The sequence below is a fragment of the Anas acuta genome, chromosome 17, assembly GCF_963932015.1.
Source record: "Anas acuta chromosome 17, bAnaAcu1.1, whole genome shotgun sequence".
NCBI lineage: Eukaryota > Metazoa > Chordata > Aves > Anseriformes > Anatidae > Anas > Anas acuta.
In genome coordinates, this window is record NC_088995.1 from 935,210 (window position 1) to 1,199,133 (window position 263,924).

Consider the following 263,924-nt stretch of genomic DNA (forward strand, 5'->3'; position numbering starts at 1 on the left):
ATTTCCAGCTCCAGCTGGCCACCATTTTCCTGCTTGCCAAAGCAGGGGTTCAGCAGCAGCGGCTGGCAGGAGCAGCGGGGGGCTGCGCTGCTGGGGGACAGGGGGGTGTACGTGGGGGTGGGGTGCCTGGGGGTGTGCGCACGGCTGTGGGGGTGTGCGTGGGTGCAGGATGGGTGCACAGCGTGCTGCTGGGGCCTGCCAGACCCCGCGGACCTTCCTGCCCAGGCTCAGTGGTGGCCGCAGCATCTTCCTCCACCTTGGTGGGGCTGAGGGATGCTCACTGCACCCCACTGCTGCGGGAGCTGGGCAGGGGCCTCACCTGCGTGTGACAGGGACAGGCGGGTGGCTGTGCCACGGCAGGACAGACTGACAGACCCCCGTCCATCCCTGCCCCTGCAGCAGACCCCCGGGCACATGGCACCGCCGCAACCACACACCCGTGGTGACACATGGATGGAGCCACTTGCCACCGTGCTGCCCGCACGCATCCCCCAAGTGCGAGCGCGCTGCCTCGTACAACGGAGCTTTATTGAGCTTTGGTGCCGGCACCGTGCCGGGCAGGCAGCGCCCGAGGGATGGGGACAGGGCCGGGCGGTCACTGCTGGACCCTGCGGATGGACTGCACCTGGCCCGTCTGCGCATGGGAGCCCCACTCCCGCACGTGCTTGTACTCGCCGGCGCCGCTGTCGCTCTCCAGCAGGTACTGGAAGCCGCGGTACCCCGGGTACTGCGAGCAGACCCACCTGGAGCAGAAGGCAGCGCGTCTCAGGGCTGGGGGCACCGTGACGGGGCTGGAGACGCCCGGTGCCGCGGGTCCCGCTGCCCCCGCTACTCACGCGCCGGAGCAGACGAGGAAGGAGCCGACGGCGCTGCTGCCCCAGCCCAGGGCGGGCAGCGAGGGGCAGTCGTCGCTCAGCTCCCCCCTCCTGCCCTGGAAGTTCTCCTGCTCGAACAGCATCAGCCGGCTGCGCCGGTGGTCCTGCAGCGAGAGGGCACCGCGTGGGCACAGCCACCCCCTGCCCCCTGCCCCCTGCCCCCTGCCCCCTGCCCATCTCCCCATCCAGGGCCATCGGGGGTCCGGCACAGCCCCATGCCGGGCCCTACTCACGGCGCAGGCGATGGGGCGGAAGGAGCACATCCTGTCCACGCGGTAGGCGTTGCTGCCGCTCCACGCCTCCCAGCACGGGTACTCGCCGCGCTCCAGCACGAACTGCTGCCCCTGGAAGCCGCAGTGCTCGAAGCCTGCCCAGCTGCCGGGGAGGTGCGGTGAGCGCCCCCAGCACCCAGCGCCCCCAGCACCCAGCACCCCCGGCAGCCCCCTGCGCTCCCCACAGGAGGCAGCCCCATGGTTTGGGTGGCAGAGGGCACCCAGTGCCTCCGCCTGCCCCTGCAGCCCCCCGCCCCGCACTCACGCCCCGCTCTCGATCTTGAAGGAGCGGACGGTGCTGAAGCCGTGCTCCGGGGTGCTGTAGCAGTCGGTGGTGAACTCGTGCCTCTTGCCCTGGAAGAAGGGCTCGTCCCACACCACGATCTGGGGAGCACGGGCGGATCAGAGGCTCTGCAGGCGCAGAGGCCCCCAGCAGCCGCTGCGCCCCCGTGCCCGGGTATCCGCGGGGCTCAGCCCCTGCTCCTGCTCCTCCCCGGCCTCCCGCACCTTCCAGAGACCCGAGGCCGTCCTGCGGCGCTGGCTCATGGTGGTTCTGTGCAGGAGAAGAGGAGGCTGGTGCGGGGCTGCTGGCACACCACTGCCTGGCCCCGGGGCCACGCGCTGCCTCCTGCGCTTACCGGGGTGAGGAGCTGCGCACGGAGAGGTGGCGCGGCCGGCAGCCCTGGGGCAGGGTTTTTATAGCTCCAGACAGAGCCAGGCCGGGAGGGCATTATGGAAAGCCCTAACTCAGCACACGGCGGGAGGAGGGACCGGGCGGAACAAAGGCAGGGCTGCGGGGAGGCTGGAGAGTGGGGGCACCAGGGCTCCCAGTGACCCCAGACCTGTGGAGCTGGGGCATCACCCTGAAGCCTGCCCTGCTCCCCAGGGGAGCCCTTCCCCTGCTCCAGGCTCTGCTGGGACCACGACCAGAGGTGTCCCTGCCTGTCTACACCAGGGGTTTGGCACGTGCAGTGCAGGGAGGAAGGCCAAAACCTTTGTGTGTGGAGGAGCTCACTGTCCGTGCTGGGGCAGAGCAGCTCTCCCCAGGGGCCAGGGCAGCTCTTTGCAGGAAAAGCACGAAGCAAAGCCCCCGAGCATCACAACAAGCAGGGAGCGGGGGCGCAGCAAAGCAGAGGGCAGATCCTCGAGGGCAGGAAGGGGTCCAAAGGCACAGGTCAAGATTTCGGGGTCCCTGCAGCAGTCTGCTGCCTCTGTGCTCAGGGACCTGGGAAGAACCCCACAGCCAGAGCAGCGTGGGGAAGCCCCAGGAGCAGAGCTCAGCCCCTCCAGGCATCAAAATGCCCCATCCGAAGGCTGCTGGGGCTGGGAGGGAGAAGTGGAGGCAGCAGAACGGGGGCTGCAGGGCGGGCAGGAGCTGCCGGTCAGTGCTCAGGAGCCATGGGCAAGGCAGAGAGGTTAAAAGAAACCACCCTGGCTCTAAGAGGCAGCAAATGCAACTTAAAATAGAAATACGTCTAACAAACATGAAAATGAATGCAAATTGAAAGCCGAGAGCCACGAAAGCTGGCTGCTATGAGGAAAGGGAGCTGCCCCCGGGGGTGCCAGGAGGTACGGGAGCACCGCGTGCACCCAGCCGTGCTGCCACGGGAACGGCGGGCGGTCGATAAAACTGCAGGGAGAGGAGAGATCAATAAATGCTTGGTGTTTTGGGAAGCAGCCCTGATGGTGCAGCTGAGCCACGTGGCTGCAAGTTAACACTTCACCCCCGGGGGGAAGGAGGGGATGGCGGCTGGCAGCCCCTGTGCAGGGCTCTGCGCTCAGCGCGCTGCTCGGGGCATTACTGCTGCCCGTGCTGAGTGCTGGCACGGCAGCAGGAGCACCGGGAGCCTTGGAGGCTTTGACAGAACAGGGAGGAGACAAGTGCCGGGGGTTCAAACGGGAACCAGGACCACGGCTGGCAAGCTGCTCGGCCGGGCAGGGGGGCTCCCCAGGGTGCCTGGGGCTGGCAGGCAGGGATGGCACGGGACGGCCAGCTGGAGCATCCTCAGAGGAGAAGGCTGTTTTTAGGGACTGAGATATTCAGAAAGTGTCGGCTTTGATTGCACATCTCCAGGGAAAAACCCTCAGGAACAACTCTTGAAGCATTTTGTAGCAGTGAAGTCTGGCAACCTGGCATCCTCGGGGCAGAGCACTCGGGTGCTGAGCGGTACGGAGGGAAGTTTAAAGCGAGATCAGTGGAGGTCAGAGGGGCAGTGAGAAAGCAGCCGGGCTGACCCAGGGCAGGGTTAATGCAAAGCCAGGCTGGGGAACCTGCAGGCGCTGCCCCCAGGGCTGAGCTCTCCCTGTGCCAAAAGCTGGGGGTCCGGACAGGGGGGCTGGGAGCAATCCCCGGCTCTGCCCAGCTTGGTGCCAGCACCGGGCTGGGCTCCTGCTCCCGGCGGTGGGCACAGGGCAGCTGTAGGGCTGTTTTCGGGCCAGCTGTGGGGCACGGGGCTGGTGCACCATGCCCAGCCGTGGCGCTGCTGGAGCTGGGTGCTGGAGCCGGGTGCCGGTGCGGGTCCAGGCGCGGGGGCTATATATGCCCTGCATGGGCGCGCGGGTGCCAGCGCGCTGCAAAGTGGCACGGTCAGGCCTTCTGTTGTGCCGCGGGCACAAAGGAAAGTGCTGGGTTCAGCAGCTGGGCACGGGGCCGGGGAGAGGCTTCCAGCGCGGTGCGGGATGTGATGACGGGGCGGCCGCGCAGACACTGATGAGCTCGCACTTCCTTTGTGCGCCCGCCCGGGGCCTGCCCTTGCCAGGCTATAAAGTGGGGGCCCCGCTGCACCCCGAAACACAAGCCCGCTCACTCCAACAAGAAGCAGCAGCTGCCCAGGTAAGAGGACCAAGTGCCCGCGCTGCAGCACTGGCTCCAGCTGGTCCCGAGGGGGGGAGAGAGAAACACAGGGGCTCGTCCGTGCCCAGCACCGTGCCACTGCTTGGGGCACCCCAAGCCCATCACAGAGCTCCGGCACCCCACTGCCCTCTGTGGGGGCTGCTGGATAACCCTAAACCATGGTGCCACCATCGGGGTGCCCCCGAGAGGTCCACACACGAAGGGGGGTGTGCCCTGCCCGCCCCACGCACACCCGTGTGGGACAGCCCTGGTGCAGGATCAGGCCCTGGGGAGGGCAGGGAGTGGGAGCGGGGAGCTCAGGGCACCCCCGCACAGCAAGACCATGCTGGGGGCTCTCCTGGGCACAGAAGGGGAGCGTGGTGAGTGCCACCTCCTGCTGCCCAGGCAGGACCTGCTGCCTCTGCCCGGCCTGCCTGGGGAGCCCCCAGCTCCTCGCCCCATGCTGTGACCCTCCTCACCCCAATGCCACCCCAATGCCACCGTCCCTGGGGCCGGGTGGGGTGTCCCACGGCCGTGCCCCCACTAACCTGCGGCTGGCGTCTCTGCTCCCAGACCTGAGCTGACCACCACAATGTCTGAGACCACGAAAACCACCGCTGCGGAGGACAAGGAGAAGGCACAAGCTCCATCCTCCGACCCCACACCCGTCACCAACAGCAAGGGCGAGGAGCCCGCCGCAGAAGCTTTCCGGGTAAGCCCCGCACATCCCCGCGGGGAGGGACAGGGTCCCAGGGTGAGGGGCAGCCTGGGCGGCCAAGGGGAACGGACCCTCAGCCCCCGCCAGCAGCAGGGGGAACATGGCTGGTGCTGGCCCTGCCTGGCAGCAGCTCTCGGGGCAGAGGACTCAGGGAATTGCTGCAGCACCGGGTACGATGTGGGTTTGCCACGCGGGATGCTCCCGGTTCCCCTCGGCCAGGACATCTTGTTTGAGAGCACAGGTCTTGGAATTGCTCTCCCCACGCCCCAGTTTCGGGGCTGGGTGCTGCCACAAGGCCACCGTGGCCCCGAGGAGCCCTGTGAGGAGGGCAGGAGCTGAGCACAAGGAGCCCCGCGGTGCTGCCGGGGTGATGGGGACAGCACCGAAAGGCTGGGGTGCTGCTGGGGAGCTGCATCGGGGCTGGAGACGAGGGGTGAGCCGTGAGGGTGCCCCGTGACAGCTCCACGGTGCCAGGCACAGGGGGCACGGTGCAGGTACAGCCCCTGGCCCCACAGCTCCATCCCGACCCTGCTGTACCCACTGCGGGGGCACCAGCACGGGGACCCCCGGCGTGGCCACGGCACCCAGAGCAGGGAGCGGCTGTCGGGGGGGACCTCGGTGTGCCGGGACACGCGGCCCCATGCCCTGCCCGAGCCCTTCCCTCTGCCCCCAGATCATCGTCTTCGAGCAGGAGAACTTCCAGGGCAGGCAGATGGAGTTCACCGCCGAGTGCCTGAACCTGGCCGACTGCGGCTTCGAGCGGGTGCGCAGCGTCATTGTCAGCTCCGGACCGTGAGTGACCCTGCCCCGGAGGGACCCGTGCCCGTGGGGACACCGCGGCCTGGGGGTGCAGGGTGATGCGTGGGCATCTCCTGCAGCTGGGCACAGCGCCCGTCCCCCCCCAGTGACAAGGGTGGTGGGCGCGGGGTTGGCTGCTGGGGCCGAGCAGTGGTCTCTGTGCCCGGGGGTGTCTGAGCTCCTGCCCCCCCCATGGGCTGGGACAGGGCAGTGGGCTCGGTCCCGGCACCCACGGATATTTTGGGTGCTGGGAGCCCAGCTCGGCCGCCCCGCGGGCTGGTGGAGCAGGAGAGGAGCCTGACCCCTCGTGCCACCCTGCCCCTCTCCCCAGCTGGGTGGCCTACGAGCAAGCCAACATGCGCGGGGAGATGTTTGTCCTGGAGAAGGGTGAGTACCCTCGCTGGGACACCTGGTCCAGCAGCTACCGGAGCGACTGCTTCATGTCCATGCGTCCCATCAGGATGGTGAGTGGCCCGGGGAGGAGGTGGCTCTGGCCGGGGCTGGGGCTGTGTCCGTGCCGCACGGTGCCCGGTCGCTGCGAGTGCCATCCGCCCAGCCCAGCGCCTCCCCGCTGTCCTCCCCAGGAGGCTGAGGACCACAAAATCTCCCTGTACGAGTCTGCTGACTTCAAGGGCAACAAGATGGACATCCAGGAGGACGACGTGCCCAGCCTCTGGGCTTACGGCTTCTGCGACCGCGTGGGCAGCGTGAAGGTGCCCAGTGGAACGTAAGCCGGGCTGCAGCCCCCCCAGCTCCCTGCGCTGTGGGGGGCTCCGCGTGCTGCCTCCTGGGCGCAGGGGGTGTCCCGCAGGCAGCGGGGCACAGTCGGGCAGCGGGGACCCCGGGCAGGGTTCCGTGGTGGGGATGTTTTTGGGTGGGTTCACGGCTCGGCAGCTCACACCCGTGTGCTCTCCCCGCAGCTGGGTCGGGTACCAGTACCCGGGGTACCGGGGCTACCAGTACCTCTTTGAGACCGGGGACTTCAGGCACTGGAACGACTGGTGCGCCTTCCAGCCGCAGCTGCAGTCCATCCGGCGCGTCAGGGACATGCAGTGGGAGCAGAGGGGCGCCCACCCCGGCCCCAACGCCCCCTCCGACTGAGCGCCCCCACCACGGGCGGCCCCGGCCCCCCCGGCCCCCCCGCGCGGTGCTGAGCGGAGCCTGCCCCGGGGGGAAATAAAGAGTGAGACGGTGCCGGTGGTGCTGCCAGCTGCGGGGGGGCGCCGGGAGATGATGGGTGCTGGGTGCTGGGTGTTGGGTGCCGCCCCCGCGCCTTGGTGCACGCCGTTTGCACGCACACACGCGGGGCACAAGCGCCCCCCGGGGAGCACGGGCACGGCACGGGGAGGCGCGGGGGGGGCGGGCCAGCAGCCGGTGCCGGTGCCCATACCCGTACCCATACCCATACCCATGCCCGTTCCCGTTCCCGTTCCCGCACCCGGTGCCGGTGCCGGTGCCCGCCCCGTGCCCGTTCCCGCGCCCCCCCCGCCGCAGGACGCATGCGCAGCGGGGCGGCGCGGGGATCCCGGCCCCTCGTGCGCGTGACGTCGCCGCGTCCCCGCCGGCGGCACCGGCACCGGGCACGGGAACGGGAGCGGGAGCGGTGAGTGGGGGGGTGGGGGGGCGGCGGGCACCGAGCGGGCGGCGGCGGGGGCGGGGGCGGGGCGCGGCCGTGCGCGGTGCCCGGTGCCCGGTACCCGGTACCCGGTGCCCCCGGTGCCCCCGGCAGCCCGCACCGGGCCGGGCAGCGCCGAGCCCCGCAGCCCCGAGCAGCCCCGTCCCGGAGCCCCGCGCTGCCGGTAGCGCCCTGCCCGCAGCGCGTCCCCCTGCCGCCGGCACAGCCCCGGGGAACGGGACGGGACGGGGACGGGATGGGGACGGGATGGGGTCGGGATGGGGACAGGATGGGGACGGTGCGCACCGGGCGCGCACTGCCCCAAAGCCCCCCCCCAGCCCCAACCCCCCCGCACCGCGCACCGGGCCCGGCTGCCCCTCGGCCGTGCCCCCCCCCGGGGGCTGGGTGCGAGCCCCGGGCAGGCAGGGGCTGGGGAGGGGACCGGTGGGCGGCCACGGGTCCCTCCCGGAGCTCTGTGCCCGCTCCCCGTGGAGCTGTGGCCGGGTGCTGCCCGCAGCCCTCCCCGCGGCATCGCAGCACCTGCACGAGCAAACCTGCAGGCCTCGGGGCTTTATGGGGATTTATGGGGTTTTATGGGGTTTTATGGCTCATTGGTGGAGGTGTGGTGCCAGCACCATGCCCTGTGCCCGCCGTGCTGCCCAGGCATCGCTGCCCCCCGCACGGTGCTGGGTGTGTGCCCCTGCCCCATCCCCCCCTGCAGCTCCAGACAGGGTGGGAGCTGGGCAGCATCCAGAGCTGCTGAGCACCAGGGGCTTGTGGCAAGCCAGCGGTGCCCCAACATGCGCCCTGGGACGGCTCAGGGCTGAGCACGGCACTGGGAGCAGTGGGAGCACTGGGAGCTGCTGCAGGGTCCCTGGGTGCAGTCGCTGCGTGCCCCCCAGAAGGGCCGTGGGGCTGCTGCTCCCTGCAGGTCTCACACCGTGTTAGTGACTCCCGCTGCCGTGTGAAGCAGCCGATCCCCTGATCCCCAAGGCGATTTGAGCTGCAGATGTGCTGAGCCTGTAGGGATGTGTGGGACGCGGGAGCTCTGCGAAGCGCGGAGCCTGGCAGGAACATTTCTGGGGAAAGGAGGCAGCCCCCAGCAGGTGGTTTTGCGCTGATGCCTCCTGACGAATCTGTGATGCTCGCAGCAAGCCTCAGCCTCCTTCCTGCCTTGGCATGGTGAGGGCTGCTGCCCACCCAGCGCCTGGGTGCTTGCCCTGCAGCCACCACCAGCCCTTCGCTTTGGGCCTGGGGGCTGCAGCCCTGAGCTGTGCGGGGCAGGCGCTGGGTTTTGTCCTGCTCCTGCTGGGCAGCCATCCCAGAAGGGCCCTTTCCATTTTCATCCATCCACGGTGCCATGAGATGAGCCCCTCCTGGGCCGTGCCTTGGCAGAAAATATTTGCCCAGGCTCTGGGCACTGCACGAGCTGCTGGGCGGCACCGGGGCGCTGTGGCTGTGCGAGGGGGGCTGCGCACCCCCACGGGGCTGGGGTCGGGGCCAGGCTGCAGCCGGTGCCCCCTGCCCGCACCTTCCTCCTTCAGTGCCTTCGGGGCCGGGGATGGCTGGTGTTGCTTCATAGGGAAATAAAATATTTTGATTTTGTTTCTTAAGCAAATTTGAGGTTTTGGGGTTTCTCTTGTAGAAACAACCTTTACTTTGCAGATCCTGATCTTTGTGCGTGCAGGAATGGAGCTCGTTAAGACTGACGGCTTGGCACAGGGACTTGGAAAATATTTTTTTGAAGATGCTCGGTATTTTTTCTAGCAGCTCCTTTGATTTCTTTCTCTCCCTGCTGCATGGCAGGCTCTGACCACCCACACTTGTGGGGAATGTTTTGTTCAGCGCTGGGAGTGCGGAGCCAGGTTTGCAGCGAGGCTGGTGCCTGGACGTGCACACCCCTGCCCTCGGCAGCAGGACTCTCCCCTCGCCGGTCCCTCTGCAGCTCACTGCAGGAAAACCTGCGGTGCTTTTGGTTTCACTTGCACAGCCCGCCAGGACAGGCAGAGGAATAATATCTGCACGTGAACTGTGCTGCCCTGGGCCCTGCTCCTGCTCCTCCTGGTGTCAGCAGCCCCAGGGGCGACTGTGGGGGCGAAGCAGGAGCAGCGGAGGTGCCAGAGGTGCCGGTCCGTGAGCTCTCAGTGCCCATCCTCTGGGGTGCCTGTGGGGCTTTGGCTCTGCCCCCCGTGGGAATAACCACACTGTAATTACAGCCGTGGGCACGGAGGAGCTGTGAATGGGAGCTGTGGATTGATTAACCGTCAGGAAGGTCCCTCTGAGGCTCCCAGCTGCTGGCCTGGTTTCGTGCACCGCGGATGCTCCCCGGCGAGGGCTGGTGGCTGCGCTTTGCCCGGGGGCCACGTCCGTCACCGCACGGGGGTCTGCACGGGGCTCCTGCTCGCCAGCCCTGGTGCGTGGTGCTGAGCAGGAGAGCTTTCCTCCCTGCTGTCCCTGAAGCAGCGAGTGTTGTGAAATGAGATGTGGTAACAGCCACTTCCCCTGCGCTAGCCAGAAATCTGCTGTCTCCGGGACAGCCGAGGGCAGCGCCCGGCACGCCAAGGGGCGTAGGGCCGCTGGGCCAGGGGGGCTCCTGGCGGCGTGGGTCCCCCCCACGAGCCCTGCTCCTGGCCCTGCTGCCCTCCCCGTTTGGAGGAGAGCCCTGGGAGCAGCACATGGGGCTGGGCCTTGCTTCCCTGCTGCCTGCAGGCCCTGGCGGTGGGCAGGTGGCTCTCGGGTCCCCATCGCCACCGCAGCACGTTTGGGGCCGTTTTCCTTCCTTTTCCCCAAGCCCAGCTGCTGGGGGCGTCAGCGCCTGAGGCAAACGAGCTCCTCTCATCAGCGAGGTTGCAGGGCCGGGGTCCTCGCTGGGGGTTTGGCCGGCACATCGATGTTGGTGCTTTTAATTGAGGGAAAAGCTGGGCAGGACCCGCGGGGGCTGGCGCAGGTGGGGGAGCTGCAGGGGGTGCCTGCGCTCCGTCCCCGTGCTGCTCTCACCGCTGTGCCCAGGGTGGTGGTGCTGCAATGCAAGCCACAGCGCTCTTTGTTCTATTTGGGGATTTTCAAAGGGATCCATAACCCCAAAGTGGCCTAAAATCCGTGTATTTTTAGTGGGGTTGGCTTCTGGTTCCTGTAGATGCTCCTGGCTTTGTGGCCTTCAGCACATCCCCAGCCTTAGTAAGCAAAAACGCCCTGCTCTCGGCACTGCTGCTCTCGTCACGTGGTGCCTTGAAAGCAACTCTTTTTTTTTCTCTTTCTGTTTTTTTTCGATTTGAACGCTGTCGGTACCCTTCAGCAGCATAACCCCACGCACGTCTGAGCCCCTCTCCCACCGCCTGGCCCCGCTGTGCCGCGGGAGCTGGGCGCTGCCACGCTTCATCGGCTGGGCCCGGGGTGCGGCACCGAGGGTGTTCCTGCACTGCACACAGCCTGCGAATTAATTGAAGGCTATCAATTAAGCAATTAAGCTTTGCTGATTTGCAAAGATGCCGGTTAGATGCATTAGTGTGTTTTTGCTGACCACAGCTGCTGTTGCACCGCGAGGACGCTCGCAGTTCCTCATCCCTTATTAAGCACCAAGGATTTGAGCTAAATTTTTCCATGCCCCACCTCAGGCTTTTGGGGAGGCTGCAAAGACGAGCAACCATTTCTGGGAATGATTTAAAAGAAAAGGCATTTTTTGATCACATTACGCTTCTTGTAGAAACGGTGCTTGTTGTCTGTAACCCATCCCTGCTCTGCACAATGTCCCCATGACATCGCTTTGCTGCCGATCGCCTGCGCTTGGGATGCAGCCATCCCTGGGCGAGCTGCTGCTGGGGGGCTGCACGTCCTGCTCCAACACTGCTTGGTGCTGGGCTGCGTGAGCTCTGCACCGTGTGTGGGGAGTTCATCGGTGCAGAAGCACCCCCAGGCACAGCACAGCCCCGTGGTGCAGGGCCTGGTGATGGGCAGCGCGGTTGAGCTGTGCCATTTGTGTTGCACGGGGCTGCAGCGTGGTGCCTTCCCCACCAGCCGTGCCTTCGGCAGCACGAGTGGCTGCTATCGCACCCCACAGACAGCGTGTCCCCTGGGAGCTGAGTGTCCCCTGGGAGCTGAGTGTCCCCTGGGAGCTGTGTGCCCCCTGGGAGCTGTGTGCCCCTGCCTGCCACGGGACCCCTCCGGCGCTCGCCCCCTTCTCCGGAGGCTGCAGGGTGCCGTAGGGGCGCTGCGGGAGCCTGGGCGCGCTGAGCCTGCAGCGGGAGGTGCAGGAAGGAAGTCTGCAAGCGTGTGCGAGCGTGTGTGCGAGGGCAAGAGCCGGAGGGTTTCCGGAGCGGGGCGGCTGTTAAACCGCTGCCGCGTGCACCAGGCAGCTCGTGGGGCTGCACGGCTCGTGGGGCTGCAGGGCTGCACCCAGGGATGCAGCTGGTGCCACGCAGCCCTGCAGCCTCGTCCAGATCTGGAGTCCTGTGGGCGGTGGGGGGGACACTGTGGGGAAGGAGGGCGATGCATGTGCTGGGCTCTGCCCCGCTGCGACGTCCCTGCCGGGTGGAGTTTCCCTCTTGTTCCTAATTAGTGCTAAGGAACACTAATTCGAGAGGGGCCGGTGACGTTCGAAGGCGTCTGGGCAGGAGAGGAGGAGACTCTCGGGGAGCAGGAATAACAATCAGCGTCTGCGCTTCAGATGTGCTCACAGACATCCTCCAGGGCTGGGACAGCGTCGCACGGGGGGGAGCTGAGTGCAGGAGGGCTGCGGGGCTGCTCCGGGGCTCACAGGTGGGCACGGGCAGCACCGTGTCCTCGGGGGCACCCGGCGGGTTGGGTCCTGCAGCCACCAGGAGCTGGAGCTGCGTGGGGCGGCCGGGAGCACCACAGCAGGGCTGGGGCTGGCCCTCAGCCTTGAACCAGCACCGGGGGATCTCAGCTTCTCACAGCTCCGTGGCATTGCTCTGGTCCTGAGCTCTGCATCCCCGTGGCCTTGCTGGGAGCGTCGAGTTTCAGGGCCTGGGTGTGAGGTGTCCCCTGGGCTCCCTTGGCTCTTGCTGCTTGGGGAGCTCGGGCGCTGTTCTGGCTCCTGTCTGGTTCCAGCGTTTGTAACAAAGGCTGCGGTGAGCGAGTCTGAAGCTGCTTCCTCTGGGACGGGCCGTGCTGCTCCGGCCACTTGTGTGCAGTGGAACCGTGCCATGTCCGGGCGGCTGGGCCCTGCTTTTAGATCCTGCAGCTGCTTCTGCTCCTCTGCGGCTTCTCCCGGCCAGGGCACTGGGTTTCTGTGCGGAGCAGCCACCGTCCTGCTGCCCCTCTCCTCCCCGTGCTGGCCCAGCTCTGCCAGCACCAAAACGCAGCTGGGCAGGACAAGGGCTGCCAAGCTGCCCGCACCCCGGCCCTGCTGTGCGTGGCGGCCAGAGCTGTCCCCAGGGGTCAGGGCCACCTCTCCCGGGGCTTGGAGGGAGGTTTTGGGCAGGAGGCGTGCGTGCGGAGGGGACGGTGCCAAGGAGGAAGAGCAGTGCTTGTAACCACGCTCGTACCTATCTGTGACCAACAAACAAATCGGCCCTGTGTTTTTCTTCCCCATTAGGTATTTTTGCAGCCACCTGGGGGTGTATCGGCGTGACACTCGGCTAGCAGCAAGATGAGCACACGGGGAGAAGGTAAGCCCGCGTGGAGAGCTCTTGGCAGAGCGCTTGATTCCCCTGTGGTCCCAGCAGGGGAGTGCTGAATATTTCATGTGGCTGCCCACACCTTCGCTGATGCTCCGTTAATATTTTATTGCTTGCAGCAGCTCACGGGGAATGCTTTAAGCCTTACTGATGGCTCAGCAGCATGCAAAATATGGAAGGCGCTTTGCCTACAGGGCCTCTGGTGTCCTTGGTGGTCACCGCTTTGCTGTCACTTCCCCAGCAGCCCGCTGCTTCCCTCTCCCTCAGCTTTCTGCAGAGCCTTGAGCTGCCTGCAGCCGGGCACAGCCCTGTCCTGCTCCCCGCTGTCCCTGCTGTCCCCGCGTGCCCCCATGGGGAGCCAGGGGCAGGCAGGGGGAGCCCCCACGCAGGTTCCCTGGAGCTGAGGGTTGGTGCGGGCGGGCTCGCAGCCAGCCTGCCCCCTGCACAGCAAAATGAGGGAATTCCTTTGTGCCAGGGAGCAGGGCGGTGGGAAACGCTCCCTGTGAGCCTGCAAAGAACAGAGCACCTCTGTGCTCCCGGCCTCCTTGTGCACTGCTGATCTCTCCTGCTAATTAGCCTGTCTTGGTCTGCACAGTGCTAATTATTCCAGTTGGCCTTGAATCCCGAGTGCTCCAGCTGCAGTGCATGGCAATGGGTTCTGCGGCCTTCAGCAATTATTTTTAGGGTGAGCATTTGAATTCATTTACATGACTGAAGCAGCTCGAGGTAGCAGGGTGGAGCAGGCTGTGCCGTGGTGCTGACTGAACGCCAGGGAGCTGCTTGGTGCCCCCTGCGACTTGTGGCCTGAGGCAACGTGCCCGCGTTGGGCTTCCTGACACTCACATGGTGCAGCCGTGCGCCAAGCACTGCTGACCCTCGGTATGCTCACAGCAGGCAGCACAGGCAGCGGCACGGCCACAAGGATGGTCCCGGGGTGGGAAGGCTCCTACCTGGCTGGGCAGACGGGCGCTGCCTCGCTGGGTCTGGCCCTGGTGCTGTGCAAGGGCAGCCTGGGAGCTGGTGCTGCGAGGCCAGGCCTTGGAGAGGTGGGGTGGGAGCAGCGGGCAGGGGAGGGATGGGGATGGGGAGGGCACGGTGCCACCAGGAGCTGTGCCATGGGGACAGGCGCCGTGCCATGGGGACAGGCACCATGCCATGGGGACAGGCGCCGTGCCGGGCAGGCTCTGCTGGCTGCCCCTCTCCTAGCCGGGCGCTTGCAGGAGGGTTGCAGCAAGGAGGCCGCCTTCCCGAGGCCGTTCCAATGCTTGTTGGGGAGCTGCAGCGCGTGGACGCCCCTGGCCTCAGCTCCCGCCCAGGCCGTGTAAGCACAAAGGACTCGAAATCCCTGCGTGACCCCGGGAGGATTGCAAAACCTGCGCTGGCAGAGGGAGGGAGAAGGGGGCGGGCGGGGGACGGTGCCAGCTCTCCTGGGAGCCACCGTGGGGACAGGCAGCCTGCTGCCAGCACGTCCCGCGGAGCAGGCACCTGGCCTGGGACCACGGCACGGCTCTGGGGACGTTACTGAGGTCAGCCTGGGGTGCAGGTGTCCAACACAGACCGCGCGTTGCCGTTACTGGCGCGTTACCCTGAAATTGGTTTAATTTCTCAGCTGGTTTCGTTCTGTGGGTAATTGCTTCTTCTGAGTCAGGCGCTTCAGATTTGCATGAGATGCTTTTGGTTTTCTCTTTATTTCAGCCTTCTCCCTCCCCTATGGCAGCACGCGTACAGCTAAAGACTGTGGGAAGGAGGCAGGTGGCTGGCGGGAGGGAGAGCAAGGAGGTGTGCTGGGCGCAGGGAACCCGTGCTGGAAGGAAGGAGAAGGGCGGGAGCCTCGGGGTCTGTGTGGGATGGAGCAGGCTCTGTAATGGTGCCTTACCCTGTTGGTGGAAGTAAAGCCGGAGATTTTTCTCCTAACCTAATACACGCTCCATCCAAAGGAGTAACTGGATGAAGGCAAAGCCGGTCGGTGCCTCAAGGAAACAGTTCTGTGAGAGCTGGGCGAGGGGTGGCCTCCCCTCTCCAAAACATCCATGGAGCTTCACTCCAGCCACAAACCCGAGGTTCTGGGTACAGAAAACAGTCGAGTAATCTCTTTGGGCGTGCTCTCGGGCGCGCTTTAATTACGTGCTGGGTAGAAGACACCTACCCTGAGAGGTGGTGATAGGTAAGGGCTGATGAAAGCCAGGGGGTGGCGCGGGCGTCCCGAGGAGCCCAGCTCACCGGCGGCTCTGTCTTTCTCTTGCAGATGCCCGCGGGGCCGGACGCTCGCTAGCCGCAAGCTGAAGCCCGGTGGCCTGTCGGTCTGCAGCCCATGCGGAGTGCAGCAGGATGCGGGTGACCATGAGGCGGGTGCTGCTGGCCGTGGGCTCGGTGGTCGCCCTGGTGGTGACTCTGCACCTTGGCCAGCAGGTCCTGGAGTGCCAGCAGGTCCTGAACAAGAGGAGGCACCGGCTGATGAGGCCGGAGAACGAGGAGCTGGTCATGATGGACTCCAACCACGTGGAGTACCGCTACAGCAAGGAGATGCCCCTGATCTTCATCGGCGGCGTCCCCCGGAGCGGCACCACGCTGATGAGGGCCATGCTGGACGCCCACCCCGAGGTGCGCTGCGGGGAGGAGACCCGCATCATCCCCCGCGTGCTGGCGATGCGGCAGGCATGGTCCAAGTCGGGCCGCGAGAAGATGCGCCTGGACGAGGCGGGGGTGACGGACCAGGTGCTGGACGCGGCCATGCAGGCCTTCATCCTGGAGGTGATCGCCAAGCACGGCGAGCCGGCCAGGTATCTGTGCAACAAGGACCCCTTCACGCTCAAGTCCTCCGTCTACCTGTCCCGGCTCTTCCCCAATTCCAAGTTCCTCCTGATGGTGCGAGACGGCCGCGCCTCGGTGCACTCCATGATCACCCGGAAGGTGACGATCGCGGGCTTTGACCTGAACAGCTACCGGGACTGCCTGACCAAGTGGAACAAAGCCATCGAGGTGATGTACTCCCAGTGCCTGGAGATCGGGCGCTCCCGCTGCCTGCCCGTCTACTACGAGCAGCTGGTGCTGCACCCCGAGCAGTCCATGCACGCCATCATGAAGTTCCTGGACATCTCCTGGAGCGACGCCGTGCTGCACCACGAGGAGCTGATAGGGAAGCCCGGCGGAGTGTCCCTATCCAAGTGAGTGTCTGGGCCCTGGTCTCTGCTTCCTGAGGAGTATTTCGTTACACAGAGCTAAAACTGGGGGGCAAAGATCCATTCCCTGTGTCCGTGTGTGCTTTTTAGGGGTAGAAGCTGCAGCACGTCCAGTTTTATAGATTTGTGTTTCTGAGTAAAGGACTCGGTGGTGGCAGCCTGTTGTACCCCAAAGGGCAGCCTGCCAGGCGGGGATTTCAGGAGCAGGTGGCTCTTATTCAGCTTCCTTGGCAGTGCAGGAGTGACATCGATCTTTAATCCGAAAAGACCTGCTTGCTCAGAAACACGAGCTCTGTAACGTGGCTGTTCTCCACCCATCCTCAACCCTCCCTGCCGTGATTGCAGTTGTGCTGCTGTGACTCACGCCGTGCTGTGCCGTAATTCCGCCGGTGCTGGTGGTGCAGAACACCACGAATGCTCTCCTCCCGTGGAGACACACCCAGGCCCCTCCTCGCTGGCTCCCCATCTCTGTGCCTGCCTTCGCCCACCTTCTTCGGGTCTTTTAACGCTCTTCCTTTCCTCAGGGAAGCTGAAGCCTGCCTTAGCAAGATGTACTCACCGTTTATGGGAACCATCCAAGCGGGCTTTGTATAAATTCCTCTGGCCTGCAGCAGCCCGATGCACCCCGAGCAGTGCTGCGGGGAGCTGCAGCGGGGCACGGGGCCGCTCCTCTCCTCGGGGACAGCGTGGGGGTGGAAATGCTGCTGCCAGCAGGGCTGTGGCACTGCGTGTGCCTCGTGTGCCTCGTGTGCCTCGTGCCTCGCCGCCTGCCTGGCAGCCCCGAGGCTCAGGGCTGTGCAGGTTGACCCGTTCCAGCACACAGCACTGCCTCTGCGGGGCTGGGTGTGCCTTCCCTGGGCTGGGCTGGGGTGGGCTGGGCTGGGGTGGGTGTCCTGTCCTCCCCACGCAGGGCAGGGCGGGAGGGGAGCGGTGTCTGCAGCGCAGCAGGGCGCCGTGGCTGGATTTGCTTGTTGGAGCTGGTCCTGCCGGGTGCAGTGGCCAGGTTCGATTGTGGGATGAGCAGCTTGTGTGGGGCCACGGTGCCCGTGGAGGCTCTCCCTGCATTCACAGCAGGAGCAGAGCAGCATTTGAGCCGCACGCTTGTCCTGACAGCAAAATGTGCAGGTGGCAGCTGGCCCAGCTGAAGGCTCTTCCATCAGCCTGGTGTGTCTGTGAAACCCAGGGGACAGCAGCTTTAGTGCCTTGTTTTACCTTCTTCTTTATTTTCTTCCAGGATAGAAAGATCCACGGACCAGGTCATCAAGCCGGTGAACATGGAGGCGTTATCGAAATGGATCGGGCACATCCCGGGAGATGTGCTGCAGGACATGGCCCACATAGCTCCCATGCTCGCCAGGCTGGGCTACGACCCGTACGCCAACCCGCCCCACTACGGCCACCCGGACCCGCTGGTGGTCAACAACACGCACAGAGTGAGTGTCACCGCCGGGAGCACGGCCGGGCGCTGGCGGGGAAGGCTCGTGGCGGTGGCCCGCAGGGCTCTGCACCCACACAGCCTCCTGAAGGGAGTCAAAATAAGAGTGGAGACACGAAGCTCTGCTCCGTGTGGTCGCAGTGCAGTCACGCCGAGGAGGTTCGCAGTTACATGCGGCACACGGAGCCTGGCGTGGCTCGGGCCGGCTGCGCTCCCTGTGATTTTGTGGTGGGGTTTGTTCCTCTGTTGTGGCAGATACTGACCTGGCCCTCCCTGCTCCAGCCCCGGTCCTGACCCCAGCCGTGGGGGTTGGTGGTGTATGGCGACATTATTGGGATGGGGGGGTGGCACTAGGCACCCCGGTCTGGCCCCCCGAGAAGGCTCGGGCTGTGCTGTGTCTGCGGGGAGCTCGCCAGCCAGTCCCACGAGGAAAGTGACGGGAGGCTCACAGTGTCTTTGGGCAAAACCAGAAGAATTTTTTTTAGAATATTGACTCGTGTCTGGATCAGAACGGGGAGGAAGGAGCTGCCGAGAAGCAGACAGCAGTTACTGGAGAGGGAATTTCTCAGGCTGTGGGGTGACCAGTCCTACCCGGACACGCACACGTGCCCAGCCACACAGCAGCTTGCAGGGTGGACTTGATGCTCGTACAGTCGCTGTCCAAGAAGTGGTCAGTATTTTTTTTCTTTCCCATAGGTTTTAAAAGGGGAATATAAAACGCCAGCCAACTTGAAAGGTCACCTGCAGGTACGTCCTGTGTCACAGCTGAGCCCTTCGCCCTGGCTGCCTGGTCCCTTGCTCCCTCTGATGGGCGTTCGCAGGCTGGGCAGCCCAGCTGGGGTATCGCTCCTGGTGCTGCTCTGTTGTTCCTGCCCTTCCTGCTCCATCCTCCCAGCTTTATTTTGACATCCTGCCTCAGTCACAAATCCCTATGGTGTTCTGTGCTGCTCAGAGCCTGCTCCTTCACCCGTCAGCGCTTTCTGTTCTGCTCTTGCGTGTGGGTTATCGCTGTACAGCTCTGCGCTCACTCCTCAAACTCGAGTTCTTCATTCTCTTTGAGACACTTCCACCTTGCTTCTGTCCTGAAAACCATTTTTTTTTGTTGTCCTGGGTCTTGCCATGTTTAGGGAAGGATTGCTTATCTGATTTCAGCATAGAGATGGGTCTTCTGGTTCCTGTACCTGTGTGATTGTATTCTCGTGTCAAACGTACGCTGCATGGCTCCCTCCCTGTAGAGCGGTGTCTGAGGGCAGCTGATAACCATCTTTTACAATGCAGAGCTGTCCAACAGCCAGCACACACGGACTTAAAAATAAAATACCTGACTCTTGACTCTGCAGAAGGCACTGCCTGCCTGCACAGGAGGTGCGGTGTGTTGGTGTGGAGTCACACAGATGTTTTGATCGAAGGTGCCAGCTGGACCTGTTCAGCGTGGGGACCCCTTACGCAATCAGACTGATCTGCATTGCCACTGTGTGTGCAAACACACAGCCAAACCCCAAAGTGAGGAAACGGGGCTGCTGGGGGAGCAAGCACACGTGTATATTCACTGCAGGAGGTGTCACTTGCAGTTCCTGAGCAACCACCCCGTGTGTACACGTACAGGAGGGAAGCGAGAAGCTGCAGCCCCTGGCCCAATCTCGTGGCTCCTGGTTCTGTGCTGTGGCACCGTTTTGTCCTGGCCGCTTCCCTTTCCCGATACAGGGAGCGCATTGGGGATGCTTGGAAGTGCAGGTGGTGACTTAAAGCTGATCTTCTGTTTCTTGGTTGTTCTAGGTGATGCAGAACACGTCATCTTCTCACTAATAAAATTAACGATTTCCAGGTAAGACCTTGTAGTTTAACGTGGGACCATGCAAACTGCCCGCATTGTTCCAGGGCTGGCATTTTGCTGGTTTAATTTCTTGAGCCCGTGGATCAGCCAGGCTGCTCCAGGCACGCTCACCATGCCCAGGATCTCTTTCACAGTCGCTTTAAGTTTTCAGGGCAATACTGTTACGTGAGGTGATTTGTCAGGGCTTTATATTTTTCCCCTGAGCTGTGAAAGAGGCTCACGAGCAGATCTGAAATCATCCACCTGGGAGCATTATTACTGAGCACCCTGCGGGGAACACGGAGCGGGGCTGTGGGAAGGGGGTCTGTGGAAGGAAGGGGTGGGAGTGGGGAGCTGTGGGGGGCTACAGGGGGCTGTGGGGGTGCTGAGCTGCCATGGGGAGGAAGGTGAAGGCCGTCCCAGCTGCTGTCAGCTCGGCAGACCCGGGCTGCTCCCCCGGACTTCAAGAGCGGCTGTCAGTGGTCGGATGCCTTTGTCTCTTTGCAGGCAGCCTCTGTGCTAGGACACAAACAGCACTTTTTTTGCCGAAATTTACTCTTAGAACTTTGCAAATACACACTTAGAACTCTCCATTTCAAAGCAGTTTCTGGCCAAAAAAATACCAAATAAACACAGGAGGAGCCTGGGGTGGGAGCAGCCGCGTGCCCTGAGCCGGAGCTCGGTGCTCCTGAGGGGCTGCTGTGTGGGGACACCTCGGGGGGGTCCCGGTGCTGTGGGGGCCGTGCTGGGGGCACCTCGGGGCCGCTCCCCAACACCGGGGGGTGCCCCAGGGCCGCCCCCCGACCCCGCTGCCCTTCTCTCTTGCAGGTTGCTGCGGACAGCGCCGGGAGGCGGCCAGGAGGCTGGCAGGAGGCTGGCAGGAGGCCGGCCGGGTGCTGGCGGCGCTGCCCCGGCCCCGGGACCCCCTCGGAACCCCCCGGGACCCCCGGTGCCGGTGCCGGGCCTGTTCGGGGCAGGCCGTAAGGGCGGCTGCCGCGCCCCCGCCGTGTACAGACTGTATTTAAGAGTCAATTAATATATGCTGTGTTACTACACGCGGCCCTGTGCGGGCTGTGCTTGTGTTCATTAATCACTAATTGAGGCACGCGTTAATAAGGGGCGACCCCGCCCCGGGAGGACCCGCGGCTGGCCCCGCCCGCAGGGGGCGCGAGTGCGGCCGCTCCTTCCGGGCGGCGTCTCTATGGTGGGGGGGCGGTACCGGAAGAGGACGGCGCGGCTTCCGGCTTCCGGTTACCGGCGGCTGAGGCGGCAGCGGCGGGGGCGGCACCGGGAGCGGGCGGGGGGCGGCGGGGCCGGGCCTTGGGGGGGGGTCGCGGCGCCATGTCCATGTCGCACCTGTACGGCGCGGAGGATGGGGTGGAGCTGGAGCGCTTCGAGGTGTCGGAGTGGGACCTGCACAACGAGTTCAACCCGCACCGCGCGCGGCACCGGCCCAGCAAGGAGGAGGCCACGTACGGCGTGTGGGCAGAGCGCGACTCGGACGAGGAGAGGCCCAGCTTCGGCGGGAAGCGGTACGGGGGGGATGGGGGGCGATGGGGGGGGGGTCCCGGCCATGGGGGCCGGCCCCGGGCACCCCCCGGGCCCGGTGCCGTTCGCTGAGCGCCTCCCGCGCGGTCCCGGTGCAGCTCCAGGGATTACTCGGCCCCCGTGAACTTCATCAGCGCCGGGCTGAAGAAGGCGGCGGCGGAGGATGGGTCTGAGGAGGACTCCGAGGAGGACGAGAGGCCGGCCAAGCAGGAGGAGGTGCCCAAGGAGTTCGTGTCGAAGAAGCTCAAGACGGTGCGTGGCCCGCGGTGCTCGCAGCTCTGCGTGGTGTGGCTGGGGAGCTGAAGGGCTCGTGGAACAACGAGGGGGCACCAAGGAAAGAGAAATAACTAAAACCAGGGAGCCACACGGTTGGGTCTTCCTTTAAGGGAGAGGTTTTCTCTCTGCTCACAGTTATTCTGATGTAATGTTGTGTGCCCTTGGGAAGATCACTCCCTTGTGGGCTCTTTGTCTTCCTAAATAATTCTTTGGTTAGCTGAGGTTAAACTAAAAGAACACACATTTCCATATGATGCACATTTCCTTTCTTTGGACAACCACAATTCCAAATCTTTTTTAATCTCACTAAACAACATGACTAATCTGAGCGTCTCACAGATTAAAACAATAAAATTCTCATCTTCAACTCTCAAATTCAGTAAGGCTCAGGAAACAGCTCCAGCTAAAGCCAGTGACAGAGCCTGATAACTAGCAGCTCGTGTGGGTTCCTGCATGGCAGGCAGCTTCCGTGGGCACAGATGTGGCCCCCTGATGCAGTGAGCAGGGGAAGCAGCAGTGTGCTGTGCTGACAGCTAAATCGCTGCTGGGGAGTTCTGTCTCTCTAAGAGAAATTCAGCAGGGCTATTGCAGCTCCTCAAACATCTGTGTTCTGTTTGTGTGTTTTAATAGGGCGGTAATTTCAAGCCTAGTCAGAAAGGCTTCGTAGGGGGCACAAAACCTTTCATGGACTTTGGCAGCTGGGAGAGACACACCAAGGGCATTGGGCAGAAGCTCCTCCAGAAGATGGGCTACGTTCCGGGAAAAGGTCTCGGGAAGAATGCGCAAGGTACTGCCATTGTCTGGTTGTTTCTTGTAGAGTTGTGGTTTGGAGGAGGGATTGATCTCTATAAAGAACTCTCATCTTGAGGTGGCTTACAAATGAGCTCTTGTTTCTCTCGCAAGAGATTTGGGTCCACATTGCAAGGTTCAGTTGTACATAACTTATCAAAGCTAGTTTTGTGTTCTTGCTCTTCTGCAAGCAAGAGCAGGAAGAAAGAAGGGAGACAAAATGCTAAGGGTTGGCAGCTCACAGAACAGGGGGTGTTATTTTATGTGATAGAATAAAAAAGCAATAAAATGCAGATGTGAGTAACGCTGTGTGTGCGCACCTCTGCAAATCAGTGGTTTTGTAGTCGCTTAGAAATAAGTGAAGTGGAGAAGGATGCCACAGTAGTGGAGGGGGAGTGCGAGGCTGGGTGTTTGTGCTGATGGGGTAATTAAGGTGCTATAAGAAAAGTATTCTCCCTGTTAAGCTGTTCTTCCTCCTGATCTAACTCCTGTCTTGTTAGGTATCATCAATCCGATTGAGGCCAAGCAGAGAAAGGGCAAAGGAGCTGTGGGAGCATATGGCTCTGAACGAACCAGCCAGTCTTTGCAAGACTTCCCTGTTGTTGACTCAGAAGAAGAAGCCGAAGAGGTATTTGTGATTCCTGGTACACCTGCTTTCCCTCTTGTGCTGTTTGTACAAAATTCAGTTCTAGTATCAGCTTCTGTGTTAAAGAAAATTGTCTGAAGTCATTTTAGATAAGAAGTTAGAGATGTATCAAAGTGAAATTCATGTGGTATCTATTCCTGTCCTTGCAATGTTCTTTTTGTTGGTTCTGGCCCACTTTTTTCTGGTGGTCTTCCTAGAACCCCATCCTCAAACAGTCCCCTCCCAAATAAGTAGTTGGCTTAAGCTTAGAGGAAAAAAGGTAAGAAACATTCTGCTAGCATTGAGAGTAAGGTGGTTGGCTGAGCCAGCTGGCTGCTGTGCTTTACCTCTTCCCTTGTTATTCTGCTGCACAGCATTCTTCATTGATCTAGTGGTTATTATTTCCACAGAAAGTAGACAATTTTTGGGTGAGACAGAGCATCAACAATAACTTTTTCTTTTGTTTTTGTTTAGGAATTTCAAAAAGAGCTCAGTCAGTGGCGGAAGGATCCCAATGGAGGCAAGAAGAAGCCCAAATACAGCTATAAGACAGTAGAAGAACTGAAAGCTAAGGGCAGGATCAACAAACAGCTTTCAGCCCCTCAGAAGGAGCTGTCTCAGGTCAAGGTAAGGCTGATACCCAAGTGATGGTATCTCTGGAAGCCAGTTTGTCCATGAAATGTTATGAGGGGTTTTTTTAGCCATCAGTAACCTCAATAGAAGGCAGTTGTAAAAACTGACTGTATACAGCCTCATGCAAATCAAGGCCTCAGACTCATTATCAACTCCTTTAATAGACCACAACATCACCTGGGACGTTGGGGTTGTTTCCTTTTGGAAGTTGTCTCACATTTGTCATAGCTCACATAGCTTAATTAAGATACTCACCTAAAATTAACGTGTCTTTAAAAAAAAAAAGTATTAAATTACCGAAGACTTCTGTACAACAACAAACAAAATACTGCTTGCATCAACGCAGTTTGCAGATTAACTCAGCGAGGTGGTAAAATTGAGTTCAGAGGCAGAGTCCTCCATCCCTGACTGCAGAATGTTTTTTATTCATTGTAAATCTTCAGGCCAGCAGTGGGCCTTTTTAGAGGTAGCCTCCAGTTGCCTGTCAGAATACCAGATCTCGTTACTAGCCTGCAGGAGTAATGAAGGTAGCTGAAAGTCTCCAGTTTGGTAAGGAATTTCCTCCCGATTTAATATGAAATACGTTTTTTAAGACATACTTTTTCTTGTTTGTTGGAAGGTCATAGATATGACGGGCCGGGAGCAGAAGGTTTATTACAGCTACAGTCAGATCAGCCACAAGCACAACATCCCTGACGACAGCCCTCAGCAGCCACTGGGCAAAGACGCCAAGCCCCAGGGATTCGCCTTGCCTGAGCTGGAGCACAACCTGCAGCTCCTCATCGACATCACGGAGCAGGAGATCATCCAGAGCGACCGGCAGCTGCAGTACGAGAGGGACATGGTCGTCAACCTGACCCACGAGATTCAGAAGATGTCTGAAGTCCTCTCGCACGAGGAGACCGCGATCAGCAATCTCAGCAAGGTCCTGGACATGGTGGAAGAGTGCGAGAGGCGGATGCAGCCCAACTGTGAGAATCCCTTGACCCTGGATGAGTGTGCAAAGATTTTTGAGACGCTTCAAGACAAGTACTACGAAGAATACAGAATGTCTGATAGGGTGGACTTGGCGGTGGCAATAGTTTATCCTCTCATGAAAGATTACTTCAAGAACTGGGATCCCCTCAAGGTGCGTGTTAGTTTGATTTACCTGCAGTTTTTATTTGATGGCTTAAGCTTTTTTATTTTAACTTTCCCCTCCTTGCCCAGAATTCCTGTCCACTTTGGAGAGCAAATAAAATAAAAAAAAGAAAAAAAAGAGACAGAGCCCCTTGCTCTGCCCTGGCAGGAGAAAAGAAGGCTCCAGAGAATGCTCCCAGCATTCATGTCAGAGTGAGATAAATGTGCAGAAAGACGGATCCACCCTGCACACGTACACAGACACTTCCTAGGGCCCAAGGCCAGTGTTGTATAGAATGGCCAACAGCTTAGGGGCTTGTAGGATTAAAGTCAAGTCTTTTCATGGATGTTAGGAAGAAAAGGCAGATAAAAGCTAAATCTCTAGTCCTTATTTTTTGAAAAGCAGAGGGGTCTGTTTTTCAAGCAGTCAGGTATGCAGTGTTTGTTCCTAATGCCATTTAGGCTGTGCTCCATTAAGAGTCTGGATTCTCTGTGCACCCCTGAAAAAGTTCTGACAATCCTTCCTCCTCCTGGAGGTATGATAAATCCATAAAGGGGGGGTTTCCTCTTGTGGGACCTTAATAACTGCTGCAGGCTCCTAGCTTGTCGTCCGAGTCAGTGAGAAGCTGGCTGGCGGAGCACGCTGCCGGCCTGTTCTTTGTAGATATCAGCTGAAACGAGGGGAAAAGGATAAAGACCACTTACACCTTATCGCTTCCAGGACTGTACATATGGCACGGAGATCATAGCCAAGTGGAAGAGCCTTTTGGAAAACGACCAGCTGTTATCCCACGGTGGGCAGGACCTCTCAACAGATGCTTTTCACAGGTAAATAAGAAATTAATTGCACTTTGAGTACCTTCAAATGCTGCTTCCTCAGTGATGGAAGAGAGAGAAGCATGCTTTCCAGATGATTCTCTTGAGATGTCTGTTAAAATCCAGCTGTTTACTATATAAAAGGAAGTAGCTTTTAAATAAGTTATCCGTTTGGTTTATCTAGGCTTGGGGCTACAGCTTTGAACTTAACTTTGATTTTTTTTTTTCCAGACTGATGTGGGAAATCTGGATGCCATATGTCAGGAACATAGTGGCTCAGTGGCAGCCGAGGAACTGCGGGTCGATGGTGGATTTCTTGGACAGCTGGGTGCACGTTGTTCCCGTGTGGATCCTGGATAACATTCTGGATCAGCTCATCTTCCCCAAGCTACAGAAAGAGGTAAGGTGGGACAGCTGCGCTGGAATGCAGCCTTGCTCTGAGGCAGTGTTTCAATTTCAGCCAACTACAACCTCCAAAACACCGGCCTGTTGCCTCGTCAGTGTATTTAGGAACTGGGGGGTTACAGTATGGCTCTTCCTGTATCTGGCAAGACTTGCTGCCAACAGATGGACTTATAAATTCTCTTCTGTGTTTTGCCTTCAGGTTGAAAACTGGAATCCTTTGACAGACACAGTCCCAATCCATTCGTGGATCCACCCCTGGCTTCCCCTGATGCAGGCACGATTGGAGCCGCTGTACTCTCCCATCCGAAACAAGCTGGCGAACGCGCTGCAGAAATGGCATCCCAGCGACTCCTCAGCCAAGCTCATCCTGCAGCCCTGGAAGGACGTGTTCACACCTGGGTCCTGGGAGGCCTTCATGGTCAAAAACATTGTGCCTAAGCTAGGTGAGACAGGCCAAACAGTGCCAAATTCCTGAATCTGCTGGTTGCTGCCTTCCCCCTTAACCCCTGAAAAATCACATGGGCACGATTGTCAGTGTCACTTCAAAAATTATTAGTGAGTTTAGACAAAGTTTGCATCTTCTTTTGTGTTACCACTACCATGCTTTTTTTTTTTTTAAGGCAGACATTGTAGATATCATGGGGAAGTCCTGTGATTATTCTCAGTGTTCTGTCTTTATTTTTCTAAGTCATCTGATTCCTCAGCTGACAGTAATATCTGATGGCTGCCGGATAGCAATGGAGGGACATGTTATAGTGTGGTGCTCCTGTATTCTTAGGCCTGTGTTAATGCTTTCACCATGAGATTTCGCAATTCCTGTCAGCCATGCAACTTGACTAAAAAGCTCTGTGGTCAAAAAAAACAAACAAACAAACAAAAAAAAAAACAGTTGAATGTTTTAATAAGTTTCTCAGCTCTGGCAGCAAATTGTAATCGTGGGAAATGGAAGTGCACTGTTCCAGTGTCAGGGATCAGGCAAACAGTTTAAAGATCCCGAAAGTCTCATGGGGTAATGCGCAGTACCGTGGCTCCTCAAATCATGCATGCATCGTTGTGAAATAGCTCAGGGCACTTGTAAGTCGCCTTCTGCTGTAACTCTTCTTCCTGTTTCCTAGGGATGTGTTTGAACGAACTCATAATAAACCCGCACCAGCAGCACATGGATGCCTTCTACTGGGTGATTGACTGGGAGGGGATGATTTCTGTCTCCAGTCTTGTTGGGCTGCTGGAGAAACACTTCTTCCCCAAGTGGCTACAGGTGAGGAGCTTACCAAGGCTGAGTCAGGCATGGTTCAAAGTGAAGTGTTTTGGTGACTCTGATCTAGTAATTGCTGCCCTAGTGCCGAAATGATTCAACTGCTACATTGAGCTGTTTCCATCATAGCTCCGTACCCAGGAGACCAGACTTTTTCCTCAGACTGTCATTGTCTTTCTTTTACTGAAAGCTCAGTAATGAAGTAATGCGTTATATGGATGTTCTTTCATAATTGTGTCCAATCGAGTCTGACTGGTCCTGTTGTTTTGCAGGTGCTGTGCTCTTGGCTCAGCAACAGCCCCAATTATGAAGAGATCACGAAGTGGTACTTGGGCTGGAAGTCCATGTTCTCAGACCAAGTGTTGGCACATCCGTCGATCAAAGACAAATTTAATGAAGCTCTCGATATCATGAACCGGGCTGTCTCTTCCAGCGTTGGTAGGTGGCTTCCTGTGGTGGCAGCACAGCAGCACTTGGTTCTTGTCAGGCTGTGTTTAGGAATAGCCCTGCTAATCAGCACTGCAGCTGCTCCAGTGAGCATTAAGAACCAGAAGGATTTTTACTTCACTCTGCCCATAGTAATTATCTGTGCTTCAGTGAAGCACAAACTGTTTTTTATCTCTGGTGCCTGTGCCATTAGGGTACTGATTCTCTTTTCAGCATCGCCTGGATACATGGTATTTTATGTCAGGAGAGAGCAGCAGAGACCATTTCAAATTGTTGGCTTCTGAAGCTATAATTTAGTGTGGGTTTATTTTTTCCTTCTCCTTAGCATTAGAGCAGTGCCCTCCCTTCCACATGACCCTCTCTCTGATACAAAAGAATTGTTAGGAATTTGCTGGAAATTAAACTGGGTAAAAAGGGAAAGAAATGCCCAAGGGAGCAGTGCCTGAAATTTGTCCTGTCCTCAGACTGCTGACTGTTTACCTGTGCTCCTCCCAGCCACTTGCTTTATAGTGTGATGGAGAATTTGCATCAGAAACACGGATAATTCCTTAAGCTCTATTTTAAGTGTTCATTTCTGTGGTAAAACAGGCAGGCATTGCACTCAGAGGAATTCATCTATTGAGAAATTTCTGGCATGGTACTCGTGCAGCTACACAGGGAACTGGGGCTCACAGTGAAGTCCTGTGGTGCAACGCTGCTGCTTGCAGCGTGGTGCCTGCCGTCCTTAGCCACGTTTTGCAGTAGGCACTGTTTGTAACTCAGAGGGGGCAGGTGGGGACCACAGGCTGGGTTTGGGCCTTGAGGAGTACATTTTGTTGTTGCTGTTTGTTTTCCCTTGTTCAGTAGGAGTGCAGCATCCTTGTGCATGCTCAGATTCAGTTGGGGATTATCAAACCCTGTCTCTTTTGTTGCAGTTCTCTGATTCATCTTTCTAGTCTGTTGTATTAACACTAACACTAAAATTTAAGCAACAAAAGCTGTAAGGGATGATTCAGAACATTATGGCTCAACTTAAATAATATTTACTGTGTCCTGGACCGACTTTGCCCAGGGACCTTGTTCTCACGTTTTGTCTGCCCACCAGGTGGCTACATGCAGCCGGGTGCTCGGGAGAACATCGCGTACCTCACGCACACGGAGCGGAGGAAAGACTTCCAGTACGAGGCCATGCAGGAGCGGCGAGAGGCCGAGAACATGGCCCAGCGAGGCATCGGCATGGCTGCCAGCTCCGTGCCCATGAACTTCAAGGACCTGATTCAGACAAAGGCAGAGGAGCACAACATCGTGTTCATGCCGGTGATCGGCAAGCGGCACGAGGGGAAGCAGCTGTACACGTTTGGGCGGATTGTGATTTACATCGACAGGGGCGTTGTGTTTGTGCAGGGAGAGAAGACCTGGGTGCCAACCTCCCTCCAGAGTCTCATCGATATGGCGAAGTGAGGCTCCTGCTTTGAACTGTGAAGATGATCTTAATGATATTTTTAGGGTAACTGTTGTAAAATAAAGAAGTTACAGGTTTGTAAATAACGAAGCTTCGGCTGTACACCAGGATTGGTTTCTTAGCTGCTCCGACAGTGTCAAGAGGTGAGATTACTCATGGAAGGTGGTGCTGAGGAGGAGCCAGCAGTTCCAATGTTGTGTAATTGCCACTTGTGACACCACTTCAGTAATGGTTTGAAACCATTAGACCAGTGGGGATTAGAAGGGACCCGTGGTGGTCATTCTCTGCTCAAAGCAGGGCCATCAACAACAGCAGGTCACCCTGAAAGGCTCCCCTGATGGTTTCACAGCTCTCAGCTGCTGCGCTGCCCTGGCAGTGATAATTACAGTCCTGATGCTGTCCCTCACACCGGGCCCTTCTCTGCCAGCTGCAGCCAGGAGCTGGGCTGTCCCTCCAGGGGTGCCATGGGCTTGTTCAGCCCTGCCCCAGCCCTCAGCCCCTCATCATCTTCCAGTGCCCATCTCAAAGCAGAGCTGGAAGGGAGATTGCTGTTCTAGTATGTTCAGATGTGCTGTAGGAGCTCAGTAATTCTGGGCACTTCTTTCCCCAGAGGGAAATGCCGTGGATCTTCAAAGGGGAATGTCTGGAGAGCTGGTTGTAGCAGCTCTCTGCTACAACCAGCAAGTCCCCTGCCTGAAAAGAGCTTTTATAAGCCTGTGTTAGAACCAGCTGCTGCCACTTCCAGCTGCACATCCCTCAAATTAGTTGCCTTTCTGTGTACGTCAAAACGTGCATGGTGCAGGCGAAGGCTTTGAATCCCTTGTGACAGGGGAGATCAGAAGCGCAATCACCGTGCTCTGCGCCTGGTTTAAAAGGCAGTTCTCTGCAGTTACCTAAGTTTGCTCTAGTTGAGCATGAGTCAAAGCACAGCTTATTAAAAAACATTTTTATTAAAAAAAACACTTTTACAAATGTCCCACTGGGCTCAGCATCCAGGCACTGTGCTGCTGCAGGTAGGGGTGACGCTGTCTGTGCTTGGGCTTCTCTCGGCCGTGCTGGTGTCACCCTGGGAAGGACAGGGCCCCAGGGCACAGTCAGGACTGCACTGCCACGGGACTGTGCCCGTTACCTTCGTCCTCCTTCCTGATGATCTCCAAGTCCTCGCACTCCTGGTACGTCGGCTCCTCTAGGAACTCCCAAACCTCTGCGGAGAGCTGCTCCAGCTTGTGCAGGGGAAACCAGTGGATGGAGGTGTCGTTGAAGGTGTCCGTGTACCGAGGGTGTGCTGGGAGCGCCACCTCCTCTGTCCCTTTTAAGATCTGTGCACATTGGAAAAAATGCTATGTACTGTGTAAAAATTGTTCTGTGAGGATGGGAACAGTGCTAGCTGTACCCGTTACCCCTGTTCACAGTGTCTTCTGCAGACAACAAAAAAAAAAGAGGATTCATTTTTATGCTGTAGCTGACAAGACAGAAGGTTTTAAAACCAACCCCCTTCTTTACAGTTGCAATTAATTCCCTTTCTCATTAAAAGGTGCTTGTCAGCACAAACCAGTCACTTTAAAAAAAAAACACACAGTGCTTCCTACCTTTGCTATGTAGGAGTAATCTCTCTCCAGTATTCTTGACAGCACTCTGCAAAACAAAGCCGTGAGGGTGGCAGCAGGGCCGTGCCCTTCGGGGGGCTGAAGCTTCTCTGCAGCTGCGGGGGGCAGCAGGGGTAGGGGACAGGGATGGCCGAGGGCTGCTGTTGTGGCAGCAGCTCAACCTGAGCCAGGCCTTGGGCACCACGCAGACATCCCTGAGAGAAGCGTTGGAAAAAGGCAAACACGGAAGGGAGCAGGGCTGGGTGCGCACCTCTCCTGCATCCCCTTGAAGCTGTTGCCGATGATGACCATGTTGGACAGCGCGGCCGGGGCCCAGTTCCTCCAGAGCAGGTTGTTGTACAGCGCCTTCCCGCAGTGCACCATGTAGAACAGCGTGGGCGAATCCCACACCCGGTGCTTGCCCTCCTGCGGGGAGCAGGGCGCTGGGGCCGGGCTGGGGCTGCACCAGGGGCCGGGACCCGGCTGGGTCGGGGCTGCCCTCACCTCGTTCTCCGGCAGCAGCCGCAGCCCCAGCTCGCCCAGCGCCGCCACCTCCAGCTCCGAGAAGGCCGGGTCGAACACCAGGCAGCGGTCAGGGGGCACCTGCGGGGACACGGGTGGGGACAGGGCTGAGTGTGGGGTACGAACATATGTGTGGGACACATGGGGACAGGGCCCTGGGTGGGTTGGGGACATGCATAGGGATTGGGCTGGGGACACGGGTGGGGACAGGGCCCAGGGTGGGCTGGGGACACGCAGGGGGTTGGGGACATGCATGGGGATGGGGCTGAGTGTGGGGCTGGGGACAGGTCCGAATGTGGGGCAAGGACACATGGGGACAGGGCCCTGTGTGAAGACACAGGTGGAGGGGACACAGGTGGGGACAGGGCCCTGGGTGGGTTGGGGACATGCAGGAGGTCAGGGACGTGCATAGGGATTGGGATGGGGACACGGGTGGGGACAGGGCTGAGGGTGGGGCAGGAATATGTGTGGGGGGCACATGGGGACAGGGCTCTGTGTGGTGTGAGGACACGTGGGGGGGACACAGGTGGGGACAGGGTGCTGGGTGGGCTGGGGACACGGAGGGGGTTGGGGACATGCATGGGGATGGGGCTGAGCATGGGGCAGGGACACATGGGGACAGGGCCCTGTGTGAAGACACAGGTGGAGGGGACACGGGTGGGGACAGGGCCCTGGGTGGGCGGGGGTCAGGGACATGCAGGGGGACGGGGCTGGGGACACGGGTGGGGGCAGGATCACGCATGCTGGTGGGACCGGGCCCTGTGTAGGGCTGAGACACGCGTGGGGCCGGGGTCACGGGTGGGGTGGGGGCCGTGCCGTACCTCCATGCTCTGCAGCAGCAGCAGCAGGAAGGCCAGCTGGTGCCGGGCGTTGGGGCAGGTCCCGAAGCGGCCCAGCCCGTAGCAGACGCAGCGCCACGGCCGCCCCGCAACGCACCCCGGGGCCCGGACGGCTCCTGGGGGGGGGGGGCACGGGGGGGGGCGTCAGGCACCGGGACGGGGGGACACCGGGACACCCATACACCGGCACAGCAGTCCCCCTGGTGCCCCCCCAGCCCCCCCGGTGCCCCCCGCCCCGCCCTTACCGGCGCTGTCCTCCCAGAAGCCGGAGCCGAGCAGCTCGTCCCTGCGGGGGGGTTACCGGGGGTGAGCGTGGCCCGGGGGGGGGGGGCTGCCCGGTGTTTTTTTTTTGGGGGGGGGGGGTCCCGCACTCACCGCGCCTCCCGCAGCCTCCTCAGCACCGCGCCCCCCCCCTCGGCCTCCCCCCGTTCCCGTTCCCTCCTCCGCCGCCGCCGCCGCCCCCCCGGCGCTTCCCAGGCGCCCTCCGCCATCGGCCCCGCGCGGCCGCCGTCGGCGCCGCCGTCACGAGGGGGCGGGCACGGGACCGGCAGCGCCCCCCCCCCGCACCCCCCCCACGGCCCCATGGCCCGGCCCGGCCCGGCCCCGTGGTGAGCGGGGAGGGGGGGGGCGACGGGGATGGAGCCTGGGGGGGGGGTGGTGGTGGAGGGGGGGACACGGGGAGTCCCGGGGGGGTCTCGGGGGGGTCCCGGCGCCGCCTGACGCCCCCGGTGTGGCCGTGCCCGCAGGTGCAGCTGCTTCTTCCTCTACGACGGCTCCAAGGTGCGGGGCGAGGGGGACCCCACGAGCGCCGGGATCTGCTGCTTCCACCCCCGGCAGGTAGCGGGGGCAGGGGGGGGGCTGGAGAGGGGCTTGGGGGGCACTGGGGGGGGGGCTGGGGGGCACTGGGAGTTCTTGGGGACCCTAGGGGAGTCTGGGGGGGTGTCTGGGGAGCCCTGGGGGGCACTAGGGGGAGTTTGGGGGGGGTCTGGGGGGCACTGGGAGACACTGGGGGGGGCACCAGGGGAACTAGGGAGGCTTAGAGGGGCCTGGGAGGCCCTGGGGATACTGGGGGGGGGTTGGGGGAGGCTTGGGGGGCCCAGTGGGGGGTATTGGGGGGCACTAGGGGGTTTGGGGGGAGCTTGGGAGGGCTGGGGAGTCTTGGGGGGCACTATGGGGTGCTGGGGGGCACTGGGGGGCTGCGGGCACCGCGGTGACCCAGGCCTGGCGCTGCCTGGAAACACAGCTCAATCCCATTCCCCCCCCCCAATTTCCTTGTCCCACTGCACCCATTCAACTCAGTTGTATTTATAATCAATTATCTCTGAGCGTGGTGTTGTCGCCGTCCCCCCGAGCCCCACTAAAGGCCTAAAGCTGCTCTCGCCCCCCCCAGACGCCCCCCGAGCAGCAGGAGCTGCTGTGCGGGCAGCTGGCGGGCGCCGTGCGCTGCGTGGCCGACATCTCGGGGGCTGCCCCCGGCCTCATCCGCCTGAGGAAGCTCAAGTTTGCTGTCAGAGCCGACGGGGACCACCTGTGGGTGAGTGCGGGGGGCTGGGGGCACCCGCTAAACCCGGTGAGAAGCCCCGGCTGCCCCGGCAGACTCAGGGATTTTCTTCCAGGGGAGACCTGGGGGGAGCTGGTGGGAGCCTGCAGGGCTCGGCTCCTCACTGCCAGCTTTGGGTTGCTGCAGTGGGGGCATGTGCGGGGTGATCCCTTCACCTGGTTTGTAAGAGCCCCCCCTGCCTCTGTGCGTCTGCACCCAGTGCATCAGCTGGGACGCGCCTGGCCATGGCTGGAACAAGCCAGAAGGCTCTGGCACTTCTGTTTCTTCCTTGGCAGCTCCAAAACAAAATTAAACATCTTGATTGCTGTAAATTGCAGGTGAATGTGAATGTTTTAAAGTTGTTAATTCCAGGAAAATGTTGGTAACAATTTAGAGCACTGAGCTAGGTCATCTAACATACAATGAGAAAGGAGAGCATCTAAAACTGGCTTGTATTTACTTATCCTGGCTGTGCCAGGGCTCTTCTTTGGGTATTTTTGAATTTTCTTTTAATCAGACCTGTGAATCTGGGGAATGTCTGCCTGCCATGGAACTCCCTGTACGCCCTTGATACTTAAAAGCAGTACGAGTTGCTCTCACCTGCTGTCCCTTGGTCATCACGCTCACCATCTGTGGCTTTCCGCATTGAAGGTGCTGGGCTGCGCTGTTGAGCTCTCTGACATCAGCTGCAGACGGTTTCTGGAGCAGCTGATCAGCCTCTTCACCTTCTACAATGGGCCCGTGCACCGCGCTTACAGGGTAAGCAGAGAGCAGCAGCCGTGCTGGGTCTGGCTGGGAGCGCGGTGGGGATCGGGCAGTGACAGCCACGCGGATTTTGGGTGTCCGCAGGAGTTTTCTCAGGAGGAGCTGGACAGGCAGTGGGACAGGTACATTGAACACATCCAGAAAAACACCAACGACCTCCACAAGATTTTTAATTCTCTCTGGAACCTGGACAAGAACAAGGTAAAAATCTGTCCTTTGCAGTGCGTAGCTCTGTAAATGCCTCGGTTTTTGTTTTTATTTGCCATTTTGAGCGTTTCTTGGCGTTCTCTGACACGACCTCTGTTTCTCTCTGTCTAGGTGGACCCCCTGCTTTTACTGAAAGCAGCTCTCATCTTGCAGACTTGCCAGCGGTCTCCCCATGTCCTGGCAGGCTGTATTCTCTACAAAGGCTTGTAAGTGACCAGGCCTGGCCCTTAAACCTGCCCGTGCTCAGAGCTCCGATCCTGGGGAGCATCCAGGGAGCAGAGCAGGGACAGCAGCTGTACACGGGGCTGCTTTCTGGTACTGGCAGGAACATTAATGCTTCAGGCAAGGGCAGCCCTGTCTGCTGCTGTATTTCAGAGAGGATAAATGGTCACTTGTGTCTGTAAGTGGGAGAAACTGAAGCATGAAGGAATTCAAGGTTTCAGTGTAAGGAGTAGTCTGCTGTCGGTATTCAGTGAAACGCAGGGGCCAAACGAGTTGGACTGCTCAGGTGGAAGTCCCCAGGAGAAGGCAAGAAGTGTGTACGTCATTCTTGCACTCCTTGCTGTCTTGCAGGGCACACGAGTGCCCGTCCCTGTGTATTTCTGTCTGCCTTGTAGCCAGGACCGCTCTCTGTACTGATAGAAAGTACAGAGGAGAATGAGACAGAATTTCCTGTGGGAAATCTGTCATCTTTCAGCTGCAGATAAATCACAGGTAGCTGAGGATGCTGCAGGTGTGGCTCTGAACGACATCAAGGAAAGCCTCGAATCCCTTGGGGGATTTGGAGAATCCCTTGGCAGCAGCATTCCTTCCCTTTGACACGGGCTGTGCCTGCAGCACATCTTACAAGCGCTGGAATTATGCCACAATGTGCGCTGCTCTCCAGGCCTGACAGAGGCTGGCCAGACGTTTTTAAGGCAATGATGTCACTTTTGCAAGCAGGACGCTGGGCGTGAGTCACTGCAGCATCCTTAAACCTGGCAGTGTTGCCCTGGAAGCAGACATCTGGCTGCAGAACCGGGTCCTGCCCATCACCCCAGTGTGTCTCACTGCGCTGCTCTTCCCTCTGGTAGAGGTTTTTTCCACCAAACATCACCAGAGTTCTCTGAACCTTGCTGCAGCACTGCAGAGGGCTTTGTGCTGGGGTGAAACTTCCCTTTCTTTAGAGTCTTTTGGAGAGTCTGAAGAAGGTGGATCTCAGCAAGGTGTACGTGGAGAGATCACACACCTTCCGAAACCCTGTACGAGGGGCTACATTGCAATACCTGGAGCGTTCGTCCTCCTGAATCTTCTCCACTGCTCACAGCTCTTCGGGGGGTGGCAGGAAACATTGCTAATATTAGGTCCTGACTTGGTAAAACCAGATTAGTTGGTCCAGAGGAAATACCAGCAGGGTTTGTAGTGGAACCAACCCAACAAAGAGAATTCGAGTCCTGACGCTCACCCAGCTTGTGTTCCTTTTGTGGGGGGGCATGGAGCAGCCCATGTCTGAGGCTGGTCCTTCAACCCACGCAGGGTGCCTAGCACAACCCGGAGGGGTGGGTGCGGTGGAGAAGACCCCCCAGGGATGCCCTGTCTGGGAAACGGGGCCCTGCAGCCCAGCCAGGTGTGTGCAGAGAGCAGCCTCGTGTGAGCACCGCGCTGCCGTGGCTCAGCCGGGATGAGAACCCCCAGCTGACTGTCAGGTGATGCTGTGCTCATGGGTGGTGACTTGGTTTTGCACTTTCAGGATTGTGAGCACCCAGCTGCCGCCTCCTCTCACAGCCAAAGTTCTCCTCCAGGGCGATGAGCCAGGCCAGGTATGCTGCTGAGCGTGTTTGCTGCGTGCGGGTGGGCGCTCGGGGGGTGCCCTCTGGGAGCTCTCGTCCCACAGGTCTTGTCTGTGGTTCCCAAGAAGGACAAATATTGATGCTGATGACAGGAGCTTTTATTACTTAAGATTGAGGAAGGTTTCAAGACTTCTACCCTAGGAATTTGCTTTTGTTTCAATCTGAATTTGTGAATTCTCAACTATATGATGTTTTGATGAGCGTGTTACCTAAATTTGGATATTCAGTGCTCGATGTCTAAAATGAGTATCCGAAAGTGATGAATGGGTCACTTTTCATTGTCATTAAAACTTACCAGAAGTAATCATTTCTGGTGTTCAAGATCTTCTCTGAAAATGTATCAAGATCCAGTATGAGGAATGCCTCTACTTTCTCTCTGGTGGAGAGGAGCAAGTTTTTGTCCCCCGAGTGGGCAGTAATGGCAGGCTGTGGTGTATTTCTCCCTGCTTTCAGGTGGGTTTGGGTTCTTGGGAAGTCCCCTTGGCCTTGGGGGCTACCTAGGGAATAAATCATTGCCCAGCGTGATAACTGCATCTGCAGAAGGGGATGGTCTGGGGCCTGCTGTAGTCACAGGGAGGACACCCGCTGTCCTCTGAGGGGGCTGGAGGGGATGAGCTGGTGGCACTGACAGCGAGTGCTGAGTCGTGCCATGAGCTGATGGCTGGCTTCTCTTGCAGGATGAGCGTGGAGGCGAGGAGCAGCGAGCACACGGTGAGCACCAGCTGCAGGGCAGCAGTGTGGGGGCAGCCCCCGGGCTGTGTCTGCAGTCAGGATGAGATTTCCTGGGACTGTGTCAGAGCTGAATGCAGGAGCATCCCCGAGGGCAGCGCTGCTGCTTGTCAGCGTGTGCCAGTGGGTGTTGTGTAATCAGAGCTAGTTCCTTCAGCTGAGCACAGGAGTTTGCTCTTTTGGGTTTAGTCATGAGTTCTGCAGATTCCCAACATGAATTCCAGTTCCCCATGTGTCTGCTTGGCCACTGATGGAGCCCTGAAAACAGATGGCTGCTGCTTTCAGTCATCGCTTTTGAGCATCAGTTAATAAATATTCTGCCAGGACAGTCGGAGGGGGGGAAAAAAAAAAAGGGGGAGAACTTTAACTCTGTCAGGCACTGAGTGTATGAGGAGGGTGGGGAGACGCTGCATAGTCAGCCCTGGAGAGCTTCTGATGCCCCTGCACACAGGGTGGTAGCACGCCGCCGCCTCTTGTGGGGGCCTTTGTGCTGAGTCTGGCTTCTGCTCCGTGTGCTGGGACGTGTGCGTTCAACTCTCAAACCTCCGTTGCTCTTGCAGGTTCTCCGCTGCCGCAGGGCGTCCGTATCATCCCCGTGTTCCTAACAGAAGATGAGGTCTCAGTGCTCCGAGACTTCCCGGTGGAGTGGATGACAAGGTGGGAAGTCACCTAAAAAAGCAGCTGGGAGTTAGCGTGGTGCTGTGTCCTCACCAGCCACTGCTGTTTCCTCTAATGTTAATTCAAACTCCGGCACCTTTCTGTTGAAGGGGCCTGAGGTCTTTTAGGCTGGACAGAGTCTGTGGTGTCCATATCTTTGTTGTGAAGCAGCCTGAAGCACGGCTGTTTCCCAGGAGCAGCTGTGATGCTCCCTCAGTTCCCGGTGTTGTTTTAAGCCTTTGTGCTCTGTGAGTGAGGTGGTGCCCAGCAGTCCACAATGTGTGTGGCCCCTGCTTTTCAGCTGTTAGAACTTACCCCATCCTTTGCCGAGGCAGATGTTCTTTGTAGCAGGACGTGAGCTATTAAATACTTAATAATTCTCTCTAAACAGATCCTGCTCAGCAGTTCAATCAACTTGTTGCCTCTTGCTAGGTCGCCCATGTCCCCAGCAAGCCTCAGAGGAGAGAAGAATGCTCCTGGCTGCCAGGCAACTCCAGAACCAACAGGAATTGAAGGAAAGCAAGACCTGAACGACACCTCTGTGCAGGAGCCCCCCGAGCAAGCCTCAAGCACACCCCCAGCAGCAGGGGCTGTGCAGTCAGGCAGCCTCGCAGACACGGGGGCTCTGCAGAGCTTCCCCAGGATGGAAGCCAGGGCAAAGAATTCCCCAGCTGCAGAACTGAGCTGCCCGGATGACAGGAGCTCAGAGCTCGGTGGAAAAGTGTCCTTCTCATCCGACAGACCCGTGAGAGAGCTGCCGAGCCCCTCCAGGCTGCGTGCTGCTGGGCACGCTCAGGCTGCAGGTCCGTACCTGGAAGGCTTCTCCTTCCCAAACCCCTACGCGCAGGAGAGGCAGAGCGCAGGGGGATCTCTTGAGGACTCGGATGTCCAACAGTGCAGTTCCCAGAGCTGTCCTGCAGGCAGCACCAGCCCAGCCGTTTGCTCTCCTGCCCAGGAGCTGAGCAGAAGGAAGTCGGGTGAAGACAAGGAAGGGACTCAGAGCCCTGACAGCGTCTCTGGAGAAAGTGGTGCCACTGGTGGTAACTGGGGGGCGGATTGTCCAGCCACTGGTGTACAGCCAGAGCTCAGCAGCAGGGGGGAGCTGCCAGCTGCAGGCACTCAGGAGAGCCAGCCCGGTGACCCAGCAGAGAGCACAGCCCGTCCCCAACCTGGGGACAGCTCCCGGCCTCGGGAGGGCACTCGAGGAGCCCAGGGTGGCGCGGGGACCGGCGGGCACAGCAGAACGGTTCAGATGAGCTTGTACGTCCACTGCATCAAGGGGCTGGTGCTCGCCCTGCTGGCTGAAGATCACCTCCGAGCTGACCAGAGCTCCATTGAAAACGTGGTGAGTAGCAGACCCCGTCAGCACCTGCAGGGCTTCGGCTGCGGCCGCTCCCGTGGTGGTGGCGGGGCAGGAACGGGGCTTGGAGGTGCAGAGCGAGCAGGGAGGCTGTTCCCAACCCTGTCCTCACCTGCTCTGTGGCACAGAAGGCAAAGCTTTGCGGCGTGGCGGGAGCCAGCACCCCCAGACAGCGCCGAGAGGTGTGAGCGAACGTGAGGAGCCAGCCTGGGAGGTGGGAGCTGTCACGGGTCGCTCCCATAGCTGCTGCCGTCTGTCAGCACCAGCTCCTGAGCACAGCGTGGTGGTGCGAGACAGCCCTGCTGGCTGCCAGGGGCTGAGCTGGCTTTGGGATTTGCTGGGCAGCCCCATGGGTTCTGTGGGGCTGTCTGCAGGGCAGGGTGTGCTCGGTGGGGAGCCCTGCTGGGGCCGCAGCTCCCCGTGGCGCCTCTCCGGATGGGCACCCAGGTCCCCGGCCTGCCTCCCCCTGGCCCTGCTGTCCCCGGGGGAGCTGTGGCAGGACTGGGGGGTGCCCTCTGAGCGCTGTCTGTGGGCGCTGTGCCGGGGTGATCCGAGGTGCCTGCTGCTGCTGGGCGTGCTGCTGTGTGCAGCCTGCCCCGCCAGGCGCTGCGCCGCTGGTAACGAGGGTGCGGGGGGAGGACGAGGCTGCTCCGGCACCTCCCTGTGAAGGATGAGGCTGCGGAGCTGCTGCCTGGCCTCGGCCTCAGCTGGGGAGCTGAGTCAAAGCTGCAGAGGCCCGTTTGATGTGCCAGTTGCCATAGGAACAACCTCATTTCTTCAGCTGTCAGACTGCAAGGTGGGGGAGAGCTCCGGCTGATGCCGGCTGCCAGCAGCGCAGCCTCAAGGGCGCAAAGCTCAAGGTTTGCTTCTGAGCTCTGGGGCTCGGCGGCTGTGTCCGTGACCCCCCTGTGCCCCGGGGGATGCACAGCCCGCAGGGTTGGCTTGCCGGGGAAGGGGCAGATGCAAAATCAGCCAAGGCCAGGACGCCTTAGCCTTCTGCACCAGAAATGCCAAATCATTGTCCCCTTCCTGTTCCTGCTCATCTTGGCATGCTTCTGCTTCGGATCTCCTCTTGGCAAACCGTTACCTCTGCCCAGCTGTATTTTTCTCCTGGTTTTCCTGGCTGCAGCCTTCCTCCTGGAGCAGGTGCTGTTATTTCCTGGAGCTGTGCTGCCTGTCCCAGAGGAGGGGCACCTTGCTCCAGGACACAGAGCTGGGAGCGTGGAGGCTGCGCTGCTGGCGTCGCGCTGGGCTCAAGGCACGGCCGCAGCTTTCTGTCCTTTTGTTTATCTGTGGGTTACAAATGACCCTTGGCTCTCAGCGATGTCAAAGCTTGCTTGTAATTAATTTATCAAACGCTTTGAGGCCCCTAAATGACACCAAAGAAGGGTAAAATATGCTCCTTGCGCGGCAGCACGGATCACCCCGGGCAGAGCAGCTCCTGGTGCAGACCTGCGGCAGAGCAGGCGGGCTCCGGGTCCCACTGCATGTCCCTGGGTGGGAGCTGTCCCCTCCCCTCCTCACCGGAGAGAAAACAAATCAGTGCTGGGGCCAAGGGCAGGCCCTGCCCTGGTGCTGCCTGCAGGCTTGATCCGCTCAGCAGAGGAGGAGGGAGCAGGGGGGATTAGGGAGTTGGGGATTAGGGATCGTGGGGCCGGCGGAGGCTGCAGGCTCGGTGCCGATCCCATCCATCCTCCAGGCTGCACCGGGCCCGTGCTGAGCTGGGGGAGCTGTGGTTGCAGGCGGTGCAGTGGATCCTGTTGGGGTTGGGGTGTCCCATTCTGGTCCCTGTCTCCCTGCTTTCCTCTGCCCAAGTTACCGTGGTTCCTGATCCCTGCCCTGCTGGCAGCGGTCACCATGCTCCCCCCGCTCTCCCCGGGATGCTCTGACCTGTGCCTCCTCCTGCCCTGTGCAGTACCACAGCAGCCTGGCTTCTCTGAACGGCCTCGAAGTTCACCTGAGGGAGACTCTGCCCAAGGACTCCGTGTCCTCAGCCAAGGCGACCTACAGCTTCACGCACTACGACTGCATCCAGAACGTGCTCACGGGTAAGCCCTCGCCTGCCGCACTGTCCCAGCAGGGTCTGTGGTTACCTTCCTCACAGCTCAGAGGCGTTGCTTGCTAAGCCGTGTGCAGTTAACCCTTAAGAAATGGCCCTGTTGTACAGCCCAGCCGAGGAAACTCCATCGTTAGTGAGTTTATAGCCTGCTGAAGGCCTCCCTTGTGGCCCCTGTGCTCCGTGTACACGTGGCAGAGGCACGCCGGGCTTTGGCTGAGCACAAATCAGCCGCTGCCTGTTGAGATCATGCTGAGACCGAGGCTGTCGTGCAGTCTGTTCTGCCATACCCAGGCACTGGGGGGAAATCCCCAGCCTTTTCCTGCTCAGTTCTCCCCAGCGCAGGCTCCTAACGCCCCCGTTGCTCTGTTTGGCAGCCAACCTGCCCCCTGCGCCTGGCCCCCTGGACCGGCACTTCCTGAGGGCTGCAGCTCTGATCCACTCGGACTTCAGCCAGCTTCCGACTGCCTCCGAAATGATCATTAGGTAAGGGGGGGTCATTAGGTAAGGGGGGGTCGTCACTCCCTCCTGCGGGCAGGGGGCTGCTGTGCGGCACACACAGCGGGTGGAAGGGGGGAACTCCTTTTGTACAGCTCGCTGAGGTGTGGCACGTGCTGTAACCGTGCTGGTGGCTCTCGCTGCGGTCAGTGCTGTCACCTCGCTGCCTGACATCCACGCTTCAGAGGCAGGCTGCTCAATATTCTGCCTGGGGGTTGATCTGGGGGTTGATCAGCTGAAATGGCACCGGCACGAGTGAGCTGGAGGCGCAGCCGAGCTGTGCCCCAGGTCTGAATTCGGATACAATACTAGAACATCGCCGGTTCCCGGCACCATAAGGTTCTAAGACACCGTTTTAAATATAGCTCTTCCTAATAATTGGTGTCTCGGCCGGGAGCCAAAAGCACCCAGAATTGGCAACCTAGATTTTGTTGTCTTGCACGGCTTGTTGGGTTGGAAACACGCTGTAATGTGCGTGGCAAACTCGATTGCAGTGCGCCAGGCAGGATGGCCTTATCGCAGGCAGCAGCACAGCCCCGGCACGAGCTGCCCCCGTGCTCCAGCGCTCCCAGTCCTGCAGCTGGTCTCGGGCAGGGTGCTCCTGCTGTGTGTGTGCAGGGTTTCTGCTTGCTTGGCCGTGCTTGTTTGTCCAAAACGTGATGAAATAAAGATGCTTCTGGGAATTACTGCCTCATTTCTGCGATGCTGCCTGCCAAGGGAACGTGAATCATAGGCTTTAATGCTGGAGAGCTCCGTGGTTCGCGTTAGCTTGACTGGCTCCTTAAATCCTGTGCCGGGGAAGCTGGCGCATTCTGTGTTGCCCCAAAAAAAGCAACTCAGTGTGTGAATCAGACTGAGTAACAAGATGACTAAAACTGCTTGCTTTTATGGAGAGTTGTCACAGAAGGGTGTCAGCAAACATATCAGCTGCTGCTTTCCGCTCTCACGGAGGAATACAGAGCCCTTCGCTTTGCCTCCTCGCATCTCTCCCAGGTCAATACTGACGCTGGTTTTTAATGAATGGTTTGAGCTTCCTGCTGACCGTGCCTGACCCGTGTGCTGGGCTCATCACACAACTAACCTCATGGGTCCTGCTGCAGGGGTGCTGTGCTGGGACCGCTGTACGGGCAGCAGCAGGGGGATAGGTCCCTGCAGGAGGACAGGGCATTGGATACGAGGAGTGTTTAACGTCAGCTTGTGTCCTGGGCTGCTGTGCCAGGGAGGTTCTCTGCAGATGGGCAGGTGCACGGGTGTTGATGCTGTTGAAGAGGTTCCAGACCATGAGGGATGAGACCTTTTTCCTTCAGGACGCCCAGACCCTTTAGCAGGAAGGAGGGTCTGGCTCCCTGTGGCCTTTTGGCAATACATCACAGGGGTTTGGTGCCCGTTTCAGCATCGTGTTCCTTCGCTGAAATAGACCTCAGTCCCTCTCAGCAGCTGGGAGCCCAGTGCTCTGAGCTGCCCAGCACTGGGAGTTGAAGGGGATCTTGCACAACCCTGACTGCTGCTGTCTCCCCTGTCCTCCAGGAACGCCTCCACGGCCGTGTACGCCTGCAGGAACCCCGTCCAGGAAACCTACTTCCAGCAGCTGGGTGCTCCGCTCCGCAACTCGGGCGTTCCCAACCCTCACGACAGCGCGTTCAGCTTGCCGGGCAAGGCCAAGCAGAAGCTGCTGAAGCACGGAGTGAATCTGCTTTGAGCTCCGAGGCAGCGTGTCCCAGCCCGTGAGCAAAGACGGTTCGTCTCCAAGAAGCAAAATCTCAAAGCCATGTTTTCTGTGGGAGGCATGGGGCTCTGTGATACCTGTGGGGGCTCCAGCCTGCCTTGCCCTGAGGAGAGGCACCTTGGTGCCCTATTCCTGCAGCACCTTTTGCTCTAGTGCAGGATATCATTGACATTAGCACTTACCAAAGACTGAAGGTAGCAAATAGCTGTTGGGGTGTTTGGTTTACATTGACTGTAATCATGGTGCTCTGCTGCCGCGGGCAGAGGCTCCTGGGGTGCCTTGACCTAAAGAAAAACCTCTTTGTGCTCTAAGCTACGCAGGACACTGGGTGGTTGGGCAGTGCTGGCTTTCAGAGATGACAGCCAGCCACTGCCCCTGCCTGCAGTTCTGTTACTGTCCTTGCCCTGGTCAGCCTCGGGCTCTATTTATACCTCTTAATATACAGCAACAATCCCCTGCTGCACCTTTGTGCCTTACCTTGCTTAACAGAGCCCGCGTGCTCTCCTGCTAACTGGAATAGAACAAGCTCTGCAAACCCCCAGCCCTCCGCCAGCAGCTGTCAGCTTTTCATTCTGTAGCTGGATCTGGGAGATCCTCGCCCCTCCTCGTGTGCCTGCTCGGTGGCTGTGAGGTGTGGTGCTGCCTTCCAAGCCGCCCACCAGCACAGAAAGGTGCTGTGACCTGAGAGCTCGACCCCCTGCTGCCTGCTCCTGCTGCAGCGCCCTGCTTCACCCCTTGCTCTCGCTGCTCGGTGTCTGCGCTCTGTTGGCACAGGTGAGTGGGGGCCCCTTAAGCTAACGGGACCAAATTGGGGCTGCAGCCCCTGGGACAGGCGGTGATGGGTCTGAGGGCTGCGTGCCTGCCTCCTGGCCGTGCTGTGTTTCAGACCGCTGCTGTTCCACGCACACATCACTGTGAAAATAAAAATTTGCAAGACAAGACCTGGGTGTCAGCACCCAGAGTCCCACATACTGCCTGGTTTTGTTGTGGTTTGTGTGGGGGGCTGGGGCTGGGTGACCCCATGTGCTGCCTGCCAGCTCCTCAGATGCTCCAGGTCCAGCAGCTCCCACCCATGCTCTGCTTGGTGCAGCTATGAGTTTTTTTTCCCCAAAATGCTGTTTTGTTTCTTTCTGGGAGGCTCCTGCAGGCTCTGGTGGCCTGTGGCTGAGCCTGGAGAGCGCTGAATCAGCGCGGCAGTTCCCGGTGCCTTGGGGCAGGCGTTGTGCTGGGGGCACAGGCTGGGGGCAGCTGCCTGGCTCTGTGGGGTCAGCACGGCCCCAAGGGGCGCGATAAATGCGGGGAGGTGATAAGAGGATGCCCCCGGGGTGCTGGCAGCAGGGGCGGTGGCGATGCCCTGGGTGGGAGGCTGCGGGGCCGGGCGTGCGACACGGTGCCCTTATGGCATCGCTCATCGCGGGCCCCTCACCTCCTCCCACCCCAGCTCCCGTTATTCTCAGCACTTTGCTCCGTCCCAGCCAGCCTCGGGAGGACAGGCTGCAGCTCCGCCGCGTTCTGCCTTACCCTGGAACAGTTACACAAGCAGGCAGAGCCCCGTCTGTTTTCAGCACAACGGTTTATTGATAATCTTTGCTTATCCACTGTATGAATGTTACCAAACTGTAAGACAGTTGCCAAGCCAGCCTGCTTCCTCAGAGTCTGTTTCCAAGTAATCAATGCATGTAGAAATCATGGTAGAAATCATGCACTTCGGATATTCGGTAACAAGACAGGTGTAAAAAATATCTTGGATGTATTTGAAATCTCTGCCTTCCCTTGCAATCTGATCACTCAGAAGTCTGTAAAGAAGTCGCTGCGGAGCTGGGCTGCGTCCCCCCGGGCAGGGCAGGGGGTGGGGGAGGCACCCGGCCCCTCTCCAAGCAGAGGAGCAGCGCAGGGGCAGCACCCGCGGTGTGGTGCTTCGGGCAGGGGCACGGCAGCACCGAGCCACCCTGCCCTGCGGCTGCAGCCCCCCCAAAGCCAAACGCCTCCCTGCCCCTGCGGGGGCTTCCCAGCCTCGACTCGTGGAAAACAAGGGTCGCTGATAACACAAGGAGGGGATTTAGGCAATGGGAAACACCTCTGGCAAGGTCAAAGAGCAGAGCTGGCCGTGCCCGGTGCTGGGTCTGCCCCCAGGAGGTGCTCGGTGCCTGCTGCTGCCCGTCCGTCCGTCTGTCCGTCCATCTGCACGGCCCCAAAACGGGACAGGGGCAGGCTGAGCACTGCGCTGCACTGCTCGGCTGTGCTGGCACAGGAGCGTTGTCCTTTGGATGGCCACGAGAAATTGTACACTATCACACTCAAACAAACACCCCGGTAACTCTACTTCTGAACACTGCAAAACACGGTAGCAACATAACACGTACGGGAGTGGTGCTGCGTCTAACCACGGAGGGAAGGAAATGCACCGGCGTGGTGGAGGGGGATCCCTGAAGCCAGTGATGGGCGGGAGGAGATGGGCGTTGAGACACGTCGACGTTTCCATTTACAAGACCCCGAGGGGAGCCCCCAGCGCCGTGCCGTGAGCGGCCTCCCGGGGCGGGCGGCGGCGCTGGGGCTGCGGTGGCACCGCCAGCACGAAGCCGGGTCCCGGCTGCCCTCACCCCCACAGCGAGGCAGCGCCCTCAGCGTCCCGGGGCGAAGATGAAGTCGAGGGCTTGGCGCTCGGCGGCTGCCACGTTGGGGTGCCACAGATCCACCATGAAGACCACGCGGGGACCCTCCTCCGGGGGACCTGGGAGGGACGCGGGAGCGGGGTGAGGCGCGGGGTCGCCGTGCGCCCTGCCCTGCTCGTGCTGGAGCGAGCTGTGCCTGCTCAGCACCAGGACGCCGGCCTCTGCTGCAGAACCAGGCAGCCCCACGGCTTGGGACCCCCGGAGCACGGGCAGCCGAGGCACTCGGTGAGGTCACTGCGTGCACCCCAGCATCACACACGCTGCATCATGCCCAGCCCTGCACAGCTCCAGCAACCACCCCCCAGCTGCTACCGGGAGCCCAGTGCCTCCAGCACCCAGGGCAGGGTGCTCCTGCAGGGCCCCAGCCCCGCTGTTTGCGATCCCACAGCGCGTGGCTCCTCAGGGCAGCGGGCACGGTGCTGAGTTTGCCGTTCAGCAGCAGCCGTGCTCGCAGCTGCGTCTGAGTGCGGTGCGCGGAGCCGCTGCGGCGCTGTTCTGGCCTTCCCCATCCCCACGGCTCTGCAACGAGCTGCATTTCCCCATTCCATAGCAGGGTTTATGTGGGAGCAACAGCTTTTGTTCTCCCACCCTCTTCACACGCTCTCCTGCAAAAAGCAGCTCTGCTTGATGCTTTATGCCATCGGCACTAATGCCGGCTAATCCGGGAGAGCTGCAGCAGAACGGCCCCGCGGGTAACGGCGAGGGGCAGCAGAACCAGCCTGACCCTGCTGCCTGCTGCTGTGCTCGCCTTGGGAAGCACAAATTCACCCTGCCCGGTGTTGCAGCTACCGAAAGGTTTGGGCTGGATCAAGCTCTGCAAATGGGGCGAGGCTGGGGGAAAAGCCAGAGGGGCTGGGACCCGATGCGGAGAGGCACCAGGAGCTCCCACGGAGAGCCTGGGGCACGACGGGCGGCAGAGCCAGCCCTGCGGGTCAGGGAGCAGGGTGCTGGGGACTGTGAAACTTTTATCCCACCGATGGAGGAAAAGGCCCCTGGGGCACACCAGGAGCCTTGTGACAGGGCTGGCAGCACCGCTGTGAGCCGGGGCATGGGGCTGCCAGCATCAGAGCCTGGGCAGCACCGCAGCACTCGGGGGCGAGGGAGCTTCTTGGTGCTCACCACTGGGTGGGGAGAGGCCGGAGGGTCCCCAGAGCTGGCAGGATCCCAGCAGGGATGCAGGGTGAGGGCACAGAGCACCCTGGGGAGGAGAGGACTCCAGGTCAGCTGGGCAAGGGGGACCGGGCAGGCACCGTGTGAGCCCCGTGGCTGCTGCTGCGCCAGCCGAGCTCTGCGCTTACCTTCGTGAAAGGCGGTGTGCAGGAAGGAGTCGTCAAACAGCAGGCAGCGCCCCTCCGCCCAGCACTGCGGCTCGCCCCCCACCACGAGCTCACAGTTGCTGGGGGTCTTCAGACCTTCAGGCACAGAGGAGAGAAGAGGGGGGGGGGTCAGGCTGCGCTGTGCTCCCCACAGCGAGGGAGCCCCTCGGGGAGCAGCGAGCACCACGCCAGCTCCACGCTGCTGCCCCCGGGGTGCCGAGGAGCTGCTGCCCCCCGGGAGCAGGAGCAGCAGGGCTCAGTGCAGGGCTCAAACAACACCAGGGCGCTGGGTTTGCAAGCTGAGCTCCCAAGCAGGGTGCAGCTCAGCCCCTGCCCTCTCCCTCCTGCCCATCCTGCACCCAGGGCTGCGGGCCCCCCCCCTGCAGTGCCCTGCTGTACCCATCCCGAGCTCAGCGCCGTGGGCACCCTCTTTTGTACCCGGCACGGCTGCCAAGCCCCAGGCATGAGCTGTATGCAGGAAGCCAGTTTCCTGGTGCATTTTTGTAGCTTCAGGACCAAAGGCAGAGCCTGCACGCTTATCTTCCTCCAGCACTGGTGTGATTACACTGCCCACTGCAAGGCTGCAGTGGGAGGAAAATGTTGCACTTAAGGGCTGGGCTCAATGCACGGCTCTGCCCCTGCTCCCCCTCTGACCTTGCACCATTGCCATGGTTACCTCCTGCATTTGGGGCTGGAATTAGATGACCTTAAGGTCCCTTCCAACCCAAGGCACTCTACACTTCTAGGGCCCTGTGCCGATCCCACCACCCCGTGCATCAGAAACACCACCCGTGGCACAGGGCGAGTGCTGCAGCTGCTGCAGCAACCTGCCCCCAGGTGCAACCTCAAGGGGAAGGGGCAGCTCCTGTGACTTTCAGGTGGTGACGATGCTGCTAACGAGCAGGAAGGGGTTTCTGTGCCAAATCCAAGCAGGCACAGCAGGGACTCCCAGCTGCCCAGGAGAGCTGGGAGCATAAAAGCTGCTCTGCTTTCCTGATGAACATTTCAAAGACGGCAAAGCCCAAACCCATTTCCCTGCACAGTGGCCTCAGCTGGAGTCACTCCAGCTGGAAGGGGAGAGCTGAGCAGCCAGGGGAGGCAGGAGGAGGAGGTGGCAGCTCACAGCCTTCCCTTCTGGGCCAGCGCTCTGCAGGATGCGTCCCTGTCCTTGGAGCAGCAGGACTGGGGCTGTGCCTGGAGCAAGGTGCTTGGCAGAGCCATGGGGGAGCTGGGGTAAAACCCAGGAAGATTCGGCTCCGTGCCTGCTGTTCTGGCTCTGCAGGGCACGCTGACCTGGAAGCACTGGGTGTCTCACAGGTGACCACGGCCTGGGCACAGTGAGGGCCAGGACATCAGCACCGAGGTGGGGATGTCACCGAGCTGAGCAGCTGTTGGCACACCCCGGGCACGGGGCTGTGTCCTGGCAGGAGGGCCAGCAGCAGGAAGCAGATGGAGCAGGATTTTGGAAATGCAGGACAAGGGGATGGCCCACATCGCTCATCTCCCCAGGGCATGCACGCTCCAGGTGAGAGCTGGCCTCGGCTCTGCGCTGCTCTCACCTGCACCAGGCTGAGCCGTGCCTCGCCCTGCGCCCAGGAGCCGTGCCCTGCCCCTCGCCTCCCCCAGGCACTCCAGGGGCTGGCTCCTGACTCACCCACGGCTCCCCATGGCAGGAGAGCTCGTCAGATAGCTCAGCAGACCAGCCCCCCCTTGCAATTAAATGGCCAGTCGCAGCCGGCGTGTGTTTACCCAAGAGGAGTTGGCTGAACAATCGCGTTCGGTGTTTGCCAGCAGGGCCCGTGCGGTGCCTCCCCCGGCGCGATCTGCGCCGCTTCCAGCGTGGCAGAGTCCCGGCCATCTGTGCCACGGGGGCTCCCCCCTTCCCGGGCACCCACAGGGTGGGGAGCACCGCGCCGCCTGCCCAGCTCCCCATCCCCCGGAGGGGACCCCCAGAGACCCCCTCCCTGCCCTGGGACCGGCACTGAGCAGCGCCTGGCCCTGCTCTTGGCAATAACTGCACCCCTCACAGAGCACCCTAACACCCAGGACCCGCACTGGGAGGCAGCTCGGTGGCCGGAGCAGTGCCCCAGGCTGCCCAGAGCGGGGGATGGCGAAGGACACACGGCCCCCGCGGGGCACTCACCTAGGTGGCAGCGGATGCGGATGTTGGTGGGTCCGTAGTGCTCCGCAATGACGGTGCCCGGGCTCAGCACGGAGATGCAAGCGTTCCCAAAGACATTGTTCCCAATGCAGGTGCGAAGGCTGCCGAGCAAGCGGTACGTCCGTGGGCATCTCCTGCAGTTCCTGGGCACGCACATGCCCTGGTTCACCAGGTAGAAGGTGAACCACTCCCCGCTGGGCGTGCTGTTCATTTTCCATCCTTGCGGGAGGCTGCAGTTTGAGAACGCTTTGTAGAGGGTCTCAAACTCGCACAGGATGGTCTGGAAGTTGCGCTCCAGCAACTCCACGTCGTGCTTTTGAGCGTCCCGGGCGAAGTAGGGCATGGTGGGCAAGTCCGGCAGGAAGAAGACTTCTGGCTTCTGGATGGACGGCCGGCTGTTGAGGTAGCGGCCCTGCTCGCGGATGCCCTTGTGGATCCTGCCCATGCCGGACCAGGAGTAGCGCTTGGCGTACTCCTGCAGGTTGTGGTAGAGTTTCTGGTTGAGCCCGTCGTGGTGCGTGCAGCGCACGCACTCGGGCGAGTGGCAGTAGACGTACCCGTTCTGCACGCCGTTGGCCTCGGCGCTCTGCATCAGGGCGTTGACGGTGGCGTAGGCGCGGGGCTGCTCGCGCCCCACGTGGTAGCAGTACCACACGAACAGCACCAGCAGGCAGGCGACGGCGGCCAGGGCGGTGGCGTCGCAGTCGCGGAAGGACTGGATGCCCGTGGCGATGAAATCCCGGAGGCCGTCCAGGGACCAGCTCCAGTCCACCAGCCACTCCACGGACATGTTGGCGCAGCGGGTGGCGCGCAGGGGGGCCCGGCGGTCAGTCCTGGCGCTCCTCAGGGGCACCCACACCATGCAGGTCTGCCATGGGGGAGCGGAGCTGCGGCTGTCCCCAGCGCGCCCGGCACCTCCGCATGGGCAGCGGCCACCAGCGGCTCGCGGGGAGGCCGGGGGGAGCCAGAGCCACGGGGTCAGCAGCCACGTGCCCAGAGGGTCCCCGTCTGCGCTCCTGGGCGGATCATCCTGAAATGCAGCACCCGGGAGAATCTGGGGAGACAAATCCAGAGGTGTTAATGGGGTGTGGGCTTCCCCTGGGGTCTCTGGGGGGGCTCAGCCTGGGGCTGTGGGGGGCACTGGCTCCTCATGGGGGGAGAGGGGATGTTTGACGAGGAGCCCCGCTGTTTGCCCACACTGAGAAAAGCCTCTACCCGCTCCCAACAGCGTCTGCCACAAGAATCCCAACGTCCACTGCAAGGTAAGTGGGGAGAGCCAGCCCCCTTGGCTCCCACTGCCCCATCTCCTCCCCTGCTCTTTCCCCCCACTTCTCTTCTCCTTTGCTGCCTTATCACGCCCCAAATCTGGCTGATAAGGAGCCAGATCTGGCTGAGCCAGGAGCAAAGCTCAGAACAGGCTCTTAGCAGCCCAACCTCGCAGCACATTGATTTATCTTCTGGATCTGAACGCTCTGAAATGACGCTCCCTCCGGAGACCAGGAGGTTGCCACCTGCACCCAGTGAGCCCAGTGCCCGCTGCGGGTTCCCAGCGGTGCCCACCTGGCCCGGCAGGGACACGGCAAGGTCTGGGGTCCATCCTCACAGCACAGCCGCTGAGCACAGGGGGTTTTGTTCCTGATGGCTGCTCAGGAAATCCCACCCTCAGCTCCATGCCAGCAGCGCTGACCTCAGGCTCCTTGGGAAGCAGCCGGGTGAGGCCATGGCCCTGCTCCCGGTAACCATGCGTGGCCCCTGCTCACCCCTGCACCATCCCCGGGCACCTCCAGGCAGCGGTGGGAAAGGGAAGGGAAACACGAACCAGGTCGGAGAGCACACCGAGAGCCACCCCTGGCTACAGTGCGCTTCCACCATGAAGGAGAGCCCTGCAGGTACCAACCAGCCATCAGCTGCTGAACAGGACCGAGGCAGCTGGGCACATGGGGAAGGCACAGCCCAGCCTAGGGCAAACAGAAGCAGAGCGAGGGCTGCAGGCTCTCAGCCGGTCCCCCCGCGCCAGCGCCGTGCCCAAAATGCCCCCCGCACGTGCCAGCTGCTGCAGAGCCTGGCCGGAGGGCAGGGGCTGGCGGGAGCTGCAGGGCAGCAGCTCCAAATCCTCTCTCAGAGGAGAGAAACGAGGATGGCAGAGGTGAAGGGGAGGGAGGGAGATGCTGGGGGAGCTTATCTGTCTCATCTGTGAGCGCACTGACTGGAAGGAGCAGGCCGGGCTCATTAGCCAGGGAAGCTCTCCAAGCCCTTCCCGGCCCTCCCTGCCAAGGTCCTGCAGCTCCTAACCCAACGTGCATTTCCCCACGGATCGCAGGGTGATGCACCTCAGCTGACGGAGCTTTGGCTGGGACCTGCTCCCTGGCAGCACGGTGCCCGCGTGCCCCGTCCCGGTCCTGCCATCCACGTGGCGCGTCGGAGCCGCCTGGAAATTTGAAGACAACTTCCCTCCCTCCCTCCCTCCCCGGCTGGCATCCCGCCACGCACGCCGGCTCCTCCAGCCCAGCCCTCGGCTCCCGAGTGCAGCCGCGGGGAGGACGCGGGGGTGTCCCCGATGCTGGCACAGCCCCGGCGGCACCAGCTCGGCAGTGCCAGAACGTGCCCCAGGAAGGCAGGCAGAGCCCAGGAGCCATCTGTATTCACAGCAGCTCTCCTGCCCTGACACGGAGCCCAGCAGCAAGGCTCTCCTTCAGAAGCTGCAGCTGATGGATGAAGTGAGAGCCTGGGGGGAGCGGGATCCAACAACCTGGGGGTCCCCAGCACGAGCACAGCCCCGCTGCTGCCCCAGGGCTGCGTCCAGCACCTCACATGGGGAAAAGCAAGGGGAAACCATCAGGGCAGGAAAGGATCAAAGCCCCTGCACCCTCCAGCTCCCCACCCAGCTCCCCTGGCGCACAGGACCCGCTGGGAATTTGGGGCCGGGCTCCCCTGGGGTGGCCTCAGGCCGAGCCTCAGCCGCGGGTCCCACTGACAGCTCCCCGGGGGCACCGCAGCCCCCGCCGGGACCCGCTGGGGGCTGCTCAGTCGGGCTGGGACGGGGCTCAGGGAGACCCCCACGGGCTGAGACCCCAAGAACGGGCCGGTCACCGCCAGCCCACGGCACATCGAGGCCGCGGGGTCCCGCTCCCCGCGGGGCCGAAGTTGTGCAGGACGTGGGGGCAGCCCCGCGCCAGGCAGCGGCGGCGTTACATAAGGCGGGCGGCCCCGCACAGCACCGGGGGGCAGCACCGGGGGGCAGCACCGGGGGGCAGCACCGGGGGGGCGGCTTCGGCCGGGGCCGTTACCGACGGCCGCAGCCTCGCCCCTCCCGACGGCCGTGCCCGCCGGGGACACCTCGGTGGCCGCTCGGCAGCGGGTGGCAGCCGGGCTCCGACCCCTCTCGCGTCCCCGGGGGGGGGCGGCCGGGCCGTGCCCCGCTGCCACATCCCGGTGCGGCGGCAGCGCCCGGCCCCGCCGTGCGCCCCCCGCCCGCCGCCGACCCCCGGCAGCCCCGGGCCGGGCCGTGCCGGGCCGTGCCCCCCTCCGCGGAGCTCGGCCGCCTCCCGCAGCCGGTGCCCCCCCCAAAAACCCCACGGCCGTGCACCGGGGGCCGCAGCGCCCGGCCCCGCCCGCTCCGCTCCGCACCGGGATGCGGCGGTACCGACCTGCGCCCGCTCCGCGCCCGTTCCGCGCCGCTCCCCGGACCACAACTCCCAGCAGCCCGGGCAGGAGGGGCCCGCGCCGCCCCCGCCGGCCCCGCGCCGGGCGGCAGCCTGCGGGCCCCGGGCCAAGGCACCGCCCGCCCGCCCGCACCGCCCCTCGCCGCGCCCCCGCGCCCCCGCAGCGCGCCGCCGGGATGCGGCACCCGGGGATGGAGCGCGGCGGGGGGCGCCGGGCCGGCACGGGGGGGGCACCCCGGGGTGCGGGCAGCCGGGGTGCAGCGGCTGGGGTGGGGGCATCCAGCGCTGAGGGCACCCGGGAGATGCGCTGGGGGGGGTGCGGGCACCCAGGGGTGCGGCAGCTGGGGTGGGGGGGCTGCTGGCCCCGGGGATGGGGGCACCCAGGGTGTGGGGAGTGCTGCCTGCAGGGACCTGGGGAGGCAGCGCCCAGGCTGCAGGAGCTGCTGGTCCCCAAGGATGCTGGGGTCTGGATGCGGGGGGTGCTGGTCCTGGGGCCGTGGGCACCTGGGATGCAGCACCTGGGATGCAGGTCCCAGGGGTGTGAGCAGTCCAGAGGGGTGGCAGACACATGTGAGGCCCCCCAGGTTCACAGCCGGTTCCTGCCCCCCAGTTAGGAGGATCTCCTGACCCTGTCCTGCTGCCCCAAGGCATCTCCTGCCCCCGCTGCAGACCAGACCTGGGCTGAGCTCCCTGGGCCACGGCAGCCTCATCGCTCGGCTGTCCCCACAGGAGCTGTCCCCGCAGGGCACACCCTTGTCTCCAGCTTGCTCAGCCAGCCCCAGCGGGGCAGCACTGCCTTCTCCCCAAGCGTTCCCTTTCTAAACTGATCTCTAATGCATGCAGGCTTTAGCCCCGTGGAAAAGAAGAGGCCGACTTTGCAGGTTGGCTGGAGAGGAAATAAAACTTCTGGCAATTTGGGGGGTCCCTTAATGACTCTTAAGTGCTGGGGGAGCAACGGTTTGTCTCGAGCCTTTCTGCTTCCTGCTCGCTTGCTCTTTCCCCCTCCGACCCACTTCCCATTTACCCAAGCAATACCAGCGAGTGCCGGTCCCCAGGTGCCAGCCCTGGCGTTCCCCCGGGGCAGGGAAGCTCTGTGCTGGGCTGATGCCAGGGGGAGTCCCGGCTGTCCTGGCAGCGCTGCCGTGCCCGCTGCCACGCGGAGCCACCTCGCACACGTGGCACTGCTCGGAGCAGGCGGATGGCAGCGGGGTGCTGCCTCCCGAGCAGCCTCGTGCCTCGCGTGCTGGAGACCCAAACTGCACCTCATTTTCTGTCATTTTTCCTCCTCTGTGTTCCTGCTGTTTCCCTCCCCAGGCCCTCCCCGCAAGGTGAGCCTCTTCCTTCCTGCTCCTACCCAGGCCCCTCTCAGCCTTGCTCTGCAGCTCCTGCCTGCTCCCTGCAGGCACAGCCTCCTCCTGCCGCCAGTCCCTGCGCCTGCTGCCTCTCGGTGTGGGTCTCTGGATCTCTCCCATGACTTTCTTCTGCTCCTTGCTGCCGGAGCCCCCCCGCTGGTCCTCTCCAGGCCCTGGTCCTCAGCTCTGCTGCAGCCTCTTCTCTGCAGGACCAGCTCTTTCTTCTTCCTTTAGGATGTTGCCTGGCTGCTTTCACCACCCAGTGCAGCCAGACCCTTCCCCACACTGCAACCAGTCAGCCGTGGAGCCCTTCCCCAGCTCGGAGAGCTCTGGGGAGGGGGAGAAGGGGATGTCAGGACTGGAGTCTCATCCCAACTCCCTGGTGTGCATGTACCCCAGTAATGCTGAGCCCATAGCAGGCAGCCCAGAGGTCCCTTGTAACACATCCTGCACCACGCGTCTGCCCCGTGCTGGGGGTGCAGGGACACGATGCCTCTGTCCTGTGCTCCCCCACAGGGCTGGCAGCGATGCAGCCAGGGGTTAAGGCTGCTGTCAGCCTCCTCTCCCTTGTTTTATGCCTCACTGCTGTCTCCCCGCCCTCTCAGCTCCTCTCCTCTCTCCTTGGCCTGGTGATTCACTGCTGCCAGGAGCTCAGGGGAGATGTCAGCCCCGTGAGCCAGATGTGTGGGTCTGGGTCTGGGGACCCTCAGCCGGGATCCTCAGCGCTGCAGGCACAGCCCCAGCCCCGAATGGGCCAGGAGCAGCCTTAGGAGGAGCTTGGCACAGCCCTGCTGGAGATGCCCTGGCTGGAGCCCTGTCTGTGGTGCAGCTCTTGGCTCCGGTGATTCCCTCTCCCTGTTCCTGAGGTTTGCTCTGGGGGCAGCACCAAGCGGTGCCCCCCCTGTGCCAGTGCCAGGATGCAGCTGCAGCCATCGGCGCTTGTAGGGCCAGGATCTCCTGGAGCACCCAGCCTGGGGCTGGGGCACAGCTCCCGGGGGGCTCCTCCCTGTGCTCCCCAAGCCAGGGAGACCCACACATCTGCAGGCTCCTGCCCCCTGCCCCCCCTCCAGACCAGCTTGTGAGGGATTCCGTCCTGAAGCACATCTCCTGCAGGGGGGCAGCGCGCAGCACCCTGAGCGTGGCTTTATCTGCAGCCCCCCCCTCCACCTCGGAGCTCTCCCCCAGCTCTGAGCCCTCCTGCTCTTTGCTCTTTAACCATGCCCAGCCCGAAGCCGTTTCCTGGCTCTGCCCTGGCAGGGGTAACGCCATCCCCAGCCGGTGACGGGTTCCTGGCCCGAGGAGGGGGCCGAGGGCCCGGCTGCTGCCGTACCCCCCCCGCGCGGCCGTGCCGGGGGCTGAGCGCTGCGCAACCAGAGCTGCGCCTGCACCGAGCCGGGGGCCGGGGGCTGGCTCCTGCCTGACGTCACCGCGGAGAAACGGCAGCATCCAGGCTTTTTTATTATTTTTTTATTTTATTTTTTTCCCTTCATTTGAATTCCCTTGCAATCTCTGCCCAAAAATAACGCCAGCTTCCTCCCCGGGGGTTGCTGTGCACGGCGCTCTGGCTCCCTCGCCCTCCCGTGCGTTAGGCTGACGGCTGCTGAAGGCAGCAATCAGCCGGTGGCACACCGCGACCTTTCCGAAAAGCCCTTTTGGAGAGCTCAGCACCGTGGTGCTGCGCCGTGCGGGGAGGTGCCCGGCCGCGGGGGGGGGCGCGGAGCCCCGGCAGGCCGGTGGGTGCCCTGCGGAGAGCCCCAGCACCCCGGGGGCTGCGCGCCCCCGGCCCCCCGGGGCCAGGGGACCCCGAGGTCCTGCTGGGCTCCCCCCGGGGCGCACCGGGGGCCCCGCCGCCGCCCCCCCCCCGCGCCTCCCCAGCCCCTCCCCAGCACCGAGCCGTGCCCGCCCGCTCCGCATTGCAGCACCGCGGGACCCGCCGCTGCGGAGCCGGGCGGGGGGAGGCTGGGGGGGGACGCAGCCCCCGCTGGGTGCCCCCCATCCCATCAAGGCCATCGGGGGGGGCTCGTGGGCAGCCCCCCGCAGCCCCGCCCGCAGGCAGCCGGTGCGGATCGGCGCCGGGGGGGGCTGCCGGCCTTGCGGGGGGAGCAGGGCACGGGCAGGATCAGGCCCCCGGACCCCCCCCCGCCCGGCGGGGCGGTGCTAGCCGGGGTCCCCCAGCCCCTCTGCACCTCCGCGGGGACCGCCCAGGGGGGCCCGGGGGTCCCAGGGGATACCGGGGAGGTCCCAGGGGGTCCCGGGGAGGTCCTAGGGGGGCTTCAGGGGGTCCCTGTGGGGTCCCAGCACACCTAGGCAGGAAGGCACCGGGTGAACAGAGGCCACCAGAGCTCTGTGCCATGGGGACGGGCAGTTGGGGACACTGAGGGGCTGCACCAGGGCAGGATCTGGCCCCAGGGATCTGTGCCCAGAGGTGTCGTGGTCCCGCAGCGAGGTGCCCGGCTCCAGCCCTCACCCGTGCCACCACAGCAGCGGTGCAGCAAGGCCACGCCGCTGGCCCATCTGTGGCTCAGAGCCCCGCAAACGGACTTCAGACATCTAAAAATACAGAACGAGTTGGATTAAGGTTATACCCAACACTACGGCTTCCCACGGAAGTACTTCATCATGTTCAAAAATATTTAATCCCAGCAATTTTCACATTGTTCTTATAAAAACAGACATGTATGAAGGGAAATGAAATGCTTAGTACATTTTTGGCACATTTTTTTTTTTGTTGTTTTTCTTTTTTCTTTTTTTTTTTAACCTTTACAAATTACAAACACACATTCATTGTTTTTAAAGGAAAAAACCTAAGTCTCGGCTGTACACTGCGGAGATGCACTAACCATCCCTAGCCTAAAACAGACTCCTGAACACTGTCGTGGTCACAGTTGCCATTCTACAAGGACAAAAAAAAGATTCCAGCAGCCCAGGCCGTGCCGGGGTGCCCAGCTCTGGCTGGGGCAAACGCCCCCACGTCTGCAGTGACGGAGCATGGGGACACTGAGGCCCCAGGAGCGGCTGTTGCAGGGTTCATCCATGGTCAGAGCGGTGCCGAGGGGCTGATTCTGCCCCCTCTGCCCCCGGGTTGGTTTCTCGTGCCGGAGCCCAGCCCTGCTGGCTGCCTTTCTTCCCCCGGCAGACCTCCACCTCCATCCCCTGCCTCTTTCCCTCGCCCGGGCTGTGCCCAGCCACCAGCTCAGGAGCCAAGTGTGAACCTGGAGGGCATGGTGGTGGAGCTGTGCAGCACCGGCCACAGTCCCGGCTTGCCCCAGGAGGAGCGTGGAGGCTCAGCTGCCTCCATCACTGCCCAGCGCCGTGCCCGCACCCGGGGCAGGCAGCAGCCCCCCTGCCCCTCGCGGGGGTGGCAGCGGGGAGCCCGGTCCGTCGTGCTTACCCTGAGATACTGCCGCGGGGCGAAGGGCCAACGCCAGCCTTCAGCTGGGCTCAGGCTTTCCTGGTGATGGCCACTCAATGTTTCTGATGAGAAGCAGGGAGCAGAGGTGCTCTGGTGCTTGGGGAGCGCTCCTGCAGCTCCCGGAGGAGCTGGGCTGGGCTGTGGAGAGGCTGCGGGTTGGTGCTTCTCTGCAGAGCTCTGAGTCCTGCTCCTGTCCTCCCCGTCATCCAAAGCAGAGGGGCAGGTGGCAGCGGCATGTCCCCCGCAGGTACCGGGCTGTGCCCTGCTCCCTGGCTGTTCTGAGCAGGGCTCCACACCTGGATGCTTTCCTGAGCCGTGTCCCGCTCCCCGGCACGGGGACGGTCCCCTCGCCTCGGCCGTGCCACCCGGTGCCCACCGCCATGGGGGGCATGGGACGGGGCCAGCGGGACCCTGCGGCAAACCCTGCGCCTAAGACGGCTCTGAGCAATCACTTGCAGGCTCTTGCAATGGAGACGTTTTTAATTTTTAACAACAAAAGTACTGCAAAACCCCTCTGTGCGTGCGTGGCCGGTGCGGGGGGTGCGGCGCGCAGGGCTCGGCCCCCTCTGCCGCTGCTGCCCGCAGTGGGGTCCAGGCAGACCCCAGGGCTCCGCAGCACACCTATCGCAGTTTAAATAGAATAAATACAGTGAAGAAAACAGTAAAATCTTCAATAAAGAGGCAAAAGGAAAGACAACAGCAGGTCCAGGGGGCCAACCAAACTCCACGTAGTCTCTGGATTAGTTACTGAGGAAGTTCTATGAGAGCACATTAAGTTCGCAGCTGGAGACTCTCGTGGCGCTGTCTTTATATCGAAACTTCGTATTCTCTGGTTTCCTGAAAAGAAGGAAAAACCGTTTTAGGGCAGCAGCTGCATTTTGGGATAACCGCCCCATTCCAAGAGGTGCCCCAGGGGTCCCTTTGCTCCCCGGAGTGTTCCCCTCCCTGCCCAGCCCAGGGTTTCTGTAAGCCTCCAGGACCGCTCACGGTTTGTCTGCTTTCTCCCCAAAGTCCTGGTGCCACACACGCAGCAAACCCTCTGAAACCCTTTGCTCCCAGCCCCCAGGGAGCGAGGGGCCCAGCAGCACTCACCCCTGTCTCATAGATCGGGTTGTCGAACTCCGTTTCTACCGTGATCTGGCTGTAGGGGTGCGAGTACATGAGGGGCAGGCGGAGGCTGGAGTAGTACCGGCACCTGCGGGGCGATGCCAGGGTCACCCGGCTGCACGGCGCTGGGCAAACCCCAGTGCTCGCCCACCCCATCCTCCCACGGGACCCCAGGGAGTGCCCGGCTCCCCCAGGGATGCTCGGCAGCCCCGGGCGGTCTGGGGGGACCCTGCAGGGCCCTACCTGGTGATGTAGATGTACGCTCCCCCCAGCAGCAGGGAGATGATCAGCACCGGGATGAAGATGGCCAGGGCCATGTTTCCCCCCTCCAGCGATGTCTCCGCAGCAGCTTCTGCTACTAAAAGGACAAGATCTCTCACGGGGGTTTTTGCCCAGCACCCGCTGCCCCCCCTCTGCCTCCGCTCCTGCCCTCGCTCCTCGCCCAGGGGACTCTGCCTGGGCTGGAGGCACCCGCAGGAGCCCGCTCCTCCTCCCCTCCCCAGGCAGTCTTGGGGCTTTTTTGTTTGTTTTTTTGTTTTTATTTGGTGGGAACAGAAGTGCTGGGGTACTGACAGGCCACCTCCTGTTCTTACCCCGCCATCAGAGGGGTTCCAAGGGATGATTATCAATATGCTGATAGGCATTTAATAAATAAATAAAAATAAAAATAAAAATAAAAATAAAAATAAAAATAAAAATAAAAATAAAAATAAAAATAAAAATAAAAATAAAAATAAAAATAAAAATAATATTTATGTCCTGCAGGGCTGCACCAGCCCTCCCAGGTGCTGAAGGTGCCCCCTCACCAAACGGGGCCGAGGGCACGCAGCGGGGCGCACTGCCCAGGCCCTCCTGTGCCCCCCGTGCGCACGCAGCGCTCACTCCCCCAGTTTCATCCCAAGGGGTTTCTCCTGGGGTGCTGTGGGGTTTTAGGCTGGGGAGCACCTGGGGGTGCCAGGAGGTGGGGGGGGGCTCGGCTGCCTGCAGGGAGAGCTCTGCACGGAGCCGTGCAAGGGGCTCCTCCAGCAGGTGTCACTCACCTTCCAGAGCGTGCTCGAAGCTGTCCTGGTTCACTGGAAGAGAAACGGGGAGTTACTGGTGGGGAACTGGGCTTGCGCTGACTGCTGGCAGCTTTCGGTGCTCTGCCTGAGGGGTCACTGCCCCAGCCTGTGGCTGCTGTAGGAATCCGAGCTGGGAAAGCACAGACTGAGCTCCCCACACCCCGTGGGGTCCCGAACTGTGCTGCAAGCCTTCAGCTCTCCGCGAGCAGCCAGCCTGTGCCAGTGCACGGTGACTGCAGGCTCTGCAAACAGGACGGCTCTGCATGGGCTGCGCTGCCCTCCGGAGTGCCACTGCTCGAGAGCATTTCCATCTAATTAGGAATTAAGCAGGAATTAAGAACAACATCCCTGCAGCTTAAGTGGCAACGGGAGGGCCCTCCAGGTCCAGGAGGCACAGCGCAACCGCAGCCTGCTCGGACCAGAGCTGGGGGTAGCTCCCAGGAATTGCTCCAGGGGCCAATGTGGACACCCGGGGCAAGCATCACTGCTCAGCCTGGGCAAACAGCTCTGGGGAGAGCAGCGCAAGGAAAGCAAGCGGACAGCCCAGCGCACCCCATGTGGTGCTCACAGGCTCAGCTCCCCCTCCCCGAGCCAGCCGAGGGTGCCAAAGTTGCCCCCGCGCCCCCGTTGCCGCTACCTTTGCAGATGGGCAGCGGGCCGCTCCAGTGCGAGGGCTGGCCCAGGATGCACTTGATGGTGACCTCCCCCATGAGCTCGAAGCCCTCGTAGCACATGAAGGTCAGGGACTCGCCGGGCAGGTAGAGGCGTTTGTAGAGTATTTGGTAGCCATTTTCCGGCAGTCCCGGGTTGTCACACGCCAGCGACTCCTCGGCTGGAAGGGAACAACACGGCCCGGGTGAGCCCGAGGGCTGTAAGGCAGCTCCTGAGATCGCAGCCAGCCTGCCCGCAGGGTGAATCCCTGCACCGCTGCAGGTGGCTGGGCACGGTCTCGGTGCAGGGAAGGTCCCGGGGAGGGGAGGGCAGCAGGAGGAGCTGCCCCAGCGCAGCATGCTTACAGACACAGTGCGGGAGCCGCGAGGTCCAGATGGGCGTCCCCGTCTCGCGGCTGTAGCAGGTCAGCAGCGAGCTGCCCTCCAGCACAAAGCCGGGGTTGCAGGTGTACTGGATGGTGGTCCCCACCAGCAGCACCGGGTCGGAGATCAGCCGGGTCGAGTGCTCCACCTCCCCCGGGTCCGTGCAGTACATAACTGGGGAAAAGAGTTCGTCTGGGTCATGAGTGTGGGGCTGAGACCCAGCAACTGCTGTGAAGGGGACAAGGTGGGGGTCCTGGGGACAAGGTGGGGGTCCTGGGGACGTGGTGGAAGTCCTGGGGATGTGGTTGGGGTCCCAGGGACATGGTGGGGGTCCTGGAGATGTGGTGGGGGTCCTGGGGATGTGGTCAGGATTCTCGGAATGTGGTGGGGGTCTTGGGGACACGGTTAGGATCCTGGGGACACGGTGGGGACAGCCAGCACATTGCTCAGGGCCAGCAGAGCAGGGCAGGGCCGTGCAAGGGGCACGTACTCTTTTCACAGAAGGGGGGGTCGCTGCTCCAGCTGAGGTCCCACTGGCAGGTGAGGGTGTCGCTCCCCACGATGTCGTACCCCGGGTCACACTGGTAGGTGATCTTGGCCCCCCGCACCAGCTCCGTGTGCGACGTGGTCTTCCAGCCGTTCTGGATCTCGGGCAGGTCGGAGCAGGAGTCGTTGCGGGACACCTCTGCAGGCAGAGAGGTGCTGGCTGTCACCCCGGACCTGCTGCCTGGGGACACACAGCTCCCCGCAGGGCACGCAGCCCTCCCTACAGCTCTATGGCCCCAAGCACCATAATCAGCCCAGCCTGCAGCCTGGGCTGTGCCTGGCATGCTCCAGGCAGGGGGAAGGGGCAGCCGGGGGGGTCTTTGAGTCTCCCCAGCCTCTGACCTTCAAGTTGGGCCAAAATAACACTGCCCTCTTGCAGAACCAGCCTGGAGCAGCTGCACGCGGTGGTGCCGTGCCCAGCGCCCCGCTCGCCCCTTACCGATGTAGTTCATGATGAACCCCTGCCCCTTCCCGAAGATGAGCCCAGCGGGGTCCGAGTGGAACTGGATGGTGAGGTCGGGGCTGGAGGAGTAGAGCTTCTGGGGGCCGCTGCTGCCGACGTACTGCCCCAGGATGCGGGCGGTGAGCTCGTCCCCATCGTAAATGGTGAGGATGTCGCTGTTGGTGAGGTTCAGGCTGGAAAGCAGAGCTCGGTCAGCTTGGGTGGGTGGTCAGCTGTGCGCAGTGGTGCAGGACCGAGGGGCAGCGAGGTGACCCCAATGCCACCCACACCCCTTCCTAGGGCTCCCTGTCCCCAGGGGGTCAGCTCCCCTGCTCCTCCAGCAGCAGCCCCCCCTCCAGCCCCATCCCCAGCTCCCTGCTGTGGGTGCTGGGGAGGGTCCGAGCCTTCTCCTCGCCACCCCAAGCCCGGTGTCCCTGCGCCAGGGGAGCTCCCCGTGGCGCCCCGGAGCTCGGGCTGCAGCCGGCAGCCCCCGGGGAGCGGCACCGGCTCGGTGGGGCTGGGGGGGGGTCCCCGCCGTGCGGCAGGGCAGGGGCAGCCCCCAGAAGGGGCGTCCCGCGGCGACCCCCGCCCGTGTCCCCGCCGCCAGCAGGGAGCGGTGCGGGGCCGCGCAGCGGCGGCTGCCGGCGGAGCGGCGGGGAGGGTGCGGTGGGAGCACAGAGAAAAAGGGCACGGAGAGAGGGCGGGGGGGGCAGAGAAGGACAGGGCAGGGCAGGGAGGGCAGGGAGGACAGGCAAGCAGCGAGCCCTGCTCCTGAGCCAGCAGCGCAGCGCCGGCCGCATCCCCCGGGCTTGCAGCAGGGATGGGGCTGTCCCCAGCTGCCCCCCCAAGCAGGAGGGGACAAACGGCACTGGGGACAAAGGCATTGGCAGGGACAGAAGGGCTCTCTCCTCTCTCCCCAGCAAAAGGCACAGGAGTCCCCAGCTCCTCGCTGCCCTGCCCCATCCTGCCAGCCAGCAGGGCTCACCAGCAGCGGGGGCGCAGCCAGCACCCAGCTCATGGAGGGACAGGGGCTGGGACACCTCGTCCTGCCCTTCCCCAGGAGCAGGTGCCCCCACCCCACAGGAGACATCTCTAAAGAAACCTCCCCCCCTGCTAAGCCCGGGCTCCTGCCCCCAGCAGGATCCCACCTGCACCTGCTCAGCGCCCATGGGCTCGGATGTGTTCGGTCACCGCAGGACCCCTGCCCTGCGCATCCGTCCGCCTGACTCGGCCTTGTTTGGAGCTGCCTGAGCTGATCCCCAAACGTTTTATTAAGAATGTTCTTGGAAGGCGCCCAGTTAATCCCCATGGCGAGCTGACATTTGTAGTAAATCTCTGCTTTCTGTCAAACATGATTTTCTCGGTGACATTTATGTTTGATGACTTCAAATCGCCTGGCCTCCCGTTCTGCTCAGCCCAAGTGCCCGCAAATCCGTAAGAGCTGCGCTGGGAGCTCCGAGTTGTGATTTTTACAGAAAGCCTTAAAACCTTTATGACTCTAAGCCCACACTTGAAAAAACGCCCTCCCTCTTGAAAACCCCAAATAGCACTGAGGGAGATTCCCTTTGCATGGGCAGCATTATCCCACCAAAGGCTCCCCCCGGTGCCAAAGCCCACTGCCCCCCGAGCACCCAGAGGTGCGGTGGGGACACGGTGCCTGCCCCAGCCTGGGCAGAGGCAGCCGGGGGCTGCCCCAACACGAGGAGCTCCTGAGCAGCACGGCTGGGCTGGCACTTGGAGGGAACTGGTGCCTTTGGTGAAGCAGTGCAGGTCTCACAGGAGCAAGAAGGCAGCACAGGAGCTGGGCAGAGCCTCGCCTGCCTCCTCACCCCCCCGTTTGCCTCCCAGCACCGCCTGTATCGCATCAGCCCAGGCACCCAGCTGAGGTCTCCTCCTTGAGGATCTCCCCAGGCTTTCCCAGCCCTGGATGCACCAGCTCATGAGGAGGCTGTGCTGTGCTCTGAGCTGTGCACGGCTGCATCCATGGCACTGCTCCCTCCGGCTTTGCTTGGGAGAGGCCCAGGAGACATCTCAGGAGCAATTCACTACTGGATGGGTGCTGCAACATGACGGGTGCTGCAAGGTGCTGCAAGCTGCAATGCAACGGATGCTGCAAGGCGATGGAAGCTGCAAGAGCACTTTGCATTTCTGGAGCAGCACTTGGTGCTGTGTTGAGCCTCCCTCTGGGTGCTGAGCGTACTGCAGGGGATCAGAGAAGCACCGAGGGGGGAGAGCAGAAGCAGAGGGGGTCCCTGGGCAGGGGGATGCTGCAGCGGAGCGGGCTGGGCAGTGGCAGGGCAGGGCAGGGCCATGCAGCCGTGCCCAGGAGCTACTCACAGCTGGATGTCCAGGAACAGCCGCTTCTCCTCGCCCACGTGCACCCTCCAGACGCAGTCCTCTCCCTCCGCGTAGGGCTCGGGCCAGTTGGGGGACAGGATCACCCCGGCCACGGCCGTCAGCTCCCCGCCGCACGTGGCTGCAGGAGAGGCGGGCAGGGTCAGACGGTGCCCGTGGTATCGGGGCAGGGCCCGGTGTCACCCCGCAGGGGGTCACTCACCGCGGCACAGCGGCTCGGTGTCGTTCCAGTAGGGGTCCCGCATGTTGACGCACTCGATGACGGCGGGGCCCTGCTCCAGGGAGTGCCCGGGGTCGCACGTGAACTCCACGGTGGTGCCCAGGTTGTAGGTGGGGTCGGAGGTGGTGAAGTTCCCGTTCTGGATGTAGGGCTCGTAGCAGTGGCCCCGCTCGAAGGCTGTGAGAGGAGCCCCCGGTAGTGGTGCGGGCACGGAGCCGGCTGGGGACGGCGCTGCCCCCCAGCTCCTTGACCCCCCCCCCCCTGCTCCCAGCTTTGGGGGCGCTGGGGGAGCCCCAGGGCTCTGCCAGGAACCTGACCCTCCGTCCCCACCATGCATGGCCACGCTGCTGCACAAATGGCCTCTTGCACGGTGTACTTTAGGACTACAACCACTTCTCTGCGCTGAGCCACGCAGGTTTAACCAAACCCCGCTTCCTTTGGGAAGGGGAGAGGGCACTGGGCCGCGGGGCTGGGTCCTGCCCCCCGAAGCCAAGAGGGGGCAGGCACGGGGGGGCAGCATGGTTTGATGGCGTGCCAGAGGTTTCGGAAGTGTAAAGGGAAATCTGTTAACTTGGGGCACAGATTATTACACTTGCTAGGGAAAATATTCCCCAAAGCTGCCGCAGCCACAGGAGGTTCAGAGAACCCCCGTGCCCAGCACCACGGGGACGGGGTCCGCTGGGACCCCTCCTGCAGCCCCCACCGCCCGCTGCCCTCGGGCCCGCTGCGACGGGGGGGTCACCTTCGAAGCGGATGTTGAAGGCGGTGGCGGCGGCGGGCTCCTCGGCGAGGAAGTCGATGCGGATGGAGGAGCCGTCGCTGATCACGCCCTCGAAGGGCACGCTGTCGGCTCGCAGCGAGTCGTAGAGCACGGCGGAGCGGTTGGAGTCCACGCTGTACACCACCATCCTGCGCCGGGACACACGGGGTGAGGGGGTAAGGGGGGCTCTGCCAGGTCCAGCGGGGACAGCAGCGCTGCCCTGGCCAGCCCTGGACCTGGCTCCCAGCCCCTGGGACCTGCTCCCAGGAAGGGAGGCAGCGGGGGGACGCGGTGCCTGCTGGAGACGGGGACCCACAGGGCTGGGGGGGACCCAGCCTTTCCTCCTCGCAGCAGCACCTTCTCCCCAGCATGCCCAGCACACGGCATTTTGAAGAACTCATGCAAACAAAACTTCACCAAGCAGAAAAGCCTCTTTTACTGCACCATAAACAGGAGCTTTATCCCTTGGCTTTACTGCGCGCCATAAAGCTGCTTTACTGCCTGTTGCCAGACCAAATTCTAACGCTCTTTAAACATGCACATCGGTGCCATAAGCGTGTGCTTTCTGCTACGGGTGCTGATGGCCTGGGACCTGCAGCACCCTGCACGTGGTGAGGGCAGGGCACCTGCACGACCCCCCAGCACCAGGAGCACGTCCCCAGGACAGCAAGCAGCCCTTTTTGCTCAGAGACCTTGCCTCCTGTGTGCTTGAATGCCTCCACCAGGACTCTCCTCTCCTGCACCGGGGCCTCCCTCTGCCCCTTCCTCACCGCCTCTCCTCCCAGCACTGCCCCTGGGGCAGCCCTGGCACCAGGAGGGCAGGAGGTGGTGCTGAGCCCAGCCGTGGCTTCCAAGCTTTGGTGATATTTGGGCAGCACCCAAAACCCACCCCGCTCCTCGCCCTGAGCAGAACAAAGCTCGGCGCGGACCTCACCTCCCAGCACCTCACCTGTCCTTCTCGGTCAGCAGCAGCTTCTCGAAGTGCAGGTGCAGCTTCTGGCCCGGGGGGGCCCCGATGGTCCACACGCAGTACATGCTGCTCGACTGGTTGCCCGTGTAGCTGGGCGAGAGGACGCGGCCGATGGTGGCGTTGTGCACGGTGCCGCCGCAGGGTGCTGCCAACACAGAGCACGGGAGAGGTGAGGGCAGGGGCACGGGGACGTGAGCTTATCTATGGGGGGGCTTCTGCTCCGCAGAGGGGGGCTCGCACCTGAGCAGATGGGTTCTGGGCTGCTCCAGTGAGGCCGGGAGGCGTTGATGCACGTGAGCACCCTGGGGCCCTGCAGCTCGTAGCCCAGGTGGCAGTGAAAGTGGGCGATGCCCCCCGAGTGCAGGTCCATGACGGTGACCTCCCCGAAGTCGGGTCTCCGCGGAAAGCTGCAGCTCAGCATGAACACTGGAACGACACCGCACGGCTCCAGGCTGGGCTGCTCCGAGGTGCCCCATGGCCAGGGCTGGGCAGCGGGGGCGTGCTGGATGCGCCCGCGGTGCCACGGGCAGTGCCCGCTGCGGGGCCGGCTGCACCCCGCTGCTGCTTCCCACCTGTTACTGCTTCTGGGCAGACCCAGTTTCTATTTTAGAATAAATTTGCCTGAACGCATGCATTTTTTATGGTTTCTCAAGGAAAAAATAGACATTTAGTCAGAGTCTGTGCAGGAAGAGCAGCCGAATGGGGACAGCAAAGGGGCGAGGAGCACAACCGCCACGGCACATGTCAGACCCTCTGCCCAGGGCACCACGGAGGCTGCTGCTCGCTCCTGCCCCATGCACCAGCCTCGGGGGGCACAGCCCAGCACATTCCCACCCCACAGGGCCGAGGGGCTGTCGGGGGGCACCTACCCTGGTAGTGGAGCTGGAAGGTGCCCACCGCCTCGTCCTGGAAGGTGCGGAAGTAGACGGAGATGGTGTTGGTGGGGCTGCGGATCACCTGGCCCTCCACCAGCAGCGTCTGGTTGGCCAGCACCACCAGGCTGTCGTCGTCCACGCCGCGGATGGAGAGCACCTCTCCGTCCGACAGGTTCACGCTCTTCACCTGGGGGGAGCAGAGAGCTGTGAGGCTGCGGGGGCGAAGGTGTCCGGTCCGGGGGGCCAGGAGCACGGCCACGTCCCAGCCCCAGGCACACACAGCTCCCACGTGCCGTGTTGCTTGCTGTGCTGCTCGAGGTCGGATGCACTCCTGCAGCACAAGTGCCACCAGAGCAGGGCTCTGCTGTCGGGCCCAGGGTTTGCCTGCACTCACACCAGGAACCCTCCCCGGGGACCTGCACCTGCACCCGGAGCGGGCAGGGAGTCACAGCAAACGCACCTAATGAGCAGTCCCAAAAGGCTTTAATTATTATTTGGAAAAAGCTGAAGAAGAAACCCCACATTTGCATTTCACGTCCATTTAGCTCAATAAACGGGCTCATATTTCAGCAGAAAGATGCTCATCACATCGCTTGTTTCCTTAAGTGTGCGAGGACCGGGGCTCTATATTTAGCGCACGCCGCAGCCTCAGCCTGTAATCGCCCCCCCGGCGCTGTTGTGCCGGGAAGGCTTTGTTGCTGCTGCCCCCACCCCGTCTCCCCACCCCGCTGCATGCAGATGTGTGGCAGCACGGTGCCAGGGTGCTTCGGCGGCGTGTGGCAGGAGCTGCACGGAGCCGTCCCACGTGCAGCCCCCTCCGATCCGCGGGCAGAGCCAGGCTTCCTTGGCACCGAGCCTGCCTCCCTGCCCCTGAGCTCTGCACGGTGCCAGAACAGCCCCGGCCTCACCCCGCTGCCTTTGCTGGAGCTGGTGCTGCAGGATGGGGCTGAGCAGGGGCAGAGCCCAGCAGGACACACACAGCCCGGCAGAGGAGGGCAGCCCCGGAGCCGCCAGCCGCAGAGTTCCTCACCTCCAGGCTCTGTGCTGGGAGCGTGGCCTGCCTGGCACGCCGTGCGCACACCACACCTGGCTCAGATGTGCTCGCTAACGAGCGGGGGGAATTAACCACAGCCGAGGAGGAGTGATTTGGAGTTCGGGATCCAAGAGCAGCTCAGTGGCTGCGCGCCGCGCTATGACTTCCCTCCAGCTCTCGCTGGGGCAGTTTTGCTTCCTGAGTCTGGTCTGAATCACCGCACAGCCATTTCCAGGGTTTCTAACACGTTTTGTTCTGAAATCAAAGACAAACCTGCTCCCCAGCTAGCTTCCTCCGGCGGCGGCTGGCATCAGACAGGCTGCCTAGCACCGAGCTGCTCCGGCACATCGGGAAGCGGACGCTGAGGGTGCCAGCAGAGCACAGCAGCTGAGGACAGCCGGGCAGCTCGGCTCTGCCACCGCCTCCTTCCCTCCCTAAAACCGTTCTGCCCTTGGGGAGGGGGCACATTGGGCTGATGGAGCCCAGAGGAGCAGAGGAAGGCGCAGCGTCCCCCTGGGAACCACGGTGTCCCCAGCCCCTTTGTGGGCGCCACAGGGCGCAGGAACCGCTCCGCCACGCCAGGGTGTGGGGACATCACGGAGAGGGAGGTGGCAGTGCCGGGTCACGGGCACCCCCAGGGGACCCCTTCCTTTCCGGAGCAGCCGGCAGCTCCAGACGAAGGCAGTGGCCGTGCGCCAGGGACCGTCAGCCGCTGCGAGAGGCTCCATCTGCACGGCTTCCTGCCAGGGGCTGCGGAGGACAAGTTCCTGCTCTGATCGGAGACGGAGCCCGTGTCGGCTCCTGAAAAGTCTGCCGGGAAGCCAGGAGGGATCCTTAGCTCAGACTGTCAGGCTCGCTCACCCACTAGAAAAGCTCTTTAGGGAAATGCTATTTCCTGCCAAGAAAATTCAAGATTTAAAAAAAATAAATAAATAAATGCAATTTCACAAAATATTCTTGGAGCTGGCACCTCTGCCACTCGAGATGCTGCAGGGCCCTGGCCTGGGCAGGGCTGGAGCTCGGCGGGGCCCTGCAGGGTGCCGTGAGTGCTGCTGCAGTGCGGGGATGCTGCGGGTGCTGGGGGCACTGCCTGCAGCTCTGACACCCTGCGGGACACCCAGGCTTTGTGCCCGCTCGTCACCAAAGGCAGATCTCACCCGTACTCCAGAGGGATCAGGATGTGCCCCCAGGAAGCAGAGGGGCCTCATGCACTGCTCCCAGCGCAGCCGAGGGGCAGCACCAGGGATGTGGGGGCTGTCTCTGCTGGTGCTGCCCCCCAGCCAGGGATGGGTACCATCACCCCTAGTACCAGGCAGGAAACTGAGGCAGGGCCGGGGGGTGGTCCCCAGCCCCATCCCCTGCCGTTACCAGCACCGGCACGGCCCGAGCACGGCGTGAGCAGAGCTGCAGGCAGGCTGTGCCCAGGCAGCGCAGCCCCGCTTTCCTGATTTCATTTGTCTGGAAGCCTCAGAAGCAGCAGCAAAACAAAACGCGAGGCTCGGGGGGGTGGGGAGGCTAATTTTATGCTCCATTAAGATCTCAGCTTACAACGGGAGCAAGGTCAGGAGCGGTGTCACCCGATGGGTTATGGACAGCAGCGCGTTTACAGCGGCGCAGGCTGCCCCTGGCACCCTGAGGACTGGGGGAGGCAGGGTTACGGCCACGGGGATGTGGCTGAGACCTGCACGAGTGGCAGCGCGTGGCCCTGTGCCACTGCTGTCACCGCGCTGTGCCGCTGGGACCCGGGCGATGTCCCCATCGGGGCTTGACCCACGGCCACTGCCGAGCCACGAGGGCAGCCCCTTGCACGTGCCAGCCGAGGGGATGGCACGGAGCAGCTCGCTGGAGCCGCCGCTCTTTTTAACGCCCGCGCTTGGCTACACAGATGAAAAGTTAATGCATTTTAATTGGGTACAAATTGTGACATGGGGAGAACACAGGCACAACAAAAGGCGGCCGAGCAGAGCACAGAGCCTGAACCGACGGTGTCTGAAACGTGCCGAGGGTGCTTGGCGACCTCTCCTACCCCTCCGGGCTGCTCCCCAGCACCCCCCAGCCTCCTCCAGGCTTTTTTTGGGGGGCCCTTGCTCATGGAGTGCCACAGCCTGCCCCTGCATGTTCTGCCCTCCCCGTTTGCATGGCATGCAGTGCCTGCTACAGACGTGGTTTCACTGCCCGTGCCCGCAGCAGGGCAGGATTTTGTCCACGCGATGCTGGCTGGGGAGGGGATGTCGGCCGCGCTGCTTCGCCCCTTCCCACGAGGGCTGAGCGGCGTTTTGCAGATCCCCTGGCAGCATCTCACTGCTAAATTACTTGTGCGGCATTTTAGCGCCTGGATCACAGCTGACGCTCAGGATGTACCAGTTCCCTCGAACAGTTTATTTATTACACAGCCCAAGAAAACTATCTATTTTTTCTCCAGGACGGGCGCTTTTAGCAAGCACGGGAGCCCAGGCGGCTGTGCCTGGTCCTGCCCGCAGCCCGCTGAGCCCCTGCTGCCGTGGTGCAGGGGGGGGCGAGCCGTGCTGACCCCCAACCCCTTGACGCATTTCTCACCTGCAGCTCCACGCCGTAGCCCGTGTAGACGGTGACGTTGTAGGTGCACTCCAGGAAGCTGTGCAGGGGCAGCGGGGGGTAGTCAGTGGAGTCGATGTAGCCCTCGGGGTCGTAGAAGCTCACGCTGCAGCGGACTGGGGGGGGGACGCACGTCAGACACTGCCCCAGGGCCCATGCCCAGCAGCGTGCACCCACCCCACCTCTTTTTCAGTGGAAAACCACGGCTAAGGAAAAAAAACTTGTCACCGGAGGTGCTCAGGCACTTCTGCAGGGCAGCTTTTGGGGAAATCCACACCACCAAAGCGCAGAAGGGTCCAGGTGGCCCCAGGACCCCATGGGCAGAGCTGTCCCCCACCACTGCTGGACCCCCCCCAGTCCCCTTGGCACAGCTTCCCCGTGCCAGCTTACCCAGGGTGGGCTCCGTGGTGATGACGGTGGTGGTGATGATGGTGGAGGTGGTGGTTTCCTGGCTCTCCTCCAGCGTGGAGCCGTTCCCCTCGCTCTCGGCGCTGTCCGTGCGGTTAACAGCAGCACCCGTGGGAGCCGCGGTTGGGGCCGTGCTGGCATCACCGGGGCCATCGGGGAGGGGACGAGCGGCTGCTGGCGGCAGGGTGGATGGGGAGATCTGCAGCACGGGGCGGCTCGTGGGGTCCTGGCCCCCCCAGGGCAGCTCGGGAGGGTTCAACCCTGGTGTCCCCCCCGCAGCCGCTGCCTCTGCCGGCACGGGCGGCTCCTGGGAGGCGACGGGGAGCCTGGAACCCGGCACGCTCACAGCCTTGGGGGTCCCCGGCAGGGTGGGCTTGGGCTTCGGGTGCTTCCTGGCTGTGTTGGCTTGCTTTGGAGCCGGCTTTTTCTTGACAGTTTGTTTTGCATCAGCCCCGGGGGCGGCAGCGGGTGCGGGCGGGACGTGGCTCCGCGTGGGCAGCGTGGGTCCCTGTGCCGCCGGCTCCGCGCCGTCCTCAGCTGGGGGCAGCAGGTTGAGGGCTGCGCCCTGCCCCGGCCCCCCGCTGCCCCCCGCCTCCTCCGCCGGCTGCTCCGTGCCCGGGGGCTCAGGGCTCGCGGGGAGCTGCGCTGCCTCCGGCCTGCCGTCTGCAACAGAGGGGGGAAAAGTGGGAATTGGGCAGTGCTGGGCATGAAATCGCAGCTGTGCCCGCGGCACAAAATCAGCCCCCCAGAGAGCGGCGGCTGATTGAATGCCCGCTGCTCTCCCAAACGTGCTTATTACGGGGAAGCAATAATGAACCTGTGCTGATTCCCTGAAAGTTGGCTTTCTGCTGGGGCTCGGTGGCCTCATCGTGCCGTTTCAGAGCTGCAGTTTGGTCTCTTTATCTAGAGGTCAGCTGTTCAGAGAGGTTTGCTCGCTCACGCTGAGTTTGTTGCTCTGCCTCGCCTCTCTGAAAAGCCTTTATTTCTGCAATTGCCATCAGCAAATGCGGTTATTTCAGAGCCTGATTAGCCCGTGGCTCTTCCCTATTGTCTTCCCCCGCCGCTGCGTGATGGGGAGCAGACACGGTTACCTTCCCCCAGCTCCCCACACCAAGGCACCGTCCGGACCTGCGAGGCTGCTCCTTGGGCATGGGGGCAAAGCCACGTGCGGGAGGCGAGGGCAGGCAGAGCCGCGCACCACCACCCGGCCGGGGAGCTGACTGCCTGAAATGTGGAATTCTGTAGGTTTATGCACCACCGGTGGGTCTGGCTGGGCTGCAGCCCATGGTGTGAAATAAGCTCCAAGCACACCGCAGCCCTGCGAAGTGCTGCAGGGAGCGAGCAGGAGCCGAGCGGCGACATTTCCCATGGAAACAGCAGTTGCCAGGGGAGGCGCGCAACGCGGGCAGGCGATGGGGACGATGTGCGCGGGGACACGGGGGCAGCGAGGCTCCGGGGCCAAAAGGGGCAGCGAGTGCAAACCCAGGGAGGTCAAACCCCAGCAGCGGGGCCGCCTGGGGACGTGCAGCCTGGGGTGTAAGTGGGGGTGAAGGTTCTGCCCCCACAGCCCCGCTGTCCTCCAGGAAGGCACGGTGATGATCCTCTGGCTCACCCCGGGCATTTAATTGCAGCTGCTATTACAGAGTCTTCAAACAAAAGCACAGCACTTGTTGAAATTTAGCCTGATTTTCTGCATTTCAGGTTCTAGCAATTAGGGTAGGACCGGCATGAAAAGGAAGAAAGGAGCTTTTTGATGTGAGACCTGGAACTCGGGGACACTTCAGGGCTATTGCTGTGGGTGGGTGCAGTGTCCCCGGAGTTCAAGCACCGTTACCATCACCTGCTGACTGTAATGCCTCTGAACGTTTGTTTTTGGACGTGTTAGCGTTAGCACTGCTGGAGCTGTGCAGCACCAGCACCAGGATGGAGCGGGACAGCGCGGTCCTGCCGGCTGGTGGCAGTGCTGGCAGCGTGGAGCACCACGGGGCACCGTCAGCATCTCGTGGCAGCCGATGCCATGGGCACCAGGACAGCATCAGCAGAGCGTGAGGAAACCAGTGGGTGCCCATGAGCCTCAGCCCGGCTCTGGGCAGGGCTTGCCCACAGCGCTGCCCAGCCTGAGCTGCTCCTGCCCGTGCCACGATGCCTGGAGCACAAGCACCGCCAGCCTTGCTCCTCCCTGTGCGCCCCGAGGATTTCGCCCGGAGGACGCCTGACGGGGAGGAAAGTTGCAGGGACCTTAACCCCACCGCGGCGGTGACGCTGCAGAGCGCGCGGCGGAGCTGCTTGTTATGCTGTTCATGATCCTCCGGCTGCTCTGCAGCTCCCCCAGCCTGTTTGTTGCAGCCATCTGTTGCCTCTCATTACATATTTAAGTGCTGATCCTGGAAACACTCGGGCACCCGCTCTGCTTTCCGCAGAGGTGCGCGCTCACGCAGAGGTGACTTGCATGTGGAAAGCTCAGTCCCTGCTTTACGGGGACTTGCTGCATCGGGGCCTTCGCAGGGCTCGGGCTCACGCACTGCAAGGTGTCAGCACCCACCTGGCTGGACCAGGGACACCAGGCATTGTCACCTGCACACAGGCCAAGGAGAAAAGGGTCCAGCAGCAGCAATGGGGTGGCGGGGTCTGGCCCTGAACATCCCAGAGGTCGCTGCCACCTCCCTTTGCCACCAAGAAATCAGCCGCACCGCAGCCGGCCCCAGCCACCGAGAGCTTTCTCCCCGCTCCTGTTATGCTTTCCACGACTTAAAATATTAATTCCTTAATTAGCAGTGGTTCAGCAAATTCATTAGCCAATTCCCTTAGCACATTAGGAGACATTTCACACACGGCGTCTGCAGCCTCTGACTTGTGTCAGCTCCGAATCTCTCCCTGTCTCCCTGGGGGCTGGGTGCCACGGTCCCCACGCACGGTGCTGGGCCCTGCGCCCCCCCCTCACTGCTCCGTGCTCCCCTCCTCATCCCGCTATGGGCTGATCCTGGTGTCAGGGCGAGATGGGCACCCTGAGGCTGCTCTGCCAGCTCTGCCAGGCTCTCCTCTGCCTTCAGCTTCCCCTCCTGGCCCATGGATGGGACCTGCTGCTGGTGCCTGTCCTGGCCATGGCTCTGCCCGGCGGCTTGTGCTCGGCAGCGGGTTCTCCTTTATGGGACGGGGCTGTCTGACAAGGAAGAGGCAGCTGGCCCCAGGGCGCAGATCAAGGGGGCTGTTGGCAGGGGGACACGGTGGGACAGTTAGTGGGACAGTCGGGGTGTCCCTGCAGGATCCTGTGCCCTTGCAGTCGCGGCGCTAGCAGAAGCAGCAGGAAGCGTCCCCAGGTTATTCGCTGTGTGCTCTCCGATTCTTAATGGATGTCGCCGCTAAGCCGTATTTTATGCTCTCAGAAAGTTGACTAATTTCTTATTAGATCCTTTGCCAGGATGCATTTAAACAGTTCTGTCCTTAACAAAGCATGAAATAAAACACTCTGTGTAGCGGCGCTGTAATGAGGTACTTAACGGGCTTTAGTTTGTAAAGGGCAAATGCGTATTTCAGGGAGGCGAATGCGGGCCGGGCTGAAACAGGGGATGAAGATGTGGGGGGGGCCCTGGCATCCCCGATGAATTAGGGGATGAAATATTAAGCTTGCAACTTATGCAAGAAATCTGCTCTTCCCCGTGTGCTTTCAGTCTCTGCAGCCACCTGGGTGCTGCAGGATGCCCGTGCCCCTTGCCAGCTGGGGGGCCGGGCTGCGGAGGGGGGGGAGCAGCAGGAACCTGCCCGGCTGGCGAAATCCCTTCAGCTCTGCACAATCGATCCGGAGACACTGAGCTGGTGGAAGAGACATGATCGTGTTTGACCTTGATCTAATCTGCTAAACCAGCTCTGCAGAAAGCAGAGCTATCGCAGCGTACAAGGGTTTATGTTGTCGCTGTATCAGTAACGCCTCGGAGGTGGCTGGGGGCTGGGGGGGATGCTCGGAGCCCGGCGGGGTTTGCAGGCAGCCCCGGCAGCCTCCCTGCCCCGGGCACCCTGCTTGCAGGGCACCAGCCGCCTGCCCAGCCCAGGTGGTTTTGTCTCGTGCTTTTGAAGATGTTTCTTTTCCTGCTGCTCAGCAATAAACCTGCTTTCTGTGCACACGCAGCGACAGATTTTAGGTCGTGGCCTGGAATTTGCTTTGATGGCCCAAATGTGCGAACTGAGCGAAGTGTCACGCGTTAAGCAGAGCGGTGAATGAGACCGTGAGTCCCGGCGACTGAAAAAAAGCTAATTAAATGCCAGCCAAAGCTCTCCCCTCTGCCACGATTTCATTTACTACCAGCTCTCGCTCTCCATAAAAGTGAAGCAGCCCTTTCAGGGCTCCCTCAGCAAGAGCAGCCTGCGTGCTGTCCACAAACCCAGGACACAGCAATGCCCGTGTCCCAGCCGGGTTGGCAGTTCCATGTCCCGTGGCCGGTGATGGCACGCGCCTGTGCGCTGCTGGAGCCGCGGAGAGCGGGGAAATCTGATTGCTGCCAGGATCTCAGCTGGAGGGGCTTAGAGGAATTAGGGAACTGCAAATGCTTGATAAAAGGATGCTGAAATAATCATAAGGCACTCATTTTGCTGCTGTGCTCCTGAAAGAGCTAAACCGTGAGTAGCTGTATCGCCGGTTCCCATTACTAATACTGATGCTATCGCTGCCTGGCTGTGCGCGCCCCTTCCCAGCCTGCCGGAGGACTGCGGCTTGATTGCTCGAGTTCAGGAGCTGCCGTCCTCAAGGTTTTAGTGAGCTGATTATCCCAGAAGCCCTGAGAAGCTTACACGGATGCTATTAACAATGCTGCTCAGACCCCACGCTCTGTGCGCTGTGCCGAGGCGGATTGATGGGGCGCGCAGTCTGCAGGCAGCGCGTCCGCACCAGCGTCCTGCACGAGCCCAGCCCCAAGAGCAGTCCTGCACCCCAGTGCACCCCAGTACACTCCAGCACTCCCCAGTGCACCCCAGCACACCTCGGTACACCCCAGCCTCTGTGTGCCCCAGCCCCTGCAGCACTCCCTGGGAAGCAGCCGAACCCCCCTGGGGGGGTGGACTGCCAGGCTCTGTGGCTGGGGATGGAGGGGATCGTGGCTGCAGATCCCGGGGGGGAAAAGCCAGCCCTTGCCCAGCAGCAGCCCCTTCTGTGTTTTTCCTGATGGTTCCTTGGCTTCGCCCAGTAAGGACCATGCTCTGAGCACCGCCAGCACCGTTCTCACATGGACAAATTTCCTGCGCATTGCAATGTTCAGATGCACGCACTGCTGATTAAATCCCAAACTTCCTTATTCCACAGGTTCACGTAGGGCTGATCCATGTCTCACATGGAAGCAGGACATCAAGGAGAGTCCCCTGATGCAACCCTTTGCCCGTGTTGCTGGAGGGCAGCACGTGTGGGAAGGAGCACGTTGTGATCCTGGGGGCTGCCACCCCGTGCCCACCCCCAGTGAGCACCGCGGAGATTTCACCGTCACAAAGAAGAGAAAAAGACAGCTTGAGTGCGAAGCAGGGATCTGAAAAAAAGCAGGTTGGGTCCATCAAAACACGCCGGTGAGATGGCTTGGAAACGATTTGGTTTGGTTTCAAGTCTTAAAACATTTTTGCCTTAAATCTCGAAGAGCAGAAAAAGCTGAATCAAAACAGTCTTTCATTTTCAAAATGTCAAAACTGAGCGATGCCGCCTGGATATCCAACAGGAAATGTGGAACCTGCTCTCCCGCAGTTACTATTTCAGCAAATTAAGTTTTCCAGTAGAAAAAGAAGTTTCCTTAGCATCCTGACAGTTCAACTTATAAGCAAATAAAATAGTAGCAATCTAATCATCAGTGAGTCATACATGTGGGAGCAGAGAACTCAGCCCGAGGAGTATCTGCCCCTCGCATCGCGTGGTGCTGCTCCAGCGTCATGCGCAAAGGCTGCTTTGTGCGGCAGCGAGCCGGCGAGGAGGGACGGGAAGGCTTCGAGATGGGCTTCATCCAAATGTCCGTATCACAATCAGAGAAAATAGAAAATAATTCTCCTACGGCTTGAGCTATCGCCAAGAAATGAGCTGCGGCACAGCCGGGGCCTGGAGCGAGCCGCGGGGTGCCGGGGGTCAGGATCCACTGTGGTTATGGGGGGTCAGGACAACAAAACCCCGACCTGCAGCCCCCCGGGCAGGTGCTGAGGCTGCTGCAGCACCTCTGCTGCCCCACGGGTGCTGCCCCACAGCTCGGGGCTGTGCCGGCCCTGCTGGCTGCCGGACAGGGCCGTGGTTCCCCGGGGACCACCGCACACCACCAGGGCTCGGGTGGCCCTGGGGGGCATCGGAGCGGCTTTAAGTCAATGGCGAATTAGCCATGCACTGGGGCTTATTTATGCTCGTAGCACTGTGGTCTGAATATTTCATTTTAAAATTTACATCTGTGTCACTAGCAACGCTCACATAAGGTTGCCATGGAAACCCCTCATTACAGGCAGAGGATGCTGGCGGCGCGGGGCGGTGGCAGAGCGCCGCGGCCGGGGAGGGCAGGAGGACACGGGGCCCTCGCTTCCCTGCACCGCAGCAGCTCCGTGCTGTCCGTCTGTCCTGCAGGGAAAGCAGCACGTGGGGAGAGCAGGGCTCAGCAGGGTGCTGGGGTCCTCCCTGTCCACAGAGGCACTGGGCTTGCACCAGGGGCCGGGTCCCAACAGACACCACGTCCCCAGGACACCACGTCCCCACTGCGGGGAGCGAGCGGGGGCGAGGTGCTGGAGAGCTGCTGCTGGGGATGAGGGGGGCTGGAGGGGCACCGGCATTGCTCAGGTGTTCCCAGCAGGGATCAGGAGCAGCTGAAGGATGCTGCAGCCACACACAGGTTGGCAGCTGCAAGAAATCCCCTTCTGAAAGCTCTTGGCCTCAGCTCCGGGCTGAGAGGGGCCAAAAAGCCCCGAGGCCAGGCTGAGGGCGAGCAGGGGTTGTGGCAGGGGTTGTCCGGGGGGGAGACCCGGGACATTTTGGCAATGAAATGCTTGTCCAAAAACCCACTTTAAGGGAGGATCTGTACTGCTTGTGCCTGCCTTGCTTTAGCACAACAAATACACGAATTAAACTTGCAAACCTCTCCCCCCATGCTCCGGAGAAGCTTGTAACTGCTCTAACGATCCGCGGCCGCCTGACAGATGCCTGGAAATTATACACTTCTCCGAGCTATGAGGAAAATGGATTTTCCTCCCCAGTGCTGCTTCATGGAGCCGGAATCGATACGACTTTGACTCGCAGGCATTTGTTTTGGCCACGCCAGTTCCCGTGGCTCCGGGAGCACTTGGTGATGCAGTGGCTGCTGCCTGTGGTCCCCGTGTCCCCGTGGACCAGGCACGGGCACCCCTCTCCCGTGGTGGCAGGGTGGTGGCACGGAGAATTTCCCCTTCCTAGGGCCAGGCTTCACCCGGTGCAAGCAGAAGGCTCCCCACAGGGTCACCCTGCCCACCAAACCTCCATGCTCGGAGGTGTGCCCCAGCCTGGCCCCTTCCAGCCCCACCACCATGGGACGGGACCTACCCAGCCCCACACAGCCCCCCCGTGTCACTGCCCCCCGAGCCCCCAGGTTGCTCACACAGGGCAGGGGGCGAGGGCAGCACGATGTGGTTCCAGGGTGCTGGTTCCTCAGCGCCAGCCCGCAGGGAGGCAATGGAGCATTCTGGCAGCTTTTCAGGCTACAAATTGAACCGGGGGAAGAGAAGCTCCTTCTTTCTCAACTAATCATCCAGCCTAGTCATCTATATCAGGGTATAAAATTAAATGGGTTCCTAAAGAGAGAGTATATTTAGACACAAAAAGCCCATTCTAGTCAGCTATCTGAGACTAAAATAATTAATCTTCCATCACTATTAAGATGCGCTGTAGCAGATCTTGGGAAGTGAGTGCTGCGGTTAACCCTTGGGGAGCAGAGCCATGGTGCTCCTGGGACCCTCCTGAGCTGCCCCACACCGGGAAGGGTCCGTACAGCACAGCCAGCAGGGCTTTGCCCCAAAAAATGACCCCAAGGTGCTGCGAGCAGGGTGCCAGACAGGGGCTGTCTGCATGTCCCTCGGCATCCCCCTGCTCAGAGCACCCATGGTGCTGGGCTGTGGGCTGGTGGCCTCCTTCCCCTGTCCCCTGCTCCCCCCACCTTCACTCGTGTCCCCTGCGGCCCCGTCCTGGCCCTGGCACGCATGGCAGCGGGCACAGCAGCGCTGCACTGACAACTATCTGGGTTAGCTGAACCCGCCTGTGTCTGGGCACTGCCGGGAAACAATTACAAACACACAGCCCCAAAACATCTGGGACACAAAGTTTAGGCTTAATTATAACAGATCAGTATTTCTCCGCGTAGTTATAAATCATTCATGCTCTCGCTCCCAGGCGGTCACAGCCGTGGATTATCCGACTGTTCAAAATCTCCTGATTTTGTTCTACCTGTCTGGGGCGCGTTCGCTGCTTGGTTTGATTTGATTTCCACTCCAGAAAAGAAAATATGAAATGACAACGCAGCGTCAGGGGCTCAGGTGAGCAGAACCGCCCCGCGCTCCTCGCCGCGACATCGCAGCCTCGCAGAGGGCTCCTGCCGGAGCTGCCGGCACAGCTCCGTGCGCGGGGTACAGCCGAGCTGCCTTTGCCAGAGCTGCTTGGCAAGGCTTGTATTTCTTTCACAGCATGTAACAGGAATCCAAATGTGGATCCCGTCCAAGCTGCCGGGAGCAGAACAGACAGGCGGCAGCCTCGGGGGGCTCAGGTGGCTCAGGGGGCTGCTGGCTGCGCTGTGTGCCTGCCCGTGGGGCGCTCGGGGCACCCCGAGGGAGCTCTGCTGAGCAGGGCGGGCAGGGACTGGCCAGGGGAAGGCTGCAGGAGGGTGGCCCTGGGGTGCAGGGGCTTTTCTCACCCCCTGGCTGTGCCCACCTGCATGCCCCTGCCTCCCCAGGGACAAAGCTGGGCTCTGCTCCGGCACATTTGTGGGTGCCGCGGTGGCTCTGTGCCACTGCAGCGGGGTGCTTGCCCCCTCCTCCCCCTTACCTGCCCCTGGGGGCACAAACTTTCCCCAATAAATGCCGTTGTTTGCATTCCCTCCGCTGGCAGAGGCTGTGCAGAACCTCCCCGCCTGCTGGCTGTCCCTGCCTGCTGCCCTTGAAAAGACCCCTGGTGCACTCCTCCGAAATTACGCGGCTCTGGCGCCTAATGATTCCTGACAGATTGCGAACAGTCCCGCTGCTCGCAATCAGGAAGGCAGGAACAGTGTTGGGTTACTGATGGCTGTGGTTATCGCACTTATTGGCCTGCATCGATTACGGGGCTGCCGGAGCTCCGGAGGCTGCCAGCACCGGGGCAGAGCCCAGCACCCCCAGCCCCGTGCCGGTGCCAGGCCTGGCACAGCAGCGGCATCACCGGCACGAGGCGCAGGGACAGGGCACGTGCTGCTCCCAAACGCTGTTTGTCAGCTTGAAACCCCACGGGGCGACGTGATGCACTTTGTCAGAGTCACCTCCGTCGCTACTTGGCATTTTCCCTCAGAGGAAAGCAACAAAAGCATTCAGCTGCCAGTGCCTCGCCGTGTCACAGCAGGTTGGGTCTGGCCGCACCCATGTTTAGAAAAGGTTTGGCTAAAGAAATGTAAACTTCAATATTTTCATTTTGCTTTTTTTTTTTTTTTTTTTCCTGCAGAAATGGGTTCCTGCTGGAGGCAGAGCAGCAGCTCTGGGCTGGCAGGGGGGGCTTCACCCTGCCCTGACCCGCACTAGGACGGGGCCCCCAGCGTACCCATGGCCACCACGCCAGGCAGGCAGGCAGCTGCTGCTCCTCCCCACCTTCCTTCACTTCAGTGGCAGTGCCTTTTATAAAATTAATTGTCGGCTGTATCAGTCATTGGTGAGCTGTGTTTTAAGTATGGCCTGGCAGAACTAATTCCATTTCTGCGCTGTGTCTCGCTGGATGATGATAACCTATGTACGGCTTCTCCCACAGAGCCCAACGACGAGCCGCTGCACTTTATTTTAATTAATATGGATAGCAAAGATATTTCCATTAGCCGTCGCAGTGTCAGCCAAGAAGCAGGGTCCTCCTGCATGGTGGCAGAGTGGCCACCACGAGCCTTCAGGTGGCCCCGGTGCAAAGAGCCCCGCTGCAGCAGCCCATGGTGGCCTCCCGCTGGGTCCCCCACTTCCCAGGGACGACTCCGTGTCCCACCAGCCTGGCTTTTTGGGGAGGGGGCTGCCGCAAGCTCCGCACCCATAGACACCCGGGGAGTTTCCTACCAGCCTGGTATCGGTGACATTACCCGTCAGACCTTGGTAAAAATTAATCTAGCCATGCTGCTCGATAGGAACAGCCCCCGGGGCTGTGGGGGAGTGCGGAGGCAGCGGGGCTCCCTCGGTGCCCACCAGGTGAGTTCTGTGGGGCCAGCTTTGGGGCCAGGCAGCGAGCGTGCTCTGAAACAAAGGACTTCTCGGAGGCCCTCCTCCCTCCGATACAGGAGGACACGCAATTATAAGGCATGAGAGTAATTTCTGAGATTTGGAACAATTAAACCGGCTCCCTGGTATTTCTGACGAAAGCAGTCCCTTATTCCCCAAGGAAGTAAAAGCCTTCCTTGACCTCTGCTCTATTATTCCATTTGATTGATCTTAATTATAACAGAAAGGATAATGATAGCCTTTGTGGGGGTGCAAGTACAGCGGGAACAAAGATGACAAGCGCTTTGTTGAGAGCGCGAGCGCACCAGGGCATGGATGGCAGGCACGGCCGCTCGGAGCAGTCCCTGTGCCCTGCTGACGAGCCCCCCCTGCTAACGAGCCCCCCCTGCTAACGAGCCTCCTGGAGCTCAGCAGCTCCACGTGCCCCAGGAGCCAGCACCCACAACCAGCGCCTGGCCCTCAGCTCGTGGTGGGGGTCCCACCCAGGCGAGCAGTTCGGGGGGTGAGGGGTGGCACAGGAACGCATCTCCCTCCTTCCCCCCCAGCAGCTCCATACACAGGAAACAAAATACGTAACCAATTGCTTGTTTTGTTCATTAAGCACAGCTGGATTGATTTCAGTGCAGCAGCCCTTCTATGCTGGCCCTCAGGCTGCTCCCACAAGCCCTGCTTTGTGGATGCAGTGCCTGGGGTGCCAGGGGTGCAGCAGGAGCAGGGCTGGCCCCTGGGTCCCTGCAGGGGGGCTCCTCGGGGGCAGCTTTCCAGCTTGCAGCTTTTCTGCTCCCATCAACATGAGGATTTGGCAGGTGCCTGACACCGCGGTTGCTTTACTGCTCCTGCTCTGGGGGAGAACATCACCAAACAAGCCCAGCCGCAAGCGCTTTGATACCTGGATCAACGCGCAACTTCATCAGATGCTCCTCCCGTATTCCTGCACGACACCCACGTCCTATCGCTGGTGCTGGTGCGTGTTCCCCGGCTATATCGTTATTTTTGACACACCCTGCTGGCTGGGAAATGCAGTGAGAAAATACCTGACTCTGCTCTTCCCAGCAGGTAACAAATCAGCAAATTATAAAAAAGCAGTGTGTGGTCCAGCCTGAGTGCGTTTCTTTCCTACTACCACTATTGTTTATGCTCCTATGGGGTAACAGTTGTTTTTAATGTACCTTTGATGGCAGCATAGCATGATGAAGATTGATTTCACAGATGCATCTCTCTGTTTTTAAGGATTGTCTCTCTGATGTGTGATTGGGAATGCTGAAGGAATGACCAGCAGCTGCTGAAGTGGATCTGTGCCATCTCCACGTGGGGACAGCCCTCGGGTGCTGCTCTCCACGCTGGCAGCGCCGTGTTTAACCCAGGCAGCTGACACCAGGACCCGGACCCCCCCGTCTGCCCCTCGCAGGGCGCTCGGCATCTCCCCAGCCCTCACCCCATGGGGACGGTCGCATCCTGAACCCACAGCCGTGGGGGTGCCGGAGCCCAGGCAGTGGTCCTGGAGGGGCAGCGGGGCTGGGCGCAGCGGGACGGGGCTGGTGCTGGCTGTGCAGGTGGCAGCCAGCAACTGACTCCGTGGGAGCAGCAACCGGAGCAGGAGGAGCAGCAGTAGGTTCAACACAGGCTCATAACTTGTGCTTTCCGCCGGCAAATGCTCTGGACTGCAGCTGGGAACGGTGCCAGGGGGGCTCAGGAAGGAGCCTTTCAGAGCTGAATGTCTTTTTCAGAGCAGACTCTAACTCTGGGCTCATAATCCCGAATTCAAGCAGACTGTTGCCTTTGCTATTCTTTCAGGCTCTTTGTTTTGATCAAAGAGGCAATGCTGTATAATTTAAGAAAGACTTTGCTTGCGAGGCCGGTTTGATGCATGTGGAGCGGCAATGTGGAAAAATCCAGCCCTTGCCCATGGAAGCCAGCTTGGATAATTCGAGGCACTTGAGGAGATGTCATTTGCCGTGACTCAATTCGATTTGTGCGGCTGGGTGACACCGTACCCACACGGCCATGAATTGCAGCCCCCCTGCTCCGCACCCTGGTGCCGGAGCCAGGGCAGCTCCCATGGCATGACTCCAATGCATGGGGAGGGCTGGGGGCACGAAAATCTCTGCCTCTGGGGCAGGAGCAAGCAGCAGGAGGCTGGTGGCACCCAGCAGAGCTGCTCTGGTGGCACCAGGCAGGTCCCCGCCAGGAGACGTGGTGGCCTCTGCCCTCGATGCTGGGGAGCAGCTGCAGCGTGACGGGGGGGCTGCAGCCTGCCTCGTGCTGCAGACGCTCTAGAAAAGCCCCGGCTAGAGGGATGGGGACGCTTCTGAATGTAGATGCTGCAGAAGACGTTTTGCACTGGAAAAAACTGAAAGGATGCGCCTCTGGGGGAAGCGGGTAATCCTCCCATGTGTCACTGTCAGGAGAACATCAGGCTGTAGCTGTAAGGGCTCCTGTTTTGTTGCACCCTTCCCTCCCTACCTTTCCTAATGAATTCCAAGAAGGCTTCAATGCATTCTGAAATGGGAAGCGCCGCGCTATGTCCTTCACAGCCGCCGACACAATAAAGACAGCCATTTCACCGCTGCCAGGCACGGGCTCCTCTGTGGGCTGGAAACAAAAGCTGAAAAGGAGCCTTTATATTTTTTTGATTAGATAGCTTGAAAAGTTTGCTTTTAATTGAAACTGCCTCACTGATTTCATCTAAAAGTCAGCTGCAAACCCCCTTCTGGGAGAGCGGCTCCAGCTCCTCACCGCCGAGATGTCTGCACGGATCCTGTGCCGCCTCCTGCGGGAGGTGCAGCTCCGAGGGCCCGGGAGCAGCGCTAATCCTCGTCCTTCAGCATGTGGCACTCGCTTTGGAGACCCACAGCAGATTTCTCTCTCCACGCAGTGAGCAGTGCTATTGCCCATCGTGCTGGTGGATGGCACGGAGCCAGGGCTCTGCCTGCAGCATCCCGCTGAGCCCCTGTCCCCCCGCATCCATCAATGTACAACTGTGCCGGGGAGCATCGCCGTCAGTCCTGGGCTGCAGACACCTGCACAGGGCACCAACGCGCCCGTGGGACCTGCAGCACCCATGGGCACCTCGTGCCCACCGAAGGTGCTGCTCCTTGCGTCTCCTCTGCTTGCTCCGGGCGTGTGTGCGAAGAAACTACTTTGAATTCTTTTTCAAAGAACGAAGGAGGAAGAAAAATTATCAGGGGAAATTTATGTTGGGACAATCCTGAATACAAAGACAAATTGAAATATTTCCCTGTAACAGCGCGGGCTGGGGACCGAGTCTCGGATAAAAATAAAGTGGGATGCAACAACAGCACCTTTCCGATGGCATTAGCCCCATTCATCTCCCGCGCGGTGCCGCAGCCGTTTCGCTGGCAGCGTACAAAGGCATTAGGAGTTGCATTTTCCTTCGCTATTTCTCAACTATATTTATGCTGTGAGATGTTTGTGGAGGTACATTGTGTGCCTCGGGCAGAGGATTAATTCCAAACTGTCACCTCGCTTTTTGATGGGTTTGTAAATTCTGCTCTGTTGATTTGTGCGCTCAGTAAATTGATAAAATCCTCTTCCTACAACCTAACACGCCATGTAGAGCTCGCCGGGGCTTTAGACCCCACTAGTTAACGAGTTTATGTAAATATAGTGTCCAACAGCAATTTTAGGAGTGCTGCATGAATAAAAGGGGGAAAAACTGGGGCTGTGTCCAAGCGGAGATCAGAGCTCCCTGTTGCACTCAGGATGATGCTGACGTGCTGGGAGCTCTGGGAGGCCTTTAGGGATGGCACAGGAGAGGTCTTTCCAGTTAGGGACTCGGCATCTTGGCAAATGGAAGTTTATGGCTGTCAGGAATAGTCCGGTTTTTACTGAAATTGACTTTAAATCACCATCAGAAAACGCAAGCCCAATGCCTGTGCAGTGTCACGGAGCCCCAGTGTCGGGGGGACGAGCCGCAGGGCTGCAGGAGCGCGGTGCAGGGATATCAGAAATGATTTTCTCCTGTATTGTCCCCCAGCCACCGATCTGCTAGAGATGAAGGATCTCATCCACCAAATGTTGACACGCTCCATTAATCCACCCTAAAAAGTCAGATGGAGATTCTCCCTTGAATTTTAAATATTTCCAGCCATTCCGACTAGCTCTGAAATCACCCCGAATTGCCCCATTTCCTGAATGTTCTTTCGCAGCCCCCACGTTATTCCCGTTCCATTATGCCTGGATGCTCAGACTCACTTATTGCCTTTATCAGCTCGCCGCACTGCTCGCAGAACAACACCAGCCCCAACAGTGACTGCTGCGAGACCTTTGGGGAGCTCTCCTTGCCGCCCCCTCTCCATCCTCACCCTTGGGGGTCCTGCAGCAGATTCACCCCAGTGCCCCGATGTGCCCAGCCCCATGGCTGCCCCCAATCACGGCGGCACCGAGTGCTTCCCAGTGCCCTGACCATCCCCTCCTGGCCCAGGAGGTGCCCACGTGTGATGCGGGCAGACGTGGCAGCCCTTTCACTGCGCGGGTTGCACGGCTCCAGGATCAGCCCCGCACATTTTCCTTCTGTCACAGTTTGAGTTTTTGGATGCGTTCGCGTTTGGCACCGAATCTCCTTTCTAGACGAAAGCTTTGCATTTCCAATCACACCTCCAAGGCTGCCCGTCCTGGCCAGGCTGCCTGCACGCTCCCTCCTGCTGCCAGGAGCCAGCTTTCGGCTGCATAAGGCTCCGCTGAACCTTCCTTGCGCAGCCATCTGTCCGGCTCTCATCCTGCCCTTTTCCTTTCCATGCTCCTTGCTCTTCTGGAGAAGACGTGGGGCCAAGCCCCTGACCAGGGTTTGGACCGCCTGGCAAGATTCTTGCTTCTGCAAACCAGCACAACTCAGGCTCAGGCAGCACTCGGGTCCCATGGGGTCAGCTGCTGTCATGGCCCATAACCAGTGAAAGGAGGAGGAGGAGAAAAAAAAAAAAGAAAAAAAAGATTGCTGTGTCTGGGCTCTGCGCTGTCCCCTGCACGCTGAGTCCTGCTGCAGGCCAGGGTTTGGGCTGCCTGGCGAGATTCTGGCTTCTGCAAAGCAGCACAACTCCACCGGCTTCAGCGGCGTGATGCTAACGCACAGCAACACGCACGGAAGGATTTGCTACCCCACATCCACGTCAGTTCAGGAAGACGCTGGAGCAGAAATAGTCTCCTCTGGAAATAGCAGGAGGAGCGCTCCGCTCCCTTGCTGCGCCAGCCGCAGCCCCCCACACCTGAAAGTCCCCCGGTTTCGTGCTGATCGCCCTCACCCCATTCCCCAGGGCCCCTTGGAGGACCCCCCCCAGCAATTTGGGAGGGGTGCAGGCACCGACCGAGGCTGTGCAGCCGGTACAGAGCCCGGCAGGTGATGCCAGGGGGAGGTGAGCAGTGCCCATGGCAATGCCCGAAGTGAGCAGACGGACCGGGAGCTGCAGACCCTGGGGACAAGAGGCCAGCTGGGACCGGTGGGGAACACGAAGCAGGTCAGGGACTGGTGGCAAGAACCTCCTCTAATTGCTGAAATCCCCATGGATGAGGTCTGTGAGGGAACAGAGCTGGGCTGCCCATGGTCGCTGCATGGCTCAGGAGTTCGGTGTTTCCTCTCCACCCTCCCAGCGGCGCAGCTCCTGCAGCAGCCACTCCAGAGCAGCAGCAGCACGGGGGCAGCCCAGGAGCAGCGCTGCTGTCTGTAAGGTCAGCAGAAATGTGGGGCTCGGGGCTGGGGGGCTGGAGCTGCCCCAGCTCTGCTCCCAGCCCGGTGAGGCTGCAGGAGGCAGAGCACCACCGGGGCACAACGGGGCTGCTCCCCGGGGCCCTGCACCAACCCTAACAACCGGGCTATTAGCAAGCTGCAACACCAGGCAGGCATCTGGCAGCCTCTCCTGCAAATAAAGGACACTTTCGTTTAGCATCTCGGTGGAAAAGGGCTGCTGCGGGGGAGATTTCTCCCTCCTTTCATCCTGGTTGATGCAGGTTGGGGTGGACTCAGGGCTGCAGAGCGAGGAGCTGGGGGTTGGCACCGTACGGGTGTCCCCGGTGCTCCTGGTCCGTGCATCACCACGCGCTCATCAGCATGAAAACTGAGCCTGGGAAGCAGGCTCTTTTGGGAAGGGCCCTGGAAAGCCATGAGGTGGCTGTGAGCAGCAGCTGAACCGCAGGAACCTGAGTCAGAATGACACAAAATCCCCCCTGACCCCGCAGCAGCCTGCCCAGCACCACCCACCATCCCTGCCCTTCGCTTCTTCCTTCCCACCAGCTCCTCTCTCCAGGCTCAGTGAATATCTGAGCTCCCCACGCCACCAGGACCACGCGGTGAGAGCCTCAGCACCCCTTCCAGGGTGCTCCTGGCGTCCCCAGCACCACGTGCCCGGCAGCGCCAGCGCTACAGACACACAGCACTGGCTCAGCACTGAATTCAGCAATTTCATACTCCTGACAAGAGGGTAAATGCATCCTGATGGACTGGAAAATTGGAAAGCCGCTGCTCATGCTTTATTTTCTATAGGCATCTACCCGAACTCCCGCAAGATACATTTATTGGCAGGCTCCAGCTCCAGCCATGTAACTGCGTGTTATGCTAATTAAAATATAGCCTGTGTTTTGTAACAGGATTTCCTTGGAGCGTACTTTACTGTTCAGTAATCACTTTCAAATATTTGAAAAATCAAATCCCATCAAGTAAATAACTTTTGGATGGCTCACGGTAGGTTCCTTGTTTTCCAGAACCCCGCTGGAACTGGCAGTGCTCATCACCATGACAGAGGATGTAAAACACGCTGATCTGTGAGGCTGCTTGTAGTCTAGATCAAAAGCTGCATGGTATTTAATCATACGGAGCACATTTCATTAAAAAAAGAAAATCTGTTTGTACCAAAGGGGATAAAAAAGTGGCACGGAGCTCAGCTCTGTCCCTGATTATCCCCAGTGACCAGCTCTGGCCCTATAGGAGGAGGTGGCGTTGTCCCCCTATCCGTTTTTATCACCCATGGATGATATAAAGGCAGCGATGCCCTGCCACACCTCGTGTGCCCTGGCTCATCCGTATCTCAGTGTCTGTTAATTTCTGATCCCACAGCTGACTTACAGCCACAGCGGCTGGGTTGCACACCGATACGCTCCGCACTTCCCTTTTTACAGCGTTTGCTTTTACGAGACCTGTACGAGGCATTCTGCACGGCAGGTGAGCACACTGCTGCATGAACCTACAGACTGCATCTTCGGGCCCGAATACTTCCATCAAATTCCTCGCTCAATGAGAAATGCACAGAAAAAGCCATTTGTAACGCTGTAAAATCCACAGAGCGCACATTCCACATAGCATCTTTATGCATTCATGATGGCTAAAGCACTGGAGAAGTGGAGAGCTGAGCTATTAATTCAATTGCATTGCTGCCGATCCAGACCTTACCCGTTCTTTCTGTTCAGCAGCAGAGAAGAAAGAAGAGGCAGTTCGATGGCCGCTGACCCCTCCCCACGCCTCCCCTCCCTCTCTCCATGAGCGCCGTCGGCTCCTTCCTGCGATGGCACCGCTTGGGGTGCTGCCGGTTGCAGAGGGAGCACGGCACCAACTTGTTGCAGCCCGCGTTTGGTTTCTCACCACTGGACACGCCGATTTTTGGGATTCTCCCACGGCGCTGCCCTTGTCCTGTGGCCAGGAGCCGCGGTGCTGTGCCGCTGTGCCGCGACAGCCGTGCACCAACGGGCTGAAGGGGAGGAGGAGGACAAGCGGGGGGGGCCACAGAGGAGCCTGGTGCTCAGCACCCCCCTTCTGGTGCTTCTGCTCAGGATCCACGGGTTCTGCCGTGGTCCACGGGGGTTTCACTGCTCTGCTCCTGCCTCTGCATCACCAGCACCACCTGCACCGCTGTGCCGGGGGCTCCCCTGGGGGCCCCGCAGGATGAAGCAGCAGCATCCCTGGCCCACGGCCCCCCCCAAACCCCAAACCCCTGGCTGCACTGCCCGGGCTGCAGGTGGGCAGGGAGTGATGCTGCTGGGAGCTGCCTTTCCACCTCCTTGCTGTTGGCCGAGGTGACTCCACAAGTGCCGAGCACCAAAAAGCCACCGGCAGAGCGAGCGATGGGTGCGCAGCGTGTGGCACCGGTGGCTTCTTGAGAGAAGGAGCCGAAAGGTCAGGGAAGGAGGGCAAGGAACAGTCCCCCGGCAGGGTCTGGTGCTGCCCCCCACCCACTCACAGCACACAAAGGGTCCCGTTTGGAGCTGGGACCACAGCCCTGGCAGGCAGCAGGGCCCCCCCGGGCTGGCGCTGCCTGCGCAGAGCTGGGGCTTGCAGCGGTGACTCACGGAGCCTCGCAAGGGGTCAGCTCTTTATCAGCTCCCTCTCTGCCAGCACCGGAGGAGTTCAGTACGCCGCGTTCTCCTACCCTGAGATTGATGACAGATCGTGCTTGCCATGAGGGCCAAATCCTGCTCCCGAGAAGCCCGACTGCGTGCTGCTGCTCCCACCCGGAGCTGCCGAGGGGCAGGGGGCCTCCTGCCCCTGGCTGCTGTAAGGCTGGTAGTGCCCCCACTGCCCCCGGTTGGCACAGCCCGGACCCCTGGCCCCCCTGGGCCCCCCCTGGGTCCCCTGGGCAGCAGCTGCCCGGGCACAGCTCCCAGCACAGCTCACCAGCTGCCTGGGTGAGCGTGTTTGTAGCACGGCGGAGAAACAGGTCCTGTGTCCCCGGGCTGAAATAGGATGTGCACAGCCCCCGGGGCTGATTCCTCAGCAGTACGTGCACGGTCATACAGAGAGCACAAACACATCCAGGTGAGAGGGAAAATGCCACAGCCTACACTCATCTCTGGTTTGTTACCCAGAAAGAAGGACAGATTCGGTAAACAAGATCTGCGTGGAAGACAGGGTTTAAGATGGAAAAGTCAAAGTCTTTTAGTGCAATCTGGAGACGAGAACAGAAATGAAAGCAAGGCAGGAAGCATTGCACAGCCCTCAGGAGCTGCTCATCTTTGCTAAAACCACACCGCCAGCCCTGGAGGTCAGCCTGCCAGGCCCTGCACAAGCGCTGCAGCACAGACGGGCACCGGCCTCCCCAGTTCTCCCACTGCCCGACCCGCACTGGGAGCAGCACAAACCCCACCGCCCTGGCCCCGCAGCCTCCCCGGTACCAGCTCCCAGAGCTGGCAGCGGATTCGCAATCCGGAGGCTCCGTGCCAGTTTGCAGTGACTTTGTCAAGTCACCCGCACACGGGTCCCGGAGCCTATTCTTAGGTCTGGCACGGCGGCGGTGGGAGAGGCAGAGGGAGCCAGTTTGTGTGGAAACGTCAAGCACGTGGAAAGCACACGCAGCCCCGCGGGAAGCCACCACCACCCCACAGCCACCCCCTCCATGGGATGGGAACACCCACCGGGCACCCCGGGGGGGCTGGGACCCGGTGCCAGGGAGGGGGGCAGTGGGGACCCTCCTGGCGGGGGGGGAAGCAGGGGGGTCCTCCAAATCTCACACTGTGCTGCTGTGCCCTGGGCCCACTCCAAGAGACCACCCCGGGAGTGCCAACCCTGCACCCTGCCCTGCAGCTGCCCCTGGGGGGGTCCCGGCTCCCGGGGGGGTCCCAGCTCCCGGGGGGGGGTCCCGGCTCCCCAGGCATAGCCGCCGCCGAGGCCCGGCCCCCGGCTGCCCCCCCCGGGGCTCCCCGCGGCGTCCCGGGAGCTGTCCGCAGGCACCGTGCTGAGCCGCCGGGACGGGCCGGGGCCGGGGCCGTGCGCTCGCAGCCGTGCCCGAAGTTTCCTCCCGGCCGAGGAGCCGCAGAACCGCGGTGGGGGGGTCCCGGGGACCCCGGGTACTGGGGGTCCCGGCCTGTTCCAGCAGCCCCCTCCCCGCTTCCCCCGTCCCCACGCAAGCCCCGTGCCCGTCCCCGCGCACATCCCCGGGGGGGCGCAGGGCCCCGCACCCCGGCCGTGCTCCCCCCCCCCCAGCTCGGCCCGGTGCTTACCTGGGCGCGGGGCCGCGGGGCCGGCCAGCAGCAGGGCGAGCAGGCACAGCCCGCGGGGCCCCGGCATCGTGCGGCGGCGGCGGGCGCGGCGGAGCCTCCGCGCTGCTGCTGCTGCTGCTCCGAGCCGTGCCGAGCCGAGCCGAGCCGGGGGAGCGGCGGCCGGGGGCTGGGGGCTGGGGGCTGGGGGCTGGGGGCTGGGGGCTGGGGGCTGGGGGCTGCCGCCGCTGCCGGTGCCGGTGCGGGGGAGCGGGCGCGGCGGAGCGAGGAGCGGAGCGGATCCGAGCCGAGCCGAGCCGAGCGGCGGGGGAGGGCGCCGGCGGCCGCCCCGGCCCCCGCGCAGCGCCGTGCGCCTCGGCCCCGCCCGCGGCTCCCCGGCCCCCCCCCCCCCCGCCCGTCCTCCCCCGGCTCCCCCCGGCCCCGGCGCTCTGCCCCCTGCTCCCGGCTCCCCGCAGCCCCCCGCGGATCCCCCCGGCTGCGGGAGCCTCGGTGCCCCCCAGGCTGGGCAGCTCTCCCGCCCCCCCCCCCAGCCCGCAGGCTCCAGCTTTGCCTGCCCCAGCCTCGCTGCCCCTTGTCCCCAAGCCCCCCCCCCAGCACCCCGAGCCCCTCTCCCCGCCCTGCTGATGCCCAGCCTTGCCCCCTTCCCTCCCTCAAATGCTGGCTGTGGGGAGGGCAGTGGTGTTGGGGGGGTGATACGTGCCTCAGTGCCCCCCTTGGGAGCAGTGCTGGAAGCTGGGCTGGAAGGGGACAACGCAGCAGGGCAGTGGGCTTTGTGGAAGCAGAGCCCCCGTACGTGGGGCTGGCACCTTGGCCATAGCTGGGTACTGGCATCCCCTCAGCCCTGCAGCAAAATTAAAAAAACACAGAAAGTCCCCCCCGAGCACCCAGCCCCTGGGCGCTGCGACCTTGCTGCTCGCGGGCAGCATCAGGGGCTGGTGCTTTGGGGACACCCCTGCCCGCCCCATCCCACCCAGCCCCCGGCAGCGGGGGGAGCTGGGTGCTCTCCGCAGGCCTCTCCTGCGCCCGCTGGAGCTAGCGGTGTGATTCCACTGCCTTTGGGAGGAACGGAAAGGGAGGCTTCGTCCTCTTGAAGCCACAGATCCGGCCCCGAGATGTTTGTTTGCTGTAAGTCACCTTGCAGGGGGAGCCACCTCGTCCTCCCGGCCCCTTCTGCCTGTCCAACCCCCTGGGCAGCGCGGTGCCACGCAGAGCGCCACGCGTGCCTAGTGTCCCAGGATCAAGGCCAGCCTCTCCCCAGCGCATCTCCTTTGGTGCTGCTGCCATCAGACAAGCCCCGACTCCCTTTCGGAGAGCAATTACGCTGATTTGGTTACCTCAGCAACAACAATCCCAACCTGGCATCACCACCAATGCCAGCAGGCAGCGCACGTCCTGCCACGAAACCATCCCAAACCAGGGGCTGACCCCGCTGCCGCCCCCCGGGTTGCTTTGTGAGGTGCTGCTGGGGCCCGAGGGGCGCGGAGGGAGCAGGCTGCAGGGCAGGAGGGCTCTTTGCATTCCCTGTCACTCCCGGCTGCCACCAGCTGGGAGCACTTGGGCAGCCGGCGAGAGAAGGACAAAATAAGAACAGCCGAGAAATCACCGAGAGGTGCGGTATTTTATTTAACACTGGCATTTTCATACACAACATGGGATTCGCCTGCCCAGAGGTTTAATTTGGTATAACAACGCTATCCGCAGCAGAGCGAGAGCTGATCCCTCCCTGCTCCAGCCCCGGCCTCCCTCCCGACCCGCAGTTATTAAAGATAAAAGTTGTCGCTCGTTTAGCAGTTTTCCTTGAGTGATTTTTATTGTGTTCATTTGCTTTGGAGTAAACTCCTAAGATAGCCAGATAATAACATCAGCGCCATGGTAACAGAGAGGGGGAAAAAAAAGAGCAAATGGTGCATTTGTAATGCAAAACTGCCCACTAAGTGGCAAAAGTTGTTGGTGATGGAGAGCCAGCAGCGAGCTCCAGCCCCCCCGAGCAGCTCCCCAGGGCCGGGGGTCCCCTGCTGCCTCCCCTGGGACCTGGGGCCAGGAGCTGCCAGCGGCCGGGGGCAGCCCCAGAGGTGCAAGAAAAGCACAAATTGTTATTGCTCCTCTGGCAGTGCTCAGGGCTGGAAATGTTTCATGGTCAGGAAACTGGGAATTGGAAAAGAAATAAAGAGGAGCATCTCCTGAGGCCGTTTTAGTGGGCATCGCTCTAATTAGCACCGCGCTCATTGGCAGTTACCTCAGACCTTTGATTAACAGTGAAGAAAATCAATAAGCACACTAAAAATTCAGATAAGTTTCACAGCTAATTTTAATTTCACATTTTAATCGCGTATTAATGTCAATCTTAATTACCATAATTAAGTCAGATGTGACTTAGCAAGAGCAGCTTGGAGATAAGGCGCTACGAGAAGGACGGCGCCTGCCCGCGAGTGCCGCTCCGCAGCCTTTGGGATGTGGTGGATGAAGGTGTGGAGAGAGCCCCCCTGCCCCTGTCCCCAGCCTGGCCTGGCTCCTGCAGGCAGTGTCCCCAGCAGTGCCAACAGCAGCACGAGGCCTCCGACCTTCTCTGCCCCTGTTTTGGGCTGCCCATGTTCCCCAGGTTGCTTCCTCTCCTGGGTGCGCAGCAGCGCAGGGGGCTCAGCCCCACCATTTCGGCAGTGCCCATGCTCCGGCTGTCTCAGCTGGTGAGGTCTGTGGGAGCTGCACGGAGTCCAAACCGCTCGGAAAATCAATCTCTCATTTATTTTCATGATGGTGATGCAAGAGCCCGGCGATGCTGTGTTTGCTCTGCAGTTACACCTATCGATCGCCATCCCCCCAGCCTCCCCAGGCCTGGTGGGGCAGGAGCGGCGTGGCCGAGGGCAGGCTTTGTGCACCAAGGAGCCCTTGGACACGTCCGCCCTGCAGAAAGCTCCCCGCAGCCCTGCAGCATCTGCTTCGTGGTGGTTCGGGACCAAATGCAGCCATCAGAGCCCCACATACCCTCAGGCTGTCGTGGCTGTGCCACTGGCAGGGACGCGGTGGGCGCACGGCGTGGATGTGGCTGTGGCCCCGTGGCTCCTGCTGGCCGTGCTGAGCCCTGCGTACGGGAATGGGCATGGCACAGGGATGGGATCTGTGTGCCCTGGGTCAGGACAGACCTTGCTGCCTCCTGATCACAGCACAAACCGTGCCAGGTGCCCAGCCGGGAGGAACGCTGGCAGCCTGACCCACCGGGTTTGGAGCAGGAGCTGATGCTGAACCCCTTGGGCTGCCCCTGGTGATTTTATGGGCAGTGACACATCCCTGCGCTCCCGGCCCCAGCCCTGAAGGCAGTGCCTGCAAGGACAGCCAGGTCCTCCCGAGCCCAGGATGAAGCATCGCTGCTGGCTGCTGGGCGGCTGTGCCAGGGTGAGGAGGGAGGGAGCTGGGTGGGGGAGCAGAGAGCGAAGTGGGGAGCAGGGAGCAAACCCACAGAGGGGCTGGGCATGGGGCAGCTGTGATGTGTGCAGCAGATTCTCCCAGTTTGCTCAGAGCTCCACTTTCTGCTACCAGAAACCTCACTGGGGAACATCTCAAGGCTCCAGTGAGAGCTCGGGGCTGCTGCCTCCTGCAAAGAGGGCTCCAGTGCCAGGCTCTGCCCCCCCCCCAGAGCCCTTGCTGTGCGCATGGGGCCAGCCTCGTCCCTGCGGCTTCCTCGGGAAGCTTCCTCCTCCTCCGCTGCGTGGTGCCCAGGAGGGGCCTTCAATGGCAGGAGGAAGCAAAAAGTAACCTCGGCTGCAGATCTGGAAGCTGCTGTCTCCCATAACGACGCTGAATCGCGGCTCTGGGGAATGGTCTGCGGGCTCTGCTGACGGGGGGACATCTCTGGTGAGTGGCAATATTGTCCCCGGGCAGAAAAGGCCTTTGTCCCTCAGAACCAGCAGAGCCACTCCAGCCTTTGGCTTCGGAGTGGGCTGCATCCCTGCTCTGCCTTACAAACACGGGTGCTGAATGGGGGGTTTCAGCGCGAGGCCAGGCTCGGTTCCAGCCCCTTTTAGCGCGTGCCCGCGGGCACAGCTGGGGGCCCTTTCAGGAGGGAAGTCCTTGTTCCTCGTCGACAGAAGAAGACTTTGCCCGGCTCCAAAATAGGCTCTCTGTTGGTGCTCGGAGGGGGCTGAGAGGAACAAAGTGCCGTGGGGAAGGGGGCAGCGTGGCGGGGGGGACGGGGTGCCCGGCTGCTCTGCAGCCCCAGCAGCACCCCCACCCCTCACAGCCCCTCCGTGGGTGGCAGCGGGGACCTGGTGCTGCTGCGGCCCCACAGCCGTACCTCGCCCTGCGCCACCGTCCCTGCATGCCTGAAGGTTTCCGAGCTGCCATTTCATCTCTGGTCCCAGCAGGGCTTGAATGGAGCCCGAGCTCCAGGTCTGAGCTCTTCACTTCCCAGTCTCAAAGATCTCTCAGCACAGCTCCGCACCAACACCGTGCGTTCGTTTCAGACCCTGCCAGCCAGCCGAGAGCCAACCCCGTCCACCAGGGCGCAAAGAAAGCTGCCTGCTGCACGGCGCCCACCGACAGCAGATACCCGCTCCATTAGGGCTGTCCTGTCTGAGCCTCCCTCTCTCTATTTATTTAAAAATCGGTATTCATGCCAGGACGCCGCTGGTGTTTGCTCATTGCCTCCCATATAAATTGCAAGATAAGTTACTCTGCACCAGATACTGTTCCTGTCACAGAAAACGAAATCTGTAAATTCATGAGTGCACAGAATTGATGTTGTCCTATCCAGCATTTTTTTCTTTAAACAAATAGAAAGAAGTTTTGTTGGAAGTTTTTTTTTTGAACAGAGGCAAAACGCAGCAGGTCCGTGGTGCTGTGCTCTCAGCCTGCAAGAGGCGAGCCAACTCTTTGCCCCTGCGTTACTCTGCAATACTGCATCTAGCTGCTACTTCTTCCCAGGAGGATGTCCTGGGCTCCTCACTCGCCCTGGTGTCTCCCCAGGAGGCTCAGCACCATCGCTCAGCACCACCAGCAGGCAGGGGTGTGCTCAAGGTGCTGGGAGCAGCAGGGATGGGGATGGGATGGGATGGGATGGGATGGGATGGGATGGGATGGGATGGGATGGGATGGGATGGGATGGGATGGGATGAGATGGGATGGGATGGGATGGGTCCTGCCTGCTCGGCTCAGCCCTCAGCACTGAGCAGAGGACAGCATTCTCAATGCTGCTGCCCCAACTAATTTCCCCACAGGAATCCTAAAAGTGCCTTCTGAGAAGCTGGGCAGGCAGCAGCCCTCCGTGATGCCGGCTGTGCGTATCCCCCAGTGCCAGAGCGGGGGGACCCGGCCAGCTCTGACATGGCACCAGCTTTAGAAGCAGGTGAGTGAACAGTTTGGCAATGGAAATTAGAAGACACAGGGAAGTAAGGGAAACAGGGAAAAAGGAGGAAAGCACAGATGACATTTGGCACCAGTAACCATGGCATTATGAAAAACAGATTTTGTCAAACAGCTGATTGTGATCTTGGAAGAGATTGTAAATATGATGGAGGGAGGTACGCGAGGGGCTGTTACAGGTTGCAGCAGTGTATTTGATGTGGTATCAAGCCGTATCATCCTGGAAAGCAGCGAGACACAGCAGCAGAGCAGTGCTCTCCATGGGTTAAGAAGAGGCTCATTGACAGATCTCCAAAAACGGCAATGAGGAATCAGCTTCAAATGAAGGAATTATTAATGAATCCCTTAAGAGCTGGTGCTTAGCTCTGTCACTGCTTCACATTTTCGTTTGTGATCTGCAGGTAAATATAAAACCGCAGGTGATTACGCTTACAAGGAGGAGATTAGCAGGACAGAGAGCTTGGGCAGAGCCACGCAGCGTGGCCTGGGTCGCAGCGCAGGATGAATTATTCAAACCGGTGTGTTTCAGTGCCCAATGCTCTGTGCTAAACTCCTTCCTTTCACCTGTGCTCCTGAGGGTTTCAGCACGTTCTCAAGCCTCTCCTCTCCCAGTCAGCCCCAGCTCAAGCAGTGCAGGGACTCTGCCAGGCGCAGGGCCCTGTGGGGCTCTGGACGGGAGCTGCGCCCCAGGAGGTGCCCAGGCAGCAGAGTGCGGTGCCTGCAGAGCTGCTCCCATGGGGTCAGCCTGGGGGGCAGCACCCAGCATGGGGCACGATAGGGACAGCAGCTCCTGCAGCTCCTGCAGGTGCTGGGAACCTTATTCTCCAAAGGGATCCAGCAGTGGTGCCTTCCTGTTCCAACCAGGGCATCACACAGAGGCCGTGGCAACCTTTACGCACAGCCAGTTCCCACCGGGGCTGTGCCACAGGCTAGCGGAGATGTTCCTGCTCCTCCCACACCTCGGGCATCACGCCAGGAGCCAGCACCACGAGCATGGGGGCAGGATGGTGGCAGTGACCACTGCGAGCAGCTCACAGGGGCTGAGCCTTGCTGGGAGGCTGCAGCCACCTCCCAGCCCTGCCGTGGGGCAGTAGCAGTGGTCCTGGGTACCCTGCCCCATGGGTGCTCCCCGGTGCCCCAGGGCTGGTTTCTCAGTAAGGGATGTTTGCCCTCTTTGTGGGGGAAAAGGGGGATTTGTTCCAAAGCCCTTTTCATGAAAAAAATCCATACTGTTTTGCTTTGCTCTGACCCATCTCCCAAGCTGTGATGGTTTAATTGATTAGCTTGTAAGAGCAGCTGAGCCTGCGCTTTGCCGGTCGTGTTCCTGCAGCTCCCGCGGGTGGGAAGCCATTAACTGCCCCCGGGCTCCTCCCTCCACCCACCAAAAAGCTCCTTGGGCAGGAAGCTCTGTGGCTGATTTTGGAGAAAAACCCCTAAAACACGCCGTCCTCACATCACAGCTGGGTCAGCCCCCGCGATCCGCCCCGACGGGCGCGGGTCCCACGCATGGCACTGCTGTGGGTGCCCGCTGTGCTGGAACCTTACACGGGTACAGGTCTATTTATTACCAGAGATCTTAGCAAAATAATAACAGTTCACTTGCACAGAGCTATTATCACGGCTCGCTCTAACTTTGTGCTGCTCAGCGTGTCAGGATGATGAGGGGTTGGTACTAAACCTACCAGCAGCCACTAAGTGCTGCCGTATAAATGTCTCTTCTGAAATCACAGGACTTTAACTCGCTGGCACCTGTTTGGAGTCCTGTGGAGAGGGATGTGCTGAAGTGGCAGTGCCCAGTGCCGGCTGCCCCATACCGGGTATGGGATCTGGTTAGGGGACCCAAGCAGCTCTTCCCTCGGTGCCAGACCCGTGGCTCTGTGCCCGCTGCAGGGCTGGCAGGATGTGGCCATGGCTCCCTGCAGGGATTGCTCTGGGTGGCTCAGAGGGTGGCAGCGAGCCCTGCTCCGTGCCCGTGGTGGCTGCAGCACAGCGACGAGGCAGCTGGGGGACAAAGGCAGCGGGTCCCCAACCCACAGGGCCACCTGCACAGGGTGCCAACGCCTGGGGGATGCCGCGGGGATCCAGGCACGCAGCAGGGAGGTGCTGCAGGAGGACAGGCAGGCAGGCTGGAGACAACATGTGGGGGGCCCTGGCAGGGCTTCAGCATCGCAGCGTGTGTGCGTGTGCATTCGCACGCTGGGAGATGTTGCGCAAGCTGAAATGAGATTAGCTAATGTACTGCAAACACAAACCAGCTAGGAAGGAGATCTCGCTCGCCAGCAAATGCAAATCTTTATGCCTAGTTTACTGTGTAATGTTCCCCATTAACCCCGGTGCTCTGCCTGCTGGCAAGGAGAGGGGAGGGAGGCAGGAGGCTTTTGGTGAATGCTCGTGCAGCGAAAAGGTCCCTTGGCTGCGAGCACCCGGGGGGTGCCGCTGCTCTGGCCCAGCACCAGCAGCAGGTGAGCTCCGAAAGGAGCTGCCCTCGCTGCCTCTTCACAGCACCCCGGGGCCCGGGAGCCAGCAGCTGCCCCCAGTGCCTCCGTTACCACCAGTGTGCAGCCGCGTGCCTCCAGGTGATGCCCTCGGCTGGGCACAGACACTTGGCAGAGAGAAGCAGCGGCGATGGGAGCGGGCTCGTGGGGGGCTGCCTGGCTCTTAGCCCCTCCAGCAGTGGGCATGGCCCATCCGAGCTCCACGAGTTAACAGGATCGTGGGGGATTTCACATGGAAGAGGCCTCCTGACAGCCCACAAGTAGGTCTAATAATTTATTATAACTGCTTTTATGGCAGAGCATAAAAATCCAAAATAAGGCTGGGAATTGTACGAGTAACCCACACGGAGCTGAGTTTCTGCACAGCCGTAATTTTTGTAGGCTCCAGCGCCTTCCTCTGGAACCCGAGCACCCGGCTGTGCCCTGCCCCGTGCCCGCTGCAGGTTGTGCCCCAGCAGGTGAAGCTGTGCATCAGCAGTGATGCCCAAAGCCCACGATGTTAAATCAGAGATCCAGGCATTGCTGGTGAGGGCGTTGATTAATGGGGTTACTAATGGGGCCGGAGCAGATCTCAAGAGGTCCATCCAAGCTGAATTACTCCATGATTCAGAGGCTGCTCGAGGTCTCTGTGTCGGGTTTGGGGACCGCAGCCCAGGTCCCTTCCCTGCAGCTCCCCCGCTGCCCTCCTGCAGCCCCAGCCCACGCCGGTCCTGGCACCGTGCCCCTTGGAGGGAGATTGTCTGTCCCCAGAGGGTGACATTAAACGCAGAAGTAATTCCGTCTCCTCCGGCTCACCCTGAGCAGTCGTTACTGCAATTACCCTGAGTGCCACTGGATGATGCTTGGTAATTACAAGGCTCTTTCATCTGGGGATCTCCGAGCACTCACTGATCAATTCATTAAGCCCTGCAGCAGGCTGGAGCCGTGGTGCAGGACGCCACCGATCGATAGCTCTCTCCTGAGACGTGGGGCTCAGCCCCAGGGCTGGGGGCAGGAGAGGGCTGGGGGCCAGGGAGGGACAGCAGCAGCAGCCACAGCCGTGTGCCCCGGCACAGAGGGGATGCGTACAGAGGGGCAGCACCAGCCGGGGGGCAGGGGGGAGGTGGGCAGTGCCGCCCACATCGCCCTCACACCCCGAGAGGAGCTGCCTCCTTCGAAGCTCGGCTGCTCGGAGGAGCCCTGGCAGGAGCCTCACCATTAGCACCGGCCGTAAATCTCCTCCTAACAAGGAGCCTGGCTGGGCCCAGGCAAGATTTATAAATATGAATGCGATTGAAAGCAGCAATTCCCCTCAGAGCACGCAGGACCGCAGACAGCGTGTTCTCCTGCCTGAAAACACACGCTCGCATCAATTAGGGGCAGGAGGAGAACACTCCCCAGGAGGGGGGTGCTCGGGGGCCGGGGCAGACTCGGTATCCGTGCCGTGCCGTGGTGCTCGCCCTCCGGGCACCCCGACCCCGCAGCCTGCCCTGGCAGCCCCCACACGCGGCTGGGGGCCATGGGGATGGGGGCTGCTGGTGGAGAGGCTCTGCAGATGCCTCCCCCAGGGCTGGGGGTCTCTGGGGGGGAGGACGGCTGCCGGCTCCATCACCCTGGCAACCCCATCCCGCACCCGGCGGTAATTAAAAGGCCGGCTCTGCAGGGAAGGCGCAGGGCCAGGTGGATAACAGGCTCCTGGGCTCTCGGAGCCAGCTGAGGACAAGGCAGGCTGACAAACCCACAGAGCTTCTTCCTTCTCACTGCAATGACCTTTTCCTCCCAAAGCTGTCCTGTGATGAGCCCGATAACGGCAGGTTTCTCTCTCCTTAGGAGGATTTTCCATCGCACTGCTGCACTGTCAACTCCTCAGAAACACAGGCGTGAAAAATAAAATGAAATGGGTACGGGGCTGATCTCCACCGGGGGTGTCAAAGCCGTTTGACATCTTGGATCCAAATTCAAGAACTGCAGCCAGTCCTTGCTGGGGGAGCTGCACGTTGGACCTCTCCCATCCGCAGTCGTTGCCCAAAATCACCAGCTGCAGGCACAGGGGCTGCCTGGCCACCCCCAGAGCCGTGCTGCCCCCCCAGCCCGTGCCAGCCCCTCCAGCCCCAGCGGGGCCGGCACCAGGTCCGCAGGGAGCGCGGCACCGTGGTGGGTGCCCGGCTGGCAGCAGGACCGGTGTCGGTGGCACCGGCAGGACGCCGTGCGCTTGGCTCGGCCGTCCTTCCTTCCCAGGCAACCTTTCAGCCCAGATGGGAGCGCCATAAGGAGTTTTGTTTCCTTCCCAAAACACAGGGCGCACGCTCTGCCTGGCGAGGTGTCTGCGCGGGGCTGCTCTGCTTAGCGCAAGGCACCAGCTCCGTGCTCCCCTGCCCTGGGGGGCAGCTGGGGGGGAGCTGCCTGCCCTGCTGGGCTTTGGGCTCAGCTCAGCAGAGCTGCACCTTGATGCCTTCTGACTCTGTGGCATCGCATCCCTGTGCAAAAGGGCTGATGTGATCCGTGCCAAAAGGGTAGAGAAGGCGCAGGTGGGCTCTGCACTTTAAGCCCCCTGCTCTAAAAGCCAAGTTTTGCACCAACACCTTCAATATCCTTGTCCCTCCTGCTGGGCTGGAGCTGGTGTGCTGCCTCCGGCCCCACAGGACGCAGCGAGGAGCTGCCAGCCTGGTCTTCTCAGTGTTTAAAACCTGCCTTCACGTTCTCTGCTATGAAACACAGCCATGGTTTTTGCTTTACAAGTGTGATTGCCTATAACAGCATGAAATTACAGCCAGAACTGATCGGCCTGGCAGCAGATAAGGGAAGCTGTCAAGTGTGGCAGCGTGTTATTACACAGGGGGATCGGAAGGAGGGGGCTGCCAGCCCCAGGCGAACGGCTCCAGGCTGAGCGGCCGCGCCAGGAGAGGCCGGAGGGACCCGGCGGTGCTCCTGGGGGGCTGGCAGCGAGGGAGATGGGAGGGTCCGGAGGGGGCTGAGGACGATGTGTGCTTGGAAGGGCTCAGACACGGAGTGCACCTGCTGTAGAGGCACAGATCAGGTGCCCAGAAGAGCAGTGCTTGAACACAAGCACTACGTGCGCGCAGGCACCTCACGTGTCCCCACTGCATCCGAACTCGTGCAGCGCGTCCTGGCTGCTTGTGGTCACACACCAGGCAGGGTGTACGTGGGTGGGATGGGGTGGTCACTGGGCACGGTACTGCAAGGAATTGGGGCTGCACGTGCCATTTTCTGGCTCTGAGGATGAGGAGACAACGAGCTGCACCAGCCAAGGGGCTGAGCACGCAGCACCCAGCGTGCCGCTCCTGCAGCCACAGCGATTCCCCTCTCATGCTTCTTCAGAAATGACTTCTGGTGAAGGCTTCGCATTTGTTTCCTGTTCTGTACGTGTGGTGGCAGATTTGCAGTGTGCGTGCCCCTGCTTAGTGCTGCCTCTTCTGCTCCGGCAAAGCCCTCCAGCATCACCAGATCTCCCCTGGATGTGAAGGTCTCCACCGCCCTTGCAGAGCCCTGCAGCTCCGTGCCTGGGGAGGGCTCCTGCGAGGCTGCCCCTGCCTGCCCCGGCACGGCCGGGAGCTGCTGTGCGCTCAGCAGCAAGCACGCGCCAAACAAATCTCTTTGGGATTACTGAGCCCGTGTTTGAAGGCGGCGGTGGAGGGATCCTCGCATGCTGTCACAAATTGCTCTTTACGCACAGCCTTGTAGTGCCGCGCGGTCCCCGCGGCTGCTCTCGGTGCGGTGGCAGTGCCAGGCTCCCCGCTGGAGGATCCCGCTGGTGCCGACACGGCTCCGTGCAAGCTTCCTCCCGGCTCACTGCCGTGTCCCACAGCTCCCTAAAACCACTCATCCCTGGTGCTTCCTGTTTCTGTGAGCTCTTTTATACTCTAGAGAAAACGTCTCCGTTTACTCATCGCTGCTCTGGGTCCAGCCGCAGTGTGGGTGCTGCCCGGAGCTGGGTTACCAGAGCCCGAGGTCACTGCTGGTGGTGGGTGGCAGTGTGGTGTCTGCGGGGCTGAATCAAGCACGGAAGAGGAAAGTGGAAGGCTGTGACTAGACCAGGAGCAAGCCAGAACCCAAGGCAGTGCTGCCCACACAGCCCCCAAGATGCAGAATGGCAGCGGGGCGCACAGGGGGCTCCTGGGCTCGGTGTGGGGCAGGGTGAGGGAATGCCCCCTCGCCGTGCTGGGGAGCTGCCCGGGGTTACCTCATACCTGGGTGTTCAGCGTGTGTGTCTGATCGGCTGATGCCCCAACACACAAGCAGGAGGTATCATCTTGGTTTTCTCCTGGGATTACTTTTATTTTCTTGGCTCTCTGCAGGAATGGCTGTTGGAGGGGTAGGCAGGGCGAGCAGGATGCTGGGCCTGGAAGCAAAGTTAAAGGGAAGCAAGAGCCTGAGCAAGGAAAGGTTCTGGGGCAGTTAGGAGGAAGATTTTCCTGTCTCCAGCTGGCTGCTGGCTCGAGGACTGCATTAGCATTGACCTCAGGTATGTCGAGCAGCAGAAATTTCCTAACTCAGCACCAGATCGTGCCTGACTCTAAATCTTGCCTAGCACTGGGTGCATCAATAGCACCTGTCTCGCAGGAGTGTTTAGGGGCTAGATTAATCAATGTCTGCAGAAACACATTCATATCCAGAGATGGATGGTGCTCCCTCAGCACGAAGCACTATTGTGCTTGCTAATTGTGCGCTGTGTACAAACGTGGCATCTGGAAGCACCTCGGGCGGAACAAATGCTCTGCCGAGCAGGATCCCATCCCCTCTGCCCCGATCCCTGTGAGGGAAGGGGAAGCTCAGAGCCTGGGCAGGGGGAAAAAAAGGCTCACCAGCCCCTCAGCCGGGCAGCAGGGGTGCAGCAGTGCTGGGCAGCACCTCCCTGCCCTCCCTGCAGTGCTCCCCCAGGCAGCAGGTGGGTGCCCTGGGGTGGGCTGGGACCCTGGCGCTGTGCAGGGCACGTGAGTTGCAAATTCAAGTTCCTGCCACTTGCAGCAATTAATAATACAGGACAAAAGCAGGCTCTTCCCCTCTGCAGGCTCCTGCACTGCTTTGGCCTTGAGATGTTTTTTCTGCACGTGAGCAAGAGCCAAAATGAACACGGAATGGGAAGTGCCCTCTCCCAGGAGCTCTTCTCCAGGCTCCACTTGGTGTTATAATGATCCAATCCATCTCGGGAGGCTTCAAATACTTATTAATTAATGCGATGATTGGGTGATTTGGCCATCATTACAGCTGTCTTTCACGGGGCGAAAGAAAAGCATGTTTCTTCCTTGTTTTTCTAACGCCTGGCATTCTGCTGGCATGCTGCTCCTCCGCCACGGAACACAATGTGAAAGCAGGGTGACTCACAGTCAAGGATTTGTATTCAATATCAGTTCAGATTGCATTAGCTTTGCCTAATGCCTTAGCAATAAAGTGACTCTTCATTGTATAGCTGCAATTTATTTCAGCTCCTGGCTTGGAGAAGAACAAGCATCAGTCACGCCGCAGCACGTGTGCCCCGCACCGACCGCGCACGGGGCAGGGGGCTGGGATCTGGTGCCTCCACGGGGCGAGCCGGGGGCAGGACCGTGCCTGCTGTGGGTGCCCGGGGTGTGGAGTCACCCGAGACCCAAACCCTGCTCTCCTGGGAGCAGCAGAGCTGCAGGACCTGGGGGCTGATGGCAGTGAGAACGCAGCCTGAATGCCAGGCGCTGTTTTCTGCTGCTCGCCCTCTTTGTTCGATCTGGGTTACTTGGTAAATTAGGTGCCAGCCAGGAAAAATGCATTTTAATACAGTTCAAGGCACCATGATCCAGAGACAGAAAATATAGGCCATGCTTACAAGCTGGGAGGCCGTGTCCCAGAAAGCATCAGGTGTAAAAGTAGTTTTGAGGCTGTAGGAATGAAACACCCCAACGTGCGCCCATGGAGCTGCGCGGGGACCTGTGGTTGTGACACCCCCCGTGTGCTGGGGAAGCCTTTCCTGGGCCCTTTAACCCGACAAAAGCGTAAGGAGAGCTAATGACTGGAAGCTGGAGCCAGGCACACTTAAATGGGAACAGAGGAGACGTTTCTGATAGTGAGGGTAATTACCCCCTTGGAACAAACTCTCAAGGGGGAGTGGTGCTGTCTCCAGCTCCTGGAGCTTTCCAACTGAGATGGGAAGTTTCTCTCGAGAAGCTTTGCTCAAACACAACTGACTGGGCTCTGTCCAGCAGTAGGACAGGAAGAATCAAATCACCTGTGCTGGGCTGTTGTCCTGGGCCCTGCAGCATCCCTCTGGCCTTAAATTCAGTGCAGCCACGTTTGGATGAGTGTGGCTGAAGCCTTAGGGCCAGATCCTGTCCGTCTGCCCGGGGCTGCAGAGGCCGTGCTCGATCCAAAGCTGTCCCCGAGTGTTTGGGGTCAAACCGCTCAGACCCCTGTGTGAGCTGGGGCCGAGCTGGGCAGCAAAGTCAACCACGGAGCTGCTCCGCTGAGCTTAGTCCTGTAATTACGGCGTGATTAAATACAGCAGTAATTCCTTCCACACCTCCACACTCCTGCTTTGTTGCAGGCGAGCCCACGCAACAAATTCACGTTTAAATAATGGCTTTCCTTCCCAAGCTCCAGAGAGGAGTTTCCTGGCGATCTGTATCTGCCAGGTGAGCTCCTCGGTGTGATGCCAGCACGCGCTGCCTCGGAGATGGCCTGGTGCTTTTTGCACTTGAGCTGCAAGTTTTGCAAATAGAGGAACGCAGGGAATTTCAGCACCGATTTTCAAAGTTTTCCATCTCTGTTTATCAGCAGGTTCCAGCTGAGCGTGCCTTTTAATGAACAGCCTCTCCACGCAAAGGGCTGCGCTGTCTGCAGCCTTGGTATCAAGCAGGGCGCAGTGCCGTGCGAGCGCAGCGATGAAGAAAAGCCCCGGGACGTGGGGCTCGTCGTTTCCCGAGTCGCCAATCTCCTTGGTTACAGCAACTCCCCTCAACACACAACGCAACCACGCTGCCCGAGCTCAGGCTGCCAGCAGCAGCCCCTCAGCTGGAGAGCTGGGATCCCGGCTTTGTGGGGAGCTCCCCGCAGTCTGGCACCGCCTCGCAGGGCTCCGGGGACGCGTGGCAGCACGGGAAGGCTGCTGTGTGCCGGGGGGGCTCCTGCAGGTGCTCACAGCCGCTTTGCAGAGGCGTCGCTCAGCAGCTGCAGCGTTGGCACCGCTGTCGGGGCAGCACTGACGAGTGCGATCCCAATTACCGCGAGCTGCTGGGGCAGGGTGCTGAGCCACGACCACTCCACGCCGTGTCAGGGACGAGGACGGCTTTGTGCAGCTGGCTGCTCCTTCACGCCTCTGCAGAGCTGGCCCTGGGGGTCCCCAGAGGGACCCGACTGCCTCCCCTGCACACAGCCCGGCCGCAGCACCCCAAACTGCCAGCTCTGTGTTCCTAACCTCGCTTCTGCTTCTCCCCCCTTGGCTTCCTGGAGGGTGATGTCTCTGCCAGACAGCAGCGGCTCTGAGGAGGAGCCTCCAAACCCCCGGCTTTTGCTGCAAACAAAGGGCTCGTTTCCACGCGCTGCCTGTGCGGGGAGATTTCCCCAGCCAAACCTGCTGTGCTGTGCAGGAGCCCTGCAGGATCCTCATCTGCAGACTGGAGCAGGAGAGGAGGCAGAAGCAGCACCAGCCAGGAGGGATCTCGGCACAGAAGCCCAAAAGCAGAGCTCCTTCCCTCCAGCCTGCGCTGCTGGGCAGGGATTTAGGATAAGCCTGGCAGCAAGAGCAGCCAAGGGCCGTCCTGTGACAATTTCTTCAAGGTCTCAGCAGCAGCAGGAGGCTGCAGACCTGCAAAGTCAAAGTGGTCACCCCTGCACAGCTGCTGCTAATGCTCCTAATCGCTGTGAAATCCCGGGGATTTGCTGGCTGGGCACAGCCAGCGTGGTGCCTGTGGGGTCGGAGCAGCACCCATGCAGTCGGGGGGAGCCCTGTCCCGACCCCCACCCCGTGCTGCCCACCCCACCAGGGTGCAGGGCCGGCTGCTGCCCCCCTGCTGATCCATGCCCCATGATCGCTGATGGTCGCATCACTGCGGCCCAGCAGAAATATCAGCCTGCACAGAGGGCAGGAGGCTGTGGCCGTCAGGGATTTCTGTGCATGCTCCCCGGTTAATCTCTGTGAAAGTGAGAGCCAGGACTCGCCCTCACCCTCCCCTCCCACCCACTCCCCTGCCCCAGTGGTCCAGCTGTGTTAGCACCGGTTATGAAATCAGCTTGGGGCTGTGGAAACGTGGCTTGAGCGGCTCCCAGGGCACCCACACAGCGAGCAGGATCCACCTGGAGCCAGGACTTGTCCCTGCTGGCAGTGGCTGTGCCCATCTCATAGCCCAGGCAGGGACAGATCCCATGCTTGGAGGCCCGGCACCACCCCAGGGGCTGGACGGGGCAGCTGGGTTTTCCAGGAGCATTAGGAGAGGCGGTCGGTCCTGCGCAGGGTACCCAGGACCTCTGCTGGCTGCTGGCTGGAGGAAGGAGGGGGCATTTCTGGCAGGCCCTCCCCAGCAGCATCCCCCCCAGCAGCATCCCCCCCAGCAGCGAGGGCAGCAGCTCATCCCCCCCCCCATGTAGCCGCACGGGTGCGCGAGCTCCCCTCCGTGTCCCGCGTTCCCACTCGCCACGCTAATTATAATCACTACATAATTCCTGAGCAACCTCCCCGCTGCGCTGTATTATTCATCGGGAAGCAGACAGGCTCTCGCAGCCCAGACAAGCTGCTCTGTGGTATTAACAAGAAAAGGATTAATTGACTGTTGGGAGCTACCAAAGGCTTCATGGAGGATGCGCTGCCCCTCGCGCCTGGCACGGCACCAAGCAGGCGGGCAGAGGGCTTGATTTGCCTTAGCTCTTGCCCAGCACCTCCCCGTGCAGCACGCGGGGTGCTGTGCAAACCAGCCACTTCTCTGCTCTGTCTCCTGAGGCTGTGCAGCCTGGGCATGCTCTCGCTGAGCACCCCCAGTGCCCAAACCAGCAGCTCCCATCCCGTCCCCGCATCTCAGTGCGGCCACGGCAGCACCTGTGGCTGGGAAGCGAGTGCAGGTCCTGGGGTCCCCCAGCCCCTTCCTAAGAACAGCCCCGATGAGAGGGGAGAGCAGCAGGCTGGGGCACCATGCCCAGCTGGGTGACCCTTGGGGTGTCCCTCATCCCTCATCCCTTGTCCCTTGCCCCTTGTCCCTCGTTCCTCGTCCCCCGCTGCAGGGACAGGACGGCGCACAGCCGGCATGCGACAGACATCAGCCAGGCGAGCCGCTAGCTGGCCAAAGCCTCCTGTAGCTATGGTAATGAACCACCATAATTCACAATTATAATGTCAAATTTAAACCTAGGGCTTGAGCAAAAAGATAAAAATATCTCTTTGCTCGTGGGATCTCAATATTATTTGCTTAGCTATATTGGGAGCGAAACGCACTCTCCAGCATCAAGCAATCTCTCTGAGATTAAACACTTTCCTTCCATTTATGCACGTTTCACCCTTTTATAGTTTTATTAAAACGCTGGCTGCACTTTCAATTAAGTGAATCCCTTTTGTAATTGTAAGCACATTTCATATGAATAAATAATTAAATTTGTGGGGTGTTTTGGGCTCAAAACTGCAATTGGCAACGTTAATGCGAAACCACTTCAAGGGTGTACAGCTCAGCCCCGGCGGAGGGGAGGGCCGGCTCCATTCCGGGGCTGCTGAGCACCACTCTGCTGAGTGTGGGGGCTGCTGCCCCCCTGCCTGGCCAGGGGTCGGGGATGTCAGAGGGATGCCCTATGGCCAGGTGCCTCCCGTGGCTTCCCATCCCATGAACGCCCATCCTTGGGCGCTGTCACCAGCCATCCATCAGGTAATTGTGCTCCACACCTTCCATCTGAGGAGCCCAAAGCCCTCTGTAAATATTAATTAATTATCAAAGCTGCACAGCTTGCGCTCCGCGAAACTCGCAGTCATCTTTTCACTGAATTTCACACGAAAAAATCTGTCTGTTTTCTGCCATTCCTTCACCTCCAAATTTTGCTTTCCTGGAGCTTTCCATGAAGCACATGTCCACATTTTCAGCTCAGAGCCCCTTTGCCCTGGATGCTGACCTGTGCTCCCCCTGCCCAGGCTCCCTGACCTGCCCAGGTCCCTGGGGGGCTCCTGCACCCCCCCTGCACCCTCTCCTGCAGTGCCGTGCCCGCCAGCTCCGAGCAGACCCCACCTTGGCGAGAGGAGAGCTGGGGAACGTCTGCAGAGCAGAACAGTTTTGTCCTGTCGGATGGTAGCTGACAAAGCTCGTGCTGCTGGAAAGTAATCAAAGTGGACAGGTACCAAGCCCCGCGATCTCTGTCTTCCAGTAACAAGACTTTGAGCTATTTTTAATGTGACAGCAAAACACAGCAGAAGTGTGATCGTCTCCTCTCACAGCTGCAGGGCACAGCGATCTCCACGGGGCCATCTCCCAAGGCGCAGTTCTTCTTCCTCAGCCTCTCGAGCCAGCAGCCCCGCAGACGAGAACATTAATATTCATTTTAAAAAAACATTTTCGGCATCAACAGTTTGCCCCAGTTTTGGATTTTGCAGTTGTTCCTATAAGTGATGTCTGGGTGGATTGAATTTGTATCGCAATGCTGACGCTCCGCAATAGGAATGCAAATGAACCTGGGGGTAGTTATTTTCTTCTGCTGTTTTTCTTCTTCCCTTTAAAACCCTCCATCTCTTCCAGGGCCCCCTAATGCCAGGACATTACTCTGGAAAGGTTCCTATTGTGGAAACTTTTCTCACCAGCTGGTTCGCAATGCGCCGCACCAGCACAAGGACCTTTTGCTGTAATTAAGCTCTGGCTGTTCTTCCAGGGCTGCAACTCAGAGAAATACAGCACTTTCCACTCAGGCGAGCAGCTTGACAGCAAACCGTGGAAAAACAGCATGAGAACCATGGGCTGTGCTGGGAGCAGCGCCCCTCGGCTGTGCCACAAGCAGCACAAGGCCGGCAGGGTCCCCACTCGGGTCCCCACTTGGTTTAGCAGTGGGGAGCCCAGCGGTGGGGGCTGCCTCTGGCACTTCTTGCACTCACGCTTCTCGCACAGCTTTGTCGTGTTCCTTGGTGAGCAGCTGGTGGGTGTAGGACCTGCTTTCAGGCTGGATCCTGGCGCCAGCACTATCTGAAGCCCTGGGCATCCCTGCAGGGCGCAGGTCAGGGTGCTGCCACTCTGACCCCCAAAAACCTCCCCCAGAGCTGTGCAAGCATCCCTCACATCCCTCACCTCCTCCAGCCCCGGCCGTGGCTCCCTCTGCTCCTGGGTGCTGGAGGAGGGGCCATGCCCTGCTACCAGGCCTCACAGCACAGAGTAGTAAAGCAGCCACCACGTACATTCATTAGCACAGTACAAGTTATTAGAAGTGACCTCTAACTGCCTGGTGAAATGTAATTGTATTGAGTTTGCCTTGCAGCCCGCAGTGATTTTGCTCAACGAGCAAGGAGGCACATCAGTGAGCCGCTGGTAAACATTCTCTCTGGGTACCCAGGGGAACGTCCTGCATGGCACCACATTCAGAAAAATACAAATTAAAAAAAAAAAAAGAAAAGAAAAGAAAAAATCAATTATAACAATAGCAGAGTTCAGGCAAAATTGCCTTTAGTGAGAAGTGGAAAATGGAACGAAGATAATCACACTGTGTTTTTCCTAATGGAGCAGGCTTCTGATGACATACCAGGCACCTCCATAACGCACACAGCTCATCATTCACCCAAAGCACACAGCACATTCTGCACCTTTCAAGTTGAGACACACACAGACCAACCCAGCCCCAGCCCGAGGGAAATGCCCTCCTGCTTGTAGCCCAGCCAGCACGCACAGGGCAGCAGCATGCGAGCACGTGGCAGGGTTTAAATATTCCCCAAATGCCCCAAGCGCACCGGGCTGTGCCGGGAGCCCCTCTGGAGCTCCGTGCGCCGCTGCCACCAGCACTGCAGGAGGGGTTGGGCTGGCTCACGCTGATGCAGCAGCTCTAGCAGGGCTTCGGGCAGGGTGACAGCCAGCCCTAGCCCTGGCACAACAAAACCAGTCTGACAGATGGCCCCAAATCTGCCGGCAGCTCGGCCCCGACGCACGGAGCAAGGCGAGCAGCAGGGAGCCCTGCAGGGTGTGTGCGCCCTGCTGCCTCCAGACAGCCTCGTCCTGGGTGCTGGGGGGGTTCTGCAGGGACCGAGCCACCCTCAGAGCCCCACAGGGTGCAGGGACATCATCCATAGGGTGATGTGGAGACACCAACCCCATGCTGCTGGGTGGAAGGATGGCCACAGACACACCGCTTTGGAGGGCCCAGGCCACATTTGTTTCCCATCCAGCTGTGCCACAGCAACCCAGCCATGCCCCCACCTCATTGCAGGGTGAATTCCCAAGCCCGTTTGATGTTACCAGCAGATTGCTGCAAGGGATGGGGGCTTGGCTGCTGCCAGAGCTGCCGAGGAGTGAGGCCCTGGAGCGCAAGACCGGCCACAATGGCAGACATTTAGGGTAGAAAGAGGAGGTTTCCATGCCTGTTGAACTGCCTGCAGGAGGAATAACTTCAATTATATCTCCCTTTTGGAAGGGAGACGTTTAACGGGCAGAGAGGCTGTGTGCACGCAGCAGTTGGGTATTAGCTCAGCGCATCCAATGGGCGTGAAATTGAATCTGGTGGCACGCGGGTGGGAGGCGGCGCTGGGCGAGCTGGCAGCCGCCCGGCCGGGGGGATGCCCCCTGCCCCTCCTCGTGGCTCTTGGGGCCACCAGCGAGCAGGACAAGCCTGGCAGCCCCAAGTGTTCCCTTCCCAGGCCCCGTGGCCATGGCAAGGCGAGGAGATGCCTCTTGGTGATCACATTAAGAGTGTTAGGAATCAAAGCGGAGAGATTTCAGTGGGAGCAGGCTGCAGGCACGGGGAAAAGCAGCTTATTTGTTTGATCAGCAGCTTACACACTCTGCCCAGATATTAGCAAGTGTTAGAAATGTAGATCCCGACTTCCCTAAGAACATTAGAGGGGACCATGAAGCATCTCCCTGCACCCAGCGCCTGCTCCCTGCTGCCATGGCACAGAGGGGCACGCAGGGACTGGGGGCTCAGGGGGCAGGGAGAGGACGGAGACCGGGGGACCAGACCCAGCCAAGCTGGGTGCTGCATGGAGTGAGGCAGGAGCCCACCTATCTCCCTGTTCTGGTGCTCAGTTACCCACCGGGTATGGGAGGGTTGGGCTGAGGACAGTCTGACAGCAGGGGACCAGCCGGGTCCAGCACCCATCACCGCACCCATCGCTGCCGTCAGCAGCAGGATGGGTTTGGGCACTGCCAGTCCTGAAATACGAGCGTCTCACAAAGGAAGGAGCTCTTTGTGGAGCTCGTTTCCCTGATGGATGCTCGCAGGAAGCACACCCACTGGAAGCAAAGCGCGTGCTTTAATTATATTAATTAGAAACTTGGCGGCCTCTGCTGCTTGGCGCTGCTCTGGCTGCTGTGGAGCCATCTCCCCACGGCTGCCGTGCCGGGGGCTGGCGGTGCCCCCAGTGGGGCTGACAACAAGGCAGTCCCCGAGCCCAGGGGCAAAGAGGAGCCCTGCGCTGGGTGGCCCAAAGCAGCCCAGGGGGCTGAAATATAGGGGCAATGCAAACTGCTCCTGTCCTGCTGCGGGCCATAAACTGCTGTGCTGCTGCCCCTGGCTGCTCCGGCCATCGGTTTCTTGTCTCCTGTGCTATGGGAGCTGTGGCTGACGGGCGTTTTTACACCCCGTGCTGCACAGCGTGGTGTTTATTGCCGGCCGGAGCTGCCGGTCGCTCGCTCTCGCTGCCTCTCCTGCAGCAGGCGTCTCAAGGACAAACAATTCTCGGGACTCAGCCTGAAAGGCTCCCGTCCAAACATCATTTTTTCCCTGTGAAAGGATGTGTGCAGCCATTGCAAGTGACAGAGCAATTTCATTTGTGTCCTGCAAAGCGAAAGCAGAAGGAAAGAGAATAAAAAGACAAGGTCTGTATGTTACTGCACACAAACCCGCTTCCCTTCTGCACGTTTAAATAGGAAGAGCTCCACGTCCAGCACCCCGCCGCAGCAGCGTGCTGTGGTAATTCCAGACACAAAGCTCAGTGTCAAAGGACTCATCTGTGCAGCTTCCACCAATAATGAGCCGTTTATGCAGCTCTTTCAGATTATTCAGTTATTTGCATGTACCAATTTTAGATTACAAACTGCGAGCAGACACCTCAGCCACCCAATATTCCAGGTCAGACGTCACAGACGGGAGGCAGGACGGTGCCCACCAGGGCTGGACACCCCGGTGCTGGGTGCTCCTCACTTTGCAGTGGCTTTGGTGGCTGGTTCCTGCATGAATGCACTGGGCACCTCACGGGGGTTGCTGCAGCTCCTGGACCATGCCCAGGAGCGGGGGGCACTGGGCGGTGGCACTGCACGCACCCCATGCCCAGGAGCAGCAGGGAGATGGGAAGCAGCAGCTCCGAGTCCTTCATTTCAACAGTGTGAGCAGAGAGACCCTGAGGCTGCGGGGCTGCACCCAAATCCCCCAGACTGCTGGCACCGTGGCGCTGGCTGGGGGTGAGAAACTGCTCACAGCGCGCGCGAGGCTGAGTAAAGTGCTGACGTGAACCCGGAGACGGCGGCTTCACATTCATCTGTGACAAGGAAAGTGCTTCTTGCTGCAATGGCTTGGCTTAAATTAGAAAGAAATATGAGGAATCCAAAAGGCAAGGCAAAATGCTGAATCCTGCCCAATTCACCTTAAAAATGCTGCTCCAAGGGGCGCACGGGGCTGTGCACCCTGGTGTGAGCCTTCTAGCCAAGTGCTGATGGGGACAGTCATGCATTTACCCGTATCGTGCCACAAACACCTGACACATGAGGCTGTGGCTCGTCTAGGAAAGAGAAGGCTTGGGTCAAAGAAGCAAATCCTTTATTGTGTAAAAACCAAGCAGACACGGGAACGCAGCCTCCCTCCACAACAGGCACCACGTCGCTGTCCTTGGTGTTGGGGACGTGGGCAGGTGTCCCAGCGGGCAGGAGCTGGGGAACCTCGGCCGTGCCCAGCTTCAAATACGAATGGAATTATAAAAGCTTCAGATACAGTCTCAGCTTCTGGAAACTAAAAATAGAAGAAAAACTTACACAGGGAGTGAGATCCTGCAACGTGCTCTTCACCACGCAGCTCGGTTTGACCAGCCCTCATGCTCCGCTCTGCTGGCACTGCATTTCACACCCAGCCCCAAAAGCATCCTTTGGCTGTTTTGCTTAACTCTGAGCCGTGTACAGTGGGGTGAGACACCTCGGGCAGCCGAGCTACTGCAGGAGAAGAAAAGTACTTCTCCCCATGGCTGACCCTGAGTGCACCCGCAGTTACATGGAATAGACCGGGAGCACATAGAAACCAGAACGTAATTAAACCCAAAAGGGTCTCATCAGGTGTAAAACCATCTCCTGGCTTTTGGGGAGCCACTTTCATTCCCTGCTTAAATTACGTTTCCCATCTGATGCCCTTGCTAAGCGCGGGGCAGTGTCTGCCTGGTGGCAGCTCCTCGCTCGGGTAAGGGGCCGGTGAGTGCAGCTCGCTGCGCCAGGCTGCGCTGAGTGGGGCACTCATTATGCAAATGTTGCTTCCTGGAAAGAAATGCTTTATTAACACATGCTCCCTCCTTGTGTTGGCTTAGTCAATTTGGTCACAGCTTGACACCCAATAAGTTCATCTAAAGGCAACGGTTTTACAAAATGTTTTTCTAATCTATTTTAAACACTTAATTACAGTTGCGGTGCATTCATTAGGGACTTTGCTTTCAAACCTGGATTGCAGCAATAAATCCTGATTCGCCAAGTGTCAGTTGTAATCCAAAAATTGGATCCAAGTGGTTGTCACAGACAATTGCTAACTACAAGATGTGAGCCTGACAAAATCGAGCTGCCACCTCTGGGGGGGGGTGACCTTTGGTGTCGAGGCGAGGCAAATTTCAAGCTCAGCAGACGAGCACAGCCACAGGGCTGAGCGCCCAGACAGCAGGATGTGTCTGTGGGGTTGTGTGGCAGGAGCTAGGGGATGGTGTTTTTGGGAAGTCTGGGGGAGCACAGTGGACACCCCGTGGGGTTGGGGCAGCATGGGCTGGAGGGCAGCAGCTCAGGGGCAACCCTGCCATCGCTGCTCCATGCTCGGGGCACCCAGGGGCTGGGCACATCTCACAGATTCATGTGATTACCTCACTCTTTTCCAAGGTATTTCCTCATGATGCTGCTCACGTCATCCTCCTTCCCTTCTGCCTCCGCTCGGAGGCTCTCCACGTTGCTTTCGGTGGTGCCTTTGCCACTGCAGCCCTCCCCGTCCGGCCTCCGCGGCCGGCGCTTGATGCTGTCGGCGCTCCTGGAGGAGCGGACGGAGCCCGAGGAGGAGTCGGAGTCGGAGAGGGTGCCGGCGTCCCCCCCGGGGGCCAGGCCAGGCTGCACCGTGCTCCTGCTCCTGGAGGAGGCCGAGCCACCCGCGATGGCCTCGTCCTCGAAGCGGACGGTCAGGGGCCGGTGGCCGTCCCGTCTGTCCCTGCCGGGCTTGGCCAGGCTGCTCGTGGAGCGGGATTTCCGGATGGCCGGGAGGAATTCGTCCAGGTCGGGGCCAGTTCTCCTCTCGAAGCTGAGGGTGGGCATCTTCCAGCCACTGGGGTCATCCCCCTGCCCCTCGCCCAGCCCGGGGCTGGACCGTGCGCTCCGACAGCTCAGGGAGGCCCAGCCCGATGCCTCCCCTCCTTCCTCCGCCGATGGCTCCAGGCAGCTCCTCCACGGCCTCGTCCGGGGCGCCCCGAGTGGCTCCATCCCCGTGGCTGCCGAGCTGAGGCCACGGCCAGAGCTGCCCAGCGAGAGCAGAAGGGAATCACAGGAGCCGAATTTGGAGGCTCTTCTCAGCACCGGGGAGCGTGCCGGCTCCCCCGGCTCCGCCGGCTCCCAGGCCATGCTCCGCAGGCTGCTGGAGCGCAGGAGGCTGCTGCCGGCTCCGCCGCTTGCCCCGGGCTGATCCGTGCTCAAGTCCCCCGGGGACTCGGCCACCTCTGGCTGCACCCGGCAGCGCCGCAGGGCAGCGGCACCAGTGGTGCGGTAGATGGGGAGGGCAGGGGTGTCCTCCAGCTGCAGCGGGCCCTGCTCCCGCTCCGCTCCCCTTCTCCTGCGCAGCTCCCCCACATAGTCAGAGAGCGCGGCCGAGGCGCTGGGCAGCGGGGAGCGCGCACCCCTCGGCACCGGAGGAGATGCTGGGCTGGGGGTCCTCCCATCCAGGGCGGGCGAGAGCCCCCGCCGTGGCACCAGGGGGGACCTCGCTCCTGCTTTATCCCCTGGCTGCTTTGGGCCTGCCAGATCCTCTTCATTTGCGGGAGGCTTTCCGTATTCCCGTCTTCTAGCACCAAGCAAAGGACTCGCAGCTGTCCCCAGGTCCCCAGCATCAACAGACCTCGTGGTGCTCAGCGAAGAGCCCGGCCGGGTGGGTGCTGGCTCTGCCGTGTCTCTGCTCCCCCTAAACGACAGAGAGCCACGTGAGTTTAAGCAGCGTGGTTTCCACTATGCATAATGTCATTCAGCAAGGCCATGCGTGAGCGGCAAAAAGCTGACATTTGCACGGTAATCTCCAAATAAACTCTCATTGCAGCATCGAGAAGTTCAGCAGTGACCGAAGATTTTATCTTAAATAACTCTGAGCAAACCAAAGCAGCTGACTCCATGGCACAAAGTGTACGGCATCACCAACTTCAGCTCTGCCAAAGCAACAAACACCTCCAAAAATCCTTCCTTCCTGTCAGCTTATAGCAAAATAGAGGACTTCTTTTGTTTTTGCCCAAACCAAAGATTATTCTCAAATTCACAGAGCAGCCTGAATACCTCTTAATATTACCGTAGGTCATGTTGCACCAGTGCTCCTCGGGGAAGGAAAAACCACCAGGAAGTGCAGGAGCAGAACCAACGCCCAGCCCCAGGCAGAGCACAAGCCGAGGGACGAGCTCCTTCCACGTGGGGACGGAGCAGGGTTTGCTTTGCAAAGAGGGGCTCTGAGCATGAGCTGGGCAGGGGCTGGCAGAGCCCCTCTCCGCCCAGCAGCACTCCGCCCAGCAGCACAGATTTCCTCTCCAAGCAAATGCAGTTTTGGGGGAAAATCTGCTCTTTGAAGAGCAGCTGTCAGCAGTGAGCCTGATGGTGCGGGGCTGGAAGCTCACCCTGCAAGCAGTGGCACCACGAATGGCAGGAACCGCGGGGGTGCTGTGCCCCTGAAACACAGCCCTCACCCCGGCGGGCCCACGGGGTCGTAAGCAGGAGCGTGGTGCTACACTGGGGATGGCATCGGCTTGGCACATATGGCTCCGGCAGCCTGCACTGAGCGCAGACATCGAGCAGCAGAAAGGGCAACGCCACCGCCCACCACCACCACCTCATGACACGGCACGTCCCCAGGGAACGTCCCCACAGGCACCACGGGTGCTGAATTCCTTCTCCAGGAGACAGATCTTGGTGCCTGCAGGCTGTGAAAGGGCTATTTTGCACCAAGCCCGTCCCTGTCCTTGCAGACCTGATGCTCAGAGGTGGGGAGGGGGCTTCACTCACTGTCTTGGTGTCACCAGTGACACCGAGCCCCAGCTGTGACACTTTGCGCGCTCACCCCATCACCTACGTTGGCGTGAAGGGCTGAAGAAATGGATTTCCTGCCTGTGCCACTGCAGGGAAAGGCAAAGGGCTGCTTTGCCAGGGCACGTCTGAAATAAAGCCGACACTCTGCAGCGCTGCGCAGTGTGTAATTTTAGCTCAATGATAGCCAGTTACTATCTATAGGCTGCTCGCTCTCAGCCGCGTGCCGGTGAGACGGGGAGCGCGGGCGCCCACCAGCACCGCAGGTTGGCAGGGGCTGAGCCCGCTGCTGGGAGCCCCTCGGCACCGCCTGGCCCTCGCTCAGCCAGAAAGCACCCCGGGGGACCAGGACCTGGAAAGGCTTCCTGGGTCCAAGTGTGTCTGGCACCAAAAAGGAGAGAAAAAGACAGGGAAGGATGGGGTGAAGCAGCAGAACCTAAATGCAAACAGCTCTCCGGGAGGTGAGCAGGCTGCGATGTGCAGGATGTGTCAGGGTTTCCATCAGCAGGAGAAAAGCATCCTGCCCAGGGAAAGGCTCGCGTCGCCATGGGAACGGGGTGAGAGTGGATAATCCCAGCGACAACACGGGACAAGCTCAGCCCAGGCTCTGCTGACCCGTGAAATCATTTACACGCCGAGACAAACTCCGTGGCGGCCAAGGGGAAGGGACTGCAGCCACCGGAGGGGAACGGAGCCACTGCGGGTCCCCTCGGTCCCCAGCGCCTGCTGGGCTGCGTGCCCACAGCTCGCCAGTGGCCCCACACTGCTCAGGATATCCCACGTGGAGAGAATGAAGCACAGGGCTCATCTCCTGCAAGGAATGCAGCAGCCTCCAGGACTCACCGCGCTGCTGCGCCCAGTGCCACTGAAGCATCCAACTGAGTAATGGCTGGAGACATTTCGGTAACGCTGGTTTTTAGCATCCTAAATTGCATCCCACATAAATAACGGGTGTAAACCTTCCAAGAGAATATGGAAGTTGCTCCAGTCACCCCCCGTGTTTGCAAACAGTACCGCATGGCCGGCTTTCATAAATTAAACGGTCAGCTTCGATACCTTCCTTTGTTTTTTTAAGACCGAGATAAAAGTGAAGTGAGGAGGGAAGGAGCACTAATGGGCTGTGAACACCGCCAGCTCGCACTCGGCAATTTACTGTTCTGCTCAGCGTGACGGGCAGTTCCTTGTTTTACGGAGATCTTTGGAGCCTGCAGTGGAGCGAAGGCAGCGAGCAGGAGCCCTGCACCCAGCCCCAGCACCGGGCCAGGTCCCGGCACAAGGGGCCACCTCCACCCCGTGCTCAGACCCCTGCCCCCAGCAGAAGGGCTGAAGCTGAAGACCCCCCCCAGGCAGTGAAGCACCGTGCGAGGGGAAGCGCCGCAGGATTTCTCAGCTTTTGGCACTTTTCCTCTTTCTTTCCAGCACCCACAACACTCGAGTCCTTCCAGCAGAAGCTGTTAACGCTTCCCTCACAGGAAGCAGCGCTGCCAAAACCGGGGGGGTGCCACCAAAAAGTCCATCCTGGAGACCAGAATATCACGTTATTCTTCTCTCCAGGAGAACGTGGATGAGGCAGGGGGGCTGGGGGGCTGTTTTGCAGGGGCTGCCCGGCTTTGTGCCCACTGGAGACCCCCAAGCCCTGGGCACCCCCCCCTCAGTGCTTTGTCCCCAAGCTCCTGCCCTCAGCGTCCTGCTGCAGCCTCCACTGCTGCGTGCCCTGGGGCCTCAGGGGCACTGAAATTACACCTCGTTTTCTGTTAATTACCTTCTGCAAAATGAGGGGCACAAACGCAAGCCAGCCCCTTCCTGCAACAGCTCCCCTCCAGCCACGCATCCCAAACCAGGGGCTGATGTGCAACCAACGGCCCCTAGGGCTCAGGACAGCATCCCTGCATCCCCGGCCTTCACTGCCTCACGTGGTGCTCCCCAATTTTTTGGGGTGGTGGGGGATGCTGCGGGAGGTGGGATGGGTGAGCATGCTGCAAAGCAAACCCCGCTCGTCGCCCCGCTGCCGGGAAGGCGGCTTTCCTAAGGCTCGGGGCCCAATGCAGAGCTCTGAAGGCATCTGCGAGCCAAAAGGAACTCTGTAATATGCCATTCACACCAAAGCAAATGACATACAACAATAATTAGTGAAGATTACACAGCAATTAACATGATTACAATTATGGTAGTTGAAATAATTTATACAATAAAATCCGCACATGCACTGCAACACATGACCAGGGATAAAAGTGGAGCTCGGATGCTTTTCCTGGGAGCTCATAAATAAAGCCAAGACAACTCCATTTCAGGGAGAGAGAAGAAATTGGCCTAATTTCTGACAGAAGAGGATTTTCTCATCGCGCCGTCATCTACAGAGCAGCTCCCAGTTCTAATATAACCATTTGCTTTGACGCCGTATCGCTTCCAGACAAGCGTGGCACATCCCAGCAGCCGGGTACCTGGGGTCCAGGTTTCGGGGATGAGGACAGAAGGGGAAATGCCCAGAGCCCAGCAGCAGAGCTGCCACCTCTCCCTGGGCAATATCAGCCCCACAGAGCCCGAGCAGCCCCGTGGGGATAGCAGCAGTGCCAGGGCACACCAGGGCTGTGGGTGCTGCGGGGTGCGAGCACCTTTAGGGTCCTCCAGCTCCCCTGCCTGCACCTGGGGACCGGCTGCCACGACCTGCCTGGCGAGAGGCAGGATTAATGTATTAAGTTCTGGGTTTGCTTCCTAATAAAAAACGGAAGGTTTATCCGTCTCTGCTGTGTGTCATATTTATTGAGGCTTAGCTCTGCTGTCCAACATTTTGTACAAGCATTTAAATAGCAGAGAATTAAAGAAAACGTTAATCAAATCTCTCGTTTCTGTGCACGACGCTGACGATAATAGCCTTATATTCTTTCCTCTGGCTTTTGACAGCTGTTTGTTCAGGAAATATCCCATATGTACTACAGAGAAGCAAGTGCTAGGCAGATTCATTTTTCATTACTGGGTGCTTGTGTAAGACAAAGGAATCTTAATAAGGAAGAGCTCGTTTCGCTGATCTCGTTTTTATTACCTACCGGTCTCATCTTCTGTTTGTTTGCATTTCATACAGCCTCCTCTCTAATGTTTCCATCTTAGATTAGCGAAGCCAAACACAGCTCCCACACTGGGATTTGCAATTTGCCTTCTCACTAACCCCAGGACAGAGCCAGATTGTCACATTATTTCCAGGTCTAGGTACAAATTTCCTTTCTCAATGGCCGTGGTCGGCCCAGCAAGTTATTTTTATTAATCCCCAAGCCTACAAACCTGCCCTTTCATTATAAATCCAGTGCACTTTAGCTCAGAGACATGATATAAGCCCTAACTCCTGACTCACTGCCACGCACTTACAATCATGTTTGGGTCACTCGGACCAGCAGACCCCAAAAGGTGCTGGGGGACGGGGAGGAACCGCTGCTGGGGGGTGCTGGGGAGCTCCCAGTCACCTCGTGCCCTGCTCCCAGCCCTGCTCCAAGCCCTGCCTTCTCCCAGCACTGGGCAGGCTGCTCCAGCCTATGCAAGGTATCTGCTGCCAGGGGACTTGCTCTTCAGAAAATTAATTCTGGCAATAGTTAGCTATTTTACTGTACAAAGCCACGGCACGCAGCGAGGACAGACCTTTCCGGAATGAGAGCAGGGAGATTAATGATAATGTCTGCAACGAGCGGCAGCCAGAGAGCTGCATCCGCATGGATTTCCTACCCGTAAAGCACACACTGACACGGACCAGGTGGGCACCAGGAGGACACCAAGAGCCCTGGCAGTGGCTCCTGCCCAGCCCCTGCCACCACGCGTCCCTGCTGTGGCACAGCACGGAGCTGAGCCCCAGTGGTTTGGCCACGCGAGTGCTCGGGCCACTGTGCAGCTTGCTCAGAGCCCGGCAGCATCGCCACCAAAAATTAACATATTTCATATTAAAACTGTGTAAATGCAGAGACTGCTTCCTCGGTAGCGAAAAGTGAGCATATGGCGTACAAATCCTCAAATAGGCTGCATCGCCTCTTTAAATTATCTCTAGAGAATACATCAAGGGATATTTTACTGCTTGAAGCATGTTTTTGATGTAGTGGCTTTCATCTAGCGTTTCCCTGATCCTGGCGTGGCAGCGACTACCTTCCTTGATTTGATGCTGCGACCTCGAGCCCCGCGGTTCCCCCGCTCCCTCCTGCCCACCGCCGTGCTCCTCGCTGCGCCGTGGGACCTGCCGCACCAAACCGGGTTTGTTCCCCTCCCTTCTCCCTCCTCAGCCCCATACCCGCTGCACCAGGACACCCACAGAAGGGAGAACCCATGGCAGGACCCGTGTGCTGCCCGGCAGTGCCTCTGCCATCTCACGGCAGCCACCCGTGCTGCTCTCAGCCCTTGGGGCTCCTTCGCTGTCCCCCAAGCACCTTCACAATACACCAATACATGGACTTGAAAAATGATTGCAAATGTTGGTCACAGAGCCTTGCAAGCCCTAAGCCACCCAAAGCCTTTCTTCAGCTGAAGTGGCCCAACCGCAGGCTGTGTGCCATGCCATGTATTTTCCTCGCCGAGCAAGTATTAAAGAACTAATAACATAAGGCTCTTGCTAAACTGTTTGGGCTGATCCACCAGCAGTGTTTGCAAATTGATTTTTTTCCCCCTTAATATCCTTAAAGATATCTTAGCTGGAAGGGAAAATTACGGTGAAATCAACAGATGCCATCAGATGTGTGTGACCGTGAGGTTTATGGGGAGAGAAGATCAGTGCCAGCAGCCCTGGGGCCAGGCTGTGCTCTGCGTGGGGACAGAGCCGCAGGGGACACTGGTGTCACCAAGGGACCAGCACTGGGGCTCCAACACCCAGCCATGCTCCCACCAGCAGGGCTCTGCTGGCTGCACACCCCAGGCTCCGTGCCCATGCGCATGGCTCTGCAGGACGCTGCCCACCCCAAAACCCACCCTGGAGCTGCACCAGCCCAGCGAGCACCTAGAGCCCTGAGATCCCACACCTCGCCGCAGGGTGCTGGCTTCTCCTCCCCTCCCCACATTGCAATCCGCTGGAGCTGACACCCAGAGCCAGTGGTTTCCCCAGAGGAGAGCTGTGTGGGGCTCCCCCCAGGCCACCACTGCCCACCGTGCCCATGGCAGCCCCTTACCTCTGGCCCTGGGCGCTGCGGCTCCCGATGGACTGCGCCGAGAGGCTCCCGGCCACGCTGGCACCCGTCGGGGACGAGCAGCCCGCGGATGAGCCCAGCCAGGAGCGGATGCTTTCTGCAGGCTCCAGGCTCAGAATGGAGCCGACACTGGAGCAGGCGTCCCTGCGGGGAGAGGAGAGAGGAGAGGAGAGCCCTTGTTAGTGCCGGGAGGGGGTTGGGGGTCCCTGACCCCACTGGTCCCTGACTGCTCCAGCTGGGGGCTGGATGGAGCCCTTTGGGGTCTCTGTTTCCCTCCAAGGCTGCAGAGCAGCCTAACGTGCCCCACTGCAGCCCAGCAGGCGTGAGCAGAGCACCCACAGAGAGCGCAACCATCAGGGGCGCACAGGGCACATGGAGCTGGCACAGAAGCCACTCTGTCCACACAGGGTGGGAGCATGGGGCACACAGTGACACATGGTGGCACATGGTGGCACGTGGTGGCACACACAGCCATCATTGACAGCCCTGTGTGTGACCACGCCTGCAGCCAGCAGCTCCGAGGGCTCACTCACGTCTCCCTCCTGGAGCACAGCGTGTCCCGCGCCGTCTGCACGCTGCAAACAAAGGGCAGTAGGGTCAGGCACAGACCAAAACCTTTCCAGAGGAACCACGTCAGAGCTTGGTGCCAACGCGGGGGAGCAGGGCTGTGCGGAGCAGCAGGGTCACCAAGCCACCCCCCGGGCAGGGGACAAGCTTGGTGACAAGGGGACAATGTCATCGGCCTCAGGCTGGTGACATTGCAGAGACCCTGCCCAGGGCTCATGGCTGCAGGACGTGCCGTCAGGCATCGTGTGTGCTGCTGAAGGGTGAAGCAGAACCCATCGCTTTTCCCAAACGCAGCAGCTGAGGATGTCCCTGCCGGGAAGCGCTTCTCACCTCTGCAATGTGTCAATTGTATTGGAAATCTTTTTCTTTCCTTTTTTTTTTTTTTTTTTTTTTATGAAGGAGTGAATTTCTGAGCTCATGGTTTCTCGCTCACCCTTCCCCGGTTTAATCACTGCATAAAGAAAAATCTCTTCTCACAGCATGATGACAAGCACATCCCTGGCATTTTTTAAAAATGTATTTGTCTACTTTGTCTCCATTTATCAGGATGCCCCTTTAGCAGTGTAGCAGAGGGGAAAATTGGAGGGCTGTGGACACAACAGCTGAAAAATTCAATAGAATACTTTTCCCATTTTTTCCTAGTAAATTCTTCCACCTAATGTGCCCAGCTGCATTGATTCCTCCAGGCCCCCCAGCTTCTGTGGCTGAACAAAGCCAGGTTTTCCGATCAATAAATGCAGCAACAGAGCACCTGCTGCATGGACACCGCAGCCTGGGGACACCCACGGGCCCTGCCGAGCCCAGGAAGGGGAAGGCACAAACCAGGGCTGGTTTCGGCACTGCAGCAAGGGGCAGCGGGCACCTCTGTGCCTGCCTGGCACACCAGCCCTGCAGGGAACAGGGGGCTGCTCTGTGATCTGGGCCTTCTCCATCCTTTCTGCTTCTCTTAAGCTGGGCCACACGAGATGATTTCAAGGGTGACACTTTTTCATGTGACCCTTTATCAGTGCGAAGTGACTTGTTCCTAAACACGCTCTTAAGCCAAAACGCTGCCTCTCCTGCAGGGCTGCAGCCGCAGCCCCCCCAGCCTCACCCTGCTGTGCCCCCCCCAGCGCCAGCACCCCGCCTGGCCCCGCAGCCTCACCTCTCGGCGTCGCTCTCGTCGCTGGCGCGCAGCTCCTCCAGGGCCAGCTGCAGGTCGGCGATGCGCCGGATGGCGGTGCCCAGGTCTGCCTGCAGCCCCTGCCGTGCTGCCACCACCTCGGCCAGCTGCTGCTCCTGCGGGACAGCACGGGGTCAGTGCCAGCCCCGACCCTACATCCACCACCAGACCCAATTGCATTGCCATGGCGTGCCAAGCCTCCAACGCGCCCGTGCCATCTTGCACATGGGGACAGGCAAGCAAAGCTGAAGGGACACCCCCAAGGGACACCCCCACCACGTCACTGACCCTCACCCCCACAAGAGAAGGCTAAAGATGATGAGCAAACACTAACGAGCTTGGGGCAGAACGTAAGGAGCGCCCAACAGTTATTGTGCAGAAAGCTGTGGTTATGTCCACACGCGGGGCCCTTGGTTTTAGATGCGTATCACCCCAAATCTAAATGTAAGCCAAATATCTCAAATGGCCAAAGGTGATATCAAAAGGTAACACCTCCCCCTGCACAGAACATCCCAAAGGGCTGGGACGGGGAGCACCGGGTTCCGGGGACAGCTCGGGGGCAGAGACCGTGGGGGCACAGACTGCAGGAGGCTCCTGGGGCACCCCCTGCCCACACACACCACGCACCTGCTTAGAAACAAAGCCCTTTCCAGAGACGCTGCCGGTTTATAAGAAAGACAGAAGCTTCATTTATAATTCACACTGCAGGAGGAGATGCGGGGAAGCAGCACCGCAGGCCGGCAGCGCCCGCAGCCTCGTGGCGCACCAGGGATGCCCGACCCGGTGCTCGCCGCTGAGCTGCGGGGGCTGAGCTCCCCCCTTGGATCTGACTGCCAGGCTTTGCCGAGCGCAGCCACGAGGAAGTCTCGGTGCCGTTTTCGAAAACCATCACACGGCAGAGAGAAAAAGAGAGAGAGCGCAAGCTGCAAATTCAACTTGATTGAAGCTGCCAGCTGTAAAATTGCCATCTCGGTGGTGACAAGGTGAGAGATGATTTGCAGCGCAGGCTGCGACAGGCCACGGTGCAGGAGCCAGCAGACTGTCAGAGTAAATAATGCAAGCCCCGGTATCACCGCGCGCCCAGGCCCGAGGGGAAGAGCACTGCAGTTCATAAAAACATGCAAAGAAGGATCCCAGTTATGGTCGCGCAGCATCACAGTTGCTTCTGGAAAGGCACCAACATTGGGAAAAACCTGAAGGCTGCCAAGAAGCTTTCTGAAATTTGGTGCTTCCAAGCCTCGCGCTTCCCTCCCCGCTGATGCAGTGCAGGGGTGTGGAAGGCTGAGTTCAGCCACGGGAGCTGCTCCGAGGCAGTGGGGTTGGTCCTGCCCAGCAGGGACACCGCCGTGCCGGGGGCTCGGGAGGGGGCACACAGGGGAGAGGCTGGCCCCTGAGCAGAGCCAGCTCCACACAGAGCAAAACCCAAATTTTGGCTGGCGACGTGCCTGTGTTCAGCTATTTGCAACCGCAAGAGCCGGCAGTAAAACAACTGCTGGATAAAAAGCCCAAGTCTTCAGACACGCTGATAAGAGCCTCTATTGAACTAATTCCTCAGCTCCACGATACGGCTCCAATTAAACACAGTTCACTGCCTGCATTTAATTCCTCTCCTCCATTCTGCTGCTGTTAACCTGAGGCTGCCTGGCACGGGGGCAGCCCTGCACACGCCGTGCCCCCAGCCCCGCTCCTCGGCTGGTGAGGGGCAAAACCCCACAGCCCTGCGGCTCCTGCCCAGTGTGAACATAGGGCTGAGAATTCCTGCTCCTAAACCAGAGCAGGCAGGGCTCGAGCACAGTGGTGTTGCTAAAACAGACTCCTTGCAGCACCATCACCATCACCATCACCGTGGGTACAGGGGCTGAGCACACACAAAGGGAAGCACCATTCACAGACAGGGAATAATTTGGGACTGCTCCGCGTGCGCTTGCTGCTGAGGGACTTGTAGGGGTCTGTGCACGTGGATCTGCAGCGAGACTGCGTGGGGAGGAGAAACCACTGCATCTCCGTGCCCTGCCTTTCTGCAGGACTTCGCGAGAAGATGCTGGGGCTGGCAGGAGCCCACCAAGGGGCCGAGGCAGCGTGGGGGGGCTGTGACCCCAGGACCACATCCACAGCTGCCAGCACCCGCTGGGTGCCCAGCCCCGTGGCACCCACTGCTCACTGGTGCTCACCCCTACCCGCTGTAACACGCTGTCAGCTGCAGAAAAAGGACCTTTTAACCCTTTTTTCTTAAAATCAAGCACAAAGTAGCTGTACCCTATGATTGTCTCAAGGAAGGGAATAATTATGTCAATATAATTACATTTCAAATGCAAAAAATTATCTTCATTATACAAACCAAGAATAAACGCCCCAGCGTCAGGCCGCCGTTATCCCAGCCAGCTATCAGACACCTCTGCCATGTGTTGTTTCAATCTAAATGGAAATTCAGGAGGCATTGCACTTTTCATACAGCGACTGGCCTGAATGCTAACGTTCAGCAAGAGCCTCTGAGCGCCGCTGCCTTTTTGTCTCCTCTCAGCAGAAAAAGGAAAAGAAAGAAAAAAAAAGGGGAGAACACATTTACTGAGAAAATCCCAGCCTGCTCGCCAGCCTCTGACAAAGCCCTGGCACTGCCCGGGAGAGAAAGCGCAGGGAAACCGAGCGAAAGCTGCGGGGAGAGCTGGGGAGCTGAAAGGCAGCGTGTGGCTGATCCTGCCGGTGTTCATCGCTCACGGCCCCGTTATCCCAGCGCCCTGCTGCTGGTGGATGTGGATCCTGGGTGGGAGCAGTGCTGAGGAACACAAACAGGGCTGGGAGAGGAAGGGGAGCCATGGGCAGGGGCTGCACCTGGCTGGGCTGAAGGCTGGAGCAGCCCCCTGCTGCTGCCCAACTGGGGAGTAAGGTGGTGATTTCCCAATTCTATGAGATTTGGGACCTATTGGATTTTTTCCCTGACTCTTTATGAGATTTGGTCCCTGTTGACTCTCCGGCAGCCGCAGGGACCTAACCCTCTGACCCTCCTCACACCCCAGGCTTTGCTTTCATTGCGTCCCTGCACAAGGCTTTCCCAAACCTCCTTTCTCAAGGATTTCTTTTCCGTCTAATTTTGTCTCAGAGGCATTTGAAGGTAAGTTCAGAAGAGATAAGCAGCAACAGCAGTGAAATATTGATGGGGCCGTGAAGGATGCCGAGCCAGGCCCCAGCGAGCAGCAGGCGCCGTGGCCCCGCCGCCTGTGTTTGTGTTTGCGGTTTGGCTGTCACAACACAACCTCTGCGAGCTCCCACCCGCCCGAAGTGAAGTGTAATCTAATTAGCCCAATTTGGATGGCTGCTATCTGAATAACTTAGCGTACACCTGCAGCATTCATCAATCATTATTACTTTTAATTAAGCAATTAACTTGCAGCTTTTCAGAAAGTTTGATGCGACCAGATTTCCGCGGCTGCGGTCTCGAGCGGGACGGGGTGCATCCAGCACCCAGCCACCAGCAGCACCTGGAGGTGCTGTGAGCAGCCACGAGTGCTGATGATTTCCTGGACAATTTACTTCTTTAATGGCAAAACAGAAATCACCCACTCGCTGCACGGCACAGCTAATTAGCAGAGCTCTCGCTCCTCCATCACCCAGCCTCACCTCCAGGGGCCGGCTCCCTTTGATAATCTTCTCGTTGCACTTAGCCAAAGTGATCAGCACTTAAAGACAAGAGCAGCGCTGCGAGACCCCCGGTCTGGGGGCTGCTGGGGGCCCTGCTGAGAGCTCAGGGTTTGGCTGGGGCAGGCAGCGTTCTCGGCTGCTATCGCAAGCAGCTCCCATTTTCAGCTTCACTGGAAATGCCACAAACCAGCTAAAGGTTGCAAATAAAAAAATCATAAATATCAGGCTCTACTATGCTACACCACGCTGGATTGCGTGGTGGTAGCAGGGCTGCGATTACAAAGGGTATCTCCCATCAAAGGGACCATAAAAAGATTATTTACACTGTGAGTCTCACCTTCAAAAAATGAACCAAAACCCCGTGCGAAGAATATTTTAACACCTGTACTTTGATTTTCAGTAGAAGTAGTTAATTATTATGCTGATGAATTTCACAGCTTCATTAAAGACATCTCCTTTAAGAGGAGGATGGGGGCACCCCCCCAGCTCTGGTGCTGTCTCCAGAGCACTGAAGCCACCAGGCACCATGCCCGGCACCCGGCACCCCCCTGCCCAAATCCTGGCCGCAGCAAGGGCAGCTGGTGCCTGTGCCAGCCCCTGCCCCGTCCTTCCCTACACCACACAGGGCAGCTCACCAGGAGGCTCGTGTCAGGAAAAGCACAAATGCGTGTGCATTCGTGATGAGCAGAGAGCGCAGGGTTTGTTTTTACACTCCCCAGGACTTGGAAATCCATCCCCTGCCCCTTGCCACGGCTCAGGCTCTGCCAGCTGGGTGCAGCCGTGCACGCTCCGGGTCTCAGCACAGCAGCTGAGAGACCAGGAGCTGCTGCAGGCTCAGAGCCAGGCTGTGTAGGAAGAGGAGGTACAGCTCCACGGGAGAAATTCAGGACATGCAACCGAAGCAAAGACGGAGACAACCGGGGCCAAGTACTACCCCCTCGGTTAGACAACATGCAGCCCTCCCTGCGACGGCACAGGGCTTGGAAAGCATTCAAACCCCATTCTTCCTACAAAATTCATAAGGCAGAGCCATCTGCCTGGCAGCCAGCTCTCCAGCTCCCATCCCTGGGCTGTATTTTCCCTGCTGTCTGGGAATGTCGGGAGCACGAGGCAGCTTCTGCCTCCCAACTGCCCAAAGTGGGTCAAAAACGAGGGAGGAATGGGAACGGGAGTCCTGAGCCCAGCTGGAGGCGTGGGGGTGGTGGGACAGCAACAGTCCTTGTGGTAGTAGGATTTAACATACCTCCACCTCTGATAAATGCGAGCCATTAGAATAAAAACCTTACATACAGACATCAGCTCTTGGGACCTGGGAAGCCAGACCAGTTCCTAATCCCACCTGAGTAACGAACCGTCCCGCCGGGTGTTTCTCAAGCCCTGGCAGTGCCCGGCAAGTGCACAGCCTCACCACTGCTTATTTAAATAAAACAAAATCGTTAGGTGCAGACCACGACTTAAGTAATGTTAAGTGAATAATTCATGCGGTATCTATAATAGATGGGGGATTTAGCAGGAGCAGGGCTGTAAGTGGCTCTGTATGAACTATTGATGCTCCCTGCCTGGCACAGCTGCAATCACAGCTCTCTGTGGTGCTTACAGGAGTGCTGGTAGGAGCGGGGGCTGAGCAATGCCTCCACTGCTGGGAACGTTGTGGGGCCACCACAGCAGCCAGGGCTGGCCTGAGGCATCCCCAGGACCTCCTCTCCTGCTCCCTCCAATGCCGGTAACCCCAGTCGCCTGCCTGTCTGGATTCAGCCAGCCCCCATTTGCCCCTGAGCTTGTCTGTTTGTGCCATGCTCCTGGGAGCTCCCTCAGGCTCCCTGCAAACCTGGGGGACAGAAGCCTAAGATGACCGAGCATCTTGCTGCACCCAACATCCACATCCCCATGTAAAAGCATTCCAAAAGCCTCTAAAGACACATGCACAAATACAGGGGGTCTCCAGCACGCCGGGCTCAGGCTGGCAGAGCAGGGACAAAGCCTGGCTGTGGTGTGCGCAGCAATTCGCTCCAAAGCAGCGCTCCCTTCAGAACGGCTCGCAGCCTCGGGGGGAACTAAATGGCGAGCTCCCCTTGATTGTTAAATAAAAGATTATTGATAAAATAACTGCTTCTAATGCGGCTGTCTCGCTAGCAGAAATGCAATATCTTTCAATTACTGCTTGGAAGCAAGGCTTTCCTTTTGTTTACTGGAAAATACCAACATGAAAAGAGCTGCCGGGAGAGGAGCGTACAGCGAAGGTGAAGCTATTTCTGCAGCACTCCCGATCTGCCTGGGGCTTTGCGCAGGGAGAGCAGCCTCACTGCCTGTCCGTGGGCTCACTGCCTGTCCGTGGGCTCACTGCCTGTCCGTGGGCTCACTGTCTCCGTGCAGAGCAGCACAGCGGGGCTGGGCACCCCGAGGGGCACTGCCCCGTGCCGGGCGCTCTCCCCGTTGCAGCTCTCCCCCAGAAAAGCAGCAGGAGCTGGGCGCCTGCTCAGCATTTGCTAGAGATGAGCAGGAGAAGCAGTTTGCCTCCCGGAACAAAACAGAGAGCAGAGAGACTGCCCAGCCCTGCCTGCTCAGCTGGGGAGAAATGGAAAGCGAGGAGCCGCAGTGACAGCTTTGGTTCGATGCCTTGGGGCTGCAGGGGATGAGAAGCCATCCTCTGCTCCCACACTGAGCCCGGAGCTCACCAGCTCCACTCGCTGCAGCCCAGACCTGGTGTGCTCTGCACCCCTTGGAGGGTTGGGACCACCACTTCCACAGCTCCCTGACCTCCCAGGGGAGCAGGGCTGGGAGGACACCGCTCGCTCTGCAGCAGCACATGGAGACGTGCACGGCCCGGGTTTCCCTGAGCCCCCGTCCCAGAGCAGCCAAGTTGGGCAAGCCGTGGTCTGGGGGGTGCAGGAGGGCAGGGGGCCAAGGAGGGCCTGGCAAAGCAAAGGCTGCCTGAAACTGTGCATTTTTGGCAGGACAAAGGGGCCCGTGGGACAGCACCCCCTTACCAGTTCCACGCGCCGGCGGCTGGACTCCAGCTCCCTCTGCACCAGCTCGTTCATGTCCGCCTTCATCTCCTCCATCCTCCTCTGGTAGTACTTGGTGCTCTCCTTCTCCCGTGCCTCCGACTCGGCCGCCTTCTCCAGCTCCTCGCCCATCTTGATGATGCTGTCCCGCAAGCGCAGCACCAGCACCTGGGGAGGCAGCATGGGGTAGAGCCAGGGAGGTGCAGGTGGGGAGCCAGGAAGCTCTCCGAGAGCGCTCGGCGACGTGGGGAGCGCTCCCTGCCTGACCATGGTGCTGCTCTGGGGCACCGGAGCTGCTTCCTGCACCCCGAGTTTGTTTGGGCAGTGCAATCCAGGGAAGGAGTGACAGCAAAACCACCTCCTGTGGTGCCAGCACCCACACTGACTTATGGGCACAGTGAAATTTTTGGACAGAGCCTGATGCCCTGGGGTCTGCCTGGTGCTCAGGGCAGGGGGTTGCTATCAGGAGGGTGCTAGGATGGCATCTGGAGGCCGGGGCTGTATTCTCCTCTGCGTGTTTATAGCACGGGACCAGTGTTGCTTTTTAATAAACACCACGACAGGTATGAATAATGACAGCAGCATGAAACCTGCGGGCCCTCAGCAAGCACAGAGCGTGGGGCAGGATGAGCCAAGACCCCAGCTGTGAGCACCGCCGTCCCCTCGCCCCTTCCCAGTGCGGGTGTCACCGCGTCCACCTCTCGTGCTGAACCACGTCCCCGGGGCCCCGTGCCCGGCCGTACCTCGAAGCGCTTCATCTGCACAGCCTGGCAGTCCAGGCGGCTCTCCAGGTCGCGGATGTGGGCCTCCTGCCGGCTGATGACCGCGCGCTCGGCCGGGCGCTGCTCCAAGCGCGCTGCGCTCGCCTGCGCCGCCCGCAGCTGGGGGGACACGCGTCAAAACCGCCCCCGCCAGCACCGTGCCCGTCCCCTCCCCTCAACATTACCCACACCGAGACCTCTGCGGCCACCCCAGCTCCCCTCTAAATACAAAATGAATGCCTGGGACCTGGCGTGCGCGGCCAGGCGCGTCGGGAAAATATTGCCTGAAGCTCCCTGAAGGATTCCCTCGTGCTCGTACCGTGCAATAAATGCATGCCACTAGCATGTACTTTTGAAAGAAAAATGTTCCAGCAGGATGGCGCTCGTCTGGGTTTCTTTTGCTTTTCTCTTCTCAGCAAATTCTTTGAGGACAGCAGGCATAAAAATTCACAATTTATGTGCAAAGCTGCCTGCACTGAGTTTTTTCTCCAGCCGTTACACCGAGATCTCCCAGGCAAGCTGCCCTGCTTTTAGCAGCCCTGGAACAAGCTTGGTTCAGATTTTATATTTGACCTAGAACCAGGGGAATTTGTCATCTGTTATCTGGCCTATCTTTACAGCACAATACTCTCCGCCTCGGAGTGAGCGAGTGCTATCTCCGATTCCTGGGCAGCTTAGCCACGCTCCAATAAAGCACTTAACTTAATGGGATTACTCATGTGGTGAAAATTAATGCATGCGCTCCAGGACAGCGGGGCAGCCGCAGCGCTGAGGCAGAGCAGCACCCAACCATACCGCCCCAGGGAGGAGCTGAAGGTCCCCGTCCCAAGAGCCACGCAGGGGAAAACCTTCTCCACCCCCAGGCAGTGGCTGGCAGAGCCCTGCAGCCCCAGCACACGTGTGTGCCCCAGCCCCAGCGCTGCAGCAGGCAGGCAGTGGCTCCTGCACCTTGCAGCTCCCTAGGGCACACACAGGGCATTAGCAAGAGGAAACGGCCTGTTTTATGGAGGAGAAACAGCTTTGTGACACCTCGGTGGAGACTTGGTCTGACTGTGGCCATGGGGATGGCATCCCACTGCCTGGTGCCGTGCGGCTTGCTGGGCGCAGGGATCTCGCTGCTGAGCTCAGCGCAGGATGGCTGGGGAGGAATTACCTTCTCCTGGAGGCTCTGCTTTTCCTTCTTTGCGTCCTCCACCTGCGTCTGTAGCTCCTGGATCTGTGCGATGTCTGTTGCAGACTGGGGGAAAAAAGAGCCTGGTGGTGGAAGCAGCCCCAGGGCCTGGAGCAGTGCACAGGCACCCGAGGTGTTGCAGGCACACTCATGCCACCTCCCTGCACAGCCCTGCCTGAATGCCTCTTCCCTCATTTTTCAGAACAAATACTGCAGGACAGGCCAGCACCCTCTTGTCTAGCCCATTTCTGCCCTCAAGGTGCTTCCAGACCCCGTTCCCCAGCTCCGTAGCAGCCCTGCAGGGTATCAGGTACCAGGCTGTGCACTCTCAGCCTCGCCAGCCTGACCCCACGGCTGCCCCCCCAGGAGCCTTGGGGTCCCTCAGCTCCGCTTACAACCCTTTGGGAGAGGCTGCCCGAGTCTGAGCATTATGCAGAGAGCCACAGGGCTGTCTGTCAGCACTTTTTAAGCTCTGCATGAGAAAATGGCAAAGAAAGAATAGAAAAACATCCAGAGAGCGATGCTCCAGGATGCTGCGGGATTTTCCCTGCCGGGGAGGGGGACGCTGCAGAGCCTCCCCCCCCAGCAGCTCCTACCTGTGCGATCAGGGCCTTGTGCTTCGCCATGAGCTCGTTCAGATCCTCCTGGTCCTCGTCGACACGCCGCAGGAGGTCGGCTCTCTCGTGCTGCAGCTGGGACAGCTGCTCGTCCGCCTGCGGGAGCGGAGCGGGGCCTCGGGTCGTGGGGGGGACCCACCTCAAAGCACGCCCCACTGGGGGGTCCATGACACCCCCTGCCCGGCTCCCCCAACCCAGTGGAGCTGCAGGGGGAGATGAGGGGACGCTGCGTGCTTTTACCCCTTTCATCCACCCATTTAGGGGCCCGGGGGCTGTTCACCAAGGAGGTTGGGTGATTTGGGGTTATTGCTACCAGGCATCCCGCAGGGCTGGGACCCTGCCCCACGCACCAGGGTCTTGTTTCTGCTGAGGGTCTCCAGCTCCGCGTGCAGGTTCTCCAGCTGCAGGGCTGTCGCCTGCTGGCACCTCTGGGCCTCCGCACACCTCGCCTCGCTCTCTTCCAGCTGTGACAGGGGGAGGTGATGATTGCACGAGCCCTCGGTGCGTGCCAAAACCCTGCCTGTTTGCACTGCACCCCCAGAGCGTGTCCCCTGCTCGCACATGCCAAAATTCAGCCTTTTAAAATCCGTGCTGCTGCTCAGATCGCCTGGTTCTGCTTTACAATGGAAACTTTCCCCAGGCAGCAGCCGCAGTGCTGCGAGAGGAGAGCTCCCCATGTGCCCAAGCACCCGGCCGCACGCAGGCGCCCTTCCTGCGGGTAGGGCACGCACTGCACACCCCCTCCGCCTTGGCGGGGTAGAGCTGGGATCATTAATTTGCAAAATGATGTGAATTACATGTAACTCCTGATTAGAGCAATTCACGATTGGGAGTTTTCAAATGGGCTTTTCACGTAGCATAAATTGCATTTGCAAATACAGATGAAATACCACAGTTATGAATGCGAACCTGCTCTCGGTTTTTATAGCTCAGCCATTAAAACTACAATGATCTTAAGTGGGCTGGAAACAGCTGGAAGATGCAGCATCATCCCCCAAACACACCGCTGAGACGGAGGAGCTTACGTGGGCTGTACCTGAACACGCAGTTCCCTGCCTTGCTCACTCAGGTTCCTTTTGTTTACCAGAAGGGAAATGCAAACCCAATGCCTGCTGCTCGTTTCCCCTGCCTGCTCCCCGTTTGTCCAGGGAACGCAGGGCTCAAGTGCAGCGGAGGACGCTGCCACAATTTTAAGCCATTTTCTCAGGGAATGTTTCACCTGTCTTTTGCTATTCCCTCCCTTAAAAATAAATAAATAAATAAACGGGGGGATTATGAAGTCCTGGAGCAACCCTCAGTTCACTTCCCTCAGCAGTCTGGGGCGAGACCCTTGGAGAAGGTAAGCAGGTAACTTGCTTCCTCAGAGCTGTCTGCAATGCGATGCTCCAGCACGGGGGCTTCGAGCAGCTGGAATCCTGCAGAGCAGCTGTGGGAAGTGGTCCCTGTGTCCCAGCTCAGCCCACTTGGTTGGGTTGCCCACGCAGGCCATGCACAGAGCTGCTCTTGCAAGGACACGCGGCGTGCGCCCTGCTCGCCCCCCCCCAGCTGAAGAACAGCTTTGTGTTTTGCATAAAGCTCAGGAGGCAGGGACTGAAATTACCCAAGCGACAGCTTCTAGGAGACATTGACAATCAGAGATTTCCAGGGAATGCTAGCTTGTGCCACAAAAGGAGCCCCGAGGCCAACAACAGCACCTGCCCCCAGCTCCCCTGCTGCAGGAATTTCATTCTCTCATTCACATCCTGCACACACGTGTCCTGCAGCACTCTGCCCTTGAGCTTGCCACGGGAAGACCAAAAACCACCAGCAGCATGGCCCTAAGTGCTTCAACGAACAGAAACATCTGAGATCGTGCCCTGTGTCACCACGTGGTGAGCACAGGGAAATCCCACAGCGTGGGACAGGAGGCGCATCGCAGCCCCCCGGCACCCCGAGCCCCCGATGCCGCCAGGCGCCCAGCTCACACAGCAGCTCCGCATCCAGGGCTTTCCCACATTTTTCCAGCTTTTCCCTGGACCTGGTCATTCCCCTGCCCCAATTCCACAAATGCTCCGGACAGTTTAATCAGAGAGAAACTCATCTCTGGGCCTCCCATTAAATACCAGCTTCTCTTTCACTTCATGCAATGGAATTTTCCCACTTGGGAAGAATAAACTGAAACTCTCCCCAAAATGCATAATGTATGAATGGAACAACATTAGTTTGTTGTGCTACGCCATCTGTTAAATACCTGCGTAAAATGGGTGCTTCAGACTTATTAAGAAACAATGCTCTACTTTCAGACCATATGGGTTTTGATTAACGGAAATGTAGCATTTTAGCGACATTTTCGTTCTTGCCGAGCTTTGTGGGCTGGTGGTAGGATGTATCGGATTCTGAGAACCTCATCATGAATGCCATTAGGAAGCATTTAGATGTAAGGGACGGCATAATCATGAGGCGCTGGTAATGCATGTGGAGCCTTGGCAGCATCACAGACACGAGAGGCTCCCAGCACCGAGGCTCTCCTCCACACTCCCCAAACGCACGAGGCATTGGGGCAGGTGCCACCAGGCGGTGACAGCACACAGCCTGCGAGGTGCCACAGCAGCAGACAGGATCCAGGTCCTGCAGGCGGTGGAGCCTGTGCGGGGCCAGCGATGCCCTGGGAGCAGGAGCTGGCAGCAGAAGGGTGCCCTCGGCACCAGGCAGCCCTGGCGCTGGGTGCTGCGCCGGGTCAGAGGGTGACAAATCGCCCAGCTGAGGGCACAGGGAAGGGCAAGGCAGGGGCTGAGCATCACCTCCGAATCTGGAGTGGGATTTGGGAAATACTGAGGGCTTTGTTGTTAAGTGGAGCGTTACAATGAGCAAAACAGCTCAATAGTGTCTGGGAGAGAACTTGTGAGTTCAAACAAGGGACGTGCCCTGGTCGTGGCCACCCCCTGCCCCGGCCGTCCCGGTCAGCGGCACAGGCGTGGGCACGGCAGCAGCCCCAGCGCCCAGCTCACCTTCCACGTCTCCCCGGTGCAGGTGGGAACAGCTGCAGCTCACAGCTGTTATTTATGCAGAACTATTATCTCAATTATATTTGTGTGTTGTTGGAATCGCTCATGCCTCCCGATTAGTTTGTTTCCAGGGGTAATGCACAATGGAGATTAATTGCTGTGCGGTTTCGGAGGACTGGCGGCAGTAGCTCAGCCCTGGCGCTCTGCACGTGCCAGCCTGCGGCCGGAGAGCGCCGCCTGCCCTGCCGTCACCGAGGGCATGAGGACTTCTGTGCCACCTCCTCCCGGGCTGCACCACAGCCGTGTGTCTGTCCGTCCTGCACAGGGCACAGCAGTGCCCCCCCTGCTCGCCCCAGCACGGGACCCGCGGTGTCCGCGCTTAAAGCCTGGCACGGGAGCCGCGGTCCCTGCTCTGGCAGCTTGTGCCTCCTTACAGCCATTTCTATGGCAACACGTCCTGCAAACAGGGCCCCCGGATCACGGTGTGAGAAGACAGAAAGCATGCTGAACAGAAGGTAATTAACAGGGCTGCCTAAGAAAAGGAAAAAATACTTAACCGCTGTTGGCTTAATTACAGAGCTGTGCTCCCTGCAAGGCGACCCTGGTGGCACAAGGGGCACTCCTCGCGGCAGCACGGAGCGTGCACAGTGCCATGGGTCACTGCTTGCCTGAGCTGCTGTGGTCCCCGAGATCTGCCCCAGCTTCACCTGGGTTGAGGTACAACAGTGACATCCCCAGAGGGGCCGGGGATGCGGTGAGCAAAAGCTCTGCACTGCTCGCCATGGGGGCGAGGGACAGCGCAGGGCAGCCCTGCCTAATGGCTGGGGCCACTTTGCTGCCTCTTTTCCATAGTGGATCTGGTGAAAGCCAGCAGGAGAGGTCGTGCTCACTCACACCTCCCAGCCCACCCCACCCACACACTCAGCTTGGCATTGGGACTGCATCCCCACGCGGTACGCAGGCTTTGGTCAAACACCACCTGCGGCACCGCGGGGACGTGCTCAGGGCACGGCAATGATCGGGTGCCCCGGTGCCTCTGGAATCCTCCCCGGTGCCTACCTGCCTGTGCAGCCGCTCCAGCTCGGCAGCGCTGGCGGCACCGGGCTCCGTGGGGGCAGCCAGCAGCAGCTGCGCGTCGGCCAGCAGCGCGCGCGTCCGCCGCAGGTCTCGCCGCAGCCGCTTCTCCACGTCGAGGTCGCGGTGGCCGATCTGGAGGGAGAGGAGCAGGCTGAGGGTGAGCCCTGCGGTGCCAGGGCTTCAGTCCCCAGCTAGAGCCACCCTCAGGCCTGCCCCACGTAATAAAACTTCCAAAAGCACCAGCTTGGGAACCAGGAGGGATTTGGGTAATCCATTTTGCAAGGTGATATTAAATATCTGCGTGTAAATGGGGCAGTTTTCCATCTTTATCAAATAATACTTCAATACAAGGAGGAAAATAAATTACGCAAACACAAGCACTGTCAGGTTACAGGAAAACACCACATTTTTTCTACCAGAAAGCTGTTCCTCTGAAGGCGTTTGCTTGCCCCATCCTCCAGGAGCTGCATGTCCCCAGAGCACCAGCGCCCTGTCCCCACAGCCACTGGGCACCAGGGCTCTTCATGTGGCCAGGCTGCGGTGGCAGCAGCCCAAAATGTGGCTGTGCTGGGAGCACAGCCAGCAGCAGGGTTACACCATGGCGGCTCCCCCCACCCCACAGCCCCAGCAGCCGTGGATCTGGAGGAGGAAGACCCCGGAGCGTGCTGAGAGCTGCTGCAGGGAAAGGTGAAAGTCCCTGCATGAGGGAAACAAAGGCAGAAAAAAAAAAAAACTGCAACTACGGGGAAAATGGTAGGTGGGAGAAACAATGACGAAGGCATGAGGAAGTCAGCCCACAGGGGAAGGGGAAAAAACCACCACATGCTGGTGGGGAAGGCTTCATCAGGAATTATTTACACCTCGCTAACGCAAAGCATCTGGAGCCTCCGTCAGCCGCGGAGGTGCGTAACCGATGCTGCAGCCTTCGGGGGGGGGGAGGCAGCGGCTCCTCGTGCGTGCATCTCCAGCAGTGCCAGCAGAAAATAACTGCTGGGTTATTTCCGAGGCTCATCGCCCGGCAATGCAGTGTCACTGCATCACTCGGAAGCCGTTTAAAGAAGGAAAGAAGGAAGCACCTTAAAAAAAAACACACACAAAAAAACAACCCTCCACGTTCCCCCCTCAAACAGAGAGCAACCATGGTTACGAGGATAAAAGAATCAGAAAAACACCAAACAAGCAAGGACATGGTTTCAGTGCTTGATTTCAGACTAATTGAAGTGTGGGAGCATTTTCCATTTACTCCGTTCCACAGCTCCTCTCGCTTCAGACCTGTTCTCCTATTTTATGTTCACTGGCTAAAATTAATTGTGCGGATTTGACCTTGCAGCCTGTTTCCGAGCTGGCTGGCATTTGCAGAAACCCGCAATCGTTGACATCTCCATTTCCTTAATTAGTTTTCTGGGACAGCTTTTTTTTTTTTTCCTTTTTTAATAAACTGCTCCGAAGCATACTGTCCGCTGTAAGTCAGGCAGTATTTATAATAACACTACGGCAGAGCAGATTTGCTTTTATCCCTGCCATCCCTATAGACCACATCTTGGACGCCGTTCAGCATCATTTTCTGCATAGCTCAGTGTCTGCTGCCATTGCAGGCGATGGATTTTGTGTCGTAAATGGGCACAGCAGGCACCCCAGCCTCTGCCTCGGCCTGCCACCATTCCAGCCTGCTGCTTTTTGAAGTTACAAGGCAGGGGTTTAATCCAACAGCTGCTTTCCAGGCGCTGGGTATATTCCACGTACACTCCATCAACACCCAGGGTTGCTCTTCCCTCTCCCCTTCCCTTTGCAGGACACGGGGGGGCTGCAGGGGCAGTGATGTGTGTGCCCCGAGCCCCACGCTCTGCTCCAGCTTCCCACTGCAGGGCTCTGCTTCCTCCTCGCCCAGCTCAGTTTTGTTCTCCCGAGCAAGAGAAACGCGCTGCACGGAGCAGCAGCAGCAATGTGCCCTGCTGCAGGATTTATTGCGGCACTTCCCAAAACATTTTACAAGCTCAGGATCAGTGGGACGTTACGGCCGGGCCCCGTCACACCGTGTGGTGTCTGTGGGGAGCACCCTGCTCATTTCAGCCCCCACATTCCCCCCTTTAATGAACGCCTGCAGGCGCCAGGCTCAGTGGCACCCAGCCCCCCTGTGCCAGTGGCCAGCAGACACATTTCATCACTCCAGCTCCACACAACCAGCTCCTCCTCTGCACGTCCAACGTGGCTCACGACGTGGCACAGAGAGGGGACACCAGCACGAAACCAGCTCCAGGTGGGGCAGGAGCAGCAAGAGGGCAGCACTGACCCTGTCCCCGTCCCTGTCCCCAAGCACTGCCTGTCCCCAGCCATGTCCCCACCCTGTCCCCAGACGTTTCCAGCCCGGCTGCTCAGCGATGCCAGGCGATGCCCAGGCTGGTAAATGCTGTTCCATGGAGCTGCGCTCGGTCCCTTGCTTTCTAATTTCTCGTGCAGCAGCTGTGTGCGCTTTTCCCATTACATTCACTTCAATCACTGCCACGGACACATTAGAAAGTGAAAAGGGATTTGTTCAACAAATGCGTCTGGGGCAGAATTCCTCTGCAAATAGCAGACTCTGATAAACTGTTTTTCTGGGCAGATGGAGCTGCTCCAGCGCTAGTTCTGCTTAGCTTGACTCTGGCGAAAGCAGCAGCCCGGCCTCGTCCTTACCTGCTCACACAGGGTGCCGACCAGCCCTTCCAGGTCCTGCTTCTCATGCAGCACCGTCTGCTTCTCCTCGTACTCCTGCTCCAACTGCATCTCCAGCTGGCGGAGCTGTGCGGGGAGAGGGCCCCAGGCTCGGTCAGAGCTGGCCGGGGGCCCTGCTCCAAAACAGCGTGCAGAAAGGGAACAGGAGCAGGGAACAGTGACTGCTCTCCAGAGGGTCTCAGCCATTTACTCGTTTGGAAAATAATAGTCAGGCCATGCAGGGGAAGGCAGGGGAAGGGTGAGTGACACCCTGTCAGCCCCGAGGGCTCCCCCTCTCCCTTAATGACGCTGGCAATAACTTGCCCCCTGCACAGGGCGATTAAAAGTCCGAGCGGAAGGGCAGAGGTGACCCCAGAGAGGAGCCCTGTGCAATGCACAGCCTGGAGCTCCAGCGAAAGCTGAAGAGGGGCAGGGGTAAGACAGGAACCCCAGCGAGGGCAGTGCCACACAGACCAGGGGCAATCACAGCCAGCCACAGCCCCACGCAGCAGCACGGCCCCGCCAGGCCTCGGGGCTGGTGACACCTCCGTGCTCACAGGAGCAGAGATCGCCTCATTTGCCTCCCGACTTGTTCTGCCCGCCTAAAATAGCACATGCAAAACCCCACGGACTGCTTCATTAAGCCTCAGCAACGTTAATTTGCTATCGACAGCCAGGTACGCCCCAGGCCTAATGGGAACTGGCTGCTGCCACGCAGCACGGCAGCCCCGAATCTGACACCCCGGGGATTTCGGAGAAATCAGAATGCGTGTTTGCGAGCCGCCGAACTAGCAGCTTGCTCAGACCTTGTCAAAAGGCTATTTTCTGTTCATTATCACAGAGCACAAAGCCCTGGCTGTCTGCAGGAGGTGCCCTTGGTGTGATGCTGGTGTTGCTCACGGGGAACGTGGCGCCTGCGTGCGCTGCATCCCACGGGGCCCTGCTCCATCCCCAGCATGGGGGGATCCCAGCTGGCCCAGCCCCTGGTTCTGCATCCTGGGCTGGTGCCGGGTTGGGAAAGCAGCAATCACTGCTCACCTGGGAGGAGGGAGCCCCCTGAGCCCCCCAGCACCGACCTACCCTCCTTTGGCAGGACTGCCGCACGTCCTCCAGCTCCTCGTCCTTGTCCTCCAGCTCCTTCTGGTGGATCTGCTTCATCCGCTCTATCTCCAGTTCCAGCCGCTGGTGGAGCTGAAAGGCCCAAAGGCGAGCACGCCCGTGGTCGCACCCCACTCCGGAGCTCCAGCTCGACCCACCCGTGTGGGGAGAAACATCCCCAGCACACCGAGCCCGGATAGGGGCCACGTTACCTGCTCCAGGTGATCGACGGCAGCTGTTTGCCTCTCCAGCTCCTTCTGCTGCTCGGCGGCGCTGGCCTCCAGGTCCCAGATCTGCTGCCGGAGCGCGGGCACGGCGCGGGCATCCGGGGCACCGGGGGCACTGAGCTCCTGCAGCCTGGTGGCCAGCTGTGCCGCCCGCTGCTCCAGGCTGGCCCCCTCCGCCTGCTTCTGCTGCTCGGGGGCAGAGCGGGGGTCAGCACGGGGGGGCTCAGCACACAGGGTGGGCTCACACTTGCACCACTCTCAAAACCCCGACCGCTTCCAGCTGCAGCATCAGGAACAGCCCAGCCAGCAGCGGGCAGCCCCGACCTCCCCAGCCCTCTGCGCAACCCCTTCCCTCTCCGTTTTGCTCCTGGTGCCGCTTTCCTCACCCCTGGGTTGCAACCTGTGCTGCCCGGGGTGGCCTCACAGCCCCCCAGCCCCATGGGATGAGGCTCGTGAGACATGACAGCCTCTCCTAGCAGAGGATAATGTTATTAAAGGCATCAGGTGCCTCCTATGTCTGTGCCAAAAGAGACCAGAGTCACGTTGCTGGCTTTGCCTCTGCTGTGATTGCAAAGAGGGTGGCCTTGTGAGCTGCTCCTGGACTGGGATGCGAAGCAAATGGGCCATCCCCTGCTTACCTCCAGGCTCTGCTGAAGCTTGCCCATCTCCCACCTGAGGGAGGAGTTCTCCTGGGTCACCTTCTCCCGGAGGCTCCTCTCAAACGCAGACTCCCCCAGGGCCTGGGCCAGCTGCAGGTCGAACCTGGGCGCAGAAGCGCACATCACCTCTGCGCGGTGCCACACCGCCCCCCACTACCCAACCTGGCCCTTCTGTGCTCCCCCCCATCCCCTTCCCACCGGCCTTACTTCTTCTGCCTCTTCTCCAGCTCGTGGTTGCGGCTCTGCTGGCTCTCGGCGAGCGCCCGCGCGTCCTCCAGCTCGCAGGCCAGCCGCCTGCAGCGCCGCCGCAGCTGCTGCGCCGCCACCTGAGCCGCCTTGCACGCCGCCTGTGCCTCGCCCAGCTGCAGGAGAGGTGTGTGAGTGGGTCCCGGGGCTGGCACCACGACCAGAGCTGGACCCGGACCCCCCCACCCCAAGGCACCTCTTCCCCAGGCAGCTGTTTTGGAATGAAATGCTCCCGTGCAGAAGGGGAGCTTCCCATAGGGGTTGGTTCACAAGGCAGGGAGATGCACAGAGCTCTCGCCAGCCAGGGAACGAGGTCATTAAGGAATGACTTTAAATAAGCAAAATCCTGCAGTAATGAAGCCTGTAATTCCAAACTAACTATCTGAAAGCAAATGGGATGTTTTGCTTTACCCGAGATCCTAAGGCTGGGCGGCTTCTCTCATTACTTTTTAATGTAGCATGAACAATTCTCATTTCTTTATTTTACCCCTATGGGATCCCAGGCACTGCCCAGGGAAGCACACTGCCTTTTTATCTCCTCACCACAATGCTCAGGAATTGCCATCTCTTCACATTAACAGCTCTTTGTGCGACAGGTCATGCAAGCACAACCCCATCCCGTACCCAGGAGCTGCATCAGCATCAGGACCCATGGCTCAGCCCCCCAACACCCAGCCCAGCAGCAGCCCTGCTCCGAGGCGCAACCCTGAGTGCCCCAAATTCCCCCCCAGAGATCTGGGGCTGGCCGGGCAGCACTTGCCTTTTGCTCGAGCCCCGTGCGGGCACTGTGCTCGGCACCCAGCCGCTCCTCCAGCTGTGCCAGCCGCTTCTGGAGGAAGGCGATCTCGGTCTGGGCGCAGTCAAAGCGCACGTGCCACGCGTCCTCTGCAAACACAGCCCCGGGTGCCACTGCTCAGGGCCGAGCGTGGCTCCCATGGGGCACAGACAGGGCTCCAAGAACTCTGCCTTCTGCACCCAGGGCTGCCACAACTCGTGTGGCATCCATCCCATCCCATCCCATCCCATCCCATCCCATCCCATCCCATCCCATCCCATCCCATCCCATCCCATCCCACCCCATCCCATCCCATCCCATCCCATCCCATCCCATCCCCACTGGGGTGGCAGCGCTGGCCCCCTGAAGCATGCATGGCCCCAGAGGGACGCCCTACCTCCTTCAGAGCCACTGATCTTCATCTCACGCAACTGCACCAGCTGCTGGGCCTCCTCCAGCTGCTTCTGCACTGACTCCAGTTTCTTCTGCACTTGGTCGTGTTTGTTCTGGGGAAGCCCGGGGAAGGAGGGAGCAGCTCAACCCGCTCCTGGGGCACTCGGGCAGAGCAAGGCTGTGCCGGGATCGTGGTGCTGGGGTCTCCTACCTGCAGCTCCTTCAGCTCCCGAGCACCCCGCAGCCTCTCTGCCCGCTCCCCGTCCAACACCTGGCAGGCAACATCGCCCTTGTGCCGCTCGTCCGACAGCTCCATGGTCAGGTCGATGATCTGGGGGGGCAACACGGCGCTGGACTGGGCAGCACCAGGCACACCGCCTGGGGGGCAGCTGCTGCCCACCGACCCGGCATCCTGACAGCTCTCACTTGGCTGCTGCCTCTCCTCTGGGGAGATGGGAGATGGGGAGATGGCGTGCACCCTGCCCAGTGCCACCCGTGTGAACCCAGCCCTACCATGGGATGAGGGAAGGGCAACAGCCAACAAAGTGTGCTCAGTGCTGCCTGCGTGGCTCACCAGATTTTTGCACTGTTCCAGCTGATTAATGTTAAATTTTGCTCGAAACAAAAAGCACACAAATAAAAGAGTGAATTATTAATCGGGAGGATGAGCTGCACTTTCTGCAAGCAGCTGTGAGCACGGCCTGCCCTGCTAGCCCAGCTCTGTGCGTCCATCCCTGAGAGGGGCAGGGCAGGGGGAAGCCCGCAGGCTTCAAATGCTTTTTTCCCCGCATCCAACAGCATTTTAAGGCATTTCACAATGCAGGCATGCTGCACGAGCTCTCCAGAGGTCCCCCAAGTTTAATTTGGGTACGTACACACAATAGGCTTGCTTTCCCTGGGGAGCTGGTGTTTTCTAGGTCTGCCACAAAGCATTAGCTTCCCATGGCAGCCCCAGCCCCAGGGGTGCAATTGCATCTCCAACGCAGAGCAACAGAGAAATCATCTTTAGCCGCTCCCCCTTGAAGAAGAGGGCACTCGGTGAGGGCTGTTCCTATTGCTGAGCAGAGCACTGCACCTCAGCTCAGACAAACAGGTAAATCCAAAGGGGACCGAGGCTGTTACACTGCAACTATCCTGAGCCACGCGGGATGTTTCTCCCGCACACTTTCCCCTTGTTACCAGCATTCGTCCCATTGAACAGAGCCACTTCTGGTGGCTGCAGAGGTCGCTGAGACTGCTGCCTGGAGAGCATAATGAGAACGTGATACATCTGGGCGTGATTTCCTATTCTAATTATAGCCTTTTGTCAGCAGAAGGGATGGCTTTTGCACGGCAGCTCCTCAGGTTCCGATGCCTGCGGCTGTGCCAGGTGCCGAGGGTTCCCCCGGGACACGCTGGGATGGGGCCCAGGGTGCAGCAGGGGGGTGGCAGCTCCTGGTCCCCTCCTGCACTGCTCCCCCCTGCTGCAGCCCCACAGCCCTCGGCTGCAGAAGCATTAAAAAAACAGCCCCTGAGCAACTTCTGCAGCCAAAAGGAGTGAGGAACGAGGAACGCTGCTGCGCCAGGAACAGCCACCCCACCTCCACCAGGAGCTGCTGGCTTCACACATGAACAAACACCTTTCACGTGTGGCTGGAAGAAATCCATGGCTCTGTAATGTTTTTGTCAATTAGAAACAAGAAAGAGTTCTTCACGGAGCACTAAGGCATGCCCAGAGCCACCACGGCACCAGCCGAATGCCAACAACCCGGTGCTGGGGAGCCCAGCCTGCAGCATTTCCCTGAGCTGCGCGGACAGCAGCAGCATTTGGCACCTGCATTGTTGGTTACATTCATCCTGCTAAATCTTAATTTCCAATGCAGGCAAGCAGGGGTGCTGCAGAGGACCTTCTCAGCTCTACCTTGCTTTCCAGCTTCTCCGTGTTCTGCCTGAGCTCGCTGCAGGACTGCTCCGATTTCTCCAGCTTTCTTCTGAGCGCCGCCAGCTCCTCCTAGGTAAGATTGCAAGGAAACACACACTGAGAGCTCCAGCAGCCTCAGTTCAGTTATGAATGTCTTGTTTTCTGTTAAAAATAAGTGGGAGAGACATAGCTGCCTTATTAAGAAAATTTACCAGGCAGCTTTGAAGGCTGAGCACTGCAAATCGCTGGGACTACAGCTCCTGACACGAATTTCATTGGAGGGAATGTCAGCTTTGGTCTCCGCACAGAGCACATTTCATGAGAAAGGAGCCGGCCTCAAAAGCTTGGACAAGCATCCAAACGTCTGAATCTTGCTCATCAAGTGCTCCTGCAGCCCTGGCAGGCTATCAGAGGCAGCAGCTACCAAGGCACAGCGTTTGCTGCGGGTCCTTTTCAGGCAGCCTGGCCGTAACCGCTGGGATCGCCGCTCGTGGCAGCGCTGCCCTACTTGGATGGCCGGGGCTGTGCAGAGATGTGATAAACCCGAGGTGAGCGGGCAGTGGGGCCTGGGGGCTACCAGGTGGGTTTGGAGAGAGGGGCAGAGATCTGGCCAGCTTTCACCGTGGGCAAGCCTGAAAATATCTCGGTAAAGCTTCCCTAAGGCCAGAGGAGGAGCAGGATGTTGGAGAAGACAGGGTAAGAATTCAGCACAGCACAATGTGAGGAAGGTTTGAACCTTCAGAAGATGCCCAGGGAGGTCTCCCAGCACCAGCTCCATCCCAGGTGGAAGCAGGCACAGCTCTGCTGATAGCACAGAGCACAATCCCCTGCATCGAGCTTGGGTTCTCAGCTCATCCATCATCTCCAGGAGCTCAGCTCAGCAGACCCAGCCCCAGCAAGCTGTCCGAGATCACGAGGCAGAGCTCCTAAAGCATCCCACCCGACCCTGCCCCATCCCACCCATCCCATCCCATCCCACCATGTGGTGCTTACCTCTTTTGCCTGGAGCTGCTGCTCCGCCAGGCTGACACTGAGCAAGGGCCGCACGCGGCTCAGGAGCTGCCACCAGGGCCAGTGCCGGACGGCCTGGAAGAGCTGCAGGTTCTTGTGGATGCAGCGGGCAGCGAGGCGCTGGACCTGCAGGGGACACAGCCAGCAGTGACCCCCCTGAGCCACAGCAGGCACGGGGAAGGGCCAGGCTGGGGTGCAGGGACGAGGGGCTCGGATCCCTAAGGGGCAGCATCAGGGCAGGGCACGGTATCAAAGGAGCAGCCTGCTGTGCTCCCAGGGCTGTGCACAGCCCCGCCGGGATGCTCTGGGCTGTGGCACAGCAGCACTGCACACACGCAGTGGCCCAAGCTGGGTTTGGGTGGGCATGGGGTGTGACAGCCCAGGGGATGGATACCTTCAGCCTCTTGAACTGCTGGCGGCTGAGGAAGCCCTTGCAGGCGGCCTGGAGGAGGATTATCTTCTGGGCTATCAGCTTGTCGCGCTGCTTCTCCAGCCTGGGCATCACGCCCGCCTTCAGGAACACCTGACAGCAAGCAGAGGACGTTGTGCACCCAGGAGGGGCTCCGAGACCCCCGCAGGCAGCAGCGGAGCACAGGGCTGGGGGACCTGGCTGCCAGCACCCTTCAGGACTGGCCCTTGCTCTCTCCGTCCCTGCCTCTTCTCTGCCCCGCTTTGACATCAGCATCCAGCACTGCAAGGTGCTGCAAGCCCCCAAAGTTTTCCTTTGGGACACGGCACTTCTCCCACGTGCTGCGGGGGTGACATCGGTTCCTCTGCTGTGACACCATTCCCAGCACGTGCACACAGATAACAGAAAAGGTGATGGTGTACAACGGGAAAAACAAAACTATCCACGGCATTTTCTTTATCTGAACTTGTTGGAAACACAGCCTAAACAACGTGGATTTGCTGATGCCATTGAATTTAGTCTGCTACAGATCTCCCAGAGCCTACGATGTTTCTCGGTCGTTGCCTGGCGAAGCTCTCGGGGTGTGTGAGCAGCCACTGCCAAACCCCGGGAGCCGTTTGCATAACGCAGCTTCCATAAAAAAAACGAGCTGCATTTGGGAACCTGGTGGCACACCTAACGAGCTGCATTTTAGAGACACCAAATTGAATCAAAGAACAATCCCAAGGAAGCTCACTGTCTTGAGATAATGCTATGATTGCTTCACCACCTATTTGATTGTCTCATTAATGTCTGTATTAACTTCACAAGCCAGTGAGTTTTAGAAGCTAGTACAAAATCAATGCTCAAAGTGATGGCAAAACCAACTCCTATATAACAAGATGTGACTGGAGCTGCTATCGTGCTATTGATTAAGTACAAGGGTTTTATAGAAGAGATAATTGCAAACTGCACCATGTAGGATAAAAGCAAGTTATTTTGCTCCACAGAACCGTTTCATGAATTCCTTCTTTATAGACTCCGAGAGCTGAAGGCAAGCATGCATACAAAATTAATTTTGCTCTGAGATTATCAATTTTAAGTTCAAACACCGTTGCTGTGACAACTCCTGCACCTGCAGCTGCCCAGTTTTAACCCAACCCACCAACGACCAGGAGCTGCCCAAGCCCCGTTTACCTTCATGAGACATCAGAGGTAGTTAGGTATGGAAATGCCAGGAGGGGCTGGGGTTTGGGAACCAGGCACAGAATTTACCCAGGGTAATGCCATCAAATTAGGAGCTACCTGCTCCGTTTTTTGTCAGGGCTTTGTTTCCCAGCCCACAGGGGCTCAGAGGGAAGCTCTGCAGCACAGAAATGTTTTTTCTCCACCTCGGGAGGCTGCAGGTAGCCAGCAGCCCCTGGCCCAGGTCTGGCTGTGCTGCACGCCCTGACAGCGAGGGAGGAGGAGCGGGGTGGCCACCGTACCTGGCTGCGTCCTATCGCCACGCTTTTCTTCTCCAGATCCAGCGCCTGGAAGAGCTCCTCTATGGCCTGTGGGGAAGGAAAAGGTCACGGAGTTGCATGCAAGCACCCCGTCCTGCAGCAGGCTGCAGTCACCAGCCACGGGACAGGGCAAGTCTGTGGGGCCCCCAGCATCCACCCTCACCTCTCCGCCCCGTGCACCCACCCAGCGCCACGGAGCCCCCAAGGGCTGCAGGAGGGCAGCCTGCCCCGGGGGATTTCAGCAGGACGGGCACGGAGCTGTGAGTTTTCTGCCTGCCACTGCTTCCCTCCTGCCCCTTTCACTGCAGGCCTGCCCGCAGAGCACACGCCAGGGTCTGGGGGGGGCACACGGGATTTCCTGAGCCTTCGGAGCAGCCTGCGCTCATCACACTGAGCTGTAGACATGCAGGGGAGCAGCAGCCAGAAGTGCCACACACCTCCCCAGGGCAACAAACACTTTCTGGACAAATGAATGATTTGAAAACCGCAGAGCTACAGGAACTGTAACCAAATCCTCAGCTAACACTTCGCTCCGTACAACAACCTCCAGCTGCCTCGCAGGGGGCACAGCTAGGGGAGCATCCTCCAGCTGGCAAAACCTCGTGGCACCCCATCCAGGGAGGGTGGGATTTTCCAGATGCCCTGCTACACGCTGCTGACAACGCCCCCTCTGCCTTCTTGCCGTGTTTGATAACAATATTGACCTTTTCCATCTGTCAGACTCGTCTTATTAAATCCTGAGATCTTTACTGAATTTGCACACGCTCTGTGGCCGTTTGCACAACGGAGCACGTGCCCATGTAGAATTCATCTCCTCTCGGCTCTGCCTGGCGCTGGGCGCTCAGCAGCTCACCCGGAGGCTGGTACAGGGCAGGGTCAGCTCTCCCAGGACTTTGCTACAAGTTCATTATGGAACGAGTAACTCTGGCAGATCTTCCCCTTCATTCCTGAGATACTTTGACTTTCAGGTTTCATGGGCAGCAAGGAGCCACCCCGAGCAGGTACACGTAGCCAGGTGATGTCCAGTCCCAGGGAACCTCATGTGCCCCAAGCTCTGCCAGGTCCCCAGGGATAATGCCCAGCTTGTCCTCAGCCACCCAGTTTTGGGGAATCAGGGTAAGGGATGGAGTGCAGCCACACGGGGCCACTGAAACACACTCATCCTGCCCTCTGCACATGCCTCTAGTCCCACAGCTCGTGCCCTGCCCTGCAAAATAAGATCTACCAGGCACGCAGCCAGGGCAGGAGACGACCAAGGCACCCACCAGCCCTGAGCCAGCAGGATTTTCAAAGCCGTTTGCTCCTGGGTATTAAAAAGAAGCAATAATAGGCTTCGTTTCCAGGCTGATTTCTCCAAGTCCTCTCCACGGTGCAATAACCCTGGCAAATGCAGCCCACGCTAGGAATGATTACTGTGTTCCTGGACCTTGAGACCATTTCTCAGCAGCATGGCAAAAGCTGGCAAGCTGCCCCGAGCCCTGCTGAAGGTGGCTGTGCTCCATCCCCAGCTCCTGGGGACTGTCTCACGGGTACGAACCCCCTGGTGTGCTCTGCGTGTGGCAGCTCCCCGGCAGCTCCAGGTGGGTGCCCCCACCCCAGAGGGTCCTGCAGTGCTGGCTGGGGGCTAAAGGACCAACACCCAGGGCTGTGGGGAGAGCCGGAGCTCAGCAGACCTGTAGGCAGTGACCCTACAGCCCCAACAATAACCCAAGGCACAATATCAGCCCCAAGGAGTGGCTGAGCCAGGCAGGGAACTGCAAAACAGCCCCAGGGCAGGGAGACACTGCCCTCACCCATCCTGCCCGGAGAGACCTGGCAGCACCAGGGAGAACTCGGAGAGCTCCGGCAGAGCCCAGGATGGGGCTCTCAGCCCCGTGCCCCCAGCCCAGGACGCACCTTGCTCTCATCTGGCACCTCGTAGGCAGACGTGTGCTTCTTCATCACGGCCGGAGCCAGCACCTGGAAGCGCCGCCGGAACTGGGTGAGGAGCATGCGGTCCGCGTACCCTGGGGACAGGCAGACACCGCTGGGGGGGACGCACGAGCCGGGGGAGGTTTGTAGGGTTGGCGAGGGAACGGGCTGTAGGGGCTCTGCGGCACAGCAAACGGGGGGCTCCCTGTGGGGACATGGGCTCGGGGAGCTGCCCTGAGCACAGCAAAACCCTCATGGGGAGGGCAGGGTGGAGGCGGTGGGAAAAGTGCCAGAGATGTGCTTAAGGGGGCACAAATATGGGATCTGATGGAGTGTCCCCCCCGCACGGAGCAGGACAGGGCCGTACCGGTGCGGCGGAGGCGCAGGGCGTCCAGGAGCTGGGTGCCCCCCAGCTGGGCTCGCAGGGACGGCATGTCCAGGGCCAGCGGGTCCCCCCCGTCCGCTGCCACTCCAGGGACAAGGCAGTGGATGAAGTGCAGCTGGGAGCGCCGCAGCAGGCTGGTGAGCGCGTCCTGGGGGACAAGCAGAGGTCAGTGGGGCTGGGGGGCGAACGAGCAGCACGTGTCGGTGGGTGATCGCTCCTGTGCACCCGTTGCAGGGTGTCCGGGCAGCTCCAGGAGTTATCTCAGTGCCAAAAGTTGTGTGCGTACTGGGGGCAGCAGCTGAGTGGGACCCTTCCTCCCCATGCCTCAAGTTTTCGGCTGATGGGCTACAAAAAGTCACCTAGTGGCCTAATTGCTGCCAGGGTTGGGGTTTTCCAGGCACAGCCAGGACACTCGAGAGAATTTAGGCTCCCAGTTATGGCTGAGATCAATGGGAGGCTGGTGTGTGACCAGCTCGTGGGGCCAGTCCTGAGCCCTTAACAGGATTAAGCAGCGGCACAGCAAGGTGTGCCTGTAATCTGCTTTACAATTCGCTTCCCTTTCCGAGCAGCAGCGGTGCTGCGGGGCTCGCTGGCCACCTGAGACCAGAGCAGCATCCCTGGCCAAGAGCCCAGCGGGGCACGGAGCTCGTGGCACCCTTTTCCCTGGGTGTTTGGGTCTCAGTGCGGCAAAGCCCCCAGCCCACAAGCCCTGTGGTGCCCCCGTGCCCCACTCACCGCCTGCAGCTTGAGCTGGGCGCACACCGACCTCTTCCTCACGGCCGCCAAGCTGCTGGCAAAGGTCTTCCTGATGCAGGCGCTGCGCTGCAGGGCCGCCTGCGAGCATCCCTCCAGCCCCGCCACCGCACGGCAGCCCCGGGGCGCATGGCGGCGCGGCAGGACCAGCTCCTGCACCGCGCTCCTGGGGGGCAAGAGAGGAGAGGAGGTGCTGGGGCTGCAGTGGGGCCATGCACGGGGCTCCTCTGCTGCCAACGTGCTCACGGGGGAGGCAGCACCCAGCACCCAGCAACCAAGTGGCGAATTTGGCATTGGTGCACCCGCGTATCCCCTCTGCCCAGCCTCCCCCATGGGTGCAGGGGAGTCCTGCTGAACGTGCCAGTGATGGGATCTGCTGATTCAGGTGCTTTTGGTGGAAAGCTCTTCACCACAGTGCTGTTCCCAGCTGTGTTCAGCACCTACCCCAACCAAAACACGTACTTCTGGCTGCCACTCACTGCACCCACCCCCCACCCCCTAACTGAACCCCCTGGGCTCCCTCAAAGCCGAGCTAAGCAGCCTTTTCCTGGGTTCCCCCCCACCCCAGGCTGCTCCCGCGGGGCTGCTGGTGGTGCCGTGGTACTTACAGCCTGGACTGCTGCAGCAGCTGGCTGGCGTTCTCTGCCGACAGGTTCAGCTTGGCTTTGCCCACCCAGCCCGCCAGGTCGTAGCGCACGGGGTCTGTGCCCAGCTGGTGGGGGATCTCAAAATGCAGCTCCTGCTCGCACCTGCGCACGCAGCCAGGTCCTGTGAGAGCAACAGCACCCCGAGGGGGTCACCAATACCCTAGGGGGGTCACCAGCACCCCAAGGGGGTCACCAGCACCCCGAGGGGGTCACTGGGTTCCCATGGGGCTGCCACCACCAGTGGGGCCACAAGACAGTGGGCACCCAGCAGAGCATTTTGTCTCCCCCTGGCCATTCTTTAATTCTCCAAACTAAATGGGGATGCTGGAAGGAAAGCAGCTGGGGGTAAGGAAGCATCTGGATTGCCCCCAACTTACCGTCCTGGTCGGGGCCCTTTGGGGCGAAGTAGGAGCAGAGGCGGTCGAAGGCAGCGCTGTCCCCAGAGCCCGGGACCAGCACCTCCTCGTCCAGGATCCACAGCAGCCCCCTGCGGTCAGCCCCCAGGCTGCCGGGCAGCACCTGCAGCTGCCAAAGGGTGGAGATGTCCCCAGGGCCACCGGGAATGGGACAGGAGCCAGCTCCAGCCAGCGCCTGCCCCGCTCCACACCGCTGCTGCCCGAAGCTGGGAAGCGCAGGCAGAGCAACGAATTGCACGGGGCCACGGGGAGAGGTTACCTGTGAGGAGTTCAGGTCGATGATGGACAGCGTGGCCAGCGGAGAGTGCTCTGGAAGATCAAAAGACACCTCAACATTTTCCTGGAAAACATCATTTAAAAGCTTGCTTGAGTCGTGGTCTGGCGTCAGGATCCAGGAGCAGGCACATCCGCACGGCGGGGAGGAAGACGGAGCGGAGCTGCCACCGAGGGCACCTCCGAGGCTCAGGACACCGTGCTGAAAGGGCTCCTGCAGCACTCGGGGAATGTCAGACATGCCACATCAATAATGGACATGATAATAATTGAGGACTTAACACGAAAGCACCAAGGAAACGATCAATTATTTAATGTGCAGCTTGCAGGCGTTGCTTCCATTCATTTTCACTCCTGTGTGAGCAACATGCCACCAGGGCTCACAGTCACTGCCCCGGCCACAAAGCCACCATGCCCCCGTCCCAGCCAGCAGGCAGCACGAGGCGAGCCCGGCCTGCCGAGCCCTCCTCCATTTCATGCTCGGTTGGAAACCAGCAAAGGGCACAAATACACTTGGTGCAAGTGAGGTGTGAATATTAAGTCACGGCAATTCGACTGTTCTTCCCGAGCTAGAGGTATTAAAGGAACTGCTGCAAAGCTAATAAGTTCATCTTTGCCAGTAGATTTTTCAACCACTATTTCTGCAATAATTGATCATTTTCCTTTCTATTTCCTTTCTCTATTATTCAGCACCTGAGGTAATTTAGGAAAAAACCCAGCTGTGTTATCAGAAGGTGCAGAGCCTCCTGAGCGGGAAGAAGCGTGCCAAGGGGGACACCCGGCCCCGCCTGGCATTTCCCTTGTGTCACAAACATCCAAAGGGACCTGTGATGGGGACAGCAGGGGGACAAGAGGCTTCGTGCCACCACTCCACACGGAGCCCTCCTGCAGCACTCCGGCCATCGCAGCTCCTGGGCGCTCACTGTCTCACCGCGTTGGGGCGCAGGGAGCCGTGTGCAGGGGCTGGGAGGGGAGGCAGCTCCACGGCCGCAGCCCTCGCGCTCACCTCCTTGTACCTCTCCATTTCCGACACGAAGGTTTTCTCGTAGAAGAGGGCCTGCAGCCGCTCGTGCACGTAGTTGTGGCAGAGCTCCTCAAAAGTGGCCGCGCGCTCCCCGCCGTGGTGCCGCGGGTTGTGGAAGCCGGGGGTGTCCACCACCACGATGGAGCCCATGGAGAGGTGCTGGGACGAGAAGGACCTGGGGGAGGTCACGCACAGCACGGGGCTTTACCCAGGGGCACGCCGTGCTGTGCCCAGGGGTGACAGAGCTTCTTCCCCAGCTGTGCACATCCCTTCGTTAGCATCATCCCACGTGGCTGTGATGGCCCCAGTGCCGATTTCCCCTGCCCGTGCCTCCAGCCAGGAGCACCAACAGCCTTCATCTCCTTGTCCTGTTCAGTCCGAGTCTCACCCACCTCCTCCTTCATCTACTGCAGCTGAACAGCTTCTGCCAGCCTAGGTGGAGATGCTGCCCTTCCCACCCTGACACTGTGGTTGTTTAAAGCACTGAATCCTAACCCAAACACGCAAAGTTTGATGCAGAAGTGGCTACTGAGGAGCTTCCAAATTCCTGAGTGCTGCTGCAGGAGGAGACCATTGCTCCTGAGGGAATCCCTGGCTGGAACTGATCTGAGAAGCAACATCCAGAGGGTTCCTTGGAGAAACAGAGATGTTTACTTCTCAGAATGGCACTTGCAGCCATTTCCAGTATTTCAGATAAGGACAGCAGGGGAGCATGACAAGTCTCTGGGATTGTTTTTAAGGCACATTATGCTTTGGTTTAATGCGTGGTGCTCTCAGTGCTTTGCCTGCTGCCTGTCCCCAGCCCCTTTGCCAGGCAGCCTGCCCTGATTAGAGAAAATTAGAGGAGCTGCATTGCTCCTCGATAGCACAGGGTGCTGAGGGTGCAGCACCCGATGAAAGCACAGGTTGGATGACAAAACCCAGGTGTATTTACAATGGGCTGCTGTGGGAAAGGGAGCCAGGCAAAACAGTGCTGGCTTTAAAGGGAATGGGGGACGTGGGACACATCCTGATTTAACACTGTTTTTCAAGAAAACCTTCTGCAAGGTCTTAGAGTACCACCAGCAATTTCCCTTCGGAATGTGGTTGCTAGGAATTAGAATAAAAATATTCGACTGCAGGTAAAAATAACCCTGCTGCAACAATACGGAGTATTTCCAAACACCAGCTTTTTGTGGATGCTGACTTCAACAATTTGAGCTGAACACTGGAACGGAGGAAACTGAATGCTCTGGGGGTCTGATCCCCACCCCAGTGTAAACTATGGAATTTATCTCAGGAGAGCCTTTCAGATTTACACTGGCACGTGGAAGTTGTCCTTCCCACCCTGGCTCTCAGATGGAAATGGGCAGAGGAAAGGTGCTGGGGACAGGCAGGTGACTGGCAGGTGACTCCTCTTGTTCCTGACATTTCAATCCTCGCTTGCCATCAAGCTTCCAGCAAGAAGCGATTCCCTCCCCGCACTGCCATGGCTCTATGTGGGATGCCCTGGCCATTTACTGCTCCACACCCCCTGGTACCCTCAGCTCCTTCCTGCAAAGCCACATCTGCCATGGATAAATGAGCAGCAGCTCCTCGGTGCACAGTGCCCGGGGCTCGGCACCTCCGTACCTGTTGATGAGGGAGACGAGGGCAGCGAAGAGCTCCTCGTAGAGACCCGCAGCCATCCCCTCCACGCACTCCACGCCCGTCATCTTCGGCCCTGCCAAAGGAGCAAAAACACAACATTTATTGCTGCCTGGTTGCCCCATGAAGCAGAGCTGGCAGCACACCTCCAGCTGGCTGCACACCTCCAGCGCCTGCTGCGTGTGCAGGAGGTGGAAGCATTGCAAGCACTTGTTTTTATCATGGTAACTTGCAGAGCCCTGGCTGTAACGGGGCTGCTGAGGATGCGCCAGGCATGGCAGCATGACCTTAAAGCTGGGCCGTAGCTCATCCCCTCCCCGTGCAGGCTGGATCTGCCCCCATGAATCAGACCGTACGCTAACGGGAAGTTTATGGTGGCTCAGCAGCAATTTGTCAGGCACTAGCACGGCACACACACCGCTGGAGCCGCTCACAGTGTGGGCACACACAGCACAGTGCTGGTGCTGTGTCCTCAGCAGGCACAGGGGGAAGCCCACCCTGCTCTCCCTGGGCATTTTTTTTTTCCTTTTTTCCCTTCCCATTTCTAGGGAGAGCTCCCACAGCATTTATCCCCATCGCTTATCTTCCAGTGGCATTACTGAATTCCCTGACCTTCAGGTGTCCTTACCAAGCGACACGTGGGGTCAGCTCTAGAGCTGAGGACAGTGACATGGCAAGGCAGGGTTAATAATTTGATTAATATGAATGCATTTACATGGACCTCACTGCCTGAAAAGGAAAAGGCACACTGCCTGTCCCCATGGCAGAGGCAGGAGCAGTGCAGAGCACAGAATTTCCATAGATAAATAGAAATACCCCGTATGGAAGTAGGAATTCTGTAAGTAAAGGGAAAAAGAACATAGCACTGGGGCACCTGAGGGGCTGTCCTCCTCGGGGGGCAGCCGGCCGCCCCGTGCCGTGGCCTGGGCGATGATCTGCTTGAGGTGGTGCTTGAAGACGGCGGTGGTGAGCTCCTCCAGCTCGCAGCCCAGCACGTCGGCCGCGCGGTTCGCCCACTCGAACTTCATGAACTGCTTGCGGCCGACTGGAGGAACAGGAGGAGGAACGAGATGGAACAAGGTAAATTAGAACCTGCTGAATTAGAAGAGCCTGCTAAATTAGAGGCGCTGCTCCCGGTGTCCCAGCGGCTCCCAGCAGTGAGCACAGCTCCAGCCCCCAGCACCAACCCACACTGCTGGAGGCATCCTGGATGGAAACTCAGGGGAACCCCAGCGTGCTCCTTGAGGCTTCCAGCTGGTTTAGCAGCTCTCGGGTACTGCAGCACACCTTCAGTAAGTCAGCAGCCACGTACTTCACTAATTCCCTTTACTGTCATGCTACTCAGCTTCACACCATTTGTTACAGCCTGCTCTTGTAATTTCCCACAGTGGATGGGGCTGGGCGCTGGCCTCCCTGCCAGTCTGACACCACAAACACACCCAAAACCCTTTTTCCTCCTTAAAGCCCATTAACTCCTCCTGCAGCCCCCTGTCAGCAACAACCTGCAGGGCCCTTGGAGCCCCAGCTCCCCACCTCGGGCACTGCTGGTTGTGCTCCCCTCCATGCCCGGGGGTGCCCCCCGTTACCCCCTGCACGTTTGCTAACAGCAGCTGCAGTGACGTTCCCAGCTTTGCAAGATGCTCAGCATGTCAGCAGAATGCTGGGTGACTCGAGAAAGGTTGACAGATTTGTCCCCTGGTAATCATGCAGATATGAGGACTTGTTTTTTGCTCAGAGGATAGCTGAAAATTTGGGGGATCTCAGAGCAATGCCTTTGGGTCTGCCTGCCCTGCGCAGGGCTCCCCACGTGCTGCTGCCCCCGTGGTGCTCAGTGCCCCACATTCAAGCCGTGGGGCTGGGCAGAGACCTGCCAGAGTCCTGCAGAGATGTCCAGAGGCAGCCCGGGGAGGCTGGGAGCAGGCTGAGCCTGCTGCTGCCAGCCAGGCATCGGCAGCAGCGCCTGTGCACAATAAGAGCTTCAGCAGGCCAGCCCGGCAGATGTGGTTATGGAAGCTGATGGGATTAGGAGCCAATCCCTCAAAATCCAGGATCACCTTACTGAGCCCCGGCAATGTTTGCTGTCCCTGTAACCCCGAGAGCAGCACAGCTCTCAGCATCCCCCGCACGCAGAGCTGGTGGACGCTGGCAGAGGAAATTATTTATATCCAGCAATAGTGGCTCCAGCTTAATGATTAAAATCAATAGGGAAACAAGCTGCGGGATAAATCCTTTTACAAATCTAGGAATGAGAGATGCTGCAGCAGCAGCCAGCTGGCACGGCAGCACGGTGGGAACGAGCAGAAATGGAACAAAGTCATCCAGAGACCTCCGAGTGGTGTCTTTGGGCAGAGGCAGCGAGGAGCCAGCCCTGGGGCTTGCAGCGAGGACGAGCCCTTACAAAAGCTGGCACGATGCTGCCCACCAGGGCAGCACCCCCAGCCGCCCCACTCTGCCCTATTTAAAAGGAGCAGCGGGGCCGTGCAGGGCGAGCACCAGCTCCATCCAGCTCTCAGAGGCACCAGATTCATCTCCCTCAGGGCAAGAGCAGCAAAGGAGGCGATGCCAATGAGCCCGCCCCGATGCTCAGGGAGTCCTTGGGAGCTGGGCACCCTGCTAAGAGAAATAGGGCTGGAGCCCTCCCGAAATCACCCCGGGCACATCCCGCAGCTGCTGGCACTGCCCCTGCAGCAGGCAGAGCCCAGCAGCCCCGCTCAGCCGCCTCCCCTGCTCTGGGCACAAGTTGCCAGCCCGGCCCTTCTCTTCCACTTATTTTGTCATGAAAACGTTTGCTCTGCTAATGGGACAAATAAAAAAGCCTGCTTGTTCCTCTTTATTACCCTGGGTGGGGAAGCAGGGAGAGAGGAGGCTCCTCCTGGCTTGAATGGCTAATTTATTTGTCCTGCACTAAATCCTGCAGTCTATTCTCCATTGACCCATTGCCTGATGTATGACATATTAAAGCCTATATATAACAAAGGGAAGAGCTGTGTAATAGCATGATTAAAGAAATCTGCCATTCTGGCTGCATTTCCCCGACTGTTTGTAATAAAGATGTCAGGGCTCTGAACAGATAGCGCCATAACTCGCTGCGCGCAGACACAGCCCGCCCGGGGCGGGAGCCGCCTGAGGATGCCACGGCCCCAAAAAGGAGAGGCAATGTCAGGGTATGGCCCTGGGCTGGATCTGCTCATGGCACCGTCCTGACTGCCACAAAACATCTGGCAAAGCAGGGACCTGCTGCTGGCAGTGCCCATGGCACGGGAGGGCTCATGGCACATCCGTCCCGGCACAGACTGCGAGGCTCCAGCTCCGCTCTGGAGGGCAGAGGAGCCTGGAAACATCCCCCTGCACACTGCAGGGCATGGTCACTGAGCCAAGATGCAGACCCTAGAGACTGTTTGTCCTGTTTGAGGCCTTTCCCATGGTGGCTCTGTCAAAACAAAATCATTGCTCCGGAGGGTCACAGCTTATTAAATGCACAGAGCCACCAGCCTGCTGGGAACACGACGTGCCAAACCAGCGCTGCTTCCCCCTGCAGCAGCAAAACCCAGGTGCTGCAGAGCGAAAAGCTCTAACGGAGAGAGAGAAAAATTGGCAGGATGCAGAGGCCAGCCCTCATGCAATCTTTTCCAAGAATCGTTTTGATGAACGAGGCCAGGCAGCAGAGGAGCGCTCCCCTGCACGGTTTGCTCAGGCAGCACAGAGCCGAGGCAGAGTGAACCCAAACGCTGCCCCTCAGCCTCAGCCCTGAGCTGTGCACGGGGCAAGGACACGCACAGCCAAGAGAGAGGGAATTCAGCACCGAGCTGCAGCCTGCAGGTGCAGTGTAGGTTTTACGAGGGATTAATGAGGAGCACATGCTCTGCCTGAAGCACCCCCGGGTATGGAAAAGCGCTTCTCGCGTGCCGCAGGAGGCTGACATCTCCCCCTGTTCCTGGCACGCTGCTGGGAAAGCCACACTGGCACTGCCACTGGTTCTGCTGCATGCCCTGAGCACGGGCACGCAGGGGCACGCTGCTCTGGCTCAGCCAGCACCGCTCTGCCCAAGCAGCAGCATCTAATGGAAGCAACAGCTGAAAAGTGGCCGTAGAAGAGCCCGAGCTCTCCTCTTTGCCCCTGACAACAACACGGCCCTTGCAGCCTGGTCAGGGGAACACGCGAGCAGCTCCACGAACCCAAACAACGCGTGCTCAGCTTCCCCTGCAAACCTGCATCCTCCACGTCCTGTGCACCTACAGAAATCCAGGGGAAAGGGCTGCAACAGACCTCAGACCAAATGGCAAGGACTTGCCCACAGGTGTGTGAGGGCTCTGCGAGGAGGCGCAGCACACCAGCAGCCCCGTGGCATGGATTTATGCTGGAGGTCGCCCATCACCCTCGTGCTGGCAGCGCTGCAGCTCCATCACCTGCTGCACCAGAGCTGCCAGCTCATTTTTCCCTCAGCAGCAGTGGGAAATCCACCCCAGGACAGGTATATTTGTCATAGGAGGGAAGCTCTGACTCAGTGCTAATTACGGGTGTGCTGCTCCCTCATCCTTTTAGCAACAGGCAGTAATGAAAAATTAGGATAAATCTGGGCGTCGAGCTCGGCTGGCATTAAGAACAATGCCATTTCCACATCAATTAGGGAAAGGTCACTACGTCTCGGGGGCTGTAAAACAGCAGCGATAATGCAGGTCAAGGATTTTTTCACAGCTCTGGCGAGAAGGCAGAAGGTCGCTGCCGTCCGCGCTCGCAGGAGGCACACGGTGAGTGCCCACGGCTCCTGCCTGCTGCTCTCCCCCTGCATTTGGTGGATATCCCCATTATTTCACGTGGCTAAATGGCTCCTGATCCTCCTGGAAACTCTTGAGCAGATGGCCCTGGGTGGGCTTGTGCCCCCTGCACCCCCACAAGTAACCACAGCCCTGGGACGCAGATGCGACACTCAGCACCGCTGAGGCACAGCTCACCCTGCTCCTCCTCACAAGGCAATCCAAGGCTTTGTGAGCCTCCACAGCAAGGAAAACCTGACCCACACTGACTGCCTGGGCTCCCGGCCACCACGTGCACCCGCCGGCTGCTCCGGGAGGGCTTTGGGAACTTGCAGCCACCGGGAACACCCTCGGCTCTATGAAAGCCTCGCGGTGGGAAGCCTGCACAAAGCTCAGAGCTGTGACGCTTTATTTCTGGAGCAGTCAGCAAAACAGGCAGCTTGAGAGGGAGCTGAATGCCGACCCCCAGCTGCGCCCGAAACCTCCTCCCCGGTTAAAGAGCTAATGAATAAATGAAAATATGTAATATTCTGCAGCACACAAAGGGGACTGAAAGCACTTCGGTGAATTGGTACCTAAGGTGCCCCGCTGGCCTCTGGATGTCAGGCTGGTTTCTCACAAAAAGAGCTGCTTTAACGTGTTTCAAAAGCAAGGGGAAATGCTGACACCGGGACAGAGCGAGCTTTTGAAATTCAACCTTTTCTTCCCAGTGTTTTTCTAGCTGCAAATGTATTTTCTCCTCTCAGCCAGGGAGAGGTGATGCTTTCCCCTCCTGTTTCATTCCTGGACAAACAGAGTTCACGACAAGACGATAGCAATCAGCAGAAAAGGAAAAAACAAAAAAGCACCTCTAAGGTGTGCTCGGGGCTCCGCGGCCACAGCGTGCCGGGGGCTGCCGCGGGGTGGGGGTGGCTCAGCGCCTGCCCACGCTCCCAAACACGAGCAATGAGACGAGGCGTCCTTTGGTGAGATCTCAGGGAGAGGATTCTGAATATATAACTTCAAAGCGCATAAAAGGGGAAGGGAAGAGATGGCTATCAGGAGACAGGTTTAACCACATTAAAAGAGTCATTGCCCCCACTGAGACTTTTGCTCCATCCGGCTTTGATCCATTTTTTATCCATATTTCCTTTCATTTCTCCCCTTTTGTTGACACACGATGGGGGAATCAATACCAGAGCGAGTGATGCTGAGACATGCTCTGGTTGTTAATCCTCCACCCGAGCCAGTTCCGGAGCCCCAGGCCCTGCCCGGGCCCATTAAAAAACATTCCCAGCCCTGCCGAAATAATTGCTGCAAGGCTCTGGGACGCAGCACTCAATTGACCCTCGACTTTCAGGATGCTTGGGACAGACAGACCCTGCTGAACCCGTGTTGGAGTAAACCCGCTCAGGTAATTATGAGAGCAGGTTTTAAAACCTTGTCCATCATTAAGGAAGGGGGTCAGCCCCCCCCCACAGCCGCACAGTGCCCGGCACCAACGGGACCCGCGGGCACAGCAAAGCCCCCTGCCAGCTCTGGGGGATTTCAAAAAGAGACACAGCTCCAAAATCTGCTCTCCTGAAAACTCTCGAGGCAGAAGGATTCCATTTTTTACTAAAATCCTCATCGCAACGCTCCAGCCTGAGACAGCAGGGTCATTTTTAAACAGCTGGAAGGGTGTCAGGGGAGCTGGGGAAGGAAAATGCCAGAGAGGAGAAAGAGAGAACACACTTTAAGTGACGACTGCATTCATCCTTTTAAAATAATTAATAAATGATTAATGGCATAAATTACCATAAGATGTGTTATGACATGTTGCGGAGACATTTATAAATGTCTACGGCTGAGTTTATAGCAGCCTTTATGCAGCCCTCATAAATTGAAGTGTGTAAATCAATGTGGCTGTCTCTAAAATGGGTTAGAGCACATCTTAAAATAATTTATACGGGATAAGGCAATTTCTATATGCCTGTATTAATAAAGTCTTTATAAATACAATCTTCATCCAGAATCATCCTAATATAATTCGGTTACTGCATTAGACACTCCAGAGATGATAACATTACAGCTACCTGAAGCTGCCCCTTTGCCATACCCCTGGGGACGCGGTGAGCCGGCGGCACAAACCAGAGGCACTCCCCAAGGAGCCACCAACCCTGTGCCTCCCCGGAGAGCTGGCAGGAGGTGAAGCCTCACAGACCCCATCCTGCCCACAGGCAGCCAGGGGACAGACCCACTCCTGCCCCCCCGGAGCAGCACACGGCATCACCCAGCCCAAAGCGTGCAAGAAAATCTGTTATGCAGCAGCCCCGCTGCGGGCATCACACCTCAACACCTCCAGGGTGCAACGCGCCAGCAAGACCCCACCACACCGGGACCCGCTCCGTCTCCCACCCCTGATCTCAGGCCCCAAATGAGGGGTGCAGGGAAATGAGGCACGAGCCCCCCTCACCTTTGCAGGCCCCAGCAGCTCCCAGGTGGTAGATGCCGGCCAGCACGCGCCACGCGGCCGCCTGCTCCTCCGCCGTGATGCCCAGCGTGCCCATGGCAGCCTGCAGCTGGGCGAACGCCGCCGAGGCTCTCTGCTTCTCCTCGGGCTGTGGGAGGAAGGGAACAGGAGGGGGAGAGCATCACCGGGAGCACCACGGGGTGGCACGGGGACGGGGAACTCTGCTCGGCACCATCAGGGGCTTGTTTGGGTGGGATTATGGAAAAAGAGCACCTGGGCACCCCAGCCAGGCAGAGGAGCTCCCTGTGTCCTGGATAATATGATTTTTTCGTTTTTTATTTCTTGCAGGTGCAGCCCCTCAGCAAGAGTAGGCTTTTTCCCCCTAAGCTGAGGGCTGTCGCTGCAGACACCCAGCCCCGAGGCGAGGCACAGCACACGGGGCTGGCAGGCAGCGTCCCCCCCTCGGCACAGCCAGCCCGCCTCATCCGAAGGATTCCTCCTCCTGCAGGGGCCCAGGAGGTGGCAGCTAATGAGGGAACCCGGCTGAGCCCACGATTCCTCCAGACTCAAACACCCCAAGTACTTGAGACACCCGTGCCATGGCGGGGGATCAGTCAGCACAGTTATCCCTGCAAGCCACGAGGACAAAGGCTGGGAAGCCACCAATTAGATTTCCAGTTTAAAAATCCAGAGCTGAGATCAGAAAGGAAAATGGCATTTCAAGGAAATGTATTCCAACCTAAAACTGTCCTTCCCTTGTGCCGGAATGACCCCGCCAGCACCGGCCAAGGTGACCCTGCCCCGGGAAGGGACCAGGCTCTCGGCCAGGCGGCCCCAAGGTGCCATCTGCTCGCCCTGGCGCAGGATGCTCTGAGCCCTTCCCAAGCCACACGGCCGAGCCTGGCTGCCCAGGGACATGTGTGTGCCGTGGGGGGACAGGGAACAGTGGCCAAGGGGCTGCTGTTTCAGAGGATGATGTAAAACCCCATCTCTGAACCCAAATCTGACTGCGTTCCTGTGGCACCAGCAGCGTGAGGACCTTGCAAACGGCTCAGACTAATAAGGAGCCGGTTCTGGAAACCAAACGCCACCTTTTTAGCCCCTAAAAGTAGTATTCTGAGCAGGGGCTCAGCAGCCAGCACACCCTGGAGAGCTGCAGGGGCGACCCAGCAGCTGGGTGAAGAGGGACGTGAGCAGGGGGACAGGAGGCTCTGTCATTGCTCCTTACCTTTGAGAACGGCTTGATCCCAAATAAGTTGCTCTCAGCCACCTGGTGCAAATGCAGCGTGGTCCTGGAAGGGGTTGGAAAACAAGGACTTAGCCCTGCTCGGTGCCACGCAGTGCTGTGAGCCACGCCAGAGCTCAGTGCACGGGAAGGTATTTGGAAACAAAACCTTAGCCCAATTGTAGTTTTAGTGAAGCGGGGACACCAGAAAATGCCCCTGCACTATGGAAAATCTCTAAAATCCGGGGTGCTGGGCTCACACAGCCCCTGCACCCTGCAGCCCCGTGGCCACACGCTCACCTCTGCGCCGCATCCAGGCCCGCCAGCATCAGAGGGAAGACGTTGAAGTTGCTCTCCCCGAGGGGCTGCCGGGCGACTCGGCCCCTCTCCAGCAGCATGGTCTGGGGGGGAGCAGAGGGGGGCGTTAGCAGCGGCCCCCAGCCCCAGTGCCCAGCACGGCACCGGCTCTGTCCCCGTCCCTGCCGGATGCAGCAGGGCCCGCGGGTACCTGGAGGTGCGCAGCAGTTATCCGTCCGGTGGCACTGAAATCCAGCGAGAGGACCATGGAGAAGCGCGTGGAGCTGCTGCTGTGGCTGGTGGTCACCGACCCGAAGGCTCCCAGGACCGTGAACATCGCCTGGATCTTCTCCACTGAAACCCAGCACCAGCAGCTCAGCAGGCGCCAGGGGCAGCTTCTCCTGCTGGCTGCACCCCCAGCTCCACCCGCACACACCACGACCCGTCCTGCCCCATGGCAGCTCCTGTGCTGGCAGGAGGGGCTGTGCCAGCCCTTGGCAGGAACGTGCCGTGCCCTCAGCCCACCCGGACCTCGAAGCCCAGAGCTGCTCTCCAGCTGATCGCTTCCCCTCACCTCATCGGTAACCTGATCGCAGGGGAGCAGTGCTGCCCATAGCGGGCAAGTCATCCCCTCCGGCTGCTTGCTCTGGGGTTTATCAAAATAGCAAATCTGGAGGCTCCGGGAGCCAAAGGGCACGCGCAGCCCCGGGGGTCTCCTGCCCATTGGCCCCATACCTGAGACCGTGCCGTCCAGGCTGCCCGCCGTGCCCACCAGGTACTCCAGGGCGCCCTGGCAGCACGCCGTCCTCCCCGCGCCGCTGCGCCCCAGGGGCAGGATGGCCTGGTCCTGCCGCTGCGTGAGCAGGGCCCCGTAGGCTCGTTGTGCCATGGAGCAGAGGTGCGGGGGCATCCCGTCCCTGCGGCCCTTCAGCACCTGCGGGCAGGGAGAGCATTGGGGGGAGCGTCCAGCACAGCTCAGGGGGCTCCTTGGGGATGGAGGCATGGAGACGTTTCATATGGGGGGTGATGATTTCTCCCCCCGGGGTGCAGGATTCCCGTGGGACTCCCCATGCACTGCAAACACCGCGCCCTGACCTGCTCCTGGCTGCAGTGCCAGCGAGGCAGAGCTTTGCTCATGGCTGCTGGGAGAGCTTCTGGGCTGGCAGCAGCACACCCCCAGCACCCCCGGCCCCAAACACCCCCGGAGGACCCCCAGCCCCGCACACCCCCGGAGCATCCCCAACCCCTCACACAACCCCCAGCATCCCCAAACCCACACACCTCCAGCATCACCCGGGGCCCTGCAAACCCCCCAGATCATCCCCAACCCCTCACACCCCTCCGGAGGACCCCCAGCCCCGCACACCCCCCGCAGCCCCCCAGCCGTGCGGCTGCGGCGGTGCCACGGTGCCCTCTGCCGGTACCGGAGCTCCCGGCTCCTCCACCACCATCCCCGGGGTGGGGGGTCGGTGCCTGCCTCCCATCACAGCCCCCCCGAGGGATGTGGGATGTGGACCCCCTTGGGCCCCCCCTCACCTTCGCCGCCCGGCTGGCAGCGTTGTGCCCCCCCCCGAGGGCCAGCAGGCTGGGCCCGGCGTAGGTGTAGGGGAGGTGGGCACGGAGCCGCTGCCGCAGCGTGTGGAGGGCACTGCACTCGTTGAGGCTGAGGAGCGAGGCCAGGTCCTCCGCCAGGTCCAGGCTGGGGGGGTTGCTCTGCAGGGAAAGGGCCAGGGAACCATCAGGGAGCAGCCGGCCACCGGGGCCACCGTCCTGGTGGCCACCGGCACCGCGCCCTCGCCATCCTGCGAGCGGGACGGCGGCTTCCATGGTCTCATCCTGCCCCCTGCCCGGTGTTTTGGATGGGGTTCCCAGCCCTGTGCCAGCCCCCGCAGAGGCCGTGCTCACCCTCTGCACGCTGTCCTCGTCCACCTCGGCCACGCTGCCGTCCGCCTCCAGGCGCAGCCTCACCCTGCCCGCCGGCAGCTCCGGCGTCCCCACGTCGGGCTTCAGCTGCGTGGCTGCAACGAGACGAGCGTGAGCCCGCGGGTGATGGGGCTGCCGAGGGGTCACCCGGCTCCCGTCCCATGGCCGGACCCCAAAGTGCCCCTGGAGCTGGCCGCAGGAAAGGAAAGGAGTTACCGAGCGTGAAGCCGTCCCGCTGCAGGAGCCAGACCTTCTCCGCCTCGTACCAAACGTCCCTGGGAGCCTGCGGGGAGGAGAGAGGGGAAATGTGCGGGAAGAGGCAGGAAACCGAGCAGGAAAAGCAGCGTCCCCATCCACGGAAATGCTTCCAGCCCTTGGCACTGCCCCCTCTGCCCTCCTGCCTCCCCCCCAGCCCCCAGGTGAGGGCACACAAACGGGAGAAGCTGCACAGAGCTGCACCCACACCCCCGAAATATGGAACAAAATCTGCAAAGGCATTACCTGGTCCTGGTCTGTCTCCTCTTTGCTCTCCGTGCTTGCTTCTTTGCTCTCCCCCGGTGCCTCCTTGTTTCCTTCTGGTGCCTCTTTACTCTTCCCTGACTTGTCCTTTGCCTTCCCTGCCTCCTTTGCCCCATCTTCTGCCTTTCCTTGGATGCCTCCCGGCTCCCCCTTCGGTCCCTCAGCCTTGTTTGCAGTTTTTCCAGGCCCTTTAATTTCCCTCGCCTCCTTCTTGCCACCTCCCGCATCTTTCTTCATCTTCTCCGGCTCCTTCTTGGCCAGCGCCAGCTCCCTCTTGGTCCTCCCCTTGGCTGTGGGCCCCTCCTGGACCGTGGGTGCCCCCTTCTCCTTCTTGATGCTCTCAGGTGCCCCCTTCTCCTTGCTTCTCTCAGGTTCCCCCTTCTTCTTGCTGCTCTCAGTTGCCCCCTTCTCCTCCTTCTTGCTGCCCTCGGGACCCTTCCCCTTGAGCGCGTCCCCCTCCTTCCCCGGGCCTTTGCTGCAGCTCTTGCTGGGCGCGGGGGCTGGAGCTGGGGGGCTCCCCCCAGGGTGGGCGTCCTTGGGGCTCTTCTCAGGGCACGACGATGGCTTCGCTGCCTCGGGAGCCCCCGGGTGAGGGGTCTCTGCCGGACTGGGGGTGGGGGCCGGGGCTTTGCAGGGGCCAGGACCCGGTGCAGCCCTCCCGGGTGGCAGTGCTGTGTTTGGGGGGGCCGGGGCTCCCTCGCCCCCCTGCCCCTCTGCGTGCAGCCCGTTCTGCAGCGGCTGCCCCTTGCTGGCTGCGGCTCCTCCAGCAGCTGGGGGGTCCCCGGTGCGGCCCCCACCAGCCTCCCCCGCGGGCTGCCAAGAGAAGGAGAGGAGCCTCAGGAGGGTCCAACAGGGAAGGGGCAGGGTCTGGCCCAGCCAGGGGGTGCGCACAAACCCCTGCAGTGCACCGAGAGCCTGAACCTCCCCATCTGAGCCCCGAGGTGCCACCTGAATGCTGCAGGGAGGGCACACAGGGCACAATTTGCTCGGTACTCACGTCCTCTTTCGTGGTGGCCTTGGCTTTCTTCTTCAGCCTCGCCTCCTTGGACTCCTTCTCGGTCTCGCGGACCAGCTGCTTGATGAACCCCCCAGGGATGACAGAGAGGAGCAGGGGGGGTGCAGATGGCGGAGGGGCCCGGTCCTCCTCCCGGATCTGTTTGCAGGAGCAGAAGCTGGGTTATGGGGGCAGCGTGGGGACACCAGCCCAGCCCAGCCAGCCCCACGGGGACAGCAGCAGCAGGAGCATTTAGGGGCAGCTGAGCCGAGCACCCGGCCCCGCTCTGCCCGTGCAGGAGCTGTGCAGGTTACCAGCGAGCCCCTCAGGCTGGCACAGGGAGGCTGCACCCAACAGGAGGCCAAGTGCTGGGAAGAAAAGTCCTTTGTGCAGCTCCAGCCTGGCCACCCAGGGGGGCTGCAGGGGGCCAAGGAGCTGCTGAGAGCGTGGGGACCCGCAGGGCCCTGCTGGCCCCGACCCCAGCCCCCCGCAGCACAGGGCCCCCCCAGCCGCTCGCCTTCTGCCATGCCCCCACGCAGCAGCACCCAGCACCAAACCCTGTGGGCTCCCCCCAAAACTCAGCCCTGCAGAGAGCCACCAGCAGCAGGGGAATTGCTCAGGATGGAAAATTCAGGCTGCAAAGTGCCCCGAGCTGGAAGGCTTGGAAGCAGCGTGAGCTCAGCGATGTGCAGGGCAGGGGGACATGGCCGCGGGGCGTCCCCTCCCGCCGGCCCCCACCAACACTTCCCTTCTGCTCCCAGAGCGCGAGGCGCGAGGAGATGGCCATGGTGGCAGCGAGACCGGACGGAGCCTTACGGAGAGCCGGGGGAGAGAGAGGAGAGAGTTAGCGAGGGGGGCTGCCAGCCAGGGCCAGGCCTGGGCCGGGGGGACCCTCCTGGGACATCACCGGCCCCGGTGGGCACGGGGACAGGAGCCTGGAGCCGGCCATGGGGGGTCCGGGTTGTTTTACAGCCTCGAGGAGCACTCGGCCACGTGCGGCCGCCTCCGTTCCCGGCGTGGAGCAGGGCCAGGGGGTGCCGGGAGGAGGTGACACGGGTGGCGGTGGCACCGGGGCGGTGCAGGGTGCAGCCGTGCCCCACTGAGGGCTGATCCCGGCTTCACCTGTCGGGATCATTCAGGCCCCGAGCGGGTCGGGGCTCGCCGGGCCCGCCTCGCCTTGTACAGTAAAGGGCAGGAGCGCCGCAGCGGCCCAGGAGCCCGGCTGAGGAATGTCATTTGCCTTCTTGGGCGACAGCCCCGGGCGCCACGTGTCCCAGCTGCCACCTGCCCCACAGACCCCCTGGGGAATGGAGCTGCCCCCTCACCGACCCCACAGCAGGGCTCTGCAGCCCCGGGGGGAGCAGCGCCCCAGGTTGTGTGGAGCCCCCAGCCCACACGGTGCCCGTAGCAGGGACCCCATGTCTGAATCCACAGGGAAACTGAGGCACGGAGGGGGACGTGCCTCAACCAAGCCCACAAACCCGGGCCAGGACCACCATCAACACCTCTTTTTCTCCCCAAGCTGGGGGCAGGACGCGGCCCCACTTGGGCCACAGCCACGTGGGTCTGGTCCCCACGCTGGAGCTGCCCCCGGGGGCTCGCTCCCACCCCGCTGCCTCCCAGGACCTGGTGGGAGCTGGGGCCACCGAGGGGTCCCCCCCACCCTCCAGCACAGGACGGGGCACCCCCCATCCCCATCCCCATCCCCGCTCCCACCGCAGCCCCCCGGCACTGACCGGCTGCTGGAGGCCGCCCCCGGAGCCGGGGCTGCCGCTATCGCCCTTCATTCCCACCTAAAAATAGCCCTCCCCACCGAGGGGCCCAGTGTTGGGCTTAAAGCGTGGCCAAAACGCTCCGTTTGGGCCCTGACCTGCCCCCCAACCCCAAAAACCACCCCGGGGTGCCCCTTACCTGTGTGCGGTGCCGGGGGCGCGGGGGCTGCTGGCCCACGCCGGTGGCACCGGGCGCTGCGGTGGTGCTGGACCCCGGCGAGCCGGAGAGCAAAGGCAGCAGCAGGCGTGGCGGGGGGGCTGCCTGCGCCTCCCCCTCCGCCCCTCGCCGCGGTGGCAGCTGAGGTGACACATGTCACTGCTAAAAATACCCCACAGAGGCGGCTGGTGGCACCGGGGCCTCGGCTGGGAGAGGCGAGGGAGGGGGCCTGGGGCCCTGCCGACCCCACTGCGCCCACCCAGCACCCATCTCCTTGCCTGCATTGCCCTGCTCTGTGCCACCGCGGTGCTGACACCAAAGGGTCCGGCCCTGGGGTACCCAAGGAGGTGCAGGGAGCCCTGGCAGGGAGCCCCAGGATTTCAGCCTCCCTGTGCACCCCGTGAAAGCGGCCCCACGGCCCCAGCTCCCCAGGGCAGGGGCATCCCAACACCGCTGGCACATCCCAGTGCTGTGCCCAGGGGTCACTGGGGGGCATGGGGTGGGTTTCCAGGCTGCTGCAGCACACCCGAGCTGAGGATCACGCTCAGAGCCCCCCAGGCGGTGGCTGGGGGGGCATCGGGGACCCTCACACGCAGGTCCCGCTGCCTCCCACCATGTGGAGCAGCGCCTTGTGGAAAAAGCCTGAAAAAATACAGTGCCTGTGAGTGATGTCTTCTCTGGTCAGAGAAGGGATTCACCTCTGTGATGGGGGTGCTGCGGGAAACAGAGGCACAGCTTTGGAGAAAAAATCAGAGAAATCCATCAAAGGCACCCGGCCTCTCCACGGGGTCCAGGCAGCAGCAGCGGGGCCTGGCAGAGCACAGAGCTGCCACCATGCCCTGTGGTGTGCAACGTGCAAACCCCATGCCCAAGGCTCTCACCACGACACGGTGCTCCTTAAACTCTTCCCACCTTTTTTAACCCCAAGACTGTCAGGAAGAACTGCGGTCACCTCGGTTCAGCTCCACGGAGGCTCCGGGAACAGCCACGAGACGGGAAAGGACCAAGCGGCAGCACACGCTCAAATGACATTTTTTATTGGGGTTCTCTTTGTATGAGAGCAGTTGACCAACACACAAAAGCAGCTTAGCTGTTCCAAAATAATCCTTTAAAAAAATAATGGCAGAATTAACTAAGTGTGGCACGTCACAAGTTGCGGAGGACTGTAAACTCTGAACATAGTCTCTGTGAAAGTACTACCTCACACGTGCAGTAGTAAATACCAGCAAGGGGCAAACCCTCCTCTGCACAATAAATATGAAAAGAGCCAAGTACATAAAACAAATGATGATTCTCATAGATACAATATCTAAAGTTATTTACAGATACTGGCTTTTCTTACCATTAAATTACACATTGAAAACAGGTTCTCTTTCAATATATTTCTTTAAATCACTAGTAGCTATTCATGTGAATCTGCTCCTTTTTTTTTTTTTTGAAGGACTGAATTTAGTCACTGAAACAGTGCTCATGAAAACACCTCTCGGAGGATCCTCTCACTTTATTCTGTTTTTCAGACCCGTTTATTTGTTGTCTCACCTGCTCTCCCCCTGTCCTCAACACAAAGCAGCCGGGAAGCCTCCTGCACCGACCGGCAGCTCCAGCCCGCGTCCGCCTCCCTTCCCAGCCTGGCAAAGCAGCGAGTCACACCAATCCCAGGCACTGCCCCCCTGCTTTCTGAGCTCATCCTCAGGTTTCCTAACAGCACACGGCTTTGGCACCTGCCAAAACCCACAGCAGCTGCCCCATGAGAGCACCCCAGGCAGTGTGAGCGCTCCCGTCCCAGCGCAGGAGCCAGGGGGGACCCGGTGGGCATGGGGTGGGAAGGGAGAAGCAGGGCAAGAGGCAGGGTGGGGGAGAGCAGCCCCCTCGTCCTGCTGCTTGTCCCCCCCAGCACCAACGCCGTGTGTCAGCGAGGAGGTGGCTTCGCCAGCAGGGCAGACACAGCAGCTCACCCTCGAGATGTCGTCCTTACACCCAAACAGGGACATGCTCCAAGCGCCACAGCGGGTGGAAGCGAGCAGCGTGTACTTCAACACCTAAACGCACTCCTCAACCCGCAGAGACCACGATGGGAAAGCAGAATTATTTTTAGCAAATGAGTTATCTGATGAATTTAGTGCTATTTTCGTACCCTGCCTGGGAAAGGGTGTCTGGCTTTGTTACCTACAGATCTGCAGCAGCGCTCCAGCAAAGGTTTTTGGCTCTGGCGCTGCCCCAAATCACTCGCATGCCCCGACCACGGCTCAGGAGCCCCAGGCGAGCTGCTCCCCATGGACCTCGGGGGCTGCTGCCCGTGGGGACCACCCCAGCCACATCCACAACCACCTCTGCCAGACGCCAGCTCGCCCATCCCTGCCCTACAACCCCAGCGCTCCGCACAAGCTGCTGGACACAAAGGGCTCGGAGCTGACGGTGCTCAAGGTCTCCGGCCTCTCCAGGCTCCCTCTTCCATTAGTTCGTCAACTTCACAATTAAAGAGCGTTTTTAATATCTGAGCTGACTCTTCCCTGCCCCGATTTAAGGTCATTAATTCTTGTTCCACCCACCGCAGACTGTGCATAAAACGTCACTCACCAGAACACAGGAACAAAGGGGATTTACAGCGCCCAGACCCAGGGGTTATTTGCAAGGATTTTTCAGATGTTTCTGCGTTCATAAACCACTGCACCTAGAGATGGTCCTGATAACGCATGAAATTCTGTACGCCTGTAACAGACGGGTTACTGGGACAGACTGAAACGATTCCAATTTTATTCTGAAAAACAGAATAAAGCTGACTGATCCTGTTTGAAAGGAACTGCCGTTTCTTCAGACAAGCTATACATATATGGAGCAGAAATTCTGTGGAATGTCAGAAGTTGGAGAAACATGTATTTAATAAATAATATAAAATGCTTTTTGTTAAAATAGAATTCTTGGTTTTATACCTACATAGCATAGCGACCTTTACATAAACAAAATAAAGCTGAGTCTGTGATGATTAGTTTAACACAAAATAAAAATACAATTTAACAATAGTATTAAAACAGCCAATGTTCAATCCACACAATATGTACACCATGGAATAGAAATCAACAGAAAACAAAAGTAGATTATCTTGAAATTCCTCAGACATTTGGATATACATATGTTCTCTGTATATTTTAGATATTTTCCTTTTCTTTTTTTTTTTTACAATATTAAAATTAATACTATGCTTTTTCAAAATACGCTTTTCAGGTTTCTCATTTGTAGAACTGACTCATTCCTTATATTAATCAACACAACTAGAACTATTTACTTTCTACTGTACACTTCAAAATAGTCCTTCCTCCACGTATACTTAAAGTGTGAGCATTTCAGAGTTAAAGTAACTGTGTCATTGCCATCTGCTGCGTGGGGAACAGTAAAAGCAGTATGCGACTCGCTACGTAGACAGGTAAGTGATATGCAAGAAGAATCTCGTCCTTGAGCTGATCAGCTGCCAAGAAGAGCAGCGCGCAGAGCTCCAGGGCTCCCCTGTCCCCAGCCACATCTCCTGCCACCTGAGGCTGAAGCCTCACAGTAACTCCGCAGCACCCAGCTCCTTGCTCCTGCGGACAGGAGCTGCAGAGCCACGGCAGCATCACCAGCATCACAACTCGGATTTGTTTAGCACCAAATTCACAATACTTCTATTATCTAAACGCTGGGCTGCAAACACCTGCGTTTATTGAGAAACCAAACCCAACCTGGTGATCCTATTTTTTTTTTTCAGCCTCAGCAGAAGGAGAGGAAAACTGCTGCTGCTTTTCTGAAGGAGAGCTGCTGGACTCGAGGGACATCTGACCGGAGGCATGTCCCAGCTCTGCACCATGCAGCAGAGCGCTGCCCACGTCCCCCAGCCACGTCCTGCAGCCACTGGTGTGCTCAGAGCCTTTGGGCACCACGCTGGTAACATCAGCACCAACTGCAGCGGCTCCAGATCTGTGCCACCAGGCTCATCCCCAAGCGGCACAACAGGACTGCAGCCTTAGACCTCACCAGAGCAAGTTGGAGCATAAATAACACCAAGAGGCTGTAAAACTTAGAGAAGTGGATAGCCTACAGCTGAATGAAGGATTTTATATAAAGACGTTCCTTTAACAGTTGCGTAAGTATGCAAAATAATCACCAAATTTGAACAGAATTGCCAAATTTATGCTGGCAATGACGGGATGTCTCAGCTGGCACGCAGGGAACACTTGGCAGGGAACACCGTGCTCGTGCCCCTGGGGGCACACTGCTTGCAGCCTGAGTAACTGGTGAGGTGCTCCTCCTGCACTTACACTGCAATCTGTCAAAGTCTGAACCTGGCAAGATTCTGCTGTATCCCCATCTTTAAATGAGCCATTAAATTACAGCAAGTCCCACACATCAGAACTGCCCCCCTACCTCACAGTGGGGAAAAAAGAAAAAAAAAAGGAATAGAAAAGAACACCGAGCAGAGCCCCAGCTCTTCTGGAAGTTACTGCAAAGCCCCTGAGTCCAGCTCCCACAGAAATCACACATCTTTGACAGTCACGTCACCCACGCACTTGCTTTCCAGGATCTAGCCTTCCTGCATTTATCAGCTCATTCATCGGACACAAGGAATAACTAGGAAAATAATCCCTGCAACGCAGACAGCATGTGGATACATCAGGGGAGTATTCGATATGGCTTTATCTAGCATCTCGTTTCCTATTTTGAAATGTAAGAAACCATTTCCCTATGTGCATAAATCTTCGGTACAGAAGCATTTTTTATAGGACTTTTAGAAGATTTGTTTAAAAATCTGTGCTTAATCATTCACTTGGTTCTGTTGATGCCTGAAGCTCTAATTTCTTTTATCTTTACTTCCCTGAACTTTAAAACAAGCCCTACCAATGTGGTCAACATGCATAAAATTCATGCCATGCCTTACTTTCTCAGTGTTCAACAACATTTTCTACGCGTACACCTGAAGACCCTCATGTAAAATAAGACCATCAAGCATCTTTGTCCAAGAAAAACCTTTGGAGAATGTAGTACCTAGACCGGGAACGACCAGCTAGGGGTAGCACGGCACCCCGTGCTTTGTATGGCCAAATTCCAGACCTCTCCCCACACCACAAGACCTGGATCTTTCCACAGAGTTTCCCTCGTTGCTGGGGCTGTAACGTGGGCAATGCGTGCGGGGTTCTTGCTCTGGTAACCTCTCCTCCCGTACCAGCACGGCCGTGTGAGTGAGCAGTACAGATCTATATGCCACTGATAAATCAGACTACAGGACAGGAACGCTGCCCTCCTGTCCTGGCCCCACTCCCGGCTGGGGCTGTGGATGGCACTCGGCTGCCAGCCAGCCCCAGCCACCGCTGACGCAGGCGAGGCAATCAGCCCCAGGTTAATGAGCGTGTCCTACGGCCACCCCAACTCCATTGCCCTTCAAATATACCTATTCCTGTAAATCATGCACAGCTGTTGTTTTGTCTAATACCTGTGGTTTTGAGGCACCATTTCCCAGCTGCAGATCTACCCCGCCTTATGGAGCCCAGAGCTATGGTGTGCTGCATCACAAACTGCCAGCCTCTGCCAACAGGGACCTATCGTACAAAGCAACCGTGGAAAACAACTAAAGAGGAAAACAGAACCAGTAAGGAACTAAGGAAATATGAACAAGTTGCAAGAGAGCTAAGAGAAGAGTTTATCGTAACTGGAGTTTTCTTCCCAAATCAACAAGAAAAATAAAAGCATTGCATGGTATTGCAGGAGAACCTTCATGACACCCCGTGCACAGGCAACACCAGTAAGATGAGACATTTTGTATTCCAACTTCAGTAAATACCACAACTTCTCCTTACAGAGGATGCTGAGGCACTGAACATCACTTACCAGCAAGGACAGAGACGTCAGCACTCTTTTTACAGAGTAAATAAAAAAATAAATGGGATAAACTCACAAAAAGATATCGCCTGACTCACATGGGGTATCTCCCAAAACACATTTTTCCTTTTATGCTGCACCAGCTTGTACCAAAGAGTTTGCACACTTGTGAAAGCACACGCTATGCAGTTAAGCCACTCTCACTTTTAGAAGCAAATACATCCAATTTTATCACTAGAGTGTTCAACAAACACATACTTTCAAAACAGTTCTCCTTCTTACGCCAATTTGTAATTTTTTCTACAAAGGACATAAGTCTACAACTCTGTGGTTATCTGCTAGCAACACAAGCGAGACAAACTGTGCACACCAGGTGGACAGAGTATGCTGTTGGTGCAGCTTCTGTTCCCACTTACAGGGATGCAGTTCTCACCATCTTCAGGGACTATGAGAGCTGTACCACTGTAACTGGGCAGAAAATGTTCTCTAAGGCATTCACAGAATCAGAAAAAAAAGCTTAAATTCGGCCCTGACAGAACTCTTATAAAACATCACAATGACTAGGGAGAGGCTGACATCACATGCTTGAAGTTGTCTACCAGTTAGGGATTATATCGTTACTTTTGCAAAGAGTTTCCACATGACAGGACTGATGTCTCAGGCAGAATTAATACAAATCTGGCATTTGATCAGCTCATTTTGTGAGTTCCATCCTCGGTATTCTCAGACTGTTTTCAATGTGGACATTTTGAATTCTCTAGAAAAGAAAATTAAAAATCCTTTTGCAAGCCGAGCCATGTGATGTAAGCACGACCTCCAGAGCTCAGCTACAGTGAAAGTCTGGGATAGCTATGCTATGAGAACACACTTGCTTATGTTTTGTGTACAACAGACAAGGATCCACAAGTCCCGTAACTGAAGAGTGATCCAGAATACGTACCGAGGTACCCAGACATCTTAACCCAGTACATGCACTAGAATGCATTGGATTTGAATAATTTCTTTTTAATTTTTAAAAAGTGCAGTTGACCTGAAATGGAAAAGAACTGTCTTTATATTCACTGTAAACTTGTCAAAAGGAATCTGCTCTTTAAAAACTGTGCTAAAATAGTCAATTTATACAACAGAGCACTAGATGAAGCTACCATAAATTCCTCTTCACCAGTTATTACTCTATTGTGTCAGTTATAGTACTGCATATACGTAGAAGAAGCAAAACGGTGGTAGCTACTATTACCGAGTACAACAAACCAAGTGAATAACTTGAGTTCAATGCTTCCATGAAGTAGCAATAACATTTAAACCACAGGACAGTTAGAATTCAGTACTTTGAAGTGCATAAGAGTCACACTGTTGATCATCAGCAGTATGGAGAAAGGTTATTATAAAGTCAGCAGTAATGGTCGGAAAGAACATGGCAACACGACAGATTAAAGGTTATCCAACATGGCAAGTCTGCAGCTCCTTCCAAAGTTGAGGGATTTGTCGGTATCACACACAAGTGTAATTCTAGCCAGCAGTAACCACTTCAGTTTCCAGGCTTGGTATGCACCAAACAAGGGTATTGCAGAGAAAACAGCATCTTCCTTCCATCAGTAGTTCTAGAGTAACGGACCGTTTCCAGACACCGCCAGGGTGCAGGAATGCATGGGAGCAATATGCAGCCTCTACATGTGATAGTTTCCACCACTGCTAGGAGCATGAATTCACTTGCCATTGTTCCAGTCTTCACCACCTCCAGAGACAGAGTTCTGACATTATCCCATGCTGTAAACATCTAATTCTTCCTCTCCTAAGCACATCCCGCTTCCAGGACTGCACAAAGTAATTCATAAGGATTCTGTGAAACTCAACATGTTCACGCAGTAGCTTTCCCTAAGCGAACTTTGTTCTCCTACAGACCATTGCTATTCCTGTGGCTGAGCGGTGGCTTTGAAAGCTCTACAACTGTTGAGCGAGATTTATTGAGAAACTTTGGAGCCCGACGCAGCAACCTCTGTGCCTCAGTAAAAGCTTCTGTCAGCTCTTTTTTCCACTGAACAAATTCTGGGTCACTCTGAAAGAGATACAGAAGTAGTTTGGCACTTCATAGTAAAACTGCCAATAGTGTCTTCTCCTTTCGATAGCACTTAGAGCAACTTATTCTAATTTCCTGAGGGAACAAATAACTCTGGATGTTGAAAACACACAGCCCTTTGCTTCTCCATCGACCTGCCAAAGTCAGGCACAGCAGCAGCAGCAAGTACAGATGGTCCAAATCGTTTGAGGAGTTGTGTGCTTCCTCCCTTGCACTCACATCAACTACCATGTACCACCTGCAGTGAGTTGCGTGTGCCAACACAGCCTTAGAAGCTCATGTAGGTTGAGAAGTTTTGAAGTTTTTACTTAATAAATTCAGTTCATTTTGGCCCAAATGCCATTGAAATCCATGACACAAAGTGGCACACCTGCAGGTCTCCTGCTTTCAGAACTACAGTGTGATAAGAACTTCCTAGTTACACTTAGGTTAAGGTTAGCTACATGAAGTACACTGGTCAACGTACACTGGGAGGTCCTGAAAAAATGCTCAATTGTTCTATCACATGTAAAACGTCTGATTAAGAGTTATGGAAAAACAAGCGTCTTACCTCACACTGTAGGACAAACTGTTTTCCTCCTTTAATTCTCAGTAAGATGCATTTCTTATCTTTAATTTGCGTTTCTTCAACAGATACTATTTGTTCCATTGTCAACAGGTTTTGCTGTAGTATTTACAAAAATAAAGCAGAGAAATTATATGAAAAAAACCTGTTGCCCATCAAATAAAACCAATGGCTACTTTTTTCTGGATTAGACACATGAATGAAGTTACAAACATTAACTGTCATTTACCAACTTAACAGCATTGTCATATCAAACATTCTTTACTTCTGAAGGGTGAGTAGTGAACTAAAAATAGATTATAAGGTAAGAGAGACTTAGCAAGGGGCTTGGTTACTTAAACAGAGACAACAAAATATAAGCTAAAAGAGCCAATGATGACAGTATGAAATAAGAATCTACCAATAGGTGTGTCTACATACAAAATATTCACTATCTTCCCTCAAGAGAATTGCATATAATTTTATATATTTTCCAAACATTCCTGCTGTTTAAAAAAAAACAAAACAAAACAACAAGACCGCCTTACTGACTATACCAAAAAGCTGAAAGGGAATACTTAAGCACTATACACTGACGAAGAAGCAAACATATATAGCAGTCTGCAGCAAAGGTTTCCCTGCAGACCATAAGATGAGAACATTTCAGAACTCCAAACCCTTACTTAACTAAACATACAAGTGATCTGCCAACTACATGATCACAGCTGGACTAAACTAAGGTTACTATAGCATTTTCTTTGAAACAAAATGCTATAGCATTTATGACCTTACCAGTTTATGTTTTTTTGTATAAATAGTCCAGCGGTCCTAAATGAAAAATGACACCATGAACTACCAAATTACTTTAAAAGCACAATAAAACAAAGTAAACAGGTTTCTCAAGACAATTTTATGTTTCCTCAATGCAGTGTAGCTATCCATTAACTAAAGCAAAACTTGAGATAAGTTTCCTTGAGTAGTGACTCAAATCCACTAGGTGATTACTCAGACAAAATTCTCCTTTGTGGAAGGTTTATCTGAGTATGAATTCTCAGATTTGCCTCAAGAGCCACCTGTCTCTCGTGCCCCTGGAAGCTGCTGCTCCCTGGAGTAAGCTGACTTACCCGTGACTCTCCTTCTCCTCGCCATTCAAGTCTGTTTGGGAAGAGGTAAAAGTAACGACGTTGCCACTGAGTCAAGAATGGGTTCCCCAATTTCAGCATGTATCCATGCATGATACAATCCTTCCCAAGTGCATAATCTGTAAGGACAGGAAACATCAGCGTGCAAAACAAGGCACAGCCTAAAAACATGCTGGAGATGTGATATGTTGATGAAGGATGTAGCCCCGAACGTGTGACTCAGTGTGCTACCAACAGGCGTGCAATAAGGGCTCTGTGTGCAAAGGCACAATTCTGCCAATTCTGCCTTAATTACGTGAGCTGATGAGACTGCAGTGGAGTAACTAAGAACTGAATTTGGTTCTTAAAACCTGGCTTACTATTAAAAGAATGATATACTGCTATCCAAAGTTCAGAGTTTGCAGTGCAACATTCTCGTGCACACCAGTGAAGTTTGCTGTGAAGGACCTCGTGTTTTATTCCCTGCCTTCTTTGTAATGATAGCAAATCCCACATACCCTTTTCTGAGCACGCACAATAAACAAAAACGATGAAAGGTTGTACATAATAATCTTTACAAGACACTACAAAAGACTTTCCAAAACATTATGCCATCATACAGCATTTCAAAACATTAAGAAACATCTTAAGAAACACAATAGTGACTAAATGAATTCTAACAATTACTGGTGAGTGACAGTAATATGAGAGTCTGTTGTGTGGAACTTCAAACACATGAATAACTACTATCTAGCAGTAAAAGATGAAGAGAAGTGTATTTGAAAGATTACCTTCCTCATGGCCAAGCTGCTTATTTTTAGCCCTTTTTCTGGCCTCAATTTTATCTGTGTCTGCATTTACTGCATCATAAACAGTTTCTGCTACTTCTTGCTGCCAACGCTCCGATATTACCAGAGGGAAGTTCTTATATAACTCCTGGTCACTATCAAGCAGCTTGCAAGAGAAAAACAACATAAAAAACAGCATTTTAGTAAGTTCTACTATTCTTGTCCCCAGAAGTTTTCCATATAACAGGATTATTGTAACAGATGCACTGAACTCTAACCTTACCAGAACCAATAGATACCCACAAGAGAAAGCAGAGATACTAATTTAAGCATAGATCTTAATTTATATGGCAAGAACAAACTACCTGTTCAAAACTTGTTTGGTCTGAAAGCTCTAAAAGTCTTACTTAACCTGGTCCCATTATGTTCTCTAGTTTTTAGGTTTGGTAATTATTTAAAATGCAAGTAGTGGATTCTTAACTTTGTTGCATAATCAATGTTAACAAAATGCCTAATAGTATTAAAAAGTTTGCACAAAAATTCCAGTATGACAAATTAAGTATAAATAGATTATGCAGTATTAGGGCTCTAAATTAAACAGTACCTTTTAAACAATGATGCCTTCCATGCTTTCAGAACTTAATTGTACATTCCTAGTGATAAACCTCTAAAATTCCGTAATGAATGCTGCAGGCCTCCTTATTTTCCTTTTATTTGGCTTCTTTCTCCCTTCACCCTTACCTACGTACAGTACTTGCACTGAATTGCACTGAAGGGACCGAAGTCCAGGGTCTTCAGAGGGGGCACTGCTTGGTACCACAGCACGCTGGGTTTAGCCACAAGGCACAAAAATGTTTTCAATCCACAATTATTGAAGATTTTCACGTGGGGATGGGTCGACAGAGAACTGGACTTTTGTTCACAGCGCTGTGCCAAGGGAAGAGCCAGCCCCCAGGCCGCAGCAGCCCCCATCCACCGCTGTCCCCCCAGCCTGCCACCTCCAGGGCACGCGTCCCTCGGGGTGTCACGGGACGCTCCGCGGGGTAAATATAACCTGCAGCAGGAGCGAGGGGAGCCCAGCACCCAGCACTGACACTGTCATGCTAAGGAACACCCGGTGGCAGCTGAGTGGGAGGGATGGGGTTACCGAGCCCCCTCCCAGGGGTGGCGGTGTCCCCGTCAACCTGCACGGCCAGCAGCCGTGCACCGTGTCCCCATCCACTTGGGGCTAGGGACAGGTTTACCTTATGGGCAGCCCAGGCAAAGGTTACACAAAGCGATCTGGCTGTACAACTGACAGGTACAAGCCTTGAGAACATCGGATCGATCATCCGAAGGGAATACAAAGACCACCCGGCTCCTCCTTGCGAGGTGTTCTTGTGGAATTGAATTTACAAATTCTGGGATTACAGCACTGCAGAGCTTCAGGGAGCTGGTATCCTGTTAGACCCACGCTGACAGTGAAAATGTGAAATTTTCTGGGATAAAGAACATCTTGGGATCTCTGCATTTCTCTTTAAACACGTAAAATCCTTTCTATGCCAACTTCAGTAATCACAGCAGGTGACACTGACAGGCAAGTTCCTTTTTTAGGCACAGTGAGTAGCTCACATGTTTTTTTGCTTATCAAGCTTAGAGCAATTAGTTTCTCTCCTGACTCACTTCTGTAATAACGAATAAAGCTTGATTTGTTGAGGAAATACATCATAAAAGCAGCAAATGGGACAGACCTAAGAGAAGCACTGGTCCAACTGCTGTCCCAAAGCCTCCAGGGAAGGTGCAGGAAAGGGGATGTACCACATGGGTCGGGAATAGGCTTTTTTTTTTTTTTTTTTCTTTGTATGGTTTTCCTTAGATTTTTCAATAGTATCAGGACTTGGTAGTTACTCTCATTACTTTTCTAACTTACAAAGATGCTACATTAATATACAGTTTGTTATTTCAAGAATTTTCCACTGTACTGGCTGAACATAAGGAAGCACTATTAAAATATGATTTAGCATAATTTATCCAAGCTTTCACTAGTATTTTTCTCCAAAATAGGTTTTCAGATGACTGGACATTCCTCTGATAATACACAGCACTGCGGGTACAAGGTTTCAGCTGCAACCTGTACAAGAACTTATTCAAAAACACTGCATTTACACAATGAGAAGTCATTTCCAAAAATAACTTCTAGAAATCCTAGACAACTCTCAAATTATCAACTGCATGTTCTCCAGAATTAAAAAAGAAAAGAAAAAAAAAGACCTCCTTCAGAATATCAAGAGGATTCACATTCCTAATGTGTTTTGCAGTCGGAATATGCAACAGGAAGATAATGTTAGTCACATAAACTAAGAGGATATTTTTTTCTCCTTAATTCGTTGCGTGAGAGCTGTTATACATTCCGTCTTCATGTGCTATTCTCATTTGCTACTGATACCCAAGGTGTACATGTAACTAATCCAACAAAGAACTTCACCAGCAATAAAAATGTTACTGTGAGTTCCAAAAGCATCACCCTAAAAATGTAAGAAATTACAAAATTATTTGGGATTTCTACTGAACGTACATTTAAGTCAAACAATGTTTTGGGAACAGCAGTTTTTTTTTCCACTCCCCATACCAGGAACTAGATACAATTTTTAAAACTGCAAACCATTAAGTACTCCTGAAAACGAAGGATTTCCCAGAATTTGTCTGGCCATTTGAAATATTTATTTTTGTCATATAAACATTTGGATAGGAAAGTAGACTTCAGTCAAACTAAAAATAAAGATCTGACAAGTGAAAAAAACCACTACCACCAAAAAAAACAGCCAACCAGCCCAAACTACCACTTCATAAGGACACAGATTAAGTTTATAAACCTGAAAACAGTTTCTTGCCCCTGAAGCAAAGGAATGGCATGCCACACATGAAGCGATGAGTACAAGTGTCAAATTGCCATTCTTTACATATTGTTTAAAGTTGTATACCTTAATTCCTTTAGTGTCCTCTTCATCAAATGACCCAATATCAAAAGCGTCTGCTGCATTTACTTCTCCCCGGGGAGGGATCAATGGTGGAGGATACTAAAAATTCAAAGCAGCATAATTACAGACAAATTAATGGACGTTATTTAAATACATTCTGTAGATAAATAAATTCTCACTAATTTAGTAAAAGCTTTCAAAAAACTCTGTTGGAAAAAAAATAATGCATTTTTGAGACAGTGTCGTGGTTTAACCCGGCCGGCAGCTAAACACCACGCAGCCGTTCGCTCACCCTCCCCCCTCCCTCTCTGGGATGGGGGAGAGAAATGGAAAGTGAAGCCCGTGAGTTGAGATAAAGACAGTTTAATAAGACAGGAAAATAATAATAACAAAATAATAATAAAAATAATAACAATAATAATACAATGGTGATAATAGGAAAGTAATAATAGTATGTACAAACAAGTGATGCACAATGCAATTGCTCACCACTCGCTGACCGATGCCCAGCCTAACCCCGAGCAGTCCGGCCCCTTCCCCCCAGCTAGCCACCCCTATATATTGTTTAGCATGACGTCAGATGGTATGGAATACCCCTTTGGCTAGTTTGGGTCACCTGTCCTGGGTCTGTCCCCTCCCAGCTCTTACTGCACCCCCAGCCTGCCCGTTGGCAGGACAGAGCAAAAGGCTGAGATGTCCTTGGCTTAGTATAAGCACTGCTCTGCAACAATTAAAGCATCGGGGTGTTATCAGCACTCTTCTCATCCTAAGCCAAAACACAGCATTCCACCAGCTACTAGGAAGAAAATTAATTCTGTGCTAACTGAAACCAGGACAGACAGCCAAGCAGAAGAATCCACATTGTCATTTAACCCCGATAACATATAATTCAGTACTACTGATCAGGAAGACTTCTAGCAATGAATGCCCAACATCAACCATTCACCATGCTTTCGTGCAAGTATCTGTTCTGGGGACAGGAATACACAACTCTTCCATTCATCACCTGTTCAGGCATACTTTATTTTTACTGCTTTGCCAAGTAAGTTATGGTTACTCTCTTAGTCCTTTACCTTTTGTAAATACACTTGCTGCCAATCAATCCCTTTGAAGAAAGGATGTTCTTTTACTTCCTGTGCACTGCAAAATGAAAGTAACTGAAGTCAACAAAAAGAAAGGGCCTTCAAACCAAATATCTCTGAGAAATCTAAAGCTTTCAAAGGTCAAGCATTTGTATCACTTGAAAGCATCAGTAAAATGCCTTCTCTTTCAAAAAAAAAAAAAAAAGTAGTATTCCTAAGTAAACAACAAAAGAGAAGACTTTAATGTGGAAACATTGGAAAAAGCTGTAACACTGACAAACAATCACCCTCATTTTTTTTATGGTATTCCATCATTTCTAACAACAAACAGTTCTCTTCCATTGTCAGATCCCATACATTACTTCTAAATAACAAGCTTACTCTACTCCATTTGATATTATACCTCATTTATGGCAAAGTAAACAACTGCTCTTGTTAGCCCCAAGGTTGAAAAGCAATTTCAGACAGGCCATTATCATGGAAGGCTCCATGATACAAAAACGATTAGAGCACCTCACTGGAATTACAGCCAGCCTCAGTAGGGACTACTAATTACAGGTAGCATACGTCGCCAATGATTTTTCTACAGGTCTTTACTCTTTTCATAGTTTTCTTTCCCAGTCTCAGAAGAAATGCACTAGGTTTTTAAATAGGTGATAACAGCAATTTTAGTTAACAGCTATAAACAAGATAAGCACAGCAGAAGCAAATAATACTTTGTGACCAGTTAAAAAAAAGTCTTTTTTTTCTTAGACTCATTAAATGAAACATTTATATCTGGCAAAAGGCAACCCAAAATGAAAAGGAAGTCTCCGTGGCTTTCCATGCTTGTTTTGTTGTATTTTTTTTTCCTTTATAAAAGCAAGAAATTTTAGCAATGAATGTGACCTAATGAAGTATTACAACTTCATCCCAATAAGGCAAAACCAAAAAACAATAAAGGGACAAAAATATGAACATCCATAATCAGATATATATATAAACACCATCTGATATGAGCATAATGGCAGAGAACTTGGGTGGAGAAAAAAGTGCCTTTAATGACAAAAATTGTCCAAAAATTTGTGCAAACCAAAGGAAGCTGAAATGTAATTCCATGCAACTGCACTTTTTAATGTTTTCTTAAAAATAATATATAAAATAAAATCCTCATAACAGGAAGCTGATTTTTACTCAAAACTAATTCATTCACTTACAGAGAAGTGATGATCTTTAAAGGCAGTGGTCCAAGAAGATAACACCTACCTTCTTCCTTGGCACCCAAGTCTCTTGCTAACATCCCGTTGCAGGAGCCCTTCCAAAAGGGATTTTAGTTCAGGAGAAAACGAATCTGGTAACTCCACATTCTATGACAAAAAGATGTACAAGAAGAGACATTTCATTACAGAAGTACTGTGACCTGCCTTCTCCACATAGCAGAGCAACATTCTTTGACAGCATTCGTAAACAACTCTTCCATGTGTAAATACAGCTTGCTCAGAAAGCAGGCTATTTCCCACTTTTTAGAGGAAATGGGAGTTTAGTAAACAAGAGGAATGTAACTGCAACTGCCACCATGATCCTTACCACGGTGAGCGTCATCCGGTCGATCTCATGCTTATCTTTGGTTTTGTGCTGTCTGAAAGGACTGTGACTGTAGAAATAAGAAAATGCACTAATAAATGTAAAGCCATAACATATCAGGTTATTTCAGCTGTGGCAACCCCAGGAAAGAGTGTAGCATCCTTTTAGTCCCATTCTTCCACCTCATCAATCCTGTCCTGCAGAACAATAAAACAAGTAGTTTTAAAGATGGTGTTTCAAACCCCTTTCCAATTATATCTGTGTCTCCTAAAACACAGAACAGCTCCACCTAACCAAAGAACCCTCAACAGCTATTTTAGTAGAGATATTTAAGCACATTGATCTGTACAACCTACAGTCTTACTGCTGATCTATATGGGGAAAATGAAGTAAGACCTTAAAGTGGATGAAACAGAAGATAATCATGAACACCACTACATTATTGACTGGGAATATGTTTGATGAGGTATGGTAAATTACCAGCTTTATCCCTTTAATGTTTTATTATTCTGTTTTTGAGAGAGTTTGAATGTTTCGTTTTAGCTACAGAAGACCTTAAAATATTATATATTTAACCATGCAGTACTTAAACAGCAGCATGAAAGAAAGCAGAAACTTTTTCATTTTTCAATTTTATTGGATTTAGAGTATATTCCTTATTTCCTAGTTGTCTTCAAAACCTCATGCGAATGCTGTTTTTCAAAATTGAACTGTTATTTGCCTATTAATACACTTCTTAGCTATTAAAAATCATTCTGTGTTGCCACCTGGCAGTGTGTTCTAGCTCATTTCAACTGAGGACCAGCTACTCAAGAGTTACTTCCCATTTATCTTCAAAATCACTACTAAGGAATGGATCTGATGGACTGAGCAGACCTTCAGTTTTGTTTTTAGCCATGACAGGTAACAAGGCAAGAGAAAACGGCTTAATACGAGGCCGGATAGCCTCATATATTTTGACAACAAGGTTCTGAGCAGATCAGGGAAACAAATGATTCACTGCGGACTTATGGGCTGGATTTTCTGCCAGATTTAACTTATTAAACACCAAGAAATGGCACCATGTGCCCAATCCTTGTTTGGGGATGCAAGTTGCTTAATTGGCTTCAGAACAGATTAAGGAGGATAGTTCTCAGTGAATAATGCTCTGGCTCCCAGCCAAGCACTGACAGCACCCCGCACATCCCTGTCAGGAAGAACCACAGCCCACAGACTGAGCTATCCCACCCTGCAAGCACCAGTGTTCATGGTAAACTGGATCACTTATCTCTAGGTGCTATTACATGAAGGAAGAATCCTGCCGGGGTCAGCCAAATGCTGTGCCTCGCCCCTTTTCAAAAGAAAGGCTGAGAAGACAAGCTGAGGAGTCCACAGTGGTCCTCTGCATGACACGCTCTCCTTTCTTCTCCCAGCAAACCCAAACTGTTCTGTGTCTTGCTGCCTACAGAATTCTTCAGTGAGTGACTGCAGAGATGGATATTGCTCACAGCTGCGTGATGCCATCTAGACTTCTAAATGCTTTATTTTCCAACTTAGATACCATTGCTTTATTTATTTGCACACTTACATTTAACCTATTTTGTGAACAATTAACATTAACTGATAAGGCCTACTTCCCTTCAGCAGTCACAAACTTATTTTCCTTTATACAGTGTCTGGAATGTATAGAGGTCAAAAGGTTAAAATTAACTATGTGCAAGGGCACAGTAAGAATTAACTGATGAACAATCTTTATAAAGAAGCACTTGGAAAATCTTTAAAGATTATTTTTGCTTTGCCATTAACACTGAGGATGTGATTTTCAACACATACCTGCCAATCACTGCTTATTGAGTGTTCAGATAAATCCCTTAAATTCTACACAGACACAAAGTTACTGAGAAGGTAACAGTTGACAAAGCTGTAATTATCTTAACTTTTGTATACCAACATGGCCAAATTCCGAAACTGAAAGCATCCACGCAATACAACGTATCCAAAAACTAAAGAAGGAAAAGTTGAGTATCCTGCTAGAAAGGGAACAATGTAGCGAGGATTTTCACCTTAAAGGAAGGTCTTAAGATTGTGATGAAGTCCCCAATTCAACAGGGCTGCTAAGTACATTTAAGCAATGAATCACATATTCATCTAAAACGCTTAGTTGTCAACAGATGAGTAAATTGCTATCAGTAGAAGTCATATCAGATCATCTACCTTCCTCACTGCCCCAGACCTATACACACTAAAGGAAGCAGGGCTTAAATTTCGTTGGCTTTGGAAGCAAAAAAAGCCTACTTTAATCTCATGTGCAGATGTGGTCTAATGTGCAGGGACGGCAGTAAAATATTGTTTTAGATAAAATATACTATATGCATGTTAGTATTTCAGGGGACAGACAGTGATGGGGCCCACGCAATTAAAAAAAAAAAAAAAAAGAAAGAAAAAAGCAGATGTGACATGAAACTTCACTCACCCTCTCAGAAGTTTGAAAAGCATGCAGCCTAACGAGAACCAGTCTGCACTGCTGTCATATGCTGTTCCCTTCTGAAGCACCTCTGGAGCCATGTACCCGTGGGTACCTCTGAGAAGTAGAAAGGAGAATTTTGATTACAAACAAATCTACCATTGGAAAAAAAATATATTTTTTCAATAAGATAGTCTCATTTAAAAAAATATTGTAAAACATGATTTTATTTTGCTTTTGCTTTGGCCATACATACTTATGCATGCTTTATATCAATCTCTTGAGGAAATATCTTGAAACAAAACAACAGAAAACAGAAACGATAAGACAAACTGAAGCAGCTACAGGGAGATGCAAATCTTTTAAGACATGACAGGATGAAGCTTTCCTTTTTGCATAACTCCTGAGACTAAACTGGGGCAAATGAGGACCTAAGAATAAGATATGCCAGATAATCCACACACAACACAAGAAATTCAGTTCCCAGTTACAATCTGATGCCAAGAGGCAGAAAGGAACACAATTTGCCTTCAGCTCTAACAAAAACCCAGAAAGAGAATGGCAAAACAAGTCTTGTTTTTTAGTCGGTTTCAGAATATTTAATTATCCATTTAGGACAATTAAAACAATCTGGTACTTTAACTCAGTCAGGTTCTTATCTCCTCTGAACAATGATTCATCTCGAAATAATGTGTCATCTTCCAGCCATGCCTACACATCAGCTGCTACAACTGTGCAGGAAAACAGAAAGAGGAGTCTGAAAAACCCTATCAGAGTATCCTGCGTAGCCGCCTTACAGAGAAGCCTGTGCCACACAAATGTTATTTTTTTCCTTTAGGCAAAGCTAAATAATGACGACACATCAAGGATTTATTTAGCAATGATTATATGTGCAGCAAAGCCCCCATACATACTACTTACACACTAGCATGTGGCTTCTTTTTGGAAAAATCACAGGCCAAGCCAAGATCTGATATCCTTACATGCCCATGTTCATCCAACAAGATATTTGCAGGCTAAAAATGCATAAACACAGAAAGGTTACTACTTGGTATTTTTCAGACATCAATACATGTTGGTTATTGGTTCTATAAAAAACAAAACACAGATCTTACAAAATGAACCACAGACACTTTCTACATAAAATCTACATTCTAACAGAGCACTACCAGCAGCTTCATAGGGATATTACAAAATACTGAAGAGTAACAGAAGAGAAAAAAAAAATTAGACAAGGCTTGAAACAGAAGGCACTTGAAAGAATAAAACCATTTTGGCTTCAAGTCTACACTGCTTTTGGTTCTTGACAGAAAGGTCTGTGTGCAGCTCTCACATCCTTTATTGGCAATCCACATTCTGCTCTTTCTGTGCAAACTTTTTCCAAGCTTTCCTTGCCAACTGTCCCACGTGCACCTGTCCCAGAAGTCTTCAACTTCCCATTTGCCAGTGAAATGCTCCCCAGCCACTGTCCCCCTAATCTTCTCCCATCACACACACTCCTTTTTCTGGGGTTTTACAAATTGATATGCCTCTAAATTAATAGCATCATTAAGATGGTAAGTGAGATCAGTAACAGTGCATGGCATTTATTTTGGCATGAGGAAGCATCTCCCAGGCCAGTTACACCAAATGAGAGCATGGATTAAAACTTTGCTGAGGAATTATTAGAAAATTTAGCTAAAGGTAAGCAAATAATTAATATAATTCCCAAGAACAGATTTCAGGCAAGATACTTCACTTCTCAGCAGTCTGGGCTGTTTGCTGCTATCCAGCTACAACCTGTGTGGATGCAGTCCCTGTGTTAACCATTACCTTTAGGTCTCTGTATACAACAAAGCGATTGTGCATATGTTCTAAACCCAGGATGATTTCAGTAGCATAAAACCTCATTTCTTTTTCAGAAAATACTCCGTGCTGGGAGAGGTGGTAGTGCAAATCTCCTCCTAAAATTAGAAGAATTGAGATGCAATTAGAAGAACTGTAAAACCTTGTTTCACTAGCAGACAGCATTTGTAGGTTCTAATACCCCATGGAACACAAAGAGACCAGACCTACACATGGTGACAAAATATCCAAGGAATTTAGTAAATAAACTGGATTAATCTGAAGCTCCATTTTAGAAGTGCATTTGCTTCATCCATATTTGCTGTCAGTGACTAATCTAGGAACTGAGTCTTAAGGCAAGGGATTTCCACTGCAAGTAAAATGCAGTCACATATACAGGTTCTGGAGAACTGAATAAATTAGCATAAACAAACATTCATGCTGGGATGTTTTCACACTTTCCTCATCAAAGAACAGGCACAATGCAACGTCACTCTGTGAGCTAATCCACACCATCAACACATCAAACAGACAATATTCCTAGAAAACTTTCCAACCAAGCTACTGATTTAAAACAATCAACTGGAATTTGACCTACTCTTTTGATTTTAGTGAGAATCTTCACTGCAGAACACCAAAGCCAGTCTATTACTTGCAGGATCTGAGCTCTATTTCTTAGTTAAATTTCCATCCTTGCAACACAGTAGGTGCAGAGGTGCTCACCACAGGCCCACAGCCACAGTTTCAGTGCAAGTCCCACAGCAACTCCTCTCTCTCTCTCTCAACACTGCCAATGACTCTCCCTGGGTCTTCTCATAACAGTTATGCTAAAGCTTTTAGATATCTTTTTCCTTTGAGATGAATGCTTCTCCCATCGATCTTCTTTGCAGAGCTCCTTACAAAAGCCCTTTTATTTTTATTCCAAAAGTGGTGTCCCTGATCTCCTCATATATTTCTCCACATGACCATCATTTCCTCAAGCTTCCAACCTTCTAGTTTCTCTGATATCTTCATTTAAATCTGTTAATGCTATAAAGTAACAGATTTTTCAGTCTGCTCTATACATGCCCTGGTTTAGGTCAATTTATGCCTCCAGCTCGCAGGCTGATGCTGTGCACCTCAGTTTATTTTCCCTCATTCTCCTCATGACCTCAGTGAGCCCTCCTGCCAATATTTCTGTAATGCTGCCATCACCTTCATTAGCCTTGCTTACCATTCATCAGGTCCAGAATGAAACAGAGTTTGTCAGGGGTGTGGAAGGCATAGGTCATACACACTATAAAAGGACAGTCCTAGAAGAAAAGGAGCAAAGAGTTTTTATCAGATAATAGGCAAATTACTACTTACAGAAGCTAAAAGTAAATGTGATATTTTAGCTATGGTTTTTGCATATATTCATAATAATAGAACCATTTGTTTACTAATCTGGGTACTGTGATGTTTCACTTACAGTTCAGAGATCTTAAGATTTTGCTATCTCATTTCAATAAGGAAGTAAAAAGGCTATGAGGAGGCAAAGAACTTACAAACTGCAGGTAGCATTATCATCTTCCAAAGATTTCCAACTACAGAAGCTAGGGGTATTCTGGAAGCATGTACCACAGTTTGTGCTGGACACTCATGAAATATACATTAAAGCTAGCAAGCTTCAGACCATGAAGTGTAAAGGACATGAACTATTTCCCGTGATGGCATGGAGAACGCTCAACCACTGGAATGCTGATGGAGAATCTGAGTCGCATCACGCACAAAATCCCCAAGGAAAGAGAACTTTGTCCTTCTCTATACATGAAACGCAGCGATGCTGGTAACACCCTGTCCACTCTGCTGAACCTCCCTGAGAGCTGCACAGACGTGACGGTCAGCCTCCTGCCTCCCTCTGCTGCCCTTCAGCTCTCCAGCAGAGTTTGCAGCAGATGATTAAAAGGAACGTAAACACACGAGGAAGGAAATCACAGCTCTGCTTCATATGCAATGCAAGGGAACCAAGAATAGCAATGCACAGAAAGAAAGTGAGTACATGGGGGTGCAGACTTAAGAACATCCCTGAAGATCAGCCAGGCACAGGGAGGGATGGCATGGATTACAATTCCACTTCTTGATGCTTTTTAGTCCAAGTTCACACAGATGTTTAATGCAAGCAGCCTAAAAAAATATAGCTGGATAAACATCTCTACTGCAAATCATCTGCTCAGCAAGCTGTGCTGCTATAATGAAGGCACACTGCAAGAAACCACTGCAGGAAGCTGGCAGACCCTCCTCTCCTCATTAGGTCCATATTTGATTCAAGTGGCTAATTAATAGCGATGGCTATTACCTTGTTGATCCCTTCTCTGAAGCCCTAAGAAACCAGGGCTGGTCCAATATTCTATAACAAAAACTTCAAGGAAGCTGTGCTGTCCAGGCAACCCGTACCATAAAACTGACATTTGAAGGTCTGACCCCAAACCACAGAAGTTGACAGGAAGACGAGCTTAACTGCTGACGAGCCAGAATGCCATGCAGGAAGCACGAATTTGACCTAACATAACTTAGACAATGTGTTAATTATTGCAGTATTGATAGTGAAAGCTCTGGGAGTCTCGAACAGGAACTCGCTTCCTTCCAGCTGAGCAGCAGCACAGTTCAGTGGCCTTGGGCTGCTGATAACGGAGCCAGGCAGCAGGATCCTCACCAGCCCCGGGACGGTTCACCTCGGTTCATCCTTTCGCAAGATAACATCCAGTGTACTTAAATAGAAAGCTTTACACGCTTGTCTTTAATCCCCAGGATTCCCAGATCTTGTGGGCTGACCCCGCGGTTACGTTCAAACCAAACTTCGTATCGCTGTGATTTATTGTTGGCTGTGCAAATCCTCGTCCCAAGTACAATGCTGCTGAGCATGAGTGTGCATTTAAAAAGCCCTCCAGAAAAGTGTATGTAAAATGCCCGACTGCTAAATGGTCCTAGAAACAAGCAGACTACAGGCAAGACAACATGGCATCTAATAAAAGATATTACTTCTCGTTGTAAACATCGTATTGCTCATATCTGTGGACTAGCAGTGTTATGACTTAAGTTTGGAGCAAAAGCTTTAGCAGAATTATTGTTAGCTTTCTGAATTAACTGGATAATTCAGACACATCCCCAAGCATCTCCTAAAACCCTCAGAGCAATCGAATCATCCAAAAGGATTTAGTATTATAATCTAAACAACATAAAACAAAAATAAATAAATATACAACTAAAAGCATGTTCCCGTCCCTGAAGACAATATGCCTAGATTTTTATGGAATCCATTTTTTAAAAAAAAAGAAATCTGCAAGCATAAATGCGAAGCATAACTCATTTTTCTGTAAGCTTTCCTAATTTAATCACTACTCTCCCACTGTTTAACAGAGAAAAAATTGCAGTAGTGCCATATTTTTCTGACAGAAAAGCCACTGCAAAGGAGTATATCCCAGCATAAAAATAAAAAACCTGTATTTTTAAAAAATGAAACCTAAAGTAGTAAAGGATATTTCCCAATAAAATGATATTTCAAAGCAGCACTCAAGCTTCCGTTGTGAAAAAATATAAATGACAGTATGACAACGTTGTGTGGATTAAAAATAGCGTGGAAACGGTTCTTTACATCTAAACAATTCTGGATTATGTCCAAAAACCACAAATGAGAAATTTCTGGTAATAAATCTCAGGGAAGGGAGAAGAAAAAAAATAGAGTGTATATCTTAGATTGTAGGGATGTAATCTCTGACAGACCTTAGCGTACTACTTCAGAAGGACCCCCGTGGTTCTGACTCCTGCAGCAGGTGCAGCCCGGTCAGCAGCAGCAGCTCCGTGCCGTGCCGGCTGCTCTCTCTCAGAGATGTGCAGTCGGTGCCTCTGGTGTGGGGAGAAGACCTGCCTCTCTGACAGGCGGCCCTTCAAGTCGCTAACAGGATTTTGGGGTAGATTCCACACTTTGAGCATAATTCAGAGTCCTATAAATCTCAGTACATACAGAAACAAGATACCTCCCCTCACAGGGGGAAAAAAAGACCCTCAATCTCAGCTGTTTTATTATTCAGCCTGTCCACTTTTGCCGTAAATACCTTATCTTTACCATCCCTTTAACACCATCTTGAATCCAGCCTTCTTTTTGTCAAATGATCCCCAACAGAGTTGAAAAAGCTTCACTGCCCCACAGCAGCGCAGCCCCAGCCCTGCGAGGCTGCTGGTCATGCCCTGGGCTGCCCACACGAAAACCTTGTGCCCTCTGGTCAAGGATTTCCTGAACAACCCCCTGCTTCCACAAACAGCTCCTCTGGCAGGTGGTTTCCTACAGCAGCAGTGGTCTCGACAATTTCAATGTTCCTGTTTTTGAGTGTTACGTAAATACTGGGTATTTCAGAAAATATGTTTTCCTAAAAACAGGAAGTAAAATATTTTCCTTATTACGCTGTCTTCTAAGAATTTCAACGTGCTTTTCACACCTCCAGACTGCAAGTCAATACGGGAGAGGAAGACAGGGCCAGTGTCTTGCAGAATAGGAACGAGAAGCTTGGGCAGTTCACCCGCGTTACACCACGGGTCGGTGACAAAGGAAATACACCCGCAGAGAATCCAAGCAAGGCAGAGCCCCCGTTTTGTGCTGCTAGACGGCTCCTGTGCCCCACAGAGGCATCCGTCATGATTCTGGCCGCACGGTTTGAACCATCTCCGTGAGCAGCCACTGTCACAACACGGCCACAATGGACTCGGCTTCGGGAGCTCCCTGTTCAAGAAGTAGTTGCGAATGCCAAAATCTTAGGTGGGTTAACAAAAATGATTACACAGATGCATGTGTCATCTGCACAGCTGCTATTATGTATTTTGCAAAGACATCTGGATTCCCAGTTACGTGACTAATTGTGCTAAAATGAACTTCCCCGTTCCCCGGCTGTTCTGGGCAGCGCTAGCTCCTGCCGCTGGGGAAGGCGGGCGCCACGCGAACCCGACGGCCTGCGCCTGGGAGCGGAATGAATCATCTTCTTCCACCGTTTTCATAGCTGTTTAATTCTGCAAATCCAAAACGCTACGGCATTTCTTGCAAGGGCAGGTGTATCTCATCTGAATTGATGGCATTCTGTATAAAATCTCTTTGCAAGCTCTCTTTCTGAGAATGTAAAAGAAGTCACTAACGAGCTGACGGTGCTTACCCGAACAACAAGCTGCTTGTCTTGCTTTTCTGTTGCTAAATGCCTTGCAAACGAGCTCCACCATTATCAGCTTTGCAAACCTTCTTTGCGAATCGTTAGAGATGGAAATTTATATTCCGTACTGGAGCAGAATCACAAACTGAAGTAAGACGATTATTATTAATTTGCCTGGATTTCTTTTCTCCACCACAGAATTCCTTCCACCCCACTGGCTCTCAGGGCTGCCAACACCTCTGTACAAGCTGCAATTTATCCTCGGTGACAAAAGTTAACTGGACTAAAAAGTCAGACTGATAAACCCAGCACAGCTCTTAGAGATTGTTCCAATGCTTAATTGCAGAGATAAAAGAACAAAGAAACACTCTCCAGTCCTTCTTCTGTCTCCATTCCCAAACAAAACCTAAATGCCATTCTATGTGGAAGGAAATGCCGTTTAATGCCAGCACATGCCTGGCCTTCTCCAGAGCAAGGCCGAGGCAGGGGAGGAGGCTCTGATGTGGGGCACGCGATGAACCACCTCGTCCTTCCTTCAGAGCTCTGCAGTCAGGACAAAGCTAACCTCACCATAACACCTCGATGTGTACCTTCCCTAATTTCTGGTTTAGGATGTGCTGTACCGGAGTGTTTCTAACAGTAGAATAAAATTATCTGACGAGTGGCAAGAAAAGTTCAGAAGCTACCCTTCCAGGGACAAAAATGCCATGAGCTCTGTCAGTCTGCACCACAAAGGACCTCAGGTGGTTACCACAGGCTGAGAAGCACCAAGTGGTGTCAGACGCACCGTGCTTTTACTTGACAATAAAAAGGCACTGTTTAGTGACTAGAATTCCATATTTATATGCAAACCAAGAAAAACAAGTCTCCATTTTTCAACGCCAGGTCTGCAGAAGACCAGGGCCACCAGAGCAGCACCACCAGCAATGGCGGCGCAGGCCCAGGCTCCTGCTGGGGAAGGCGCCCGCAGGCCCCATGGGCCCGATGGGCTCCCTCAGCTTCACAGGACCCCAGGGATGCCGAGCATGCATAAAGGTGGACGTAAAGGACAACATCAAACTAAGCACACCAACAAGTGAGACTTCTAAAAGAAGGAATCAACATTTACTAATCCTTTGGATAATGCAGAACCCAAATCAGGATTTATATAATCTCCACAAGATACAGATCGTGTCGCTGTGAGTAAAGCAGAATGTTTTCTCTCTGCTATCTCGTAAAGCAAAGCAGTAATCCTCCTGCACTGCAGACACTATGCCGACTGCACACTTGTTGTCCAGCAAGTCCAGGACAAAACCACATGCAATTCCTTCTTGTGCCTCGACTGGGCTGGGAAGTGGACGTGTTTACATTTAGCTGCAAACACTGAATTCATACACCACGATAGTTATAAGGAAAATTAACCTTTTCACCAACTTCACATGTAACCATGGTGATACGAGTTGGTTGCAAATTTTGTTTAATGAGACCAGTGTACTCAGAAGGCTCTGGCACTTCAAAGCCCGCTCCAAAGCTGTCTGAGCACTCTGCTGAACTCCTCTTCTGCGGGCAGCGAGGCGCACTCTGCTGAAGCTACAGCCAGTGGGGTTGCTTTTTATGCACGCTAGTAACACTTCCAATTTTAAATAGACTTGTATGCTGGATGGGCAGACTTACTTTTTACATCTTGATAGCTACTTGGCTGAAGTAGATAAACACAGAACGGGAAAACTGGGTGAGATAACATCGGAGACACAGGAAAAGGAGGAAGAACTTTAACTGAAGCTTTTTTGTGAAATAGCATCTCATGTTCTACAAAAGCATTATCTAACTATAGCAGAAAAGGAAATTTTATTTACAGACAGAATAATGTTTTGGAAAAGTTCCAAATATAAAGACTTGCAAAGGGAATGTTAACAGATTAGAAAACTAAGTGATGGAGAAATGGGAACCTCCTTAAGCCTTCTTCACCTGAGATGCTCATTTCTACAAGCACCCAACCAGGAACAGAAGCTTGCTCTTTCATCCTTACTTCAGACACACTGCTAGAATCATTGGGACAGTTTCTGGGGGGAGGTTAACTTTTGCATGTCACAAAGCTGAATTGATCAAATATGTTTCATATATAACAGTTTTAATATCATATGCAAAAAAAATAAGAATAATGAGTACTTACTCCTGTACTGACAAGAGACAGCATAATTCTTTCATTTAAGGCTAATGTTTCTCCTTGCTTCATCTTGATTCTCTTCTTATCTAAACATTTCATTGCATACCTGAAAATATTAACCATTCAGAAAAAGCACCAAAAAATAAATTCCTCTTATACTCAAGTATTATTCACTAGAAATTATGCAATGCTTATTTTAAGTATCCTGCAAGCAGGCTCTTTAAACACTTCAACATGGTACTAAAAACACATCATTACATGGCTAAACAAAAAAAGCTCCAAAATCTCACAGAATTAAAACATTTTCAACAGAAGCCTCCTCGGAGACAAATGTGCTCTGACAAATAGTTCTGTGTCCAAACAACCACAGTGATATAGGAATTACATATGAAAAACCCATTTTTCAATACCTACAAGCAAGGATTTGCAGCAGGAATTAAGTAACAGAGACCCTATCATGGTTCTAGTTAATTCCTACAATTTAAACTCTACCAGGAAAGTAGTATCTTGAGTACACACTGAGTTTTTTTAATAGGTTTATGTTTTTTAAGTTTGTTTTCTACTCCCAAGAATGTTAGATATAAGAAAGCAAGCTTTTTAATCTTCTACAATCTATTACCAAAAAAAAATAATACAATTTTGCTAAAAAACATATGTTACCCTAACAACTATCAAACAAGTAGGATGCAATACAGTCTGTGGGTATTTTTTCAAAACATCAGGTGAACCTACTATCAGCCAACAGCAGAGAAGGACAGGTATGTTCCTCCACGGAAGAGTTCTAGACAGGGACAGCCATGGATTTTTAGGGCAGGGCCATTCATTTTAAAATAAGCTCAGGAGAATACCACATTGCAGCACTGCATCAGTGCTACCGACTGCCTACGCTGCGACAGCTCTGCTCAGAACCAGGGCCTCGTATCACCTTCGCTCTGCACTTCGCCACCAGCGCTCCCAAAAAAGCCACATCAGTACTTGCCATGCATGTGTTGTGAGTGGGGAAGAGTGAGAGTGAGCGTACTGGAATCTGGAGTTTCTAAAACAGGGAATTTATTCACAGCACGTGCTCTTGCTGAGAAGTCAGTAGACGAGGACTATAAATAACATTTCACACGCTACCCTTTACTTAGCTTTGACGTCACTGCTCCAAGTGAATGACTGGGGCCGTTTCAGGCTGATTGAAATCAAGTATCTCATTCTTCTATCAGGTTACACGCTCACAAAGCGCTGCTGTCCCTCTCCCTCTGGACTGCTTTCTGAATTGTATATCTCTGCCCCCTATCTACATGTCCTTGAAGGAGGTGATGTGAAAGAAGCCTCAGGTGTATCTTTGTGGGTTAGTGAAACACCGATGGCATTTACCTTGGAGGGGTGGCTTCCCAAGCTCCTTGCAGGCAGTAAGTGCAGCAGAGGCAGCCATCTAGAGTGGACGGGATCTGGATTAGGGATGGGTAAACAGGTTTGGATTAAGAAAGAACTAAACCAAACCTCTACCCAGAAACCTAATCTAAGGTTTCACTTCAGATTTGAAAAAGGTCGGCTTTCCCACATTTCACTTTCCTTTACTCTATTTATACGTGAGAAAAACTGTCCTTTGCTTCCCCTGCTAGTCCCAAGGCTTATCCACCTCCTGCCATAGCAAAACTTGGCATGAAAATGGCTGGGAACCTGAGAACTACCTCTTCAGGGTGGATGCCTACTCAGTGTGGCTCAAGCTGAGTAAGATGTTTATTTTTGTACATAGACAAATTAATGAATTATACATGGACCAAAATAAAAAGTACCAAAGCAAGAATAGAGACAGTATTGTTAGTACTAGTATTAAGATAAATACTTGAGAGATCACTGCAAAAATATGATAGCAACATTAAGATGTCCTCCACTGGTTAATAGCTCAAAACTGTATTATTACCAAGGATGCTAAGCACACACAATTGCCAGTGAAGCCAGCTGTAACTGCAGAGATTTGGTGCTTCAAACATACCATGCTTATGTAGAATAGTAAAGGTGTAAGGATGGTCCCTGGACTAAAATTGTTAGGAGAAGAGCAAGATGAAAGAAAAAAAACAAACAACAAAACAAACAAACAAACATCAAGAACAATTTGTTAAATCAATGCCCAGATGTTCAGAATAGGACAATAATGTCTAGAAATTGAAATTTGTTGATAAGGAAAAGTGTGTGAATGGTAAGACCAGAAAAAGAAAAAAATTAAACACAGAGTTGATCTTGGAGTTCCCTCCAAGATCTCTATTAAACAAAATCCAACACTGGAACTATGTTCTTCCAAATGTAATCAAGCATCACTGCTATTGCCAGTGAAACAAGTGCTCATCAGGGCAGAAACTTATGCAATTACACAGATCTGAAGTACCATATTCAGTCTCTGCCCAGACAAGACCCTACAGACTGACCACCACTGAGGTCATATTCCTATGTCATCCCCTAACACTGTGTTAGCACCAACGAGGTAATGGGATTTGCTGCAAGAACAGCAGCCTTCAGCAGAAGGGAGATAACACCTCACAGTCACCACGGTTTCCACAAAAATATCATTCAGCACCGTTAGGCTCTGGTCCAGGAAATCATTTAAGCACATACTTAATTTTAAACACATGTGCAGTCTCCATTAATTTTTGACAAGACCATTTAAATGAGGGACATGCTTAAGAACTCCACCAGACTGAAGCCCTGCTGCATGGCACATAACGGGATCAAATATCAAACAAAGCTTAAAGATGATCCAGAAATCTGAACCTCTTGGGATAAAACTTAATTAGGAGGAAACATACAGTAATTTGACACTGCTTTGCAGTGATTTTGGAAGCAATGACTGGAAGGATTTCCTTACATAGTTCAGAGTTTACAGCTATCTTTAAAATAAAATGTGTATGTACTCACATTTTTCCAGTGTCTGCTTTTCTGCAACCATACACTTCACCAAATCCCCCTCTTCCAATTATTCTATGTACACTAAAATCATTCATGGTCAGCTGTAAGCAGGGGAGGAAAAAAAGAAAAAAACAGACCAGTCTTTCAGTAAGAGGCTTAACTATAGACATTTATATTGCATTTATTGTTTAGGGAAAAGAAGCTCTATTGTTTTTATTTCAACATACTTGCAAGCAATGCTGTGTGGAGTACAACAAACAGCAAGGCAAACGAGACTGCTCTTGCCTAAGACTGACAATCTTATAATGAAGCCTGCAGAAGAGGAGGGCTATTCTTATGCAGTTGTACAAGAGCAGTGCACAGGGACAAAAGCAGAGGCTGAGGTAAGGCATGCTGGGGACAATGCTGGAGCTGTGGGAAACAGGAGACAGGTGGCGTGGTGCTGTGAAGAAGCAATTCAAGCAGTTCAGCTTCTTCCAGCTATTATAAAAACCATACAGCTATTAACCAAGAGAGGCAGAAGGGCTGTCCAGAAAGGAACTGTGAGGACTGCACATCTAAGAATATAACAGCGGATCAGTAACATTCACTGTACTTCTTGATAAGGCCTTTTAAGCAGCAGTATTCAAAACTGATCATTTTCTTTCTTATATCTGCCTTTGACAAGATAAATATATGTGTAAGTACTTACATGAATATTTAGCTCCACGTTTTTCCATTGACAGAATCTAGTAAACTTGTCACTGTAGAAAAAAAAGGTTTAAAAGTTAGAAAAAGTCAGTACTCTGATATTGAAAATAAAATTTGCAATTACATATGTTGTGATCTTTACCAAATGACAGCCTTCCTTTTTAAGGACTGCAATCTTATCCCCACCAAAAAAAGGCAGCACAGATTTAATACTTCACATCCTTATAAGAGAAAGCTATCAGATAAGATCATTGCTGTAAGTGCTCAGTGTGTTCTTAATCTCTCCTTCAGCATGTTTATTTGTTTTTTAAAAATTAAAAACTAACTTTGGAACTTACAATCAAATTTCATAAAGAGACAGGTAATTATAGGAATTGGACATAACAAACATTTAAATTATATAAAGACAAAGATAATTATAAGAAAACAGAGGCAGCTCTCTTTATGTTAATGAACCTTTACATACTTTGAGAAATGTTTTAAACCCATATTTATCTTAAAATGGGGGGAAAAAAATCCCACAAGGTGTCACCAAAATAGTTTCCTTTTTCTACATAAATAATTAAGTCTTTATTTTCAAAGTAATAAATAATAGTTCCGTGGAGACATTTTTACAGTTACTTCCATCTGACTGCAGACGACCACCGCATCATTTTACACCGTGTATTTGGCTGCAGCTGGATGAGAGCTGCACTACAGACCCTGCACACACACTCAGCTCCACCAGCATTAGAGGGCTGACCAAGGTCTATGCCCATTTTCCTTACCATACTTTTCCTGCCGAATTGCAAGGTGCTCCAGCACCAAACAGAAACACTGGGTCTTTCGGTCACACACAAGAGATGGCTACCCCTGAGATCGTCCCATAACAACACAGTTCTGTGTTTTTAAATCTTTAAGTTCAAACTGCAATCCATTATTACTGCTACACGGAGCAACAGAATTATCTACAAATAAAATTTTGCCTCTGATACATCCTGACATTAATCTTGATATACAACAAAGCCAGTCATTTGCAAAGCCTACTGATAATACACTAAGCAACCATTACATGAAGGTTACTAAACATTTTTAGCTTTATTTTACAGCAATACTTAAGGGACCTGACTGCCTGCTACAGTAGGTAGAAAGTTCACATAATAGGTCACGTCCATACCTTTCCATGAATTTTTGAAATATTTTTCCTCGGAGGCTATCACAAATTTCTTCTATATATGGCTAAAAAAGGATTAAGAAACACATTTAATATTTAAGTAGACAATAAGCTGATTATGCAACCCTACCCAATACACACAATTCACACGCCAAGTTTTGGGAACCTCTGAAGTTCACAAGCCAACGTCTAGCTTGGAAATCTGCAGCGACTCTAACTCTATGTGCTATTAAGATTTCTTCCACGCTGTACATCAGCACTGTGTAACTACAGCATTTACTGTGTTTGCCTTGAATAAGGCTAAGTGAAGCATTTAGCCTTCATTTAGCTTTCTGAGTCTGAGCAGGTGCTCTGAAGTCAAACACAAAATATTTTCCATGAGCCAGAAAACCTTAAACATCTCCCTTGTGGGGAGCTGTGTGAACCCTTTGTACAGCACCTATCTACTGACAACAGCTTCACAAAGCAATCACGGTACAGTTCTTTCAGGTATTTGAGCAGAACACCTGGTCGCTCCTGTGCAGCCTGTGCTTCCCAGAGCTGCTGCCACCCTTCATCTCTCTGGTGCTTCTCTCCTCTCAGACCTCAGAACGAAGTCAGCACCTTCCGTTCACAAGTGACTTTTTCTAAGGAGAAATACTTTCTCTTGATGCGTGATGGCACGCAGTGATCTCAAATCCCAACCCAATTAGCAGTGAGAGATAACTCAAGCAATGTAGTCATCAATTTGTCAGCTCACCTAATTGCAACATTAAAAACAGTTCACTGAGCACTAAGAAAAATCAGGCAGGGGCAATCTGCACATTTTTGCAATATATAAGAATACTTAGGATCTACATCAAGGAAATTGAAGCTTATATGCATCCCACGATTGATGAGGTTCATTATCCGCACAAACAAACTGGTTTAAGGCAACTAACTATAAAAGTTAGCAGAACTCTGAATTTCCTGTTTTCTACCAATCTGTATTAGAGCTACAACAATGAAAAAGTGCACTTTTCATTTATTTCCTAAAGTAAATAAACTCATAAAACATGAATAATTTTGCAAATAAGCCAGGATAGCACTTCTTATATTCAAAGAGAGGATATGCAAATCTTATACTCTCTTAACAATTCAAAATTTTAGAAAGATTTTTTTGTAAAGCACCAAAAATTTAATGGTAAAGAAACTCCCGTTTAAAAAGGTAACTTCTGATTGGATTTTGTATTGTGGAAAGACAAAAACGAGCAAGTTAGTAGGAATGCTTAATTCCTCACCTTGATCAACTATAAATAAATCTATCTTTAAATCAAAGAAAAAGGAAAAACGTTTTCAAAGATTTTACATTACCGTAACATTAAGGCAGATTCTCCACTAAACAGCTTGGTTTATGCTAACAAGAAGTGTATCTTCCTGATGTAAAGTGATTTACTCTAAACCGTTTAATGGCTTAAAATTACAGAATTTTGAAAACTATTCTGTTCATACACCAAGGTATAGTAAGCTTTCATAACTGTGCTTACAAATGTTTTAGACACAAAGAAGAGTAATTTATAATTTTTATTCAACATAGAGAAACGTACCAGTATCACTATTACAGAGAATATTTACCAGTACCATTTTATTGTCTCCTGAAGTATTATGCACAAAGTCACTTACTGTCAAATAAGTGAAGAAAACTTCAACAGACTGTCTTAACCTCACCTGAAAAAGGCTGGCTGGCACTTGTTTCTTGGCTAAATGTGTTTGTACATGATCTACAGCTTGTTTCGAGAAAGGCTTTTGGAAAAAGAAAAACAAAGATTATCAACTCAGCTGGAAATGTTTCATTTATGGTTTACAGCACTGTTCTTTTAACCATATGAAAAGATAAATATACATAATTTAGAATGAGTGCAATATAGCTTCTCTGAAGTATATTATTGTAACATTTGTAAAATGATGCAGGAAAACAATTAGTCTAAAGCTGGAAAGCAGGAGTGGGGAAGATGAGAAGAAGGGAGATAATGCTAGATGATGCTATTTTGACAAATTCATTAAAAAAGAAAAAAAAAACATATACAGGGACAGTTCTAGATAAAAGAGCTGAGGTGGACTTTTCACTACTACAGAGACAAAAATGCATGCTTGACAACAGAACTGCTTAAACCCTTCATCCAAAGAAACCACGCAACTAGAGTAAAACACACTGCAAATTTGTCTTTTAGATAAGAGCAAGTCGAAGTGTTAAATACAGCTCAGTGGGCCAAAGCTTCAGCTGGAGAAAATGCGTGCTTTCATTGACTCTGTCAAAGCTGGATCTGTCACAACACAGCCCCATGTCTTTAACTTGCCATATTGCAGCTAAAAAGTGCATTGTCTCTAGTTCAGCATGAAAGACTGCTTATCAAACAAATTCAAAGAGAAAAAGCTCGTGTGATCGCTTTCAGACACAATATAAAACTTTGCTCTGAGCTTCCAGGGATATTGGAGATCAACATCTCCACTGCTCTGTAGAGCCTCGCCACTCACATTTCTTTGAGCTTTGTGGGGCACAGGGATGTTGTGGGTTGGGACAGGTTAATGCACACTAAGTGTGCATAGACACACACCTACACCCACAAACCGTCTGCGCTCATTTTACCATATTTTACAATAGAGGTTTAGTTTAAAGAAATACAGATCTCCAACTATTTCCTTTGCGTACCACCAAATTTAACCAACCTTGGTGGCACACACCACCACTTTACACTTCAATGCTGAAAAAAACAACAAAAACCCACGCTGAATTCAGCCAAGCCCAGATCCACGGGTTTCAAACCAAAATCCACAGCATCATTAGCACTTGCAGAAACAATTCGTTCTGCAGCAGTTTTAGTTATTTTCTGAATGAACTAGAAGTTATTTTGTACTTTCACTGCTGTCAAGCTCCTCCAGCAAGGCAAACAGCAGTGTGAAATTTGGGGATACGCACATGTGAACAGGACAGGAGCTCTTTCATGATGTAAGTGTCGTAAATCTGCCGACTTCTGGTCAAACGCTCATCCTCAGAATCCAGTTTCTCATATTCTTTTATCTGCAATACCAGAGAGAAGGAGCCGTCAGATGAGTACATTTTTAATACTTTTCACTCATTTGGTAAAAACAAGACTTTGCTTTGGTTAAAGTTTTATTTCACTTTATTGTCTTCTTAGGTGAGACTCATAGGAAAAAGCCACATGCAATACCATAGCTACGAGTGACGTTACGTTTCCTTTCTAATTCTTTTTTTTTATACAAGGAAACTCATTTGCCTAAAACTCCTACGATGCTCTATGTTCTCCACCTGAGAAGGGCCACCCTGACGCAGTGACTTCCCCCTGCTTTGAGTTTTCCCCGCACACCCCGTGCAGCTGGGCTGAGCGGGTGGCGCATGCCAAGCAGGCACAGCAGCAGCACTGCAGGTCTTCTTCCAGCTGCTCAGCCCACGGATGGAGGGCACTAGCCTTGCCCCTGTAATGCTCAAGAGCACTGACTCCTCGAATTACTTCTCTGGATGCTCTGAATATCCACCGCACAGCAGCACGAGCCCTTCCCAGCTGCGCCCTGCTCCAGGTGCCCATGGCACGCCGGGTGCCGATGTCCAAGAGCGGACACAGCGTGCTTCAGAGCCGCCTGCAGCTCAGCCACGGGCTGCACCTGAGCCCTGCATGCGGGGAAAAAGATGACTTCAAAAGATACACCAGGATTCTGCAGGTGTGAGCAGTGCTCAGCGTGCCCATGGGAAGCAGCAGCAGTCCCACGGGGCCAGAGTAATGCGGCCGGGGCACCGCAACGCTCCCCGGTGCCAGGGTTTCCTAGGGTCAGTAAGGATTTAAAAAACGTGTTCTGCCTCCGTTTCACAATAAACTTTTGTTGTTGCTGTTCTATCATTCAGAAGCTGCTCCACTTACAGGATGAGCTGTACTTTATAGCTCTTGAACAGGTCTCCATGTGACAAACTCGCAGCGATCTGTCTTTGAAGGTGGAACACCGTAATTAAGGCAGTGTTTTTCCAGCTGTAGGCCTCTTGTTTGCTGACAACGATAAGGCAACAGTTCTACCACAATTCACCATCTGTGACTACTTCCCCCTTGGGATCATTTTATAATTAAAATGATTCAAAACATCTTTGCCAAAGAAATGTTTTTTTAATTAATGCAATGCCTCAAAATAATTAAAAGTACCGGAGAAACCCTGATGCATTTCACGTGAACGCAACCTGCTGCCCTCCAGACTTTGGCTTTAAGCTGACAGCACCTAACGGCTCCTACCAGCACCTACAGGCACCTACCAGCACCTAACAGCACCCTGCAGTCCCACTGACACCATCAGGTTTTACAATCACAAGCTGCCTCTGCTCGCTGCAGCTCCCTCGGCACCATACAATGCCATCAGGGATTTCAGTGCCTCCCCAGCTCACCTTCAAGAAGCATCTGACAAAGTATCTTCTGAAATCAGAACGTGTTGGTTTTCAAGCACCTTGAAGCTCTTTTTTTTTCCCTTTTTTTTTTTTTGAAACCGATCTGGATGAATCACTCATGCACTTAAATGCCTGATCGTGACTTAAGCTGCAGTGATGTGAAATCCCTGGAGTACGGAGCCCTTCTACATCAAGTGATTTTTAATGTAGCAATGTACTCAAATTATTTTACATGTAATAAATGCAGTAAGTAAATCAAATATATAAAAAAAAAAAGAGAAAAGGTTCTGAATCCAGTATGTCACAGTAGAAAACACAATGAGCCTCTCTTTAAATATCTTTAATGGGATTTTTCTAAAAGTGCATGACAAAGCATTTAAAATCTTTTTAGGCAACACTTCGCTAATAACCTAAAAATACAATTTCAAATTGTTTCAGAGATAAAGAGGTAGCTAAAAATATCTTGCTAAACAATCTGTTACAACTTGCCTTTTTGATTACTTATGACAGTGACATCTTCAGCGTATAAAAAGATGGAAACGAAGAAAAAAAAAATCCCCCTTTACTGAAAGCAAGTGTCTAATTTGAGTGGGGGAACAGCGTATCACTAAGGATTTATCTCCAAACTGATACCAGCTTACCCTATTTTGTGCTGTTAGCCCACTAGCAAGAGGTATTTTAAACTCATCAGCTTGATAGTAATCCAGACAAAAGGTTATCTCAGGCGGCACTTCTAATTAACACAGAGCAATACGGGCTGTATTTTAACAGCACACGTGTGTGTGTGTGTTAACCAGGACCAGCACCTGTGATAGGATTAGTGACAGCCCTGTACCAATGGGGTGGGAGGACGTCGCCAGCACCCTGCCCAGACAACAGGGCATCATCCTCCGTCCAGAGAGATGCTACAAAGAAAGAGGCGCCCCGTGGCTGGGCACGGGGAAGGCTTCGGTAGGTCCAGTCCAACTGCAACTATTCTGTTCTAAAAACTCCAGCAGTAGCTTTTAAAATGCCCTGCTACCTTGAGTTTAATAAAAAGATAAAGTTTCAGAATATGCAAATAAAACCACCGCCAGAAGTTGAGCAATTTTTTCCTGCAAATGTTCCATTTTCTAAATCTTAACCATTTGCCCAATAGAAGGCAAAAAAATCACCTGCACCCCTCTCATAACATAAGCTGGAAATATCAACTGGATGCAAGTTGTATTACTTTTTTTAAGCCTCTTGTACTTGCTTAGAATGATAGTTTTGCTCCTTTCCAAGTGTTACCATACAGGACATTGTCTCTTGCACATCGACCATCCCACCGTGAAGCTGGAACAGCCCAGGGCACCGTGCGGCCTCGTGTGCCCCTCCTGCCCTGCGAGCAGCCCCCCTGCCTCCCTCCCAGCCCCGCAGCTCAGCCAAAGGCAGCTTACCTCCTCATAAAACTTCAGCTGAGGGACAGCTTCATCGATTTCATTCATGCAATAGTCTTTAAAAAGCAAAAAGCCTGAAAAAAAAAAAAAAAAATTTTTTTTTTTTCCCCCAGAGGAAAATGTAACATTACCATGAAAACCTGTAAAAAAAGGATACAGAAAACCTCTGGTGACTTGATGGACTGCGTATACCTGTGTAAATATCCCTAATTGCCACAGCTCAGGGATATTAATTATCAAGCGAGTCTACAGCACTCTGAACAGAGAAGGATGGTAAAGCTCACTCGTCTCCCAGAGGTATATTAAGCACATTCCAATTTCCACCTGCTGAGGACTTTATGAGATGTTTACATAACGCACGGAAATATTCCATTCCTCTTCACCCGTCAGATCCTGGAGGTTTTTTCAGAGCAAAAGCAGGTATTACCCACGGTGGCTTTTTTGTTTGTTTGTTTTTAACTAGAATTGCCTACTTTAGTGATAAAAACCAGCCACTTCTCCGTTCTCGTTTTCCAATTGCTGGTTAACGTTACCGCTAATGGATTTTATAGCCCAGCAAGCGACATCAGAATCTTTATAGCTCCTTCGCAGGGACTTCAGCGCACGTCCTCTGCAGCCTGCTGATGAATATTTTCCATCAGGAGCATTTTAGGCCCTGTCCCCTGGAAGCACGGCCCTTCTGCTGCCCCTGCTCTGCTCCTTTCACTGCAGATGGGGGCTGCAGTCACCGCTGCCCACGTGGGGCATCTGCGAGCCCCCTGGAGCTGTATCTGCACGCTTTCAGCCCATTTCACAGACAATATTTTTCCTTATTTAGCATTACTATTTGCTCTCTCAAGTCGCACCCAACTTTTGGGGTAAGGCCATGAAGCTGTCGGCCAGGGCACCAGGCAGCAGCAGGATGCGACCGGGGCCGGGCTGGGTGCTGCCGGCCACATCCTGCTGCCCCTGTCCCACTCACAGAGTTATACCCAACAGATTTTTTTATTTTTATTTTTTAATTCAACATCATTGCAATTTAAACTTAGGGCAAAATGGTTCTACCAAAAAAGCAGCACATCATTGCGTGGTCAGCTACGAAATACTACAGCCACCTACCAAGCCTCGTGTTTTCCACAGCGTACCAATCTTTTAAAAAATGCAGAGCCCACTTCAGCACCATGCAGCAGCTCTGCTGCAGCACACAGGAGGGCACTTAAGGGCCAGCCACAAACGCTGTGTCCTTTCTTTCCACTCACTGCCATCTGATGCTGTCAGAGACCCAAGGAAAACAAACAACAAACTGCTCAGGAGCATCAGTCACAGAGGACAAAGCAACACTGATCAGGCAGACAAAATGTCTAATTTATGCATAATTAAAAGATTTATCGGCTTCTTGGTAGCCCCTCTAGCTATATCTGGATCCCAGGTTAAATTTCCTATTAGCAGAGCTTCTTTTCCTGGGGACCCCTTGATTTAGCCATAATTAGATACCAAACAAGGGATTATGGCCAGACAACTCCAATACTCGTTAAGCTGATTAGGATGATACTTTGAAGATCATACAAACTGGGTTTTCTTCTCTAAATAAGGAAAGAAATCCAATTAAGGGATTCCCTTATAAGATTTTGCAAACTTTCTAATTATTCCCACCAAAAAGAATCATACTTGAAATATTTTATAAACAATTGAGGACTCCTAAAAACCCAAACCGAACCTGTTTGCTATTCCTTGCCAGCCATTTGCAGTGACAGTGCCTGCGTTGTTTGTTTGCTCTCAGCGCCTGTCTGGGTTGCAGCTTGGCTGGCAGAGCTCTCAGTGAGGCTGCCCAGTGCCCGCAGAGTCCCAGAGCATCCCCGCCGCCCGTCTGGAAACCAAGCACACCCCGACCCGCTCGTCGCCAGAGGATGACACACTCTGCCCCGAAATGCACGCAAGTTGTTCTCGCTAGAGAGCACAAATTTTCTGGCATCCCATTGTCGGCACTGGAAACACGGCAAAAACCCGATCTGGTGCGAATCCGAGACAGAAATTGTGTATTTCTGGATCACGCAACAGTGCCACTCATGGACCTAAACCTCACTCATTAACTCTTATTTTACACATGATCGAAACATGAGCAGCACAGAGCAAAATAGTGCTGAATAGACCGAACTTTTATTTGGACAATGAAGCAAAGAAGATTACAGTCGGGTAATTAAGAGACCGAAGAGTGGCACAAACAGCAATGAATGCAGTGAAAGAAAAATCCCTGGCGTGTTCCCAGCTACTGGCTCCTTACCAAAAAAACCCACAAACAAAATAAACCCACAAAGACAACTGTGGGAGGGGTGTGAAAATATAGCAACACACATTTTCAACAATGCCATTCCAAACATTTTGGCCCTGTTCAATTGGACAGAGAACAAGGAACAATGACAGGCTTACACTGGCTGCATTAGACAGACCTCTTCTCACTAAGATACTTATTTTTTTTAATTGCACTGCTGTCTTAAAAAAAGAGGCATCCAAAAAGAAGTTAGAAACCTTTATAGATCATTAATGTATCCGCTACTCGCCATTATCTTTGTAGGAAAAAGAAATAAATTCACTCCCAGTAAAGAAATACTGTTTGATAACAGGTTGACGTAAAAAATTGATGTTTCTTCCTTTCAAAAACCCATTGACTAGGAGCATTTACACACATATATATTGAGGCACACTGCACACACAGATGCACACGCACGTTACACAGTCACTAAGAAGCATTTCCCAAGACATGTCTCTCACAAAGCGAGGAATGCCAAATGTCACCACATACGAGTGGCAAACCCAAAGCCAGAGCCTTTCTCTGGGGGCCATCAGACAGCAGCAGAAAGTTGCTGCATCACAGAACCACATCCCTTCAAAGAAAGGTTGCTGGTTTTTGGAAGATCTGCTGTAGCCAAACCAGGAGGAGGATCGGGTACCGTAAGCTTGTGACGTGCACGGCTGTGTGGCTGTGGAGGCAGCTGGAGGAGGCGAACCCACGAGATGGGATGGGATAGGATGAAGATTGGGACGGAGTTTGGGATGGGATGGGAGGACAGCAGGAAAACTTCATTTCTATGGGTAACGGGTCAGAGGCTGATGGTTAGGCACAAAGAAGGATCCAGAGACTGTAAAAGACAGACCCCATCCCGATGGAAAACTTGTGGAGCCTGGAGGACAGGGATACTAAGGAAAAGTCTTTGGGGAAGCCTAAAAGCAAACAGATTGCCAAGCCAGGAGAGCAATTTGTACTGACAGAGAAAAAAAACAATCAGATCCTGCACCACCCAGTCATGAGCACTGCTCAAAGGAGTCTAAACCTCCAAATGTTATACACAATTCAACAGATCGTGGGTAAATTCTTCATGCAAGAAGCCCTATTCCCTGATTTCTATCCCTTCTGAACAATTGACCTTAAAATATGAACTCTTTCATGGCATGACTTCAAACACCAACGTGCTCCTCCTGCCCGTCCCCACAGCCCCGCTCTGCGTCCTCCCACTGCCCTGAGCCCAGGCAATCCCAGTGACAGCTCCACGCTCAGCACTACCAGCACTTCTGCTTCTCCTCCTGTCACATCCGTGGATCCTGCACTTCCACTGCAGCATAAAGGATACCTCTCTCTTCTTTCACTGATGTTCTGAGATTGAGTGAAAAATTATTAGCCAGAAACCGTCGCTCGCAGATAATAGCAAAACTAATTGACAGAAGCAGCACTGAATAAGTGACAGTAGTTCTAAGAAGTTCAAGCAGAACTGACGAAAAGCACAATAAGCACAGTTAACTACACACGTAAAAATAAGAACAGAAAGCAGGAATTAAAAAAATGATAGCGTTAAGTAACAGATAAAAGGAACCAGCAATTATTTATGAAATAAAGATGTTGACAGCTTTTGGCTTTAAAGATTTCTTCTATACTATATAATTTCTGCAACAACCAGATCGCTAGTAGTAAAGGAAAAATAAATACATTTTTTAAAGCTTCTTCTGGTAACACCAAGGTGATGGATGAAATCAGCAATACAGACGTGAGAACAAGACAGCACCCGGCTCCCACCCAGCTCCAGGACAGGAATTTTTTCACATTTTCTTCTTATGGACAATCCCGTACAGCTAAGTGTGCCAGATGCCATTATCTGCAGTAAATCTGGTAACAGACAAGACGTCTTTCAGGGAGGACGATGCCTGAGATTTGCAGCTCGGCGTTGGCTCGCAAGCCATGCACTGTGAAGCTGCAATGTGGCCCTCTCCTTTACAGTTTTAATTGGGAAATGCTGCCCTCTCGGCTGGTTGGGGTTAAAGCTCCTTCCAGCTTCTGCCGTTTGCCACGGTCTAAAGGTCACCTCTGCATTCCTGATCTTCACCAGAATGTCAATTAATTGAGAGCACAGAATAATAATAATAAAATTAATGAGGAACTCTGTAATAAAACAGCCTTGGAAAAAAAAACTACTTATCTAATCCTAGCTGGAATTTCATTAGCATCTGATTCAAATACCCTTTTAACAGGAGTAAACAAAAATCTTATTAAAACAAACAGAAGTGACTAGGTAGGACAGCAGGGCTAAAAATAGGTCCTTTTAGCCCTGATGTAAGTATTCAATATGCCACTGCCTGCAAGGAAGCTGCATCTATTTACAGCGGACCTGAACGTGGTCCAAAGTGCTGATGTAGACTCTTTCTAGTAAGCAAACTTGCAAATTAGAAAACAAAAATACCAAGCTGTTCCCAAACCCCGGCTAAACGTGCTGTGTATAAATACAGCATAATGAAAGACAAACGGGCAGTGACACGGGCACTGTGCTCGGTGAGGGCTCGCTGCCCATCAGCTCCTGCCCCAGACAGGAGCAGCTCCCACCCGAGCCTCGCCAGGACACACGGACACTGCTCACCACAGCACGGAACATGCAGGTTTGTCCCTCATTTGGGGCACTTCCCAAAGGTCCCTCCCTCCAAGAACCCTCCTGATCCACAACCACTTCCAGCACCAGATCTGGGTTTCGGGCACAGAAAGTTAGGGTCAGAGGTCTACTATCAAAGCACACAAAAATAGTGACTCGATCCTGCCTGCAGTTGTTACGGAAGATCCAGTCAAGTTCAAAATCTCGTTCTGTGTGGTACCTGCGCTCAGTTGCCATAGCACAGGATAATTAAGACCACCTAAAAGCTCCAGAATTGAGACAACCAACGATTTCCTTGTTCGGGAACAAAGAGGCTTGCTACTACCCGGGAAAACTCATCTGCGTAGGAATCGCAGCTTTGGCTAGGTACAAAGCCACAAAAAATCTCACAGCCCAGAAGGCACCACAGATTTCTCTACTATTTTTTCCAATTACGAGCTATTTGCCTTTAACCTATTTTTTCTATTAGAGCCTAATGTACATTCACTTTTCATTAACAATAATAGATCACAAATTAAAACATAACTGCACATAAAATGCAGGGTAAAGGAAGAAATTATATTTTACAAGACAGCACTTGCATACAACGGTGACGAGCACGGAACAATTTTCCTAGAACAGAAGCTAACCGAGCTGAAATTAGTCTGCAAGCTGCCAGGTAGCTTGTTTAATAACTTCAAAAATCAGCACAGGAAAATAAATTTTGGCTAAAAAGTTCCAAGTGTCCCTAAAGACTATCCTTACTTCTGGGCATGTTTTCCAATGGTCTTAAATCCTGCATGAGCACAGCATCACCTCGCTATCCCTCCAGCACGCCCGTTTCAGACACTGAGCAGTATTCCCAGGCTGTCAAACCTCTGTCAATATTGGCTTACGCGGCAGAGGCTCTTGAAGCGCTAATACAGCAACTTATTGGGAGCATTCAGCTCTTATTCTGCTTGAGCCCCAGCAGAGCAGGTCGCAGCACAGCCCTGGATTGCAGAATCTGCATTTTAAATGAGGCTGCCGCAGTCTGCCCTGGCCTCAAGTTCAGTGCCTCCAAAGGGCAGGACCAGCAGCTGTCAGGACGTCAAGTGGTGGCACGCCAATTCAAACGATGAAAGGAATTGTAAGGAGAAGGGGAAAATGCTTTATTTTTAACACATCGCTGCAAATCATTTTTAGAAATTGATGTCTATGCTTCGCTCGCTGCAATTGCCTCTGATCTTTGCCTCAATAAAAAAAAAAAAAAAAGGCACACTTATCATCTTGGTAAGAGCTTTGTGAAATGCACCTCTGAATTTCTGAGCATACAATAGATCACTTTTCAAAGCCAAGAAAAGAACAGAATGGGCAGAACCTACCTCTGAACCACATTTATTATGTATGGTTCATACTCCGGCCTCCCCAACGTGCAGAATCCCAGCTGACAAAAGGAGACCGACACGTACATTGGAAGTGGGGTATCAAAGGCACTGAACGCAGCAGAGGTGGGGGACAAAATATGGGTGCACATAACAAGTACCTATCTCTGTAAGACCTCAAACTAAGATCCCTGAACAAAGATATGTAAAAACATTCTGATTTTTAACAGGACCACGAAATACAGCATGAAGCATTTCGTTTCAATCAGTTGTTACAAAGAACATGCTTCAATTCCTTTACTAGAGCTCATCACGAAACAGAGGACTTGCGTTTTGTTCTTTTTTCACTTGCAAATACAAGAAACTCCCACCACTTTCACAAGTATGTGGTATTAGCAGCTACCAGCGAGCTATTAGCAGGCTAACAAGTATCAGCAGCTTTAAAATGCCGTGGTGGTTGTTATTTATCCCCTCGTTCCCCACATCACAAGAATACTCAGTCCCTGTGAAGGATGTGACAGCTATGTTCTTGATCAATATTTTTCCGTGGTCCAACTTTTAACCATGCTGTAGGCAATGCAAGCCACTGGCCCCTGGTTACCAAAGAGCACACTGCTGCTTCTGAAGCATTGGAAGCCGTGCCCAGGTCGCTGCTGTGAATTATTTAACACACAAAGCAGGCTGGAGGTGCTTCTGAGAATGGGCAATAGGATCATTTAATGTAGACATGGAATAATTGTAGTATAGAATAATAGGGAACAACAACAGCAGAAGGGTTTTGTCACGTCTCTGGTGCCGATGTTCCCCTTTGCAAGCCCTGTTCAGGAGCTAAACCACTGTTAAAGAAGCAAACTGCTCCACAACAACATCTAGGAGGACTTACACTGTGGCTGGTATCAAAACTCCACACCAGTGGTATTTAGTTAGTAAATACAGACAGTGCTAAGTGAGGTAAAGAGGAGCAAAGCCACCCAAACAGCAGCAACAGGTCGCAGATGACTCTCCTGCATGAATTTCAGAGCCTTCCTGCCCCCTGCACTCAGAGAGGAAAGCTGCTGAGAGCTGGGGAGCCAGAAACAGATGGCTCTCCTTCTCTGCAGACCTTCCCCTTCGAGTCAAAGAAGTTACTGAAACGCTCCCAAGTGCTCTGTGCACGTCTGACCCCAGCTCCCCAGCACCCAGCCAGGCACGCATCGCAGAGCAGGGTATTTCGGCGGCACTGGCTGGACATAATGCTGTCAGTGGAAACGGGCCAGGAAACAGAGAAGCAACTACCCTATAAGGTTACTGTGCTGCTCCCCTCCAGCCTGAGGATTCGGAGGTCCGATGGTGCTCATTACTCACCCCTGACACTGCAGCAGTGACGTCCTGCAGCAAGAACCTCGCGGCTCTGGACGAATTCCCTGGGGGCTGCAGGCTGTACTACATACACACCGGTCTTTTATAGGGCAGATATTCGTATGGAACCGTGGAAGCATTTGAAAGGCTTATAGCAAACACCCGTGTCTGTTCCCTCATCCACAAATGAATTCCTGGGGCAACCGATAGCCACAGCTCTGCGACTTTCTGACTGCTGTAACTCTTAAAACCACTGCTGAAAGTTAGAAAACTTAACAGCTTCAGCAATTTATATTCCACTTACTGTACTCTTGGTACCCGAGCTTTTCTCCCCTTACTAATGAGTTATCCCACTGAGATGAACGAGTATTGCTGGCAGGACCAGAGAACCTGCTTCATTATTTGTACAGAGCTATGCAGGTAAATCTCATTAAAGTTGTTATTATGCCACGTTAAAGATGTGGAAAACTAATATTTACCTATTTCACAGTGGTGTTCTGAGGCTTAATTAGTCTGTGAATTGTTTCAAGACACATGGATAAAAACTCCACAGGAGTGCAACTGCTTCTGATTGACTGAGAAATTGCAGGGGGGAGGGAAATTGAGGTTGTGCGGTGTCACCGCGTTCTGCACAAGTAGGATATTGCATCAGAAGGGGGCTATGGAAGCTTAAGCGAGTGCAAGCAAATAGAAAAAAAGGTATTTAGAAAACACTATCTTTGGTGTGGAAGCAAGCCACAAGGATGGGTTTGTAACATCCAAGTTCAAAGCTCTCTACATGGGTCTTTGATGGAGCCCAGTGCCCTTCAGACACCTCCCCGTCAGCTTGGGGTTTACTCTCTGATACGTGTTTTTGCTGAAAACTTTGAACATCCCAGTGAAATTTCTTGGATAAAATTCAGATAACTTGTAATTTGTCATCTCTATATATCTACACCCATATATGTACACATTACGCTCATCACCTATCCCCTACAATACTACTTCTAGAGTTCCAAGTTTCTCGAATGCTTTGAATTCTTAATAACCAAACCCCAAAACTGTGTAATTGCACTGCTCTCCTGAGATGAAGCCTGTTTGACCCCATGACTGTAATTTTCCCAGAATTGTACTGTATATAAACGTTAATATGTATCAGCATGTATACATCATCTATTATGTGAAGTTCCAGAGGACAATATATATTTTTTTCCTATTCTAAAGCTCTAACTTAACCTACAGTTCCACCAGGAATCAGACAACTGAGTATCTTCAACACCTCCAAAAAGAAAGCCATGGGAGCATATCAGGCTGCATCCCAACAAAGAAATGCTCAATTATTTATGATCAGAAGAAAAACAAACACATACATTTTTTATATGGCTTTGGATACTATTTGTCCCTGACACACAAGGCAGACACCTCTGCCTGCAGGCAAAACACAAATAAAGTCTGCAGCAGGAAGCTTCATCACCATCCCTCTCAACAATCCTTCAACGGAATTCATGCAAGTGTCATGCTTATTTTACAATAAAATAAAACAAAAAGTATACTGAGAGAAATGCAGCTTCCAGCAACATTTAAATGATGAGATAGGAAGTAGATCTTAAACCCAGCACTGATTCTGTGAAGGGTACGCATGCAGCAAGCAGAGGGGCTTGCAGCGCGCGCTTTTTCTCCCTTCGCATTCCTGCTCCAGTCCGGTGCAAGTGGAGCATCGCTGTTAAAGACCAGCTCCAGCGTGAAACATCTTACACGGATAGTTTCTGTTTCGGTTTACAATCGCACAGTTTCCGATATTTACTTGCGGTTTGGATTTTGCGTTGCTTTTAACCGATCACATGAACTGTCCAAGGAAAGCATGTGCTCAACAGGCTCGTAAAAGAATCCCGCGGACCATCCACAATCCAGGTTTTAGTCTGAACTTGAATTGAAAATAAGAAGTAACAGCAGAAAGAAGAAGATCGGTCTGAACAGCATTTTAAATATCCCTTTTTTGTTCACCAGCTACTTCCTGATTTTGATGGAGCCCACTTCTGCGCGGTGGCCGTCCTCTCCAGGTCCGAAACGGAACCCCAGAAGAAAACCACTTGAATAAACACTCTGCCTTCTAGCTCTTGCAGAAACCCCTGCCAAGCACACAACTGCTTTCCCTATTACATGGCTGCCCGTTATTTAATATCAATAAACCAGACCAGAGTTAAATAATCACCACGATACAGGTCTGGCGTGCACCACTGAGCACAAGTCCGAGGCCAGGACACTCTCAGCCAGCCAAGGCTCTCCCGCAGCCCGTGCATGCCCCTCGATGCTCTGGAAATGCTCCCGGTTTCCCCAGGCGGCTCCACCAGCCCAGGGCCTGGAGCAGAGTCTGGGGGCAGTGGTGGTGTCCCCGGTCCCTCCAGCAGCCAAAAGCCGAAGTGACTTGCTCTCCCCTCTGCATAGTTTTATTGCTTTCGTTGTTATTTCCTCGGAGGACTATTTAATTAGTTCAAAATGCCAACGGCACATAGATCTTATGCTTAAATTAAACAATAGCCTAAATAATGCTCCAGGGAGGTACTTTTCCCAGCCCGTTATTTTTAGGCATGGCGGGGAGCGCAGTGCGCCGTGCTGCCACGCTGCGCCGCAGAAAGAGGAAGAGCAAGAATGTTTTTCTCAACAGATTTTAACTCAAGATCCATCTAATCATTAGCATCAAAACTCTGAAATAATGAAATATGATGGGTCTCTAACTAGAGAAACAAGCAACAGAAAGCATGATTCATTGCACTAAAAAAAATCTTTAGCTGTTCTCACCCTTTTTTTTTTTTTTTTCAACAGAAAGTTGTCACTGACAAAGCCAGAGGAAACACGAGCCAGAACGGTCAGGAGCGCATTTCCCTCTAACCGCAGAGGGCAGGCAGAAAAGTCCCTCCCCGCACTTGCAGGTTGTCTGTGCAGAAGTGACTCTAAAATAGACCAAATGCTCATCTGCTCTGAAAACTCAGCTAAAAAGCCACCAACACACACACGCTGGCTGTACTTGGCTGCAGCAGCACAAAGGGAGCAGATAAGATGCCGAGGGCCCTGCCAGGAGCGGGATGTGCAGGAAGCGGCACCGACACAGACGTGGAGCACTCGCCCGGGGCTGGGAAGACCTCCAGCTCGGAGCCTGCCAATTTACGGGGACAGAAGAGAAAGTTAAGATCATTTCTCGCTCTACAACAGCGGATGGCACAGAGGAAAAAAAAATTAAAACTCATTTTGTCAACCATAGGGTTCTGTCAATCAGTTCTTTCTGCAAGTGTTTTATTTCAAGACGATAAAACAGAAATTAGAAGGAGCTTCACAGGGGGGAAACAGCAAGTTATTTACTAAACAAGGTGCAAAGCTTGTACTTGCACATACTGCAGCATGACCAGCTGCTGGCACAGCTAAAATATGTTCTGCTCTCATCCTTCCCCAAACCAAACCCCACACTCTGTGTAATGGAGGAGAAGCTGGGAACGGTGCAGGTGAAGGTGCCACGTCCCAGCAGCCTGCAAAGGGTCACGAGAGAAGCTCTGGCCAAGCCCAGGGCAGGACCTGAACCTACAGGATACCTCATGCCTCCCTGCCAGCCCTGCCCATCCCCTGCCGGGTCGGTGCAATGTGTCCACACCAGTCACCAAACTATAACTGGCCAGAGGTTTGCTCCAAGGGATTCCACTTTAATGACCACAATGATCCTAAAGTGGTAGGCTGACCTAATTCCCTACGTTTGACACTTGGCAGTTACACGTGCAGCAGCTCCACCCCCCACAGCTCATCCCCAAACTGCCCCAAAAGCAGCGTTTTACATCCCCCCCCCCCCAGCAGCGTAACCCACGGAGCATTTCACATACACTTTAACACGGCCGAGCCGCCGAGTAGCTTCCACATGTAAATTACAGATACTGGGATAGCAGAAAATGGCTTTTTTTTTTTTTTTTCTGAAGCAAACACATAATCTGGTGTTGTAGCAAACAGGATGTGGTAAGAAGAGAGGCAGCTCGAGGTGGTTACGCGCCCCGCTCCGAGCCGCGCTGTACTTCCCCATGCAGCCTCTGCTGGGGAGGAAGCAGCCGGTGCTGGGCCATTAAGCGCTGCCAGAGCCTTTTGCTGGGTGGCTCTGTTATCTCCGGGGCCTCTGACTCATTCGGCGATTCTTAGAGAGTTCAAGATCATTCTGGAGAATCGCTCCTGCACGGCCCGGCCACCTCCCGGGGATGGGAGCGACCCCGTGGCCCTCGTGCAGAGAACGGGGCACACGGAAGAGAGTTGGATGTGCAAATACCCTAAAGGCAGCCCCATCCCCGCAGGGGGGCTGCCACCAATTTCCCTGCTCTCCCTTTGGTGCTGGAGGGCACAGCCCAAGGTTTCGGTGCCGAAGCCCCTGGGATTCCCTGGGGGGGGGTGGCAGGGAACGAGGGCACAGCTTGTACAGCAGAACCGCAGATCCCACCAGGATTTGGGGGCTCACGAAGGATAAACGCCTGCAGCAGTAAGCCCGGCACAAGCAGGCTTGTTAGCAGCAAAGCATCCAGCAGGAACGACTCCCTGCTCGGTATCAGGCAGACTCGCACCAGACAGCTGATCAAAGCCCTGTGCTGTTTTTTTTTTTTTGTTTTTTTTTACATCCGAAAGGCCACTGAAAAACCAGAACAAACAAGGAACTGGAGCCGTCAGAACGAACTGTGGTCTGGAAAAAAAACACAGCAGTCCTCACCCACGTCGCACTCGCCAAAGAAAAAACGAGGTAGCTTGATGAAGTTTTGGATTTAGTTTATGATAAATGCTGCAGTGGGGCCAGCAGGACGGCTGCAGCTCGAGGGGAGATCTCAGCCCCCACCTGCCCCGGTGGGTCCGGCAGGAGCCGAGCCCCCTGCACGTCCCCACCATGAAGAGACAGCAGCAAGAGGGAAAAGGTGATTAGACTTTTAATTACCACACCGTATTGATTCTCGCAGCATTTTGCATAATGCCTGCCTAAAATTGAAGGTACTTTACCACAAGCAATTATGCTAATGTCTGGAAACAGAACCAATTTAATGGCAAAGAACAAGCTAGAAAACGCAATAAAATTTAAATGAACAACCACAGCAAGGAAATACAATATTTTCAAGTGCAAAGCAAAGTCTTCTGTTAAAAACAGTCAAATGTTATCTTTTTTCTTCCCTCCTAAATCCTTCCTCAGAAGAAGCCAGCTTCAGAAGGGACCCAGGCTGCAGCCCAGCGAGCACAGCAAACCTCCCCGTGTCCGGGCAATGGAGCGTGAGGACAAGGAGAGAGGGGAAAAGCTCTCTGCACATCTATGAGCTGGGCGCCCCAGGATTTGGGAAAAAACAAACCCAGTAATGAAACCCTCGGCTCTACAATTTTAGGTTTGATAGCTACCGAAGTAGGGAAAACAAGTAGATAAAATCTTTCATTTCTTCCAGAGTCACTGTAATTGCTGTAACTTATCAGAGTAACTGCAAGTCTTCACTGTTCTTTGGAACCAACTATTAATGAAAAGTATCCAATTACAGAAATACAAATGTGTGTTACATATAAGCTGTTCCATCCAACTTCACTTTTTATTTTCAAAAAGACTTCTTCATTTCATTGCCACCGCGCAGAAACAAACAGCTCAAGTCAACCTTTATGTGGTTGCTTAAAATTCCACTTATTTTGCAACTGCTGTGCTACAGCAATACACCAGTGATTCAGCACAGACCGCTAAACTGAAGTGCGTGCTGAAAGATGTCAGCACAAGCAAACAAGATATCTACACATGTACAATACAGAACCTGTGGCCAGAACAAGAAGTCAGTTTTTAGGCACAAAGATACAGCCTACCCTTCAATTACCGTAATACGCTGGAAAGCTTCGTGAGATTTTTATGTACGCGTACTTCAGACCCAAGCTTCCACACCCATCTATGTCAAAAGCTGTGAAACTATCAATGACAAGCTATGAAACCATAAAAGAAGAGCATTGGCTTTACTTTGGCAATACTCTAATTTCGTTCCACAACACTCTCATACCTACCCAGCCACACATCTCCAGCTGGCCGAGTCCTCGACATTTCTGCTTCTGCCAGAAATAGAGACTGGCCCAAAGGGCACCGGCTGCCCTAGGAGCAGGGAGCAGCGACACCCTGCTCTTGGGCGTTTGCTTCCACTGCTCGTTACGGTCTCGGTGTCCTTCAGACCAAAGTAGATCCACTGACCTCCTTGAGTCTTTCCAGCCTGTTTTATGATTTTGTCCCCATTTCTCAAGACAAGAGCTGGTGTACTGTCCTAGCAGAAGTATGGCAACCCACTCCCAAAATCCACTGGACAAAGATTTCACAAGCCCCTCACAAAACCCCTTCCACTGCTTTACTGCCCATCCCATTATTCAAATATTAAATATTAAGAAAATTACATATACATATATTTAATTAGAGGCAAAACCTCTGGAAAACAGACTAACCCCACCATTTCTGCAACAACTTTTCTGGTGTTTATGACTGTTCGGCCTCACTTCTCTCTTTCATAGCCTACATAATGCCCTATTTCAGTACTTCCTCGTGGGTCGCTCCTCGCAGATGCTAAGTAAGGTCTGCTCGCTGCCGCTGCTCTGTGCTGGACTCTTTCCAGCAGGTCCATGTACGTTCTGTAGCCTGGTGCCAGGACTGGCCACAGCCTTGTGCCAAGGAGGATTACTTTACATGCCTCATGGGCTGCAATCCTGGTTTTATATTTAGTTGTGTGATCGAGCTGAGACGTCACAGCTTACTGTAACAGCCCGGCCTGGTAGAAATGCCAGCCCCATCAGTGGTTTTCCACCCTGCGTTCGTGTCATTGCTCCTGCACAGGTGGAGAGCAGTACCTCTAGTTCGTGGAGATCTTTTGTAGCCCTACCCTGGTCCTCAGCATGGTCTCAGTCCTTCTCAGCGTGCAAGCTGCACACAGAGGCTCCTCACCCCAGCACTGCCCTGTTAACTATGGCACTGTGCAGAAGCTGATCTCTGGAGCTGCTGTGTGAACTCACTGGATCCAGCCCCCCATCCTCACCCCAAACCACTGGAACTGTTCCTCGGGCCAGCTCTCCCAGCAGCTGTGCCCCGCACGCAGCGGTTTCACCCAGGCTCCCCTTCCCTGCTGCCAGCAAGAGCACACGTCAGCCAGGCAGGACAACACGCGGGGTATTTCTGCACAGCCGCTCCCTGACCAGCAAGGCTTATTACCCTGTAAAAAAAAGTCAAACTGATGTGACACATTATATTGTTGACAAGCCCATACCAAGTAATATAATTTTCTCCTACATGTTTCCAAGTAATTCGATTATTTTTCCAGTAGTTTTCCAGAACATGAAGTTAAGTTGACAAATTGCCTTGCTTCACCTTCTACCCTTTCGCAACATTTCATTCTCCTGAAGGCCTCTGCTTTACCCAGTCCTGTCCATATTCCTGTGTTCTTCGGACCACCTACCATACAAATTTTCTGCAGCCTTTACAGAGAAGTGGCAGACAAGTCAACCTTAAAATTTTACAGGAGGAGCACTTGAAACACGACTTACCAATTTTCTGGTGAAAGATCTTGTCAAAGGTTAATTCACCCCTTTCCTCGAGGTACTTCTGCATAACACTGCGGATGCTGAAAGGAAAAAAATGAAATAAAGTTGCTTGAAACTGCTTCTTTCAAACGCAACAGTTAACATTCTCTGGGAAAAGGGATCACTGCAAGGAAATGCCCACGTAGGAGACCCACACCAAAAGCCGTGCCGCTGCCTGGACTGAGTTCACCGCTGCCAACGATTTTATGACAATTCAACCTTTGCCTACAAATACCTTTCCAAACATCACTTTGCTAGCCTGAAATTAGAAATGGATTCTCAATATTATGATTTTATTATTTTTTTTAAAGGTTCTTGAAGTTTGAGGTACGCACACGGAAAAGCACTTTGCGCCCGCTGTAAATATTCGCACCAGCACTTATCGATTGCCAAAGGGACACAGCCTACATCACGCAGCGTGGTGTTCCTGGAATCCCAATTCAGCAATCTATATTACTTCAGAAGGTTTGAAAACACCACAAGTGACCGCAAACTGGACAAAACCAGCCATCAGAGGCTGCACGTAGTTCCTGTGCCGCATGCCACCACACCAGTGGGAGCACAGCAGCTGAGGAGCGTTCCCTGTCCTTCCCTGGGTTTGCTTTTATCCCGGTGAGAAACCTGTGGCCAAATGGGATGGGAGCACGGGACTGCCCCGGGGTCAGAGCACCAAAGCTGGCTGATTTGCCTCAAAAAGCGCGAGGTGAGCCCGGGGACGTGGCGTGCAGAAGGCAGGGGCTCGCTGCACGGCCCGGGGACCTGCTGGGCACCGCTTCCCCTTGGTTCTCGCACCAAGTTTTGGCTTGCACCATGTAAAATGAATGTTCAAGTCAATCGAATCCGCATCAGGCCGTTAACGCTGCTATTGCCATCTATCATTTAGAAAATTAGCCAACAGGCTCCATTAGGGCCCCAGCTTGGCTGCAGTGCACTTAACATCTACTTTGCCTAATTTATAATGTCACCATCACTCATTTAAACCACATTAAAGATGATTTTCTTTATTTGTCAAGAAACGTCAATATTCATTTTAATATAATGGCCATAAAAATTTCATATGGGCAACGATACAGGTACATAAATCCTAAAATCAATGCAGCACAGCAGCACTGTGTCTTGATAAAACAACTGCAGTGTGACAGCACTCAGCCCAAAGCACCCAACATTTCTGTTCCCCATTTTAAATTTGATATTTTCATTTATACTTGGTATTTGTATAAAACTAACCACCAATAGCCTGCACAACGTGCTCGTGCCCTAAATAACGTTATCAAAATCACTCCCGTTTCTACAAAAGTCAGGCTGAGCACCCTCTCCTTGTGAAATGCAGATCCTGAAACTGACCGAGGGCCAGCAAAAGCCTCCAGTGAAAGGCAATGAACTCCGAGGCCCTAAACCCCAGCCTAGGAAATTATTCTAATAGTTCCCATGCATACCTCGAAGCCCCACATGAAACACAGGCCCATGAGCACCCCGACCCCAGAGGCTGACCTCCACACCACGCTAACCAAGGACTGGGAGGGTTAAGCCCCATTTATCCGCTCTGAGACTATAAATTACCCAGCGAGGGACTCCCTACCCTTCTTATTTGTTCCGAAAAAAACCTAGGACTGCTTTCTGCGTATTTTCACAACATATAGAAAATACCGACTTCAAGTGAACCCCATTCCATGCTCAGAAAAAACAAGGTAGTGAAAGAAAACGTATAATTGGCAGAACTACGGCGTTTGCCTGTTCCATAGGTCAATTTTTGGAACACAGGTCCCAGCTGAGGATATTTATATGGACAACCATAAACCTGCCATCCCAGCCCGCCCGGCCCCAGCTGCAGCCCCAGGCGCCTCTCTCAGCACAGTGCCCCAAGGCGCTGTTCCCAGCTGATCGCCAGACCGTCCCTAACAGATTGAGCCCTTCCCATAACAAGGGCATCGGGGAGGCTTTCCTCCAGCACAACAAGCGCACGGCGAGAGATCACACCAGCAGAGCTGAGTCTAGACAGCGTGAGTGGAGTGTCCGGGAAAACAGCGCGGAACGAGCAGACCGCTCCAGCACCTCTCCTTCTCTCCTTTGCCATGCCGTGCTTCTGCTCTGATGGGTGTCACGGCAAAGGAACATGACGTTTCCTCAACTAAAAAATCGGAACAGATCTGTAAAGCGCTCGCAGGCTGCAGGAGCCCGCGCCGCATTTCAGCTTCCAAACACCAGACGCTCACCCCCTCAGAAGCATTCCTCCCTCTCCATATGCATAAATATGAATAAATTACATGGAATTGATTACGATGATCCAAAACAATGACCTTCTAATTCTCTTGCAGAAATTCAAAGTAAAAATCTTAACGAGGTCAAGAGAAATGAAGCAGAGCCCGTACATCCTTCGGAGGGATGGAAAGTTTTAAAATAGAGCCGAGCCCACTCCACAGACAGGAAGGAAGGTGAAGGTTCCTTCTCTGCATTGCGTATTGACCCCTTAGTTGCCCTACGGGTAAACAAGCTGGGATTAAAAGCCGCATTTCACAGAAAAGCAGCCATTTCTAAATGGCTTTCCAGATCCAAATGTGCTTTCAGCGCAAGCAGAGCACTCATGCCACAAGTCGACCTTCTTCAGCTCATCCCAATACTCAAACTAAGCAGAAACAAAAGCTGGCTAAAAATGAAATCCAGGGAGACTCCGAAAAACAAAAGCATATCCGACTCTACTGGAGAAAACCCTTTGGTCCATATATTATATATATATTCATTTTTTTCCGAGAGGAAGAAAACAACGCAATAAAAAAAAAATCAGGACTGCTCAGTTTGCTGCCCACATGCCACGAGAAAGCTGGAATAACAGGACAAGTACAAGGGGAAATTGAAAGATGGGCTTGAAATGCAGTGAGAAATGCCACCCTGGACCCCTCAGCCCCAGCACCAGGACCCAGCACCGCAGCTTCTGTGCCAAACTGTGCGCCTGGGGCACAACCCGCCCTGCCCCACGGCACGCAGCCCGACGAGCCACACCAGGGCCTAGTATGAGATAGCACGGGGTGGGGAGGACATCTGGGGAGGGTTTTTTTAATTATTATAAATCCATTTTTCATCTTGATTGCTGGCAATGGAAATGGTCCCATGTGTGCTGGCGGGCGTTCCGCAGCAGGACCGCGTGCTCACGGCAGAAAGCTGCGCTCACAGAGAGGCACGCAGACAGCCCGCTCGGTTCTGCACAGCGCCCCAGGGAGCAGAGGCTGCCCAGAGGCAGGCGGTACGATGGCCACATGCGGGTGACCAAGCTGCAAGCTCAGTGAGCAGAACAGGTCAGCCTAACCCAGCTGCTCCCCGGCCTCCCCAGCAAGGCGCGAGCCGAGGAACCCGGTGCTAGGAGCCCCAGGAGGCACCCAGGAGCCCTGGCACCACGGCCAGCATCCCGGCCTGTCACAGCTTGATCAAAGACATCCACCGAAAGGCAATCTCTGCCATTCAAATATCTTCTATAATTAAAGAGCTCTCGCTGCCTATAGGCTGGCGGGGTGGTGAGCTGAACGGGTGCGCACAAAGCGCGGCACCAGGGCAGCGGCACGGCACAGAATGCCCACTGGGAAACACACCTGGAAAACTCAACAGAACAAAAAAAAGAATGATGTGTTTTTTAACACAGTAAAGCCAGCATTTGCCCAGCCCCAAGGGCAATGAGCAGAGCCCCGCAGCAGGGCCAGCCAGCCGGGGGCACGACCGCCACGGGTGCGGGCGTAGGCAGAAACTGGAAGCTCCAGAGCAGTGTAAAATAAACAGCATTCACTTTGATATTTCCTAAAAGTTCTGCTATTAATTTCAAAGCTGCATGGAGTCTGTCCCCGCAGGTTTGTCGCACTAAATTATGCAGGAGTTCTTCTGAAAGCATCTCGCGCCTCGGAAATGGAAAGGGTGAAGAAGGATGCGGTGGTATGTACACACAGGCACACTCCTCCTGTTGGAACTAGATCAAGAAGCTACTTACTGTTGACCTTCTTACTACTGTGTCTTACAGGAGCTTTTAATTATTTATCATAAAAGCACATTATTTTTTCTTGCAAATCAATAAGAGTTCAGATCGGTGGGATGTTATCCAGTGCAGAGATGCCCACACCAGAGCTTGAAAAATAATTAAAAAAATTCTGCCTTACTGCAAGCATTAAAGAATCAAACCGACGTTAAGAATGCAGTTATACCCCCTAATACATTCACTTATAAGGTGAAACAGAAAAAGGAGAACAAGAAACCAAAACAAGATGAAATGGCAGCTCTACAGGGACTGCCCTGTGGAGAGCACAGCTCAGTGCTGAACTCTGCCAACATTTCCTGTATCATCTCGGGCAAGTCGTAAACATCATCTGCCTCACTTCCCCAGCCCGTCAAACGAAGCCGTGTTTCCTTTGCTCCTCTCTTTGCCAGTGCAGAGCGTGCACTCCTCAGGGCAGGTACCATCCCTCTGCCAGGTGCCCCGGCACACCGAGCTCCTGGCACACCAAGAAGTGCCCAAACACTACTAAATGCTGCAGGAAAAGCACTCAGTACTCAGCAGCTGAGCTCCCACTGCTGTCACCAACCTGCTGCACGCTCCCTTAGCACCGTCCTGCTCCCCTTCCAGCTCCCCACAATGAGCCCACCCTAGAGCCAGGCTTGCTCAGACCTCACTGCAGGCGAGAAGAAAGTCTGGAAGCCCCAAGTGTAACAAATCATTAGAGGACCACGAAGACGTTTTTGGACAACAATGAAATAACACAGAAAATATATGTTCCTTTCATTCCTTCCCTTCCTAGCATCCACTGCTACAATAACCCTGGCAGCAACGCAACATCCAATTGACTTAATTATTCTAACAGAGAAATCAAAGTGATCATTGGTACTAAATTAATTAGCGCACATGCTCGTCCCATTCTTCATCTCCTCCGCTGACGAACAGAGCAGCAAGGAGCAAAAGGGAAGCCTCTCCCCACGCACCCACTGCCCCAGACGTGGCACGGGGCTAGGGCTGGGCTCTGCCTGTTGCTGCCCCCCTGGCAGCCGCTCCCCCCCCATTTCCCATCCCGGCGAGGTCCACGCTAAGCAGCTCCTGAATCACTGCGCACCACGGCTCTTACAATTGTCAGGGGTGATTAACAACACTTCCTACCCAAGGAGTCTGTTTGCAGGGGAAGGGATTAGAGCACAGAACATTTTGCCACCACCCCCCCCCCCAGTGCGTGCATCTCATCCAAGAGCCGAGGCAGCCTCACTTATGCAAATGGTATTAATGGAGAAAGTTTACAACCAGGGAGCCAAGAGCGAGAGCTGCGTAGCTCTGATTTCAAATTACACACTCGTGTTCCTTGAGGATCATCTGCATTATCACTGCTGAAATCTGAAACTAATATAAAAGCTTCTAAGCACATGCATTTTTCAGGAATAATTACACTGAATTGTAATGTCAAGGACTTGCCCTTCCACCAGAACGCTGCTACTGAGAGACTGCGAGAGAGAGAGACTGGAATGGAATCACATCCCGCTCCGACAGCAATTAAGCCATTTGTCAATCACAATGTTTGGCTTTTTTCAAAAACAAATACAAAATTATTCACGTGCCAATTTTTTTTTTTTTTTAAACTTTTCCATGCCTGTAAAATGTTTTAAATTTTCTTTATAAGTAGCATTCAAGCATAAAGATTGACTGACCTACCTGAACTACAGCTCTCGCTGGCTGAAACACGCTGCACCTGATGGATTTATTTATTTATCATCTCAGGACGTGATTTTAGTGACTTAAATGTTTATCTGTGCACCCAAATTCATCCTGAAGCTGCCAGAATTGACCCAAAGATGCCAACCCGAAGGCCTTGAACTATGATCATGCCAGAGTCAGCACAGACAACGTGAAGCAATGACAGAAGGGCACGAGGTCATTATGGACAAGTGTTTTTTTTCTTTAATAAGTGCATTTGAAAAATTCAGCACTGTGAGACTCATCAAAGGTGAAGAGGTCAAGATATTTCTGGTGCGAGAACCAGATCTTTCAAGAACTTTTTAAAACCAGGTAAAACTAACAGAAACGCTCCTGCATTTCTTCTCCCCCAGAGGAAACAATCCCCTTTAAACCAGCAGGCACCGCTCCACAGCCCTGCATCCCAAGCAGCACAGCAAAACAGAACAAAAAGGTGTTAAATTGTCTTCACCGAGTTCTTGCACTTCGTCATGTGTCTGAAGCTCACAGTTATTCTTAGGCTGCAAAAGTAAGGGAGATGCAAGGGAAGGAGCCACGTTAAAAGTGATCATTGGAACTAAGAAAGGAGACTGGAAAAAGCTGGGGTGACAGCATGGGGACGGAGAGGTGCAGGAGCAGTTCGGTAAGAACACAACCAGAGTCTGAAGGAGAAGATGTGGGGAAGCCAAGCTGGGATTTAAGAAAACAGCAAGCATAAGAAGGCTCAGAAAGGAAAGTCACCTCCCCAGCATGAACTCGGACAGCCTGATAATCCACCGAGGGCTGGGAACCAAAACCAGCAAAGCCAGAGCGCTGAGCAGGGGGGCACGGCAGCAGGAGAGCAGGAGAGAGCCGCAGGCTGAGGTAGCAGCTCCTGGAGGGGAACCAGCAGCACTCACCCCGCACAGCACCACTGAGCCCCGTGGCCAGGTACCCGGCCCCTTCCCATCCTTTCCAACAGGACACAACACGCTGGGAGGGCAAATTCCTGCACGCAGGAACAGACACGGGGGCTCTGCATGGAAGCAGCTTCTCCTAACGCTCTCAGAATTTATGTCTTTCTGCAAGGTGTGTTTGTATCGGGGTTTATTTGGTTCTGGAACAATTTCCTCAGAGAAACGAGTGGGCATGGGGTGAAGCTCTTCACGTGGAAAGCAGCTGTGTTTTGGAAGGCTGGAGGCTGCTGCTGTTACGTCAATTTAATCCAGCTAAATTATGTGATTCGGTTAATGCACCTGACAGGTTCTGATAGGCTTTTTTCTAATTTTATTAATCACCCAGAAAACATTATTATTGATAAGAAGCTTAATCCAGCCCATTCCACATGACTTCACCAGAACAGAAGCTACGTTAGGGCCGTACACGTTCACGTCCTGATGCCAACGTCCCAGCATTTCGCTGGGAGCACCCCAGGGAAAGGGCCCGGCACAGCACCTACGGGGCAGCAGGACCCACAGCCAGCCCTCCGCTCATCCCTCGGGTTTCAGGGAGCAGGAGGCTCTGATCTCCTCCCACATTGCCCTCGTTTACTTTGTTTCTTACTTAAAGCACCGATACCTGAGGGAGGGTCTTTAATTGCAGCAGCCCTGCAGGGGACGAAGCCAGAACAGCTCCGGGCAGGTCCCTGTGCTGAGCCCACCGGGGCCCCCCTGTCTGCCTGAGCCTCGTGAAACCCACCTGCAGCTCCTGTACCTGCTGCACAGGCTCTGTGCGAGCACAGATCCGAAAATGCCGTCTTTTCACTGCCTTCCCCACTGAGCTTCTTCTGACAACAAAGTTCGGAGGTCGAATTTCTGAGCAAAACAGTTTTTAGCTGCCCTCACCCTGCGCAGGACTGCGTATTCCACAACAAACACACAGTCAGCCTTTCTCATAATTCCACCTCAGCACAGCCCCAGATTTCCCCCTCCTCAAACAGTCACCTATGAATATTCCAGCACGCCTTTTCGCCCAAGCAGAACACAGATTCCAGGACAGAAGATAAGCTCCAGCCTATTTCATCATTTCTGGCTATGTAAACCAGCCTTTCAAATACATCCATTACCGTGAATTGCACTAGAATAAATGCAAAATGGCTCTCTCCATCGTAACCAGCAATAGTAAGTCAATGCTTTAAGAAAATAAGGAGATAAAGAACAGTGGGATAATCCAGGATACAACACAAGCCTAAGGGGCAAGCGCCGTGCACGCACTGCTCTCTGAAATCCTGCTGGACCGCGCGGGCACCTGGGGGCTGGGGCAGGACAGGCACACACCAGTACCTCAAAAGCAACAGGTATTTTTAGCACCTAAAAGCCGAGCAGATGCTCTGCTGTCCTACTGAGATCAGACACAGAAATACCGTGCTCCAACCAAGCATGGGATGCTCCGACCTTGGTACGTACAAGCCCACAGCGCTCCTCCCGGGTCCACGCTCACGCTGGGACCACCTCCGGCACCCATCCTCACTCCCCAAACACTCCCCTGCCACACACCTCGTATTCAGGTATCAGCTCTGAGCCAGTTTTACTTCCTTTGTGCCTTGCTCAAACGTTCAGTTCTAACGGTGGGGTACAGCGCAGCTGCTAAACATTAAACTGCTTTACAGCTGGAATATAAAACCATTTAGTTCAAATCCCTGTTCCTCTACAGGTTCACAAATTACACCTCAATGAGGCTACTCTGAGCAGTTTACGTGTCCTGCATGCCCTCTTAGTTTCTTACTTCAGCTTCAAATTTTTCAATTACATGTTTAGGAAGTATTGGAAACGGTGTAACGATACCAAGCAACAACCTTGCTGAACAATAAAAAAAATAAATAAATAAAAAATGCAGGCATCAAGCAAGAGCCTGAGCTGTTTTGAAATTTTAGAGAACCAAGCTTCAGAAGCGCTGGTGAAATGAATCACAGCCATCACCGCTACGAGCAGATGGAGCGAGCCTCGGCGCAGCACCACCGCCTCGCGCAGCCCCAGTCACCGTGGCACAAAGTCATCCCAAATTCACCACCAGGTTCAGCAGCAGCGTTTCTGTGCACAGACCAAACGCAGGAGCCTTTGCAAAGCCTGGGCCCTGTGAGAACAGGAAAGCAGCACTTCTGGAGGCTGCGCTCACACGGCCAGGGGGACACCCGGCACTTCCTGGCAGCGCCGCGGCTCTGCACAACCCGCGTGCCAGGCAGGGTTTGTCTGGCATCAGCAGCACCCAGGGCAGGCTGTCAGCCCCCCGCGTGGCACGGCACAACAAGGAGGTCCCGTGCCTGCCATCCTCCTGGCTGAGAGAACGCAAACGGATGGAGAAAGGCAGACGGAAACAACACCGGTGCGACACCAGCACACCAGATTAATCACAGTTGGGTTTCATCAGCTTCACAGCACACGAGTGTTTTCGTGAGGGATGCGGGGGAGAAGTTTGGCAGGCCCGACACAAATGGGCAGCATGGACCGCAGCAGGAGCAAGGGGAGGGGGCAGCACCCGGCCGCTGCAGCCCTCGGACCCCCCGGTGGGGAGCTGGAGACACCGGGTGATCCAGGCGCTACCTGCAGAGCCCCAGCACCCAACGCACGCAGCTGGTGCTTGAAGCACCACAAAGCAGCACCTAAAAAGATGCAAACAAAGGGATGAGACGAGCGTAGTAGCAACAAATGCGAAAATTACATGAACAATTGTCAGGAAAATTTTCCCAGAGACAGCACTCCAAATGAATAAGCATAACAAGAAGGCGTCAGACACAGCCGGGGAAAATAACGTCAAAGTAACCGAGACTGACAGCGGGGAGACAGAGAGGAGCTCCAGCCTCTAACTTGGAGATGCTGCAGAAGTTTGAGGAGGCCCAAGAATACGCTGAAGGACACATCAAGGAAGCAACTGAAATCCAGAGAAAGACGATGGCAACACCAGGAGAACAACACTGGGAGAGCAGCAGCAGTACAGGGCCGAGCGACGACGACACACTCCTAGTGGGAAGGCACCGCTTGGGTTTTGGTAACGCTCAGCACTGCAACAGGAAGAAAGCAAATCACAAACAGCTCAGGGTGGAATTGGAAAAGGAAAAACAACCCCTGTGCATTCAATAAACCTCCACAACAAGGTAGTTGGAATAACACTAGGTAAGAAAGCAAAGAGCACAGGGGTCCCATTCTTTGGTGCGGAAAATACCTCTAGAGATAAACCGAAGATGGGACGGTAATGAGGAAAAATATCACAGCTAGAAGCGTGACTTCAGAGAAGGAAGCATCTGCAACGTGTTTTTTTTTTCTCCTTTTCCCAGAGGGGCAGGATTCAGAGGAAGGTAGGAGACCAAATAAGAGATCCGTGAGAAAAATAAGAATTCACGGGAAGGAGCGGTAATTACCGAAGCAGCAGGTTAGGAGAGGAGAGACGAGATGAGAAACATCTACAACACAGCGAGACAAGTGGGAGAGAAGCCTGGAGAGATGCATGGTCTGTTTTGTTACCATGCCCTTGGTATTTGTACACCGAAAGCACCCGAAGCTCAAGTGACGTTTATAGCGAGGAAGCTTTTAACGTTAACTATCTAATTTCCTGGACTATTTTTCTCTACCTCCCCATATGCAAATCCTTTTTTCAGAACAAAGAAGCCGTTGGCAAATAAGAAGAGCTACTAAAGTCTTCTTCCACACCCTTTGACCAAAATAAGGGAAATCGAAAACGTACACTGAAAAGGGAAAGAGTTCAGGAGGCTGCTGAAGAACCTAAAAAATAAGAGCGCAGTTCATGGGCTCCTTTCCTCCCGAACCTAAAATGTTTGACAGCAACTCTGCAGAGAAAGATTAAAGTTTGATATTTGCTTGCGTTTCAGCATCTATGTCCTCTTTCTCATTTTAGGTCCTGTTGCTGCAGGTCACTCTGCCTTTGAGAGTCCTTCTGTCCATCCATGCAAATCCAAAAGGATGTCACAGGAATGTGCAATGAAAAGACACCGCAGCTCCTCCAGCTCCTGGCAGGGCTCTTAAGAAGGAAAGGAGGAAACACAGAAAGGAAGGAAAAGCAGATGACAGAGGATGGAAAAGGGCTTGTTTTGGTGCTTAAAAACAAAACAACAAAAAAAGAAACAGAAAAAAACACCACCACTAAGCCTCTTCCTAGGCACGCTGGTCTCATTAGCGTTTTTGCCCTCCTTCTTCCCAAGCCACCACGTTTAACAGTTTCGGTGCGCAAACAGCTGAGGATGCCTCGTGTCAACTCACCACCAACCAGCCCCTCGGCCAATAAACTCTTCACCCTCGGAGTTGATTTGCTGCTAAGCCTTGGCCTGCAGCCTCGCGATTTATTCCGCCTGCACTGCAGTTCCTTCCTTCAGAAGGGAAGGACCCCAAAAATCACCCCAGGGAACTCCCTTACTTCATCCAGCATCTCGGCGAGACAAAACGGTGCCAGCAGGTGCACCGGGCTCCAGCAAAACAACGGGCTGTAAAAACCTGTGCACGGCTGCTGGAGGAGACAACGCCAGGGCACTGCCTGCCAGGAGAAACCACCCCTCGCATTCCTGCGATGTGAGCGCTGCCCTGGGGCCCAGACCTTTATCTGGCAGGGCCCCCCCGTGTCCCACCACAGCCCCCAGCCCCAGTGCTATGAGCGGCTCTCCCACGGGCAGGGAGAAATGAAAAATCTCCTTGGAGGAAGCGTCTGACTTCAAACCCGTGCGAGAGGAGACCTTGTGTGCGTGGTGGTGCTTCGCTGCTGTTACTATATCAACCTGCACTTCAGCAGCTGATTTATATAATTTTAAGAGGATCCGTTTGCCAGCAATACACAACATTTAAGTATACCCAACGCACCACGTCTTTTTTAATGAGAGATTGAAGGAAAAAAAAAAAAAAAGAAAAAAAAAACAAGCAGAAAGCAGCCCGAAGACATCTGACACCAGAATAACGGTCACAATTTCCTACTGTATGAGGAAATCCCTGCTTGCAGTTAGAGGCTGAGAAGTTCAGTCATTTCAAGCAACCTCGAGCCGTTTGTGGTCCCAGGCTTAGGTAAGGCTCTGTTCTCATTTCTGCTGCTGCTTCCTCCCGCTCAGCAGCCGGAGGGCCCGGCGCAGCCCCCACCCCAGCTCCACACACAGCTCCGAGCCTCCCCCCCGGCTCCAGGCTCCCGCACCCCTCACGACACACACCAGCCCAGGGGGGCTGCGAGCAATCCTTTTCTTCCAATATTTCCCATCATTTGCAAACTGGATCTCCCACACGCGGCTCCGGGCGCTGCCATATGAACGTTTCAGCCCCACAAGCCCTCGCCTTTCTCCCACTCCACAAAACTTCCCGGTGCACCCGGCTGCCGCTGCCCTCCCCGTGGAGCTCAACACCACCGAGGCACCTCATGGGGTGCGGGGAAACCGCCTGGCCTCTCCCAAATGCAGACCCCATGGAAGGAGAGCAGCAGGGTGCAGGTTCCCCAGGCCTCGTGCTGTGCCACGAGGCTGTGCCCAGGCAGCCGGGTACCTGCTGTGACAGGCAGCACCCCCAGCACCACCAGCACCAAGCAAAGCACCGGCACTCGGAGAGCTGCGAGCTGCACCCAGGGTTAACTACCGAGGTTACGTTACACAGATATCGATTATCTTCATCAATATTTACACACGCCAGGGGAAAAACAGGCACCTCCACCTGCCCAGGAAGCCGCCTCTAACCGGGCTTTGCAAACCCAACTTCCTCAGCCGAGGTTTCGGAGCCTCTTGGCAAGCACCACGGACCCTGCACGCCGCCGGCCGCCCCTGCCCCTCCGCTGCCCCCCCCCAGCACCGCCGGGAATTCAAACAGCGAGGCAGGAAAAGGAGCGAACAAGTGGGCAGAGGGCTTCAGCAATCCCTCGCCCGCGGCAGGCAGCTAGGCCACCGCCAGGCTTGCGAGCTGCCCACACACCCTGCAGCGAATTTTCTTGTAGGATTTTGCTGTTGTAGCGCGGTGCTTGCTGACCAAATATTGATTTTCAATGCATCCATGGCCGTGCACACACAAATACACACACAGAAAGCCTCCCTTCAGCCTCGGGAACAACCAGGCGAGGCTCAGGTGATTTTGTAACGCGTGGAGACCAGGGGCTGCCGCGCAGAAGGGAGGCTGGGGCTGGTTTCACCCCCAGACCCCCACACCCCAGGGACACCGGTGGAGCCCCGGGGACGGTGCCGGCCACGAGCCGAGCCCTGTGCCCGCCGCCACCTCTGCTCCGTGAGCTGCTTGCTAAGAGCCGCTGCTGTCAGCCCTGACGGAGCATCAGGAATGATAGCTCTGCAGAGCACAGCGGCCACAGCCGCTCGCTTCGCCTCCCGTTTCCCTCGGCCCAGCCGCCGGACGAGGCGCGGGGAGCGAATAAACCCCAAAATTTGGGCTTTTTTTTGGGGTGGGAAGCAGGATTCCGCACACCCTCACATCCACGTACCGAAATACATCCCTAAGCGGCCGGACAGGGAGGCGAACCCAGAAATAACCCCCTGCACAGCGGGTCCCTGTGCGGCCCCTGACCCTGACCCCAAGGCGGGGGCTGCGCTGCCGGCCCCGGGCACGGTGCGGCCGGGACCGGCCTCGGGGGGCTCCTCACGGGCTGCGAGCGGCACCGGGAGCCCCGGAGGGACCGGCACCGGGGGGGGGGGGGGGGGGGGTCCTTGGGGATAAGGGGGGGGGGAAAAATCCGCGACCGGGGCCCCTCCAGCCCCGTGTGCGGGGTGCGTGCGGGCGGTACCTGGGCTCGGGCAGGGTGATCTTCTTGCTGGCCCTGGCCGCCGGGGTGCTCTTGCTCTTCTCCATCGCCATCAGGTAGCTGACATCGGCCAGCACCGCCTCCAGGTCCGCCATGTTCCCGCTCCCGCCGCCGGGCTGCAGATGGAGGCTCCGCCGGGGGCAGCAGCAGCCGCCCCCGGGGGCGGGATGGGGGGGGGGGGGGAAGGGGACGGGGACGGGGACGGGGACGGGTTGGTGGCGGCGGCGGTGGCGGCTCCGCCGAGCGCCTCCCGTGTGCGAGCGGCTGCGTGCGAGCTGCGACCGCTTGGAGGGGGGGGGGGGGGGGGGGGGGGGGGCGCCGCGGCCCCGCTCCCCGCCCTGCAGCACCCGGGGCTCAGCCGCCGGCCCCGCTCGCCCTCAGCCCGCGGCGGGCGGGCGGAAAACCCCCCCCCAGCAACCCCTCCACCCCCCCCCCCCCACACCACACACACACCCTCCCCGTCCGCCGGGGCCGGGCCGAGCCGAGCCGCAGCGCGTCCCCCCCCCCCCCCCCCGCCCGCCCGCCCGCCCCGGCCCCCGCTGCGGCCGCGCGGGGCCCCCTCAGCGCCCGCCCGCCCCCGCCGAGCCCATGGCGGCCGCGGGGAGCTCCCGGTGCGGCCGCCCCGTCGCCGCTCGCTGCCTTACGCGGCCGCCGGGCCCCCCCGGCTGGGCCCCGCGGCGCCGTGCGGGCAGCTCGGGGCCATGGGGCTGCGGCGGAGCTGGGGGGGGGGGAGCTGGGAGCTGGGAAAGGGGGGGGGGGGGCTGCGGCGGCGGCGCCTGCGAAAATCCGGACCTGGAACCGGCGGCCGGGGAGAGGAGGGGATGGGGGAGGACGGGGGGGGGCGGGAGGGGAGGGGGGGGGCAGCGCCGACCGAGGGAGCGGGGCCGGGGGGGCTGCGGGCACGGCCGGGGTGGGGCAGCCCCTGAGGGGACGCAAAGCGCTGCACTGGGGGTGTGGGGGTCCCAAGGGGGTCCTGGGGGGGTTCGGGGGGGTCCCGGGGCAGGCAGTGCCCCAGTAGGGCCTGCAGCCCCCCCCCCAGCCCGAGACGTGGTGTGAGGGGGAGCCGAGGGGGCAGCGGGGGGCTCCCAGTGCCGCCGGGCACGGCCCCCCCCCCCCCCCCCGGCTCGGTACCTCGGCTGCAGGCAGGCAGATGTATGCAGATCCGCACTCCTCTCCCTCCTGACTTTCCTCAAATATGTCAGAAATAATTGGCTCAATGAAAGGCGAAGTCAATGACAAGTCTGAAGTTTCGAGCTCCGCTTGTTTTGAGCTCTTTTCAAGTGCCGCCACTCCTCCTTCCTACAGCTTTGTGAAAGTTAATGATCTGATTAAAGCAAGGTAAAGTATACAGCCGGCAGGATTTCGCCGTGCGCCTCGTTACGAACCGTCTGGGAACGGCTTTTTGTTGGGAACGGTGATTTACACCGGCACTTTTCACCGGAGCTGAACCGCAGGGGAGAGTTCTGCTCGGCTGGGCACGGCACGGGGCATGAGCAGCATCTGGGGCATGGCATGGGCCTCCTGTGCCCCCCGTGTCCCCAAATCCCCATCCCTCCGCTGCCCAGGAGCTGACCGAGCCCAGCATCCTATTTTCTCCTGGCCCAGATGCAGGACGAGGAGGTGTGCATCTCTCCTTGTCACTGCATGTGGCTGGGGGCTTCGTGCCAGGCTCTCCGCACAGGAGCAGCCCCGTGGCCGTGAAGCCATCCAGGTACAGCAGCTGCACGCCCTCACTGATGCTTGCAGAACTCTGTCGAGTTGTAAATGTATAAGTAAACGTCAGGCCCCGTGCTGCAAGGCATCCATCTACCAAGCAGGGCAAAAATCACAGCCCACGCCTCGTGCGTGGAGTCACACATAGCTTCAAATGTTGGAGTTGTGATGGGAAAGGCTGGCGCTGCCCAGTGGTGCCAAGCAGCTTGGATCCGTGGCCGTGAGGAGCATCCCGGTTTCCCCAGGCAGGAGCAAGCCCAGGTGCCCCTCACCGTGCCCGCACCCATGGGTGCGGGTGGCTCCCGGGGGCTGGCGGCTCCGCTGCAGCCCCAACACGCAGCCGGCTGCGGAGGCAGCCCGGGGCAGAGCGGTTCTGGCTCCCTGCAATGGGAGTGTGCAAAAAGCAGCAGGAGAAGCGCAGCGAGCTGCCGTCGCTGACCTGATCGTGTTGCTAAACAGCACCAGCGCCACGCAGTCACTCGGAGGGGAGGCAGAGCAAACCGAAACCCATTAACGCCGGCCTCGCGCTGCCGACCAAGAAGGCCCCTTCTGTTTCCTAAAATATTTAAATGACTCTGCAGCGGTGATGATTGCAGTAATGGGCAAGAAAACGCCACTTAGGCTTCATAATGCTCTCCTTTTCATTTCTGAACCATGTTTTTGCCATTATTGTCTGGGTATTATTCTAATGTACGCTTCAAAGCCATTCCTTGTGACAATTTCCAGGAAGTTACATTGGAGAAGGGCTCCTACAGAACCCCAGCAAAGAAGCTGCTCTCCTCGTGCTGCTTGGTGCTAGCCAGCAGGGTAGCAGCAGCTGGAACCAAAATGTTGTAAGAAATGGTGTTCTCTTCAATACTTGCTTAAATAGGTGTATTTCCTACTCATCATTCTCTAGCAGCATGTACAACGCATACATTTTGCAGTGTAATGTTCAGCGGTTTTGAAGGTCACTGGGATGTGCATTTTTTTGGTAGCAGACTGGAAATAAAGCTAATTATTTCCTGGAGCTGAAGAGCAGGCAGCAGAACGTGCAGCGCTAACAGGCACCGCAGGGATATTCAATTCCCCAGCTCCCCAGGTGCGAGGCTGCAGCCCCTCTGGGCATCCGTGTGACTCCTGGCTTCGTGTTTGCGTGTGTCCTGCGTGGGTTTGGTGGTGCTCAGTGTTACGTGTGTGCTGCCTCCGGTATCGTCCGTGGTGTTTGTGTGTGTTTATAAACAGTGTGCTGTGTATTCCCCTGGCTGAGGGAAACCCTGAATTAATCAATGCCGCAGTTAACAGAGGTCAGAATATGATACACTCGTGCGTGGCCTGGATGTGCTAAAGTACCTCCTGACATTTCTGTGGATGCTGACTGATATCGTTCAATCAATTTAACCGTGCCACGGGGCCGCCGGGCTGGAGCTCAGGGCCCTCTGTGCGTCCCCTGCCGCAGCCAAGAAAGCCCGGCTCCTGTCTGCTGCTCCTGCCTCCAAACAGCCAGCTTCTCCTGCCATCTGTGTAAGATTTAAATGTTTAATTTTGCACAGCTCTGCCGCGCAGGATGATGGATGATATCCCAGAGAGTAACAAGTCGAAAGCAGATTTATCGGTGCGTCCTACACCAACTCCATCACTTGGAGATAATGGTGCAAAACGGCACAACGGGACGGAGGCACGCTCGTCCTGCTGTCCTTCAGCCTGTGGAAAACCTGGTAATTGCAGGATCTCTGCTGGTATGCATGGCCAGCACTTGCTATGTACCCCTTGAGGGGAATGCTCACACAGATGATTATTGAACTCATTTTTTTAATTAAAAAAAATATATTTCAAGAAACACACCTCGTTTGGGAATTAGGAATATTAGGCATTGATTACCTTAGTTGCCTCCATGGGATGCAACCAACCACAAAACCTCCTCGTTCCTTGGCAGTGCTGGTAGGGGATAATGCGTGTGCTGGGGATGGATCCAGCTGGGCTCCGACTCTTGGTGGTTTGCTTGTGTAATAGCCAAGCAGCGAGCTCGTCTCCTGCTGCTTGCTCTGCTGGCAGCGTTACCTGGAGTGCGATTGCTCGTGTGGCTGCAAGGGGGGAGAGGAAATCTGCGCCCCACCTGCGCTCGCTGCCCTCCGCTCTCCCAAATGTCTTCAGATGGCTTCCTGCAGCGGGGCTACCTGGAGGTAAATCGGGAACAGGAGCATCACCCTAATGAGGTTGTGTGGGGATTCATTGGTGAGCAACCGTAAGGTGCCCAAAGGACCACAAGGGATAAATAAATGCAAGCTGTTCTTACTATAAATTAAGAAGACTGGAGCTGACAAGGCGGGCGTTCTCCCAGCACGATGTGCTGGCAGGGGATGTTCTCTGCCCCCTGGGCCACCACCGCTCTCAGCCTAGGGTCAGCGCTTTGGGGACACCAGCACGGGTGAGACAAGACCTCTCGTTGTCAGCTCCCATTTGCTTTTCTTACACTAAAAGACCCCCCCTTAGCAAAGAGTAAGTTCAGAGTTGCACAGCAGGTGAAGCGTGCTGGGAAGTGTTTAGGGAACCAGACTCGTACCTCCACTAGTTCTCTCCTCTGGGTTTGCAAAAGCTTGCCACACCTCTCCAGGAACAGGCTGAGCTTTGGGGGGGCTTTGAGGCATCTTTGCCCCTCTGCCCCCCACACTGGTACCGGCCCGAGCAGGGGCACAGCCAGGCAGGGTGCCCCGGGCATTCCCTTGCAGCATCCGCACCGAGGCTGGAGATGCATCCCTGCTCCTTAATGCACTTCTTCAAGCTGCACTAGTAAGCAGCAAGAGGCAATGTGGAAAACAACCAGAATGATTAACGGCCATCCCTGCTGCCGCCTGTGTTCACCAACTGCACCAGAAGGAGCAATTCCAGAGACCATCGCTCTGCCTTCGCTGCGCCCCTGCACCGAGCACCTGAGCCATGGGATGGGATCGCCCTGCCCAGCTGGGGATGCTCGAGGGCTCCTCCACAGCCCTGCTGGCTCCCCCAGCTTTCTCCTGAACACTTAAAAAGGTGCTGCGACCACTTCTGCCAGGGAAAGCACTTGATGGAATTCACCATCACCACGTTCCCTTCTGAAACCGGCTGACATTACGACGAGGCCAAGTTTTAATTAGGAAACAAAAGGTAATTAAACCATCAAAAATATTATTCACCATCAAACGTTTGTGCTTGAATAGCCTGAGCAGAAATAACGACGTCCTCTGGGGACAGAGATAAGAAGGGAATGGAAAGTCACGCCGCGTCTTCAGTCCTGCATGAGGGAGCACAGGCAAGAGAGGTGGGCGCTGCGGTGTCCCCAAACATCACGGCGTTTCTGTAAGCAGCAGAAACCCCCGTTAGACACTGTCCTCTCCAGATCGTCTTGAGCTGACACCCCCCACACAAACATCCTGCTTCCAGTCTCTCTTTGCTCCGTTGGTCCCACCTGGGCTGGGGGCTCCTCACCCACACCCACACCCACGAGAGGTGCAGGTGAGGCTCTGTGCAGCCTCCCCCAGGGGGATCTCAGCTTCTCCTGGTCCCAAGGAGAGGCTTGGAAGAGCCCAGCAGCCCGGGGCCGGGGCAGCAGCTCAGGGAGGCTGTGCTGAGGACAGCAGGAAATCCAGTCCTTTCTGCTTTGTTCAGCGGCAGTGCCTGGCTGCACTCCTGGCTCTGCTTAATTCTCCAGGAGGAAATATTTGTTCCTTTGAAATTGACTGGAATGATTTAAGCCGTATTTTTTTATCAAAATAAATTGTAAAGAAATAATGAATCTAATTCAGATGATGGCAACATCAGAATGCATTCTTCTGGCCCCTCGCTAATTAGATTGCCAACCACACAGGACATTCTCCAGTACAGATCGTCTCCTAAGAACTGGGCCCCGCAGCCGGAGCAGATGCCGTTTGTGCTGCACTGGGCACAAACCCACACCCACACTGGGCACCCACACCTCGTGCCATACTGGTTGTACTGGGCTGGCTCCCCAAGACCTGGAGCTGGCGGCTTGTGATGGTGCAGCCGGACTTGGTGACTGCTGCTCCCGTTCCTCGTCCTTCCCAAAAGAAACCAGAAAGCATCTCCGCACATTTCCCTTTTCCCCCCAAAGAAGAGCAGTCCGTGTACATCAGCACCAGTTAAGCTCAGGAGTAATTTCTTAATTCCGAGTGATAAAAGCTTTCCCCTCCCAGCGTCAGCTGGCAGGCAGCTCAGCTCAGGGAGAGGCAGGAGACAGCGAGTAAATTTTTCAGCTGTCTTCCTCTCCATGCAGCTATTTAAAAGTGAACTTTCTACAAAGCCTAAATAAACTGTCATGTGATGCAGGAATTCCTGCATTATTAGGATATTTTGAAACATGGCTGAATATGAAGTCATCAAATTTAAGCAGTTCAAAATATAAAGTTCAAAGATACTTTTTTTTTTTTTTTTTTAAATAAAAAAGGGCATTCTCTCTCTCTCTCTCATTAAATAAGCATTCTGTTCCCTCCTTTGGGATGACTCTAGATCTTTAAGACAGTCCCCACTATTTTTTTTCCCTCCACTTCCTTCCAGTGAAGGAATGGAAAGGGACATGAATGAAACCCCAAACACTGAGAAGAAAATGCAGAGTTTTAAATACAGAAGGGAGCTGCTGGCAGGTGCCCGCCGAGCAGCACTGCACCTCCTGCACAGCACCAGGTAACCGGGAGGTTTCCAAAGCTCAGGTGCAATTCGGTAATAAATGAGTACGGGGGGAGCAGGGCTCCTGCTTCCCTCCTGCCTCGGTTCAGCTTCCTCTGTGCTGCAATTCTGCCCAGCGCTGGGCTGCAATTTCCCGCAGCTCACACAAGTATCTCAATTACTGCCTAATGAGATCAGCCCTTCCTCTGCCCAGCAAATCGAGTGCGCCAGCCCCAGCGAGGCACAGAGGAAACCAAACCACCAGGCACGGCTGGGCAGCCAGCACTGCCCCGCGGGTCCCTCCTGAGTGTTTTTGAGAGCGGCTGAATGGGAAAAAGGCAGCCCGAGGGATGGGGAAGGCAGCCAGAAGGCCGTGGCTCTGCCATCCCCAGGTGGGACAGGGGCTGGGAAGGAGCTGGCCCATGCCAGGATCTCCGCAGCATGAGCTCACCGCTGCCCACTTCTAGCTGGAATGAGAAGGCCTTCAAATGGCTTCTCAGCAGAGCTCAGGTCCAAGCATCACGGCTGAGCCACATCTTTAGGGGCAGAAAGGTAATTAAAGAACTTACCTGTTAATTACATATGGGGATTTAGCTGGGACATCTGTGCACTGAAAGATGCCCTCACCTGAGGTTGCTGCAGAGCTCAGGCATAACCACAACCTCAGGACCCAAAAAACCACTGGAGCACAGCAGGCATGGACAAAACCCAAAGCTCTTCCCTGGAGGAGCAGCACCAGCAGCCTCTCCCTGTGGGCTTCATCCCCTGCATAGCCCAGGCTGGATGCGACCTCCCAGCCATACACACAGCAATGGTGCTAAAACCAAGCATGGTGGTGGAACAACTTCCTTCCCACTGCACACATCTGCAGAAAGAAGCGTGCCTGCAGCCAGCACGAGCCCACTGTCACGGAGCAGAGCAAGAAGCCTGAGCTGATGCGATGTGAGATCCCCCCCATGGTCCCCCCTGCAGCCCCACCACGCTGCGGGCACAGCACCCTGCCCAGACCCAGCACATCATCACAGCCCTGCCCCATGGGATGCCCTGCAGCAAGAAGGGTGGGGGGACCCCCAGAGCCCCCCAGGCAGCACAGCCCCAAGGGTCCCTCCGCCTGTGCCCTCCCTGGGCATCCTCAGGGATCCCAGGGTTTACAAACGGCAGTTATTACCAATAATTAGTAGCAGGTGAGGACCGTAACAGCAAACACAACTGTCAGCAGAATCCCTCCCCAGCACCCTGAGAGCTCTTCCCCTGCGCGGGCTGATTAGGCAAACAGATGCCAGGAGGGAACCGAAGAGCATTCGCTGCTCCACGGTCTGGTTTGAATGTAACTTGATAAAGAAAACCAAAATCAATAACTGGCTAATTCGGCTATAAATTTTGAGGGATAGAAGGAGAAAACCAACAATCACTCAGATGATAGCGAAACGGCACAAGTTGATTTAGATTCTGTCACAACATCCTATGGAAGGTAAGCCATGCAATGCCGAAAAGAAGAGGCAGGGTCTGCGGGGTGCCTTGGCCACCCAGGGCTGGGTCCATCGCAGGGATGGGATGGGTCCTGGTGGGGATGGGACGTGCTCGGGGCACTGCAGGCAGGAGCCAGCTGGGCACGGGGCTCCGAGCCACCCCACAGCGCCAGCGAGGCTGCAGGCAGCCAGCCCGCCTGCTGGAAAACCTTCCCAAAATGCTCCTTGGAAACAATTCCAGCTACGTGTGAAACGCTTTCTAGTTATTTCTCTTCCCTGGCTCTTCATACTCAGAGCCTATTTGCACAGAAATTGGCGTTCAGCGCCCTGGCTGATCATTCACCCGAATCCAATATCGTGCATCTGGCCCCCGCCACCCGCGGGTGCCTGACGTCAGCTGCAGGCAAACAGCAGCCGGAGCTGGGGCTGGGCACTGCACACCCTGTGGGACCATCCCTGCCTCCCTCCTGGGTGCTGCCAGCTGCCTGTCCCCCTCCCACAGGCTGGAGACACAAACACGTGCCCCTGCGGCACCCTCCATTGCACCCAAAAATTAAGGGAGTGGAAGGAGGCTCATTGCCAACAGCTGAGGGTGGAGGAACCCAGCACCAGGAGCCAGGCTGCTGCGCCCCTCGCTGCCCCTGTCGCAGCCTCCCCTCCAAGCTGGGCTTCGTGTTGGAGCCTTACGTGGGAGAAGCCCTCCTGCTGAGGCTGCTCTCGGCATGCGAAGGAAAGATGTCAGAGCGAGCCAGCCCGCTGTTCCCTTTTCTATGTGGCTGCATCGTGCTCTTAGTGAAAGAAATCTCAGCAAAACGGAGCCTGGTGCTGCCCGTGTCCCCAGGGAGCCATGGTTGGGATCGCGGGCTGCCCTTTGCCTCGGCCACCCCGTCCCAGGGCACGCCGGCAGCTCCGAGCCCTCACACAGGCACAGCAGCAGGAACCCGCTGCCAGCTCGGGAACAAAACGGCACGGCGTTTATTTGCACTTCCCTCACATCAAAGGGGCCCTTGTCTGAATCCGTCTGTCTTTAGCCTAGAGGAGAAGGGGAAAGATTGGTTCCTATTAATAGCCTCGCATCCCACAAGATCCAAGCCTTGCAAGAAGCCATGAAAGACGGCGGCATCTGATCCTCTCAATAAAGGAGGTAATTTTGGAAGAAATGTGTGTGCTCGGCAGCCTTAATTACTGCCTTCTCCAGTGGGGTAGCAGACGACAGTGATGACTCCTTTCTGTGTTGGTGGCACCCGGGTCCCAGAGGTGCTCAGTGCCAGGAGAGCTGTCGGCATGCGGGCAGGCGTGCTGCATCCCCCCAATTCTCATCTTGCAGCAAAACATTGCCAGGACTTCCACGGAGCAAGGGGCAGGAACCCCAGCAAGGGGATGGCCAGCAATGGGGCAAAGAGAGGCAAAAATGGCTTTACACCAACCTGAGGAGGGGTCCCAGCTGGACTGAGGGGTCCCCCCCATCGCACCCCAATGGGCACCAACCTGGCCGGCAGTGATGCTGCAGGAAGGGCCCGGGGCCATGGGGCAGAGCAGGGCACTGCAGCTGAGCACGAGGCTCTGCAGGAGCACAGCCCGCCCGTCCCATATGCCAAACGACTCGCCTACCCTCTCGGTGCCCTTGGAAAATGATCCAGTAAATTATCTGCATTTCACAGCCGAGGAAGCGCAGCTCCAGAGCAGCCGCCGTGCCCAGGGGCCTGCCAGTCAGGAACACTGCACAGAGAGGTCCGTGGGTCAAAGACAGCAAATACAACAGGCATGGGCCTCAGAAGCATCATTCCTCTAAAACACATCTGGCACCTTCCCACGCTGAAACCGAAATGAGCAGTTCATGTGGATTCAGCATCTTTGGCTCAGCCTCACCTGCGGTGCTGCTGAAAGCATCTCCCCTAGAGGACAGCTCAGCTCGCCCTCCAAAAGAACCTGGCATTGCCGTGCACCACTAAGAGCAAATCAGCCCCAGCTGGGCTGCAGAAGTGGTATTTGTTTCAATTCAACACTAAAGCAGCTCGCTCCTTTCTGCTCGGGTAGGGCAGGAAGGGACTGCATGCCTCCGACCCGTGCAGGGTGTTGATTATGGCACCGGGTAGGCGCACACAGTGCACACCTTGCGTATCGCTTGCTCTGGGTGAGCATTTCGGTGTGGTGGGCACGTGGCACACAACAGGTGCCCGGTGCTGAAGTAAAGCATCCCAGCCACGCAGGTTCATATTCCTCGTGCCGTGATAATTGGCCTTAATTCGGGTACCGCAATGTCACTGCCATGGTGCAGCACGGAGGGTGACCGAGGAGCTCTGCGAAGGAAGCTGGTGAAGGTACAGAAGACGTGGCAGTGAGAAGCTGTTTATCTCCTATCACACATGGCTGCGTGACATTAACCAGCTGCAGGATTGTGTCACCGACTCTGAAGAGCCAGGAACCTGACTGCAGTGACTCCCGTGCCCCTCTCCTGCTCCGTTCCCCCGGTGCCACTCTTGGGGCACTCCTGCAGGTGCCCTGCGCCCCCACAGCAGAGACTGGGACAGATCCCAGGCGCTTCCAGAGGCCAGAGAGAGACGTGAGCTGCTCCTGGAGGCACTGGCACAGCCCCTGAGATGCCAGTGGGAGAGGAACCCAAGCCCTTGGTGGGTCCCTTCCCAGCCTGGCCCCAGCTCCATGCCCCCCGTGCCTCCCTGCAGCCCAGGCAGGAGCGTGCTGCGCCCAGGTACGATCAGGATGGGCTCCACCAGCCAAAACACCCTGCCCCCAGCCACAGGCCTCCTCGCTGGAGCTCCTCTGGGCAGATAATGGACTTTGCCTTCGGACTTAATCTGCTGTAAATCTCTCTCTCTTAATTGCTTATCATCCGGAAACCTCGGAGCGAGCCAGGGCAGACGCTCTGAGCCCCTCATGTGATGGGCTGTCCTCTCCCTCCCGGCCATGGTCCTGGTCCTGGTGCACCCCCAGGGCACCCAGTGCAGCCCCAGCACACCCCCAATCCCCAGCAGCACAAGCTGGCAGGGAGCAGGGGCTGCCTTTCCATCTGCTTCTCTGCAGACACGCCTCACCAACAAAATGCCAGGAGAGTTTTACAGCCGCGCTTCCCATCAGCGGTGCCGCTGGGTTTGCCATCAGCCATTTTAATGCTGTCAGATGCCTTAGCAGATCTCAGCAGGATCTGAAAGCACTGCTCCCCCTCCAGCCCCCCAGGTGGGAGCATTGTGAGCAGTACATCACCAGGCTCCCCCACGGACCCCACACCCCGGTGGCACTGCCCTCGCACCCCCAGCCACAGCGGGCACTGCAAAGGTCACCCAGGGGCTAACCCAGGGCACAATTTGGAGTCAAAGATTTGATTTCAGGGGGAGCTGGTCGGCATCTTTCCACTGAGAACGGCTCCTAAGGCAGAGCGAGCAGTGCTCTGTCCCCCTGCCTGCCGAAGGAGCAATCCCGTCCTGCAGAGGGAAGACGTCATGCGACGGGAAGGTTGCTAAGCGAGCGGCTCCCTCCTTGTGATGCACAACTTCATTACTCGGCTCCCTAAATGGATGTTACATACATACGACATTTGCCTTGGAGCATATGAGCATCCCAAAATAGCACACGGTTCAGCTCTGTTTGTACGGTTTCCTGAAGAACGTCCCTGTGTGTGCCGGGCTCACCGCGTGTGCTGCCCGCACAGACCCACGGGGGCACAGCGCATCGGGGGGCGCAAACACCACGAGGTGCAGGTTTCCCTTCACTCTGGTCACTTCTCTCCCTGCCTTGCATTGCTGCTTTCTCGGTGTTATTCAGCACTTCTTGGGGTTATGCTACAGGCCAAATGTTATGCACTGGGGGCAAACCCCACGGGGAGAAGCCCCCAGACTCAGCCCAGCTCAGGCGGTTCCTTCAGACGCACTGAGCCGTGCAGACACCAGGTACGGCAGCAGCTCCTGCACCTCATGTAAGGTACAAATTAAGAAATAAAATAAATGGACTGTCCTGAGGAGAGAAACAAAGAAATTTGTTTTTCATTTTCCCCCTGATTTCATAAGAACTTCCCCGGCAGCTGATCTCTGCGGCGCTAACACGATCCGCTGCTATATTTTAATCCCATTACGTTGCCATGCGGCTGCTCGCAGGCCGCCTGGCCCACGAGGAACAGATGTTTCCTAATTGGCACTTCTGCTGCCCAGGAGTTTACATCACTGCGAATAGTTTCTTTGCCTTTTGTGTTGACATTGAAAGCGAGACCCCCACCGCCGCTCCTTACAGCCGAGGATTACACAACGGCGCTGGCTGCTCGCGCCCCACTTACCCACCTGGAGCTGTTATTTGCTGCACAAAAGCAGCCGCGATAATGCCAGGTCGGGGCGCTTCGGCACAGCAGCTGGGTCAGGCAGGGGTTGCTGGCGATCGCCGGGGTTTAATTGCCGGCTGCGGTGGCCGAGGAAGCAATCCGGGCTGGCTGCCTGCCCGCAGGGAGCGGCGACGTCGTCTCCTTGCAGATGCCTTTGGGTAGAGCCGCTCGAGGCGAAGCCCCAGCCAGCAGCAGAAGGCAGCACGGGGGCGTTTGGAGGGTTTCCAGCGGGGCTCCTGGCCCTGGGGCAAGTAACAGTCAGAGCTGCTCTGAAAAGGGAGCCCCAGCAGGGTCCCAGCCCACCCAAATGTGGACTGGGGGCGCCGAGCGATGGCTGCTGGGGTCATGGGCTCTCAGCACAAGCCACCACACCACGCAGCACCCCCACCCCTCAACACCAAAAGGAAGCGATTTCAGGCAAAGCCAGGCTCCCCCCCCCACACACAGCTGCAGGCAGGTGCCTGCTCCTACAGCCAAACCCTGGCTTTGCCCCTTCCCCCAAAATATCCCCCCCGCCCCGGCACAGCTGCCTCTGATTTGGCCAGGGCTGGGTCGCACAGGATGCTCCCCACCTGCGGGCACAGCCTGTGAGCTGTTCCCCAGCCCACACCTTTGGCTTTTCAGCTCAGCGGTGGCTTGGTCTCGTCCCGGGTGTTTCATAACCGAGCCTTGGGAGTGCCACCCTGGGAGCCTGACTCCGGAGCGCGGGGCAGGAGCAGCCGCTAAATCCTCACCGCTGTTATAATCCCCTGATACATTTTAATCCCATTATGTCTCCATGTGGCTGTTTCCAATTCTGGCCTTTGAAGAAGTGATGTTTCTTAATTAGCATTTCAGCTGGACGGGACTTTTATTTGCTGGAGGAAGCCTAGGAAGCTGTAAAGCTTTCATTTCTCCCTTTTATCTCCCTCTTTGCTCTAACGCTAGGAATAAAGAGGAGCAGAACACAAGCAAATGAGCGCCCAGGGCTCTGCGCGAGAGCACTGACCGGCTCCGGCACTGGGGGCACCGGGGGCTGGCCAGGGCGTGTGTGCTGGCTGCGGGCAGGGCAAGCAGCTGCCACTTGGCCCCGGGCATTTCCCTCTCCAGAGCATGGGAAGAACCCAGGGGACCACCAGCCCCCGGCCCTGCTGTGCGCCCACGTCCCCGGGAGGGCAGCGGGAGCCGGCGTCACCTCTGTGCGCACGGAGCCTCACCAGCAGGGAGGGAGGCTGGAGGGAAAACTGCAGGTGGTTTCCTTCTTGCACCAGCCGGGGCAGGGGCAGCACCTTCTTATCCCACGTGCTGAAGCTAAGTACTGAAAAATCACTAATCTGCCCTGCAAACCACAACGTTTCAATAATGCACCCTGGGTTCCTTCATATTTTTCCTTTCTTCCTTCAGCCTTTGTTATTTGTGGCTGGGGTTTGTGCGTGTGCACGCAAACATGAGGCTAGAGGCTCAATGTAATTTAAAGGGGGAAAAAAAATCAAAGCTAAGATCTCATGTAATCATGTGGTTCCAGAAGCTGGAGAATTAAACAAAATAGTCATTAGAATTTTAAAAGGACAAAAATCTGTGAAACCCGCAGTACACCCCTACAAGTTGGCAAGGCTCACGCCGAATGCCCAAAGCACCCAGGCTGCAGACAAGATAAAATTCACCCCGCTATGATGGAGAACAAACATTTCATATTTCTGAGACTCTTGGTTTGTCGCCAATTATTTCCCTGCCCTTGGCACGTCTCCCAGCGCCTCAGCACAATGGGCACGGGGGGAGCCGCGCGCAGCCGCCGCCGAAGACAATGGGAAGGCAAAGGAAAGGCAGTGCCGGCACGCTGGCGGTTCCACGTCGCTCCTCGTTGCACTTGCCTCCTCACCAACAGGCAGCCCTGCCTCGGATGAGATCCCGCATGAATGCACATCTCAGGGACAGACAATGGCTGATCTCGGGTGGAAAAGGAAAAGAAAACAGGGAACAAGCGAGGGGACGGTGCCCCCCTTGAGGGTGCAGCCCGGGTCGCTTTGGTGCACCAGGCTCTGCCCCATCTTTTGGGGTTTGGGGTGGTGGGGCCACTGCCTCCCCACGGCACCGCTGCAGAGAGCTCCCCAAAACACCAAACGTGCTTCAGCAACCACAGGAGCCGGAGGAAATGTCCGTCTGATGGAGAGGGAGCCAGCTCCCGGGGGTGGCAGTGGGTTTGCAGTCCCCCCTGCTATTCGCCTGGTGGAAAAAAAAAAAAAAAAAAAAAAAAAAGAAAAAGAAAAAATGAGTTTGACAGCCTGGAGAACAGCTTTAGCTCCAGTCTATTGGCATGGCAGCAAAACCACCCACTAGCAGGGAGAGCCGTGGGACCGCTGAAATATCACCAGGCAGCGCCGCTGACAAGCGCCTGTTGTTCTCCGGCGGCCGCCGCGCGGGTGGGCAGCGGGCGGGGAGCGGGCGCAGGGGACAGCACGGGAGGGGACGGAGGCACCCCCTCACCAGGATGGGATGGGGGTGATCTCATAAAAGGGGGCTTTTTGATAAAGTTCAGTTAAAATAAAAGAAAGCTGCGGTGCCGCAGTCCTGCCCAACGCATCCAGCGCTGGCAGCGGCACGGGGAGGGCAGCGCCTGCCATCCGCACACCCCAGGCCCCATCTCCCTCACGGTGCCTCGTGCTGCTCTGGAGCAGATGTTTTGGAGAGATGCTCAGCTCAGCAGTGGGGGTTCCCGTGGTGCCAAGCCCACCAGAAGCTGAGGGAGCCTGCTGCAAAGACAAATTGCCCTCAGCCTTCAAAGGCAGCACACGCTCCCCACCTCAGCCGGGCTCCAAGCGCCAACGGGCAGCTCCTGCGCCTTGGTCTCTCCAAACCACGCAGCCTCCAGCCGCAGCTCTGCTCCCCCCGGGCCTGGCATTTCTACGGTGACACCAGCAGGAACAGAGGAAGGAGCAGGGGGAGGAAGCATCCCCGGGGGAAGATGGGGCCGGACGGCACAGCCCACACGGCCTCCTCCCACCCCGTGTTCCGCACTCTGGATCCAAATTTCTGGGAAAGCTGCAAGCAGCTGAAAAGCAAGCCTCGGGTGAGGAGGACCAGAGACCTGCCAGCAGCATGGCCCAGTGCCTGGCCCTGTGAAAGTGCCCAGCTGCTGGCCCCACGGGGAGCAGGGGACGGGGCACTCTGCTCCCTGCATGGCCCCTCTCCCACCAGGCCAGGGCGCGATGGGATGCGACGTTTTTTTAGCAAACACAGGTGATGGGGCCGGGGTTACCGACGAGCAACGGTGAGTCAGAACAGGAGCAACTGCAAAATACCAGAACCACTTGCTCAGCGCGTTGCACTCAGCCAGGAAAACACATCTCCTCCTACGTGAGCCCCCGCGGGAACCGCCAGCTCCGATGCGCTGCTGCAGCTCTGCAGCGAGCGGGGTGCAGCCCACCCCGAAGGAGCAGAGCACCCGGCTGGGGGGCTGGTCCTGCTCACACCCTGGCTGCTCCATGTCCTCCCACCTCTGGCTCAGGCCACAAAACCTTGGGGCCAGTCACCAGAGGGGACAAGTCCAGCACAAGTCCCTGTGCCATTGGCACCTGGGGTGGCTCCTGATGCCCCAGGGTGCTCGGACACATCTCCCCACCCAGCTGGGCTAGGGGAGGGCAATGCTCACCATGAGCGGTGGTCCAGGGGCAGCCTGGGGTGGGCTGTGTGAAGCTGCTGTTTCTGCCATGGGGGGTGTGAGAGTGGGGGCCAGTGGAAAACCTGACCTCAGCGGAGCCCAATTGTGTCTGAGTCACCCCAGGGCGCCCACCTGAGCGCAGCCAGCTGTCGGCGAGGGAAATTCCCTTGACAAGTCAAGGGTGAACCTCCTCTGAGCTCATTCACATTTTCCCCTTCTGCTTTTGTCGCTTCTCCCCCGAGACCCCCTGCCCCTCCTCGTGCCCGTCTCACGGCCCCAGCCACGTGGCTGCTGTGAACCCGAGGACAACAACCGCGGGTCCCCGCGCGCCCCCCGCCTCGCGCGGTGCCACTTCCCCCCCAGGAGCTGCGGTTTGCCACTGCCAGCTCAAACCCAAATGCCAAGGCGAGGCAGCCTCCCCTCAGCAGCAGCAGACAGGCGGGTGTCACTACCCTCATTAAAACCCCATTTTTTCGCAGCTTTTCTCGGGCAGAAACGTTCGGGTCTGGGAGCGTTTGGGATTTTTTCCCTCCGAGGAAGAGGCACAGATTTTCACAGGAAGCCGGCTCCATTGAGCCGATGCGGCGAAGCGCTGCCAAGGCACGACTCGCAGAAGGGCTGACATTTCGGAGCAGCATTTGGCGAATGATTAATTCAGAATATCGCCCCGCTGCGCTGGGCTTTGCCAAAACCGGGGATTGATGCGGGGCGCAGTCACTCGGAGCGAGAGGCTCTGCAACATGGAGGATTCGCGGGGCTAAAATCCACCCGTGGGGGCCCTCGTGCGTGGGAGCTGAGGGGGGGGGGTACGGACGGGGGTAGCGTGTATCCAAATCTCCACACAGGTCCTGATTTGGCTGGCATCTGTGCCAGAGTACCCCAGCCAACAAGCCCAGCACCTCTCTGCTCTCCAGGTGCATGGCAAAGGGGTGCAGCAGGAGTTGGGGTGGGGGCAACCAGGGTGCCCCCATCCCACCACCAAACCCCAGCGGTGCCCTCCTTTGGGTGCCAGCCCTGCACGGGCACAAAACACAGCACAGCCCCACACAGCTGCCCTGACCCGCAGCGTCTGCCACCGGCCGCATCCTGCAGGGAGGGAGCGGGGCAGCAGCAGCTCAGCACCAGCCCCACAAAGCCCCCCGGAGCCGTGCTGCAGCCCCCAGACCCTCACACGGCTCAGCCAGGAGCAGAACCTTCCCCTGCTGGAGCTGTCACTTGACAGCTTCATTTGCTCAACGTAGAGTGCAAATAATGAAAGCATTATTTAGCATTATTAATGCTAAATTAAAGCATTGTTGCTGGTTGGAGCAGCTATTAAGCAATGCTGTCGAGCACTGACAGTGCTTAATAATTGCTTTATTAAGCTCCAAGGTGTCTGCCCCGACACCAGGCCCTCTGGGGACACCTTTGCTGCGCACCCCCCCAGCCGTGCCCCCCGCAGGGGCAGTGTCCAGACCCCTGGTGCCCAGGCTGTGGGGGCGCAGACATCTCCATCCCCGCTGCCCAAACCCACTGCACACCTCCCTCGCAGTGGAGCGATTTTGGGATTTATCAGTGCTGGCTGCGAGCACCACGATGCCGCTGGTGAGGGGCACTTGGGTGCGGGACGGCGATGCCCCCCCCCCCCCGATGGGTGCTGGAGGTCGGGGTGGGCTGAGCCCCGCCGGGAAGGAAGGGACCAGACCGGGGACTTTGAAACTCCAAGCTTTATTCGGTTGCATTGGCGGCGGCGTGGCTCACACGGAGGGAGGAGGGAGGCGAGGCCGTGGGGGCAGCGGCGGGCGAGGGGAGCCTGCTGGGCTCCCTGCTCCCGGGGGGGCCGGGGGGTTTAGTTGGAGGGGTGGTAGGCGCCGCGCTGGTGCCACTGCATGTCCCGGATGCGCCTGACCGACTGGATCTGGGGGTGCTGGGCGCCGAACTCTGAGCTGTCTTTGTAGTCCCCCTTCTCAAACAGGTACTGGTAGCCCCTGTAGCCGGGGTACTGGTAGCCCACCCACCTGCAAGGCAAGCATAGGGGGGGTCACGGCTGTCCGGGGGGCGAGGTGGGCTCAGGACCCCCTCCCACGGCCCCGTACTCACGTGCCGCTCTGCACCCGCACGGACGAGACCTTCTCCTGGTAGCCGTGCGCGTGGAAGCTGGGCACGTCGTCGTCGATGATTTCGATCTTCTTGCCGGTGAAGCTGGGGTTCTCGTACAGCACGATCTTGTGCTCCTGGCTGTCCTGCAGCGGGGCGAGCACAGGCCTGGGGTCAGCGCCCGCTGCTCCTGGGGCTGGCCGGGGGGGCAAAGCCCCGGGGGGCTGCGGGGAAACCGAGGCAAGGGAGCAGCACCGCGCGCCGGGCCTCCCCCTGATGTGTCCTCCCGCTCTGTGTCCCCCCAGCTCAGAGACCCGGCACCCCCCACGGGCACTCCTGGACTTACCAGCAGACGTCCTGCACTCCTGGGCCACCGCTCCCCATCCCCGTGCTCCCACCGACCCCCCCCGGGGGCTCCCCTGGGTCCCCGTGGGGCTGGGGCAGGGTGCACGGGAGGGGTCCTCCTCCGCCCACGGGGCTGGGGGCCCGGGGGAAGGCGGGGGAAGAGTTGTGGCTGCAGACCTTGGTCTGGCGGGTGGGTAGTGGCTGTCGGGGTGCTCTCACCACTTGGATGGGTCTCAGGGAGGTGATGCTGTCGCTTCTCCGGCTGTTGGTCCAGGAGTCCCAGCGGGGGTACTCCCCCTTCTCAAACACAAACTGCTCCCCCTTGCAGCTGGCCTGCTCGTAGCCCACCCAGCTGCGAGAGAGCAGAGGACGAGCTTCAGGCGGGGCAGCCCCCCCCTTCCCACAGCATGGGGTGCCCCGACACGGTGGCCGCCCGATCCCTCTTCAAGAGCACACATGGGGGGAAAGGCGGCACCGAGCCACGGGCACCATCCCTGCCTGGCCCTGCTCTGGAGAGGAAGGCAGCCACAGGGTGGGCGATGCCACGATCAGTGTCCAAGCCCCCCCCCAGCTCCCCTCCCAGCGAGCAGGGGCTGGCAGCAGCGCAGGATTCACCCCAGGGACAGAAATCCTGGAGGCCGCTCGCTGCCCTCCCCAGCACCACGACACAGCCCCGGGTGCGCTGGGCTGGCTGCTGGGGCTCAGCACCGCGGGGACCCCAAAGCCTCGTGCCCTGACCCCTCAGCACCAGCTGTGGGGAACCCACGGGGTGCCAGCAGTTGGGGGGGGCTCCCCAGGACCCTCCCCCTGCCAAGACGTACGGTCCGGAGTGCACGAGGATGGAGCCCACTTTGTCCACGCCGGCATCCTTCAGGTTGGGGCAGGCGCCGTTGAGCTCATGGCAGCGGCCCTGGAAGTTCTCCTGCTCGAAGATGGCAATCTGCAGGAGAGCGGGGCCGTGAGCAGGGCACAGCAACACCCTGAACCGCATCCCAAAACTTCCAGCACTTCTACAGCCCGCCAGCACCACCCCAGCATCTCCCTCTCCCAAGGGCTGCGAGTCCCTGACGGTGCAGAGGGGGCCCAGGGGGCACAGCCAGGGGGTGATTTGGGTGCTTGGTGAGGCTGAGGCGGCCCCGGCCCCGCTGCGCACTGACCTTGGAGCTGGCTGGCTGCTGCTTGGAGGCTGGCATCTGGTGTTCGGAAGCCATCCTCAGCCGGGCTGTCTGCTTCTGTGAGAGGAGAGCTCAGACATTAAAATTGCCACCGAGGATACTCCTGGCACTGAGCCCATGGCCCTGGGGCCGTGCCCCATGCCTGCACCCCGTACCCGCTGCTGCTGAACCGCACCAGGGGGCACACCAAATAGAGCAGCACAGCCCCAGGCCCCCACACGTCTCCCCGGGTGCTGCAGCAGCCCCAAGCCCCAGCCTGGCTTTGCATGGGCCAGGTCCCTGCTCCGAGCTGTTCACGGGACAGAGCCCCCCCGTGCCCCATGGAGGGGTCCCGGTGACAGTCCCAGCACAGAGCCACCTGCGGTGGGGCTGCGGAGGGGCTCAGCCCGGAGCGAGGGCACGAGTGAGCTTGGGGTGGTCCCGGGATGCTCTCAGAGCATCCCAGATGCTACTTCTGAGGCTCTTCCCTCGGTTCCTACTCAGTGAGCTACAGCCAAGGCATCCCAGCTCCGAGCTGCTGCAGGCCGGGGTGGAAACAAAAACAAAAAGGCGAGGACAAAAAGAGAGAGAGAGTTCTTACCAGTTGTACCAGTACCCGCTTGAGCCAGTGAAGGGCTGGGACCGAGAGGGGCAATTTATACTGCGCCGCAGGAGAGCGGTGCCCGGGCTATTTACAGCACGGTCAGAGCACGATTCAAAGCGGGAATGCAGGATTAAACCCAATGAAAACCGGGGTCAGCTGACGCGCCGCGGTCATTGTCTCCCCAAACCCCAAGTCGCGGAGTTATTTCATTAGCTTTCACATTCGACTCGCCCGCTTTGTTGGGTTTGTTGGCAAGGAGATTTGGAGTTTGCCTGCATCAGCCGAATGCATGCCAAGACCCAGCCCGGCCCTTGCAAACAAAGCCCCCGCCAGCCCCGCTTCAGGAGTTTTGGAGCCAGGGACTTGATCCCTCCAACCGGCCGGCGCTGCCCCGGCGCTGGAAGCACCGAAATCTGCTGAGGTCGGCTCTTTCCTTGCGCAATAAAACTGCCCGGAGCTCCCAAACAGCCCCAAAACACCTGGCCCTGCCCGGCTGCACCTCCCCAGCCAGGGAGAGCCCCCGGCACAGCGCTGGGGTCCCGTGGGGTCCCTGGGTGTGGGGGCACAACGGGAGGGAACAGGGGAGCAGGGCAGCAGCGGGACCCTGGGGGCACAGCACCAGTGCCAGGTATCGGGGGTCCCTTCCATTACCCCCTGCCCTTTTTGGGGCCCCCCATGCAGTGCCTACAGCCACCCCCGAGGAGGGGACCTTCCCTTGTCACTGCAGCAGGTGTCACACAGCATTAGGGCAGCATCACGCAGGGGTCGGTCCCCGCAGTCTGCGGCCACCGCGGGTGCTCCGGGAGCCCCAGCCACGCGCAGCAGGGCCACACCGAGCTGCAGATGCTGCAGGTGACCATGCAGCTCTGCAAGAAGTTGCTTCACACAACAGCCTCTTTTTGGGAAATCTGCTTTGTGACCGAGTGCCCACCACATTTGCCACCCCTGCTGCAGGACCCTGCTCCATCCTTGGGGCCCGGGGGCTGCGCAGCCTCATGTCCACCACCGCCCCCAGCCCCACAGCAGCCCCTGTGCTTCCCTTCCAAGCCTGGAGGGAGCTTGAGCAGCCTCGAGCCCACCTCCTGTCCCTGTCCCTGCCAACAGCCCCAGAAGGTGCCCATCTCCCAGCCCCATCCAGGGGGGACACAGACCCAGGGACAAAGCTCAGGCTGTGGCTCCCACCCCGTTCCCAAATGCCAGGGCTCGTGGCAGGGACTGTCCTGAGGCTCTGTTCCGCTGCCTAGCCCAGCCCAGCCCATGGCAGCCCCATCCCAGCCAACTGGGACCAGCATGGGGGGAAGCTGGGGGTGCCCCTGGTAGAGCCCCAACTGTTCAAGGCTGGCCTTGGGGGGCCACGTGTGCCCCCACAGCCAAGGCTGCTCGAGGCTGTGCCATGCCAGGCTCCCTGCCGGCACCCCGGGGGCTGCACTGGGGCCATGTGTGAAATGCTGCAAGTGGTGGGTGCGAGGTGCTGGAGCAGCCCCAGGCGGGGTTAGGGACTGCGCAGGGTGCAGGGCTCAGCCCTGCCTGCAGGACAAGCCACCCTCGTGGGGGTGTGGGGGCCTGGCACCATCCAGGGATGGGCGATCCCATCCCTGGTGCGCCCCAGGACCCCCAGATCCCGCCGTGCCCCTCGTTTGGAGGCGAGCCTGCTTCGCCCCATGCCCAAAGCACACGAGCAGCACTCCCACGGCCCAGGGAGATGTTTGGAGAAGGGGAGAAAAAAAAATATCCCAGCAGCAGCCCTTGGCAAGCCCCAGAGGATGGGTTCGGGGCGCTGCGGCTGCCCCTGGCACAGGGCCGGCTCCGTGCTGCCCTGCACACCCCACACCCCGACCCGCGGCACCGGGGGCTGTTGGTTTTGGAAGGCAGCAGCCTTTACGCAACGCCGAGCGCTCGCACTTTGCACACTCCTGCTTTGTGCACAGAGGCTGGGCACTGCCACGGCCCCCTCCTCGCCCCGCTGGAGCAGAGGGCTCAAAATACCGCACACACACACACCCCCAACCCGCATCCAGCCCCCACCAGGCAGGCTCCCAGCAGCCTCCAGCTCAGAGCTTTATTGAGGTTTTTGCACAAAATAAACACCAAGGTCACGGCGCCGGCTGCAGCACACGGCAGCCTGCCCCCGGCGTGCCGGGCGGTGCTGGGGGCGCAGGGCTTGTGGGGGGGGGGCTCCTCAGCTGTTCTCGAAGCAGCCCCGCTGGTGCCACTGCTGGTCCCGCACGCGGCGCACGGACTGGATCAGGGGCTGGTTGGCGTCCCACTCGTTCCAGTGCCGGTACTCGCCCTTCTCGAAGACATGCTGGCGGCCCCGGTACCCCGGGTACTCGTAGCCCACCCACCTGCAGGACACGGGGCAGCGCTCAGTGGCACTGTGGAGTGGGGAAGGACCCCCCCCCCTCCCCATGCCCTGGCTCTGCTGCTTCTACAGAGCCCCAGACCAGGGCCAGGAGCCTTCATTCAGCCCCAGGGACGCTGCCCCAGTCCCCAGACCGGGGGATGATGGCAGGGTGGAGGGTGCTGCCCCCATCCTGCTGCAGCACCTGCACCGAGCACCCCCCCAGCCACCCGTGGACCCCCCGGTGCCGCGGTCCTTACGTCCCGTTCAGGGCCCTGACGCTGGCCACGCGGTCCTGGAAGCCGTGGGCCCAGAGGCTGGGGACGTCGTCGTCCACGATCTCCATCTTCCGCCCGGTGTAGCCCACGTTCTCAAAGAGGTGGATCTTGTGCTCGGGGCTGTCCTGGGGGACACGCTGTGAGGGGCTGCCCTGGGACTCCCCCCCCCCCCTCCCCAAGCCCCGCAGACCCCATGGCCGCCCCTACTCACGATCTGGAGGGGGCGGATGGACATCAGGCTGTCGCTGCTGTGGCTGTTGGACCAGGAGTCCCAGCGCGGGTAGTCCCCCTTCTCCAGCACAAACTGCTCCCCAGCGAAGGCTTGGCGCTCGAAGCCCAGCCACCTGCGGGACGAGGGGGTCACGGCCACCCCTGCACGGGGACAGCCCCCCAGCACGAGGTGGGGACCCCCGGCCCTGGGGCTGCTCCGGCCTCCGCCTCCCCGACTTACGGGCCGGACTCCACCTGGATGGAGCCAACCTTCTCCAGCTCCTTCTCAGCCACGTTGGGGAGCTCCTCCGTCAGCTCGCACCTCCTGCCCTGGAAGTTCTCCAGCTCGTAGATGGTGACCTGGGAGGGGGCAGAGATGGCAGCAGCCGGGGAGGGACACATCCTGCACCGCTGCAGGACCGCACACCCATGGCAAATGCGTGCACGGCAAAGCCAGGCTCTCAGCTGGCCTCACACCAAGGCGCTGGGGGTCTCAGCACCACGTCCCCTTGCTGGGGACTTGGCGCAGGGACATCGCTCCTCTCGTGCTCGTGGGCGATGCTTGGCAGCCAGGCCCCAGCTGAGGTTGGTGTTTCAGCCATGCCGGGCTGGAGCCCAGCTCCCCGGCAGCCCCACAGGACCGAGGGTTTGTGCCCACAGCAGGGCTCCAGGGCCGCTCGGCTGCGGTTTCCTGCCCTGGGGCCGTGTTCGCAGCACATCGCTTCCTCCTCAGGCTCTCACCGATCCTATCGCCTCCTGTGGCCTGCTCCGGCCCTGGGAACCCAGCTCATTTTTTGGTATTTTCATCTCAAGCCCCAATGGGGCCATGGCTGGAAACCCCTGAGCCTAGGATGGCTTCCCCAGCGGTTTCTCAGGCCGCCCTTCGAGCTGTGGGGCTCGGCGGCGCAGCCCGGCCCTGCCAACCTGCGGCACGGCAGCGGTGCGGATGCTGGACCACAGCTTCTCACAGACCCAGCCCAGCCTTCCGCGAACCCATGGGCGTGAGAATTGCAACCAGAAAAAAACACTCGGGGAAGGAGACGCTGCCGCTCGCACCGCCAGCCGTGACAGTGCTCCATCTCCTGGAGCGAAGCGCTGCGCGGAATCGCTGGGAAGCCACAAACGCACGAGGAGGCGTCTCCTCCTGCAGGCAGCCGTAAGGCAGCCCCAAAAAGCATGTGGACACGTTTGTCCCAGCAGTGGCATCGCCACCCTGCTGTGTTAGGAGGCCGCTTGTTTTCCCAGCCCGCAGAGCTTTGGCACAGGCAAGACTTCGGCTCCCGCGGCGCTGCGGGGTGAGCGGCGGCACCGAGCGGAGCCAGCCCGCGCTCGGTCGCCACCCCGTACCTTGTAGGTGCCACCGTACTCGCCAGCACCCTCCCCAGTCGCCATCTGCTCGGGGGAACTTTGCTGCTCGGTCATCGTGCCTGGAAAAGCGAACGGTAGGAGGTCAGCGCGGCACCGGCTTTATGCGAGGCGTGAGTCGTTAAACCAGAGAGCGCTTAGAAAAGAGGATGGAGAACAGGTAACAAAAAATAATGCAGCCTGTGCTGAGCGGGGCAGCTGCAGGCTCCAGCACTTCACGGGGATGCCCAGGGCAGAAGCACTCCTGCGTTTGCCATCCTCTCCCCCTGCACCCGGTGCTGCTGTGTGGGGCCAGAGCATCCTGGGCTGGCCCCAGCCACGCTCCAGGTGAGCAGGGATCCTGCTCCAATCCTTGGGAAGCCGCCCCAGGTGCTCATCGAGCTCGTGTCTAAAAGCCTGGCCTGTTTCCAGCAGGGATTTGGCTGCTCCCAGCTCCCAGCAGCCGACAGCCTCCCCCCCACCCCATCAGGCTGAGCAGCCCCTGGGGCAGGAGATGCCCCCAGCCCACGTGGGACAGCAGCAGGACCCCCTCTGAGCTCTGCCAGCAGCACCCAGGTCCTGCCTGAATGGAAACCCCAGCCGAGCCCTCCTCCTGCTGCCACGCTAACCCAAGGGGTTCTGGAGATGTCAACAGGAGTCAAAGGCGCAGAGCTCAACACGTGCCCTTGTTATCGGCACCCCTGCAGCACCGCGCCTTGCCCAGCACTAGCGCGCTCGCCACCACACACTGGAGGCAGCGGTGCCCCCCTAAATCCCCATCCAGTCCCACGAGCAGGTCGCTACCTCTCCCGGAGAGCTCCTGCGCTGGTGGCAGGCGGCAGCCTCGCTATTTATGCGCCGCGGCTGGACAGGGCAGCACTTTGCCCGGACGCTGATGCAGCAGCCGCGTCCACCCGATTGCGTCCGTGGGATTTCATCTCAATAGCGTGGGCTCGCGGCGCACCATGGAAGCGTTGTTCGGATTTCTCCCGGCTGTCCCTTAGAAACGCGCCGCTCGAGCTGCAGCAGATTAACGTGGAAACTCGCATCAGCACGTTCACGCTGCTTCTTGCCAGCTTCTCTGGAAAACTCTCCCATCAGCAGTAAAGGGGAGGGTTTAGCCTAGAAACAGGCGCAGCGCAAAGCCAAAAAAAAAAAAAAAAAGGCAAAATATTTGTTTGGGCTGGAGCACAACAGGGCTGTGCTGGTGCCCAGTGCAAGCCCTGACCCAGCAGCAGCATCGCCACCGCGTCCCCTCGCCCTCCCTGCGCCCTGCTGAGCCTCCTGCCCCTGAGCTCCAGGAGGTGAACGGGGCTCTGGGGCCTCAGATGTGGATGGATTCATCTGCACAGGCAAAGCACGATCAGAGACGGGAAAAACGAGCAAATGCCAAGCAGAGGAGCCTGTGCTGGGGGAAGCAGACCCGATGCCCCGTGCTCCAGGCTTTGTTCCACCTCCAGCAGCGCTGAAAAACTGGAGACCACTGAGCCGGTGGCTGCGGGGTGCCCTGCCCCAGGGCTCACCGGGATCCAGGTGGAATCCCAGCGTTGGGGTTATCATCATCTGACCTGCTTTTAGTGGGCCTTTTGAAATGAAGAGCTGGACGCGAAGCTTTTAATGAAATTGCCAAAAAGCTACAGCCCTGCTTGGCCAGATCGGCCAGCCTGGAGCCTGTCCCGCTGCCCCTCTGCAGCCTTGCTCAGGGGGGCCCGCCCCACACCAGGCACTCTGCTGCAATTCCTGCATCGCACCCACACATTTGAGACATTTATGGAACCCCCTTGTGCCCACGGACAGCAGTTGAATGCAGTTTGGTTTTACCATTTTTTTTCCCATTTTTGTCTTTGAACGCAAAACCTCCTGGCTGTGAAAAATAAACCGACTTCTATACAGGAGGACTCAAAGGAGGGAGCGGAAGGTGTCGATTTGTCTCTTTCACCAAACAGAACTGTTTCAGCAGATGACAAACACGCAGCTCTCCTCACCAGTCCACTCCTCACCAGCATCCCCCTGCACACCGGGCTCTGCAGTGCCCACGACTCTCCCTTACCCAAATGTCCGGAGCTTGCACAGGGGTGAGGGCAGTCACAAAAGGGACAGAAGGGACCCGGGATCTCATTGATTTTTCTTCCCAACAGAACTGTTTCCTTTTGCTGTCAGTCTTTTAAGTCCCTTTGCGAAATCCTTACAGTGCATTGTTAGAAAATACTAATTGCACCATGCAATACACAACAGACAGAATAACTTTTATTACTTCGGAAATTATCTTGTACAAAATATTTTTATAGCACAATATATTTACTGTGTGACCCTTATTTACATATGCTATAAGGCTACGTGGGACATAGAGAAAATTTTATCTGTACAATAGCTCCTTTAAAAACAGGCTCAATACGGTCTTCACGTTTAATATGGAAAAAGAAAATCCATGAACCATTAGACCTCACCTCTCCTCCTCTTCCAAATCCCACCAGTCAAGTCAGCAGTTATTGCAGGTGGTATTTTTGAGAAAACGTGGAGCTGAGAGGTTGCCTGCTGACCCCCAGGAGCCATCTCCAGCCTCCCCAAGGACACCCACCGTGCACGGCCCCGCTCGCACCAGCACGAGGCAGACCCAGGCTGGACCTGAGGCTCCCAAACTTGGTGGCCCCAGGGAAGGAGCCTCTGAGCATCAGGTCCCCAAATCCACACTAAAGCTCTGTGGAGCCTTGTTTCTGCCACAAAAGCCCCGTCCTCCCTAAAATGCCACCCCCCTCTTTTCCCATCACCCACGTGAGGGTTCACATTCGCTTTTCCTTCCCAGCACGTACTTGAGCAGACGCAGGGCGCAGAGCAGGACGTTGGTGTGGACGCGGCTCACACACCCCATCCTCCACACACCCCATCCTCCAGCGAAACGAGCTGCCCCCAAAAAAGGGGCATTGTACTGTCTGAGTTTGATATCTGCAGTAAATCATCAAACTCTTCACCCCACCACATGCATGGAGCACGCTTGCTTTCTACAAGCAGTAGAAAGGGCAACAATACCGTAGGAGCAGCCACGGATACTTTCCAGGGTAAGGAATAGTGATAAGTTCCTTTTACCAGGGTACAGATTTTAAAAGCATTGTGTTTGTAACTATTTGCCTTAGGACAGCCCTGATCCCACTGAGGTATTTTGGTGTGTCAGGTCTCCATGTAACGCCTTGACATCAAGCCATGGCCTCAGTTAACACCTAGGACAGGAGGCATTATTTCCGGATTTTTGCACAAATACTTAAGGTTATAAATGGCTGCTGCTGCTCCAGATGAAATGGCTGATCAGCTGTTTGCACATCCAGACTTTACACGTAGCCCATTTAACAGTTTGTCAGTGATAGCTACAAGTAATGGAGCAAAGCAAACTTCTGTGCGAGTAACCAGATGGGAGCCTTAATTCTGACAGAGCCACATTACAGAAAGGTTTCAGACTTCAAAGGCTGAGGAGCTGAGAGATTGCACCTTTCTCTGCAGGAAGTA

The 263,924-nt window shown here is 56.3% G+C and overlaps 12 protein-coding genes and 2 long non-coding RNA genes across 25 annotated transcripts; 5 read left to right on the forward strand and 9 right to left on the reverse strand.

The window, feature by feature from the left end:
• Positions 1–358: 358 nt before the first annotated feature.
• CRYBA4 (crystallin beta A4) lies at positions 359–3,803 on the reverse strand. The gene is made up of 5 exons (XM_068654386.1): positions 1,655–3,803; positions 1,413–1,531; positions 1,109–1,250; positions 837–979; positions 359–743 (listed from the first exon to the last, which is right to left on the reverse strand). The coding sequence occupies exons 1-5, from the start codon at positions 1,691–1,693 to the stop codon at positions 596–598; spliced, it is 591 nt and encodes a 196-aa protein (XP_068510487.1). The 5' UTR covers positions 1,694–3,803; the 3' UTR covers positions 359–595.
• A 25-nt stretch (positions 3,804–3,828) lies between these two features.
• Positions 3,829–6,690, forward strand: CRYBB1 (crystallin beta B1). 2 transcript variants are annotated; one of them, XM_068654383.1, is made up of 6 exons: positions 3,829–3,980; positions 4,554–4,692; positions 5,372–5,490; positions 5,828–5,960; positions 6,081–6,223; positions 6,417–6,690. In XM_068654383.1, exons 2-6 carry the CDS (start codon positions 4,573–4,575, stop codon positions 6,595–6,597), a joined length of 696 nt encoding a protein of 231 aa, XP_068510484.1. In that variant the 5' UTR covers positions 3,829–3,980; positions 4,554–4,572; the 3' UTR covers positions 6,598–6,690. The 2 variants fall into 2 exon arrangements, with proteins under 2 accessions (XP_068510484.1, XP_068510485.1); XM_068654384.1 differs by lacking the exon at positions 3,829–3,980 and having other exon boundaries at positions 4,555–4,692; positions 5,828–6,223.
• A 269-nt stretch (positions 6,691–6,959) lies between these two features.
• On the forward strand, positions 6,960–20,229 carry TPST2 (tyrosylprotein sulfotransferase 2). 4 transcript variants are annotated; one of them, XM_068654380.1, is made up of 8 exons: positions 6,960–7,099; positions 12,666–12,738; positions 13,343–13,432; positions 14,993–15,911; positions 17,161–17,359; positions 18,058–18,108; positions 19,138–19,186; positions 20,003–20,229. In XM_068654380.1, exons 4-7 carry the CDS (start codon positions 15,076–15,078, stop codon positions 19,165–19,167), a joined length of 1,116 nt encoding a protein of 371 aa, XP_068510481.1. In that variant the 5' UTR covers positions 6,960–7,099; positions 12,666–12,738; positions 13,343–13,432; positions 14,993–15,075; the 3' UTR covers positions 19,168–19,186; positions 20,003–20,229. The 4 variants fall into 4 exon arrangements, with proteins under 4 accessions (XP_068510481.1, XP_068510478.1, XP_068510482.1 ...); XM_068654381.1 differs by lacking the exon at positions 6,960–7,099 and adding an exon at positions 11,610–11,866; XM_068654377.1 differs by lacking the exon at positions 13,343–13,432.
• Positions 20,230–20,397: 168 nt separating this feature from the next.
• Positions 20,398–28,618, forward strand: TFIP11 (tuftelin interacting protein 11). Its single transcript, XM_068654374.1, has 12 exons — positions 20,398–20,706; positions 20,821–20,974; positions 21,629–21,785; positions 22,288–22,415; positions 22,887–23,039; positions 23,665–24,174; positions 24,886–24,992; positions 25,212–25,380; positions 25,585–25,828; positions 26,501–26,643; positions 26,913–27,078; positions 28,172–28,618. Exons 1-12 carry the CDS (start codon positions 20,516–20,518, stop codon positions 28,525–28,527), a joined length of 2,478 nt encoding a protein of 825 aa, XP_068510475.1. The 5' UTR covers positions 20,398–20,515; the 3' UTR covers positions 28,528–28,618.
• An 841-nt stretch (positions 28,619–29,459) lies between these two features.
• On the reverse strand, positions 29,460–31,984 carry SRRD (SRR1 domain containing). Its single transcript, XM_068654385.1, has 7 exons — positions 31,851–31,984; positions 31,721–31,761; positions 31,458–31,591; positions 30,619–30,717; positions 30,386–30,540; positions 30,118–30,163; positions 29,460–29,847 (listed from the first exon to the last, which is right to left on the reverse strand). The coding sequence occupies exons 1-7, from the start codon at positions 31,964–31,966 to the stop codon at positions 29,623–29,625; spliced, it is 816 nt and encodes a 271-aa protein (XP_068510486.1). The 5' UTR covers positions 31,967–31,984; the 3' UTR covers positions 29,460–29,622.
• On the forward strand, positions 31,968–43,813 carry HPS4 (HPS4 biogenesis of lysosomal organelles complex 3 subunit 2). Of its 2 annotated transcripts, XM_068654376.1 has the most exons (14): positions 31,968–32,083; positions 32,222–32,312; positions 32,866–33,009; positions 33,667–33,774; positions 33,865–33,981; positions 34,099–34,193; positions 35,717–35,786; positions 36,494–36,527; positions 37,106–37,202; positions 37,635–38,239; positions 38,285–38,547; positions 40,478–40,610; positions 40,996–41,104; positions 42,644–43,813. In XM_068654376.1, the coding sequence occupies exons 1-14, from the start codon at positions 32,058–32,060 to the stop codon at positions 42,813–42,815; spliced, it is 2,064 nt and encodes a 687-aa protein (XP_068510477.1). In that variant the 5' UTR covers positions 31,968–32,057; the 3' UTR covers positions 42,816–43,813. The 2 variants fall into 2 exon arrangements, with proteins under 2 accessions (XP_068510477.1, XP_068510476.1); XM_068654375.1 differs by having other exon boundaries at positions 31,969–32,083; positions 37,635–38,547.
• A 583-nt stretch (positions 43,814–44,396) lies between these two features.
• On the reverse strand, positions 44,397–52,775 carry ASPHD2 (aspartate beta-hydroxylase domain containing 2). Its single transcript, XM_068654382.1, has 4 exons — positions 52,639–52,775; positions 48,974–50,045; positions 46,813–46,926; positions 44,397–45,573 (listed from the first exon to the last, which is right to left on the reverse strand). The coding sequence occupies exons 2-4, from the start codon at positions 49,851–49,853 to the stop codon at positions 45,464–45,466; spliced, it is 1,104 nt and encodes a 367-aa protein (XP_068510483.1). The 5' UTR covers positions 49,854–50,045; positions 52,639–52,775; the 3' UTR covers positions 44,397–45,463.
• A 3,840-nt stretch (positions 52,776–56,615) lies between these two features.
• Positions 56,616–91,337, reverse strand: SEZ6L (seizure related 6 homolog like). Of its 2 annotated transcripts, none has more exons than XM_068653975.1 (17): positions 91,137–91,337; positions 70,785–71,465; positions 70,377–70,510; positions 66,782–66,974; positions 66,153–66,338; positions 65,892–66,057; positions 64,925–65,091; positions 64,165–64,359; positions 63,945–64,083; positions 61,605–61,801; positions 61,110–61,304; positions 60,602–60,793; positions 60,223–60,417; positions 59,565–59,597; positions 58,768–58,879; positions 58,510–58,612; positions 56,616–58,254 (listed from the first exon to the last, which is right to left on the reverse strand). In XM_068653975.1, exons 1-17 carry the CDS (start codon positions 91,201–91,203, stop codon positions 58,225–58,227), a joined length of 2,985 nt encoding a protein of 994 aa, XP_068510076.1. In that variant the 5' UTR covers positions 91,204–91,337; the 3' UTR covers positions 56,616–58,224. The 2 variants fall into 2 exon arrangements, with proteins under 2 accessions (XP_068510076.1, XP_068510075.1); XM_068653974.1 differs by having other exon boundaries at positions 58,768–58,882; positions 91,137–91,333.
• Positions 81,607–85,182, forward strand: LOC137841296 (uncharacterized). Its single transcript, XR_011088545.1, has 2 exons — positions 81,607–82,256; positions 82,431–85,182. It is a non-coding gene; the product is annotated as an uncharacterized lncRNA (long non-coding RNA).
• Positions 91,338–113,843: 22,506 nt separating the features above from the next.
• MYO18B (myosin XVIIIB) lies at positions 113,844–169,808 on the reverse strand. 4 transcript variants are annotated; one of them, XM_068653578.1, is made up of 44 exons: positions 169,656–169,808; positions 168,493–168,555; positions 167,748–167,903; positions 166,733–167,563; positions 166,448–166,514; positions 166,214–166,326; positions 165,845–166,021; positions 165,044–165,242; positions 164,520–164,662; positions 164,312–164,412; positions 164,015–164,078; positions 162,790–162,934; positions 156,476–156,646; positions 155,587–155,677; positions 153,958–154,150; positions 152,938–153,018; positions 152,640–152,781; positions 152,224–152,383; positions 151,598–151,781; positions 150,845–151,010; positions 150,463–150,572; positions 148,549–148,614; positions 147,068–147,196; positions 146,656–146,799; positions 145,663–145,752; positions 143,974–144,093; positions 143,767–143,875; positions 143,355–143,479; positions 142,556–142,710; positions 142,328–142,451; positions 141,675–141,875; positions 141,445–141,555; positions 140,347–140,451; positions 137,656–137,805; positions 133,963–134,076; positions 133,592–133,708; positions 132,978–133,061; positions 131,807–131,944; positions 131,046–131,231; positions 124,405–124,538; positions 123,227–123,268; positions 122,676–122,837; positions 115,149–116,443; positions 113,844–114,049 (listed from the first exon to the last, which is right to left on the reverse strand). In XM_068653578.1, the coding sequence occupies exons 2-43, from the start codon at positions 168,529–168,531 to the stop codon at positions 115,150–115,152; spliced, it is 7,233 nt and encodes a 2,410-aa protein (XP_068509679.1). In that variant the 5' UTR covers positions 168,532–168,555; positions 169,656–169,808; the 3' UTR covers positions 113,844–114,049; position 115,149. The 4 variants fall into 4 exon arrangements, with proteins under 4 accessions (XP_068509679.1, XP_068509677.1, XP_068509680.1 ...); XM_068653576.1 differs by having other exon boundaries at positions 152,640–152,787; XM_068653577.1 differs by lacking the exon at positions 113,844–114,049 and adding an exon at positions 114,066–114,561 and having other exon boundaries at positions 152,640–152,787.
• Positions 169,809–170,689: 881 nt separating this feature from the next.
• Positions 170,690–236,409, reverse strand: GRK3 (G protein-coupled receptor kinase 3). The gene is made up of 21 exons (XM_068654451.1): positions 236,273–236,409; positions 222,868–222,944; positions 207,771–207,844; positions 204,886–204,987; positions 203,637–203,711; positions 201,954–202,015; positions 200,799–200,850; positions 200,117–200,208; positions 197,222–197,321; positions 191,130–191,208; positions 189,905–190,035; positions 189,014–189,108; positions 188,102–188,209; positions 185,653–185,719; positions 185,332–185,432; positions 184,078–184,144; positions 183,008–183,103; positions 180,051–180,213; positions 179,263–179,399; positions 178,145–178,258; positions 170,690–177,573 (listed from the first exon to the last, which is right to left on the reverse strand). Exons 1-21 carry the CDS (start codon positions 236,383–236,385, stop codon positions 177,412–177,414), a joined length of 2,067 nt encoding a protein of 688 aa, XP_068510552.1. The 5' UTR covers positions 236,386–236,409; the 3' UTR covers positions 170,690–177,411.
• Positions 236,410–238,935: 2,526 nt separating this feature from the next.
• LOC137841502 (uncharacterized) lies at positions 238,936–248,899 on the reverse strand. Of its 2 annotated transcripts, XR_011088640.1 has the most exons (4): positions 248,400–248,899; positions 241,156–241,316; positions 239,864–240,159; positions 238,936–239,502 (listed from the first exon to the last, which is right to left on the reverse strand). It is a non-coding gene; the product is annotated as an uncharacterized lncRNA (long non-coding RNA). The 2 variants fall into 2 exon arrangements; XR_011088639.1 differs by having other exon boundaries at positions 238,936–240,159.
• A 4,875-nt stretch (positions 248,900–253,774) lies between these two features.
• On the reverse strand, positions 253,775–256,926 carry CRYBB2 (crystallin beta B2). The gene is made up of 6 exons (XM_068654512.1): positions 256,251–256,926; positions 255,653–255,727; positions 255,317–255,435; positions 254,715–254,847; positions 254,154–254,296; positions 253,775–254,071 (listed from the first exon to the last, which is right to left on the reverse strand). The coding sequence occupies exons 2-6, from the start codon at positions 255,704–255,706 to the stop codon at positions 253,903–253,905; spliced, it is 618 nt and encodes a 205-aa protein (XP_068510613.1). The 5' UTR covers positions 255,707–255,727; positions 256,251–256,926; the 3' UTR covers positions 253,775–253,902.
• A 1,371-nt stretch (positions 256,927–258,297) lies between these two features.
• CRYBB3 (crystallin beta B3) lies at positions 258,298–262,416 on the reverse strand. 2 transcript variants are annotated; one of them, XM_068654511.1, is made up of 6 exons: positions 261,231–262,416; positions 260,430–260,509; positions 259,324–259,442; positions 259,084–259,216; positions 258,855–258,997; positions 258,298–258,598 (listed from the first exon to the last, which is right to left on the reverse strand). In XM_068654511.1, exons 2-6 carry the CDS (start codon positions 260,502–260,504, stop codon positions 258,433–258,435), a joined length of 636 nt encoding a protein of 211 aa, XP_068510612.1. In that variant the 5' UTR covers positions 260,505–260,509; positions 261,231–262,416; the 3' UTR covers positions 258,298–258,432. The 2 variants fall into 2 exon arrangements, with proteins under 2 accessions (XP_068510612.1, XP_068510611.1); XM_068654510.1 differs by lacking the exons at positions 260,430–260,509; positions 261,231–262,416 and adding an exon at positions 259,824–260,408.
• Positions 262,417–263,924: the final 1,508 nt, after the last annotated feature.

Excerpts from the sequence above, each read along its gene's own strand:
- CRYBA4 (XM_068654386.1), bottom strand. The coding sequence starts at position 1,693 with ATGAGCCAGCGCCGCAGGACGGCCTCGGGTCTCTGGAAG. Across the intron at positions 1,532-1,654 it reads CGGCCTCGGGTCTCTGGAAG|ATCGTGGTGTGGGACGAGCC; the intron begins GTGCGGGAGGCC and ends CGTGCTCCCCAG. Across the intron at positions 1,251-1,412 it reads TTCAAGATCGAGAGCGGGGC|CTGGGCAGGCTTCGAGCACT; the intron begins GTGAGTGCGGGG and ends CCTCCCCGGCAG.
- GRK3 (XM_068654451.1), bottom strand. The coding sequence starts at position 236,385 with ATGGCGGACCTGGAGGCGGTGCTGGCCGATGTCAGCTACCTGATGGCG. Across the intron at positions 202,016-203,636 it reads TGCCAGCCAGCCTTTTTCAG|CCATATATAGAAGAAATTTG; the intron begins GTGAGGTTAAGA and ends ATCCTTTTTTAG. Across the intron at positions 197,322-200,116 it reads AAAGCAGACACTGGAAAAAT|GTATGCAATGAAATGTTTAG; the intron begins GTGAGTACATAC and ends TAATATTTTCAG.
- HPS4 (XM_068654375.1), top strand. The coding sequence starts at position 32,058 with ATGGCCCGGCCCGGCCCGGCCCCGTG. Across the intron at positions 32,084-32,221 it reads CGGCCCGGCCCGGCCCCGTG|GTGCAGCTGCTTCTTCCTCT; the intron begins GTGAGCGGGGAG and ends CCGTGCCCGCAG. Across the intron at positions 33,982-34,098 it reads GGAACCTGGACAAGAACAAG|GTGGACCCCCTGCTTTTACT; the intron begins GTAAAAATCTGT and ends CTCTCTGTCTAG.
- SRRD (XM_068654385.1), bottom strand. The coding sequence starts at position 31,966 with ATGGCGGAGGGCGCCTGGGAAGCGCCGGGGGGGCGGCGGCGGCGGCGG. Across the intron at positions 31,592-31,720 it reads CTTCTGGGAGGACAGCGCCG|GAGCCGTCCGGGCCCCGGGG; the intron begins GTAAGGGCGGGG and ends CCCCCCCCCCAG. Across the intron at positions 30,718-31,457 it reads TGCTGCTGCAGAGCATGGAG|GTGCCCCCTGACCGCTGCCT; the intron begins GTACGGCACGGC and ends GTGTCCCCGCAG.
- SEZ6L (XM_068653974.1), bottom strand. The coding sequence starts at position 91,203 with ATGCCGGGGCCCCGCGGGCTGTGCCTGCTCGCCCTGCTGCTGGCCGGC. Across the intron at positions 66,339-66,781 it reads CTTCCAGCTCCACTACCAGG|TGTTCATGCTGAGCTGCAGC; the intron begins GTAGGTGCCCCC and ends GTGTCGTTCCAG. Across the intron at positions 58,613-58,767 it reads GCGTACATCTACATCACCAG|GTGCCGGTACTACTCCAGCC; the intron begins GTAGGGCCCTGC and ends ATCGCCCCGCAG.
- CRYBB2 (XM_068654512.1), bottom strand. The coding sequence starts at position 255,706 with ATGGCTTCCGAACACCAGATGCCAGCCTCCAAGCAGCAGCCAGCCAGC. Across the intron at positions 254,297-254,714 it reads CCCTGAGACCCATCCAAGTG|GACAGCCAGGAGCACAAGAT; the intron begins GTGAGAGCACCC and ends GCCCCGCTGCAG. Across the intron at positions 254,072-254,153 it reads GTGCGGGTGCAGAGCGGCAC|GTGGGTGGGCTACCAGTACC; the intron begins GTGAGTACGGGG and ends CTTGCCTTGCAG.
- TPST2 (XM_068654380.1), top strand. The coding sequence starts at position 15,076 with ATGCGGGTGACCATGAGGCGGGTGCTGCTGGCCGTGGGCTCGGTGGTC. Across the intron at positions 15,912-17,160 it reads GGCGGAGTGTCCCTATCCAA|GATAGAAAGATCCACGGACC; the intron begins GTGAGTGTCTGG and ends ATTTTCTTCCAG. Across the intron at positions 17,360-18,057 it reads TGGTCAACAACACGCACAGA|GTTTTAAAAGGGGAATATAA; the intron begins GTGAGTGTCACC and ends TCTTTCCCATAG.
- CRYBB3 (XM_068654510.1), bottom strand. The coding sequence starts at position 259,910 with ATGGCCCCATTGGGGCTTGAGATGAAAATACCAAAAAATGAGCTGGGT. Across the intron at positions 259,443-259,823 it reads CACAGGAGGCGATAGGATCG|GTCACCATCTACGAGCTGGA; the intron begins GTGAGAGCCTGA and ends GCCCCCTCCCAG. Across the intron at positions 258,998-259,083 it reads CCATCCGCCCCCTCCAGATC|GACAGCCCCGAGCACAAGAT; the intron begins GTGAGTAGGGGC and ends CGTGTCCCCCAG.
- CRYBB1 (XM_068654384.1), top strand. The coding sequence starts at position 4,573 with ATGTCTGAGACCACGAAAACCACCGCTGCGGAGGACAAGGAGAAGGCA. Across the intron at positions 4,693-5,371 it reads CCGCCGCAGAAGCTTTCCGG|ATCATCGTCTTCGAGCAGGA; the intron begins GTAAGCCCCGCA and ends CTCTGCCCCCAG. Across the intron at positions 5,491-5,827 it reads GTCATTGTCAGCTCCGGACC|CTGGGTGGCCTACGAGCAAG; the intron begins GTGAGTGACCCT and ends CCCTCTCCCCAG.
- ASPHD2 (XM_068654382.1), bottom strand. The coding sequence starts at position 49,853 with ATGGTGTGGGTGCCCCTGAGGAGCGCCAGGACTGACCGCCGGGCCCCC. Across the intron at positions 46,927-48,973 it reads CCGCATCCGCTGCCACCTAG|GTCTGAAGACCCCCAGCAAC; the intron begins GTGAGTGCCCCG and ends CTGTGCCTGAAG. Across the intron at positions 45,574-46,812 it reads GCACACCGCCTTTCACGAAG|GTCCCCCGGAGGAGGGTCCC; the intron begins GTAAGCGCAGAG and ends CGTCCCTCCCAG.
- MYO18B (XM_068653576.1), bottom strand. The coding sequence starts at position 168,531 with ATGGCCATCTCCTCGCGCCTCGCGCTCTGGGAGCAGAAG. Across the intron at positions 155,678-156,475 it reads CGAGGAGGACAGCCCCTCAG|GGCCGAAGATGACGGGCGTG; the intron begins GTGCCCCAGTGC and ends CTCCTTTGGCAG. Across the intron at positions 143,876-143,973 it reads GGGAGCTGAAGGAGCTGCAG|AACAAACACGACCAAGTGCA; the intron begins GTAGGAGACCCC and ends GGGCTTCCCCAG.
- TFIP11 (XM_068654374.1), top strand. The coding sequence starts at position 20,516 with ATGTCCATGTCGCACCTGTACGGCGCGGAGGATGGGGTGGAGCTGGAG. Across the intron at positions 22,416-22,886 it reads CAGAAGAAGAAGCCGAAGAG|GAATTTCAAAAAGAGCTCAG; the intron begins GTATTTGTGATT and ends GTTTTTGTTTAG. Across the intron at positions 27,079-28,171 it reads GGCTGTCTCTTCCAGCGTTG|GTGGCTACATGCAGCCGGGT; the intron begins GTAGGTGGCTTC and ends TCTGCCCACCAG.